The sequence below is a fragment of the Aquarana catesbeiana genome, linkage group LG02 (genome assembly GCF_042186555.1).
Source record: "Aquarana catesbeiana isolate 2022-GZ linkage group LG02, ASM4218655v1, whole genome shotgun sequence".
NCBI classification, from domain to species: domain Eukaryota; kingdom Metazoa; phylum Chordata; class Amphibia; order Anura; family Ranidae; genus Aquarana; species Aquarana catesbeiana.
Window position 1 is genome coordinate 68,033,512 of NC_133325.1, and position 288,358 is coordinate 68,321,869.

General features: G+C 44.1%; 1 protein-coding gene across 1 annotated transcript; it reads right to left on the bottom strand.

Moving 5' to 3' along the window:
* Positions 1–81,353: 81,353 nt before the first annotated feature.
* GPR83 (G protein-coupled receptor 83) lies at positions 81,354–216,185 on the bottom strand. The gene is made up of 4 exons (XM_073613015.1): positions 214,404–216,185; positions 97,128–97,253; positions 90,640–90,773; positions 81,354–82,559 (listed from the first exon to the last, which is right to left on the bottom strand). The coding sequence occupies exons 1-4, from the start codon at positions 214,818–214,820 to the stop codon at positions 81,935–81,937; spliced, it is 1,302 nt and encodes a 433-aa protein (XP_073469116.1). The 5' UTR covers positions 214,821–216,185; the 3' UTR covers positions 81,354–81,934.
* Positions 216,186–288,358: the final 72,173 nt, after the last annotated feature.

Genomic DNA, 288,358 nt, shown 5'->3' on the forward strand with positions numbered 1-288,358 from the left:
CACCCCCCTGTCAGAACACAACAGCTCAGTTGGGGAGATCACTGGACTAACCTTGCATAATTAGTACAGGAGCTGACAGTTTTTTTGTGCAACCCAGCGGGTTAGTGTGTACCTGGCTTAACCCTAGGGGTTAAGGAGTGTGGAGAAATAAGAAGGAGGAGCCAGCTCATGAACAGGAGCAGTGGTGGGTGGTGACAGAGATTCCACAGGTAGGAGTGGCTTAGTACTTGGTGCGGACCACCATGCAGCTGGGTTTCTATGTTAGGGCCCACTGCAGATGGAACCTTTCTAGGGACTGGGTTTAAAGCAGGGGTCAGCAAACTTTTTCCACTTAAGGACCGGATTAAATGTATGTGAATGCATGAAGGGCCGCATTCACCCGCTAATAAATGAAGATAATAATAATCTTAACATAGTAATAATAACAGTACAGGTTTACCTCACTTTAAGATGCTTCACTGATACAAGGCCAGTTCACCCTGAGGGAGCATGTGGCTGGGGATTTGGATTTTACTGCCCCCCCAATCCTGGCACCCAAGGGTGGCTGATGCCAGTCCTGCCTGCCAGCATGGTCTGGAGATGGGGTTCCTATCCCTAGCGAAAATGGGGTTCCTCCCCCTAGGGGAGATGGGGGCCCCATCCCTAGGGGAGATGGGGGCCCTTTCCATAGGGGGGTTGGGGGCCCCATCCCTAGGGGGCACGTCCCCAGGGGTAATGGGGTCCCTGTCATCAGGGGTGATGGGGTCCCTGTCTCCAAGTGAGAAGGGATCAATGTCCCCAGGTGAGAAGGGATCAATGTCCCCAGGTGAGAAGGGTCCCTGTCCCCAGGGGAGAAGGGGTCCCTGTCCCCAGGGGTGATGGGGTCCCTGTCCCCAGGTGAGAGGGATCTCTGTCCCCAGGGTAGAAGGGGTCCCTGTCCCCAGTTGATAAGGGGTCGCTGTCCCCAAGTGAGAAGGGGTCGCTGTCCCCAAGTGAGAAGGGGTCCCTGTCCCCAGGGGTGATGGGGTCCCTGTCCCTAGGGGAGATGAGGTCCCTGTCCCCAGGTGAGATGGGGTCCCTGTCCCCAGGTGAGATGGGGTCCCTGTCCTTAGGTGAGAGGGGTCCCTTTCCCCAGATGAGAAGGGGTCCCTGTCCCCAGGTAATAAGGAGTCCCTGTCCCCAAGTGAGAAGGAGTCCCTGTCTCCAGGGGAGATGAGGTCTCTGTCCCCAGATGAGAAGTGGTCCCTGTCCCCAGGTGAGAAGGGGTCCCTGTTCCTAGGTGAGAAGGGGTCCCTGTTCCTAGGTGAGAAGGGGTCCCTGTTCCTAGGTGAGAAGGGGTCCCTGTTCCTAGGTGAGAAGGGGTCCCTGTTCCTAGGTGAGAAGGGGTCCCTGTTCCTAGGTGAGAAGGGGTCCCTGTCCACAGGGGAGAAGGGTCCCTGTCCCCAAGGGAGAAGGGTTCCCTGTCCCCAGGGGAGATGAGGTCCCTGTCCCCAGGGGAGATGAGGTCCCTGTCCCCAGATGAGAAGGTGTCCCTGTCCACAGGTGAGAAGGGGTCCTTGTCCCTGATAGGGTCCCTCCCTATTGCAGTGTCCTCTGTATCCCTATAGCAGTGTCCTCTGTCCTCCTTCACTCCTATAATGTCCTCTGCCTCCCTTCCCCATAGCAAGTTTCCTGTGCCCCCCAAAGCAGTGTCCTCTGTCCCTGCACACTCCCCCCCCCCCCCCATTGTAGTGTCCTCTGCCCCCCATGCACCCCACACACACAAAAACACACTGTGTAGGTAGAACTCTCCTACCTTACACAGGTGTACATCAGAGCAGAGACTGGCATTACAGGTCTGGATGGGGGTTGGACCTCCCGAAGTTAACTTTTCACATAAACAGGCTGTTGATTGGTTGTTAGGATTGCCCGGCAACCAATCACCTGCTTTTTAATGTAAAAAGTTAACTCCAGCGGTTCCCGCCCCCATCCAGCCCTGTAATACCGGCCACTTGCCACTGTCCAATGAAGAGGACAGCGGCGAAAAGGTCCGCAGGCAAGGTACCCGTGAATTAATCAATAATAATAATAATAATAATGAATTAGACAGGCCGGACATTTAGAGGTGGGGGGCCGTGGGTTGCTGACCCCTGGTCTAAAGCCACGTTTGTGCAAAGCCTTGCAAAGTAAGTGCAGTGGCTCCCTTCTTTGCCTTTGGGCTGAACACAATGAAGTATAAAGTGAGAAGAGCCGGTGGAGGGAAACCAGTTCAAAGCTATTTCCCTCAAAATGACTCTGTAATCGGCGCTGGGACAGTAGCCACTGACAAGTATAAAGGTTGTGGTGCTAACCCACATGTGAAACAATACAATTCTATTAGCATGCAGTTCCTCCATGCTAACAAACCTATCTTCATGCCAGGAATAGAGGGGCTGTTATGGAGAACATTAGCAAGATTTTAAATAATAATAATAATAATACAGTAATAATACCAACAAGAACTAATCCCTGAGTGGTAAGGTTGCACTAATAGAACAATTAACAGTTCAAGAGTAGGGAATCAGATTCTTTGTTGGCTGGCTCTGGGGCACCATGACTTGTTGTTTTCCTTTTTCCTCCAGTGAATAGGAAAGAAAAAGAATAAAACAACCTGACATTTCAGTTTTTGTTGTAAATTGTTTTTTTTTTCTTGTATATATTTTTTTCTGCAATAGATGTTATTTACTTCTGGCGGAGTATACCTTTTTATGACTGCAGAGTGTAGAGGCTCCGATTATCTATAAATCATTAAACACTTGACCAATCCCTCCTTCCAAAATGACCAGAGGACACATTTTATTTGGAGTGGAAATGGCCATAGCAGCCTTTTATTACAAACCATTAAATACCACATTCACAAGAAAACAAGTTTAATGCATATAATACAGTCAATGCATAACAAATAAACCAACCTCAGCTTATGCCCGGTCTAAGGTCTTTGAAGGCTTATATACTCACGATTAACCGGTTGTATCTGCCACCCAATCAAAGGCCCCCAGCCGCAACTACACTGTCTCAGGGACAATTAACCACTTACGTACTACCAGATACAACTTAATTAATACCTCGATGTTACCACCGTATTGTTAGGAAAAGACACCCATACCTCAGATGGGCCCAAACCACAATTTCCCACAATTATTTAACCAGCACTGCCTTCAAAGACCCAATAGACCCGCTGCCAGAGCACACGAGCGTGACACCTTACGCAAGTGTTGCCCCCCCCCAAACCGGAAGATCCGCTGAATACCCTCCTACAAAAAACTTGCTTTCTCCTAACTAACCTTTATCCTGGCTTTGTTGATCTTTTCAACAGAGCGAGCCATAAGCTATATCGGACCACACAACTTAGCCGGACCCAACAGATAAAGTAGTGAGAACAGTTGTCTGCACTCCAACCAGCAGACAACAGGCATTTCCTGAACACCGCCCTAAACTGGAATCAAGACATTGCTATCTCTTCCCTTGCATAAAGAAAACTCCCGGAAGATTTGCCCAAAACCGTGAAAAAAACCCCACAACCCAGACAGGGCAAACTGGAGAAAAGGGAACCCCAAACTCAATCCAAGAACCCCTCCCTGACTGATCAGTGTTAGATTTTCTTAACAGAATACCCAAGTAGTGTCCCGTAACCACACGTCCTGTACGCTCAAACCACCCTCACCACGTTTGTTACGGCTTACCAATTTCCCCACCCGAAATGCCCCCCAAAAAAATGGCCAGCACAAAGACGGCCCAGAACAAGGTAACCTTATAGGCAGAAAAACCATGTGTACATCATCATCCGTACGAGAACAGACCCCATCCTCATTCACAAGATCGTTCCATTCCTGACACACTCTGCAGTATGAGGACCAAGTTGACGCACTTACTGAATGACAAATTGAGAACTTAGAAGCGACAATGCAATGCTCCACAGCTGCTTGGAGCATAAAATTCCACGCTGCTCCATTTCCAGTGCCAATTGATGGAATCTGTCCCACTGGAAATGAGACAAAGCATCAGTCAGGAGTTATCAACTCCTGGAACGTACACAATTCCATGGAGAGTACAATGGGAAAACAGTTCCCGAACAGCCAAATTACGCACTAAACCAACCTCCCTCCATTCCACTGGCCAACCCAGCTCTCAGCACTTCAACAACCCTGATAGCAGGTTCCATAACCAGCAGTGCCCGCCGTGCCAGTGAACAGGTCTAGATCAAAATTGGAAATCACCTGCTGCAGCCAAAGAGAGAGACCATTGTAAGAAACCAGGAATGAATCCCACACTCGCAAGTCCTCACGCTGATCACGCCCCAGCCCAATATAAGGATGTGGCACCTTAATGCCAGCTGTAGCAGCTGCCAGTCCTGTACAAAAAAACGTGGCCCTTGGGCATACTGCAAGAAGCAAAATTCAACTTGCCCAAGACAGATTGCACAGCAAAAAGTTTAATTTTTTTTTTGCCCTGCCTTGCCCGGTGACAGAAACCGTCCCCTTCAGATCTTCAAAATTGTCCAAAGGCAAATGACATTCCATTGTCACCGTGTCAATGGCAATAACCAGAAGCCAGAACTCAGTAGCCGGGCCCTCTGTCGTGTTGGGGGCCAATGGCACACCAAAAAACTGGAAAAAATGATGGCCCGTGGCCAAAAGTTAGGCATATGCCGCGTACACACAACCGGACCTTACGGCATACTTGGTCCGGGGGACCAGAGTCCATCGGACAATTTGATCATGTGTGGGCTCCAGCTGACTTTTTTTCCCAAAAGTTTGACGGACCTAGAAATGAAACATGTTTCAAATCTTTCCGACGGACTCGAGTCCGGTCGAAAAGTCCGCTCGTCTGTATGCTAGTCCGACGGACAAAAACCGACGCTAGGGCAGCTATTGGCTACTGGCTATGAACTTCCTTGTTTTAGTCCAGTCGTACGTCATCACGTACGAATCTGTCGGACTTTGGTTGATCGTGTGTAGGCAAGTCCGTTCATTCGGAAAGTCTGTCGTAAAGTCCGTCAAAGTCAGCCGGACAAAGTCTGCCGTAAAGTCCGCTCGTGTGTACGCAGCAATAGATATTACTTCCAGCAGGCTCTATGCACACGAAATCATGAATGACTAATTTAGGCCGGAAGCATCCCGAACCGCCCATTCCTAAAAGGAACTAAACATTTCAAACAACAAACAAGAAATGGCACAGACCATTGGTAAACATCTATCATCAAAATTTTGCCCCTACCATTTGCACCCCAGCACATGGCAACAACTAGGATGTACCGGCAACCAACAAAAGGCTGCCGCAATATCAGTTTTTTTTTTTTTTTTTTTTAAATTGTTTATTTAAGTGGAGAACACGGCCCACATGGGCCAACAGGTATACAGAAATACATGCGTCAGATAACACACAAGATACAGTATAGTGAAAAAACATTCTTACATATCTCTTTGTAATATATCAACCTCTAGCCTGTTATTCCATAACAGTACAATAAAACTTATAATTCTGTAGTGTGTTTAACTGTGAGATCTGGTAACCAAGTATCATCTAACATTGTTGACTCCCATTGCGCCTGTCCTCTAGTTTCTTTATTTATTTGAGATCAAGAAGGAGAATAAAGAAAGGAAAGCTGGAACAGAATGGAAAGGAAGGTAGCAAAAGGAAAGTGTAGGGGAGAGAGGGGTTAGTATGAAGAAAATGTGGGGTTGGGGGGTGGGGGGGGGGTGGGGGTGGGTCTCGCGAACATGTAGGACTAAACCGTCCGTGTACCTAAGGTGTTATGTCTCTACTCATGGGATCCTGACTTCCCAGCTAGTACCCCCGCTCACTCACTGGGTAACTTCTGACCCTCGCAAAGATTGACCTGCCGCCGAGTATATAAACATTGACCATGATTGCCAGGTTTTAGAGAATGCTTCTTCTCTATGTTGTGCCGTGTAGATCAGGTCTTCCATTTTTCTTATGTCTTCCACCTTACCCAGCCACATGTCTATAGTTGGTGGTGTGGTGGATTTCCAGCATAGAGGTATGCACGCTCTGGCTGCATCCAATAGATGTCGTATGACTGAGCGTTTATACACCTTGTATATATATATATATATATATCGGTGGCATGTAGTAAAAAGGAAGCTGGGTCTTTTTTAATTATCCTATCGGTGAATAGTTGTACAGTCTCGTGTATTACCTTCCAAAATCGTGAGAGTTTGGGACATGACCAAAATATGTGTAACAGAGTTCCCTTGTTCCTTTGACACCGCCAGCATGTTTCAGATGTAGTAGGGAATATTTTGTGTAGCTGTGCTGGGCAATATCAGTTTTGCCCAACAACGTACCTTTACCATACCTAGGAACCTACGACACTGCCATAACAAAAGAAGTATAGGACACCATGCAAAGCTCTGGATCAATGGCATCATTCACTGAACCCCCTTTAGGATGCAACAAGTGATGAATGAGGCGTAACTTATTCGGTTCTTTTTTGGGGATAATACCCAAAGGGGAAATACTGGTGGTGAATCAAATCATGCGACCCAAAGCAACTACTTTGAAGTTTTCCTGAAAACGACCACTGGAAGTAAACGAGATGACTGCAAGCTTATCAGCCATTGGAGAAACAACCAGCAACTGTCAGGGTATCACGAGAAACCCAGCTGCAACACACGAGCTGCCTTCCTGTTAGAATAAGGCTTTAAGAAAGGCGCCATCTTTTCTACCTTCACTTCCCTCTTTCCAGCATCACCTGCTTTTCCTTTCCTGTGCTTGAAGCATCTGGACAGCGCATGAGACCCTCCACACCCTGAATAGCATGACGGAAACAGCTCGCTGTGCCAAACTTGTAAGATCCGGCATTGAATTGCCAACATATCCTCCTACAATTTGTGGCCGGTTGTGAAGAGGCTGCCGCACCCTCGGCCCCACCCTGAAAGGGAGGAACCGAACTCTGCGGAGACGACATCAGTTTCATCCAGAGAATCAGTGATATAGTGTCCTTCGTGCTAATAGGATGATGTAACGTGAAACAAAAACTCATATGCCGCGTACACACGGTCGGACTTTTCGTCTACAAAAGTCCGACAGCCTGTCCGACAGACTTCCTGCGGACTTTCGGCGGACTTGCAGCAGACTTTCTAACGAACGGACTTGCCTACACACGACCACACAAAAGTCCGACGGATTCGTACGTGATGACGTACACCGGACTAAAATAAGGAAGTTCATAGCCAGTAGCCAATAGCTGCCCTAGCATGGGTTTTTGTCCGTCGGACTAGCACACAGACGAGCGGATTTCGGGGTCCGTCGTAGTTACGACGTAAAGATTTGAAGCATGTTTCAAATCTAAAGTCCGTCGGATTTGAGGCTGAAAAAGTCTGCTGAAAGTCCGGAGAAGCCCACACACGATCGGATTACCAGCCAGCTTTAGTCCGTCGGCGTCCGTTGGACTTTTGTAGATGAAAAGTCCGACCGTGTGTACGCGGCAATATATTTTAAATTATATCAAAAATATTTTGCCGCAAAATCTGAGTGTTCACAGCAACACTAAATGGTGATAAATAGAGAAAATGATTCTGCGCAATATTTTAGTGAATAAAGGTGAAATTAATAACTATAAATTGTGCATCCAGTGTGCAAGGCATACAAACCTCTAAAAAGTAGTGTACTAAATGATGTGGCATAAACAATACTCACTATAGGGGCAAAGTTGTCTCACATGTATAATGGATGCTGTGAATCCTCATATATAAAGAGAAAAGCTTAATATGTGCAAAGCAGTGCAATATGACCATGTGTGCTGATAATACCGCAGTGAAAGGCTAAATTAAAAATACACTAAAATAAATAACTTAAAAAAATATATAAATAAGATGCGCAGTTGGAATAATGAACGTGATTCAGTCCATGAAAAACAATCAATTATAATGGAGAGTCTCTTATATGTGGGATTTGGAAGATAAAAGATTCTCTATTCAGTAACTGGCTGATGTTAAAGTGTGGTGATATGACCCATTAAAACTCCATGTAATGTCTTCTGAGTGTGGTCTCACAGAAGTCTCACCTTCAAACTGATGTATATTAGCATTAGGGATTGAAGATAGGTTGTTGTCATTTCTGGTGGGTTCTGGTGAGTTCTGTCAGTGAAGTCCTTAGATCTCTCCCTTAAATCCCTCCATCGATATCTCCTATATACACTCCTCTGCTGCCACTTCCATCAAGGTCTCCTCTCTATTTCCTATGACACACAATACAAAGGACATTACATAGGAAATATAGAGGAGACATTGATGGAAGTGGCAGCAGAGGAGTGTATATAGGAGATATCGATGGAGGAATTTAAGGGAGAGATCTAAGGACTTCACTGACAGAACCGACCAGAAATGACAACAACCTATCTTCAATCGCGAATGCTAATATACATCAGTTTGAAGGTGAGAGTTCTGTGAGACCACACTCAGAAGACATTACATGGAGTTTTAATGGGTCATTTCACCACACTTTAACATCAGCCAGTTACTGATTAGAGAATCTTTTATCTTCCAAATCCCACATATAAGAGACTCTCCATTATAATTGATTGTTTTTCATGGACTGAATCACGTTCATTATTCCAACTGTGCATTTTATTTATATATTTTTTAAATGTATCTATTTTAGTGTATTTTTAATTTAACCTTTCACTGCGGTATTATCAGCACACGTGGTCATATTGCACTGCTTTGCACATATTAAGACTTTGTCCCTATAGTGAGTGTTGTTTATGCCACATCATTTAGTACACTACTATTTAGAGGTTTGTATGCCTTGCACACTGGATGCACAATTTATAGTTATTAATTTCACCTTTATTCACTAAAATATTGCACGAAATCATTTTCTCTATTCATCCAGAGAATGACATTTTTGTGGTCCCACCTTAAAGAGGTCCGGGCTGCCTTGCGCTGACAAAATGGTTCATCATAACGAAACCAAGCAACCCCACCATAGACTCGCTGGGCTTCGCTGATAGAGTCCAGATAACAAAATAAAAAGGGGGGAGAATAAATTCTAAGGGGCCTTTTCCCCAATGACACTAGTTAAAATTGCACACACCTGCAACCTGCGACTCCTTTGTCAGCCGCTTTGTCGCCCGAAGCCTTGCCGGCTGTAGTTACCGCAGAAGCTGCCAGCAATTGACCGGAGGAATCCAACGGTCCCACACCCGATCCCTGCTGAGCTGTCAACTAAGCCCCCTGCAGCCCCCTTGAATAGAGATTGAATAAGAACAAGAAAGAGGACGTGAATCAAAAGGCTCATCTGGCTGCTTCTGTCCCTCAGGACATCCAGCTGCAGATCCGGATCCCCGTGCAGCGTGCGGGAGTTTAACATCTTCAGAGCTGCTGAGCACCCCTTCAGACCGGCTCTGTTCACCAAGCCGCGCTGTCACTCTCTCCCCTCAGTAGGCCCCAGGGTGCAGTTGCCAGCCCCAGAGTCCGGCAGGCACCCGCTGATGTCAGCAGCCTCCGCCGCCACACCGCCCGGCTCCTTCCATCCGCGGCGCGCGCTCTGCGATGCTTGGACACAGGGAAAAGTTGCCACCTGCGTCTTCTGTCGCTGGGGGCTCTGGCCGCTCCCAGGACCTGGCCGGCACCTGCCACTCTGCCACTTCTACGCTGGGCCGCACTAGACATAGGTAGGGAGCCTGTATAGCCAACCGCACCATCCATACTGTGAAGGTGTGAGGGCAGGGGAGTGGGTGCCAGATGAAAACACTCCCACCCTGGGTTCGCCGTAGATGAGGATTCCTCCCGACTCGCACACCAGAGGAAGCAGGCATGCGCTTGACTGGTGGGGTCAGAGGGTCCCTGAGGGGGCTCCCAAACTCAGGAATGACACGCTCAGAAGAGGGCCGAGGAAAGACCTGCCTGGGCTCCTGCAATAAGTCTGATAGTTTGCCTTGTAGCCACTCAGGGCCTCTGGCCACAGCCGCAGCACTAAGCTGGGACAGCATGTTGTCAAAGTCACCAACCTTTTGTTCTGCCTACAGGTGAAGTCCAGCAACAAAGGAAAAACTGTCTGATGCTGTGATGAGCTCTGACTGAGCTGTGACACCATCCCCCTGTTAGCAGACTATTGAAATCATGCTGGAAGTTTGTTGTATGCGGTAATACAGCTTATCAATGCATGTCTTTACAGAATGGATAAACATGAACACAGGAACAAGGAGAATCCAAGTACATAGAGAGAGGATAGACAAACATCCTATTATATCATAGATAACATAATTATACACTATAATACTACAGCGCCACCTCCTGCTTAGACAAGCATAATGCATATGCAGTATATAGTCAGTTTATAAACAACCTTTCTGTTGTACTTTTCCAACACCCCCCTCTCCTCTCTACCCACTACAGGACACACCTTCTGCCTTGTACTCTTCAATCTGCTAAGCAGACCGCAGCATATCAAAATCACCCACTAATACTCTGCCTCTTCTGCAGGCCCCAGTCATGCTGGCCCTCCTAGTTTCACTCAGCTCCAGGCCATGTACTTTCGTTTCTCTTAATCTTGCTTCAAGAAATGTGATCTTTACTTTTAATACGTTTTCTGTGTTCTTTCATGTTTACACAATGCTTTTCTTTTTTTCTGGGCAGGCAATCACACCACTCGGTTTTGTGTTCTGGCAGAATATCCTCAACAGAAATATGACAAAGCTGACTTTTTGAATGTTTTTATGCTCATAGTACAGCTAGATCAGTGTAACTCACATCATAGATTGAGATTTTTTATAGTAAAATTATGCTTTCTTCTTTTTCACTACCAAGTGCTTGGTGCTGGCATCTGTACATCTGCTGTACATCTATTTCTGTGAGTTTGATTGGATATTAAAGTGTTTGTTACCCCAGCATTTCAAATTCCTGATATGTGCCTGCTGTGCCATGTACTTGTATGCAAAATTTATTCTGTTTGCTTCCTTTATGTGAAATCTCTGTTATTCCTGCCAGTAGAAGAAATAGCTGGAAATCCAAAAGCTTCTTCTTGCAAAGTTTATTAAGCAAAACAGCAATGTACAATCCACATAATGCTAACGCGTTTTGGCCAAAGCCTTCCTCATAGGCTATCAGGATGGCTTTGGCCGAAATGCGACAGCATTATGTGGATTGTTCATTGCTGTTGTGCTTAATAAACTTTGCAAGAAGAAGCTCTTGGGTTGCCGGCTGTTTCTTCTACTATGGATTCACAGTGAACTACACAGCCAGTGCACCAACTCCGCTCATCAATTTTCATATAGCAGTAGAGCTTGGGTGAGTTTTTATTTTTATTTCTGCCAGTCCCTCTGCTTTCCTGTTAAAAAAAACTGGCCATACTAGGCAGGAGAACACACCCTGGTCGGTTCCCTAACTGTGCTGGGAACTCAGGCTGCTCTCCTCCAATGATCAGACTTGTCCTGACACCCCCCCCTGTACAGTTATTCGCTGGGAAGATCAGTGTACTGTTGCTTCTCCTCCCCAGCTCTTATGCAGCTGAGAACAGAGGGAACACAGGAGAAGTGATCACTCATAAAAAAGGGAAAAAAAGTATTTATAATGTATTTTTATATCTATACACCAGGGGTCTCAAACTGGCGGTCCTCCAGCTGTTATGAAACGACAAGTCTCATCATGCCTCTGCCTGTGGGAGTCATGCTTGTAACTGTCAGCCTTGCAATGCCTCATGGGACTTGTAGTTTTGCAACAGCTGGAGGGCTGTCCGTTTGAGACCCCTGCTATACACAAATGTTTGTCTTTCCTTTTTAATTTCAAACTGAATGGGTTGTTTTACAAGGTGATCGTTTACAATCGCTTTAAGGCTCGGAAGTGAAGAAATTATTATATGATTTACACTCAGCTCCATACATTATAATATCTGATGTGGTTTTGAAGCAGAGAAGGGTTATGACCTTTGTCAGGATAGTATGGTAAAACTATCCAGTGGGATCATATACAAAAACAAAATTACACAGTGAGGTGAGGGGAAATCTTTGAATGGGGTTACAAAATGAAACAAATACCTGTCAGAAGTCGAAGCCCAGCTATGCAGAATAACAGCAAAAAATGGCCATAGTTGGGGTCCATTCACACCTCATTGCCATGCGCCACATTTATTGAGACTCAACAATTTGTACTGCATTAGGAAGTCCTTTAAAAATAAAAGGCCTTTAAAGCATGGCCACGATGTCCGCAGGCGACCCGCGATCACTCCACAGAGACCCAGAATGGGGATCTGTGTATGTAAACAAACAGATCCCTGTTCTGACAGGGAAGTAGAGAGAGATCTGCTGTTCCTAGTGATTAGGAACAGAGATCTCTCTCCTCCTCCAGTCCATACACTCCCCCCCCCCCCCCCCAGTTAGAAACATCTCCCTAGGGAACACTTAACCCCTTGATTGCCCCCTAGTGTTAACCCCTTCCCTGCCAGTGACATTTATACAGTAATCAGTGGTTATTTTTAGCTCTGATCGATGTATAAATGTCACTGGTCCCAAAAAAGTGTCAAAATTGTCCGATCAGTCCGCCGCAATGTCACAGTCCCGCTAAAAATTGCAGATCACCGCCATTACTAGTAAAAAATAAATAAATATTAAAAATACCTTAAATTTATCGCCTATTTTGTAGACGCTAAAGAAAAAGAGGTCTCTGACAGGGAGTAGTAGTAAGCAGAGGGTGCGCCACATCCCAAAAATCCAAAAAGACCAAAACATTCCCCTAGAGCGGGACTTTTGAGGCACTACCATCAATGATGCAATGTAAGTAAAAAATATATAATTTTATTACAAAATTCAAAAGTACAACAAAAAATATATACAAAAATACAAATCAAACACAAACAATATATACAATGGGATACATCAAAAAGCAAGGACATGTAATTTGGACACAACTGCATCACATTGAGAGGAAAACCAAAAGTGGAAATGTAATAAGTCTCACTGAACCGACACGTTTCGGGGAATCCTTCATCAGGGTTCATTAAGTGAGAGTTACCATCTAAGAAATTACAAAATTAAAAAGAAAAACATTAACATCACACACAAAAAACAGATAATATTCCCCCCACATCCAGTGAAGGTATGTGTGAGAGTCATACTCACTTCCAAAATACATGTGCCATAGAAGTATCCAAGGCATAAAATCAGCTTCACAACGGTCTCCCAGGCCATGTGCATACAAAGAGAGCCAGATCGCGGATCATGTAGAGTAAAATTGTAATGACTGGTGCATATAATGCAATTCCATTGGGTGCTGAAAACCGCCGCGCCAAATCTTAGGCGCGGCGGTTTTCAGCACCCAATGGAATTGCATTATATGCACCAGTCATTACAATTTTGTGCGCGGGCTGGGGTCCAAAAATCAACCGGACCTGAAAACAAGGACAAGACCCCATAAATGATGATGATTTTGATAATCAATATAGACAATCATATCTCCCAGGGTGTGTAAAAAACATGAGCACATAGATGTAGGGACTAGCCACAGGAAACATACCTGTAAGCTAGATCCAAATGGGGGAGACCTACAGGTTGTGATGTAGGGGGAAAGAGGAGGACTCGGGGTCCGGGCTGACAACCATAAAGCTACAGATAGTAAGGGAGAGAGAGAGGGATCTAATTAAAAAAGGGGAAACAAGGTTCTAATATGGGTAAACATATTTAAATGGTAAAAGCCAGACACCACTGAGGTTACCTGTATAATCAGTCCAACAGCATAGTATCAACGAGGCATCCTCCTCCGATCACAAAATCAGAGTGAATGAACTCGGTATTTATAACACACACCTCACGCTGTTGGCTGATTACAATGCCGAACAGCTGAAGCCAAGATCCGTCCCCTATGTTGATTCCTCCCACCTCCCAACAGCTGACTCATTGTCAGCCTGAAGGGATACACCCTACGTCAAGTCCTGTCGATGGGCCCCCTGAGCGTGGACTGCGCCACGCCTCCCCGCAAGCGCCGGCCCCGAGTCCGTACCGCGCATGTGCGCCAGCCAAGCTGGAACGCAGGATAGCGGCGGACATCACGGCCGTGCCTCGGAGCTGCGCGCCGCCGTCCACCCCCACTGGCACGGCATGCCTGAGCTGGAAACAGCCATGCTGAACCAGATCAGGGATGGAGGAGCATCCGAGGATGATCCCCTCAGTATGTCCCACAAAGGGGACATCCTTGCCGTGCCGGGTCCGCGCACTACAAAAACAGCAACCAACAGACTCAGGGACTCCATGCCATTCATAATGAAAAAAAAAAAAAAAAAAAGAAAAGAAAAAATGTCCGCGATGAGAAAACAGTAACAGTGTAATGTATATATGCATGATTCTTGCATCAAACACCATTCAGTCAGAATGGCATATGAATTAAAAACAAATGCAATCAGTGCATGGGAGACTATTATAGAGACGCTAGAACTTTTGCGGAAACCAATCAATATGTGCTTATTGAGATTTTTTTTTTTTTTTTTTTACCAAAAATTTGTAGAAGAATACATATTGGCCTAAACTGATGAAGAAATGTGTTTTTTTTTTATTCATTTTGGATATTTACTATAACAAAAAAGTTAAAATTTTTTTTTGTTTTTCAAAATTGTCGCTCTTTTTTTGTTTATCCACTTGCCGACCGCCGCACGACTATATACGTCGGCAGAATGGCACGGGCAGGCAAAAGGACTTACATGTACGTCCTTGCCTGCCCGTGGGTGGGGGGTCCGATCGGACCCCCCCCCGGTGCCTGCGGCGGTCGGCAAATGTCCCCCGGCGATCGGAGGTGAGGGGGAGGCCATCCATTCGTGGCCCCCCCCTCGCGATCGCTCCCAGCCAATGGGATCATTTCCCTGCCTCTGTATTGTACACAGAGGCAGAGGAAATGATGTCATCTCTCCTCGGCTCGGTATTTTCCGTTCCGGGCCGAGGAGAGAAGACTGTAATGTAAGTGCACAACACACTACACACACAGTAGAACATGCCAGGCACACTAAACACCCCGATCCCCCCCCCGATCGCCCCCCGATCCCCCCCCAATCACCCCCCCCCCCCTGTCACAAACTGACACCAGAAGGTTTTTTTTTTTTTTCTTTTTTTTTTTTTTCTGATTACTGTATTGGTGTCAGTTTGTGACAGTTACAGTGTTAGGGCAATGAGTGGTAGCCCCCTGTAGGTCTAGGGTACCCCCCTAACCCCCCCTAATAAAGTTTTAACCCCTTGATCACCCCCCGTCACCAGTGTCGCTAAGCGATCATTTTTCTGATCGCTGTATTAGTGTCGCTGGTGATGCTAGTTAGTGAGGTAAATATTTAGGTTCGCCGTCAGCGTTTTATAGCGACAGGGACCCCCATATACTACCTAATAAATGTTTTAACCCCTTGATTGCCCCCTAGTTAACCCTTTCACCACTGATCACTGTATAACCGTTACGGGTGACGCTGGTTAGTTCGTTTATTTTTTATAGTGTCAGGGCACCCGCCGTTTATTACCGAATAAAGATTTAGCCCCCTGATCGCCCGGCGGTGATATGCGTCGCCCCAGGCAGCGTCAGATTAGCGCCAGTACTGCTAACACCCACGCACGCAGCATACGCCTCCCTTAGTGGTATAGTATCTGTACGGATCAATATCTGATCCGATCAGATCTATACTAGCGTCCCCAGCAGTTTAGGGTTCCCAAAAACACAGTGTTAGCGGGATCAGCCCAGATACCTGCTAGCACCTGCGTTTTGCCCCTCCGCCCGGCTCGGCCCAGCCCACCCAAGTGCAGTATCGATCGATCACGGTCACTTACAAAACACTAAACGCATAACTGCAGCGTTCGCAGAGTCAGGCCTGATCCCTGCGATCGCTAACAGTTTTTTTGGTAGCGTTTTGGTGAAATGGCAAGCACCAGCCCCAGGCAGCGTCAGGTTAGTGCCAGTAGCGCTAACACCCACGCACGCACCGTACACGCACCGTACACCTCCCTTAGTGGTATAGTATCTGAACGCATCAATATCTGATCCGATCAGATCTATACTAGCGTCCCCAGCAGTTTAGGATTCCCAAAAACGCAGTGTTAGCGGGATCAGCCCAGATACCTGCTAGCACCTGCGTTTTGCCCCTCCGCCCGGCCCAGCCCAGCCCACCCAAGTGCAGTATCGATCGATCACTGTCACTTAAAAAAACACTAAACGCATAACTGCAGCGTTCGCAGAGTCAGGCCTGATCCCTGCGATCGCTAACAGTTTTTTTGGTAGCGTTTTGGTGAACTGGCAAGCACCAGCCCCAGGCAGCGTCAGGTTAGTGCCAGTAGCGCTAACACCCACGCACGCACCGTACACCTCCCTTAGTGGTATAGTATCTGAACTGATCAATATCTGATCCGATCAGATCTATACTGGCATCCCCAGCAGTTTAGGGTTCCCAAAAACGCAGTGTTAGTGGGATCAGCCCAGATACCTGCTAGCACCTGCGTTTTGCCCCTCCGCCCGGCCCAGCCCAGCCCACCCAAGTGCAGTATCGATCGATCACTGTCACTTACAAAACACTAAACGCATAACTGCAGCGTTCGCAGAGTCAGGCCTGATCCCTGCGATCGTTAACAGTTTTTTTGGTAGCGTTTTGGTGAACTGGCAAGCGCCAGCGGCCTAGTACACCCCGGTCGTAGTCAAACCAGCACTGCAGTAACACTTGGTGACGTGGCGAGTCCCATAAGTGCAGTTCAAGCTGGTGAGGTGGCAAGCACAAATAGTGTCCCGCTGCCACCAAAAAGACAAACACAGGCCCGTCGTGCCCATAGTGCCCTTCCTGCTGCATTCGCCAATCCTAATTGGGAACCCACCACTTCTGCAGCGCCCGTACTTCCCCCATTCACATCCCCAACCAAATGCAGTCGGCTGCATGAGAGGCATTTTCTTTATGTCCTCCCGAGTACCCCTACCCAACGAACTCCCCCAAAAAAGATGTTGTGTCTGCAGTAAGCGCGGATATAGGCGTGACACCCGCTATTATTGTCCCTCCTGTCCTGACAATCCTGGTCTTTGCATTGGTGAATGTTTTGAACGCTACCATTCACTAGCTGAGTATTAGCGTAGGGTACAGCATTGCACAGACTAGGACACACTTTCACAGGGTCTCCCAAGATGCCATCGCATTTTGAGAGACCCGAACCTGGAACCGGTTACAGTTATAAAAGTTACAGTTACAAAAAAAGTGTAAAAAAAAAAAAAAAAAAAACACAAACAAAAATATAAAATAAAAAATAATAGTTGTCGTTTTATTGTTCTCTCTCTATTCTCTCTCTCTCTATTCTCTCTATTGTTCTGCTCTTTTTTACTGTATTCTATTCTGCAATGTTTTATTGTTATTATGTTTTATCATGTTTGCTTTTCAGGTATGCAGTTTTTTTATACTTTACCGTTTACTGTGCTTTATTGTTAGCCATATTTTTGTCTTCAGGTACAGCATTCACGACTTTGAGTGGTTATACCAGAATGATGCTTGCAGGTTTAGGTATCATCTTGGTATCATTCTTTCCAGCCAGCGGTCGGCTTTCATGTAAAAGCAATCTTAGCGGCTAATTAGCCTCTAGACTGCTTTTACAAGCAGAGAGAATGCCCCCCCCCCCCCATCGTCTTCCGTGTTTTTCTCTGGCTCTCCTGTCTCAACAGGGAACCTGAGAATGCAGCCGGTGATTCAGCCAGCTGACCATAGAGCTGATCAGAGACCAGAGTGGCTCCAAACATCTCTATGGCCTAAGAAACCGGAAGCTACGAGCATTTTATGACTTAGATTTCGCCGGATGTAAATAGCGCCATTGGGAAATTGGGGAAGCATTTTATCACACCGATCTTGGTGTGGTCAGATGCTTTGAGGGCAGAGGAGAAATCTAGGGTCTAATAGACCCCAATTTTTTCAAAAAAGAGAACCTGTCACTACCTATTGCTATCATAGGGGATATTTACATTCCCTGAGATAACAGTAAAAATGATTAAAAAAAAAAAAAATGAAAGGAACAGTTTTAAAATAAGATAAAAAAGCAAAAAAATAATAAAGAAAAAAAAAAAAAAAAAAAAAGCACCCCTGTCCCCCCTGCTCTCGCGCTAAGGCGAACGCAAGCGTCGGTCTGGCGTCAAATGTAAACAGCAATTGCACCATGCATGTGAGGTATCACCGCGAAGGTCAGATCGAGAGCAGTAATTTTAGCAGTAGACCTCCTCTGTAAATCTAAAGTGGTAACCTGTAAAGGCTTTTAAAGGCTTTTAAAAATGTATTTATTTTGTTGCCACTGCACGTTTGTGCGCAATTGTAAAGCATGTCATGTTTGGTATCCATGTACTCGGCCTAAGATCATCTTTTTTATTTCATCAAACATTTGGGCAATATAGTGTGTTTTAGTGCATTAAAATGTAAAAAAGTGTGTTTTTTCCCCAAAAAATGCGTTTGAAAAATCGCTGCGCAAATACTGTGTGAAAAAAAAAAATTAAACACCCACCATTTTAATCTGTAGGGCATTTGCTTTAAAAAAATATATAATGTGTGGGGGTTCAAAGTAATTTTCTTGCAAAAAAAATAATTTTTTCATGTAATCAAAAAGTGTCAGAAAGGGCTTTGTCTTCAAGTGGTTAGAAGAGTGGGTGATGTGTGACATAAGCTTCTAAATGTTGTGCATAAAATGCCAGGACAGTTCAACCCCCCCCCCAAATGACCCCATTTTGGAAAGTAGACACCCCAAGCTATTTGCTGAGAGGCATGTCGAGTCCATGGAATATTTTATATTGTGACACAAGTTGCGGGAAAGAGACAAATTTTTTTTTTTTTTTTTTTTTTTTTTGCACAAAATTGTCACTAAATGATATATTGCTCAAACATGCCATGGGGATATGTGAAATTACACCCCAAAATACATTCTGTTGCTTCTCCTGAGTACGGGGATACCACATGTGTGAGACTTTTTGGGAGCCTAGCCGCGTATGGGACCCCGAAAACCAAGCACCGCCTTCAGGCTTTCTAAGGGCGTAAATTTTTGATTTCACTCTTCACTGCCTATCACAGTCTCGGAGGCCATGGAATGCCCAGGTGGCACAAACCACCCCCCCAAATGACCCCATTTTGGAAAGTAGACACCCAAAGCTATTTGCTGAGCGGTTTGTGCCATCTGGGCATTTTATGGCCTTCAAAACTGTGATAGGTAGTGAGGAGTAAAATCAAAAATGTACGCCCTTAGAAATCCTGAAGGCAGTGATTGGTTTTCGGGGCCCCGTATGCGGCTAGGCTCCCAAAAAGTCCCACACATGTGGTATCCCCATACTCAGGAGAAGCAGCTAAATGTATTTTGGGGTGCAATTCCACATATGCCCATGGCCTGTGTGAGCAATATATCATTTAGTGACAACTTTTTGTAATTTTTTTTTTTTTTTTTTTTTTTTTGTCATTATTCAATCACTTGGGACAAAAAAAATGAATATTCAATGGGCTCAACATGCCTCTCAGCAATTTCCTTGGGGTGTCTACTTTCCAAAATGGGGTCATTTGTGGGGGTTTTGTACTGCCCTGCCATTTTAGCACCTCAAGAAACGACATAGGCAGTCATAAATTAAAGGCTGTGTAAATTCCAGAAAATGTACCCTAGATTGTAGGCGCTATAACTTTTGCGCAAACCAATAAATATACACTTATTGACATTTTTTTTACCAAAGACATGTGGCCAAATACATTTTGGCCTAAATGTATGACTAAAATTGAGTTTATTGGATTTTTTTTAGAACAAAAAGTAGAAAATATCATTTTTTTTCAAAATTTTCGGTCTTTTTCCGTGTATAGCGCAAAAAATAAAAACGGCAGAGGTGATCAAATACCATCAAAAGAAAGCTCTATTTGTGGGAAGAAAAGGACGCAAATTTCGTTTGGTTACAGCATTGCATGACCGCGCAATTAGCAGTTAAAGCGACGCAGTGCCAATTTGTAAAAAGTGCTCTGGTCAGGAAGGGGGTAAATCCTTCCGGGGCTGAAGTGGTTAAAGTGCAAAAAATAAAAAACCACAGAGGTGATCAAATACCACCAAAAGAAAGTTTTATTTGTGGGGGGAAAAAAGGAAATACATTTTTGTTTGGGTACAGCATCGCAGGACCGCGCAGTTGGCAGTTAAAGCGACACAGTGCCGTATCGCAAAAAATGGCCCGGTCATTAAGGGTGCAAATCCTTCCGGTCCTTAAGCGGTTAAAAAATTGGCTGCATCAAACTGCATTGTGTCGAGGGAATGTGTTTTGGCACTCAAGGGTGTAAGATGGGTGGGGGTGCCGTTATGAATTAATGAATGAATTAATGGCACTTAATGGCACTGCCGTGCGACTGCAGAGGAGCAGAGTGTTTTTTTTTTTTTTTATTTAATTTTTTGCTATGCTGTAAAGCTCTCATGCCCTGGAATGAACAAAAAGCCTTACTGCAACACAATGATGTGAACAAGCTATTAGGCTTTAAAGGATATGGAGCTTGTAAATATCTGAAGGCCATTAGTCAATTCTTCTTTTCTTTTCTTCTACTTTTACAAACATTTCTTGCCAAATAAGTTTCTATGGCTGTAGCAATCATTGTTCAGCACTGGACAGCTCCTAGGGAAGTCTTTATCTTTCGAATCAATTTATTCCCACTTCAACTGAAAATGACACTGCGGGAGCAGCTCTCAGCGGCTACACTGATTTAAAACTGCAGACTTTTGACAGGTTTAGAGCTCTCCAGCTATAAGCTATAATGGTAAGCTTGGGTTTAATGCCAAACCAAAGGACTAAATTCATCAGCTGATTGTGCTACAAAAGGCTTTAAAAAGGCATTTTGGTCACATTGGACATCCCAATTACATCTCACTAACAGCGATTTTCTGTAAATATCTAGCAGTCACCTTTAACCTATAGCTGACCAGCCACCGTCGTTATACTGCGACAGATTGGCTCTCCTGGGCAAATCTCCATAGCTGTACGTCAGACCTTTAAATAGCCTTAGCCCCCCCGCCGCGTGACGTAGGAGCTGATTGCACGTTCCGGCGATCACTCCTGAGAAAGAGAAAACGGGGGATCTGTCAATGTAAACAGACAGATCCCTGTTCTGTCAGGGAGAGGAGATAGATCTGCTGTTTCTAATGATTAGGAACAGCGATCTCTCTGTACTCCTAGTCACTACACTGCCCCCACAGTTAGAAACACCTCCCTAGGACACACTTAACCCCTTGATCGCCCCCTAGTGTTAACTCCTTCCCTGCCAGTGACATTTATACAGTAATCAGTGGCTATTTTTAGCTCTGATCGCTGTATAAATGTCGCTGGTCCCAAAAAAAGTGTCAAAAGAGGCTGATCTGTCCGCCGCAATGTCGCAGTCCCGCTAAATATCGCAGATCACCACCATAACTAGTAAAAAAGACATAATAATAATAAAAATGCCATAATCTATTCCCTATTTTGTAGACGCTATAACTTTTGCGCAACCCAATCAATATACGCTTATTGAGATTTTTTTTTTTTAATACCAAAAATATGTATAAGAACACATATTGGCCTAAACTGATGAATACATTTGTTTTTAAAAGATAAAAATTGGGGATTTTTATTATAGCAAAAGTAAAAAATTGTTTTTCTTTTTCAAAATTGTCACTCTTTTTTTGTTTACAGCACAAAAAAAAAAAAAAAACTGCAGAGGTGATCAAATACCACCAAAATAAAGCACTATTTGTGGAGAAAAAAGGTTGTTAATTTTGTTTGGGTACAGCGTCACACGACCGCGCAATTGTCAGTTAAAGCAGTGCCGTATCGCAAAAAATGGCCTGGGCTGAAGTGGTTAATGAGGGCAGAGTCAGAAGTTAGTGATCATCACTACCATTCTCCACACATAGGGAGTATGTAATGTAATGTAGCAGGTAGTAGAGATTACTCACCAATAGTAGTTCAATGCTTCAGATTGTGTGATCAATTACTAGTACGTGCTAACAATTATCTGCAGGGTAGCAGCAATATAAATATATATATATATATATTTTTTTTTCTTTTCTTTTTTTAATTCAAGTATGTATTCTAAAAGCACTTTTAGACCCAAATCAAAAATGTAATATATTGTAGCTTACCAATCCTCAGATGTGGTGGCTGCATTCGTTTTTTGTTTTTTTTAGGCTTTTTCCCTCTGTTTTCACCTGGTGATCTGGGCAGTAACATGCCTCCTGTATTAGAGCGTCTCCCCTCTGGATGAAGGAGCAACAGAGGCACCTTTGTACAGCAGGCTTGTGACACACGTGACTAAATTTCTAATGCCTAACAATCGTTCCTTTAGCGTTAGTATGGGCATTAGACTAGCATCAATGAGCTTTAGTATGGACATTAGATTGGCGTTTTACAAGCGTTAATGACCAGTTAACATAACGAAACAGTGTTGCGCTTCCTAAATAACTACCAATAACTCCCTAAAGAGAATAGATGATTAACTTGCAATTGTGAGTTGAGTTGATTGAGTGCACAATCAAATATTCATGTTGCCTGGCTGGGAATAGTGAACAATACACAATAATGAAATATACTTGTTCCCTATATGGTAATAATGAACAATAAACAATAAAGATAGAGTCCACACACATAAAAAAAAAAAAAAAAGGAATCGAATAAAAATAAGAGTCCAAATGCCCAAAAATAATCCTCAGAGTCTTCTGCACAAAAACGCACAACACACCACTAGTGCATAAACGTTTAAAATGCAAGTGCTCTCCTTCACCTCAATATCCTAGCCGCTCATCTCACGTTCTGACCAATGTTTTACCAGAAGGTTAGAAAAAGCAGGTTCCCTCTCAGGGATATAAACGAATCAGCTGGTCATGGAGCTCCTATTCCATCCATACTGCCTCCGGCTGATTAGATGGATACCAGCCAGTACAAATTCCCTCAATGGGGTCCAGTGCACATAGGAACAGAGAAGGCAAAATCTAGTGCTCTCTGTATATCAAAACCGTTTATTTCCTCATAAAAACATTAAAACGTTACTCACAAATGCAGCACTTGAGCAGTGCGGGCTCAGGATGCATAGAAACGACAAGATGCACGCGGGATGACGTTGCCACTGCGACTTCTTCCCCCTATACGCGTTACGTCAAATGGGCTACAACACCACCGTGACTTCTTCAGTAACTTCTTTAGTAAAACTGCTCCACAATTGAAAGGACATCACAGGTAATAAACTCATTTTAAAGCCCCGCAACCGCGCCGCAAATGCCTGCCAGAGCGTTTGAGAAGCATTACCTCAGCTTGTCTGAGATTTCAGAAAAAAAGGGGGCAGAGAGCTGAAACTATACACTTCAGAGCTCAGTGATGAGAGCTCTGAGAGTTGATTGTGGGGGAGGGACACACCCCTTCACACAGCACATAGGAACAGAGCTGAGGCTTTTAATCACAGGTTGTGTACTGGACAGGCATGTATTGGCCATCAGGACTAACGGGAGTTTCCCAGTGGGCCGATGGCTCAGTGGGCCGGTTTTTATGCAGAGTTTGACGGCAGCGGGAGCATTGCAGCAAACTGCAGCGGGGATTCAGGGAAGGTGGCCAGCGAAGAGGGCAGTTAGATGTGAGAGTCCGGGAGGGAGAAGAGCTCCACCCCCTCCCTGACAGCTGAAGAGGCGAACAGGAGCGGGCGTGTCCACCCTGGCGCTCCCAGAACCTCGATTCCTCCACCTCCTCTCTGCTCCAAAAACAGTGTGGCCTGGGCCAGAGGGCAGGCTGACTGGGGGCCCAGAGGAAGGGGACAGGCAGGAGGCAGAGGCTGCCAAGGAGCCGCTGGAAAGAGCAGAGCAGCGAGAGCACCCCTGGATCAAGAGGGAGACTCAGCGCTGCCGCGGGTCATCAGGTAACCGGCATCCTACACAAACCTGTCCGCACACAGAGGCTGCAGATAGGGACAGTGCTATGTGGTCTGCCTCAGCCCTCCCCTCTTTCTCTCAGCCCCCCTCTTTCAGCCCCCCTTTTTCTCTCGGTCCCTCTGCTCTTACTCCCAGCCCCCCCTGTCTCTCAGCCCCCCTCATTCAGCCCCCCTCTGTCTCTCAGACCCCCTCTGTCTCTCAGCCCCCTCTGTCTCTCAGACCCCCCTCTGTCTCCCAGCCTGCCCTGTCTCTCAGCCCTCCCCTTGTCTCTTAGCCACCCGCTCTGACTCTCCGCCCCCCTCTCTCTCCCCCCTCTGTCTCTCAGCCCCCGCCTCTCTCTCACCCCCCTCTCTCTCACTCACCCCTTATCTTTTACACTCACTCCCTCTCTCTCTCACTCACCCCCTCTCACCCCCTTTCCCTCAACCCCCCCTCACTCCCACCCTCTCATGATATACAATAATGGATGTGGGGGGGCTTCTGGTGGGTGTGATTTTTTTTTTTTGGGGGGGGGGGGCAGCATTTTATTGAATTAAAGTGGGCCAGTCTGGATGAAATCCAGGGCCAAATTTTTGTCCCAGTCTAGTCCTGGTACTGGAGCTCCCTTCCCTGTCACCATTCAGGAAAACTGGTCACAAGTGATTCATAGTGAGCTTCAGAGGAACGAAGCAGCAGACAGAAATTACACTTAGGGGTTGATCTACTAAAGGCAAAAAGACTGTTGCACTCAGCAAGTGCAATTGCTCCAGAGCTTAGTAAATTAGCAGAAGCTTTGCAGAAGCTTTGCTGACTTCGATCATCTCATCCTTTGCACGTGATTGGGTATCCTTTGCAAAGTGAAGCCTTACCTCATTTACTAAGCTCTGGAGTAACTACACTTTACAAAGTGCACAGTCTGTTTGTCTTTAGTAAATTAACCCCATAGTGCTCTTAACTTAGACAAGTACACACTATAGAGGGATATGCTTTGTTCATAATTTATGTCTTAGGTTTACAACCACTTTAACTCAAAAAGTACCTTCTATTGCTCTCAGCCTCCTCCAAATATCCAAATCCCTTTCTTGTTGCTGCTGTGATCTGACTTTTTGTTAGAGGGTGACTATGATTGTTCTCCATGGCCCCACTGTATGTAGGAATGTAGCCACCTTCTCTTGCTCACTCTGGAGATGGACTATGGTGTTTGTAGTGTGCATAGAGCAGTGCACATGACCGCAACTAATGCCGTGTACGCACAAGCAGATTTTTGATGGACTGAACTCCGAAGGACTTTTTGACGGACTTTCGACGGAGTTCCTACAGAGTTCCGACGCAACTGACTTGCCTACACACGATCACACCAAAGTCCAATCGTTTCAAACGTAATGACGTACGACCGGACTAAAATAAGGAAGTTGATAGCCAGTAGCCAATAGCTGCCCTAGCGTCGGTTTTAGTCCGTCGGACTAACATACAGACGAATGGATTTTTCTACCGGACTCAAGTCCGTTGGAAAGATTTGAAACATGTTCCATATCTAAAGTCCGTCTGATTTTTCGACAGCAAAGGTCCGATGAAGCCCACACACGATCGGATTGTCCGGCGAATTCGTTCCATCGGACCTTTGCTGTCAAAAGTCCGGTCGTGTGTACACGGCGTAACATGCACTGCTTGTTCCAATCAAACGGTACACCTGTGCATCTCCATGCGGGCAAACCCAGACCTCACACAAGCATACGTCCTCATTATTAGCATTGTGATTTGTCGTTGTGCAAATGTTTGATGGTGTTGGATAAACTGGCTCATATGGAAAACAAAATGTTAAAAGGGGAAAATTGTAAATGATAAACAAATAATAAAACTAAAATGTAAAAAATTCCCTTGTTCCAGGTTCCTTGCAAGTTGGCAGCTTTGCCTGAGTATATAATAATGCATTTAGCATTTCTGATTGCAAACTACATTTTTAAAAAGTTTGATAGATCCATTATAAATGCTGCACCAGCTGTTTTGTAGTGTAATGCTTTTTAATATGACCTTTCCATTTCAATTTGCAGCTGCTATGAAATTTCACAACTGGCAAAAAAAAATGATAAAAGTTACTTTTTTGTAATCATGGGATTACTGAGAACGTGTCCTGCACAGAGCAGCCCCAGAAATGTAATTTTCTCTTTTTGTGACTGGCTCACTGATGTTCCCAGTTTGCACAGAACTTGAAGACATTTGTAAAAAATAATCATTTTTGGTAAGATATTTTCAAACAGTCATAAATACTAACAGTGCAGGGGCTACTTCAGAGCACAAGGAAGGTATGTAGAAGTAGGTCAGGGGAATGGCTAAGTGAGTCTTTAATGGTTTTCTATTGAATTGTGAAGACAGATTCTTTGCACTTAGGTGCATGGAAATGGATTTACTATCTCCCAAACTGGAATTTTAATTCATGGTTTTAAACATTTAACCACTTCCATACTGGGCCATAGACAAATGACGTCGACAGGAACACTCTGCCATCCTGGGTGGACGTCATGTGACGTCCTCTGGTTCTCACCGCTCCTGAGGGCCCCCGGGGGATGTGCAGCATGGCGATCGGGAATGAGGTGTGTCCCTTGGATACAGCACATCCTCGATCAGGGTAAAGAGCCAATAAAGTTGTCCCTTTACCACGTGACCGGCTGGACGCAAATGTCAACAAACCGCTGTAGTGCCGTTTCTGGGTTCTCCTCCTCAGTGTGTGAGGAGACCTGGCTATAGCAAAGTAAAGTACAGTGCCCGATTGCCCCCCCAAATAAAGAGTACCTATCACCAGCCCATCAGAATACCAGTCACCAGCCCTAGAGTATCAGTCACCAGCATCAGAATACCTGTCACATCCATCAGAGTCCCTGTCACCAGCATCAGAGTACCTGTCACCAGCCCATCAAAGTACTCAAGTACCTGTCACCAGCCCATCAGAGTATCTGTCACCAGCCCATCAGAGTACCCGAGTACCTGTCACCAGCCTGCCTGAGTGGATCTACTGGTGAGGAACTGTACAGAGCACTTGGATGGTGGAGATATAGTGTGTTGCAGAGCGCATTTGATGGGCTATAACTTGATCAGCCATTTCATCTGGTGAGTCGGTTTAGTGTGGCTGGAGAAGTATTCGCACTAGGCGACACTTGACGCTATTTGGAACCTTTTTTTGTTGAAGATTGGGAATTTTGCCTGTGGGACTCTTTTGTTCTCCTTTTTTTTTTGGATTGGATGTTTACTCATTTATATATTTGAGCACAGTGCACTTTGTGATTTTTCAAGAACTTTTATTTGCCATTTTGCACAATATTTTTTGCTGTTTGCACCATATTTCATATTTTGTACAGCATTTGCACTTTATTTGTAAGGTTCATATATTGCCTACAGGTTGTCACTGTGTATATTAAGCGAGACACAATTTAATTGATCGTGTATTAGTATGCCTTATTGCACATGTTTATGATACAATATTTACATCAGTCACAAAAGGGCAATACAGACCAGCGCCGCAATTCTCTTTTTTCTAATTACCGTTGATTGGTTTAATACCATTAATTGGAGTGGCAGCGGTCAATACACACAGTTTTTTCCTTTCCATTTATATCCACAGGCGCTGTATGAAACTTTTTATCACAAAGAATTAATATGGTTGGCTCTAGCTTTGCAATTTGGGTTAATTGCACTGTTTAGTTTTGTTGCCCTGCAGAGTTGGCAAGTCCTCAGAAGCAAGGGTTAACACTGCCAGGTTTTCCAGGTTTTTCTGGGAAATACCACCCTCTACAGGGGCAAATATTTAAAGGGGGAACTGCCTCTAGGGCAAGGGTCCTTCTAGTCCATCCATGGGAATAGGAGCTGTGACAGGAGGTGTTTGTTACCTTGATTGATACTAGGGATGAGCCGAACAACCCCCGGTTCGGTTCGCAGCAGTACATGTGAATAGGCAAAAAATTTGTTCGAGAACGCGAACACCGTTATAGTCTATGGGACATGAACATAGACAATCCAATAGAACACCTTTGGGATGAATTAAAGCAAAGACTGCGAGCCAGGCCTTCTTGTCCAACATCAGTACCTGACCTCACAAATGCACTTCTGGAAGAATGGTCAAACATTCCCATAAACACACTCCTAAACCTTGTGGATGGTCTTCCCAGAAGAGTTGAAGCTGTTATAGCTGCAAAGGGTGGTCCAACGCAACATTAAACCTCACAGACTAATAGGGCGTACACACGGTCGGACTTTGTTCGGACATTCCGACAACAAAATCCTAGGATTTTTTCCGACGGATGTTGGCTCAAACTTGTTTTGCCTACACACGGTCGCACAAAGTTGTCGGAATTTCCAATCGACAACCACGCGGTCACGTGCACCACGTACGACGAGACTAGAAAAGGCCGGTTCAGAACCAAGCGCGGCACCCTTTGGGCTCCTTTTGCTAATCTCGTGTTAGTAAAAGTTTGGTGAGAGACGATTCGCGCTTTTTCAGACTCGTGGCTTTCAGATCGTTTTCTGCCGTTCAGTTTGTGCTTGTGGGTTTGTATCTGCTCTTCAGTGCGTGCAAGCAAGTTCCGCGTGACTTTAGGTAGTCATTGTATTCTTGTTCGTTCGTTACTGGTTTTCAGGTCGCTCTTCACAGGCCTTGCTGTTCTTCAGTGCGTTCTGTTACTTCGTTCTGAGCAGCCGACCATTTTCTAGCCATGTTTCGTATGCGTACTCCTCGTAGAGTTCGTGCTGTGCGGGGGCTTGGTGTTGGGGTCCTGACCTTGATACAAGTCCAGTCCATGAACAGGGTGGGGAGGAGTTCATGGACCAAGAATTGGTTGCTTCAGCGTGACCAGTTCTGTCATATGCCTTTGCTCTGTGAGATCCGTGAGAATAATCCTGATGATTTCAGGAACTTTCTCAGGATGACGGACCCCGTGTTTCACCGTTTGTTGGCTTCGCTGACCCCCTATATCAGCAGGCAGGATACCTGCATGAGGCAAGCCATCACTGCGGAGCAGAGGTTGGTCGCTACCCTGCCGTATTTGGCCACAGGGAGAAGTCTGCAGGACCTCAAGTTCTCGACAGGCATCTCCCCCCAGGCTCTTCTTTGTGGACATTTACTGCTTGTGTTTGTTTGAGCTGACCCTGACAGAAATGTGTGGAGTCCAGAAAATATCGTGATTGTGTAACCTTATACAAAGCACTGTTGGCTGTTATTTACTAAATGCAAAGACACTTTTCACTACAAGTGCACTTGCAACTGCACTGAAACTGCACTTGTAGTGCAAAGAGGATTTGCCCTTAGGAAATTACCCCCATTTTCTCATAAAACAACAATTACATCACCCCAAAAGTGTTGTAGCGTTGAGACAATAATCCACACATTCTTGATGAGCAATCTTTTTAATACCTGCACAATCACATGTGCGTTTACCAAAGGTTTTTCTGACAAACCAACATGTTTGTTGTATAACAATTTTTGTGGTGTCATTATCCAAAATCAAAATGTGCATTTTATAGAAAACAGGCCTGTGTAAAACCCACAAGAAAGACACAAATCTTGATCTTACAAAGTTCACATTTGGTAGAACTTGAAGGCAATATCAGACATGAGTATTTAGGAACTGTGTTTGATATTGCGTTCAGATGGGGGGAAATCACCCCAGGAAAAGCCAAATTTAGAAGATGCACACAAATTTCGCAATGTCAACATGTGCGACATGCCATCACGGGGATCAAGGGACGTGTTTTGGGGGAGAAAGCCCTTCCTCACCGCTACTTTATTATTGAGGAAGGGGTTGCACCCCCAAAACGCGTCCATTGATCTCCCGTGATGGCAGATAGCACATGTTGACACACTGTGTGCATCCTCCAAATTTGGTTTTGGGAAAAATCACAAAAACATTTCACACAATGTAGCACACAAAAGAAGAAAGTGATTTGGAGGGGTTTTAAACTCGCCCCAAAACATCAATGATGTTTTTATATTTTGGAATAACATCATTGATGTTTTGCTTGATGTTTTCCAATTGTAAATTACACCCCATGATCTCCCCGATCAGGATCTGGGCACTTTCTGATGTGAAACGATCTTCATCCACAACCTCACAATCACCTAACAAGAGAGGAAACCCAAAATAAATTAGGTCTAAAAAAAATGCCGCCATCCATCTCTTATCTGAGCCTGTGGTTGCAGACACTCACCTGTTGTGGTGACTAGTTCCACCACGTCTTCTTCCTCCTGCTCATCTTGTGTTGGGGGGATTTCACCTTCTTCCAGAGGGGGGGGGGGCCTCTGGTCTCCTCGGATGAGGGGTGTCCTCCGAGTCTTTTCTCCCCTATGTAAAACAAAAATGGTATAATTAGCACACAGATATTTGATGGCAGAACTATAAAGATGAAACATTGCTTGGAAGTGGGGTACAATTATCTATTTTAGCCGAGTTCCAAGCTTTTTTAGTGTCCTTTGTCAACTTGCAATACTTTACCTGTTTAGTACAAGCTTCACAGATGGAGACCCCCCTATAGTATACACTGGAGCACCTGTGTGGCCCCCCTAATAAAAATGGTGTTCTGGGGTCCCACACTAGTGCTCCAGCGTCCAGATGTGAAAACAGCTGCTGAGTGTCCTCTCCTTACACAGAATCTAGTTTGCATTTCATTCTAGTAACAAAGCCATCTACACAACCCAATTCTTTGAAGACAAGTATAGGGCGTCAAAATGGTGGCCAAATGCATATGGCCTAAACAATGGTATTTTATCGTCCGAAATAAAAATGTGTGATCCGAACGAATAATGTGCCCATGAACATGAAAGTTGCCATTTTAAACTGTACAACAGTTCCTAAAAGCACATGGAGCAGCACGAACGTAATAAACACAAAAAAAATAGGAACACAGCACAACTACTTACTTTTTTGCAGCACTCTCCGGATCTTTCTGTACTGCTCATGGTCTCGTAATTTCAGGTCCGACCACCGCTTCCTGAGCTGATCTTTCGATCGTCGTACCCCGAATTTCCGGTGCAGACTCCTGACTAGGGATGAGCTTCGTGTTCGAGTCGAACCCATGTTCGACTCGAACATCGTCTGTTCGCCCGTTCGCCGAATTGCAAACGATATGGGCCGTTCGCGCTAAATTCGTGTGGCGCGTCACGGCCCATAATTCACTGCGGCATCGCAGTGCATTGCTGGCTGATGATTGGCCAAGCATGCACTATGACCCGCATGCTTGGCCAATCACAGCGCCGTCAGTAGAGAGCTGTAATTGGCCAAAGCCAGGGTGGCTTTGGCCAATAATGGCTCAGGGGATTTAGTACACACCCCACACTATATAAGGCCGCCTGCACGGCGGCCCTGTGTAGTGTGTGTTCCGGTGTGCTGAGAGATAGAGAGAGAGAGAGACAGTGTCATTTGATTTGAGTTAGATAGATTAGGCAGAACAGTCAGTCAGTTAGCTGCACTTACAGTGTATTGTGTATATATATGCATCCCAGGTGTTGCATATATATATATACACTGTATTCAGTTTAGCTAGATCCGTTCCTGTTATCTTCTATCTAGACTATTTACATTTAATGCAGTGCGTCCTGCTCACAGTGTTCAGCTAGATCCGTTCCTGCTATTTACATTTAGTGCAGTGCGTCCTGCTCACAGTGTTCAGCTAGATCCGTTCCTGTTATCTTCTAGACTATTTACATTTAGTGCAGTGCATCCTGCTCACAGTGTTCAGCTAGATCCGTTCCTGCAATTTACATTTAGTGCAGTGCATCCTGCTCACAGTGTTCAGCTAGATCCGTTCCTGCTATTTACATTTAGTGCAGTGCGTCCTGCTCACAGTGTTCAGCTAGATCCGTTCCTGCTATTTACATTTAGTGCAGTGCGTCCTGCTCACAGTGTTCAGCTAGATCCGTTCCTGCTATTTACATTTAGTGCAGTGTGTCCTGCTCACAGTGTTCAGCTAGATCCGTTCCTGTTATTTACATTTAGTGCAGTGCGTCCTGCTCACAGTGTTCAGCTAGATCCGTTCCTGCTATTTACATTTAGTGCAGTGCGTCCTGCTCACAGTGTTCAGCTAGATCCGTTCCTGCAATTTACATTTAGTGCAGTGCGTCCTGCTCACAGTGTTCAGCTAGATCCGTTCCTGCTATTTACATTTAGTGCAGTGCGTCCTGCTCACAGTGTTCAGCTAGATCCGTTCCTGTTATCTTCTAGACTATTTACATTTAGTGCAGTGCGTCCTGCTCACAGTGTTCAGCTAGATCCGTTCCTGTTATTTACATTTAGTGCAGTGCGTCCTGCTCACTGTGTTCAGCTAGATCCGTTCCTGCTATTTACATTTAGTGCAGTGCGTCCTGCTCACAGTGTTCAGCTAGAGCCGTTCCTGCTATTTACATTTAGTGCAGTGCGTCCTGCTCACAGTGTTCAGCTAGATCCGTTCCTGTTATCTTCTAGACTATTTACATTTAGTGCAGTGCGTCCTGCTCACAGTGTTCAGCTAGATCCGTTCCTGTTATCTTCTAGACTATTTACATTTAGTGCAGTGCGTCCTGCTCACAGTGTTCAGCTAGATCCGTTCCTGTTATCTTCTAGACTATTTACATTTAGTGCAGTGCGTCCTGCTCACAGTGTTCAGCTAGATCCGTTCCTGTTATCTTCCTACTGACAGGCAGGCTTGTCTGGTTACAGTATATAAAGCTACCTGAAGAAAATTACAGGTGTTCTATTTGATCCTATTAGTACCACGGTCAGGCAGCTAGACTATTTACATTTAGTACAGTGCGTCCTGCTCACAGTGTTCAGCTAGATCCGTTCCTGTTATCTTCCTACTGACAGGCAGGCTTGTCTGGTTACAGTATATAAAGCTACCTGAAGAAAATTACAGGTGTTCTATTTGATCCTATTAGTACCACGGTCAGGCAGCTAGACTATTTACATTTAGTACAGTGCGTCCTGCTCACAGTGTACAGCTAGATCCGTTCCTGTTATCTTCCTACTGACAGGCAGGCTTGTCTGGTTACAGTATATAAAGCTACCTGAAGAAAATTACAGGTGTTCTATTTGATCCTATTAGTACCACGGTCAGGCAGCTAGACTATTTACATTTAGTACAGTGCGTCCTGCTCACAGTGTACAGCTAGATCCGTTCCTGTTATCTTCCTACTGACAGGCAGGCTTGTCTGGTTACAGTATATAAAGCTACCTGAAGAAAATTACTGGTGTTCTATTTGATCCTATTAGTACCACGGTCAGGCAGCTAGACTATTTACATTTAGTACAGTGCGTCCTGCTCACAGTGTTCAGCTAGATCCGTTCCTGTTATCTTCCTACTGACAGGCAGGCTTGTCTGGTTACAGTATATAAAGCTACCTGAAGAAAATTACAGGTGTTCTATCCCAGCTTAGTGCAGCTACAGGCCATTAGTATGTCTGGAAGGCCAAGAAGGAGAGGCAGACAGTCACAAGCCAATAAGAGAGGGCAAGCAGGCTCTGTGTCTAGTGCTGGTCGTGGAGACGGTGCATCCTCATCAGCACGTGGCCATGGGACACGCTTGGCCTTTTTTTCGGCAGCTGGCCGTGTTGAGCCGCAACATGCGGAAGACTTGGTCGAGTGGATGACCAAGCCGTCCTCATCCTCCTCATCCTCTCTCACCCATGCCCAGGGTGCTTTGTCTGGCAAAGCAGCGGCCTCTTCCCTCAGCTCAATGTCATCAGTGACTCCTTCCCTAGCTCCACCATGTCCTCATGAGGATTCCCTCGAACTGTTTGACCACAGTGTTGGGTACATGCTCCAGGAGGATGCCCAGCGTTTGGAAGGCTCTGATGACGATACTGAGCTCGATGAAGGCAGTAACATGAGCACGGACAGAGGGGGTGCCCAAGAAGGACAGCAATCTGGCAGTCATGCTCCCCCTGCTGCAGCATACTGCCAGGTTTGCTCCAGTGATGAGGAGGGAGGGGATGATGAGGTCACTGACTCAACGTGGGTGCCTGATAGGAGAGAGGAGGAGGAGGAGGAGGAGGAGGAGGCGGCAGCACATCACCAACGAGGCAGGATGCCCTCCAGGGGCCAGCCTAAGGGCAGCACATTGACTGCATCACACCCCAAAGCTCCACATGTGCAGGGCGCTGCAGTCTCTGCGCGTTATTCAAAAAGTTCTTTGGTGTGGGCCTTTTTTGAGACGAGTGCATCAGATCGCACCGCTGCTATTTGCAACATATGTCTCAAGCGTATCTCGCGTGGCCAAAACATCTCCCGCTTGGGTACCACATGCTTGACCAGACATATGTTGACCTGCCATGCAGTTCGTTGGCAAGCGTATCTAAAAGACCCACACCAAAGAACAAAGAGGATCTCTCCTTGCTCCTCATCAGCTGAGATTTCCAACCCCACTAGACCTTCAGTCCTCTCTGAGACCTGCAGTGAGAGGAATGAAGGTGTAGAATTAGGTGTGTCACAGCCAAGTACTTGTGGGCAATCTGCTTTTGGTACACCGACGTCAGATTGTACCAGGCAAATTTCCCTGCCCCAGCTGCTGCACCGCCGAAAGAAGTTTGCTCCCAGCCATCCACATGCCCAGCGGTTGAATGCTAGCTTGGCAAAATTGCTAGCACTTCAACTGCTGCCTTTTCAGTTGGTAGACTCTGCCCCCTTCCGTGAGTTTGTGGAATGTGCGGTTCCTCAGTGGCAGGTACCCAAACGCCACTTTTTCTCACGGAAGGCGATTCCGGCTCTCTACCGGCATGTGGAAGGCAATGTCCATGCCTCGCTGGACAGGGCGGTCAGCGGTAAGGTGCATATTACCGCTGACTCATGGTCCAGCAGGCATGGACAGGGACATTACCTAAGTTTCACGGCGCATTGGGTGACTCTGCTGGCAGCTGGGAAGGATGCAGGACTATTTGCAGTAGTGTTGGAGGTTGTTCCGCCACCACGCCTCCAAAATGCTGATTGTGACACACCTCTCTCCTCCACCCCCTCCTCTTCTTCTTCCTCCATGGCCTCTTCCTCGGAACCAGCGGTGCTCCGTAGGCATTCAAGGGGCTACGCAAGTACGCAGGCCAAAAGATGCCATGCGGTGCTTGAAATGGTGTGCTTGGGGGACAGGAGCCACACTGGGGCAGAGGTTCTGTCAGCTCTGCAGGGGCAGGTTCAGAGGTGGTTGACGCCACGCCAACTTAAGGCAGGAATGGTGGTTTGCGACAATGGCACCAACCTCCTCTCTGCCCTCCGACAGGGACAAATGACCCATGTGCCCTGTTTGGCTCACGTCCTTAACTTGGTGGTGCAGCGGTTCTTGGGCAGGTACCCGGGCTTACAGGATGTCCTGAGGCAGGCCAGGAAAGTCTGTGTGCATTTCCGCCGGTCATATAATGCCAGTGCTCGGCTGACGGACCTCCAAAAGGAGTTTAACCTGCCCAAGAACTGCCTAATCTGTGACATGCCCACCAGGTGGAACTCAACGTTGGCCATGCTGCAGCGGCTGCACACGCAGCAGAGGGCCATCAATGAGTACCTGTGCGACTATGGCACCAGGACAGGGTCAGGGGAGCTTGGTTTTTTTTCCCCACGCCAGTGGGCCATGATCAGGGATGCATGCACTGTCCTGTCACCATTCGAGGAGGCCACGAGGATGGTGAGCAGTGACAGTGCATGCATCAGTGACACTGTCCCCCTTGTCCACCTGTTGGAGCACACGCTGCGTGGAATAATGGACAGGGCACTTGAGGCAGAACAGAGGCAGGAAGAGGAGGACTTCCTTAGCTCTCAAGGCCCCCTTTATCCAGACAGTGTTCCTGCGTGCCCGCCGATCACACAGGAAGAGGACGAGGAGGAAGAGGAGGAGGAGGAGGAAGATTGTGTCAGTATGGAGGTGGAGCCTGGCACTCAGCATCAGCAGCAGTCTTTAAGGGATCAGTCCCAAGAAACACATGGACTTGTACGTGGCTGGGAGGAGGTGGCTGCGGACCATGTCGTTCTTAGTGACCCAGAGGACTCCGGACCAAATGCCTCAGCAAACCTACGCTGCATGGCCTCCCTGATCCTGCAAAGCCTGCGTAAGGATCCTCGTATTCGTGGTATCAAGGAGAAGGACCAATACTGGCTGGCAACCCTCCTTGATCCACGTTACAAGGGTAAGGTTGCGGACCTTATCTTGCCATCGCAGAGGGAGCAGAGGATGAAACATCTTCGGGAGGCCTTGCAGAAAGGTCTGTGCAACGCGTTCCCAGAGACTGGGAGGTTACAACTCCTGTTTCTGGACAACGTGTTGCTGAGGCTTCGGTCAGTCAAAGAAGGAGCGGTGGAGAAGGTGGCCGTCTGACCGATGCGTTCAGACAATTTTTTGGTCCGCAGCCCCAAGGTATGATCGGTTCCAGCAACCATCGCCAGCGTCTGTTTTACATGGTGCAGGAATACCTAGGGGCAAGATCAGACTTGGACACCTTTCCCACCGAAAATCCTCTGGGTTACTGGGTCTTGAGGATGGATCACTGGCCAGAGCTTGCACAGTATGCAATTGAGCTACTGGCCTGTCCTGCATCCAGCGTTCTTTCGGAACGCACATTCAGTGCTGCTGGAGGCGTGGTAACCGATCACAGGGTGCGTCTGTCCACCGACTCGGTCGATCGGCTGACCTTCATAAAAATGAATGAGTCTTGGATCACCACCAGCTACCAAGCACCTGATGCTGATGTAACCGAATAATTTTTTTTGAAATCTCAGATCCCTTCAAAGACTGCCTATGCTGATGCTGAGTGACTATCCCTGAGTAATTATCCTCTTCCTCCTCAATCATCACGCTGATAGCTTGTAAGAACATTTTTGGTTCTGGGCGCCACCACCAGTGCCTAAGGCACAATTTTTCAGCCCCTGTTTAACAGGGGCGTGTAATTACAATTTTTGATGTAATACTTTGCAGCAGGGCTCGTTCCTGCATTCCAACTAGAGTGTCTGTGAGGGGTTGCAGTGTTGTGGCACCAGCACCAGTGCCTAAGGCCCAATTTTTCTGCCCCTGTCTAACAGGGGCGTGTAATTACAATTTTTGATGCAATACTTTGCAGCAGGGCTCGTTCCTGCGTTCCAACTAGAGTGTCTGTGAGGGGTTGCAGTGTTGTGGCACCAGCACCAGTGCCTAAGGCCCAATTTTTCTGCCCCTGTCTAACAGGGGCGTGTAATTACAATTTTTGATGCAATACTTTGCAGCAGGGCTCATTCCTGCGTTCCAACTAGAGTGTCTGTGAGGGGTTGCAGTGTTGTGGCACCAGAACCAGTGCCTAAGGCCCAATTTTTCTGCCCCTGTCTAACAGGGGCGTGTAATTACAATTTTTGAAGCAATACTTTGCAGCAGGGCTCGTTCCTGCGTTCCAACTAGAGTGTCTGTGAGGGGTTGCAGTGTTGTGGCACCAGCACCAGTGCCTAAGGCCTAATTTTTCAGCTCCTGTTCAACAGGGGAATGTAATTACAATTCTTGATCTAATATTTCACAGCAGGGCCCTGTGAGGGCTTACAGTGTTGTGGCCACAGCAACACCTAAGGCCCAAATTTCTGCTGAGTATATAGGGCAGGACCCTACTTTCAAACATCTAACTTACAAACGACTCCTACTTGCAAACGGAAGGAGACAACAGGAAGTGAGATGAAATCTACCCCTAGGAAGGGAAATTCTCTCCTGTAAGAGTTAATATGGGAAAACAATTTCTCCTTTCCACTGATGCTTTCCAATCCTTGTTCCACAAAAAAACCCAAATTTTCAAAAAACATTTTTCATTGGGACAAAAAAGTGAGGTGAAATCTTCTGAAGAGGAGGAAAGACAGCAAAACAAATGTCACAGGGGTGATAACCCTTCCCTATGTTTTCCAAAAAGCTTAGAAAAGATTTTTTGGCTGGAGCTAAACACGTTAAAAATGTTCAAAATTACAAACAGATTCTACTTAACAACAAACCTACAGTCCCTGTCTTGTTTGCACCGCCTGTATACTGCTGTTCAGAGTATATAGGGCCTGGTGGCCCCACACCTTTCCTTATTTTAATTTGGGTGCGGGGTTCCCCTTAATATCCATACAAGACCCAAAGGGCCTGGTAATGGACTGGGGGGTACCCATGCCGTTTGTCTCACTGATTTTCATCCATATTGCCATGACCCGACATGACATTAAACCCGCAAGCAGTTTTAAATGAGATTTTTTCCTTTAAAAATGACATTTGGTGCAGGGACTGTTCTAAACATGGGAAACACGCGTCACTTTACAGGCATACTATAGACACCCCCCAGGTACGATATTTAAAGGAATATTTCACTTTTTTTTTTTTACTTTAAGCATCATTAAAATCACTGCTCCCGAAAAAACGGCCGTTTTTAAAAGTTTTTTTTGCATTGATACATGTCCCCTGGGGTAGGACCCGGGTCCCCAAACCCTTTTTAGGACAATACCATGCAAATTAGCCTTTAAAATGAGCACTTTTGATTTCGAACGTTCGAGTCCCATAGACGTCAATGGGGTTCTAACGTTCGTGCGAACTTTCGGTCCGTTCGCGGGTTCTGGTGCGAACCGAACCGGGGGGTGTTCGGCTCATCCCTACTCCTGACCACTTTCGCCATGATCTTGGCCTTTCGGACATTGGGGTTGGGGTAAGGCCCATACTTTCCATCATAGTCGGCCTTCTTCAGGATGTCCACCATCTCCAACATCTCCCCAAAGGACATATTTGAGTCCTTTAATCTCCTTCTGGATTGGGACGTTTCAGGCTCCGGCCTTTCCTCCTCCTCCTCCTCGTTGCTGTAATTAGCACGATCCTGCTGTCTATCTGCCATGTGCTCTTCCTCCACTGCGCCGAACGAAAAGGGGCGGGGAATAGAATAGAAAGAACGTCAGGGGCGGGCGGAGTTATACGCATGCGCAGTGTGTATAAATCGTAACGCGCGCGTCTTACGTACGATCTGTGAGCGAAGGAAGGAGCATCGGAGACGCCGATCGTGCTAACGAAGGTAGGATCTAAACTTGGGCCTATACTGCTTCGAAATGGAAGCCTATATTGTAACAAGATTAGGGGAGTTTGGCCTGACATTAGGGTTTGTCTTGTGTTGTGTCTTGCAGAGAAAATGGATGGGTTCAACGACCACAATTTCCTGCCCCTGTTCATTGACAAGTACAGGGAGCTGCCCTGTCTGTGGCAAGTGAGACACCCCCATTATAATAATAAACAAAAGAGGCAGGCAGCGCTGGAGAAACTGCTGGATTTGGTGAAGCCGGTGGTCCCCACGGCAACCATCCCTTATTTAAAAGCCAAAATTGGTGGCCTGAGGAGCACTTATCTTAGGGAGCGCAAGAAGGTCACAGATTCCCAGAGATCCGGAGCTGCAGCAGATGACATTTATGTCCCCAGGCTGTGGTACTATGAGAGACTGCGATTTCTGTCAGACCACACTGAAGTCAGGGAATCCCTCTCCACTCTTCCTTCCACGCTTCCTTCCATACCAGCTGAGGCTTCCGATGTCCAACCTGGGCCTTCCAGCCAGGAAGAAGTGGAGGAGCCCAGCTGGAGTCAGGTATAGCATTCTTCGACAGATTTCTGGGCAATAAATAAATGATGTTTACTAGATGTTATTATTGATCATTAATTGCTGATTAAAAAAAGTGTTTTACATATCAATAGACAGTAGTGGGCACCCAAAATTGGGACAAGAATGCAAAATGCTGGGCTCAAAAGGATAGTCTGTTATATTTGTTAACATTCAATTTGCAGCAGTCAGGAGGTGAAAATTGTGTGTGATTGATGAAAACAATACTAAAACTATGTCCCTTTTTCATACACAGGAAGACCTCAGCCAGGAGGAGGCTGTGGAATGTGGCAGTCAGGAGGAGGCGGGGATTAGTGGCAGCCAGGAGGAGGCGGGGATTAGTGGCAGCCAGGAGGAGGCGGGGCTAAGTGGCAGCCAAGAGAAGCCTGGGACAAGTCACAGCCTGACTGAGTGTCAGGTTCCTCCCCTCCGCCTGCCACATAAACGAGCCAGGAAGATGACTCCCAGTCCTGTGCAGGATTCAGCGTATAGGCTGATCCAGGAGGCTTCGGCATCCCTCAGAGCCTTCCCCAGTCCTGAAGAGGCCTTTGCCTGCATGGCTGCCACCAAATTGCAGGGCATGCAGGAGGGCCAACGCAAGATCTCTGAGGACCTGATTTATAAAGTCCTACGTAAGGGGGAGAGTGGGGAACTGACACACAAGACGGATGTCATTGAGATCGACGATCCTCCTCCTCCTCCTGCTGCCACAACTCCACCACCACAGCCAAAGGCTGGAAGGAAGCGTGGAAGGAAGACCAAAGAGTGATTGCCCTGGGTTCAGTCTGGTCTGACAGAAGATGCAGTCTCTCGTATGACCACAGCCTGGGGACACAGATGTCATCTGCTGCTTTCCGGATCTCTGGGACTTCTGGACCACACTGCCCTCCCTTAGATAAGGACTCCTCAGGCCACCAATTTTGCTTTTAAATAATTGATGTCTGCCCTGGGGGTCCAAGGCTTCGCCCACTTCTGCAGTTTCTCCAGCGTTGCCTCCCTCTTTGTTTATAGTTGTGACCCCTTAATAAATTTTTTTTAGGTAAATTCTACTCTCCTGTGTGTGTTTTCATCCAAAAAGGACAGTTTGTTGGTGACGATTCAGGTACATTTCTAAAGTACAATGTGAAATTAACAAGGGACAACAACACCAAACAATCTCCTACAGATTAAATAGAACAACATATCAATGGTGTTGTGGGAACTTGTCACAAAAAACACACAAACATTTTCGGGAGTACAAATCAAAATCACCAAAAAAACAAAATTAAAAAAGAGAAAAACAAAAAAAGAATCTACATTAAAGTCCAAAAAAAATTTTAAAAAATGTTGTCAGATGTGAGAAATCAAAATATATTGAGGGAATCCTGATAAATAGTAACGAAATAAGTTTGTGAGAAGTGTGTGTGAATATGAGCATCAAAACTACTTAATTCTTGTCACATTATAAAGAAGAAGAGAGTGCGCTGTATTAAACCATTTTGAACATTGCAGCGTGACGAAAGTGCTGTATCCATTGCGAACGCTAAGTTTACCAGACCGAGGTGTCCCGTGTCGGAATTTCTTCTGAGCATGCGTGGCACTTTGTGCGTCGGAACAGGCCACACACGGTCGGAATTGACGCGATCGGATTTTGTTGTCGGAAAGTTTTATCTCCTGCTGTCCAACTTTGTGTGTCGGAAAATCCGATGGAAAATGTCCGATGGAGCCCACACACGGTCGGAATTTCAGACAACACGCTCCGATCGGACATTGTCCATCGGAAAATCCGACCGTGTGTACGGGGCATAAGACTGGGACTAAGACATTAAAGACATTAAAGTTCATGCGTGTGTAAAGGCAGGCGTCCCAATACTTTTGGTAATATTGTGTATGTATGTGCCATACCTGTGGGATCCCCATGGAGGCTGGAAATCACTGTCGTAGGCACCACTACTGATCTCCATTAGCTTCTGGGTTTCGTGCCGAGCCGCCACCCTGCCACATTGTTAACAGAGGAGATTGCCCTCTTGGTGAGGGTTCCATTCAGGAGAGACTTTGTATCTTCTCAATTAATGCCAAGCGTTCTCTGATTGGAGCAGTGGCATGGCAATCTTTACCTTGTCCAATCAGGAAACATTTTGCATTCATTGAGAAAATGAAAAGTGTTCTCTGAATGGAGCTCATGCACAGGACCCGGAAGATAATGGAAATCACTGTAGCAGTGGTGCATACTACAGTGATTTCCAGCTTTCACTGAGATTCCATAAGTATGTTACATACATACTTACATTGGTCCAAGCTGGACCAATGTAACTATGTAAAAGTTGCCATATCTAAACTTAAGCTTTAAAGTGGAACTATACTGCATCTGAGCACCACAAACCAAAAACACTATTTAATTAATTTGTAATGTAATATAAAGCAAACTTTCCCATCCATCCATGTCTCCATGCTTTATTTTGCTGAGAAATTACTTTGGAAACCACCCTCTAGCATTTCTGGTTGTGGCCATCTTGCGTAAGAGCAGATAATTAATGTACCATTTACTTCCTAGAATCCATTTGCCATTCACTAAGGCAAGCAGGCAGGAGGGTGTGCTTAGCTGAGAAACCCCTCCTCCTCTCCTGAAGACTCCTGGAATATATGACTAGGCCAGAAACCAGGAAGTAACTGAATAAATGTGAAATAAAAGTTTGAAACAAGTTAAAAAATATACTTTCCTATATTTTTACTAATGCTAGCAGCATAAGGATTAAAAAATATTCACTATTGATTGAGAGAGCGAAGTTCCACTTTAAGCACTGGATTTGATTTGTCATCTATTCGACAAGTACAAAAAATACCTGTTTATCATGTCAGAAATTCAGAGCTTTAGACTCCATGTTGTGGTAATGGGAGTGTGGGAGCAGCTGGGTAGTTTGCAGTGGCAGCTGGTGATAAAAAAAAACATTTTTTTCGGGGGTGGTGGGGGGTTTGGGCGCAAACAACCCCCTCCAGGGCCTTACCTGCAAACGGAGCCTCCAGCCTGGGCTGTCACAGCTCCCCTAATACCCGACAGCTTCCCTGTTCTAAATCTTCAGCCTCCTAATTGGCGGGGACGAGAAGCCGGAAACCGAAAGTGACGCAATGGTGAATTTTGATTCACTAAAATCAAAAGTGGTAGGGTTCGGAGAGTAGAGGACAACGTAAAACCTAAGCAATGGATACAGGCTCCTACCCACTCCAATGGCAACACCCTTGACCTTGCCTTCTCCTATCTGTGCACTCTGTGCAACCTTTCCAACAATCCACTCCCACTCTCTGATCACCACCTTATTAGTTTTGCTCTCTCCTTGTCTTCCACCTCTTCTCCCTCCAACCGCCTAACAGTTACACGCAGAAACCTTCGCCACCTCAACCCTTCTCTTCTCTACTCTGCTACTGATCACCTCTATGACAAAATCTCCCCCCTGTCCTGTCCCAACCTAGCTACTTTCGTTTACAACAGCTCACTGTCTTCCTCCCTAGACAAGCTGGCCCCCCTCACTACACACAGAATTAGGCCCCGACTGCTACAACCCTGGCAAACAGATGACACCAGAAGTCTCAGAAAACGTAGCCGCGCTCTTGAGCGCCTGTGGCATAAGACTAAGACCCAGGAAGACTTCACACAATATAAATCTGCCCTCCTAAAATACTACTCCTGCCTTCACACTGCCAAACAGACCTACTTTATCACACTCATCAACACCTTCTCATCCAGTCCACGTCAACTCTTCTCTACCTTCAACACTCTACTCTGTCCTCCACTGCCTCCACCCACCAACTCACTCACTGCCCAGGAGATTGCCAATCACTTCAAAACTAAGATTGATACAATTCATGAGGAGATCGCCAATGCGCAAAAACCTCCCCCATGCAACACTCCATGTCCACAGATACAATCATTACTTCCCTCATTCAACCCTGCTACTACTACTGAGGTTGCTAAACTTTTATCTAGCACTCATCTAACCACTTGCCCCCTGGATCCTGTTCCCTCGCAAATGCTACGCTCACCCTCTGACTCGATTCTACGCTCTCTAACTCACATTTTCAACCTCTCCCTCTCTTGTGGCATCTTCCCAAACTCTCTAAAACATGCGCTAGTCACCCCCATACTAAAAAAGCCCTCACTGGATCCCACCAATCTCAACAACTTACGTCCCATCTCCTTACTCTCCTTCTCCTCCAAACTTCTTGAAAGACTGGTCTACAACCGATTAAGCGACCATCTGACCATGAATAAACTTCTTGATCCCCTTCAGTCCGGTTTTCGCCCTCAACACTCCACGGAAACTGCTCTCCTTAAACTCTCAAATGACCTACTAATGGCTAAAGCCAATGGACACTATTCTGTACTACTTCTCCTGGACCTCTCTGCTGCCTTTGACACAGTGGACCACCCCCTCCTCCTCAAAAAACTCCACTCCTTTGGTCTCCGTGACTGTACTCTTCGCTGGTTCTCATCCTACCTATCCCACCGCTCCTTCAGTGTCACTTACAACTCTACTTCCTCTTCTCCTCTTCCTTTTTCCGTTGGGGTCCCCCAAGGTTCTGTTCTCGGACCTCTCCTTTTCTCAATCTACACCACCTCCCTGGGTCAATTGATTGCCTCCCACGGCTTTAAATATCATCTCTACGCTGATGACACCCAAATCTATCTCTCCACCCCCCAGCTCTCTCCATCTGTCTCCTCACGCATTACCAACTTATTAGCAGACATATCAGCCTGGATGTCACATCACTTTCTCAAACTCAACCTATCCAAAACCGAGCTCATGATATTTCCTCCCTCAGGTGCCACTTCCCCTGATCTCCCTGTCAAGATCAACGGCTCAACTATCAACCCATCTCCCCACGCCAAGGTCCTAGGTGTAATCCTGGACTCTGAACTAACCTTTCGACCCCACATTCTATCACTATCCAAAGCTTGCCGCCTCTGTCTTCGCAACATCTCCAAGATACGCCCCTTCCTAACCAATGACACCACAAAGCTTCTAATCCACTCCCTGGTCATCTCCCGCCTTGACTACTGCAACTCCCTCCTCATTGGTTTACCTCTAAATAGGCTATCCCCACTTCAGTCCATCATGAACGCTGCGGCCAGGCTCATCCACCACACAAACCGCTCAGCGTCTGCTACACCCCTCTGCCAATCCCTCCATTGGCTGCCACTCAGTCACCGAATTAAATTCAAGATACTAACTATAACTTACAAAGCCATCCACAACCTGGCCCCTAGCTACATCTCTAACCTAGTCACAAAATACCAACCTAATCGTTCTCTTCGCTCCTCCCAAGACCTCCTGCTCTCAAACTCCCTTGTCACCTCATCCCATGCTCGCCTTCAGGACTTCTCCAGAGCCTCCCCCATCCTCTGGAATGCTCTTCCCCAATCCGTCCGATTTTCTCCTACCTTATCCACTTTCAGACGATCCCTGAAAACTCATCTCTTCAGAGAAGCCTATCTGGCCCCCACCTAACAACTGTACATTTATCTTCTCAATCAGCACATCACCCACAGCTATTACCTCTTGTATCTCTTAACCTTCCCTCTTAGATTGTAAGCTCTAAGTGAGCAGGGCCCTCTGATTCCTACTGTATCAAATTGTATTGTATTTGTACTGTCTACCCTCAAGTTGTAAAGCGCTACGTAAACTGTTGGCGCTATATAAATATTGTATAATAATAATAATAATAATAATAAAACAAGCCAATTAGGCTCTAATCACATGCTTGTTAAAAATTGATGGACCTAATAGACTTCTATTAGTCTGGCGCCCCGCACAGTGTACTGCACACATATAGAAATAAATAAATTATAATATAAATAAAAAAAATAACTTTAAGGTGTTAAAAAATGTTAGTCATATTATCATTTATTTAACCACTTCAGCCCCGGAAGGATTTGCCCCCTTAATGACCAGGCCATTTTATGGGATATGTTACTGCGTCACTTTAATTGACAATTGCGCGGTTGTGCGATGCTGTACCCAAACAAAACTGGCGTCCTTTTTTACCCACAAATAGAGCTTTCTTTTGGTGGTATTTGATCACCTCTGCTGTTTTTATTTGTTGCGCTATAAACAAAAAAAAAAACAACAATTTTTAAGAAAAAAATGTTTTGTTTTTTTTTACTTTCTGCTATAATACAGATAAAAAAATATATAAAAAACAAATGTATTCATCAGTTTAGGCTGATATATATTCTTCTACATATTTTTGGTAAAAAAAATCACAATCGCCGTATATTGATTGGTTTGCGCAAAAGTTATCGCGTCTACAAACTACGGGATAGATTTAGGGATTTTTATTTTTTTGTTTTTGCTGGTAATGGCGGCGATCTGCGATTTTTAGTGGGACTGCGACATTGCGGCGGACAAATCTGACCCCAAATGACACTTTTTGGGGACCAGTGACATTATTTTTTTTTATTGATAAGTTACTCTTTCAATGCATACAATGATTGCAGCAGGTAAGAAAAAGATAATACATATTGAACAAATTGTACCGGACATCCATAAAGCATGAGCAATGACAGAAGTTAATACAGATATTGTGGTTTTTCAACTAAAACACCAACTAGCACTTGCGATCCGATGTGTTATAACAGTATTAGACACTTCTTCAGCCAACGAATTATGCAGATTCTAGTGCTTTACTTTTGAACATGACCTAACCTGATTTTTCTACCTCTCACTCCCTCTCCCCCCCGATAACAGTGGCGGGCTTCTACTTCAGGAGCCTGTCCATCACCAGTTGTGGAGGGGCAAGGCTGGGTTTGTCCAGCCATGGCTGCCAAATAGGACCAAATTTTCTCGCTGCCTTCCTGTGGCTGTATGCTAGTCGCTCCCTGAGAAGAAGTGAATTAACATAAGTGATCCATTGTTTCCCTGTGGGAACTGTAGATGCCATCCAATATCTAGCTATACGTTTCCTAGCTAGGTACAGCAGCCTGGTTATCATGTAATACATTCCTTTCAGGTACATCTCCTCATCAATTGCCCCTAGCAGGTACACCAGGGGGTTCAGGGGTACCGGTATCTGAGCCAATCTGAAGATACATTGGGATAACTCCACCCAATATCGGTGGAGTTTAGGGCATCTACAGAGTAAGTGTATAAAATCCCCCTGATGTACGTTACATTTTGGACATGGGGGAGAGTCTCTCCGGCCCCATCTATGGAGTTGTATTGGTGTTCGATAAGCTCTATGCAAAATAAACAATTGTGAAAGTTCGAGAGGCTGAGACAGATATTGCAGGAATTGATTCTAAGGCCATGTCCTATTGATCCTCATCTATGTCTCCAATGTCTTCCACCCACCGGGCTCTACATTTGAGAGAGGCGTGATCTCAGACAGAGGACAACAATTCTGCATATATTTTAGATATCAGTCCCTTCTGGGCGTCCGCCTGGAGGACTTCTATCAGCAAAGAAGAGGATGATACAGCTAAGGAGTGCATTTGTTGCTGTGCCCGCAGGGCATGTTTAAGTTGGAGATATTTATAAAAGCCCCTTGAGGTGAGCGGGAATTCTGTGCATAACTGTTTGTATGTTTTTAGGATGGTCCCCTCGTAGAGCTGCGGGAAGAACCAGATCCCCCCCTGTCTCCAGGAGGAGAACCCCTGCAATTCAAGGAGTTATGGATACCTGGGGTTGTTCCATAGAGGTGTAAAGGGCAGTGGGCCCCTAATAAACATAGCTTTTAGAAATTCCTTCCATACCTTCCTAAGGAGGTTCCCTGTTGGGGCAGAGGATGGGATGCTCGGTAAATCCATCTCCATATGGGAGGCAGCCTTCAATGTGGGGTAAGACATAATCACCAATTTAGCTACGAGATCCTCGCCTGCGTCTCGTCCTCACCCCGATAGTTGTTGAATTTGTGAAGCTATAAAATACATTTTAGGGTGCAGTACTGCCAGTCCCCCCTGATCCTTCCCGTATTGTAGGGTGGTCAGACTGATTCTAGCCTTCTTCTTCTTCCATATCAGATCTCGCATTAAAGAGTCAATACGTTTGAACCATTTATTCGAAATCCACATAGGTGAATTATGAAACACATATAAGAGTTGCTGCGCACACACCATTTTTATTAGGTTCACTCTGCCCACTACCGACAGGAGGAGCTTACACCAGCTAGTACACTTGACTTTCTGTCTGTCCAGTAGCGGGCCCAAATTCAACCGAAGATGGTTGGCGGGGTTCGGGGTTACCACCACCCCCAAGTATCTGAAGCTATTTGCTATGGTAATTTGGCTCACTCCCGTGGGTAGCGGTGCTGTCAAGGGGTCAATGGGCATTAGAATTGACTTGGACCAGTTTATGGTAAAGCCTGAGAACCCACCAAAGTCAGTTAGAATCCCCATCACTGTTCTCAAAGAGGCGGCGGTATCTCCCAGATAAATGAGTGTGTTATCCACATAAAGGTATCCAGTGACATTATTACATTGATCAGTGCTGTAAAAATGCACTGATCAATGTAAAAATGACACTGGCAGTGAAGGGGTTAACACTAAGTGGCGATCAAGGGGTTAAATGTGTTCCCTGGGTGTGTTCTAACTGTAGGGGGATGGGCTCAATGGGACATGACAGAGATCACTGTTCCTGATCACTGGGAGCAGTAGCATAGTTGCCAACTGTCCCGGATTTCCCGGGACATTCCCGGGACTTGGACTCCATTCCCGAATTTGTGGTGTCCCTGGAAATGTCCCGAAAAATCTGGTTCTCGATTTTCGAAACCGCCGGCCACCATTTTATTGAAGTTCAGGAAGACGGCGGGGGGGGGGCTAGACGGAGCTTCTGCGTCGCCGCCCACCCTCCGCCCCGCTCCGCCTCGCCCTGCTCCACCTCGCCCCGCCTACCCCCCGCCCCGCTCCGCCTACCCTCCCGCCCCGCTGCCAGTCTGATATGGAAAGGGGCGGGGGTTCTAGCCATGATGCTGCGGACACACTACTAGGACACCTCTGAGGTGGGGGGGCACTGGGGACACCTGATGTGAGGGGGGGGCACTGGGGACACTTGATGTGGGGGGGGCACTGGGGAAACCTGATGTGGGGGGGGCACTGGGGACACCTGATGTGAGAGGGGGGCACTGGGGACACCTGATGTGAGAGGGGGGCACTGGGGACACCTGATGTGAGGGGGGGGCAGTGGGGACACCTGATGTGAGGGGGGGTCCACCTGATGTGAGGGGGGCTCCACTGGGGACACCTAATGTGAGGGGGCTCCACTGGGGACACCTGATGTGAGGGAGCGCTCCGCTGGGGACACCTGATGTGAGGGGGGGCTCCAACGGGGATACCTGATGTGAGGGGGGCTCCGCTGGGGACACCTGATGTGAGGGGGCGCTCCGCTGGGGACACCTGATGTGAGGGGGGGCACTGGGGACTCCTGATGTGAGGGGGAGCTCCGCTTGGGACACCTGATGTGAGGGGGGACTCCGCCGGGGACTCCTGGTGTAAGGGGGAGCTCCGCTGGGGACTCCTGATGTGAGGGGGAGCTCCGCCGGGGACTCCTGATGTGAGGGGGAGCTCCGCCGGGGACTCCTGGTGTGAGAGGGGGCTCCGCCGGGGACTCCTGGTGTGAGAGGGGGCTCCGCCGGGGACTCCTGGTGTGAGAGGGGGCTCTGCCGGGGACTCCTGATGTGAGGGGGAGCTCCGCCGGGGACTCCTGATGTGAGGGGGAGCTCCGCCGGGGACTCCTGATGTGAGGGGGAGCTCCGCCGGGGACTCCTGGTGTGAGGGGGGGCTCCGCCGGGGACTCCTGGTGTGAGGGGGGGCTCCGCCGGGGACTCCTGGTGTGAGGGGGAGCTCCGCCGGGGACTCCTGGTGTGAGGGGGGGCTCTGCCGGGGACCCCTGGTGTGAGGGGGGGCTCCGCCGGGGACTCCTGGTGTGAGGGGGGGCTCCGCCGGGACTCCTGATGTGAGGGGGAGCTCCGCCGGGGACTCCTGGTGTGAGGGGGGGCTCCGCCGGGGACTCCTGGTGTGAGGGGGGGCTCCGCCGGGGACTCCTGGTGTGAGGGGGAGCTCTGCCGGGGCCTCCTGGTGTGAGGGGGGGGGCTCTGCCGGGGACTCCTGGTGTGAGGGGGGGGCTCTGCCGGGGACTCCTGGTGTGAGGGGGGGCTCCGCCGGGGACTCCTGGTGTGAGGGGGGGCTCCGCCGGGACTCCTGGTGTGAGGGGGGCTCTGCCGGGGACTCCTGGTGTGAGGGGGGGCTCCGCCGGGGACTCCTGGTGTGAGGGGGGGCTCCGCCGGGGACTCCTGGTGTGAGGGGGGCTCGGCTGGGGACATCTGATGTAAGGGGGGGCTCCGCTGGGGGCACCTGATGCAAGGACGGACTCTGCTGGGACATCTGACGCAAGGATGGACGGCTGGTGGCAGGCGACGTGGCTAGTGACACGCTCAGGGATCCCACTGATTCTGCATTATGGTGAGTTGAATTATTTCATTTTATATTACAATGTAATAATAGAAATAATGCTCTTCAATCATCCTGACACCATAACAACCATGGTGCCGGGATGGTTGAAGTGCTAACACCAGGTGTTTGGAGTATCTTTATCTGCTGATTGTTAAACTTTCTAGAATACACATATTTTTATTGTTGTGTAGGATCTGGGGCTGCTGTCCCGTCATTTCCCTCTCCCCCTCTCCCCCTCTAATCCCTCACCCCTCTAATCCCTCTCCCCTCTCCCCCTCTCTCCCTCTCCATCCCTCATTCATCTCAGACTCTAACCACACCCTCTTGAGCCACGCCCGTTTAAGCCACGCCCACTATGTTGCGTAAACCACGCCCATTTTTCGCCACGACGCGCTTCGCACGCCGAACCTGTATATTTTTGCTAAGCCACGCCTACAGATGAATGCCCCGCCCCCTAATTATTGGACGGCTCCGCCTACAGCCACAAAAGTGTCCCACATTTTTTTTTTACAATGTTGGCAACTATGCAGTAGATCCCTGTCATGTCATTAGGCAGAATGGGGAATCGCCTTGTTTACATAGGCAGTTCCCCATTCTGCCTCTGTACACAGAGAACGCGGGTCGCAGGTGGACATCAAGCCTGCGGGACCCGCGGGCACAAACCCACAGCACCCGCTATCCTCCTTGCACGACTGATGTACAGGTACGTCGGTTCACACAGGAGAGCCGACCTGCCGCAGTACATCTGCGTGAGCTGGTCAGCAAGTGGCTAAAAATAATGGTCAAAACTTTGGGGGGCAGCGCCCCTGCTTCCCTTATAGTTTGATGAAAGACAACTGGGCAGAACTGACAACTCAAAAATTTGGTGTATTGTTAGAACACAGCAAGTCTTGGGAGCTAAGTGAATTTCCGGCAGATCATAAAAAAAAAGAAAGGCTTTAGATATACTTTAATAGCAGATTTCACCAATAATTTAGTTTTGCATGATTTCAGCGTTTGAGTGTCCTGTTTAAACTAAAAATACCAATCTTTTTAAAGTATTTTTAATTCCTTTTCTCCTTTTGAAAAGTAAAGCTTTGGCATGTATACTGTATATCTCTACTCACTTTGATCTTTAATGGTGTCCATTTTTATATAATCACAGGATGGAATAATTCTGACACACAGAGCTACTCAGCCCAATTCATTCATCTTATAAGCTTCTTTTCCTTTCATAGCTTTTAGACCACTGTATCCAAGTGTCAGAGATAAAAGAGGAAATGGTAAAAAAAAAGAAAACTAGAATACATTTGGTTTATCTGAGGGCGAGGTGGACTCTTAAAGGGTCAGTCCACCCGTAAGTGATGTTTTAGTTAAAGGTACAGGCTGCACACCTTTGTGTCTTCCAGCCCCTATTGGTACATACTACATAATATCAATTAAATAAAATGTCCAGAAGGTTTCTTAAATTGGGAGCCCCACTGGGGGGCAGAGTGGCTGACCATGACTTAGTAGCCAGGGCCGGGACAAGGGGTGGGCAGCAAGGACGGTTGCCCTGGGCACTGTGGTATCATGTGAGGTGGGAGGGAGATTGGAAAGGGGAGGGGATTTGTGTTGGAACAGGGAATTTTGGGGGAGCGGCGGCAGGGGTTAAGTATTGTTCTAAGAGGGGAAATGTGGTCATGTGTGCTAAGAGTGGTGATTTTGGGGATTTGTCTTGGGAGGGGGGAAGAAGATTTGTGCTAGGAGGGGGGATTGAGGGGGTTTTGTGTTGGGAGGGGGGGGGGGTTGGGGGGGAGTAAATGTGTACCAGGAGGGGAAATTTTAGTTGTAGAGGTATTGCATGGGGAAGATTTTTGGGGGTGGGGGGGATTGGAGCTGGGGGATCGGGGCAAAGATTTGTGCTGGGATAAACTCCCCTGGGACGAGTGACAGACAAGAGGGTCTGCCCCCACACTCACCCCAGGGGAGTTTATCTGGCGCCCTCGTATGGTCTACTTTTCCATCTATGGTGTATTTGAAATTTGGGGTAAGTGCCTGAGCGATTATCACAGCTGCTCAGAATGTAATTAGTATTATATACTTTATTCAAATAGATTATATCTTTGGAATTTTTTCTTTGTTATAGGATTGATCTTTTTCCTATTTGAACTCCTGAAGAAGCGGGCTAACCGCGAAACATGTCGAGTATTGACTAACTTTATGTCAGGGCTGGCTCAGCCCTTCCTTCTCTGAGCTGGTGGCTCAGCTGTCAGCTAATTGCCAGTTCTCATCTCTCTCCACAGTTAACTAGCTGTTGTGGATCTGCTTGTCAGTCCCGCCTACTTAAAGATCTCCAGCCCACTTCATTCCTGCCTTCGCCTTGGTCACATCACAAGAAACCATCTCCTGTGTTCCTGTTTAAAGACTGGCTTTACTGACATCCCTTCTGGCCCCTTATCCTGCTTGCTGTTCCTCTACTACATCCCTGACTTCTGGCCTGGCTGATTACCCGATCTGGTTACAGAACTCTGGCTTGGCTGACTACCCGATCCGGTTACTGGACTCTGGCTATGCTTTGACTATGCTTATTCTATTTACCTTTTTATTTTTATTAATAAACAAGTGTGATTTTATTGTACTTCTGTCTCGGTCTGGTTCATGGTTTCTGACACTATACAGTAAAACCTTGGTTTGAGAGTAACTTGGTTTGAGAGCGTTTTGCAAGACAAACAACATTTTTAAATTTTGACTTGATGTACAAGCGATGTCTTGATATAAGAGTAGCGTCATGTCACAACTGAGTATAAAAGAGGAGAGAGGTGCCTCTAAGTGTAGCAATATGGTTACATTTAATGAAGGTACAACATTTAGAAACTCACATGGTTGATGAATAAAAGAGGCACATCTAAGTATGCAGGCATCCGGGGTAAAGCTGTCCACATAGACCATCCTCTTCACCGCCATCAACGTCATCCCTTCCACGCTGCGCTCCACAATCGATTCAAGCCTCGCTTTCAGATCCCTCTACTGCAGTGTAGTCTTCCCGGTCATGATTGCAGACTGACAGCGATGGGAGCCGGCGGGGGATGGTCAATGTGGACAGCTTTACCCGGATGCCTGCATACTTAGATGTGCCTCTTTTATTCATCAACCATGTGAGTTTCTAAATGTGGTATCTTCAATAAATGTAACCATATTGCTACACTTAGAGGCGCCTCTCTTCTCTTTTATACCCTGTAGCTCCTGCTGGATTTTGCTTCTAATCCCCTTGTGGAGGCTTCCATTTGTGGATGGACATTTTAGGGTTACGTAACCTATCACATTGCTACAATCTTTTTTATATGGACTATAAACTGAAGGATTTATGAACAAATGGTTGTGGAACAAATCATTTGAGTTTCCATTATTTCTTATGGGGAAATATATATCGCTTTGATATACAAGTGCTTTGGATTACAAGCATGTTTCTGGAATGAATTATGCTCACAATCCAAGGTTTTACTGTGTATCCTAATCATATTCGTGGTAGATCCATGAGCATGGATACAATTATAGAGTAATGCCGCGTACACACGGTCGGACTTTATGGCTACAAAAGTCCGACAGCCCGTCCGACAGACTTTCGACTGACTTTTTGGCGGACTTGCGGCGGACTTTCTAACGAACGGACTTAACTACATACGATCACACAAAAGTCCGACGGATTCGTACATGATGACGTACACCGGACTAAAATAAGGAAGTTGATAGCCAGTAGCCAATAGCTGCCCTAGCGTCGGTTTTTGTCCGTCGGACTAGCATACAGACGAGCGGATTTCTGGGTCTGGCGGAGTTACGACGTAAAGATTTGAAGCAAGTTCCAAATCTAAAGTCTGTTAGATTTGCGACTGGAAAAGTCCGCTAAAGGTCCAGTGGAGCCCACACACGATCGAATTGTCCGCCGGATTTGGTCAGTCGGAGTCCGTCGGACCAGTCCAGTCGAAAAGTCTGACCGTGTGTACGCGGCATTATAGTTGAGCCATTATAATAGGTTATTTTAAACAAAATGCTTGCTTTTATGTCTTTTCTGTACACTTTCTATACAATTGTAATAAAGTTTTTTTGATTTTACTTGGCTGTATTGCTTTTGACGGTACCAGAAAAAATCCTTCTGCCCCCCCCCCCACACCCTTTTCCTCCTGTCTGTCCTTTGGGTCAGATTACATTGATTTAGGATGTAGGTACCCTGTTATTAGCTGTTTAACACTAGGAGGACTTAAACATTTCCAAAGGCAAACTTTGTCCAATATTTCATTTTTCGCCAGGCTTCTTTGCATTAGCTTTAAATTCTCATATAGTTCTGCACATGTTTATCATCTGTCCCATGACTACACTTAATGAAGACTACTTAATGCAAATTGTGATGTAAAGGTCAGTCAGTGGTGATATAGCAAATCTTTCCAATGTAATGCTTGAAATAATAATGTAGCAAATTTTGCATATAACAAGACTCATTCATTGCACACAATTAGTCGATATTATGAATGTAATAATACGCTAATCCATAGAAGTTACATAAAGGTCATATAATTGCCAAAGGTGCTGTGTATGATTTGATTGGATGGAGAGGACGCCACAAGGAAAGGTTCACCTTAACTTGTTTTTTTACTGACATCAGTTTCCTTGCATTTCAGAACATTTTAATGGCCATATCAGCAAATTCCTCATGTTCTCGACAAATAAATACTTGTACAAGTAATTATCTACCTGAGATACAACACAGATGGTTGCTCATATAAAAGGCCTGGCTGGGTCATTAGCATGATAAAAGTAGGTCTATAGTTCCCACAGGAAATGGGAATTGGTTTCACGTATATAAATTATGTCTCTCTGCAATTATTATAAATAATTGGCCACAAATGCAGCATAAATACACCAATCAGTTGCAATCTTTTTGAGATCAGTCACAGTAATGCCGCGTACACACGATCGGACATTCCGACAACAAAATCCATGTTTTTTTCCCGACTGATGTCGGCTCAAACTTGTCTTGCATACACACGGTCACACAAATGTTGTCGGATATTCCGATCGGCAAGAACGCAGCAACGTACAACACGTACGACTAGCCGAGAAAAATGAAGTTCAGCAGCCAATGCGGCTCTTCTGCTTGATTCCGAGCATGCGTGGAATTTTGTGCGTCGGAATCGTGTACACATGATCGGAATTTACAACAACGGATTTTGTTGTCGGAAAATTTGAGATCCAGATCTCAAATATTGTTTGTCGGAAATTCCGACGTAAAATGTCCGATGGAAAAGCACGAGGCTCCCATCATATCACACAGAGCAAGGTGGTCTCATCCCTATTCATGAGAACAAAGAAGTGGTAACCCCCTAAATTGGGACTTTAAATAGACCACCCACTCAAAAAAGAGGGCATCTGGGCACTTATGTTATATACCAACCATGTGTACAACATTTTTATGATTTTCCATGTAATGTACGTTGTGCATCTTTGTCTTTTGTAGTTTTTATATGTTTTTTCTACATTAAAGATTGTTTTTTTTTTGTGGACTTTTTTGAGTGGGTGGTCTATTTAAAGTCCCAATTTAGGGGGTTACCACTTCTTTGTTCTCTAAAATGTCCGATGGAGCCTACCCACGGTCGGAATTTCCGACAATATGCTCCCATCGAACATTTGTTGTCAGAAATTCTGACCGTGTGTACGTGGCATTACAATGCGGTAACACATGTTTTATTGCCTCCTAGATAGGTGCTAGGATTAGGTAGATAGATTTAGTGTTGGCTCACTGTGATCTGTGGAGCTGTGTTTCTGATAGGTACATTTAGCTTGTCACACTGCAGTCAGTGTGGATGTAATCTTTATGTTGGGTACATAGGCGTGCCCACTGGGTGTGCCGGATGTGCCCAGGCACACCCTAATCATCCATCCCTGTCTGTGTTTTACAAGTTTTGTCAGTGCTAAATACCTGCAACATCTGTCCTGTCCCTGTGTAACTCAGTCACCACCACTGGGGCCAGTAAAAACAGCTGTGCTGCGAGTGGGAGGTGACTGAGCATGGAAATAAGACCTCAGCCGCGGAGTAAGCCAGCCGCATTTGCAGATGCAGTTTTTATAGTTCCGGCTGCAGGTCCTCACAGGCGCCAGCAGAGTGATCTACATCTGCACTCCGCCCCCCCTCTGGATTCTCTCTCCCTTGGGATGGAAGCAGCGGACTAGCGGAGCCTGTGGAGCGGCAGACAAGTGGCTGCAGCCTGCTGCTAGATCGAGGTAGTGTATGCATTTAGAAGCTTCCAATCTCCTTTTTTCTATATCCCCCCCAAGTCTCATGTATGTTCGTTCTGTGCCCTCATTCACTTAGATCCTCCCCCCTATCTCCAGTGCCGTCTGCCCAGAGAACCTGGAGGCAGGGCACTGCTACTGCCAGGTGCTGCTGACACTGTGCAGGGAAGGGGGTGAGCCAAGCTGATGTTCTAAAAAAAAGTCAATTTGGAGAGGTAAGCTGGCAGTTTCACATCAGAACTATTCAGGAGGATTTGTTTAAGCAAAAAACCACCAGTGATAAAATTGCGCTTGCTCTCGAGTGTGAGCCGCTAACTCAACAAATAGAATATTTGCTAAAATAGACAGGTAAAACAGTGTAGCGCTAAAGTGAAAATAAATCATAAATAAATAGTTTCAGGTGTCTCAAATTAAATGTCCATCAACAGACTAGTGATTAAAGTCCATATATAATAGGGACTAGGAATGAGCTTCGTGTTTGAGTCGAACCCATGTTCGACTCGAACATCGGCTGTTCGATCGTTCGCCGAATTGCGAACGTTATGGGCCGTTCGCGCTAAATTCGTGTGGCGCGTCACGGCCCATAATTCACTGCGGCATCGCAGTGCATTGCTGGCTGATGATTGGCCAAGCATGCACTATGACCCGCATGCTTGGCCAATCACAGCGCCGTCAGTAGAGAGAGCTGTAATTGGCCAAAGCCAGGGTGGCTTTGGCCAATTATGGCTCAGGGGATTTAGTACACACCCCACACTATATAAGGCCGCCTGCACGGCGGCCCTGTGTAGTGTGTGTTCCGGTGTGCTGAGAGATAGAGAGAGAGAGAGACAGTGTCATTTGATTTGAGTTAGATAGATTAGGCAGAACAGTCAGTCAGTTAGCTGCACTTACAGTGTATTGTGTATATATATATGCATCCCAGGTGTTGCATATATATATATATATACACTGTATTCAGTTTAGCTAGATCCGTTCCTGTTATCTTCTATCTAGACTATTTACATTTAATGCAGTGCGTCCTGCTCACAGTGTTCAGCTAGATCCGTTCCTGCTATTTACATTTAGTGCAGTGCGTCCTGCTCACAGTGTTCAGCTAGATCCGTTCCTGTTATCTTCTAGACTATTTACATTTAGTGCAGTGCGTCCTGCTCACAGTGTTCAGCTAGATCCGTTCCTGCAATTTACATTTAGTGCAGTGCGTCCTGCTCACAGTGTTCAGCTAGATCCGTTCCTGCTATTTACATTTAGTGCAGTGCGTCCTGCTCACAGTGTTCAGCTAGATCCGTTCCTGTTATCTTCTAGACTATTTACATTTAGTGCAGTGCGTCCTGCTCACAGCGTTCAGCTAGATCCGTTCCTGTTAAATTCCTACTGACAGGCAGGCTTGTCTGGTTACAGTATATAAAGCTACCTGAAGAAAATTACAGGTGTTCTATTTGATCCTATTAGTACCACGGTCAGGCAGCTAGACTATTTACATTTAGTACAGTGCGTCCTGCTCACAGTGTTCAGCTAGATCCGTTCCTGTTATCTTCCTACTGACAGGCAGGCTTGTCTGGTTACAGTATATAAAGCTACCTGAAGAAAATTACAGGTGTTCTATTTGATCCTATTAGTACCACGGTCAGGCAGCTAGACTATTTACATTTAGTACAGTGCGTCCTGCTCACAGTGTACAGCTAGATCCGTTCCTGTTATCTTCTAGACTATTTACATTTAGTGCAGTGCGTCCTGCTCACAGTGTACAGCTAGATCCGTTCCTGTTATCTTCCTACTGACAGGCAGGCTTGTCTGGTTACAGTATATAAAGCTACCTGAAGAAAATTACAGGTGTTCTATTTGATCCTATTAGTACCACGGTCAGGCAGCTAGACTATTTACATTTAGTACAGTGCGTCCTGCTCACAGTGTTCAGCTAGATCCGTTCCTGTTATCTTCCTACTGACAGGCAGGCTTGTCTGGTTACAGTATATAAAGCTACTTGAAAAAAATTACAGGTGTTCTATCCCAGCTTAGTGCAGCTACAGGCCATTAGTATGTCTGGAAGGCCAAGAAGGAGAGGCAGACAGTCACAAGCCAATAAGAGAGGGCAAGCAGGCTCTGTGTCTAGTGCTGGTCGTGGAGACGGTGCATCCTCATCAGCACGTGGCCATGGGACACGCTTGGCCTTTTTTTCGGCAGCTGGCCGTGTTGAGCCGCAACATGCGGAAGACTTGGTCGAGTGGATGACCAAGCCGTCCTCATCCTCCTCATCCTCTCTCACCCATGCCCAGGGTGCTTTGTCTGGCAAAGCAGCGGCCTCTTCCCTCAGCTCAATGTCATCAGTGACTCCTTCCCTAGCTCCACCATGTCCTCATGAGGATTCCCTCGAACTGTTTGACCACAGTGTTGGGTACATGCTCCAGGAGGATGCCCAGCGTTTGGAAGGCTCTGATGACGATACTGAGCTCGATGAAGGCAGTAACATGAGCACGGACAGAGGGGGTGCCCAAGAAGGACAGCAATCTGGCAGTCATGCTCCCCCTGCTGCAGCATACTGCCAGGTTTGCTCCAGTGATGAGGAGGGAGGGGATGATGAGGTCACTGACTCAACGTGGGTGCCTGATAGGAGAGAGGAGGAGGAGGAGGAGGAGGCGGCGGCACATCACCAACGAGGCAGGATGCCCTCCAGGGGCCAGCCTAAGGGCAGCACATTGACTGCATTCCAACTAGAGTGTCTGTGAGGGGTTGCAGTGTTGTGGCACCAGCACCAGTGCCTAAGGCCCAATTTTTCTGCCCCTGTCTAACAGGGGCGTGTAATTACAATTTTTGATGCAATACTTTGCAGCAGGGCTCGTTCCTGCGTTCCAACTAGAGTGTCTGTGAGGGGTTGCAGTGTTGTGGCACCAGCACCAGTGCCTAAGGCCCAATTTTTCTGCCCCTGTCTAACAGGGGCGTGTAATTACAATTTTTGATGCAATACTTTGCAGCAGGGCTCGTTCCTGCGTTCCAACTAGAGTGTCTGTGAGGGGTTGCAGTGTTGTGGCACCAGCACCAGTGCCTAAGGCCCAATTTTTCTGCCCCTGTCTAACAGGGGCGTGTAATTACAATTTTTGAAGCAATAATTTGCAGCAGGGCTCGTTCCTGCGTTCCAACTAGAGTGTCTGTGAGGGGTTGCAGTGTTGTGGCACCAGCACCAGTGCCTAAGGCCTAATTTTTCAGCTCCTGTTCAACAGGGGCATGTAATTACAATTCTTGATCTAATATTTCACAGCAGGGCCCTGTGAGGGCTTACAGTGTTGTGGCCACAGCAACACCTAAGGCCCAAATTTCTGCTGAGTATATAGGGCAGGACCCTACTTTCAAACATCTAACTTACAAACGACTCCTACTTGCAAACGGAAGGAGACAACAGGAAGTGAGATGAAATCTACCCCTAGGAAGGGAAATTCTCTCCTGTAAGAGTTAATATGGGAAAACAATTTCTCCTTTCCACTGATGCTTTCCAATCCTTGTTCCACAAAAAAACCCAAATTTTCAAAAAACATTTTTCATTGGGACAAAAAAGTGAGGTGAAATCTTCTGAAGAGGAGGAAAGACAGCAAAACAAATGTCACAGGGGTGATAACCCTTCCCTATGTTTTCCAAAAAGCTTAGAAAAGATTTTTTGGCTGGAGCTAAACACGTTAAAAATGTTCAAAATTACAAACAGATTCTACTTAACAACAAACCTACAGTCCCTGTCTTGTTTGCACCGCCTGTATACTGCTGTTCAGAGTATATAGGGCCTGGTGGCCCCACACCTTTCCTTATTTTAATTTGGGTGCGGGGTTCCCCTTAATATCCATACAAGACCCAAAGGGCCTGGTAATGGACTGGGGGGTACCCATGCCGTTTGTCTCACTGATTTTCATCCATATTGCCATGACCCGACATGACATTAAACCCGCAAGCAGTTTTAAATGAGATTTTTTCCTTTAAAAATGACATTTGGTGCAGGGACTGTTCTAAACATGGGAAACACGCGTCACTTTACAGGCATACTATAGACACCCCCCAGGTACGATATTTAAAGGAATATTTCACTTTTTTTTTTTTACTTTAAGCATCATTAAAATCACTGCTCCCGAAAAAACGGCCGTTTTTAAAAGTTTTTTTTGCATTGATACATGTCCCCTGGGGTAGGACCCGGGTCCCCAAACCCTTTTTAGGACAATACCATGCAAATTAGCCTTTAAAATGAGCACTTTTGATTTCGAACGTTCGAGTCCCATAGACGTCAATGGGGTTCTAACGTTCGTGCGAACTTTCGGTCCGTTCGCGGGTTCTGGTGCGAACCGAACCGGGGGGTGTTCGGCTCATCCCTAATAGGGACCCTCGTGGTCACCAATTGTGAAGAAAAGTGCAAACTACCAACACCAACATAAAGATCTGTTGGGCTATTCTTGCCCGAAAGTTAAACAGTACGCAGCTGATTCCTATTCAGTCCATCAATCATAAACACTGAATCTTGATAGATGATAAGTAGGAAACAAATTCAATAGACTTCACCACAGTGTCTTAAAGAAAACTTGTGCAATTCCCACAGCCAATACAGATGCAGGCTTACCGGAGGGTTTGAACCCAAATCAGCATACACTGTGAGGATCAAACCAGCTTGTATTGCCCACCGGCAATAGGGAGAAGACCTTGGCCACTTGAAGGTAAAGTGATCCCAGAAGACTTCATAGAAGTATTTTCTCCACATAGATCGTTAGGCATCCCAACATATGGCTGTGGAACCTAAGGGGTTAATCCTCCGCATTGTGTAAAAAGGCTGTTTGATCCTGTCTTCTCTGATCCTAGCCTCCTTCCACTTGTCCCCTGATCATTTCCTGATAACACAGAGTCTATGGAGTCAGGCTGCACATACTCAGTTTGGTGTGTATTGCTAGAGAGGTTTTTTTTTTTTCTTGGGAAAGTGCATGTGATCAGCACTGGGTCACAGGGTCGGCACTGCATTTGTTTGCAGTGTGATGAGAATGATTAACCACTTCCCGACTGACCCCTGTAGATATATTATATACGTTGGCAGAATGGCACGGATGCGCAAAGTAACATACCCGTACGTTACTTTGAATTTGCCGCCGTGTGCGTGCGCGCCTGCCGCAAGCTCCGTGAGTCGGGTCGCAGGTCCGCGGGCTCGATCGCCTCACGGGGAGGAAGAACGGGGAGATGCTGATGTAAACAAGCATCTCCCCGTTCTGCCTAGTGACAAGTGTCACTGATCTCTGCTCCCTGTCATCGGGAGCAGAGATCAGTGACGTGTCACACACAGCCCATCCCCCCTACAGTTAGAACACGCCCCTAGGACACACTTAAACATTCCCTGCCCCCTAGTGGTTAACCCTTTCACTGCCAGTGTCATTAACACAGGAATCAATGCATTTTTATAGCACTGATTGCTGTATAAATGACAATGGTCCCAAAAATGTGTCAAAAATGTCCGACATGTCCGCCATAATGTCGCAGTCACAATAAAAATCGCTGATTGCCGCCATTACTAGTAAAAAAAAATTATTAATAAATATGCCATAAAACTATCCCCTATTTTGTAAACGCTATAACTTTTGCGCAAACCAATCAATAAATGCTTATTGCGATTTTTTTTAACCAAAAATATATAGAAGAATACGTATCGGCCTAAACTGAGCAAAAAAAATGTTTTTTTAAATATTTTTTGGGGATATTTATTATAGCAAAAAGTAAACAATAATGCGTTTTTTTTCAAAATTGTCGCTATTTTTTTGTTTATAGCGCAAAAAATAAAAACCACAGAGGTGATCAAATACCACCAAAAGAAAGCCCTATTTGTGGGAAAAAAAGGACGTCAGTTTTGTTTGGGAGCCACGTCGCACGACCGCGTAATTGCCAGTTAAAGCGACGCAGTGCCGAATCGCAAAAAACGCACTGGTCAGGAAGGGGGTAAATTCTTCCGGGGCTGAAGTGGTTAAGCTAATACAAAGGATCGGAAGAGCAGAGAGTGTATGGGGGAGTCGGCTGAGTCTTCAGCCTTGCTCACAGCTAACAGATATCTTGGAAGCTGGCACATATCACTATATAAACAACCCCCACACACTGTGTATGAACAGATAATCTGAAGAAACTTTATAACCATTCAGTTTAACCCTGTGTTCTCCAAACTCTGTGAATCAACATGTAAATTCCCCACATAAACTAAACATTCTATATACAAGTTTAGGCCCCTTTCACACTGGGGCGGTGGGGGCGTCGGCGGTACAACAGCGCTATTTTTAGCGCTGTTGTACCATCGTTCTTGCAGCGGTATTCGGCCGCTAGCGGTCCGGTTTTAACCCCCGCTGGCGGCCGAAAAAGGGTTAAATCCGCTCGTACAGCGCGGCTATAGCCGCGGTATTACCGCGGTATAGCCGCGCTGTCCTACTGATTTCAATGGGCAGGAGCGGTTTAGGAGCGGTGAATACACTGCTCCTTCCCCGCTCCAAAGAAGCGGCTCGCAGGACTTTTTTTACCGTCCTGCGAGCGCACCGCTTCAGTGTGAAAGCCCTCGGGCTTTCACACTGAACAAACAGCGGAGGCTGTTTAGGGGCGGTTTTCAGGCAGTATTTTTAGCGCAATACCGCCTGAAAACCGCTCCAGTGTGAAAGGGGCCTAACTGTCCTCAATAAACAGAGCAGAGTACAGTGTTCACAGTTATTTACATGGTAGTGCAATTGTATGAACACTGATTATTTAGAGAATAATGATTTTTTTTTATTGAGAATTGTTATTTTGCATCTACTCAGTTAGGCTTTTTTCACACATACACGCACAGGCATGGTTTTCATGCATTACGTATAGGGCAGCTCATTAATTTCAATGGGCTGCCCTATGCATGAGCAACATGGAAAAGAAGTCCTGAATCTTTTCCAAAAGTATGCGGCACCCTGTAGTTTGGTCCACATGTTTTCAGATGCATGGAGATGCCAATAACAAATAATGGCACTGCTGCACATCTGGATAAAGACAGTACATTTCTTTGCATGTTAGGAAGGCAGGCAATCTTGCATGCGTTACCCACACGCATAGATGTGAACTTAGCCTTAGAGTGTTTTGTTTTTATATGGTGAATTTACACTTTGGATTTTACAGAGTTTGGATCAACACAGGGTTAAAGTGAATGGTTATACATTAACTTCACATTATCTGGAAACCACATGCACAGAGTACTTTCGCTCTAATACCTCCCACGCTCCTCTCCTGTACATACTGCTCACTCTCATACCCCCACACTCCTCTCCTGTACATAGTGCTCACTGTCATACCCCCACACTCCTCTCCTGTACATAGTGCCCACTGTCATACCTCCCACACTCCTCTCCTGTACATACTGCTCACTCTCATACCCCCCACACTCCTCTCCTGTACATAGTGCCCACTCTTATACCCCCACACTCCTCACCTATACATAGTGCCCACTGTCATACATCCCATACTCCTCTCCTGTACATACTGCTCACTCTCATACCTCCCACACTCCTCTCCTGTACATAATGCTCACTGTCATACCCCCCACACTCCTTACCTGTACATAATGCCCACTGTCATACCCCCCACACTCCTCTCCTGTACATAGTGCCCACTGTCATACCTCCCACACTCCTCTCCTGTACATACTGCTCACTCTTATACCTCCCACACTCCTCTCCTGTACGTAGTGCTCACTCTCATACCTCCCACACTTCTCTCCTGTACATAGTGCCCATTGTCATACCTCCCACACTCCTCTCCTGTACATACTGCTCACTCTTATACCTCCCACACTCCTCTCCTGTACGTAGTGCTCACTCTCATACCCCCCACACTCCTCTCCTGTACATAGTGCCCACTGTCATACCTCCCACACTCCTCTCCTGTACATACTGCTCACTCTTATACCTCCCACACTCCTCTCCTGTACGTAGTGCTCACTCTCATACCTCCCACACTCCTCTCCTGTACATAGTGCCCATACCCTCCACATTTTGCACTTTTCTTTCACTGTTCCGGCAGGGAGATGGGAAAGACCTTTCTTACATTATAAAACGTTTGTTTACATTTATTTATAAGAATATATACAGTATATATGTGTGTATATGTGTGTGTATATATATATATATATATATATATACACACATATATACACATGTAGCACTAACCCCCGAAGGAGCTGCTGAAATATTTCGGGTTGTTGCCGTCACCACTTTACCTGTAATTTTCACCACATCAGGAACCTAAAGTCCATGTTGAGCTTTGTATCCAACAATGTATGCACCAGTCACTTTAGTAATTTTCCAATGCTTTAATGAAAGAACTTGAAAGAAGTAGCAGTGAAGAGGTAGAAAGGGAGTTGCAGGAAAATTCAAATACCTTTTTAGATCATTGAGAGATTGAAAATCTTAGAGACGATTAAACCTTCAGACCAAAGATCTTTTGCCCACCCGGATAGGTCTCTCTCACTGACCTAGCATAACCTAGGTTATCTGTTAATATATGATACAGATTTAATCTATGGCTAAATTAGCCTCTGTTCCAGCATTGGTTGTGTTGTGTGCAGTTTCACGCTGTTGCCTGTAGGTGTCGTTGTCACCACAGGCCGGTGTTGAAAAGCAACAGGCTGAAGTGTATTGAGTGCTCTTCTTTCTCAGAAGCAACTCGGCAGAGGTGGTCCGCTGCTATGCATTCTGGGAGAGAGTACAAATGGCGCACAAACAAAAAGTCTCTGCCACAGACTTTAAAGGAATAAAATTTGTTGTACGATCTTCTGCCACAGGATGTAGTATTAGATGAACAGTCCTCCGCCACAGGACGTAATGGTTTTAGATGAACAGCGACACAGTACCAGAACCTTTAAGCCGACCCGGCGGTACCATGCGATAAGTTAGGTTAGGAAGCATCCTCCAATTGAGTCACCAGGCCCCTCGAGACCAGCCTTCCGCACGGTCCTCTCCAAGATGGGTCCTCCCCTAGATCTTCTCAATTGCTTGGCTTCTTCCCGCAGGACAGACAGCACAGGACCACCTCTAAACCAGCGGGCCCCAGACTACCTCTGGGCCCACTTATAGTAACGCAGCCTCGGGCCAGCATGACCCTGAGACTGAAAAGAAGCCGTCACATACCTCTAGGCCAGGAGGGCCAGCAGGTGAAAAAGTGCCAAAAATTGCATCTGCCCCTTAAGTACTCTCTCCCAGAATGCATAGCAGTGGACCACCTCTGCCGAGTTGTTTCTGAGAAAGAAGAGCACTCAATACACTTCAGCCTGTTGCTTTTCAACACCGGCCTGTGGTGACAACGACACCTACAGGCAACAGCGTGAAACTGCTCACAACACAGCCAATGCTGGACCAGAGGCTAATTTAGCCACAGATTAAATCTGTATCATATATTAACAGATAACCCACTAAATTTACATATAAGCGCCTGATCAACAGGAGCAGGGCGCTACATACACATATATGTTTATACAGTATATTTATATACACACACATGTGCTTTTGAGATTTGGTGCAGACCCTAATGCGCACACCTATGGTTGGGTAAATTGAGTTGTTCACTTTATTTAGTGCAACTGCATTTGACTAGTTTGGTTTGCTCAGTGTTCTCAGCTGCTGCTAGTCTGCTGTCCAGAAAAGCTGTGAGAACTTTCTGGATCATGGGTGTGGACAGCAATCCATGCGCCCGGCCCCTAATATACATGCAGGGTGCCGGACGCATGGATTTCAATGGGAAGGTTTTTTTTTTTTTTTAGAAGCACATGATTAGAACCAGAGGCTCTAATTGGCTTAAAAAAAGGGTGGACTCGAGACGCAGAGCCCTTCCAGTTGTGTGACAATGGCGATCTAATATTCGCTAGTGTCTTCCTGACTCTCCTCCCGGCCAATCACAGTTTAGGAAGCGTGTCCTGAGACCCGAGTGGCCATGAGGAGGAGCGATCCTATTGGCCGCCGAGGAGGAGGAGGGAGGAGATGCAGGGGAAGCTGGATGGTGAAAAGGCTGCTCTGGTACTCCTTCAGACTTCCATACATTGACGTCTGATGAAAGGAATGGTTGTCCCTTGCTGGTGACTATTCCTCCCTTTACCTCTGGCCTTGATCATCACTTGCCCCTGACGACAGGAGTGGTCATTCTTTGTGGCAACTGCTTCTCCCTCACTGCTGGCATTGATCCTGTTCACTGTCCGATGGAACCTTTGCAACTTGGTTGGGCTTCCAGCCTGTAGCCCCAACCCCCACGCTGCCTCTATATAACCTGGATAGGCCTCAGACAGCCTAGCAGCCAGGTGCTCCTGGGATAGGCCTCAGGCTTCTGGCCTAGCAACTCGGAGCATGATGACTAGACATGTGCAATTCGCTTGGTTCCGATTTTGTTTTTTAATGAATTTAGACAAAATTGTTAATTCATGGATTTTTGAATTTCCAAATTTTTCCGAATATTCATAAATTTGAAAAATTCTGAAATTAGAAAATCCTGAAATTAGAAAATTTGAAATTTCTGAAATTAGAAAATTCAAAATTTCTGAAATTAGGAAATTCAACATTTCTGAAATTAGGAAATTCTAAATTTCTGAAATTAGAAAATTCGAAATTTCGGAAATTCAAAAATTCTAAATTTTGGAAACTCGAAAATTAGAAAATTCTGATTTCGGAAATTCGTTAATTCGACAATTCAATATTCAAAAATCTGAAAATTTTGAAATTCGGAAATTCAAAAATCCGAAAATAAGAATAAAGATTCAAAAGAACAATCCGGAAATTCGTAAATTCAGAAATTCGAAAATCCGAAAATTTGGAAATTTGGAAATTCGAAAATCTGGAAATTAGGAAATTCAAAAATCAGAAAATTCGAAAATCTGAAATAGTTTGGCTGTTAGTGAATGTAACGAATACAAATTAATACGAAATAACGAATGCCGTATCTAAACGAATGGAACAATACAAATGAATAAATAACAATAATTATAATAATAATAAAAATGTTTTATTATTATTTATTATTAATTTGTTCCATTACATTTGTTTCGGCATTCGTTATTTCGGATAATTCATAACTTTAGATAAATTCGTATTCGCTTTTTTCACTAACAGCGACATTTGAAAGGAAATTCCAATACCTATAATTTAATAGTTAGTTAATATTAGTTAGTTAGTTATTATTTGGAATTTTCTGATTTTCGTCCTTTCAAATTTTCAGATTTTCTTTCTTATTTTCTGATTTCCGAATTTTGGATTATCGAATTTCAAAGTTTCCGAATTTTCGAATTTCCACATTTTTCAATTTTCGAGTTCTTAAATGTTCAAATTTTCAAATTTACAAATTTATGAATTCCGAGTTTTCAAATTTACGAATTTTCAAATCTACGGGAAAAACAAAAACGAATGAATTGAAAATTAACAAATTTTTTGACAGTGCACATATCCACTTGTGACACACATCCACCCAGACAGCTGTCCAGGTGGCACAGAACCCCGATCACCTGACTCCTCCCAAATAAATAGGCTCTCCCAGCAGGCCAAGGGGACTGAAGAAACCCCTGCCAATTGGCTGAGACAAGCCATCCACCCCTTGTCTGAATTCACTATGCCTTTATTATTCTAATGCCCAATCAACAGTACCATCTAATGACAGAAGAGAGAGGTGCATCAAATCCAAAGTTAGGGAAAAGTCAGGGAATCCCCCCTAACAATTAGCCAGACTAGTTACCACCTTGCAAACTAAATTTGTTAGCAAACCTGCTTACAACCAGGGTGCTACACACATGATTAGAGCCTGAAGCTCAAAAAGAGTGAGCATGCCCCACCCCCCCCGAGCCCAACCAGTTGTGTGACAATAGCAAATTAATATTCACTATTGTCTTCCTGCTTTTCGTCCAGGGCGATTAGGAAGTGGGTCTTAAGACCCGATTGGCCGAGAGGAGAAGCGACCATATTGGCAGGGAGCAGAAGCAGGGGGAAAGCTGTAAAGCAGGAGATGCAGGGGGAAGGCTCCGAAGCTGCCCGCGACCTGGATGGGGTAAGTGCGGGGCTGGTGGGTGGACTGGCGAGCGACGGGGGGGTTTGTTTGCAGATTGACTGTGAGCAACGGGAGCGGTTTGATCGATCTAGCTGTCCCCTCAAAATAACTTAACACACAGCCATTAATGTCTAAACCGCTGACAACAAAAGTGAGTACACCCCTAAGGAAAATGTCCAAATTGGACCCAATTAGCCATTTTCCCTCCCCGGTGTCATGTGACTCGTTAGTGTTACAAGGTCTCAGGTGTGTATGGGGAGTGTGTTAAATTTGGTATTATCGCTCTCACTCTCTCATACTGGTTACTGTAAGTTCAACATGGCACCTCATGGCAAAGAACTCTTTGAGGATCTGAAAAAAGAATTGTTGCTCTACATAAAGATGGCCTAGGCCAGGGATATACAATTAGCGGACCTCCAGATTTTGCAGAACTACAAGTCCCATAAGGCATAGCAAGACTCTGACAGCCACAAGCATGACACCCACAGGCAGAGGCGTGATGGGACTTGTAGTTTTGCAAAAGCTGGAGGTCCGCTAATTGCATATCCCTGGCCTAGGCTATAAGAAAATTGTTAAAACCCTAAAACCGAGTTGCAGCATGGTGGCCAAGACCATACAGTGGTTTAACAGGACAGGTTCCACTATGAACAGGCCTCACCATGGTCGACCAAAGAAGTTGATTGCACATGCTCAGAGTCATATCCAGAGATTGTCTTTGGGAAATAGACATATGAGTACTGACAGCATTACTGCAGAGGTTAAAGGGGTGAGGGGGTCAGCCTGTCAGTGCTCAGACCATATGCCGCACACTGCATCAAATTGGTCTGCATGGCTGTCGTCCCAGAAGGAAGCCTCTTCTAAAGATGATGCACAAGAAAGCCTGCAAACAGTTTGCCGAAGACAAGCAGACTAAGCACGTGGATTACTGGAACCATGTCCTGTGGTTTGATGAGACCAAGATAAACTTATTTGGTTCAGATGGTGTCAAGTGTGTGGTGGCAACCAGGTGAGGAATACAAAGACAAGTGTGTCTTGCCTACAGTCAAGCATGGTGGTGGGAGTGTCATGGTCTGGGGCTGCATGAGTGCTGCCGACGCTGGGGAGCTACAGTTCTTTGAGGGAACCATGAATGCCAACATGTACTGTGATATACTGTAGCAAAGCTTGATCGCCTCCCTTTGGACACTGGGCTGCAGGGCAGTATTCCAACATGATAACGACCCCAAACAAACCTCCAAGATGACCACTGCCTTGCTAAAGAAGCTGAGGGTAAAGGTGATGGACTGGCCAAGCATGTCTCCAAGTCCTAATCCCTATTGAGCATCTTTGGTGCATCCTCAAACAGAGGGTGGAGGAGCGCAAGGTCTCTAACATCCACCAGCTCTGTGATGTCATTATGGAGGAGTGGAAGAGGACTCCAGTGGCAACCTGTGAAGTTCTGGTGAACTCCATGCCCAAGAGGCTTAAGGCAGTGCTGGAAAATAATGATGGCCACACAAAATATTGACACTTTGGGCCCTATTTGGACATTTTCACTTAGGGGTGTACTCACTCTTGTTGCCAGTGGTTTAGACATTAATGGCTGTGTGTTGAGTTATATTTAGGGGACAGCAAATTTACACTGTTATACAAGCTGTACACTCACTACTTTACATTGTAGCAAAGTGTAATTTCTTCAGTGTTGTCACATGAAAAGGTATAATAAAATATTTACAAAAATGTCAGGGGTGTATTCACATATATAGCAGGTAAAAAAAGGATTGAACACGTCACCATTTTTCTAGGTAAATATATTTCTAAAGGTGCTATTTACATGAAATTTCTACCACATGTCGGTAACAACCCATACAATCCATTCATACAAAGAAACCAAAACAAATAAGTTCAGAAATTAAGGGGAAAAATTATTGAACACATGAAGAATGGGAGGTGCAAAAAGGCATGGGAAGCTAAGACACCAGCTGAAATCTATCAGTAATTAGAAAGCAATCCTGCCCCTTGTCAGTGCAAATTAATATCAGCTAGTTCAGTCTCAACTGATGGCCTATAAAAAGGTGTTTCGTTACCAAGGTGTCACACAAGACACATCTCATAATGGGTAAAAGCAAAGAGCTCCCTCAAGACTTTTGCAACCTTATTGCTGCAAACATACTGATGACATTGGTTACAGAAGGATTTCTAAATGTATCAGTGAGCACTGTTGGGGCCATAATCCAGAAGTGGAAAGTGGCTTACAGTTTGCAGAAGATTGGTAAATCCCAGTGGCGGCTGGTGTTAAAAAAAATTTGTGGTGCGCAAACTCCTCCAGGTCCTCCAGCTGTCACGGCTCCCCTGATACCCGGCGGCTTCCATGTTAATCCGGTCTTCTTTTCGGGTTCCAAATCTTCAGCCCGCTGATTGGCCGGGGCGAGAAGCCGGAAACCTGAAGTGACGCAATGGCAAATATTGATTCGCTAAAATCAAAAGTGGGAGGGTTCAGGGCGCAGAGCACTGTGCCCTGAACCCTCCCACTTTTGATTTTAACGAATCAATATTCGCCATTGCGTCACTTTAGGTTTCCGGCTTCTCGCTCCGGCCAATCAGGACAACCTAAGACAAGCCAATTAGAGCCTCAGGCTCTAATCACATGCCTGTCAAAAATTGGCAAACCTAATAGATAGCCATTAGTCTGGCGCCCCGCACAGTGCACACACATAGAATTTATTTTTAAATAAATGATAATATGACTAACATTTTTTAACTTTAAGATGTTAAAAAAATGTTAGTCATATTATCATTTATATAAAAATGAATAGTTCTATGATTAGCTTTCTTATTTGGAAAAACTTTGGGGGGGGGCAGCCCCCCTTATGGACCGGCTGCCACTGGAAAGTCCTTATATAAGATCCGGAATTCGTAGCCTCAGAGGGACTATGGGTGGGAAAGAGCCTCTCATTTCAGGGACTTTGGACTTGAAAGGGTTAACCCAACTGAAAAGGAGGCTTAAAAAGGAAAAGAAAACAGCAAGTAGGTGTCTGTGAGGTGGAGTGTGAGGCAGGACACACTTGGGAGAATGGGTAGTGGACTGCTATGATTGAGACCCTGCTTGGTGACCTGGCTTTTGACCCTCTGAGGCAGGGGGGGGATATAACCCCGTTAAGGGACACGTTTTACGGGTGGTGAGCGAAAAGTTTGATTTTGTACCAGTAGTTTGGTCTGTTTTATTTCCTGTCGTGCTGAAACCAAGCTCTTGTCTGTTCTGTTTTGAAAGAGCAATGAAATCTGTTAACTTTTACAAGCCATTGGCTGGCTAACCTGGGCTCGCAACTGTTAAAAAAAAATGTCACTGATATTAATTAAAAAAAGGTGCATTAAAGCTACTTTAACACATCTTTATTACATTGTTCTTTAATTAACTTACCTGTAGATTCCCTTGACAGCGTAAAACATTTAGGTTAAGTACTCGTAAGTGGTGAATTTAACAATCATCAAACAGCTTTGGGATTGGTAGGCATTAGTAAATGCTTGATAAGCATTTAGAGAGTGTCTTTGAGATGTTATATGTTTGAAATCTGCTCAGAAAACAAACAGCCTAATGGGGATTGTGAATAGCCCAGTAGGTTCCATACAAATATTTATGCAGGTAATCCATCTTAGTAGTTTTCAGTCTGTGCAGTCACTATAACTAAAGTATATATACAAAAAAGATCCAGGCTTACTTCAGTGGTCTCAATAAGATTCAGGTTGGAATTTATGTCTCTTCATATCGTTCAAGAAGAAATCATAGAGAAACTGACACCAGCAGGAGGTAGAAGCAAAAATTGCACCGACATTATTTAAGTGCTTGGAAACTAGCTTATATGTGTACTTATACTGTATACTTGGCAACAGTTTCAGATTATTTCCAGCAGAGGCAATGGCGATTATGAGGAGCTGATGATTACTGACCTCTGCAACAAACATCTCCTTGGCCCTTTAAAAATGTGAAAAATATCAAACTGCCTAAACATTTTCTATCCTCATAACCCTTAACCTTCATCCAGAGGAAAGCAAAAACAAATCCTTTGGAAGCATGGCACAATTTGCTTCAAACAGAATTTTTTTTTTTTATTATCCACAAATAGGAACCTTCCATAGGCGTGCGCACAGGGTGTGCCAGGTGTGCCCAGGCACACCCTAATCACCCCGTGCAGGAGATTCCTTCTACTGCCCTGGCTCCCATCATTCCCTTCCCTCCTCTCCCATTGGCTGTTGCTGCAGGGATGTTTTCTTTTCGGAATGGGGAAAGGGGTCACTAAATATGTAATGTACTGGCCCCTTCCCTTTCTGAATGAACATCGTGAGTGATCGGTAGTGTGTGTTTGAGCTGTGGGGTGCACACCCTAATGCAATAGGCTGCGCACACCTTTGGAACCTTTCATGTAATAACAATGGCATTTTCTGTTCCATATGCAGAGATTCAAGTATACCTAAAGGCATGACTTTTTTTTTTAGCTTTAAATAGAGTGGAGAGAAATTAGAACACCTGTCAGGTTTTAGTAGAAAGTTGTTGAGACATGACTCAGATTGTGGCACCACATCCAAATATAGATACAAAAAGAAGAAATCAAGGATGAACATGGACTTTAAATTTATAACCACCAGTAGACCCAAATGAAAGAGAGGGCACTCAATTGAATAAACATCCAAATTTATTATAGCATCATAGTAAAAACCATGTTAAAATCAGAAATTGAATTTGAAACATATATGTACATATGATATTGTCCCAAACAGGTGTGGCCTATGTGAACACAAAATAACCTGTAGGTATGCCCATGGATATGGTGGACTCTATAGCTGGTATTTAAAGAAGGTCTTTCATATCAAGGACCCACAGAAAATCAAAGTACCGAGGGATCACTACGCGTTTCGCTTACAGCTTCTGGGGGGATCCTATTGGTACTGAGAAATACAGTATACATTACAATATGCACATACATGTATACATATTCAAAAATAAGTTATACATCAACATCAAAAACAAGGTATATTGTATGTGTTCCACATGGGACAATGGAATTAAAGAAGGGCAGAAAATAAATTACCATATTCATCCACCTTAATCTGTATTTGTATGTCATAAATACAAATACTGCCCTTCTTTAACCACTTGACGACCGCCTCACGCCGATTTACGTCGGCAAGGTGGCACGGACAGGCAAAATCACGTACATATACGTGATTTGCCTTCCGCGGGTGGGGGGTCCGATCGGACCCCCCCCCGGTGCCCGAGGCGGTCGTCTTTTCTCCCACGGCGATCGGAGATGAGGGGGAGGCCATCCGTTCGTGGCCCCCCCCTCGCGATCGCCGCCGGCCAATGAGAACATTCCTTTGCTGCTGTATGCTAAACAGCAGCAAAGGAAATGATGTCATCTCTCCTCGGCTCGGTAATTTCCGTTCCGGCCCGAGGAGAGAAGACAAGTGAGTGAGTGCACAACACACACACACACAGTAGAACATGCCAGGCACACAAAACACCCCGATCCCCCCCCCCCCCCGATCCCCCCCCAATCACCCCCCCCCCCCCTGTCACAAACTGCATTGGTGTCAGTTTGTGACAGTTACAGTGTTGGGACAGTTAGTATTACCCCCCTGTAGGTCTAGGATACCCCCCTAACCCCCCCTAATAAAGTTTTAACCCCTTGATCACCCCCTGTCACCAGTGTCACTAAGCGATCATTTTTCTGATCGCTGTATTAGTGTCGCTGGTGACGCTAGTTAGTAAGGTAAATATTTAGGTTCGCCGTCAGCGTTTTATAGCGACAGGGACCCCCATATACTATCTAATAAATGTTTTAACCCCTTGATTGCCCCCTAGTTAACCCTTTCACCACTGATCACCGTATAACTGTTACGGGTGACGCTGGTTAGTTTGTTTATTTTATATAGTGTCAGGGCACCCGCCGTTTATTACCGAATAAAGGTTTAGCCCCCCGGTCGCCCGGCGGTGATATGCGTCGCCCCAGGCAGCGTCCGATTAGCGCCAGTACCGCTAACACCCACGCACGCAGCATACGCTTCCCTTAGTGGTATAGTATCTGAACGGATCAATATCTGATGTGATCAGATCTATACTAGCGTCCCCAGCAGTTTAGGGTTCCCAAAAATGCAGTGTTAGTGGGATCAGCCCAGATACCTACTAGCACCTGCGTTTTGTCCCTCCGCCCGGCCCACCCAAGTGCAGTATCGATCGATCACTGTCACTTACAAAACACTAAACGCATAACTGCAGCGTTCGCAGAGTCAGGCCTGATCCCTGCGATCGCTAACAGTTTTTTTGGTAGCATTTTGGTGAGCTGGCAAGCACCAGCCCCAGGCTGCGCCAGATTAGCGCCAGTACCACTGACACCCACGCACGTACCATACACCTCCCTTAGTGGTATAGTATCTGAACGGATCAATATCTGGTCCGATCAGATCTATACTAGCGTCCCCAGCAGTTTAGGGTTCCCAAAAACGCAGTGTTAGCGGGATCAGCCCAGATACCTGCTAGCACCTGCGTTGTGCCCCTCCGCCCGGCCCAGCCCACCCAAGTGCAGTATCGATCGATCACTGTCACTTACAAAACACTAAACGCATAACTGCAGCGTTCGCAGAGTCAGGCCTGATCCCTGCGATCGCTAACAGTTTTTTTGGTAGCATTTTGGTGAACTAGCAAGCACCGGCCCCAGGCAGCGTCAGGTTAGCGCCAGTACCACTAACACCCACGCACGCAGCATACGCCTCCTTTAGTGGTATAGTATCTGAACGGATCAATATCTGATCCGATCAGATCTATACTGGCGTCCCCAGCAGTTTAGGGTTCCCAAAAACGCAGTGTTAGCGGGATCAGCCCAGATATCTGCTAGCACCTGCGTTTTGCCCCTCCGCCCGGCCCAGCCCACCCAAGTGCAGTATCGATCGATCACTGACACTTACAAAACACTAAACGCATAACTGCAGCGTTTGCAGAGTCAGGCCTGATCCCTGCGATCGCTAACAGTTTTTTTGGAAGCTTTTTATTGAACTGGCAAGCGCCAGCGGCCTAGTATACCCCGGTCGTAGTCAAACCAGCGCTGCAGTAACACTTGGTGACGTGGCGAGTCCCATAAGTGCAGTTCAAGCTGGTAAGGTGGCAAGCACAAGTAGTGTCCCGCTGCCACCAAAAAGACAAACACAGGCCCGTCATGCCCATAGTGCCCTTCCTGCTGCATTCGCCAATCCGAATTGGGAACACACCGCTTCTGCAGCGCCCGTACTTCCCCCATTCACATCCCCAACCAAATGCAGTCGGCTGCATGAGAGGCATTTTTATGTCCTCCCGAGTACCCCTACCCAACGAACCCCTCCAAAAAGATGTTGTGTCTGCAGCAAGCGCGGATATAGGCGTGACACCCGCTATTATTGTCCCTCCTGTCCTGACAATCCTGGTCTTTGCATTGGTGAATGTTTTGAACGCTACCATTCACTAGTTGAGTATTAGCGTAGGGTACAGCATTCCACAGACTAGGCACACTTTCACAGGGTCTCCCAAGATGCCATCGCATTTTGAGAGACCCGAACCTGGAACCGGTTACAGTTATAAAAGTTAGTTACAAAAAAAGTGTAAAAAAAAATATATATATATATAAAATAAAAAAAAAATAGTTGTCGTTTTATTGTTCTCTCTCTCTATTCTCTCTCTCTATTGTTCTGCTCTTTTTTTACTGTATTCTATTCTGCAATGTTTTATTGTTATTGTTATTGTTATTATGTTTTATCATGTTTGTTTTTCAGGTATGTAATTATTTATACTTTACTGTTTACTGTGCTTTATTGTTAACCATTGTTAACCATTTTTTGTCTTCAGGTACGCCATTCACGACTTTGAATGGTTATACCAGAATGATGCCTGCAGGTTTAGGTATAATCTTGGTATCATTCTTTTCAGCCAGCGGTCGGCTTTCATGTAAAAGCAATCCTAGTGGCTAATTAGCCTCTCGACTGCTTTTACAAGCCGTGGGAGGGAATGCCCCCCCCCCACACCGTCTTCCGTGTTTTTCTTTGGCTCTCCTGTCTCAACAGGGAACCTGAGAATGCAGCCGGTGATTCAGCCAGCTGACCATAGAGCTGATCAGAGACCAGAGTGGCTCCAAACATCTCTATGGCCTAAGAAACCAGAAGCTACGATCATTTTATGACTTAGATTTCGCCAGATGTAAATAGCGCCATTGGGAAATTGGGGAAGCATTTTATCACACCGATCTTGGTGTCATCAGATGCTTTGAGGGCAGAGGAGAGATCTAGGGTCTAATAGACCCCAATTTTTTCAAAAAAGAGTACCTGTCACTACCTATTGCTATCATAGGGGATATTTGCATTCCCCGAGATAACAATAAAAATGATTAAAAAAAAAAAAATGAAAGGAACAGTTTAAAAATAAGATAAAAAAGCAAAAAAATAATAAAGAAAAAAAAAAAAAAAAAAAAAGCACCCCTGTCGCCCCCTGCTCTCGCGCTAAGGCGAACACAAACGGCGGTCTGTCGTCAAACGTAAACAGCAATTGCACCATGCATGTGAGGTATCGCCGCGAAGGTCAGATCGAGGGCAGTAATTTTAGCAGTAGACCTCCTCTGTAAATCTAAAGTGGTAACCTGTAAAGGCTTTTAAAGGCTTTTAAAAATGTATTTATTTTGTTGCCACTGCACGTTTGTGCGCAATTTTAAAGCATGTCATGTTTGGTATCCATGTACTCGGCCTAAGATCATCTTTTTTATTTCATCAAACATTTGGGCAATATGGTGTGTTTTAGTGCATTAAAATTTAAAAAAGTGTGTTTTTTCCCCAAAAAATGCGTTTGAAAAATCGCTGCGCAAATACTGTGTGAAAAAAAAAAATGAAACACCCACCATTTTAATCTGTAGGGCATTTGCTTTAAAAAAATATATAATGTTTGGGGGTTCAAAGTAATTTTTTTGCAAAAAAAAATAACTTTTTCATGTAAACAATGAGTGTCAGAAAGGGCTTTGTCTTCAAGTGGTTAGAAGAGTTGGTGATGTGTGACATAAGCTTCTAAATGTTGTGCATAAAATGCCAGGACAGTTCAAAACCCCCCCAAATGACCCCATTTTGGAAAGTAGACACCCCAAGCTATTTGCTGAGAGGCATGTCGAGTCCATGGAATATTTTATATTGCGATACAAGTTGCGGGAAAGAGACAAATTTTTTTTTTTTTTTGCACAAAGTTGTCACTAAATGATATATTGCTCAAACATGCCATGGGAATATGTGAAATTACACCCCAAAATACATTCTGCTGCTTCTCCTGAGTACGGGGATACCACATGTGTGAGACTTTTTGGGAGCCTAGCCGCGTACGGGACCCCGAAAACCAAGCACCGCCTTCAGGCTTTCTAAGGGCGTGAATTTTTGATTTCACTCTTCACTGCCTATCACAGTTTCGGAGGCCATGGAAAGCCCAGGTGGCAAAAAAAACCCCCAAATGACCCCATTTTGGAAAGTAGACACCCAAAGCTATTTGCTGAGAGGTATAGTGAGTATTTTGCAGACCTCACTTTTTGTCACAAAGTTTTAAAAATTGAAAAAAGAAAAAAAAAAAAGTTTTTTCTTGTCTTTCTTCATTTTCAAAAACAAATGAGAGCTGCAAAATACTCACCATGCCTCTCAGCAAATAGCTTGGGGTGTCTACTTTCCAAAATGGGGTCATTTGGGGGGGGGTTTGTGCCACCTGGGCATTCCATGGCCTCCGAAACTGTGATAGGCAGTGAAGAGTGAAATCAAAAATTTTCACCCTTGGAAATCCTGAAGGCGGTGCTTGGTTTTCGGGGCCCCGTACGCGGCTAGGCTCCCAAAAAGTCCCACACATGTGGTATCCCCATACTCAGGAGAAGCAGCTAAATGTATTTTGGGGTGCAATTCCACATATGCCCATGCCCTGTGTGAGCAATATATCATTTAGTGACAACTTTGTGCAAAAAAAAAAAAAAAAAAAGTGTCACTTTCCCGCAACTTGTGTCAAAATATAAAATATTCCATGGACTCAATATGCCTCTCAGCAAATAGCTTGGGGTGTCTACTTTCCAAAATGGGGTCATTTGGGGGGGTTTTGTGCCACCTGGGCATTCCATGGCCTCTGAAACTGTGATAAGCAGTGAAGAGTGAAATCAAAAATTTACACCCTTAGAAATCCTGAAGGCGGTGCTTGGTTTTCGGGGCCCCGTACGCGGCTAAGCTCCCAAAAAGTCCCACACATGTGGTATCCCCATACTCAGGAGAAGCAGCTGAATGTATTTTGGGGTGCAATTCCACATAGGCCCATGGCCTGTGTGAGCAATATATCATTTAGTGACAACTTTTTGTAAATATATATTTTTTTTTTTTTTGTCATTATTCAATCAATTGGGACAAAAAAAATAAATATTCAATGGGTTCAACATGCCTCTCAGCAATTTCCTTGGGGTGTCTACTTTCCAAAATGGGGTCATTTGGGGGGGGTTTGTACTGCCCTGCCATTTTAGCACCTCAAGAAATGACATAGGCAGTCATAAACTAAAAGCTGTGTAAATTACAGAAAATGTACCCTAGTTTGTAGACGCTATAACTTTTGCGCAAACCAATAAATATATGCTTATTGACATTTTTTTTACCAAAGACATGTGGCCGAATACATTTTGGCCTAAATGTATGACTAAAATTTAGTTTATTGGATTTTTTTTATAACAAAAAGTAGAAAATATCATTTTTTTTCAAAATTTTCGGTCTTTTTCCGTTTATAGCGCAAAAAATAAAAACTGCAGAGGTGATCAAATACCATCAAAAGAAAGCTCTATTTGTGGGAAGAAAAGGACGCAAATTTCGTTTAGGTACAGCATTGCATGACCGCGCAATTAGCAGTTAAAGCGACGCAGTGCCAAATTGGAAAAAGACCTCTGGTCCTTAGGCAGCATAATGGTCCGGGGCTCAAGTGGTTAATTCCATTGTCCCAATTGGAACACATACAATATACCTTGTTTATGATGTTAATGTATAACTTATTTTTGAATATGTATAGATGTATTTGCACATTGTAATGTATACTGTATTTCTTAGTACCAATAGGATCCCCTGAGAAAACTGTAAGCGAAACATGTAGCAATCCCTCAGTACTTTGATTTTCTGTGAGGCTCTGATATGAAAGACCTTCTCTAAATACCAGCTATAGAGTCCACCATATCCAAGGGCATACCTACAGGTTATTTTGTGTTCACATAGGCCACATCTGTTTAGGACAATATCATATGTACATATTGGAAATTACCTGTTTCGAGTTCATATTCTGATTTTAATGGTTTTTACTATGATGTTATAATAAATACGGATTTTTATTTAATTGAGTGCTCTCTCTTTCATTTGGGTCTTCTGGTGGCTATCAATTTAAAGTCCATGTTCAACCTTGGTTTCTCCTTCTTGTACCTGACAGGTTTTATTGATGTCTGTGCCCACATTAGGGAGATTCGTCTATGTTTACTGTTATAATCAAAAGTGAAATTAAAAGAAAATCCCAAATGTTGAGGGGAAATCTTCCAATGGGAATAATAGTTCTGGTAACTCTAGTGACAAACCTTGGTTCCCTTACTTTCCTGTTTAGCTATGGGACACAATATGAAAAGAAATTTCCCCAATGGGACAAAAGAAAAAACCCTGACAGGGGTTATAAACCTCCCATATGCCATCAAAAATGAAAACAAAGAACCTTAGTTCTACTTTAAACCTTTCTTCGTCCATCCACAGACTTCCCTTGTGCCTTTTCTGGTTGCCTTACAGTAAACAACTGTACACTTAAATTTTTGTGGACCATGTTCTTTTTCAAGATGATCAGATCTACCCCCAGAATTTAGGGACTGGTACGGATAAGTCAAGCACTATGAACTCGATGCAAAATCCCTTTTAAAATCTAATGGATATTCTGTAAAATTGTATATGTACCATATGCACACATTGTATGATGAATCAGCTGTTATACAATTTTATATGTCTTTTAGATTCTATAAAGATACATGTTCTTATGATATATGACTATAATATCCTTGCCAGAAAAGTGCTATTGGATGGAAATTGGTAGCGTCTAGAAAAGTTATGCATATAAAAGGCATTAAATACAGCTGAGAGGGCATCCAGAGGAAGGAGAACTTTAGCACCCAGGTTATTTAGAACTGGACCCCCCCCCCAATCTGCTTTTATAACTATTTGTTTAGCTTTAAAAAAATAAATACCCATAATACTCACCTAACTCTATGGTCATCTGGGTTTCTCGTCTTATTTGCAGTGGAGAAATGATGTTTCTTCAGTTGTCTACATTATTGCCTTACATGGACACTTATGGCACGTACACACGTTCGGAATTTCGGCCCCCAAAAGACCGATGAGAGTTTTTCGTTGGAAAATGTGACCGTGTGTATGCTCCATCGGACTTTTGCTGGCCAAATTCCAGCCAGCAAAAGATTGAGAGCATGCTCTCAATTTTTCGGTCGGCAAAAGTTCTTATTGCAAAATGCAATCGTCTGTGGCAATTCCGACGCGCAAAATTCCTACGCACGCTCGGAAACAATTCGACGCATGCTCGGAAGCATTGAACTTCATTTTCTCGGCTCGTTGTAGTGTTGTACGTCACCGCGTTCTTGACAGTCGTAAGTTCAGCTAACTTTTGCGTGACCGTGTGTATGCAAGGCAAACTTGAGCTGAAGCCCATCAGAAAAGCCGTCATATCTTTTTCCGACGAGAAGTCAGATCGTGTGTACGCGGCATAACTGTTGGCTGTCCAGTGACTTGGTCCTCTACTATGGGTGCAGTGGTGAGATGACACCAGGAGGAGGTGACTGCAGCTTTGGAGCCCAGTCAGGACTTTTGGAAGTGGCGCCCTTGAGGGACATGAATGGCAAACTCAGGTGAGTATTATAAAGGCTTCAAAATGTATTATATTCATTTAAAACTGGTGAATGGCTGGAATCGGAGGAGGGCCTATCATAACTGAAGATGAGATTTATCCAAAGACTCTTGGGTTTAATGCAGCTTAAGATCTTCAAAAGTAAATGAACTGCAAATGAAGTGCATTCAGAATGTAGGCTAATTTGATCTCTAGAGCAATAGTATCACATATAGAAAGACAAAAAACAAGAAGGGTATATAAAAAAAAAAAGAAAAAAAGTAGAGTTTCAAAACTGGTTCAATCACTTCCATCCATATTTTTTTTTTATCTTGCCAAAGATGTGGAGCTAGTTTAATATCAATAAAAGACTGGTCAATGAAGGGAATCACTTTATTTATTAACAGCCTCTCTCTTTATCAGTCTTGATTTCAATGATGTTTGTTCTTATTTTCGCATGACATTATACAAAAGATGTTTCCAGAGCAAAACAGCTAAACCACAGTGTACATGAAGCAAATACGCTGTTTACAAAGTGATTAGATATAGCAGCAGTGTTTCCCTTGGGCTGTGGGAAACACACAGTACAGACAGATCTCCAATAATCTCAGTAAATGTCAGGTCTCAGAATACTTCTCCTTATTTCCATAAGTTCCATTGTGGAACATTGACATTAATTAATACCATATTGGTGGGAGGAGCCTATCTGAGCACTAAACAGTAGACCGATTGATTGACAGATATTCCTGACTTTGGCACAACACAGCAAGGCTTTTAGAAGAGCTTGTTTGATAAGCCAACATACACAGCAGGATCCATCACAGAGAGGTATGATCCTGCCATGGAATACATTCATAAACACAAATGCCATATATATTGAAAAGTTCTGTTTTCTGAGCACCAATGGGTGAACTGACAGCTCAAGTAAGCATAATAGAAAGTCCTTCACCTTGGAGAAAAACATCTAGGCTTTTTGAAAATCATGTATGGTCACCCAACTGACACAATGGGCTCCACTGCCGAGATATCTGTCTTTCCAGACTGGATGTTAGAGGACGATGGCAGGGTGTGAGAAACTAGTGACCTCTTGAAGCTTCGGTTTTCAGGCCAAGCCACTCTATATGAAGGGATGTTAGAAGGAAGCATGTCCTCCCGCTGGCTAGTCTGTTTTTTGCACATGTTAAGCAATGCTTTTAACTCTGAACGGAAGTTGTCATTAAGCCAACAGTATATAAATGGGTTGTAGCAGGTACTACTCATGGCAAACCAGTGAAATGCAAAATAAAGAGCATTGTTAGTGCGAATGATTTGGCTGGAGAGAAGGACAACATAACAGTTAAGGGGGAACCAGCACACAGCAAAGAGGACCACCACCAGCATCAGCATCTTAATGGTCTTCTTTTTTTTCCTCCGGAGAGCAAAATACTGCTCGGTAGTCACATCTCCTATGGCATTCCGAAGCCACAGCTTTTTTGCCACTGTGGTGTAGGCCACAGAGATTATCAGGAGCGGGAGAACGTAGAGTAGGATGAAAGTGGCCAGATCCAGGTATTTCCAGAACAGCTCAGACGGTTCAGGGAATTCAGGGAGACATAGACTTCTGATATCCACTTCACTGCAAAAGAAAACAGACTTTAAAGAGTGCATGTACAGGTACAAAGACCATTGTTTACAGAAAACCTGAATGCCGCGTACACACGACCGGACTTTACGGCATACTTGGTCCTGCGGACCGGAGTCCGTCGGACAATTCGATCGTGTGTGGGCTCCAGCTGACTTTTTTTCCCCAAAAGTTCGACGGACCTAGAAATGAAACATGTTTCAAATCTTTTCGACAGACTCGAGTCTGGTCGAAAAGTCCGCTCGTCTGTATGCTAGTCCAACGGACAAAATCCAACGCTAGGGCAGCTATTGGCTACTGGCTATGAACTACCTTGTTCTAGTCCGGTCGTACGTCATCATGCACGAATCCGTCGGACTTTTGGTGATCATGTGTAGGCAAGTCCGTTCATTTGGAAAGTCCGTCATAAAGTCCGTCGAAAAGTCCGCCGGACAAAGTCTGTCGTAAAGTCCGCTTGCGTGTACGCGGCAGAAAGAGAAAAGCCTAGTTACAATGTTAAAAAAAAATACAAAACAAATTGTATTATTGAGAAAAAAAATTTATAGGAATGTCATTTGGACTTAAATCTAAAATACCCCAAAATCTATTTATTTGCTGCTGTGAAATGCAAGCAGATCTAAACCCAAAAAATGAAAATACCATTTACCATTCATCTTGAATTACTCATAAAAATTGCAACCCACTTCCCGTGCCTTCAGTTTGGATGTTAAGGCACTGTTGTCCCTGTCTGCTAATCTCACAAGATTTGGAGCTAGATTTAATGATGTTACTACTGTTCTGCTCATTGTTGTCCTTGATAGAGAGAAAGCTGCAGTGCATTCATCTCCCTGCTTCTGCTTTATCCATTCTGCAGATATGTGCTTTTCAAACCTCTTGACCACAGTTACTGGTGACTAGTCAGTTGCCCTCTGTAGAGAGGAAAGTATAAGGAACATGTCCCTTCAAAAACATGTCAGCAATGGAAACTCCCCTTCTATCATGACAGGTTCCCTTTAAGGTGGATGACATGTTAAATGGCTAATGGCCAAAACTATTCCCTGTGTTCCCTCCCTTCCTTTTACTCTACAATACGGAATGTTGTTATAACTGCTATTTTTTGATAAAATGATTTGCTCATCAACAAGTTTTAAACAGAGACATTTATAAATTGCAAATTACCTTGAATACAAAATATAATAATACAGTAATAAGCATATAAACTGAGCAGGACTGGGGCTGTATTCAGGAAGCTACAATAACACAAATCCCGTGCCATTACTCAATGTATCATACTGATGCAGTTGCTCAAAGTGAACATAAATCACTAAATCAATAGTACATTAACACAGTGCTATATAGTATGTATAAAAAATGAAAATTCATGATAAATATTCACATGTCTGTAAATAAAAACAAGTCTGTGATGTAAAATTAGTACATGTCTGTGATGCAAAACAATCTAAAACCAGCATGTAAAACCAATATAAGGAGCAAAACACATTAGGCAGGACTTCTGCTTTCTGATGACAACATTTCCGACCTGTGGAGCACATGCCGGCCACGGCACTTCCGGGTTCTGGTTTTCTTGAGCTGTTTGCCAATACACGCTGGTTTTACATGTTTTTATGTAAGTGCCATTTGTATTTTGTGGTTGGGAATAAATAATTACTACACTATGAAGAGTCTCTCTTCCATTTTGATCCTCTATATTGTCTGAGGTTGCCATTTACCCTGTGCTTATTACCAGCAAACACTTTCATTTCTGACAGCGTTTGACAGCGGAGAAAGGAGTCTGGAGGCGTGTGAAGGGGGTAAGGAGAGTGGAATAAAGGGCAACCGAGGAAAGGCCAAGATTTATCCCTGGAAACTACAGGCCAGTCAGCCTAATATCAATAGTATGTAAGCTATTGGAGGTGATGATAAGGGACTATATCCAAGATTTTGCTAATGAAAACAGTATCATTAGTAGTAATCAGCATGGATTCATGAAAGATCATTCTTGCCAGACCAATCTATTAACATTCTATGAGGAACTGAGCTGCCATCTAGCTAAAGGAAGGCCTGTGGATGTGGTATATCTGGATTTTGCAAAGGCATTTGATACAGCTCCCCACAAACATTTACTTTACAAACTGAGGTCTGTTGGCAAGAACCATAGGGTATGTACCTGGATTGAAAACTAGCTACAGGGGTGAGTCCAAAGGGTGGCAATAAATAGCAAGTACTCAGAATGGTCCGGTGTGGTAAGTGGGGTCCCCCAGGGATCTGTCCTGGGACCAATTCTATAATTAATTTATTTAAAAATAATATAGAGGATGGGATAAATAGCTCAATCTCAATATTTGCTGATGATAAAAAGCTGAGCAGGCCAATAACTTCTGCACAGGATGTGGGAACCTTACAAGAAGACCTAAATAAAATAATGGGGTGGGCAAATACATGGCAAATAAGGTTTAATGTTTAAAAAATGTAAGGTAATGCATTTGAGTGCTACAAATACGAATGCAAGTTACTTGCTAGGGGGGAGAACCTCTGGGGGAATCCAGGATGGAGAAAGATCTAAGGGTCCTAGTAGATGATAGGCTCAACAATGGCATGCAATGCCAAGCTGCTACAAACAAAGCCAACAGAATATTAGCATGCATTAAAAAGGGATTTACTCCAGAGATAAAACAATTCTCCCACTTTACAGGACTCTGTTACAGCCTCCAGCCGCATCTTGAGTATGCCGTCCGGTTCTGGGCACCTGTCCTCAAGAAGGATGTGCTGGAACTGGAAAGAGCTCAGAGAAAAGCAACAAAGCTAGGATCTCAGCTATGGGGAAAGACTCCAAACGCTGAACTTATTCACTCTGGATAGGAGACACTTGAGAGGAGATATGATAGCGATATAAAAAAAACACCTTACTGGTGACCCTAGCATAGGGAAAAAACTTTTCAGTGAAAGGGAGTTTAAAAAGACACATGGCTATTCACTGAAATTGGAAGAGAGGCAGTTTAACCTTAAACTGCGTATCGGGTTCTTTACTGTGAGAGCTATAAGGATGTGGAATTCTCTTTCACAAGCAGTGGTATCAGCAGGGAACATCAATAGTTTCAAAAAAACTATTAGATGGGCATCTTAATGATCACAACATACAGGGATGTTCGATTTACTATTGATATAAAAACATGCACACTCACACACCACAGGTTGAACTGGATGGACTGGTGTCTTTTTTCAACCTTACGGACTATGTAACTATGTATATGAAACACCAGCCTATTTTTAAAAAGCTTGTTTGACTCTCATGCTGTTAGCTGGGGGTCCATCCATTCCAGTGAGTGCGGGCACATCAAGAGGGGCACAAATCACTTTTCTTGAGCACTAACTCATTTTATTAATGCAGTGCACTTCACAATTAATAAATAACAGACTTTTTTGGAGTACATCATCGAGAACTGTGCAATCTATGTACTATTTATCATGGACTTGTTTTTATTTACACACATGTGATTACTGTATATGTGAATGTAGCGGGCACCTACTTTTTAGGTAGGTGACCCTTTTTGCTAGCTTTCTATGTCAGGTAAATTTAGACAGGCTTGTGCTATTACAGCAGGCCTGTTGTTGTCAATTTCCATTTGAGTGGCAGGTAGTTTATGTGATAGTCTCAACCAATCATTGATTTGCTTGGTAATGCCCGGGACTCTCATATAAAAGCGGGGTCACGTGGTGTCCGGGAGGGTTCGAGTTCAGTCCTGCTCTGAAGAGCGAGAGAGCCAGTCTGGTTCCCGGAGGGGGAGGAGGAGGTTTTTCCCCTCCGGGGAGCCAACGGAGCTTCACCTTTGCGAGAAGGGTGAAGAGCCGATCCTCATGGAGGAACAGACAACATCTTCCAGCATTTGGTCTCTGATGTCGTTGCCCGCCCCTGCGGGGAGGAGAGCAGGCCACAAAGGAGAAGAGGAACTAAGAATCATTGCGGGAGAAGTAGAGTCAAGCGTAAGGAAACTGGGTGATCGATCGCTTAGGAGCAACACATGGGCTATTGATCAAGTGAGTGAAAAGCCCAAGGGTGGGGTACTGTCCAGAGGCTGAGGGATGTTGGTACACAAGTCAGCAAGACAGGTGGTTGTGGCCTGTGACTTTGGGTTCAGCATTGCCTCGGGATTCCAATCAGTCAAGCGGGAGACTTCCATCTTCCCTGATAAAGTAATCATCCAGTTTTGAATCACTATCACACGCAATGCTATGAGTCTTTGCAAGTGAAGCAAAGGAAAAGAACAGAAATCAACCAAAGAGCATCTCAAAGAAAGTCCTTCTCCCATCCCAGTTTATGTTGATGAATAAAGCAGTAAGAAAAAGCATTAAGGACTGTGACTTAAATCTATGGGCTGCAAGGGTTGAGTGGTAAACATGAATTACGGATATAGCCAATAAATCAGCAGCTCCTTTGGGGTTCGTGCTACATGTGGGGGCATCGTCCGGGATATCTGTTTCACGTTTGCCGCTAACTATCACCCATAGCAACGAAAACCTGCATTTTAGTGATTGTTGCCAAGACAGCCTGCAGTACAACAGTACCTACCACCAGGGGTCGCTGGGGAGGACTATGAAAATGTACAGCTACAGTTCCTCGTGTGCTGAACCAACAAGTGGGGGTGGAGTCACGCCCCAGAGGAAAAGTTTCTTGATGTTCAGCGTGCCACGCGCCAGAGCGAGACAGGCGGAGGAAGATGGCGAAGGGTGTTGGGAGTACACTTGCCATGCAGCGGCTATCTGATTTGCAGGACCGGGTTTTGATTGACACCAGTGTTCGGTTGGAGCTAACCGGAGGACTGGCATTGGGAGTGATTGACGGAGTGGAGAGGCTTTGTATGCTGTGTCCTGGATGTCGGAGGCCTACAGTTGGAGTCACCGCCTGGGCTCAGTGCGGACATTGCGGTATCCAGTTAATGCGATTGGGACCCGTCCAACAGGAGGTCAAATATTATTCTGTTAATATTACAATGGGACTTTGTCTGCTGCAAGAACAGGTGGTTCGGAAGGCCGGAGAGGGTCGTGTATATCCTGCAGCAGCAATGGAGGAGCTCCCATCTGATTCAGCTGAATCGGAGCCACCAGGAGATCAGGTAGGATCTACTGAGAAGGTCTGTAATCTGGCTGGGGACCCAGGGACTGTAGAAGTTGTTGCCCAGTTTTTGGAGGAAACCCTTGAGGAGCCGGTTAACAGTGAGCCCTTTGATTTGTCCGTCCAGAAGGAGCCTAAGTTACAGGAGGGGGATCCCTCGGGTGAGCCGGACAGGGTAAATGAAGATCGGGTTATAGATTGGGGATCACCACAGATCTTGCAGAAATATGGATCGATGGACAATCTATTTGAATGGTCATCCCCTGAAGAGTTTCATTCAAGTAGTGAGGAGGAATGTTTTGTTGAAATCTCAACTTCAGTGGAGGCTTCCACAGGAGTGTCCGGTACAGTTAAAGTTCCGGTACCCCCGTTTAATGTGTCAAATACTACCGTTCCTAGCAGGCCAGCTACGTTCCAGCAATGGGTCAGTAGAGCTACTGACGCTTGTGTTTTGCCTGGTAGAGGAAAGGCTAAAGAATTGCCTAGACTCTCTAGATTCCAGAAAGAGGTTCAGCGAAAGGTACTTCAAGAATGGGGCTTTGATTACCCCTATGTCCCGGAACAAATTATGGACATTGTGGAGAGTTCCCGGGAGACATGGGAGGATAAACTTGTGTGGGACTATCTTCATGTTCCCAAGACAAAGAGGACACCTGACAGTGAGGTTTGGGACCGGTTCAAGGATATTCATCGGGAGTGGAAGCTTGGAAGAGCGATTCACAAAGACAGAGTATTAGTGGTAAAGGCTGGACAAAATACCCACATTTACTCTCGGTGAGAGGACCAGGAGATAGTTGAAGGAGGTTGCCTGACCCGAGATATTATTTGTGAGCAGGATTGCATTCACAAGTGTATGTTTTCTACCCAGATTGACTGCAGGATGGCAGATGGGTTAGGATGGGTTTCCCCCAAGTAAACTGTTAGGCACCATGAATACGAGTCTCCTGCTTAACAAGGACAAAGTTATGGACACTAGGGTGTGCTGTTCTCTGCTAAAAGTCCCTTTGCAGCACAAGTACTTCTTCAAGGACTCTTGTTTAAGAGCCAAACAGAAAGTTTATTTTGCCAACAGACAAACGGATTCATTTGCCGAGCATGTCTGTTGGGATGCGCTTTGCAGGAGTACTGCTGGACTTCTTTAGAGGGAGCGTCTATCCCAATGGGAACACACATGCCATAAAGAATTGTGTATTTGTTCAATTACCCGGTAGAGGATGATAACCCCCTCTGTATGGTAATGTTTGTGTAATAGTCAGTATAAGTTTGAAATATTGTGTGTCTTCCTATAGGTATATTGAAGATGTGACGGCTGTCCATTCTACAGATGAAGGCCTATGGTAACCAGAGTATTCCTCCTCTGGGAGCAATGCTTTGGTTCCGCTTGTATCGAGTGTTAGATGTAGGATCTACAGTCAGGCCATGTAAATACTATTGTGCTGATATTGTGTACAGTGACAATTGATGTTAACCCTGTTTAAAGTTCATTTCCTTTTCCCCATTATAATTGATGTAATGAGATGCTCTTTCTTCCTTAAATTTTAAGGAGTTACTCTGAAATTCATTCCCCACAACTGGGGACAGTTGAGATTCAAGTGGGGGGTGTATGTAGCGGGCACCTACTTTTAGGTAGTTGACCCTTTTTGCTAGCTTTCTATGTCAGGTAAATTTAGACAGGTTTGTGCTATTACAGCAGGCCTGTTGTTGTCAATTTCCATTTGAGTGGCAGGTAGTTTGTGATAGTCTCGACCAATCATTGATTTGCTTGGTAATGCCCGGGACTCTCATATAAAAGCGGGGTCACGTGGTGTCCAGGAGGGTTCGAGTCCATTCCAGCTTTGAAGAGCAAGAGAGACAGTCTGGTTCCCGGAGGGGGAGGTGGAGGTTTTTCCCCTCCGGGGAGCCAACGGAGCTTCACCTTTGCGAGAAGGGTGAAGAGCCGATCCTCATGGAGGAACAGACAACATCTTGCAGCATGTAGTAGCTGATGTCGTTGGCCGCCCCTGCAGGGAGGGGAGCGGGCCACAAAGGAGAAAAGAAACTAAGAATCATTGCGGGAGAAGTAGAGTCAAGCGGAAGGAAACTGGGTTATCGATCACTTAGGAGCGACACATGGGCTATTGATCAAGTGAGTGAAAAGCCCAAGGGAGGGGTACTGTCCAGAGGCTGAGGGATGTTGGTACGCAAGTCAGCAAGACAGGTGGTTGTGGCCTGTGACTTTGGGTTCAGCATTGCCCTGGGATTCCAACCAGTCAAGCGGGAGACTTCCATCTTCCCTGATAAAGTAATCATCCAGTTTTGAATCACTATCACACGCAATGCTATGAGTCTTTGCAAGTGAAGCAAAGGAAAAGATCAGAAATCAACCAAAGAGCATCTCAAAGAAAGTCCTTCTCCCATCCCAGTTTATGTGGATGAATAAAGCAGTAAGAAAAAGCATTAAGGACTGTGACTTAAATCTATGGGCTGCGAGGGTTGAGTGGTAAACATGAATTACGGATATAGCCAATAAATCAGCAGCTCCTTCGGGGGTTCGTGCTACATGAATATTTATCATGGATAACAGCTTTCATTATCTAAAATGTATGTAGTATCCCACAGTAGTCTTTTTTTTTTCTATACGTTCGTAAGCATCTCAAAAATGCTCATACTTTATATTAGCAACTGTACTGATGATCATGATGGGATTTGTCAGCAAACCACCGTTAATATAATAATCACACCACCATACAAAAATTAGGATGGCTGAACTGATCAGCTTTACCAGGTAGAGGAGCTTAGAAAGACATTTTCCACATGTAGGATATAGGATAAAGTGCAAATGTGAACCTGTCAGTCACCAATGCTTTTTTACTCACTTCCACACTAACTCTAGTCTATCCCAATGTTTGTTATTCTAATGTAAAATGTCAAAACTTCTAGTACAGTTTGGGAAGGAGAAGACTTTGAGAAGAGGCCAATCTAAAGTACCTGGTTGACCTTGCTTACCTGTATTCAAAGGTGAAGAGTGTTTGGTAAATGGCGTGCGGCAGAGAGAAACAGGAAGCCATTATCCAAATTATGGCAATATAGGCCACCCCTCTAACAGTTGATATCCGTGGCTTTAACGGATGCATAATAACCTGGAGATTGACAAAGAGAATCTGTTTAGAGACCAACTTCATACATTTTTTTTTTTGGCTTTAAGTTCAACAGTACTTTTTTTTTTTTTTGCTACCACTGCCCTGGGTGCTACCCACCTGGTTGTAGACCTTCCCTGTGCAGCCCCACTCTGAGCCATATGGCCATTACTGCAAAAACGACCGCTTTGTGCAGCACACATGCACCACAGCCCCATCCAGTCTAATGGAAAAGTCATACTCATGGTAGCCTCAACCCAGGAGGTTAGCACTTAGGTTAAGAGCAACAAAGTTAAAAAATAAATAGTACAATTGTGCTTTACACACTGTTTAATCCAGCGCTGTTTTTATTGCTAAACTTTGGGGGAGCATGGGAAGGTAGTACTAGGAGAAATTTTGGCTCTGACACAGGGCTTATTTGATAACATGGAGTATAGTGACAGGAGGAGAAAGTAGAGTGAACAGAACAGATGACTTCTCTATGTATTGCTGCTCCTTCATTGTCTAATCAGCATGTTTAAAAAGGAGTGGCTAACTTACGTGTTTCAAGGGCAGTGTCCTCTTCATCAGAGCTTAACGAGACACCTTAACAGCAATGTATATTTTTTTGTGCATGCTTTATAACATATTGGACTGTACATATTGTCATTATCTTTTGGTGTATTAATGAATTTGCCATTTGGGTGATTTGGTTAGATTGCCGCTCCACACTTTTTGTTTGGTTTTATTTAGTATTGGGGTGTATCATAACCCATCCTCTCTAAGGACTATAAATGCATTGCTGATAAAGTGTTTTGATGAGCTCTGATGAAGAGGGCACTGCCCTTAAAACACGTAAGCCAGCCACCCCTTTGAGGTTGGGCATTATCTGAGTATGCATACTGGATTTGTTTTTATATGCCTGAAGTGTTATACCTTTGTGAGTTTCTATTTCTTAACAAATAATTTTCATGGTAAAGCACTAGGCTTGTCTTTGTCTTGTCTTTGTTTTAGTTACTTGGTCTAAGGATCCCCCTATCTGAAGGCAGCAGCAAGGCTGTTCATCATTTGTGTAAAACCTTTATTCCAAAAAGAAAAAAAGAAAAACTGTTGCTGTAACTGTTTAACCTCCCAGGCGGTTTTACTGAGTGTGGCTCAGGGTTAAATTCCAGCACCATTAGCGGTAACCCTGAGCCACACTTGGGATTACATCTCAGGATCCTGGTGCGGTATACTTACCTTGTCCCCAGGATCCTGCGATGTCCCCCCGCAGTGTCCGTGGGCTCTGTCCTCCTCGAAAAGCCTCTGTGTGCCGGGCTCCGTTCCCTGCGATCGTTGCGACACATGGGGGCGGAGCCTGGCGGCAAATTCAAAAAAGTGAAAATTCATAACACATACAGTACACTGGAATCTTACAGATTACAGCACTGTATGAAATCATTTCACATCCCTTTTGTCCCCAGTGCTTTGTCCAGTGCCCTGCATGCAGTTTTATATGATATATACTGTTCTTTCTGCCTGCCATAGCAACCAAAAAGTGTCCCCTTATGTCAAAAGTGGTTTTAGACCAGCTAGAAAACAGCGATAGTAAATTAGAACACTTGCAGAATTGAGCGATAGTGAATTGTGGGGAAATTTTTTTATTATTATATTATTATTTTTTATAATTATTTATATTTATTTATTATATTATAATTTATGATTTTGTGTTTCAAACTTCATCATACCCGGCATTTCTACTAGACTCTTGGTGGACAAATTTAAGTGTGTTATTGGTAAGAATTACAGGCCTACAATATAAAGCGCCAAATTTCAATGCAAAATAATTGTACTGCTTTGAGACGCAAAAATCTGAAATAATCATACCGCCAGGGAGGTTAAAAAGTAACTGGAGTTCAGCTGCTGCTGTCCAAAGGTGTCACCATAGCTTCTTCATCCAGAGTGGTGACACCCTTAGACAGCAAGTGTGTTAATGATTGGATCATAAAATAAAGGAAAAAAAGCCCCCCCCCAAACAAAAAGATAACTAACAACATTTAGGAACTGGTAAGTTGTTAAATATTGTCGTAAAATATGTGGGTAAAATACCTGCATATTAACCACTAGCTTACAGAACACTTACACCCCCTTCCTGCCCACGCCAATGTTCAGCTTTCAGCGCTCTCACTATTTGAATGACAATTGCACGGTCATGCAACACTCTACCCAAATTACATTTTTATCATTTTTTCCCCACAAATAGAGCTTTCTTTTGGTGGTATTTAATTACTGCTGGGTTTTTAATTTTTTGTTAAAAAAACGAAAAAAGACTGAAAATGTTGAAAAAACAAACAAAACAGTTTTATAGTTAGTTATAAAATTTTGCAACCAGGTAATTTTTCTCCTTCATTGATGTGCGCTGATGTGGCTGCACTGATGGGCACTGATAGGCTGCACTGATGGGCACTGATAAGGTGGCCCTAATGGACACTGATAGGTGGCACTGGTGGGCAATGATGAGGTGGCACTGGTGAGCACTGATAGGTGTCACTGAGAGGTGGCACTGGTAGGTGACACTGATGAAGAGGCAGTGATGGGCACTGATTGGCAGCACTGGTGGGCATTGATAGGTGGCACTGGTAGGTGTCACTGGTGGGCACTGATTGGCGGCACTGATATGCACTGGCAGGCGCCACTGGTGGGCACAGGTGAGGCGGCAGTGGCTCTCACTGTTCGAGACCGATGTCCTTTTGACAGAAGTTGGTGATAGGCTTTTTTTTTTTGCTCACGCTGTCAGCGTGAGCAGAATAAAGGCCGATTACCAATCTTCTGTTTACATCACGTGATCAGCTGTCATTGGCTGACAGCTGATTAAGTGGTAAGGGGCTACGCTGATCTGTGATCAGCTGAGTCTCATTGACTCGGTGATCACAGAATGCGCCGCGCGTGCTGTGCAGGGGGTGTGCAGGCAGCTCATGCACGGGAGGACGTCTATTGACGCCCTCCTAGTAGTTAAGGCCTGCACTGTAGCCATCTTTTTTTTAACCAGTGACCAGCAGCAGAGGACTAGAAGCTCCTCCTGCTTATGTTTCCCTGCAGACAGGCTGGGAAAGATCTGGGTCATGTGACAGCTGCATATCGATTAGGAAAAAGGTACTTGGGTGTTTTTTAAAATGTATTAATATAATTACAGTACAATCATCCACATACAGAAATAGAAGAGACTATGCAAATTAAACAGTGTGTGTTTAGTATCATATTAAGGATTGGTAAACTGTTACTTTTCTTATTACAATATTATATGTTTGCTTTTGAGGTTTAATACTGCTTTAAAATGATTGTAAAGTCTATTTTTTTTTTTTATTAAAAAGAACAAACGTGTTATACTTACCTGCTCTGTTGCAGTGGATTTGCACATAGCAGCCCGGATCCTCCTCTTCTCTGGTCCCTCTTCCTGCTCTCCTGGCCCCTCTCTCCTGTTGGGTGCCCCCACAGAAAGTAGCTTGCTATGGGGGCACCCGAGCCAAGTCACAGCTCCGTGTATCCATTCAGACATGGAGCTGCGGCCCGGCCATGCCCCCATTCTATTCTCATTGGCTGACTGACTTTGACAGCAGTGGGATCCAATGGCGTGCTGCCTCAGTCAATGAGGAGGGGAGTCCGGGATGGCCGAGACATTCCTACAACATCGCTGGAGCTAGAGGGACCTCAGGTAAGTATTAGGGGGGGCTGAGGGGGGCTGCTGCACACAGAAGGCGTTTTATCTTAATGGGAAAACAAAAAGAATCACGCTAATAAATAACAAAATATGCATAAAAACTGTGAAGACAGTGTCAAATCCAGATAAACTGAAATCTAACTGTAGCAATAACTCTCGGTGGAGCTGCTGGTTTAAAGCGGGCTGTTACCGTCACCTTTGTTACCTCAATTTCACCAGAACCGAGTCTAGGGTCCCATTGAGTTTAATACCAGACAATGTAGGCACCGGACACTTGAGTATCTTTTCCAATGCTTTAATAAACCTAACTTAAGGAAGTAGCAAGAGGTAGAAGAAGAGTTGCAGGGAAGTTCAAATACCTTTTCTTAGTGTAGTATTAGAAATTGAAATCTTGTAGATGAATGTACTTTCCTCAGAGTTGAATCTTTGCCCGCCTGGATAGGTTTCTCTCACTAACCTAGCAGCCAGTACGCAGCACGAACAAAAGTCTCTGCCACAGACTTGAATGAAATAGAAATCTGTACGATCCTCTGCCACAGGATGTAATGGTTTATGATGGATAGCAAACACAGCACTAGAACCTTTAAGCCGACCCGGCAGTACTATGCAGTAGGATAACTTTAGGATACGTCCTCCAACTGAGTCACCATGCCCCTCTCCAGACCAGCACTCTGCATGATCCTTCCATGACGGGTCCTCCCCTGGGATCTTCTCAGTTGTCCAGCTTCTTCCCGTAGGACAGACAGCCCAGGACCATTCTCCTGCCGCTGTGGTAGGCCCCAGACAGGCTTCTGGGCCCACCCACATGCTGCAGCAGCGTGGGCCTCCCAGTCGGAGGACCAGGCGGTGGTACTCCTAACACATACCTGTCGGCCAGGAGGCACAGCAGGTGGAACGAAAGACCGTAGAACATGGTGTCTGTCCCATAAATACCCTCTCCCAGAATGCAACTCAGAGGACCACCTCCACCGAGTTATCTCCGGGACAGAGGAACACTAATACACTTCAACGTGTTGCCTTTCCAACACCAACCCATAGTGACAACGACACCCACAGGTACAGTGTGAAACTACATGCAACTCAGCCAAGCTGGAACAGAGGCAAATCTGACTATGTATGAACAGATAACCCACTAAATTTACCTATAAGCAGTAGACTGAAAAATCTACCAGCGTTACATAACTATGGGCGGAGCAGGACGACGCGCTGACGTCACCTCCAATCTGTGCTCGATCTCCAGTAGGACGGGTTTGTCCGAGTCTGTACGGCCAACGGACCGGACTTAAGGCTTCCTTTTCTGGATGACATTGTAAGTGTGATTTTTATGTGTTCTAATAAAGTTCCTAAGGGTTTTACACTATGTGAGTTCTATCTTCGCTTTATGGTATGTTTCTTCTACGAGCCGGTCCCTAACCCCAGATGATTGGATGACCTCGTAGCGGATATCCATACAAGTTTCAAGTCACAAGTTTCAGCTGTTTTGCGAGTCATGATCCTCTGTAGTGGGGGATCATGGCTTTCCGGTAAGGAGTGACCCCTTCCATTCTTGGTGGTGGACTGCTTTTCACGGAGGAACATTTATATTCACTTGGATTTTTTTTTTTTTTGTACACGGATGGTTTTATTTAGTCATCACCACTGTAGATTATTGTTTAGTTATCTCAGTTTTGGACTTTTTTAGGTTGCCTGGGTGGTTAACCTCTGATGCCACCGCATTCTAAAGTTTAGTTATATATCAGTTTATCTGGATTTGACACTGTCTTCACAGCTTTTATGCATATTTTGTTATTTATTAGCGCAATTCTTTTTGTTTTCCTAATTTTAGTGCTATATGGGTGTCATATTGTCAGAGTCGCTGCTCATTCACTATGAAATGTAATTGATTTTTATCACATTATTTAGGTGTTTCACACAACATTTTAATATTTAGCGCAGTTTTTCCCTCTGTTTTTTTTTTTATCTTACTGCATACAATGCAGTAAGATAAAAAACCTTCTGACTTTACAACCATTTTAAACAAAAAATATATTTTTATTTTCTGGGACAGTAAGTGAGAGAAATGCTTTCCAACAAAGCAATGGATATCAGCAACCAACAGACTTAGATATATACTTCAGCTGATACGAAAAGTCTATTTTTCCCCATTATTAGCCATTATTGATGTATAAAACCTCTTTCATTGAGATCGCCACAAGTATCTTACACTTTGGTAAACTTTTTAATGGTTCCACATATTTTTATGGGCACTATTCATAGATCTTTTCTGTAAAGCAACACATATCTCCCATTCACTGATCCTCTAATGACCTCTCGCTATATGTAGCAAAACTAGGATGAGCGTTGAAGTTCCAGGTGGTGGATTGTCTCTGTGACTTATGAACATTATCTTCCATTACGAAGGTTCTTCTCCTCTATGAATGAATAGTGTGTCACTCTCGTTTGGAGCCTACATTAAGTGGAATTCACAGGCTGTGATATAAATAATAAAAGGCAACCCAGCAAGAACAAAATAATAAAAGAGGCATTGGCAGTAGCAGCACACCAGTATGAGGTTAATAAAAGGTTATTTCAGTCAGCAAGATATCGACCAGCACATGATGTTCAAATCAATGCAGTTACGTGTTGACAGATCTCACTCTGTGCAGGGGTTCAATGATATATTATATACAGTCACAGCATACCTGGTGCCTGTCCACTGCGATTGCTGTCAGGGTAAGCGCAGAGACATGCAGGGAGCAATACTGTGCAAAGCGACTCACATGACACATGCCTTTCCCGAACATCCAGGTACTGTTCACAAAGCGAGCCTATGGAGAGAGCCAGGAAATATTCATAATGCTAAGACAATTTAATGTAGTTATGCAACCTATTAGCATGGACAAATGCAGTAGCCAACATTTGAAAATTATTTCCAGGAATATTTTAAAGCTCTAGATATATGTGTAAAGAGGCCAGCACCAAACAAGTAACATATAATACAAATATACCAACATCCATAAAAAGAAAAAAATCTATTGGGAATGGGACTTTAAAGGTACTTCATATGTGTACAGAAAGATAATTACTTAAATAAGAGTATAAATTGTTTATTCAAAGACAAACAGACACAATAAATAACATAATAAAAATATGCGACTGCAGTTAAAATCATGGTCCTGGGTGTGCACACCTATCTAAACCCTGACCTAATGGGAAAAACTGGAGTTGCATGTACATAGTTCCTGCGTCCTAAAGTTTCAACATGTTTCGCCGGATCAGCTTCATCAGGAAAAGGACAAAGGTGTTCAAGTACTATATATTAAAACCAATGATTTATGTAGAGCCTTAGGTGTATAGACAAAAAACAAAATTAAATTTAATTAACTTATAACAATACACAAACAAAATTCATTTTTTTATTTTTAATGGATTCAATATGATATTGTAAATGCATGGTTCACTTTGAAAAGAAAAAAAAAAGGAGGGGGAAAGGCACCAGTCCATAACCAAATATAAATGAACCGTACTTACCACACTCTCATATCTCTACAAATAAATTGGTGTACACGCCCGAAGCTCACACAGACAGGGCAATCATTAATAGCATCAGTGACTTCACGTCATCTACACAGCTAATGAGACATGTGAACGTCTATCAGACATTATCTTCTACAGTAGGCGCCCAGCCCCCATCTCATGATATCAAGGAGTATATATAGAAAAGAGTTTTCTCATCTCAAAATGACTGATGCTTTAATTAATCCTGTCTTTAATAAACGCGTGAATTGAGAAAATGCATGGGGGATGGCAGAAAGGCATAAAGCCACATTGCCAAAAGGGGGAAGAAGGCTGAGGGCGGTCTCTGTAACATAGAAAATGTGTCTAAATTAATAGAAAGTCTCTCAGACTTCCAAATAAGACCATAAGCAGTTCCAGTGCCAAAATGAAGTAATTACCTTGCAAAAACCCCGCCTTGGAGTGTCAAAAAAAAAAAAGAGCTTAAATGATTTTAGCAAATGGCTGCAATATAACAAAGAGTGAAAAATTTAAGGGGTCTGGATACTTTCCGTCCCCACTGTATCTGCACAATCTGAGGTTTAAATATCCCCCCTGTGGTGCCAAAGCCGACGCATGACGTCACGCCGCACTGACGCCCCACGGATGCAAAGGGGAGGTGCAAGCAGCACGGACTGAAACCCAGAAACCGGAAAAGATGACCACGTCCAGTTTCCATCAGGCAGGGTGGAAATACAGACCCTGCAGACAGTGTGGGACAGGAGAGCTGTCCCACAGATGTAGTTGGCAGCCGGGACGCCGTGAAAGACAGAGCACCACAGGGCGGGCATGCATCGGGACAGCATCACCCCAGGGGTGCAATGCTGTTCCCAATGCACACCCTTGGGTGTCCGTACGGGAGTCAAAAGACAAGAACAGGGCAGAACCCAGGCGGAGCAGCCGTGTGACAACAAAAAAAAAAAAAAACAAGGGAAGGAGCAACCCCTCAATAAGATAACCAAATCCAATAAACCATGCATATACATGCCACTTATCAATGCTCAATTCATATGAACAATAGTCAACAAGTATATACAATCATATCACATATATGCTTTAATTTAGATTTAATTTGCTACCAAACGGGTAGGCAGCCAGTGACACCATCTCATAGGTAGCAGCTAGGCCAGTATCAGGGCACACACACATGGGGCCACTGAAGGTCCCGAAAAGATGGCGTGGAGAACACCATAAAGAATGGACTTGGAGAAACTGTGGTCAGCAAGGCTCAAGGTGCAAAAGGGTTACTTGAAAACAGAAGCCTACCTAATCTCGAGAGGACACCATTCATAAGAAAGGCTTGTAGCTAATCCCCTCATTCAGGCCTGGAAATCGGGTGGCCTGTTACGTGTAAATCCATCTAGTCTCCAGCTGGAGAAGCTTATTGTCAATGTCCCCCCCACGTTCGTGTTGAGGTAGATGTTCAAGGCTAAAAAAGCCAATGGATTTAAGATTGTAATTATGATATAATCCCACATGGCGGCTTATGGGGGTCTCCATTTTGTGTTTAGAAATCAGGGATACATGGTCCCTAATTCTACAAAAAAGGGGGCGCTTCGTTTTTCCCACGTAAAATGCTCCACAGCAACATTTCATTAAATAAACACAGCCAACTGACTGGCAGTTGGTTCTGTGTCTAGGGGTCCATGTGTTCCCACAATAATAAATCGACAGAAATTGCATTTGCCGCATAGATAAGTTCCAGGGGACTTATTTTTTATCATATTCGTGCTACTGTAGTGACTGGTGACCAGAGTGTCTCTGGATGAACGGGATCTCTGGATGAGGTCTAATAAATTTACAGACTTTTTGATCAGCGGTCAAAAGATACCAGTATTTATTGTAAATACTGTGTAGCTTAGCATGCTGTCAATTACATAGTTACATAGTAGGTGAGGTTGAAAAAAGACACAAGTCCATCAAGTCCAACCTATGTGTGTGATTATGTGTCAGTATTACATTGTATATCCCTGTATGTTGCGGTCATTCAGGTGATTATCTAATAGTTTCTTGAAGCTACCAATGCTCCCCGCTGAGACCACCGCTTGTGGAAGGGAATTCCACATCCTTGCCGCTCTTACAGTAAAGAACCTTCTACGTAGTTTAAGGTTAAACCTCTTTTCTTCTAATTGTAATGAGTGGCCACGAGTCTTATTAAACTCTCTTCTGTGAAAAAGTTTTATCCCTATTGTGGGGTCACCAGTACAGTATTTGTAAATTGAAATCATATCCCCTCTCAAGCGTCTCTTCTCCAGAGAGAATAAGTTCAGTGCTCGCAACCTTTCCTCATAACTAAGATCCTCCAGACCCTTTATTAGCTTTGTTGCCCTTCTTTGTACTCGCTCCATTTCCAGTACATCCTTCCTGAGGACTGGTGCCCAGAACTGGACAGCATACTCCAGGTGCGGCCGGACCAGAGCCTTGTAGAGTGGGAGAATTATCATTTTATCTCTTGCGTTGATCCCCCTTTTAATGCATGCCAATATTCTGTTTGCTTTATTAGCAGCAGCTTGGCATTGCATGCCATTGCTGAGCCTATCATCTACTAGGACCCCCAGGTCCTTTTCCATCCTAGATTCCCCCAGAGGTTCTCCCCCCAGTGTATAGATTGCATTCATATTTTTGCCACCCAAATGCATTATTTTACATTTTTCTACATTGAACCTCATTTGTCATGTAGTCGCCCACCCCATTAATCTGTTCAGGTCTTTTTGCAAGGTTTCCACATCCTGTGGAGAAGTTATTGCCCTGCTTAGCTTAGTATCGTCTGCAAATACAGAGATTGAACTGTTTATCCCATCCTCCAGGTCGTTTATAAACAAATTAAATAGGATTGGTCCCAGCACAGAACCCTGGGGAACCCCACTACCCACCCCTGACCATTCTGAGTACTCCCCATTTATCACCACCCTCTGAACTCGCCCTTGTAGCCAGTTTTCAATCCATGTACTCACCCTATGGTCCATGCCAACGGACCTTATTTTGTACAGTAAACGTTTATGGGGAACTGTGTCATATTTGTTATATTTGTTATATTTGGCAATGATGCGCGTTGATGTGGAAGATTTATCTTGCCTGCGTTTATACATATGTCTATTGAGATTTTTCACTCGATTAAACGCTGTCCTTAGGCATGTGCTACTGTAGCCTCTAATTAGGAGGCGATCGCGTAAGGAATTGGCTTCCCTTTGAAAATCTGCATCATGTGTGCAGTTGCGTCTAAGTCTTAAAAATTGGCTATACGGTATGCTCCTGAATAGCTTTTTAGGATGTGAGCTGCTAGTGTGTAGCAAGCTATTTACCGCCGAGGGTTTCCTGAACAGGGTAGAGCAAATCATCCTTGTATCCTCTATGAAGATCTCCACATCCAGAAAAGTTATTCTTGATTGGTCAAATGTGTATGTGAATTTTAGTTTATATGTATTCACTTGTAGATTTTCCAAAAACCTTTGCAGATTCTCTTTTGATCCTGCTCATACCATGAATACATTGTTGATGTAACAATGCCACGAAATAATTTGACCAATGTCCATCGACCTTGACTCATCAGAAAAGAAATCACGTTCCCACCCCCCCAGTACAGATTTGCATAAGAGGGGGCACATTTGGCCCCCATAGCAACTCACTGCACCTGGAGGTAGTGGGAACCTTTGAATACAAAAACGTTGTGTATTAAAATAAATTCCAGCAACTCAATAACAAACTCGTTATATTTCCAATAGTCAAGGTCGTGTTCACAGAGGAAGTCCCGCACAACTCCAACCCCTCTGATATGTGGGATTGAGTTACACAGGGCCTCTATATCAATTGCGACCAACCAAGCTCTCTTGGGTAGATGTACCTCATCCAGGGTTTTTAATAGTTCAATGGTATCTTTGACATAGGAAAACAGCCCCTTCACATGTGGGTATAGGTATTCATCAACCAATTGGCTGAAATTTTCAGTTAATGAACCGCAGCCTGAGATGATGGGGCAACCAGGGGGGTTGACAATGCTTTTGTGTACCTTGGGCAGTGCATAAAAAGTTGGGGTGGTGCAATTGGGGGTGTCAAGAAAATTAAAGATGTTTGCATCTATGATGCCTCTATGATATGCCTTGATCAAGATATCCCTGTACTGCTTGGCATAATAGTCAACATGCGCTCTAGGGATTTTTCTGCACCAGCTGGTATTTCAAATTATATTAAAGCACATATTCTCATATTGCTCTGCATCCATTATGACAAGGTTACCACCTTTATCTGACGGTTTAATTATGATATTTTTGGTGGAACTTAAATGGCGCAGTGCCTTTTTCAAATTTTTTGGCAGATTGGGCGGAGGTCCCGTTTGCCCATTGGTGGATTCGATTTCCTTGGTGACTTGAATCACAAAGGACCATATATTTGAATTGCCCTGCAGTACAGGGAAAGATCTTGACTTCGGTTTGTACACCCTGGGTGCACCAATGGTGACATCAGAGGAGAGGCCAAGTGAAGACGAGGGGGGCATCAGTTTCCGATCACTTGATTGTGTGGTATTGGTGGATAGTGGGTTGGGCATCCAACCCTCCTCTTCCGGGTTGCTCTCGTCCCACAGATCCATCAGATCCTGCAAGGCTCTGAGATCTTTAAAAGTTACACCCTCCATGTTTGGGTTACTAGGGACCAAATCAGGGATGGTGTTGGATTCTTTGTCATACAGAACTTTAAACATAAGGCGTCTGGCAAATAGATTCAGATCCTTGATCAGCTCAAATTTGTCCGCCTCCTCATCCGGACAAAATGTCAAGCCAAGTTGTAGCAGATCAGATTCCTCTTTTGACAATGGGTAAGATGACAAATTAAGGATATCAAATTTCTCCCGGTTCTCACAACAAGTGGAACCGGGGCAATCTATTTTAAAAGCTGACTAGTTGTTTTCATGGGGGTAGGTGCAGTGAGTGAAGGACATCTTGAGTCTCCAGTGTTAGTATTGAAAATAGGTGCTATTCGTGAATCGGCAGAAGGGCCTAAAGCAAGTGAACGTTGTTCCAACGTCTGCTGGGACAGAGGTCCCACAAGCGTTGAAGTAGTGCTAATGTGCGCTGTAGGTGTGGTCAGTGTCATAAGTGAATGATTTAGAACACTGCTCATGACTGGGGTACTAGGTGTGGTGTGGTTTTGTGACCGTTGCGATCATGTCCTCTTCTCTTTGTTATGTGCTTGTGTTGATCTGTTACGTTCCTGTGATCCTACCTCACTGTCCTTTTTCCTCTTTCCTGAAGCTCCATTAGAATCATTTAATTGTGTAGTGATAGGAACAAAAGATACAGATGACATAGATGAAGTGTCTGATTCAGTCATGTCTAGATTTCCCGCAAGGGGGGAAACGACCAGGATGGCCCCTGCAGCGGGAAAAGTTACCCTGTTGGTTTCATTTATACGCCTGATCCTGGTCATAGGCTTTCTTGTCTCTTGTAAATTTATTTTCCTTGGTTTTAATAAAAACCAGGAGCATATTTGGTAAGATGCTCTTTCAATAATTTATCTTTTGTCAGGAAGGACGTATGTGGAACCATATTGCTATGGTCACTTTGCCATTGTAGTATGTCCTTGTCTAATTCAATAATGTCCAATTTGTACTGATCACTAAGAATCTGCATCATCTGTAGTGAACATGCTTGTAAATTAGTCTTCCCAAGCCTTTTTGATATTTGGTTCTGCTTTCTTTATATTTGGAAAAATTTGAATGCGTAAACCCCATGGTACAATCTGATTTGTCACATATTTTTCAAAGAACTCTTTATGCCAAAAAAGTCTGTTTTTCTTCTCAACCAGGCGCTTAGCCTCTGTGATATCATCCTTGGAGCAAACCTGTTGCACCTCAGACACAAACCCCTCCCATGCCTGACCACAGTAATTCGTCATTCTCTCAGGTACTCACCCAAAAGTGGCTCCAAATGGTTTTCTATGTTACAGAGACCGCCCTCAGCCTTCTTCCCCCTTTTGGCAATGTGGCTTTATGCCTTCCTGCCATCCCCCATGCATTTGTCTGCATGAGCTTCGGGCGTGTACACCAATTTATTTATAGAGATATGAGAGTGTGGTAAGTACGGTTCATTTACATTTGGTTATGGACTGGTGCCTCCCTTACCCTCAAGCTGTTTCATGTATCTGTCTTTACTTTGATGTATAATTTGTTTCAGATACTGCTGCACTGCTTACCTGTTCGATTCAATTGAAAATTACATCCCTGTCTACAGGAAGTCTGACACTTTAGGAGCTGGTTTGGGGTCCAGGCGGTAGGGGCGTGTGATTCCCCCCCCCACCGGCTGTGCTTCCTCCCCCCGGGATCCATCAAGGTATGGGGCTGGGGTTCCGGGGTGGGGGTGGGGTTTGTGGGGGGGGGTGGGGATTGGGTGCCCCCCCCCTTTTTTTTTCTTTTCAAAGTGAACCATGCATTTACAATATCATATTGAATCCATTAAAAATAAAAAATGAATTTTGTTTGTGTTATAAGTTAATTAATTTTAAATTATTTTTTTTGTCTATACACCTAAGGCTCTACACAAATCATTGGTTTTAATATATAGTACTTGAACACCTTCATCTTTTTCCTGATGAAGCCGATCCAGCGAAACATGTCGAAACTTTAGGACGCAGGAACTATGTACATGCAACTCCAGTTTTTCTCATTAGGTCAGGGTTTAGATAGGTGTGCACACCCAGGATCATGATTTTAACTGCAGTTGCATATTTTTATTATGTTATTTAATGTATCTATTTGTCTTTGAATAAACGATTTATACTCTTATTTAAGTAATTGTCTTTCTGTACACATATGAAGTACCTTTAAAGTCCCATTCCAAATAGATTTTTTCTTTAGAATATTTTAAAGCGTTAAACCACCCAAACCTTATATTTCAGGTGTTCGTAGATGCTACAAAAGTAAACCTTCTGATGTTTTTTTCTGTCTTTTTAGAGCAGCCTTTTTCAACCTTTTTACCCCAGAGGAACCCTTGTAATAAATGTCAGGTTTCAGGGGAACTCTTATTTTAGTTCAATCATTTTTACTGGTTTTAGTGAAAATAACAAAATAAGAAAGAGAGTTGCCCATGCAGGGGTTTATAAAGAGCATTGAAAAGTATGAAACACAGAAAAGTGCCAATGAAAGACAAACAAGCAAGGCAATACATGGGAAACCCCTATGTCTAATTCCATATAATTCAAAAGATTCTAAAGACAAGTACCCCATACAAATTAAAAGAAAAAAAACATTTTTAAAGGAGAAATTGGGGGACAGAGACCCCAGAGGTGAAAGGGAGAGAAAGTAAAAAGAAGGACGGATGTGAGGAGAAGAGGAAAAAGGAGGGGGGAGGAAGGGGAAAACCTTTGCCTCTGGACCGCTAACCAACAATCATAAATGGCTAATACTTGCCGGGTGTAGAGAGGGAAAACTCAATCCAACTTCCAAATTTTGAGGAACTTGGAATGGGTGTCCTTCAGGACACTTGTTAGCTGTTCAGTAACCATGAGGGCCATCAAACGGTCTTTAACTCCCTGAAATGAAACCGTGGGTTTTTCCAGGCCTGGGAAATAGTTCTTTGCTGGTGGGCAATGAGGCCTGGGATAGGACAGTGTAGTAAGGCCAATTTAGCATCCTTAAAGAGCGTCAAATGAAACAAAGTACTCAGAAGGCCAAAGACCCAAGACCAGAAACCTACTAGTTGCGGTTATGTCCAGATATATCAGAAAAATGCTGCAGGACTTTCTGTAAATTCGGGAGGGTAGTGAGGGAATTCAGAAGAACCAACGTGGCAGTCTTAGTTTAAAATTGCCACCTGCGTATGGAACTCCACTGATGTTAGGATCGTTGTGGAGAGATTTTGCTAGAGGTTCCAAAGCTAGAACAAAAAAGGGCCGGGGTCAGGGGGCATCCCTGTCTCTTGCCCCTGTGGATCGAGAAAGGTGCTGAGAAAAATCCAGCGTATTTGACCGAGGTCAAAGAGGTACAATAAAGGGCCTGAATCCAAGCTAGAACTGCCTCACTGAAACCCCAGCAAGAGAGTGTATACTGTAGGTACTCCCACAAGAGAGAGAGTCAAATGCCCTGTATATGTCCACTGAAAGGAGAAAGCCAGGAATTTTGCATTGATTCAAGATATGAATAAGGTAAATAACCTTCCAAACATTGTCCCCGGCTTGTCTCCCCGGGATAAAGCTGACCTGGTCTCTATGTATGAGAAGGGGATAGATATTTATTGATTCGAGTGCTCAGGCCTTTACCCAGGATCTTTAGGTCATTGTTCATGAGTGAAATGGGCCGAAAGGCTTGGTCAGAGGCGCCATCATCTTTCTTAGGGATTATAGCAATGTGAGCCCTAAGTGAATCTGGGGAGGGTCGGGAGCCCTGTTTGAGAGCATTCAAATATTTGGTTAGATGGTGTACCAGTAAAGCCGAAAAATTTCTATAGTAAATTCCAGGACGGCTTTTTGAAGATTTTATTAATTTAATCACCCGACTTACTTCGGATTCTGAGATATCAGCATCAAGATTCATGAGCAGAGGGGACCTCCTATTTAAACAATTCATTGTAAGGATAGAATTCTTCTCTCTGACCTCCAATGTTAATCAGAATGCTCTTACAGACAGCTAAAAAAAATCATTGATGTCATGCAGCTGGCACTGCCATTGCCCCCTGAATTAAGCAGGCCCCATCAAACTGCAGGTTATTCAGACACAGCTCTAGGAACCCCTAGCAATCACTGGGGGAACCCTAGGTTTCCACAGGATCCTGGTTGAGTAGGGCTGTTTTAGAGACTATGCTGCCGTTTCTTAATTTTTGAGCTGCTGCAGCTAGTTTACATTTCTGGCTGTATGGAATAGTTGTTTCTCCTCCAGACGCTGTGGGTTCTCCTGCTGGCTTGTGCATCACCACAGCACGTAAGGGCCTGCAGAAGGAAACCAAAGCAGCCAGCAGGGGAACAAGTATTCAGTTCATCCAACAGTTGAATACTTGCAGCAACTGGGGAGCAGAGATGAGGTGGCCACCAGAAAAGTAAGTATGAAAAGGCTTCTTTTACTGATTACCTAGCTTGTAAAAGTGACCTTTGGTGACAAAGTCAATGTAAAGTGTTTTTTCCACTTTTGCAGTCAAAAAAAAAAAACCACCATAGGAGGATTAACACAGGTGCACCCAGAATCTGGTTCTGCTGTGCAGAGAAACCAGGTCTGACATGCACTTTATGTCACTTCTGCTGGGGGGTTGCCTAATGCATAGCATACACAGCTGGTCAGATAGCGCTGTCTGAACGGACTTCCACCGCACTAGGTGTTTCCGATATACTGATGCACTCCCATGCTGGAAATATTGTAAGTGCCATTTTTTAACAATAAACAAACAATACTACACTATATCTGCCCTCCCTGTCTCTTTTTGGCGGAGCTTGATTTTCAGATGTGGGAGATTAGAGCGGAGGATAGATCATTAAGATTTGATCTGGCTGTTCCTGGGCTCATTCGACCAAGTTCACCATACATGTGAACGATTGATTGGAAAAAGATCGTTGAATGATTTCCAGGATTCGAGGAGGCACTTCATGTCTTATGGTCACTTGCTGGCCAGGGCCATCTGGTGAGCGCAATTTGTCACTTTAGGTGAAAAGTCACAAATATGATTTCTTACATGGTGTTGGAGTGGAATCATCTAGAAAGAATTTTGGAGCTGTTTTGAACTTTTTATTATATATTTGTTTGAGCAATCATAAATATATTAATATAATAACTTTTTTGAAGTATTTGTGCACATTTATAAAGTGAAGTCATTCACTTATATATGTTTATACACAGTTTTGTTTGTATAAATCACTTTTTGTATTTTTAGTGATTATATTGGGAGCGCCCTTTATCACAGTATTCATTCCTTATTAGGCTTCACTAATTTCAGGTGCAGCAACCCTTCTTTCCTTTTTGTTTCATTATTGGCACCAGTTCCATTTATCTATTGTACAGAAACCAGTCAGCTTCCAGGCTTTATTGTCAGTGCTTAACTGAACAAGCTGTAGTTAGAAGCTGATTGGTTACTATGTACACCAGATTCTGTGTACACCAGTTTTAGTAAATCTCCCTCTATATGTTTGTTATGCATTAATATTCAAACAGCATGCCTAATTTTTTTTTAAAATATTTCTTTCCTCTTCAATGTCTTCAATGTTTCTGGGGAAAAGGTGTCATGGCTGACTGCAAGCATTTCTCAGCTAGCTTAGTACAATCTGTCCCAATAGCTGGGCTGGCTACTGGTTGAGTCCAGTTCTTTTTGCCATTTGCCATACAATGGAGAACACCAGCTCCTAAGCCTTTACTCCATTTGTTGAGAGACTGGGGTTGGTTAAATACACTCTGCAAGTGCAATTGCTCCAGAGCTTAGTAAATGAGAGGAAGATCTGATGACTTCCATAATCCAATCATATACAAGCGACAATGCAGTTTTTTTTTAATTTTCCTTGTACATGATTGGGTATTTTGTGCAAAGTGAAGCTTTACCTCATCTACTAAGCTCTGGAGCAACTGCAAAGTGCACAGTCTATTTGCCTTTAGTAAAACAACCCCACAGTGTCCACATTTGGTACAACCAATGATACCATACCTGCCTACACAGTTCCAACAGAATTAATTATAGCAAACACATCTTACCACCCCCCTCATAACAAAGAGAACTAAATAGAATTTTTTCCTGATTAAAGTTCCAGAAATGAGCATCTAAAAAAGGTAAGCTGCACTTTTTTAATAAAATAATATTTTTTAAGTCATGCTTTTTGAATGGGGACATGTAACACATTTAAAGTAGGCGTTATACCAATTTGGCTGCAAAACTGGAAATACCATTTAAGTTCATGGATTGACACACCTCCTGTAGAATTAATGATGGTTTTCCCATCCCCGTCTGAATATTTATTGTATATTTTTAAGAATGCAAAAGAAGATTCTGGAACACACTTAAATGAACAGGGATACCCAAAACTCCCAAGTGGATTGGAACAGAATTGGGAATTAGGTCTTTTTTTTTTGTAAAAAAAAACAAAACTGGAGTTCGCTTTACCTCTGCTCCCCTCTATTAAAAAAATATAGAATGGGCTTGAGTTAGGCTTGAAAACATAGCTTTTTGCTCATTATATCATACATCCACATTTTTATGTAAATATATAAGAGTGCAGCACTGAATCATGAAATATAAACAAATATCAAAAATCATTAAATCAAACAACATATAACATTTATAATTAATGGTCCATGCAATGAAGTGCAAAAAAGTCCATATTAAAACAATGAAAATTCCACAAATGGATGTTGATTGATGAACAACTAAAAATATTGAAAACTGTAAAAAAAGCTGTAAAACTTACAGACCACCAACGAATCACCTCACTTGTGCACCCCCCCCCCCCCCCCCCAATGGGTAAGACATCAAAAATCTCGTTCAGTTCCTCAAATCGCTATGGAGTCCGAGTGCTTTCACCGTCCTAGCCCCTCCCCTATGTGTGTTCGACACGGGGTCACGTGTCTTCCTCAGGAAGATCCCCCTGAGGAAGAAACGTGACCCTGTCTTGATCACGCGTTGGGGAGGGGCTAGGACGGTGAAGGCACTCAGGCTCCACAGCGATGATTGAGATTTTAGATGTACAGCTCTATGTTGCATTTTAAACCCATGGCCGTATTAGTGTGGTGCGCTGGAAGAATGTGCATATTGTGAGAACCCTGTACACTTTAAACACATGTTAAAGTGTTTTAAACAATTCAAGCACTATTGTCTTTGCAGTCTTTTTTTTGCATATACTCTGCTGCTGACATCCTGAGGAGGAGATGTTTAGGAGCCAGCTGTGTTGGATATCTCACTGAGTCCTGGGGTGGCTCATAGCCATTTTATGACCCTGCTTAGTTGGGGCGGCCACACTCCCAGAGGTGAGCCTTTACCCATTGGGGGGGGGGGGAGAACGTGTCAGGTGATTCGTTGGTGGTCTGGAAGTTTTACATAGGATTTCAATATTTTTAGTTGTTCATCAATCAACATATATTTGTGGAATTTTCACTGTTTTAATATGGACCTTTTTGCACTTTATTGCATGGACATTTAATTATGCACTTTATATGTTATTTGATTTAATGATTTTTGATATTTGTTTATATTTCATGATTCAGCAAAGCCCGTAGAAAAAAAAAATTAAAAATAAAATAAGCGTAGGGCTACATGATAAAATGCCCAGGTAGGCTGGGCTAGTGGGGGTTAAAAAAAAAATATTGCAGTAAGTAGGTTGCAGGCAGGGGATTGTTCGGACTAAGAGAAAGGGGGAGGCAGTACAGTGGAGCGGTCACGGGAGCAGACATCCGGTCAGCACACGAGGAGAGGAAACGTTCCCGCCCGCCCTACAGGTTTTTAAACTTTGATCATTTTCTTTGGTTGTTGTTTTTATTTGTATGGATTTTTTCCTTTTTTGTTTTTCTCCTACGAGGTGTGCGGTTGGGTCTTTGGAGGCATTTGTAAATAAACTGCTGGAATTAGATGATTGGGACACATCTGAGGTATGGGCCCTCGGTGAATGCCAGTTATGGTGGATTAACTTGGAGTGAGAATGGTTTATCTGCTGAAGGTGGTTCATCCCTGAGTTGGTGCAATGTGGCAGGGACCATGGAAAGTGTTTAAGCAGATATAAGGAAAATATTTTGATACGTAGTGTCTCTAAGGATCGGCAACCAAAAAAGATTATGCCTTGTTTTTGTTTATATTGTTAAATATTTGTTTACTTTAATAAAGGGGCTGTTAAATGGCCAGTTTAATCCCAACCTGAGTGGTCGGACTATTTTTGGTAGTAATAATGGGGGGGGGGGGGGCTACAATATGGGGGGTATAGAAATGGGGGGAGGGCCAGGATACACATGGGTTACCTTTTCAAGCGCTGCACTCTTATATATTGATTTTTGTTCTCCTTGCATATGAGGATGTGATCAGTGCTAGCAGCTGGTCTTTTGAATACCTTTCACACACACACACACACACTGTGTTTCTAGAACATATATAATTAGTTTTGTTTTTTGGGTAGCTCGCAAGACTCTATCACATATATATTCACATTTGTATGTAATTATAGTTTTTAACAACATCAACATCTACAAAAGACAGTTTTCATTAGTGTTTATGATGAAACATCCAACACAGCTGCATCTCTTCTGTGCTGTCACATAATGTACATATAAGCTTTCGCTCCAGATATTTCCTCGCCAGAAATCAATAATAAGCTGTTCTATGAATTTTCATGAAAATTCCCAGTTGGTGTGCTTGAGTGGTGCTGAGATGGACACATGTGCCGTCTAAAATGAATAAAATCAATGGAGCAGGTAGGTATTTTTAAGTGTTTTAATATTTGCAAGTTCAGTATAATATATATATATATATATATATATATATATATATATATATAAAATGATTTTTTATTTTATGTAAATAACCACATGGGCATGGCAAATTCAGTTAATAATTTTTAGTCTTTTGACTAAAAGGGCATTTTAGTTTTAGTCGTATTTTAGTCATCTGGATTGAAATTAAATTTCATTTCATTTAGTTTTTGTCATTGAAAACATGCAGCTGACGAAAACTATGACGAAAATATTGTCATCGACAAAATTAACACTGAGCAAAATGTTAATTATGCAATATTCTAGCAAACCAAAAATGATAAATGGCTTTGGCTGATATATGCCCTGACCCATATTACTTTCTAATGGTAGAGACAATTTCCCTAAAGAGACCCTGTTACATAAGAAAAAAGAGAAAGGAAAGGAAAGTACATACCAGTAAAGATGAAAGAGAATATTTACCTCTCCTGTTGACCATATTGCTGAACTCTGCATTGTTGGGAAATGTTCCCTTTGAAGCACGCTGAGAAACTGATACTTCCATAGGGGACCCAAAAGATTGGCACTCCTGGGTCTCACTGGTCCCACTCACTGACCTCTACACATTACATGACTCAGCAGTAACATGGAGGTCAGTAGAAGAACCAGTAAAAGCTGCAGGGGAATGAGGTCCCTGGGGATCTGCTCTCTGGGGTTTACTCCACCACTTCCTACTTCAATATAGGACATATAAGGGCGATGGAAGAAACCTCAGGATGCAGAGGATCCCAATGGGACTCCAGTCTTCTGCAAGTGTGAAATGCAAAAGATCATTGAGTAAGATCATCTCTTCAACCCAGTGGAGTTTGGCTGATGTTGTTTACAGGCACCTGGGCTCTTTGGCACATATAGTGCCCAGAATGGCGGTTGCTAGCAAGGGGGTGCTTGCGTACCATCTATTTCTACTTGTGCACAAATTGCTTGTTTACTTATACTGTCCAGTTGACATTTAACAACTGTTCAATTTGATGTACATGTAGCAAGGTGTCAGCTACAATGATATGGATGCAATGGACATTCCCTGGGACATGTCAGTGAACATCAGGGCTGCTGTCCGGCTGCTCGGACTGTGGCCTACCAAGACCCTGTGAGTCATAGCTGCCCCTGCATGGGTGAACCTGCATCGCTTTGCAACATTAGAAAATCCTCTGTTCCTCCTGCTTGCGATTGGTGGTCTGCGCTGTGGGCACCAATCTGGACTTCTGTGTTCACATCCGACCAACCTACTGCATCCACCCTTCCACTGGCTGATGTACAGGCCCTTCATCCCTTCCTCTGTGCGCTGACTACCTTTAGGGTCTGGAGAGCGGGCTCAAGCCCAAATCCCCTTTTCTTCAGTAACACTCAGGACATGGACATTGCATGCAGACAACATAACCTGGATTGCAAAGGAACTTGCTACTTTTGCTATAGTTACCACTCGCTTGCTGACTGCTTAAACTCCCACCTGAGGATTTTATTTCAATATCACTGAGTTCTGGCATGTGTTCAGGCTTAACACTTTGACTACCCTTATCCCATTATCTGCAGGGTGTGAGCTGGACCAAATAGAGCTTAAAGGATCACTAAAGATAATTTTTTTTTTTTTTAAATAACAAACATGTTATACTTACCTCTACTGTGCAGCTCATTTTGCACAGAGTGGCACCGAACCTGGTCTTCATAGCCTCCCCACCAGTGAGTCTTCTGGGCACATTCAATTATTCAGTGTCTACCATTCTTTGCATATTCAAGTGTTATTGTTCAATACTGTTTGCCTTTGTTATCTTGAAAATACCTAATTGCCTGGTTTCCCGCTCAACTAGCCTTGGATGCTGTCCCAGGGTTTGGCTGACTGACACCTTTAAAGGAGTTGTAAAGACTTAAGGCTTTTCACCTTAATGCATTCTATGCATGAATAACCTTCTGTGGTGCAGCTTCCCCCCCAGAGCCCCCCCCTTTTTCTTAACTGAACCCAATCGTTCCAGTGACGAGAACAACCCCAGCAGCTCCAGCCGCTGTCTCGGGTCCTCATTGGATAGATTGATAGTGGCTCCCGCTACGGTCAATCAAATCAAGTGACACGGGAGTCAGGGTGGGGCCGAGTCCTGCTGCCTGTGTCAATGCAGCGCGCCTGCACGAGTGCGCCCATGGAATGCGGCTCTCTGTGGGGGCACTCAATGAGGAGCTCCGCCGGTGGACCCCAGAAAAGGAGGATCGGGGCCACTCTGTGCAAAACCCTTGCACAGAGCAGGTAAGTATGACATGTTTGTTATTTTAACCTCGTTGGCGGCATTCCCGAGGGTGGCTCGGGGTGAGATTTCAGTACCATTAGCGGTAACCCCAAGCCACACTCGCTGGGTCCTGGAAGAGATAACTTATATTGGCCCTGGGATCACACGATGTACTCCCGCTGTGTACGGCTCTTTGTGTGTTCCGGCTTAACTTCCCTGCGAGCATCACGACGCAGGGGGGTGGAACCAGAGGCAGATTCAAAAAGTATAAACCACAACACACACCATACATTGTAATCTTTTGGATTACATTACTGTATCTAACAAATTGACCTCAGTTTGCCCCCCCAGTGCTTTATCCAGTGCCCTTGCCTGCAGTTTTACTGTACTTTCTGCCTGGAAACTGCAGAACGACCATGGCATCAAAAAAGCGCGCCTCTACCTCAAAAGCGGTTTATGACATGCTGGAAAACAGCGATAGCGATACAGAATCACTTGCAGAGTTGAGTGATAGCGATTCGTGGGGAAGTTCGTCATCAAAAACTGAAAGTGATTTCTGCGACGATCCTGCGACTGACATCAGTGATGTGCAGACTTGGTGCTCTATCGACTGCGGTACGGATCACGTAGTGCCCCCAAGATTCCCATATACTGGAGCACCTGGTATCAAAGTGGATGTTGAAGATAACAACCCCTTGGCATACCTCCAACTATTTTTGACCGATGAGGTTATTGAAAAAATAGTCACGGAGACAAACCGGTACCAGGAGCAACAAGCTGCTACACCTCGGAGGTTTTCAAGGAGCAGAAAGTGGGAACCAGTGACCAAAGAGGACATCTGGAAATTTCTGGGCCTAATAATTCTTCAGGGAGTGGTGGGGAAACCCCTGCAGAAGTGGTATTGGACAACCAATAAATTACTAGCCACTCCATTCTTTGGCACGGTCATGTCCGAGTACAAATTTTCCCTGATAATGAAATATTTGCATTTTGAAAATAATGAAGCATTTGACGAAACTACTCATCCAGCCCCCAAACCCAAGAAGATTTGGGAGGTATATCAGATGATTATGAAAAATTTCCAACAGAGCTATGTGCCAGATAGAGACATCAGCATAGACGAAAGTCTAATGGCCTACAAGGGAAGGCTCAGCTGGATCCAATACATATCGTCAAAGAGGGCATGATTTGGCGTAAAATCTTTCATACTATGTGAATCAAGCACTGGTTATATTTGGAATTCTGTCCTATACATCGGTAAAGGAACCAAATTCAACCAAAAATACAGTCATTATGGAATGGCAACCTCTTCAGTTCTTTCATTGATTGAGCCATTGCTGAATCAGGGCTATTGTGTAACCACAGACAATTTTTACACATCTCCTTAACTCTATGAGTTAAGGAACCGTTAGGGCTAACCGACATGCCACCAACCTTTGGCAATAAGAAGCTCAAGACAGGAGAAATGGTTGCCTGGCAGAAAGGCAAAATGATGGCACTGCGATGGCGTGACAAAAAAGATGTGTGCCTACTGAGTACAATCCATAACACCTCTGCTGTCATGGTACACACAAAAGGTGGGAAAGACATCATGAAACCACAAGTGGTTATAGACTACAACAACACCATGGGAGGTGTTGACAGAGCCGACCAGGCAATGACATTTTATCCAGCTGTGAGAAAACAACAAAAAAATATTATAAGAAGATTTTCAGGCATCTTCTTGAACAATGCCTATGGAATGCCTTCATTCTACTTAAAAAAAAAAAAAAAGAGAGACAAGTCTGTGGTTCATGCTGACTTTGTTTGGAAAGTTGCAGAACGAATCTTTCTGGACCACCAAACACCAACGGCTTCAAACAGAGCTGGACGTCGTGCTGCTGGTGTTGTCAACCCGGAACGCCTGACTGGTTGTCACTTTATGGACCACATGCCACCAACTGAAAAAAAGGCAGCACCCACAAGGATGTGCGTAGTTTGTTGCTCAAAGCGTGATGACACTCGAAGGAAAATCAGAAAAGAAACCAGGCTCTATTGTCCTGATTGTGACGTCGGACTTTGTGCAGTCCCATATTTCAAAATATACCATACCCGGGATGTTTACTGAAGCAATATGACTAGTAATATTGCACCCTTGTTTGGCCCCCAAAAATTCAGTGTTTTTGATTTGATTATATTATTGACTAAAATTTATTGAATAAAAGGTATTATTATATATTATTAGTTATTATTTATAGTTATTTATTATATTATAATTTATGATTTTGTGTTTTGTCATACCTGGGATGTGTACTAGACTCTGGTTTGGACAGATTTAAGTGAGTTATTCCTAAGAATTACAGGCCTACAATATAAAACGCCAAATTTACATGCAAAATAATTGTACTGCTTTCAGCACCTAAAATCCGACATAATCATACCGCCAGGGAGGTTAAGAAAAAAAAACACACAAACTTTTACAATCACTTTAAATTAATTGTTTGCCTTAGTCAAAACAGAAGTCTGCTGTGTTCAGTTTACAATGCGTCTGTAGTTCTTTTAAAAGGGTATATAGCCAAGGTCAGCTATTATGCTTATAAGTTAGAGACATTTTCTGTGTTGTTAATGTGGGGTTGGCTCCCGCTAGAGTTTGCTGGATTCTATGTGTGAATTTCTTCTCTTCCTGTGTGAGGATGTAGAGCAAAGCATCATGGGACGTGTAGTTCAGAATGCTGAAGTGACACTGCCAGCAGGACTGAGCTGAACTACAAGGAACTGAATGCTGAGAGCACAGAACTGACTGCTGGGAGAGGATATAAAAAGGGCTGGCGTCGCCTAGATCAGTCTCTCTGGACACCGTTTTGACTCTGCTAGCAGGAGGTCTGTGTGACAGTGAGTTTTCTGCCGATTTGTGGCCTACACAGTGGGGAGCCGGATAGCTATATCCAGAGGGATCTCTGCGGACAGCATCGCTTCTTCAGTGCAGTGGACCGGCGGGTGTTTTGGGTCATCCAGAGGCGCCTGAAATTCCAGTGAGCTGCAGCATGGCGCGTTGGCCGCCATTTTCTAGAGCAAAGACATAGAGAGTTCCGGCTGGAGTCTTCTCATCATCTGCACCGTTATCTAATCCATCTGAGATTTAGAGTGGTGATCGGGCATAGCCCATGTTATAGTTAAGGACACTGCTGTTAAACAAAGCTCACACAGTTTAGCTGGTGGTATTTGTAGTCCCACGGAAGTTAAACTCTCTGTTATAATGGACACAGCCAGTAGATGCCTATGCTCAGTACACATTACTGATTTCAGTAGCCACATCAGATGACATCTTTAGGATTATAAAAAGAAGATAGCTATATTACTACCAGGATAAATCACAGCTTTGCTAACTTTGCTTTTTGGATACCGCTACAGGTATATGCCATGTCAGAACCTAGAGTGCCAGAAGGGGGGTTCCCGGGGTCAGGGCTGTACAAGAAGAAACACAATATCCAACGACCCTTACGTGGGTAGCGCTACATACATAAGGTGAATGCAACTATGGAATGCTGCTGAGCACCACTTGGGCAAATGTGATTGGATGGTTGTGCTTCCACAAATAGACTTCAATTTACATAATTTACTTTCTGCAGGCAACTTTGAAACTCCTAATCTGCATAGTTGTTGCAGGTGTGTTTCTCAGTAAGCAACTAAAGACAATGGATTAGAAAGGCAGCCAGGCAAATAGAGATCGATCATCAAAACTTCCAATTCTACTTATACGGGTACACATATTTAAAATGTAATCCCACTTTTGTTGAGAAAAATAAAACAATCTCTTCGGGTTCGTACTTATGTATGAATTATGTCAGTGATCATTGATGATGGCAATGATGTCAATGCAGTTTAAGGCTGGGTTCACACACAATTCGTATGTCAGAAGATTGTGACCGGCTTTCCATGGAGTCGGTTCACACATCTCCGGGGCAGCTCAGGTGCAAATTGCACAGGAGTCCTGTGCAGTATACAGAACAGAGAAGTACAAAAGGGAAATGTTTTCCTGTTACATAGTTGGTTGTACGAGAAAAACAGTAGCATAATAGTACCTGCCTAATTTTTTTTTCAGTGTAGCGCTATTAAATATTTGGAGGCAGTCAAAATTTTAGCTACACATTGGTTAGTTTTAGAAGAAACATCTTTCAGTGACACCTACATATTAATGCAAAGGATCAGGGGATAACAATTTATCATTGAGTTTTACAATCCAAGCCATCACTACATGCCATAACAGTCCAAAAAAATCATACAAATATCAAAGAGTGTACACTCACTGCTCTTTCACGTCTCCAAAATTAGTTGGAAGTGGAAGGATAAATCAAGTGGAAACACTCTAAAGTAAAGTACCAACAAGAGATGATTTTGAAGAAGTTTTCTTGGTATAGTGAGCATATGGAGCCTCTACTCGCTCTTCCCCATATTGTTTTCCATAATGTATGTGGAAATTCCTGACCTAACTCTTTTTTCCACTGTATCATATTCATGTTTCAGCAATGGGTCCGATGGTAGGTTCAACAGAAGTCTGCAAATATCAAATACACTGTATTACCAAAAGTATTTTGACACCTGCCTTTACACGCATATGAACTTTACTGGCATCCCAATCTTAGTCCATAGGGTTCAATATTGAATTGGCCCACCCTTTGCAGCTATAACAGCTTCAACTCATCAACTCTTCTGGGAGGGCTGTCCACAAGGTTTAGGAATGTGTCTATGGGAACTATTCTTCGAGAAACGCATTTGCCTGGCTCGAAGACTCGCCTGGCTCGAAGACTCTACTCTAATTCATCCCAAACATGTTCTATCGGGTTGAGGTCAGGTCTCTATGCAGGCCAGTCAAGTTCCTCCACCCCAAACTCACTCATCCATGTCTTTATGGACCTTGTTTTGTGCACTGGTGCGCAGTCCTGTTTGAACAGGAAGGAGCCATCCCCAAACTGTTCCCACAAAGTTGGGAGCATGAAATTGTCCAAAATGTCTTGGTATGCTGATACATTAAGAGTTCCCTTCAATGGAACTAAGAGGCCAAGCCCAACCACTAAATAACAACCCCACACCATAATCTCCCCTCCACCAAATGATTTGGACCAGTGCACAAAGCAAGGACCATAAACACATGGTTGAGCAAGTTTGGGGTGGAGGAACTTGACTGGCCTGCACAGAGTCCTGACCTCAACCCGATAGAACACCTTTGGGATGAATTAGAGCAGAGACTGCGAGCCAGGCCTTCCTATCCACATCAGTGCCTGAACTCACAAATGCATTTCTAGAAGAATGGTCAAACATTCTTATAGACACACTCCTAAACCTTGTGGACAGCCTTCCCAGAAGAGCTGACGTTGCTATAGCTGCAAAGGGTGGGCCAACTCAATATTGAGCCCATTGGACTAAAACTGGGATGCCATTAAAGTTCATGTGCGTGTGAAGGCAGGCGTCCCAATACTTTTGGTAAAATAGTGTATTAACCCTTTTCTGGATGGTCCATCCATACAGGCCCACTTGAAAGCTGTAGGTGAGAGATAATTGTAGTGGAGGATTGTACATTAGTAAATGCTAACCTCTTTATTTCTTCGATATAAAAGGTAAAAACACCTCCACTGTAGAACAAGAGAGAGAGAAACTGCTGATGTGTTTAATGCTATTAGGAGTGTAATCATAGCATAGCATGTTATAATTAAGCATCAATTGGCACGAAATGAGTTAGCAGCTTCTCTGTCACTTATTGTGCATAGAGGTGTTTTTACCTTTTAAATCGCTGGAATCAGTGTTAATTTTGTCGACTAAAACCGACTAAAACATTTTAGTCGACTAACTTAATACCATTTTAGTCAACTAAAATATGACTAAAACTAAAACATTTGAGATGATTAAAATGCGACTTAAACTAAAATGGCATTTTAGTCAAAAGACTAAAATGGGACTAAAACTAAAAGGCCATTTTAGTCAAAAGACTAAGGCTAAAACTAAATTGAAATTTGACGTCAAAATTTACACTGGTCTGTAGTGCATGTTCATACCTCAATAACATGAATAATAACATATTAGATTTTTCACTTCAGTTTGGAAATTGTAGAGAAATGCTTAATTAATGCATTACAACCAAAAGATAGGCCGGTTATAATGTGTCCGACGCTATCATTCTTACTACATTTGTGGGACAGACTTGTAAAGCCTTGCGGTCTTAAGTCACCGCATACCCCTATGGCCCCCTTGGTCCTTAACTCTGAATTTTTGCATTATGTTCAATTTGTTCATTTTTTAAAGTTTTTACAGCGTACATCTGACGTCAGCACTTCCACATCAATGGAGTATTTGCGCAGGACTTTTGATAAGCACACTGGGCATATTTCTAATGCCCCGTACACACGGTCGGACTTTGTTCGGACATTCCGACAACAAAATCCTAGGATTTTTTCTGACGGATGTTGGCTCAAACTTGTCTTGCATACACACGGTCACACAAAGTTGTCGGAAAATCCGATCGTTCTAAACGCGGTGACGTAAAACACGTACGTCGGGACTATAAACGGGGCAGTGGCCAATAGCTTTCATCTCTTTATTTATTCTGAGCATGCGTGGCACTTTGTCCGTCGGATTTGTGTACACACGATCGGAATTTCCGACAACGGATTTTGTTGTCGGAAAATTTTATCTCCTGCTCTCCAACTTTGTGTGTCGGAAAATCCGATGGAAAATGTCCGATGGAGCCCACACATGGTCGGAATTTCCGACAACATGTTGCGATCGGACATTTTCCATCGGAAAATCCGACCGTGTGTACGGGGCATAAGATGTATGCAGTACTGACTTCCAAATCGGAAAGAACGTTCTATATGACGAAATGGGAACATGACCTAGGTGAAACCTTTGAAATGGATGAGTGGTCCAAAATGTTACAGTGTGCGTCAAGATCATACATAAATACCTCCTTGATTGAAGCTAACTACAAGGTATTAATAAGATGTTACATGGTCCCAAGGATAATAGCAGCGTATGTTCCAGGAGCCTCTTCTTGCTTTCGTGGATGTGGGATGGAAGGCACAGTATTACATACATGGTGGTCTTACTCCAAGGTGAAACGCTTTTGGATCCGTATCTACAATTTCATTTATTCACTTACTCAGGTAAACTTGCGTAAAGCTCCACAGCTCTTTTGGGACGACCGGTAGATGGAACTCCAAGACAGGCAGGGAAACTCATAGCCTTCATCTTTACAGCAGTTAGGATAAGCGAATGCCAGGTCATGGAGAACACCCACAATCCCATTTAATTTAGTGAAATCTAAGCTCTCTTGGATCATGATAAATGAACGCCTCTCGGCGATTCTGTTAGACAAACAAGCTAGGTTTGAAACAATCTGGGAACTCTGGATCAAATATCTTTCTGACCCTTTGTGAGTAGCAAGGGTTCAGTTAATTCCACATTATAGAGTGCACTTTTTTCTCTGGTATCCTACCCTCTTCTCCTATCCTGTTCTTCTTCCTTTTCTTTGACTAATTTCTTCCTCTGTACTCTCCCGGTCTCCGGTGGGGAGAGTGACGCTACAAATTGCATCATATAATGGGAAGGTTTTCATATATGGTATAACAGTATTTCCAGAATGTTCAGTTTTCAGGGAGTACGGGACAGTCGACACTGACTTCACGGTGGTGCCACCATGGTATTTCCCCTCCCCTCTCCACCTTTGGGGGGGAGGGCTATGGGAAGGTCCTGAGCTTCCTATAGTTGCTCTTAGGGGGCGGTATAATTTCTTCTGGATGTTTTATTTGTTTGTTTTCATTCTCGACCTGTTTTATGCTCTCGTTTTGGGGTAACCCGTGTCCCTGATTGTGTAGGTCAAACGATGTTAGTTTCTTCCCGAAAAGTTTTCTGTACTATGTTACAGCTGTCCGTTACGATGTCATATTTTCTAACCTTCCAACTGTCTAGAAAATTTCAATAAAAATTATTGAAACAAAATAATGCATTACAATTTAACTACAGCCATTCGATTTCAGATGACTAAAATTAGTTTTTGTCAGGGCTGGGCTCAGCCCTTCCTTCTCTGAGCTGGCCGCTCAGCTGTCGGCTAATTGCCAGCTCCTATCTCTCCACAGTTACTCTCAGCTGTTGATGATATCCTGCTCGTCAGTTCTGCCTACTTGAGCCGTCCAACCCAAAAGATCTCTGCCTTCCCCTTAGTCAACATCACAGAGACGCTCTCCTGCATTCCTGTTAAAAGACTTGCTTGGCTCCAGATCCTGCTTGCTGTTTTACTACGCTCATCTTCGGCTCCCTGAGGTTTGGCTTGTCTGACTATCTGTTCCGGTTCCTGAACTCCTATGTTTTGACCATGTTTTGTTCTATTTACTTTTATTATTAAACAAGTGTGATTTAACTGTACTTCTGTCTTGGTCTGATTTCATGGTTCTGACAATTTTAGTCGACTAAAATTATTTTAGTCGACTAAAATGTACTGGATATTTTAGTGAACCAAAATGTCCTGGAGATTTAGTCAACTAAATACGACTAAAACTAAAACAATTGCAGAAGACTAAAATGGACCAAAACTAAAATGCCATTTTACTCCTAAGACTAATGCCGCGTACACACGATCGGACATTCCGACAACAAAATCCTGGATTTATTTCCAATGGATGTTGGCTCAAACTTGTCTTGCATACACACGGTCGCACAAATGATATCGGAAATTCCGAACGTCAAGAACGCGGTGAGGTACAATACGTACGAAGAGCCGAGAAAAATGAAGTTCAGTAGCCAGTGCGGCTCTTCTGCTTGATTCTGAGCATGCATGGAATTTTTTGCATTGGAATTGTGTACAAACGATCGAAATTTCCGACAACGGATTTTGTTGTTGGAAAAAATTTGAGAACCAGCTCTCAAATTTTTGTTGTCGGAGCCTACACACGGTCCGAATTTCTGGCAACAAGCTCACATCGAACATTTGTTGTCGGAAATTCCAACGGTACGCAGTATAAGACTAAAACGAAATCAAAATTTGCTGCCAAAATTAACACTGGCTGGAATAAAGAAGTTGGTGTATACCAGTGTGTGGTCATCCACTACGAATTGTCTCATAGTATTGCAGCGACGAGCTGGTCTGGCACCTGGTTTACCTTGCTGCAGGTTAGCCGTGGACCAACCTGGAGTGGTGTTTCTCATTGAAAGGTGTAGGTGTTGAGAATTCTTTAGTAGAAGAAAGTGTGTGAGCGTAATGGGAGAATTAGCAAATATGAATAAAAGGCTTTAGTACGGATAAAGTATTTATGTTGGATTTCAGAAAAGTAGAGCAGTCTCTTACCTACTCCTACTCCATAGTTTAATAAGAGAAAAGCTAACTTTTAATAACATTAAAATGGTGTGTTTAGCAATTTTATATGCTCTATTAATTTTTTTAATGAAAGTGGAGTTCTCCTTTGACTAAGTCTGATGTTATGATAAAACAAGAAAGGAGAGTCTTTAAAAAGAACCAGGATATTGCAGAAGATATTGGAAATAGGACTAACCATACACAGCAGTAACATAAAAAAACCCACATAATTACCATTTGCCCCCTGGAAGATTTAACCCCTTCATGACCAGGTCAATTTTTGCGATACGGCACTGCATTACTTAACACTTGTGTGGTCATGTGATACTATACCTAAATAAAATTGACGTCCTTTTTTTCCCACAAATAGAGCTTTCTTTTGGTGGTTTTTTGATCACCTCTGCGGTTTTTATTTTTTGAGCTATAAACAAAAAAAGAGCCACAATTTCTTTTTGCTATAAAACACAACAAATTTATGTTAAAAAAAATAAATCGAATTCCTTCATCAATATAGGCCAATTTGTATTCTGTTACAGACAAGGAGGTGCCCTCATCACCTCCTCCCATGCTCGCCTCTGGGATTTCTCCAGAGCTTCTCCCATCCTTTGGAACTCCCTACCCCAATCTGTCCGACTGTCCCCTAATCTGTCCATCTTTAGACAATCCCTGAAAACCCTTCTCTTTAAAGAAGCCTATCCTGCTTCTAACTAACACCGTTTTACTTCCTCCATCAGCTCATCCCCCCCACAGCTATTACCTTTTGTATCAATTGACCCTTCCTTTTTAGATTGTAAGCTCTAACGAGCAGAGCCCTCTGATTCCTCTTGTACCAAATTGTAATGTAACTGTAATGTCTGCCCTCATGTTGTAAAGCGCTGCGGAAACTGTTGGCGCTATATAAAACCTGTATAATAATAATAATAATATTTTTGGTAAAAAGAATACCAATAAGCATATATTTTTGTCAGAGGATCCGCGCTACAGGGTATATTGCAACTGCAGCCCCCCTATGTAAGCAAGGGACACTACCGTGTACCCTAAAATCTGGCGTACAAACATCCTATGCTTATACCCCTGTAGGGGTACAGCGTTCCGGTGAGTGGGATCACATCAGGGGGAGTTTGTTTTAAATATTTGGAGGAAATTCGGTGGAAGACATCACATGAACCCTTTGGTCACTTTCACATGAGACTCTATACTGTTATCAATTAGTTTACTATCTCTATATATACATATTAATTATTTACCAGTTTGGGTCCTAATATCTGCACATTTTAAGTATATTTATATGTCATTTTTTCCACGTATCTACTTTTCTGCATTCCTAGCACTTTATTACAGAGGACTGTGGATATCCTCTACTTTACACATTTTTATATATATATATTTGTGTATAACCTCACATTTGTGTATGTGTCATATATGAATTTGTTTACACATATTGCTTTGCATTTTCTGTTTTTCACTATAGAGGATTGTGGACACCCTTTATTCTAATTTAACATCTGCAGTTTACTTCTATCATCCAGCAGCGGCTGGAATATTGTCATTTGTACTGCACCTGACACTTTTGCACTTATATCTTTTTACACCATATTATTAGTGGTCATTAATACTAATAATTTTTATATGAGATCACAGCTGTTTGTATATTTATTGTCACCCACTGATTTATTTATCAACTAGCACTTTTATATCACTATTTATTAATTTTTATTTTTCCCACTTATACGTGGGATAAAACAGGGGTGCATTTTGAGGGTACCACTTATTGGTGTCCGCTATAGCATGTCATATTGGTACACCTATCACCACCATTAAATAAACATCATATACCAATACATCCTTTATGCACAGCGCCATTCCCTATTTTGTTATACTTAATAAGCATATATTGCTTGGTTTTCACAAAAGATATAGCAACTACAAACTACAGGATTTTTTTTTACTAGTAATGGAGGCGATCAGCGACTTATAGCGGGACTGCGGTATTGTGGCGTACATTCGGACACTAACTGACACTTTTTGGGGACCAGTGACACTAATACAGTGATTAGTGCTAAAAAAAATATGCACTGTCACTGTACTAATGACACTGGCTGGGAAGGAGTTAACAGGGGTGATCAAAGGGTTAACTGTGTGCCTAGCCAGTGATTTTGTGTACTGTGGGAGGTTGTCAGAGAACAGTCTGCAGAAAAACTGGCACATCTGCTAATGCCCAGCGGAATTGCCGATTGGCACATAGAAATTTGCCAATGCTAATACGAATGCGCACAAACGGCCGCAAAGATTCATGCGTGACAGATTCTAGCACCAAGTGGCCTATTTAAAGCCAGCAGCGTCAGCCACTAGGTGCTGGATGATCTTCAGCACCTCCCCCCCCCCCCCCCCCCCCCCGCGTGTGTTTCTGAGTTCCTTTTATTGGATTTCCTGTTACCAGCCCGGCTTGCTTTTGACCTGTCTTGTCTCCATTCCGGGCTTTGACCCTCAGCTTGTTCCATTGACCCCGCTTCTGCCTGATGCTCCATTTATGACCCCTGGCTTGCTCTTCTGACTCCGCTGCTGCCTGATTACCAGTGTATGACCCCGGCTGGCTCCTGACTCTGCTTGCTGCCTCACTCCTGGCTGACCTTCAGTGTATGACTTCTGGCCTGGCTCCTGTCTCTGTTCCTGGCTCTCCCTTCTGCCAAGTCTTACCTGGTACTCCTGAGGGACTCCTGCCCAGCAGTGCATCCTGCTCATCAGCCACCATCCAGCGGACATCTCCCCATCACCTCAGCCTGTCGCAGCTGGCAGCCCCTGCTTCTCTGAGCATAGCACTCTCTGCTACCACCTTCAGGGGTGCTCTGCACTTATCCACAAGGAAAGCCCCCTCAGCACTTCCGACCAGGTATGTGACAGAGGTGCTTTTACTAGGGGAAGGCATGAAACCTTGTACCTGCTTTGCAGGAACACAAGATCCATGCCTTCCCTACTGACAGAACAGCGATCTGCCTTGTTTACATAAGCAGGCCTCCATTCTCCTTCAGTAGCAAAGGATCGGCGGGTGCCAGCAGACATCAAGTCCTCTGACATCGAGTCCAGCTCCCGCTGTGTATAATCAAAGTGGGAGCAAGGCCACCGGTGCGCCCCCTCCTCGGAAGTGCAGGATCACGTACTAGGTATGTGATCCTGTGCAGCAGTGCCACTTTGCTGCCGTATATGTAAGTTATATTAATCAATTTGTTTATGCATCTTCCGGATTATACTGTATGTATTTTTGTTTCTTTACATACATATACAATACATCCAGTCATCTATATGGGACCCCACAAAGAAATTCCTTGTTTTTCATCTATTTATTGTTTATGCATTGTGATTTAACGGCACCCTAAGCGTTGCTACACAGTTTTACTGAAGAGGTGAACAAAATGTGTTATATGGTGTTATAAGAAAAAATAAACACTTTTCCTGTAGATGTGAAATCCCGTGACTAATCCCTTTAGCACATTAATGCCGGGTGCCTCTGTAACACAAAGCCGACTGGGATTTTTCACATACTTCTCCGATACAACACAATACATGTATATCAGCATCTTAATATAACATATAAATCACTCCCAAAGGCTGTCTCTACATATTACCATATTAATATATAATGCAGGAATGCATCATCTGGGAGTCATTTGAATGTAGAGAAGTACAATGAACAGATAAGGAGGAGGGCTGCAGTTTTCTGCTAAATGAACGAACAGCTCTTGAAGAAGATGGTCTCGCTCAATAGACAGCGTCTTTAACCCTTTTGCTGCCAAGTGTTTTTGCATGTGTTTTTTTGCACGCATGTTTAAATAAATAATTTTAGGACTGAAGATTAGGTGAAAACCCCCCAAAATATAATATTATAATTATATATATATATATATATCTATATATATATCTATATCTATATATAGATATATATATAGATATATAGATATATCTATATAGCTATATAGATATATAGCTATATAGATATATATCTATATATATATATAGATATATATAGATATAGATAGAGATAGATATATATCTATAGATATATATATATATATATCTATAGATATATATATATATATATATATATATATATATATATATATATATATATATATATATATATATATATATATACACACACACAGTATCATAGTACACCACCCCTCACATTTTTGTAAATATTTTATTCTATCTTTTCATATGACAAAACTGAAGAAATGACACTTTGTTACAATGTAAAGTAGTGAGTGTACAGCTTGTATAACAGTGTAAATTTGCGGTCCCCTCAAACTAACTCAACACACAGCCATTAATGTCTAAACCGCTGGCAACAAAAGTGAGTACACCCCTAAGTGAAAATGTCCAAAAAAACAATACACTTAATTATAGGAAACACAAATGCTATTGCCCATTTTTTTTAAAAACGGGTGACCCCGCCTTCATCTGACCTCACGTGGCATCAGAGGGGGGCGGGGTCACCGAGAAAAAGCATGACTCGGCGGGAGCCTCCCATGGAGGCGGAGCTGTTACGTTTTTTTTTTCGGCTCATCAGACAACAGAGATGGATCTACATCGCGGCACATTTATATTTTTTTATGTTTTTATTTTTTAGTAAAGGACTTGTCCCAAAGTGTCTCCTGTCTTTTTTACTATTTTTGACACTTTTTTTTGTGAAACGGTAGGGGTACAATGTACCTGTTACCAATTTACATAGGGGGGAGGCCGGGATCTGGGGGTCCCCTTGTTAAAGGGGGCTTCCAGATTCCGATAAGCCCCCCCACTCGCAGACCCCCACAACCACTGGGCAAGGGTTGTGGGGATGAGGCCCTTGTCCCCATCAACATGGGGACAAGGTGCTTTGGGGGGCTACTCCTGTCAGGGCTGGGCTCAGCCCTTTCTTCTCTGAGCTGGCTGCTCAGCTGTTGGCTAATTGCCAGCTTCTATCTCTCTCCACAGTTACCCAGCTGTTGTTGATTCTGCTCATCAGTCCTGCCTACTTAAAGTCATCCAGCTCACTTGATCTCTGCTTTCGCCTTTGTCAACATCACAGAGACTTTCTCCTGCGTTCCTGTTGAAGACTTGCTCGGCTGACATCCCTTCTGGCTCCTGATCCTGCTTGCTGTACTACTACGTTTATCTCTGGCTCTCTGACATTTGCTTGGCTGACTACCCGATCCAGTTACTGTCAGTGCCACATCATCGGTGCCACCTCATCAGTGCCCGTCAGTGCTGCCTTATCATGGCCCATCAGTGAAGGAGAAAACTTACTTATTTACAAAATTTTATAACAAAAACAAAAGAAAAACTTTATTTTTTTTCAAAATTTTCTGTCTTTTTTTATTTGTTTAGCAAAAAATAAAAACCGCAGAGGTGATCAAATACCACCAAAAGAAATATCTACTTGTGGGAACAAAATGATGAAAATTTTGTTTGGGTACAGTGTAGTATGACCCTACAATTGTCATTTAAACAGCGACAGCACTGAAAGCTGAAAATTGGCTTGGGCAGGAAGGGGGGTAAATGCCTGGTATTGAAGTAGTTAAACATCAACAGATTTCAGTTGTGCCTCACCAGGCCAGCCCACCGTGGACAATGTGCCTGGCTGCTGAGTTCATCGCCCCATCCCTGCAGTCAGTGCACTGATTGGCACTGATTGGAAGCACCGACAGGCAGCAATGATTGGCACTGATAGGTGGCACTGATTGGCAGCACTAATGGCACTGATAGGCTGCACTGATTGACACTAATAGGCAGCACTGATTGGCACAGATAGGCAGCACTTTCTGGCACTGATAGGCAGCACTGATTGGCAGCATTTATTGGCACTGATTGGCAGCACTGATGGGCACTGATAGGTGGCACTCATGGGCATTTATTGGCAGCACTGATCGGCACTGATAGGTGGCACTGATAAGTGGTACTGATGGGCACTGATTGGAAGCACTGGCACTGATTGGTGGCACTGATTAGAAGCACTAGCACTGATTGGTGGCACTGATTGGCACTGGTAGGTTGCACTGATTGGAAACACTGATTGGCACTGACAGGTGGCATTGGTTGGCACTGGTATTAGGCGGCACTGCTTGGGACTGACAGGTGGTACTGATTGGAAACACTGATTGGCACTGGCAGGTGGCACTGATTGGCACTGACAGGGGGCACTAATTGGAAACACTTATTGGCACTGACAGGTGGCACTGATTGGCACTGACAGGTGGCACTGATGGGGAACACTGGCATTGGCAAGTGGCACTGATTGGCACTGACAGGTGGCACTGATTGGCACTGGCATTGATTGGCACTGACAGGTGGCACTAATTGGAAACACTGATTGGCACCGACAGGTGGCACTGGCAGGTGGCACTGATTTGCACTGGCAGGTGGCAATGATTGGCACTGACAGGGGAGAGGGAGTTTCACACTGAGCCGATGTTGACGCTTAGAGAAACTGTGTGTGACACTGTCATGTAATGTAACTTCATGCAGAGAAAGACCAGCTGTCAAAATTCAGCGGTGATGTCGGGGGTGGGCGGACCCAGCAGCTATCAAACACCAGCCAATAATTGGGCTGTTTAAGAAAGGCATCCCATTGGCTGGTGTTTGATAGCTGCGTCCCGCCCACCCCGACATCAACGCTCAATTTAGACAGCTGGTCTCTCTCTGCATTCAGTTACATTACATGACAGTGTCACACACTGAGCGGCTCTTACAAGCAGAACGATCTGCTCAATGTGAAACTGTCATTGGATGCAGCCTTTCACAGCAGTCCCACAGGCAGATCTCGGGAGACAGCTGTGGATCTCTGCCGCCCCTTTTAAAATGCCGCTTGGAACCATGGGCCCACTGGGTCCTATGGTAGGGCTGGCCCTGTAGACATGAAATAAAAAAGTGCAGATTTCTTATGTTATAAGCAGGGGCATGCCTAGAGCATTTGGCTCCCAGGGTAGATCCTTGATCTGACACCCGTGTTTCAAGCACAAATCTAACTGCCAAAAATGGTGCAGGAACCCCTTTAAAACGTTTGTGACACATAGAGCTGCCCTATGCGCATCGCACGAAAATATGGGAAAAAAAGACAACAATGGGCATTCCTGTGACGTTTAGATGCTAATGTACCTTAAACTCCCCAGCCACTCCTCTGTGTGGGCAGGGGGCTCAGCTGCACTGAGGACATAGGTATATATGGACACTCCGGCCTCAGTGTACATACATGAATCTGCCCCTGCTGACACTCATGTGAAGGCATTCTTCATGAATTCCTCTGAATATAGTGAGCAAATTGGCTTGGCAAATTTAATTTGTATGTGCAATTTTTGTTTCAATAAACTAAAGTTTAAGAAAATGTGTATTTTATATACACACACACACACACACACACATACACAGTGCCTTGAAAAAGTATCCATACCCCTTGAAATTTTCCACATATTGTCATGGTAAAACCAAAAATGTAACTGTATTTTATTGGGATTTTATGTGATACACCAACACAATGTGTCACATAATTGTGAAGTGGAAGGAAAATGATAAATGGTTTTATATTTTTTTTACAAATAAATATGTGAAAAGTGTGGCGTGCATTTGTATTCAGCCCCCTTTACTCTGATACCTCTAACTAAAATCTAGTGGAACCAATTACCTTGAGAAGTCACCTAATTAGTAAATAGAGTCCGCCTGTGTGTGATTTAATTGCAGTATAAATACAGCTGTTCTGGGAAGCCCTCAGAGGTTTGTTAGAGAACCTTAGTGAACAAACAGCATCGTGAAGGCCAAGGGACACCCCAGACAGGTCAAGGATAAAGTTGTGGAGAAGTTTAAAGCAGGGTTAGGTTAAAAAAAAATTCCCAAGCTTTGAACATCTCACAGAGCACTGTTCTATCCATCATTCAAAAATGGAAACAGTATGGCACAACTGCAAACCTACCAAGACATGGGACATGGCCGTCCACCTAAACTGACAGGCCGGGCAAGGAGAGCATTAGTAAGAGAAGCAGCCAAGAGGCCCATGGTAACTCTGGTGGAGCTGCAGAGATCCACAGCTCAGGTGGGAGAATTTGTCCACAGGACAACTATTAGTCGTGCACTCCACAAATCTGGCCTTTATGGAAGAGTAGCAAGAAGAAAGCCATTGTTGAATAAAAGCCATAAGAAGTCCCATTTGAAGTTTGCGAGAAGCCATGTGGGGGACAGAACAAACATGTGGAAGAAGGTGCTCTGGTCAGATGAGACCAAAATTGAACTTTTTGGCCTAAAAGCAAAACACTATATGTGGCGGAAAACTAACACTGCACATCACCCTGAACACTCCATCCCCACTGTGAAACATGGTGGTCGCCACATCCGGTTGTGTGAATGCTTTATTTCAGCAGGGACAGGAAAGCTGGTCAGAGTTGATGGGAAGATGTTCGGAGCCAAATACAGGGCGATCTAATGTCGCGTACACACGACACACACACGACATTCCGACAACAAAATCCTGGATTTATTTCCGACAGATGTTGGCTCAAACTTGTCTTGCATACACACGGTCGCACAAATGTTGTTGGAAATTCCGAACGTCAAGAACGCGGTGATGTACAAGACGTACGACGAGCCGAGAAAAATGAAGTTCAATAGCCAGTGCGGCTCCTCTGCTTGATTCCGAGCATGCGTGGAATTTTGTGCATTGGAATTGTGTACACACGATCGGAATTTCCGACAACGGGTTTTGTTGTCAGAAAATTTGAGAACCAGCTCTGAAATTTTTGTTGTCGGAAATTCCGACAACAAACGTTCGATGGAGCCTACACACGGTCGGAATTTCCGACAACAAGCTCACATCAAACATTTGTTGTCGGAAATTCCGACCGTGTGAACGTGGCATTAGAAGAAAACCTGTTAGCATCTGCAAAAGACTTGAGACTGGGGCAGAGATTCACCTTAAAGCAAGACAACAACCCTAAACATACAGCCAGAGCTATAATGGAATTGTTTAGATCAAAGCATATCCAGTCAAAGTCCAGACCTAAATCCAATTGTGGATCTGTGGCAAGACTTGAAAATTGCTGTTCACAGACGCACTCCATCCAATCTGATAGAGCTTGAGCTATTCTGCAAAGAAGAATGGGCAAAAATGTCACTCTCTAGATGTGCAAAGCTGGTAGAGACATCCCCAAAAAGACTTGCAGCTGTAATTGCAGTGAAAGGTGGTTCTACTAAGTATTGACTCAGGGGGGTTGAATACAAATGTACACCACACTTTTCACATATTTATTTGTAAAAAATGTTGAAAACCATTTATCATTTTCCTTTCACTTCACAATTATGTGCCACTTTGTGTTGGTCTATCACATAAAATCCCAATAAAATACATTTATGTTCTCGGTTGTAACATGACAAAATGTGGAAAATTTCAAGGGGTACGAATACTTTTTCAAGGCACTGTATCTATATAGTATCTCACAAAAGTGAATACACCACATACATTTCATGTCAATAGCACCTTTAGAAATATATTTACCTAGAAAAATGGTGACGTGTTCAATACTTATTTTACCCACTATATATGTGAATACACCCCTCACATTTTTGTAAATATTTTATTCTACCTTTTCATGTGACAACACTGAAGAAATGACACTTTGCTACAATATAAAGTAGTGAGTGTACAGCTTGTATAACAGTGTAAATTTGCTGACCCCTCAAAATACCTCAACACAGCCATTAATGTCTAAACTGCTGGCAACAAAAGTGAGTACACCCCTAAGTGAAAATGTCCAAATTGGGCCCAATTAGCCATTTTCCCTCCCCGGTGTCATGCGACTCGTTAGTGTCACAAGGTCTCAGGTGTGAATGGGGAGCAGGTGTGTTAAAGTTGGCGTTATTGCTCTCACTCTCTCATACTGGTCACTGGAAGTTCAACATGGCACCTCATGGCAAAGAACTCTAAGGATCAGAAAAAAAGAATTGTTGCTCTACATAAAGATGGCCTAGGCTATAAGAAGATTGCTGCGCAAGAAACTGCGATGCAGCGCAGTGGCCAAGACCATACAGCGGTCTAACAGGACAGGTTCCACTCAGAACAGGCCATGGTCGACCAGAGAAGTTGAGTGCACATGCTCAGCGTCATATCCATAGGTTGTCTTTGGGAAATAGACGTATGAGTGCTGCCAGCATTGCTGCAGAAATTGAAGGGGTGGGGGGTCAACCTGTCAGTGCTCAAACCATACGCCGCACACTGCATCAAATTGGTGCGCATGGCTGTTGTCCCAGAAGGAAGCCTCTTCTAAAGATGATGCACAAGAAAGTCTGCAAACAGTTTGCTGAAGACAAGCAGAGTAAGGACATGGATTACTGGAACCATGTCCTGTGGTCTGATGAGACACCCAGATAAATGTATTTGGTTCAGATTGTGTCAAGCGTGTGTGGCGGCAACCTGGTAAGGAGTACAAAGACAAGTGTGTCTTGCCTAAAGTCAAGCCGGGTCGTGGGAATGTCATGGTCTGGGGCTGTATGAGCGCTGCGAGCACTGGGGAGCTAAAGTTCATTGAGGGAAACATGAATGTCAATATGTACTGTGACATACTGAAGCAGAGCATGATCCCCTCCCTTAGGAGACTGGGCCGCAGGGCAGTATTCCAACATGATAACGACCCCAAACACACCTCCAAGACGACCACTGCCTTGCTAAAGAAGCTGAGGGTAAAGGTGATGGACTGGCCAAGCATGTCTCCAGACCTAAAAGCTTTCAAGAATCTGTGGGGCATCCTCAAACGGAAGGTGGTCTCTAACATTCACCAGCTCCGTGATGTCGTCATGGAGGAGTGGAAGAGGACTCCAGTGGCAACTCCAGTGAAGCTCTGGTGAACTCCATGTCCATGAGGGTAAAGGCAGTGCTGGAAAATAATGGTGGCCACACAAAATATTGACACTTTGGGCCCAATTTGGACATTTTCACTTAGGGGTGTACTCACTTTTGTTGCCAGCAGTTTAGACATTAATGGCTTTGGGTTGAGTTATTTTGAGGGGACAGCAAATATACACTGTTATACAAGCTGTACACTCACTACTTTACATTGTAGCAAAGTGTCATTTCTTCAGTTTTGTCACATGTAAAGATATAATGCAATATTTACAAAAATGTGAGGGTGTACTCACTTTTGTGAGATACTGTATATATATATATATATATATATATATATATATATATATATATATATATATATATATATATATATATATAGTGTGCAAAGGCCCCAATGCAGACAATGGCAAATTGGACAAACAACAAAAAAACAAACATCTCACCACTCCATCCAAATCTAAGAAAAGAAAAGAGGCTGGTGGAGAGGTTATCCTTTAAGTGTGGCACTGCATTCATCAGCATGCCATTCTGCTTCCAAGCTGCCATGCTGTGTCTGTACTGAGTGAACCAATGATGTATACAGGCGGGTTATTGTCCTTCACACAGCAAAGACAGTAATAATAGACGCCTCTCACAGGGTGGACCGTACCACTGTGCAGTGATTGCTCTGAGCTGCGAGAGAAAGGAAAATCATATCCTCCTCCTCCCTCTGCTCCCGACAGATTGAGCACTAAGCGGCGCAGGGAGAAATGGTCTACTAAGTGGCCTGACACCCCCCAATGTGTGGCACCCAGGGTAGACCGTGTCCCTGTTGGTATGCCCTGGTTATAAGGAACATTTTGGAAACATTTAGACACATGCTTAGGTACTCCCATTTTGTAGGGTCTTAGTAGTATATCTGCAGTGTAAGATCCAAGGCACTGTTGCCTCTGGCTGCTACTCTCATAAGATCTGGAGTGAGAGCTTGTGTTGCTATTGTGCTGTTCACTGTTCTCCTTGCTGGAGAGGAAGCTGTACCTGAGGACCTGCAGTGCAAGTCTCTCCCTGAAGAATATAGAACTACTTTTGCAAGTTTTTAGCTGTGGTAATTTTGGCAACGAAAATATTTTCACAGACTAAACTAACACTATTTTAAAAAACAAAAGGGAGGAAAGCAAAAAGAATTCTTCGGTGAGGAACCAGCAAGTTTAGCAAAAATATAAATATTTATTGTAGAAAAAATAATACCACATATACACCAGATAGTGTCAACAGGAAAATAAGTTGACTGTGAATAGACCAATAGCCACCACTAACGATAAAATAGACAACGTTGTCTAAAAACAGAGAACAACATGCAGATGGCCACCACTACACATACAATCACATCTAGTTGGCTAGTTGGACTTGCATCGTCCCATATATAGTGTCTCTAAGTAGAGGTTGGAAGCCAAGAGGTGACGGTATGCAGCCGTGGGTATGGGAATTCCGCTGTGCACACTGCCGTTGGCAAACTTGAATGTGACTTTACAGACAGCAGAGGCTGATAGTAGCACTTGCAGGTGAATGCTCAGCCACAGCTGGTAACCATGCGTGAACGGCTGTGTGGGTGCTGGGCAGAGGTGCAGGAGGGGGTATGTGCCTGTGTAACTATTGGTGTATGAAGACAGCGTCTGAGCTGGATATAATAAAGCGATCTCACCAGACCATAGACATCCAGATACACCAGGCACGTTGAACAATCCAAGCCTCCTCAATGTAAGCAAAGCAGCTGAATCATCCTCTGATCAAGTCAGGGTAACTGGGAAGTCCGTTTGGGTAGATGCCCACCAGGGTAGTGGAAATGAGGGGACGTGGTAGCGTACCGCCAGGATGCGGTGTGAGCCACGATAACTTCCGGGTTCCGTGCTGTAGAACTTTCAGCGGGCTTCAGCGGGCTTTCGGCAGGGCTTGAGCGGCTTCAGCGGAGTAGCGAATCAGATCCCAAAGGCTGGTGGGTGGGTCTGTATGGGTACTACGTCGAACGTAATGGCGTCATGCTGACGCGTTTCATCCGTCAAGGATTTCTTCAGAGCATGCGCAATAGTTGCAGGGAGCGGCTTATATAGTAATTCCAATTGAAGACGTTGATACGTCAACTAGCCGTTGTCTAGGCAACAGCGCAACAGATAGACGGCCATTCAAATCTAAAGACAACAACAAATAATAGGTTGGGCCCGTCCATGGGTGCAGTGCCCCCAGCGGAGATGTTAAATAAGACTGGGAAGGTGAAGAGTGGGGGAGGGAGGGAAAGAAACCAGGGGTGGAAGAGGGGATAGGGTTTTGGTGATGGAGGGAGGGTTTAAGTTGAAAAAAAGGGGGGGGGGGGAAGGGGGAAAAGTAAAAAATCACAGTCTGGTCAACCAAATGTTAAAATGGGCAGGGCAAATGCAGGAAGGTATGAGGACTCTCCCACGGCACCTATGGTGTGAGGAATACTGATAAATTACACTCGTTGTTTAACCCATGTGGGGACATACTGTCAAGGGTGTATATCCACATTTTTTCTTTCTGGCAGAGAATCCTGTCGAAGTCACCCCTTCTAAGGGGGAGATTTAGCTTGTAGATACCCTTGACAGTAAGTCCCGTAGGGTCCCCACCGTGATGATTAAGGAAGTGTAGGGGAATAGGGCGTTCGTCATCCTTGCTGAGGATGCTCTGTACGTGTTCACTGATTCTGATCCTGAGTTTCCTTTTAGTTTTCCCCACATACTTTTTGCCACATGGGCATGTGAGCATGTAGACCACTCGTGTGGTATTGCAGTTAATAAAGTTATAGATTTTAAACTGTTTCTCACCATCAGAACCAGTGAACACGTCCGTGCGCTCCACATACTTGCATATATTGCATCTGCCACATTTAAACATGCCCTTTAAAGGTGGAAGTTGTGTGAGCCAGTTTTTACTATGTGACCTATGGTATTCGGAATGAATCAGGTGGTCCCTGAGATTCCGAGAGCGTCGGGCAGTGAGGAGAGGACGTTCCCCTACTATTTCACCAAGTACAGGGGAGCCTGAAAGGATATGCCAATGATTACCGAGAATGGTCCTGATTTGTTTCCATTGGGAACCATATTTGGTGATAATCCTAGGGGGCCCAAAGTTATCTTGGGAGGCCTCGGGCTTTTTCCTAACGAGAAGTTGCTGTCGATCAGTCTGGACAGCTCTTTTTTTGGCTGCTCTGATGGACCCATGGGAGTAGCCCCTATCTCGGAATCTGCCATATAAGTCCCTGGCCTCTGTGTCGAAATCCTGTTGTGTGGAACAGTTTCTGCGAACACGGAGAAACTGACCCACAGGAATGCCTCTAATCAGCGATCTGGGATGGTCACTTGTTGCCTGGAGGAGCGTATTCGCTGCCGTAGGTTTTCTGTACGTTTTAGTACTGATCCTCCCATTGTTGGCAACAAGGGTAAGATCCAGGAAGGGGAGGGTATGCTGGTGGGCTGTGTAAGTGAGCCTAATGTTCCGATCGTTGGTGTTAAGTTCATCAATGAACGACACCAGTTCCTGTTCTGTACCCCCCCAGATCATGAGTACGTCATCGATGTACCTCAGCCAGAGGCGACTGTGGCTGAGGTACATCGATGAATGGTAGACAGACTCCTCCTCCCACATGCCAAGATGGAGGCATGCATAGGAGGGAGCCCATGGTGCCCCCATTGAGGTGCCTCTAATTTGTCGGTAGTAAGTCCCCATGAACTGGAAGCAGTTATGCTCCAATAGGAATTTGAGTATGTCACAGATGAACTCATTTTGATGTCCTAAGTCTGGGAATTTCTTTTGAAGAAAGAATTGAATTGCCTTCAGTCCCCAAGTATGGGGAATTGATGTATATAAGGATTCGACATCAACACCAACCAAAAAAGATCCCTCCGGTAGGACCACGTTTTCTAGATGGGATAGTACATGCCCAGTGTCTTGCACATACGAGGGCAGGTCAATTACCAATTCTTTAATTAATGCATCAATGAATTTACCCGTTTTTTCGAGGGGGCCATTCACTGCAGATACTATGGGCCTACCGGGGGGGTTGGTTAGGGACTTATGGAGCTTCGGTATAATGTAGAAGGTGGGTATGTTAAACTGAGACACTTTGAGAAAATTAACTCCTTTTTATTGATTAATTTTTCCTCCAATGCTAGACTGAGCTGATAATTCAGTTCATTGATGATGTCAGGAAAGGGGTTTATATCAAGTTTAAGGTAGGTAAGTTGGTCACCCAAGAGTCTAAGTACTTCATTTTCATATTGATCCTCTGTGAGGAGGACCAAGTTACCCCCCTTATCACTGCCCTTAATTACAATACGGGGGGTCTCCTCTAGTTCTTTTAGGGCCTTTCTCTCATCTCTGGTAAGATTATCTATACCCTTATATGTCCAGTTGACTTTAGATAGGTCTCTTTTAACTTGTGCCAGGAAGAATTCAATGGCCCTGTGTTTAGACAACGGGGGCATTTTGTCTGATTTGATGGGTAGGTTAGCCGGACGGGTCAGGACAGCCTGCGCAGATGGCATCTCAGAATCAGAGTCAGAGTCCTCATTTTCTAATAAAAGTGAAACAAGTGCGTCCAGAGCCTCCCTTTCCTCTTTATTCTGAGTGTCCTGATTGATTTCGGTGTGTTTAGATAGATGCCAGTATCTAAAGAGGACTTTTCTTAGATAGAGGGAGATGTCCTTATATACTTCAAACTCATTCATCCGTGATTTAGGGGAGAAAGAGAGGCCCCTGCTGAGTAGAGAGAGATGGTGTTGGTTTAGGGGGAAATTGGTGAGGTTAACTACCTTCATATCTGTGGAAGAATCCACTGATAATTTCTGTGTACTTATGTCCTGTATGTTTTCTTCCTCACCTGTCTTTGACTTTTGCGGATTTCCCTTTGTCTTCCCTGATGACCTGGGGGTGAGTCTGGGGGTATTTTCCCTTTTCCTGTTGCTTTGTTCTTCCCTGTAGTAGTTGGGGGGTTGTCTGTTGGTGACTGGTCCCTCTCTAAAAAAGTCACAGAGAGGTCTCTGCGTTCGCTGTCACTGTCCGTCGAGGAATATTGTTTACGGATAGCCTTAGTATTGGCTGAGCTGTTACTCCTCCCTCTATTTTTTCGTGAACGGCTCCTTCCTTTATGGATTGTGGGATCAAACAGATCACCACTTTCAAGATCAAGTAAATTTTGTTTAAATTTTTCTTGTTTGTGGATTTTTAGGTTTCTCTGGGTTTTCTCTACTTCTTTTTTAAGGAGCTCATTATGTTTTTCAAATGAGGGGTCTGTTTTGAAAGGTTCGAGTAAACTGACACTATTATCTATCTCAGTTTGAATTTCAGCAAGTTGAGCATGTTCCTCATCTACAATCAGCTGCATAATTTCCAGACCTCGCCTCATACAGCTAGCCTTCCATGCCTGTATGAAGCGTGGTGTGTGAAGATGTCCGGCTGGGGTCACCCGTTCTCTCAGACCTCTGGGGACAATGCCGTTTTCAATATGGGATTTTAATGAAGAAATGTCCCACTTCCTATTCAGGAATTTAATTGTCAATTTTTTATGGTTCCTGAAAAGGGTCTGGAGAGACTCCTCACATGAGTTTGGAGCCGACTGTTGAGAGGAAAAGGCAGACTGAATTTCTCGATCAATATCTTCATCCAGGAGATAGGCCATAGCATGTAGAGGGGAAATTTAGATGACCAGGTGTGGAGAGGGAGGGGGAGGGAGAAAGGGGGGGGCAAGAGGGGAAGGGGAGGGAGGAAGGGGGGTGGAGTGCACCTAAGGACGGGCCCACTTATAAAAAGTGTGTGGTCAGGGTACAGTCTGGTGTGCGTGGTAGCAAAGTGAGTTTCATAAAGGAAGGGAAGTCTGATCCCACAAGGCAAATATGAATAAACAAAAGAAAATTAATGAATCAGACACTTTGCTTAGATATCATATAGCTATAGACAGATGGGAATAATACCCATAGGAGATCTGTCTAATGATGCTAATACTTGCTAACACCCAACAGGAAGGTCATAAGTGGGTGTGTACCTCTGAATTATAAGTAAAGCAAAAAGAAGGAGGAAAGCAAAAAGAATTCTTCGGTGAGGAACCAGCAAGTTTAGCAAAAATATAAATATTTATTGTAGAAAAAATAATACCACATATACACCAGATAGTGTCAACAGGAAAATAAGTTGACTGTGAATAGACCAATAGCCACCACTAACGATAAAATAGACAACGTTGTCTAAAAACAGAGAACAACATGCAGATGGCCACCACTACACATACAATCACATCTAGTTGGCTAGTTGGACTTGCATCGTCCCATATATAGTGTCTCTAAGTAGAGGTTGGAAGCCAAGAGGTGACGGTATGCAGCCGTGGGTATGGGAATTCCGCTGTGCACACTGCCGTTGGCAAACTTGAATGTGACTTTACAGACAGCAGAGGCTGATAGTAGCACTTGCAGGTGAATGCTCAGCCACAGCTGGTAACCATGCGTGAACGGCTGTGTGGGTGCTGGGCAGAGGTGCAGGAGGGGGTATGTGCCTGTGTAACTATTGGTGTATGAAGACAGCGTCTGAGCTGGATATAATAAAGCGATCTCACCAGACCATAGTGTCAGGGGATGTTATACACAACATCCAATGCAGGTGATCAGATCGCTGGGCTGCACCAAGGAATCAGGGACAAACGAGTAAATAAAGAAAGTATGTTTATTATAATGATAACGATACACGTGAAAACAAGACAGCAAACCAAAAACAAGAAAATGGTGAAAACACAGCAAACCCCCAAACCAACCTAACTATCTATCTAACTAATATAATACACAAGCAAGGAAACCAACATGCAAAATATAAGGCATGGGCCAAAGCGACAAGGGAACAGAAACCAGGAATAATGAAGCAGACCAAGGAGCAGGTAACAGGGAACAGGAAACAGGGTTCAAGGACAGGATACACAAACGGGGTTCAGGAACAAACAGGAACAGGCTGGAACAAGAGCAGGTACTGGCAGGGACAAGGGCTAGCAGAGGAATACTGAAGCACTGGAGGTTAGTTCAGGGCGGGTTTATATAGTCCAGCAAAACCATGACAGGTGTGCTTGATGGCAAGTCTGCAGACCAGGCAGGGAGACCCCCGCTGGTGGCCACTGGAATTACACCCTTTTGGTGCTGAATGTAATAGTGCCACCAGCAGGAGAAACCGGAGATGACACCGTTCCTGACAGTTCCCCCTCCTAAAGGAGTGGCCTCCGGACACTCCATTCAGCCCTGGGTACGGCAGTCCGAGTGGGTGCAGAAACACCTTAAAATGTTTCCCTACAGAGTCTGCGGACTTCTTCGCACTTCCAAGGTCAGAGTCTTTTAGTTCAATGGGGGACGTGCCATCAGAGTCTGAAAATAGGACACGTACCCCACCACCCGGGTCAGGAAGTTTGGATCTGGAGATGAAAATTAGCAGGGTAACGGGAAAGAAACCATCGGAGGCAGACCACACAGGAGCTTTACATTCAAGCCAGGCGACAGACAGGATTGACCCAGCGGCAAGATGGCCATCAGTCAGGAACAGTTTTAGCAGGCACCATGTCATCAGGCTGAGCAGAAAGCAGAGGTACATCACGCTGGGCAGTAGCACATCCGCATCGAGCTGGGCAGCAGGCAAAAGCACATCGAGCTGGGCAGCAGGCAAAAGCACATCGAGCTGGGCAGCAGGCAAAAGCACATCGAGCTGGGCAGCAGGCAAAAGCACATCGAGCTGGGCAGCAGGCAAAAGCACATCGAGCTGGGCAGCAGGCAAAAGCACATCGAGCTGGGCAGCAGGCAAAAGCACATCGAGCTGGGCAGCAGGCAAAAGCACATCGAGCTGGGCAGCAGGCAAAAGCACATCGAGCTGGGCAGCAGGCATGGGCACCTCAAGCTGGGCAGCGGACTCATCAAGCTGGAGAGCAGGCACTGGTACTTCCGGCTGGAACACTGGCACCTCAGACTGGAACACTGGCACCGAGACATCAGGCTGGAGGGCTGGCACAGAGACATCAGGCTGGAGGGTTGGCACCGAGACATCAGACCAGGCGGCAGGTACTGGAACTTCAGACTGGGCAGTAGGCCCATCAGGCAGAACAGCAGGTGCTGGCACAACAAGCTGAACAGAAGGCACATCGGACTGGATAGCAGGTACTGGAACTTCAAACCGGGCAGCCGGTACTGGAACTTTAGACTGGGCAGCAAGCACAGACACTGGCACATCAGGCAGAACAGCAGGTGCTGGAACAACAGGCAGAACAGCAGGTGAATCGGACTGGATAGTCAGTACTGGAACTTCAGACTGGGCCGTGGGCACAGGCGCTGGCACGTCAGGCAGAACAGCAGGTACTGGCACAACAGGCAGAACAGCAGGTACATCGGACTGGATAGCAGGTACTGGAACTGCAGACTGGACAGTGGGCACAGGTGCTGGCACATCAGGCAGAACAGCAGGTACATCGGACCGGATAGCAGGTACTGGAACTGCAAACCGGGCAGCTGGTACTGGAACTTCAGACTGGACAATGGGCACAGGTGCTGGCACATCAGGCAGAACAGCAGGTACTGGCACAACAGGCTGAACAGCAGGTACATCGGACTGGATAGCAGGTACTGGAACTTCAAACTGGGCAGCTGGTACTGGAACTTCAGACTGGACAGTGGGCACAGGTGCTGGCACATCAGGCAGAACAGCAGGTACTGGCACAACAGGCTGAACAGCAGGTACAGCGGACTGGATAGCAGGTACTGGAACTCCAAACCGGACAGCTGGTACTGGAACTTCGGACTGGACAGTGGGCACAGGTGCTGGCACATCAGGCAGAACAGCAGGTACTGGCACAACAGGCTGAACAGCAGGTACAGCGGACTGGATAGCAGGTACTGGAACTCCAAACCGGACAGCTGGTACTGGAACTTCAGACTGGACAGTGGGCACAGGTGCTGGCACATCAGGCAGAACAGCAGGTACTGGCACAACAGTCTGAACAGCAGGTGCATCGGATTGGATAGCAGGTACTGGAACTTCAAACCGGGCAGCTGGTACTGGAACTTCAGATTGGACAGTGGGCACAGGTGCTGGCACAGCAGGCTGAACAGCAGGTACATCGGACTGGATAGCAGGTACTGGAACTTCAAACTGGGCAGCTGGTACTGGAACTTCAGACTGGACAGTGGGCACAGGTGCTGGCACATCAGGCTGGAACAGATCAGCTGGTGGGGAGGCAGGATTGGATACTGGCATGATGGTATGGGTTGGAAAAAACTTCCGCTTCTTTTTGCTTTTAGCCACTAGGGATCTATAAGTGGGTACAGGGCTGTAGGTAGGGAATGCAGCTGGTAGAAGCGAAGAGTGAAAGGATGGCAAGACAGAGGGAGTAGGTTTTGAAGGGAGATTTAGTGGAGCTGATGGAGGCAGTTGAGAAGCATCAGGGGAGTTAAAGGCAGGGTAGGTGCAACAGGAGGAAACAGGGTACTGGTATTTCATTGGTAGAGAAGTATATTTGGAGCTAACAGAAGCTGAATGCAACAGACTTGACCAGGCCTGTATTAATGATTGCACTGCATCAGGTTTGCACTTGGCTTGTCTGACCAGAGACTGCACTGATTCAATGCATTTTGCAAGCACCTGCTGAGGACAAGCTGAATATTGTTCAAAAAAAAATGCTGAGTCATCCTCCAACAGCCAAACTAAAGATTCTACCTGAGCTGCACTGAAAGGGGGTGTATAGTCATCACCTCCCTCAGCGACATCAGACAGGGCCAACTCAGTACAGATCTTAATTAATGGTTGCACATCTCCAAACAAAAAACTGCCTTGCTCAATAAAAACATGAGCTAGGCGGATGCATTCTAACAATTGTTCCCTAGTGTATTCAGCCAATGTCTGATAACAAAAGTCTCTGTCATCAGTTGCCAGGAGCGATAAATAAAAAATACTTTCAAAATCCATCTTTCAAAAATAGCTGGGACTCAGGCCCCAATTCCCAGGTGCAACCGATCTGATAGTATGGCTTCAGTATTCTGTCAGGGGATGTTATACACAACATCCAATGCAGGTGATCAGATCGCTGGGCTGCACCAAGGAATCAGGGACAAACGAGTAAATAAAGAAAGTATGTTTATTATAATGATAACGATACACGTGAAAACAAGACAGCAAACCAAAAACAAGAAAATGGTGAAAACACAGCAAACCCCCAAACCAACCTAACTATCTATCTAACTAATATAATACACAAGCAAGGAAACCAACATGCAAAATATAAGGCATGGGCCAAAGCGACAAGGGAACAGAAACCAGGAATAATGAAGCAGACCAAGGAGCAGGTAACAGGGAACAGGAAACAGGGTTCAAGGACAGGATACACAAACGGGGTTCAGGAACAAACAGGAACAGGCTGGAACAAGAGCAGGTACTGGCAGGGACAAGGGCTAGCAGAGGAATACTGAAGCACTGGAGGTTAGTTCAGGGCGGGTTTATATAGTCCAGCAAAACCATGACTGGTGTGCTTGATGGCAAGTCTGCAGACCAGGCAGGGAGACCCCCGCTGGTGGCCACTGGAATTACACCCTTTTGGTGCTGAATGTAATAGTGCCACCAGCAGGAGAAACCGGAGATGACACCGTTCCTGACACATAGACATCCAGATACACCAGGCACGTTGAACAATCCAAGCCTCCTCAATGTAAGCAAAGCAGCTGAATCATCCTCTGATCAAGTCAGGGTAACTGGGAAGTCCGTTTGGGTAGATGCCCACCAGGGTAGTGGAAATGAGGGGACGTGGTAGCGTACCGCCAGGATGCGGTGTGAGCCACGATAACTTCCGGGTTCCGTGCTGTAGAACTTTCAGCGGGCTTCAGCGGGCTTTCGGCAGGGCTTGAGCGGCTTCAGCGGAGTAGCGAATCAGATCCCAAAGGCTGGTGGGTGGGTCTGTATGGGTACTACGTCGAACGTAATGGCGTCATGCTGACGCGTTTCATCCGTCAAGGATTTCTTCAGAGCATGCGCAATAGTTGCAGGGAGCGGCTTATATAGTAATTCCAATTGAAGACGTTGATACGTCAACTAGCCGTTGTCTAGGCAACAGCGCAACAGATAGACGGCCATTCAAATCTAAAGACAACAACAAATAATAGGTTGGGCCCGTCCATGGGTGCAGTGCCCCCAGCGGAGATGTTAAATAAGACTGGGAAGGTGAAGAGTGGGGGAGGGAGGGAAAGAAACCAGGGGTGGAAGAGGGGATAGGGTTTTGGTGATGGAGGGAGGGTTTTAGTTGAAAAAAAGGGGGGGGGGGGGGGAAGGGGGAAAAGTAAAAAATCACAGTCTGGTCAACCAAATGTTAAAATGGGCAGGGCAAATGCAGGAAGGTATGAGGACTCTCCCACGGCACCTATGGTGTGAGGAATACTGATAAATTACACTCGTTGTTTAACCCATGTGGGGACATACTGTCAAGGGTGTATATCCACATTTTTTCTTTCTGGCAGAGAATCCTGTCGAAGTCACCCCTTCTAAGGGGGAGATTTAGCTTGTAGATACCCTTGACAGTAAGTCCCGTAGGGTCCCCACCGTGATGATTAAGGAAGTGTAGGGGAATAGGGCGTTCGTCATCCTTGCTGAGGATGCTCTGTACGTGTTCACTGATTCTGATCCTGAGTTTCCTTTTAGTTTTCCCCACATACTTTTTGCCACATGGGCATGTGAGCATGTAGACCACTCGTGTGGTATTGCAGTTAATAAAGTTATAGATTTTAAACTGTTTCTCACCATCAGAACCAGTGAACACGTCCGTGCGCTCCACATACTTGCATATATTGCATCTGCCACATTTAAACATGCCCTTTAAAGGTGGAAGTTGTGTGAGCCAGTTTTTACTATGTGACCTATGGTATTCGGAATGAATCAGGTGGTCCCTGAGATTCCGAGAGCGTCGGGCAGTGAGGAGAGGACGTTCCCCTACTATTTCACCAAGTACAGGGGAGCCTGAAAGGATATGCCAATGATTACCGAGAATGGTCCTGATTTGTTTCCATTGGGAACCATATTTGGTGATAATCCTAGGGGGCCCAAAGTTATCTTGGAAGGCCTCGGGCTTTTTCCTAACGAGAAGTTGCTGTCGATCAGTCTGGACAGCTCTTTTTTTGGCTGCTCTGATGGACCCATGGGAGTAGCCCCTATCTCGGAATCTGCCATATAAGTCCCTGGCCTCTGTGTCGAAATCCTGTTGTGTGGAACAGTTTCTGCGAACACGGAGAAACTGACCCACAGGAATGCCTCTAATCAGCGATCTGGGATGGTCACTTGTTGCCTGGAGGAGCGTATTCGCTGCCGTAGGTTTTCTGTACGTTTTAAAACGTGTTCGCAGAAACTGTTCCACACAACAGGATTTCGACACAGAGGCCAGGGACTTATATGGCAGATTCCGAGATAGGGGCTACTCCCATGGGTCCATCAGAGCAGCCAAAAAAAGAGCTGTCCAGACTGATCGACAGCAACTTCTCGTTAGGAAAAAGCCCGAGACCTCCCAAGATAACTTTGGGCCCCCTAGGATTATCACCAAATATGGTTCCCAATGGAAACAAATCAGGACCATTCTCGGTAATCATTGGCATATCCTTTCAGGCTCCCCTGTACTTGGTGAAATAGTAGGGGAACGTCCTCTCCTCACTGCCCGACGCTCTCGGAATCTCAGGGACCACCTGATTCATTCCGAATACCATAGGTCACATAGTAAAAACTGGCTCACACAACTTCCACCTTTAAAGGGCATGTTTAAATGTGGCAGATGCAATATATGCAAGTATGTGGAGCGCACGGACGTGTTCACTGGTTCTGATGGTGAGAAACAGTTTAAAATCTATAACTTTATTAACTGCAATACCACACGAGTGGTCTACATGCTCACATGCCCATGTGGCAAAAAGTATGTGGGGAAAACTAAAAGGAAACTCAGGATCAGAATCAGTGAACACGTACAGAGCATCCTCAGCAAGGATGACGAACGCCCTATTCCCCTACACTTCCTTAATCATCACGGTGGGGACCCTACGGGACTTACTGTCAAGGGTATCTACAACCTAAATCTCCCCCTTAGAAGGGGTGACTTCGACAGGATTCTCTGCCAGAAAGAAAAAATGTGGATATACACCCTTGACAGTATGTCCCCACATGGGTTAAACAACGAGTGTAATTTATCAGTATTCCTCACACCATAGGTGCCGTGGGAGAGTCCTCATACCTTCCTGCATTTGCCCTGCCCATTTTAACATTTGGTTGACCAGACTGTGATTTTTTACTTTTCCCCCTCCCCCCCCCCCCCCCCCTTTTTTTCAACTAAAACCCTCCCTCCATCACCAAAACCCTATCCCCTCTTCCACCCCTGGTTTCTTTCCCTCCCTCCCCCACTCTTCACCTTCCCAGTCTTATTTAACATCTCCGCTGGGGGCACTGCACCCATGGACGGGCCCAACCTATTATTTGTTGTTGTCTTTAGATTTGAATGGCCGTCTATCTGTTGCGCTGTTGCCTAGACAACGGCTAGTTGACGTATCAACGTCTTCAATTGGAATTACTATATAAGCCGCTCCCTGCAACTATTGCGCATGCTCTGAAGAAATCCTTGACGGATGAAACGCGTCAGCATGACGCCATTACGTTCGACGTAGTACCCATACAGACCCACCCACCAGCCTTTGGGATCTGATTCGCTACTCCGCTGAAGCCGCTCAAGCCCTGCCGAAAGCCCGCTGAAGCCCGCTGAAAGTTCTACAGCACGGAACCCGGAAGTTATCGTGGCTCACACCGCATCCTGGAGGTACGCTACCACGTCCCCTCATTTCCACTACCCTGGTGGGCATCTACCCAAACGGACTTCCCAGTTACCCTGACTTGATCAGAGGATGATTCAGCTGCTTTGCTTACATTGAGGAGGCTTGGATTGTTCAACGTGCCTGGTGTATCTGGATGTCTATGGTCTGGTGAGATCGCTTTATTATATCCAGCTCAGACGCTGTCTTCATACACCAATAGTTACACAGGCACATACCCCCTCCTGCACCTCTGCCCAGCACCCACACAGCCGTTCACGCATGGTTACCAGCTGTGGCTGAGCATTCACCTGCAAGTGCTACTATCAGCCTCTGCTGTCTGTAAAGTCACATTCAAGTTTGCCAACGGCAGTGTGCACAGCGGAATTCCCATACCCACGGCTGCATACCGTCACCTCTTGGCTTCCAACCTCTACTTAGAGACACTATATATGGGACGATGCAAGTCCAACTAGCCAACTAGATGTGATTGTATGTGTAGTGGTGGCCATCTGCATGTTGTTCTCTGTTTTTAGACAACGTTGTCTATTTTATCGTTAGTGGTGGCTATTGGTCTATTCACAGTCAACTTATTTTCCTGTTGACACTATCTGGTGTATATGTGGTATTATTTTTTCTACAATAAATATTTATATTTTTGCTAAACTTGCTGGTTCCTCACCGAAGAATTCTTTTGGCTTTCCTCCCTTTTGTTTTTTAAACTAAAATGGCATTTTAGCCAAAAGACTGACTAAAACTAAATCGAAATTTGACGTAAATATGAACACTGCACTATGACATAAGCATAAGTAGGTGGCATCTACTAAGCTGCTGAAAGAAAATAAAAATTAAGAAAAAGACAATTCTTATTTTTTTGGTTTTCTTAACCCCTTCATACCTAAGGGTAAAACAAATGTTAATGCCTAAGCACAATTTTGAAACTTTGACATGTGTTAGCAAAACCGTACATATCATCACAACTACTTTGTGCATCCAGGTGGATTATACCTTGTTTTTTTTCAGGACGAATTGGGCTTTCATTTGGTGGTAAATGGTAATGAATAATAATGAATCTCCTGATTTTTTTTTTATTATCAAAGGAAAACTGGCCAAAAAAAACTTTTTAAATTTAGCTATATATTTCTTGCTTCTACCATAACCTTCCACCAAAGAACAACCCAATTTAAATTCTCCTGCTCCTGACGATTGCAGCGATGCCACATATGTGTATGTTAGTTGTTGTTTGTACCTGTAGTACAGTCCAAAATCTATAGTGCCCATTTTGCTTTTTTTTATCCTACCTAAAACACACAGACACTAACTGACACAAAAAAAAATACTGACTCTGACCTTTGACTCTGACCTTTGACCCAAACACTAATCCTGGCCCTGACCTAGATCAAACCTTGAGGAACGGAGGATAGCTCCTGGAAGCCGCACATCTAGGCAGCCTGGACTCCTGGTTCACCGGTTCAGGTCCGATTTCAGCCCGAATTTTGGGCTGAATTTGGACATGAAATGGACCACAAGACCTGCTGCAGAGATATGTGAACCGGCTCCATGGAGAGCCGGTCAAAATCACCTGCTATTGCGAATTGGATGCGGAGATCCCGCATCCAATTCGCAATGGTGTAAACCCAGCCTGATAGCCAATCAAAGGCTAGATTTCTAGAGAAGTGCTTAAAGTGATTGTAAAGGCAGAAGGTTTTTTTTATCTTAATGCATTCTTTGCATTAAGGTAAAAAGCCTTCAGTGTGCAGCGACTCCCCTAATACTTACCTGAGCCCCACCTCTATCCAGCAATGTCCACAAGTGTCTCGGCCATCCGGGACTCTCCCTCCTGATTGCCTGAGACACAGCAGCTGCTCCATTGGCTCCCTCTGCTGTCAATCAAACTCAGTTAGCCAATCAGGAGATAGAGTGGGTGGGGCTGAAATGCAGCTCCATGTCTGAATGGATACACGGAGCTGCAGCTCAGCTCGGTTGTCCCCATAGCAAGCTGTTTGCTGTGGGGGCACTCAACAGGAGGGAGGGACCAAGAGAGCCAGCCAGGGACCCGAGAAAAGGAGGATCCGGGCTGCTGTGTGCAAAACTACTGCACAGAGCACGTAAGTATAACATGTTTGTAATTTTAATAGAAAGAAAAACAAGACTTTACAGTCACTTTAAATAATGCATTACAATTTAACTAAACCCATTGGATTTTAGTAGACTAAAATGTACTGGAGATTTTAGTTGACTAAATATGACTAAAACTAAAACAATTCAGATGACTAACAATCCGACTAAAACTAAAATGGAATTTTAGTCAAAAGACTATGACTATAAAACTGAATCAAAATTTGATGTCAAAATTAACACTAGTTTGTAGTTAACATTCAAAAAGGATGAGTGCACTTTACAACAAAGTGCACTTATCCTTTAAAACATCCTCTTCATATACAGTAGTATCTCCTGGTCATTATGTAGTTAAAACATGTAAAAACTGTATTATGAACAGAAAATCCTTGTAATGCCTATATAAATGCTATGTGATTAACAAAAGAATACATTTGCTGATAGGATATTATGTGTTATTAGCATATGAATATCATCTCTTTAGCATTACCTATCCTGTGAATACCAAGTTATGTACCATATATAAACTCACTTTACCTTGTTTAAAGTCTTTCATACTGTACACAAGCAGATCTCACAAGCAACTGCACTATTTTCCTATATTTCAAGGAAATGTGGCATTTTAATTTATTTTCTTTGCAAAATAGAAGGGAGGACAATATTGGGACTTTAAATGAGATGTGAGGAAAAGGTTTACGCCCCATCCTTATCTGTATATATATAAGGGGGAGGTTGGGACTTTAAATGAGGTGTGCGTGGTGGAACCAAAACAATCATATGGGTATAAACAAATGGTATTTATTCATAAACCAAATATTGGCATAGCATAAAACAATATCACATGCATAAAAACCATGAGGAATCAAACATCCATAATGGGAAAGAATATAACACAGTATGACACATAGTACATGATTTTCTGTAATGTAGTCCCCCTTGTAAGCATTGAACAATATCACATAATGGATTCTACAGCATGGTAAAACCATCTAAATTATTGATATAGGTAGATGCATCAGATACAGGCTCTACGCGTTTCGTGGACTTACATCCACTCGTCAATAGCAAAAATGCATTTAAAAAATGCATAATCAAGGCACTGATTATCAGTGTCCTGATTATCAGTGCAGTTCCAACAGTGCCCACCAGTGCTGCCAATCAGTGCCACTTATCAGTGCCCATCAGTGCTGCTTTTCAGTGCTGCTTATCAGTGCCGCCTATCATTCCCCTTCAGTGCCGCATATTAGAGCCTATCAGTGCCACCTATCAATGCTCATCAGTGCCGCTTGTCAATGCAGCCCTCAGTGCCTCCTCATGAGTGACCACCAGTGCAACCTCATCAGTGCCCATCAGTGCCACCTATCAGTGCCATCTATCATTCCCCTTCAGTGCCGCATACCAGAGCTCATTAGTTCCACCTATCAGTGCTCATCAGTGCCGCTTGTCAATGCAGCCTCATCAGTGTCTCCTCATCAGTGCCACCTATCAGTGCCCATCAGTGAAGAAGAATAATGACCTGTTTGCAAAATTGTATAACAAACTATGAAAACATTTTTTTTTTTAATTTTCTTAATTTTTTCACTTGTTTAGCAAAAAATAAAAAAACCCATAGTGGTGATTAAATACTACCAAAAGAAAGCTCTATAGTGAAAAAAATGATAGAAATTTCATATCGGTATAATGTTGCATGACTGCGCAGTTGTCATTCATAGTGTGACAGCGCTGAAAGATAAAAAATTGGCCTGGACAGGAAGGGAGTAAAAGTGGCCAGTAGGCAAAACATTTTTAAAAGCAGCGGCAAGCCTGCTGATCTCACAGGTTTGCTGATCTGACAGAACACCACTGCTTTTAAAATTCAACATCAAAACAGTGTCACAGACTTATAAATACCGTATAAGTGTGAAATGCAAGACTTTGTGGGTGTAAAAAGATGTCCGTTTGGCAACTTCAGACTTTAGGCCAATGCCGCGTACACACGATCGCAAATTCATGGTTTTTTTGACAGATGTTGGCTCAAACTTGTCTTGCATACACACGGTCACACAAATCTTGTCGGGAATTCTGAGTATCAAGAACGCGGTGACGTACAACACGTACGACGAGCTGAGAAAAATTAAGTTCAATAGCCAGTGTGGCTCTTCTGCTTGATTCCGAGCATGCGTGGACTTTTGTGCATCGGAATTCTGTACACACGATCGGAATTTCTGATAATGGATTTTGTTGTCGGAAAATTTGAGATCCAGATCTCAAATTTTGTTTGTCAGAAATTCCAACGGAAAATGTCCGATGAAGCTTACACACAGTCAGAATTTCCAACAACAAACTCCTATCGAACATTTCCCATCTGAAAATCTGACCGTGTGTATGTGGCATTAGCATGGCCAAGTGTGAGGTGTACCAAGATGGACGTGACAGAACGTCACTTCCATTACAAGATTTGACGGGTCGCCTAATCTGACGGAACACAGGCAGAGGCATAGTTACCAACAGTCCTGATTTTCCCAAGACAGTCCCGATTTTGGGACTCTCGTCCCGATTTAAGCTTGTCCCGATTATTTTCCCGGGATTTTGCTTTTGTCCCAGGAAAATCTGGAATGTTTTTGTCTAAAAACGGCAGCGGCTACACAAAAATGGCCACCGCCACGAGTGTTGTCTCCCCTTGTGTTCAGTGCAGAGGGGCGGCTTCTTGCTTCAGTGTACAAATAGAAAATTATATTGTACACTGAAACCTATTGGCTGCAGGGATTGGTGACTCCTCCCCGCTCTCCCCTGAACACAAGGAAGTGATCAGCCTCCACCCGCCGCCGCCGCCAACCCTCCGGCCCCGTGTGTCCGACGAGCGGGGACACTGATGGAAGGACCGGGGCTCCACTGGCTGTGGACACTGATGGTCCTGGCTCCCCCCTTTCACAAAGCTCCGTTTGGAAAACTCCTTGGACCCCCAGCTTGGCCTAGGTCGGCCCCACATCCTCATGCACCGCAGGTACCATCTTCTGGACACGGCTCTGCTGGGTATTGTAGTGTAGTGTAGTGGGCTGTGTAGTGGATAGTGTAGTGTAGTAATCAGTGTAGTGTAGTGGTCAATGTAGTGGACAGTGTGTAGTGGACAGGTAGGTCAATGTACTGGTCAGTATAGGAATCAGGTAGGTCAGTGCAGTGGACAGGTAGGTAAGTGTAATGGTCAGTCTAAGAATCATGTAGGTCAGTACAGTAGATAGGTAGGTCAATGTAGTGGTCAGTGTAGGAATCAGGCTGGTAAGTACTATTGTAGGAAGGGAAGGGATTCGGGGAGTGCTGAAAGTCCATAGGTTAGGGGGCGCAAATCTCTTGCCTTGCACCGGGCGCTGACAACCCACGCTACACCACTGCTGCTGGGGGCACCTGATGCAAGGACGGACTCTGCTGGGGGCCCCTGGTGTAAGGACGGACTCTGCTGGGGGCACTTGATGCAAGGACGGACTCTGCTGGGGGCCCCTGGTGTAAGGACGGACTCTGCTGGGGGCACTTGATGCAAGGACGGACTCTGCTGGGGGCCCCTGGTGTAAGGACGGACTCTGCTGGGGGCACTTGATGCAAGGATGGACTCTGCTGGGGGCACCTGATGCAAGGACTGACTCTGCTGGGGAGGAACTTGATGCAAGGACGGACTCTGCTGGGGGGACAACTGATGCAAGGACCGACTCTGCTGGAGAGGCACCTGATGCAAGGACCGACTCTGCTGGGGGCACCTGATGGCATCTGGTGGCAGGCGACGTGGCAGGTGACACGCTCAGGGCTTCCACCGATTCTGCATTATGGTGAGTTGAATGATTTAATTTTATATTGCAATGTAATAATACAAATAATGCGCTTCAAATCACCCTGACACCATAACAACCACGGGATGATTGAAGCGCTAACCCCATGTGTTTGGAGTATCTTTATCTGCTGATTTGTTAAACTTTCCGGAATACACATTTCTATTGTGGTGTAGGATCTGGGCCTGCTGTCCTTTCTTTCTCTTTCTTTCTTTCTTTCTTTCTTTCTTTCTCCCTCCATTCCTCATTCATCTCAGACTCTAACCACACCCCCTTTCAAGCCACGCCCATTTAAACCACACCCACGATTTCACGTAATCCACGCCCATTTTTTGCTTTGCACGCCGCATTTTACTATTTTGCTATATCACGCCTACAAACAAATGCCCCGCCCCCTAATTATAGCAAGGCTCCACCTACATGCAAAAAAGTGTCCCTAAATTTTTTTTTTACAATGTTGGCAACTATGCAGAGGCAGTACAGGAATCTCTGTTTGCAAACCGCAAGGTACCATGGGACATGTAGTCCCTAGGAATGGAACGTAAACAGCAGAAGAGAAGCTGCAAAGCATGCAGGGAATCCAGGAAGTGGATGGGAAGCAGACAGGCAGAACTCACAACATGAAGGGAGGTTTTTCAAGTAAACCTATATTGGATTGGTAAAAACAACTATTGTTTGAATTGTTATTAAAGTTCTTTTATAAAATGAAAGTGTATGCTGTGACCACAGAGCTCTTTTAAAAGGATCAGTTTTTTTACTACTGGAACCAGAGAGGAATCCTGCAGGACTGTGGAGTAAGGTATGTATTGTAAGTATTCTCCAATAGACTAAAAGAGCATTACATCCTGCATACACATTGATTTTATCTTATCCAGCCTGGAGTTGGACTTTAAACTGTATCTAAAGTCATTTTTTGTCCATTTTGGATAAAGAAAAAGGGGTTAAAACCTTGGTCAGGTTTTTATTGCTGATGACCATTGTCATCAGGCTTTAAAGTAAGACCAAATCAAAATTTTAAATCTTCCAATGTTATCATGTGTTCCACTGACAACTGTCTATGTTAGGGGATTTTCTTAACTTTGGAGAGATTTCCTCTCACTTCCCATTGTGTCTCAAGGAAGGCAAGTTTTAGATAAGAACTGTGTATGAAAAGGAGTAGTATGGGGTCTGTAAAAAAAAACAAACACAAATACTCACCTCTATGCTGCAGTATCAGTGTGATGCTGCAGCTATCTAATGTTGGCTGTAAGCCTGAGAACTGAGTGATCACATGACCGCTCAGTTCTCGATCTGCTCCCATTGGAGAGCAGGGTCTGTCAGTCACCACTCTCCGCTCTGCCCAGCCAAACTTACTGGAGTGCCAAGTAGAGGAGCGGGCAGGCACAGCTGGCTCTGGCTCTCAGCTGCGAGCTGATAGGAGGAGCCAGCTTTCAATCAGGCAGCTGGGTGGATCCCGACAATAGTCTGCTATCAGATGACTCTGGGTCACAGAAGAGCAAAAGTAAGTGCTTTGGTCATACTCCTCTTTTAACCACTTACCAACCGGCCCATAGCCGAATGACGGCTGCAGGGCGGTTGGATAACTCGTCGTCATAGTACGCCCTCCCAGAATTCCCCTCTCGCGCGCCCCCTGGGGCGCGCACCCGAACACATCCGTGACCGCTGGGGCCGGAGAACGCGGCGCATCACGGATCCCGGTAAATGCCCGCTGATCGCGGCCGTTTACCATGTGATCGCGCCGTCAAATGACGGCGCGATCACATGTAAACAGACCGGCGTCATCTGATGACGCCGGTTCCTCTCCTCCCCTCCTGTGTACTGATCGGTACACTGTGAGCGGAGAGGGGGATGGATGGATGGCTGCAGCGCTGTGGGCTGGATGTGTAGTGCCCACAGCGCTGCACAGAGACATCCAGCCATCCATCCATCCATGCTCAGCCATCCATAATGCTCTGCAATGCTGTGCAATACTCTGGAAAGCCCCACATTACCCTGGAATACCCCACATTACTCTGCAAAGCCCCACATTACTCTGCAATACCCCCACAATACTCTGCAAAGCCCCACATTACCCTGCATTACCCCGCCATACTCCGACATACCCCGCCATACCCCGCCATACTCCGACAAACCCCGCCATACTCCGACAAACCCCGCCATACCCCGCCATACTCCGACATACCCTGCCATACCCCGCCATACCCCGCCATACTCTACAATACCCCGCCATACTCTACAATACCCCGCCATACCCCGCCATACTCCGCGATACCCCGCCATACTCTGTAATACCCCGCCATACCCCGCCATACTCTGTAATACCCCGCCATACTCTGCAATACCCCACCATACTCCGCAATACCCCACCATACTCTGCAATACCCCACCATACCCAGCCATACCCAGCCATACCCTGCCATGCTGAGCCATGCTCAGCTGTACTCGGCCTCTGTATGTGGCCAGGCTGTGGAAGTCTCACACATGTGGTATTGCCGTACTCAGGGGGAGCAGGAGAATCTATTTTGGGGTGTCATTTTTGGTATGTACATGTTATGTGGTAGAAATATTGTATAAATGGACAACTTTGTGTTAAAAAAAAAAATGCGTTTTAACCACTTCCCGCCCGCCGGCCGTCATACAACGTCCTTGACTTTGTCCGGGGATATCTGAATGATGCCTGCAGCTACAGGCATCATTCAGATATCAGCTTTTTCAGCCGGCGATTCCCTACACCATAAGAATGATCATAGTGGCTGTTCCACTGCTTGATCGTTCTTACAGGAGGCGAGAGGGGATGTCCCCCCCTCCCGCGCTTCTACCGACTCACCGCTACAATCGAAGCCAGGATCGTTTTTTTTTTTTTTTAATTTCAGGCTTCCCAGCCTAGAGGTGAGATGTGGGGTCTTATTGACCCCATATCTCACTGTAAAGAGGACCTGTCATGCCATATTCCTATTACAAGGATGTTTACATTCCTTGTAATAGGAATAAAAGTGGTCAAATTTTTTTTTTTTGGGAAAAAAGCATCAAACTAAAATAAATAAAGTAAAATGAACAATAAAAAAAAAAAAAAAATTTTTAAAGCGCCCCTGTCCCTGTGTGCTCGCATGCAGAAGCGAACGCATACGTAAGTCCCGCCCACATATGAAAACGGTGTTCAAACCACACATGTGAGGTATCGCTGCGATCGGTAGAGCGAGAGCATTAATTTTGGCCCTAGACCTCCTCTGTAACTCAAAACATGTAACCAGTAAAAAATTTTAAAGCGTCGCCTATGGGGATTTTTGAGTAGCAAAGTTTGGCGCCATTCCACAAGTGCGTGTAATTTTGATAGGTGACATGTTGGGTATCTATTTACTCTGCGTAACTTCATCTTTCACATTATGCAAAAACATTGGGCTAACTTTACTGTTTTGGTTTTTGTAAAGCACAAAACAGTTTTTTTTCCAAAAAAAACGCGTTAAAAAAATTGCTGCTCAAATACCGTGCAAGATAAAAAGTTGCAACGACTGCCATTGTATTCTCTAGGGTCTTTGCTAAAAAAACATATATAACGTTTTGGGGTTCTATGTAATTTTCTAGCTAATAAATGATGATTTTTACATGTAGGAGAGAAATGTCAGAATTGGCCTGGGTGCTCCAGAACGCCTGAAGGTGCTCCCCTGCATGTTGGGCCTCTGTATGTGGCCACGCTGTGTAAAAGTCTCACACATGTGGTATCGCCGTACTCGGGAGTAATAGCAGAATGTGTTTTGTGGTGTAATTTGTGGTATGCATATGCGGTGTGTGAGAAATAACCTGCTAATATGACAATTTTGTGGAAAAAAAAAAAGTAAAAAAAAAAACCTTGATTTTGCAAAGAATTGTGGGAAAAAATGACAACTTCAAAAAACTCATCATGCATCTTTCTAAATACCTTGGAATGTCTTCTTTCCAAAAAAGGGTCATTTGGGGGGTATTTGTACTTTTCTGGCATGTTGGGGTCTCAAGAAATTAGATAGGCCGTCAGTAATTCAGGTGTGATCAATTTTCAGATATTTGCACCATAGCTTTTGGACTCTATAACTTTCAAAAAGACCAAATAATATCCACCGATTTGGGTTATTTTTACCAAAGATATGTAGCGGTATAAATTTTGGCCAAAATATATGAAGAAAAATTACTAATTTGCAAAATATTATAACAGAAATGAAGAAAAATGTATTTTTTTACAGATTTTTCTGTCTTTTTTCTTTTACGGCGCAAAAAATAAAGAACCCAGCGGTGATTAAATACCACCAAAAGAAAGCTCCATTTGTGTGAAAAAAAGGACAAAAATTTCATATAGATACAGTGTTGCATGACTGAGTAATTGTCATTCAAAATGTGAGAGCACCAAAAGCTGAAAATTGGTCTGGTTAGGAAGGGGGTTTAAGTGCCCAGTTGTCAAGTGGTTAATGAATTGCTTCTCTTGAAAGTAGCAGTACATGTATTCCTTTTTTATATGTACTCCTTACATGGGAATTGTCAATTATGTCATACACAAGCAACTGTTTTAAAAACAAAATAATTAATTGGTAGCAATGGGCGCTTCCCTTCAATGAACTCTACAGAAACAATTAGAACCATATACATTACAGGAAGATTGTGTGGCCATTCGGAGCAATGGTGGGGACACATTGATAACTCCTATAATGATAATGCTTGCCCATCATTGCTCTAGATACTCTACATACAGAACACAGAGAATTATTCATTGTAAAGTTGCAAACTGCAGCAGTTTTCTTGCATGCCCTGGTTTCTGACAGACCTCGCTAACCATTTTTCAGCATATTTATGAGGCACCGATCTACCAATCAAAGATCCATGTAATGTGCTCCTTGCTGGAAACCACATCAAAAATGCAGCAAGCATGACTTTTTCCAACGTTCCACACCCACAAAGCATTTGCTGATATGAATGAAGTCTGATTATATACACCTCTGCTATTGTGGCATACTAATCCTCTTTTCTTTTTAATGCTGAACTTTAAATGTAGAGGATTTAAAGAATATTTTAAAATAGCGGACTCTAAAAGTTGGTTTATAAACAGGTTGGAGTCATAATATAAAAAAAACATAAAAACTGAGAAAGAAACAAATAAACTATAACAACGAATATATATTTATATGTTCATATGTTTACTAAAATAATTTGGCTTTTTTTAAATGCAAGTGGTATACATAGATTAAAGTGACTGTAAACCCTTACAACACGCTTTTTGCTACAGGTACTGTATTTATTGGCGTATAACACTCACTTTTTCACCATGAAAATCGGGTGCAAATAGCCTGTGCGTGTTATACGCCAATACTTCAATTTTAGCTGCCTCAGAGGGGACAGGGAGGGGGGCGGGACGAGTGCCGTCAGATTACATACAGTGAGAATCTCCTGCTTACTTGGCGGCCTCTATAATAGGAAGTCCTGTCTCCTGGGCCACCATTGGATCACTATTCTGTCTATCAAAGGAGATTCTCACTGTATGTAATCTGTCGGCGCTTGTCCCACCCCCCTCCCTGTCCCCTCTAGGCTGCACATGGGCATCAATCAGACTGCACTGATGGCAATGGTGAGGCTGCTGCACTGATGGCAATGGTGAGTCCGCTGCATTGAAGGCAGTGGTGAGGCTGCTGCATTGATGGCAATGGTGAGGCTGCTGCATTGATGGCAATGGTGAGGCTGCATTGATGTGGACTGATGAGGCTGCATTGATGGCACTTGTGAGGCTGCAGATGGCCATTGATGAGGCTGCATTGATGGAAATGGTGAGGCTGCAGATGGGCACTGACCCTTATTTTGCTTCCAAGTTCCTTATTTAAAATGTAAGTTTTTTTCCTGAAACTTCCCTCTTAAAATGAATGTGCGTGTTATATGCCTGTGCGTGTTATACGCCGATAAATACGGTAATTGCCGACCCCACTGCAGGGTACCATTTGGGATCATGAAGTCACCCTTGTCACTTACTACGTCCCCAAAAGGTTCCAACACAGATTCTTCTCACACCTGTGTAAGGTGATCTCGCAACATCAAAAAGGCCTTCTTCTTCTCATGGGGGACTCTAATGTTGCTCCTAATTCAGCTTAAGACAGACGTTGCGTACAAGGCACGCCTCCCTCCCACAATTCCTTGCAAGAATCTCTCATGTGCTCCGTCCTGCAGACCTTCGAATTGGTTGATGTCTAGAGGGAACTCCCCCGTCCGCTTGCGACTTTACTTTTTTATTTAAACCCTCATGACAGCATTTGTAGGAACGATCATATATTTATGTACCTCCACCACCTCCCCTTGGTGCAGAAGATAACCATCCCCACCTCTCCTTGGTCTGATCACAAACCCCCTGGTTCTGCTGATTGCCCTCCCGGGCATGGTTAGGTCTCCTCCTCACTGTCGCATTAATGAGTCCTTGTTGACTACCCAGGCCACATGCCAACACATTCAGTCCTCAATCAACACCTTTGCGGACAATGTCGGCTCGGTCTCTTTGGCAGTGTCCCTGTGGGAGGACCATAAGGCCACTGTACACGGCCAGATCATCCAGCTAGCCTCCCCGCGGGATTGAGAGCGGAAACGTCGCCTTTGCAGTACAGGAATCTCTGTTTGCAAACCGCAAGGTACCATGGGACATGTAGTCCCTAGTAATGGAAAGTAAACAGCAGAAGAGAAGCTGCAAAGCATGCAGGGAATCCAGGAAGTGGATGGGAAGCAGACAGGAAGAACTCACAACATGAAGAGAGTTTTTTCAAGTAAGCCTATATTGGATTGGTAAAAATAACTATTGTTTGTATTGTTATTAAAATTATTTTATAAAATTAAAGTGTAAGTGTGACCACAGAGCTCTTTTAAAAGGATCAGTTGTGTTACTACTGGAATCAGAGAGGAATCCTGCAGGACTGTGGAGAAAGGTATGTATTGTAAGTATTCCTCTCCAAATAGACTAAAAGAGCATTACATTATGCATACACAAGAGGGGAGGGGTACACCCACATTAATTTTATCTTATCCAAACTGTATCTAAAGTAATTTTTTTCCATTTTGGATAAAGAAGAAAAAGCAGTTAAAACCTTGGTCAGGTTTTTTCTGCTGATGACCATTGTCATCAGAATTTAAAGTGAGACCAAATCAACATTTTAAATCTTCCAATGTTATCATGTGTTCCACTGACAACTGTCTATGTTAGGGGATTTTCTTAACTTTGGAGAGATTTCCTCTCACTTCCCATTGTGTCTCAAGGAAGGCAAGTTTTAGATAAGAACTGTGTATTAAATTGTGTATTAAAAGGAGTAGTATGGGGTCTGTAGAAAAAAAAACACAAATACTCACCTCTATGCTGCAGCGATCTCATGTTGGCTGTAAGCCTGAGAACTGAGTGATCACATGACCGCTCGGTTCTCTGTCTGCTCCCATTGGAGAGCAGGGACTGTCAGTCACCACTCTCTGCTCTGCCCAGCCAAACTTACTGGAGCGCCAATTAGAGGAGCGGGCAGGCACAGCTGGCTCTCAGCTGCGAGCTGATAGGAGGAGCCAGCTTTCAATCAGGCAGCTGGGTGGATCCCAACAAAATTGTCAGGATACTTCCAGAGCCTGGAGTGGCTCTGCGAGGTCAAGCTGATAGCAGACAATAGTCTGCTATCAGATGACTCTGGGTCACAGTAGAGCAAAAGTAAATGCTTTGCTCATACTCCTCTTTTAATGAATTGCTTCTCTTGAAAGTAGCAGTACATGTATTCCTTTTTTATATGTACTCCTTACATGGGAATTGTCAATTATGTCATACACAAGCAACTGTTTTAAAAACATAATAATTCATTGGTAGCAATGGGCGCTTCCCTTCAATGAACTCTACAGAAACAATTAGAACCATGTACATTACAGGAAGATTGTGTGGCCATTCGGAGCAATGGTGGGGACACATTGACAACATCTATAATGATAATGCTTGCCCATCATTGCTCTAGATACTCTACATACAGAACACAGAGAATTATTCATTGTAAAGTTGCAAACTGAAGCAATTTTCTTGCATGCCCTGGTTTCTGACAGACCTCGCTAACCATTTTTCAGCATATTTATGAGGCACCAATCTACCAATCAAAGATCCATGTAATGTGCTCCTTGCTGGAAACCACATCAAAAATGCAGCAAGCATGACTTTTTCCAAGGTTCCAAACCCACAAAGCATTTGCTGATATGAATGGCGTCTGATTATATACACCTCTGCTATTGTGGCATACTAATCCTCTTTTCTTTTTAATGCTGAACTTTAAATGTAGAGGATTTAAAGAATATTTGAAAATAGCGGAATCTAAAAGTTGGTTTATAAACAGGTTGGAGTCATAATATAAAAAAAACAAAAAAAACCAGAAAGAAACAAATAAAACTATATATATATATATATATTTTTTTTTTTTTTATTTTTTTTTACTAATTTTTTTTACTAAATTTGGCTTTTTTAAATGCAAGTGGTATACATAGATTAACTACTTCAATAAAGGGCACTTTTACCCCCTTCATGCCCAGGCCATTTTTCAGCTTTCAGAGCTGTCACACCCAAATTAATTTTTAATCATGTTCTTCACACAAATAGGACTTTCTTTTGTTAGTACTTAATCACTGCTGTTTTTTTTTATTTTTTTACTGATGGGGGGCACTGATGAAACCCCATTGAAAATCTATGGAATGACTTGAAGACTGCAGTTCACAAACAGCCTCCATCAAATTTAACTGAACTTCAGCACTTCTGAAAAGAGGAGTGGGCAAATATTGCAAAGTCTAGATGTACAAAGTTAGTCCCAAAGTTAGTCCCAACTGACTAAAGTCTGTACTTAAAGCTAAAGGTGGTTCAACTCTGTGACTCTGTTTTTGATTTTTTTTTCTGATATGTCTTTTAATTGGATGTTATAAGTTGCACTGAGTAAATACAGCTGGATAAAACAAAACTGTTTTCATATCAGGCTGGCTGCAAAGCAACCAATTGTAATTATTCTAAAGGGGGGGGGGGGGGGGTGATTATTTTTTATATCCACTGTAGGCTGCCTCCAATCCTTCTGTCTCTTCACTTAATCCTGGTCAGATTCAATGATGTTGAGATCAGAGCTCTGTAGGAGTCAAACTATTACTTTCAGGACTCCTTGTTCTTCTTTATGGTGAAAAGGCTGCAGGTTTGGGGTCATTGTCCTGCTGAAGAAAAATTAGGGGCCAATCACATGCCTCCCTGATGGTATGAAATGACACCATCCTAAATTAAAATTACACCATCCTCTCTGTGTATTCATGTAATGTGTCCCGTGACTGCCTTATAAAAATAATGCAGCTATATACTTGTTTACAGAGCCCAGATCGGCGCTCACGTGACCAGCCGCCTCTCTCCTCTCCCCAGATAGCAAGGATAACAGTTTTGAATAGTAAGTCTGCTGCGCATTTTCAATGGCAAGTTGTACATTTGCAGCGCACTTGAAGCAAGAGTTCTAGTTGACACTTTTCCAATTTGTAGCAACATTGCGTGGCAAGTCTCTAGCAAGAGCAAAGTTGCAGTGGAGAGTCTACAGCAAGAGCTCTGCAAGTCTACAGCAAGAAAATTCAGCCACAGTGACAACTATGGTGGGATGACTTTTGCACAAAATAACTGAACCAGAACTTGCAGCAGACCTGATCTAGTAGTTGATCTGGAGTCATGCAATGTGGACTTGTTGCAATTGTGCAACAAACTTATGAAGCCTGGCAAGTCTAGCAATAGCTGAGCAAGTCATTTTCAAAACTTACAACACAATTGCTTGCTATCTGGGTCCGAGCCTGACAGCTCCAGCAGGCAGGGCAGAGGATCCACCACCGATGTCAGTCAGGAGGGGAGGAGGAGAGAGGAGGCCCCTCTGGCTGCAGCTGTCATGTAAGAGAAGAGAGAGGGGGCGGGTCATGTGAGCGCCAATCTGCACTCTGTAAAAAGGTATACAGCTGCAGTATTTTTATAAGGCAGTCACAGGGCACATTACATGAATACACAGAGAGGATGGTGTCATTTTAACCCTAATTTGAGCAGCAGGAGGGGAGGGGGCGAGCACAGACACAGAGCTGACAGGCAGGGAGGGGGAGAGGATGGAGGAGAGCACAGAGAAGAGCTGTAGATGATGGAGACACATAACCTGACCATGGTGTCAGGGCTCAGCAGCCATGATACACCGTGGTCAGTTTACAAATGGGAGGGCAGAACCAGGCAGGATCAGCCAGGTATTTCAGGTGATACAGGGGGCCAAATGACACAGCACAAGTACTCTGCTGTATAACATGCTTTAAAGGTATAGGATCTTTATTTTTATTTTTCTAGGTTAACAAACGCTTTAAGCCTATTACACAGCTGTTTATGTTCAGTTAATGACTGCGTTTTAACCTACATATGAAATGAATGATTATTCGCACCTGCTTGGTATAATTGGTTAATCATACACCTGTCTCCAATCCTATAAAATTCCTGACTTTGTGCAAGTGTAAAAAGTTTGAAAAAGTGTAATGCCCTGTACACACGGTCGGACTTTGTTCGGACATTCCGACAACAAAATCCTAGGGTTTTTTCCGACGGATGTTGGCTCAAACTTGTCTTGCATACACACGGTCACACAAAGTTGTCGGAAAATCCGATCGTTCTAAATGCGGTGACGTAAAACACGTACGTCGGGACTATAAACGGGGCAGTGGCCAATAGCTTTCATCTCTTTATTTATTCTGAGCATGTATGGCACTTTGTTCGTCGGATTTGATCTGAATTTCCGACAACGGATTTTGTTGTCGGAAAATTTTATATCCTGCTCTCAAACTTTGTGTGTCGGAAAATCCGATGGAAAATGTGTGATGGAGCCTACACACGGTCGGAATTTCCGACAACAAGGTCCTATCACACATTTTCCATAGGAAAATCCGACCGTGTGTACGGGGCATAAGAATTTATGCTGGCTTGAAGTTAATGGGTAGTCACACCAAATATTGCTTGGTTCACATTTTTTCTGCTGTTCGCTCTCTTTGCATTTTGTCAAATGGTAAAAATAAGCAATTCAAATATATATTTTTGAAAGCATTCTTACTTTACAGCATTTCTTCACACCTGCCCAAAACTTTTGCACAGTACTGTCAATATTTCTGCATGGTCTGCTCTGCACTATAAACTCTCACTCTCTCTCTCACTATTTTTTCTTCATCTTTCCAGATCTAAACCTCATCAATAATAGATCAAGTCACTTGTGGCTGTTTCTTCTGTCCTTCACCTTCCATATTTCAGCTTCCATAACATCATTCTTTGTCACCAGCACCTGTCTGAATGCCATTGCTACTGCAAGTTTCTCTAGCTTTAAAGATTTTTTGTGTTCTTTCATATATCTTCTTTTTGTATTATTTTCCGTAGAAAGAAACAATTCTATTAATTCTTTTCAATCAGGTAAATGTAAAATATATATTCTAAACCCCACCCACTGCACATACCCACAAGTGTTTAATATATGATTGGTATATGCAATCTGCAAAAAAATGTATATAGGAGAAAACTCAAATTAGAAATGTAATCCTTTACAAAGAATCGGCTTTTTACACAGAAAGAAACAAGGTTAAAAAAAACGCTAGGGGGGGGCGCTCGTGAGCAGCTATCCAAGATGGCCGCTCGGTAATCACGCTCCTCGCCAACCGGACAAATCAGCACATCTTGGGTCTTCCAGTAGAGCTTCCCCTCGATCCATCTTACATCCTCTGCCTCCCCTACCTCTGCTGCACGGATAGGGAGGAAAACGGGCTCCACCCACGCCTCCAGTGCCAAGCAGACTGATCCGGAGTATGCGGCCTCCCCGCCAGCGGACTTGCCTGATGCTCCACCCTCAAGTCTGAAGCTTCTGCCGCCTTTGTTCTCAGGAGATACTGAGCTGCCCCCCGATCTGTAGACCGCTGCAGAGGCTCCATTGGCACCTCCTCCCCCTGGTCTACGTGATACTGAGCTGCTGTCCCACTTCAAGGCCATGCTGCAGAGCGTACTATCAGCAGCCATTTCCAAGCTTGCTGACCATCTCAGTAAAGAGATGAGGGAGCTGGGGAGCCCCACCAATGACCTTGAGGACAAAATGGATGCCACAGTCACTGTAATCAAAAATCATGAACAAGACCTATCAGACATAAAAAAAAAAGAACTTACTTACTTTTACTTTAATTTGACCATATTCACCGGTCCCTGGGACCGAAAAGGCCCAAGGGACATTATTATTAAATTCACATATTATTGCACTAAAGAAACGCTCCTCGTGGCTGCCAGGAACAGGTTCAATTTAAGCTTCCAGGGGCATCACTATCAGCTCTTCTTGGATCTTTCACAAATCACTTTCCAGAAACGTCGCCAACTGAAGGCTTTCACCTCTGTTCTTGTGAACCAGCACATCAAGTATACCTGGGGTTTCCCCTTTTGTCTCTCTTTTGAATATCAAGGCCGCAGCTACTCCATCGCTACCCCAGTAGAGGTGCAATCGATGCTGGCTTCCTTACACCATTTGCCACAGGGGGGCGCTGCCCCTAGTCCAGCACGACCCTCCGGATCCCACCTAGACTCTGGTCAACTCAGCTGCCTCTAGGAGAAAACACCTGGTCGCAAGAGATCTCTCCCCCAGACCTCTCCACACGCAAGCTCTTCACGCTCCTCCCCGGGATGGATGATTATTCCACTGAGCCCTCACTGCCGTGATTGGATACTCGGTCTCTCCCCTTTCTGATGACCATTGCACTACCTGTGAGTCATGGCCATCCGGACTCACTCTTTGTTATATTGCAGCCATTTGCTAAAATCATTTAAGTTCATTTTTTTTCCTCATTAATGTACACACAGCACCCCATATTGACAGAAAAACACAGAATTGTTGACATTTTTGAAGATTTATTCAAAAAGAAAAACTGAAATATCACATGGTCCTAAGTATTTAGACCCTTTGCTGTGACACTCATATTTAACTCAGGTGCTGTCCATTTCTTCTGATCATCCTTGAGATGGTTCTACACCTTAATTCAAACCTTGTGCGTACATTAATGAGGAAAAAAATGAACTTAAATGATTTTAGCAAATGGCTGCAATATAACAAAGAGTGAAAAATTTAAGGGGGTCTGAATACTTTCCTTCCCCACTGTATATTTATCACTATAGAAATTTATGTTAAGTTTGAGTGATATGAGTGGCCATGTGGGATCCAACTCTGTCAAGTACAGATTTATGAATACTTATGTAGCACTAACTCTCGATGGAGCTGCTGGTTTAAGTGGGCTTGTTACCTTCACTCTCCTTCCCTCTGTTTTACCGGCACCGGGTCTAGGGTTCCGTTGAGTTTACCTCTGGACGATACACGCACCAACACTTGAATACGTTTTCAATGCTTTATTAAACGATTTACTAAAGAAGTAGCAGGAAAGAGGCAGAAGGGAAACCGCAGAAGAAACTGAAAAATCTTCTTGTAAGATTCTTGACAAATGTCCTGGTAGAATTTGGATATTACAATGGAATGTGCGCCCCTCGTGGGACACACTCTTGCTCGCCTGGATAGGCCTCTCTCACTTGCCTAGCAGCCAGTACGTAGCACGAACAAAAGTCTCTGCCACAGACTTGTTTGGGATAAACCTTTACGATCCTCTGCCACAGAATGTATCGGTTTTACGGTGAATGTCAGTCACAGTGCTTGAATCTTTAAGCCAACCCAGAAACACTATGCTGTATAGTTACTTTTAGGATATGTCCTCCAACCGAGTCACCAGGCCCCTCTCCAGACCAGCACGCTACATGATCCTTCCATGACGGGTCCTCCCCTGGGATCTCCTCGGTTGTCCAGCTTCTTCCCTTCTGGATAGACAGCTCAGGACCATTCCTTGGCTGCTGTGGTAGGCCCCAGACAAGCTTCTGGGCCCACCCCTGCGCCGCAGCGGCGTGGGCCTCCGGAACGGAGGACCACGAGATTGCTCTCTAACGCATACCTGTCGGCCAGGAGGGCCAGCAGGTGGCTGAAAAACGAACCCCACAATATGGCGTCTGTCCCATAAATACCCTTGCCCAGAATGCAACTCGGAGAACCACCTCTACCGAATTGTCTCCGGGACAGAAGAGCATCCATACGCTTCGACGCGTTGCCTTTCCAACACTGGCCAGTGATAACAGCTACACCCACCGGTCAGTATGGAAACACACACAGCGTCAGCCAAGCTGGAACAGAGGCAAACCTAACCTATTTAACGAACAAGTTACTAAATTTACCTAACATATGGTAGATCGCAAATCTACCAGCACTACATAATCCCCCCACTATAGTAGACGTTGTCCCCAACATCTGTCCAAAAACAGTAACAGTAACTCCCAAGCCTGGGAGTAAGTATTTGAGTTTCTTATAACTTGGATAGACAAAGAGAGAGGAAAAGACAGTGGAAAGATATTATAAGACTTACATCTATAAAACATTATGTTCACATCCGCAAACAAAACCATCCTATGATTGTGCATAACCTCACTATCTATCTAGCTGAAAAGCCTCCCAGCTTGATAGGAGATCCAATAATTCCTGAAAAGGAAAACTTATTAAACACACACATATATATACTGTACAATATTAGGAGCAAAGCCTCATTTCTAGAGAAAATTAGCTTCTCTTCCTTTTATCCATATCGGAATAAACTTAAGGAGTCCATCCCTGTACTATGATCTCTTCAAATAAAGAAAAAAAATAAATCCGGCTAGCAAAAAAGAAGTCCTTGGATTTAAAACACTGAGCACAATATGTAAATCTTGACCACGCAGATTTCTTTACACTGACACTAACTAGCTAACTACTTGCAAAAGTTCTTTTGTCCAGAATTACCAATAAAACCGGGGATCTGGCAATGTCAGTGGTTTTCCCATTTTATCCACTGTAGTAATGAAATATACATCATCTTTTCCGGGCCTGCAAATGACCACTTTGTCAGCACAGATGTGCCGACCGAAGTTCCAGTGCACGAAACATCCACTAAAAGGTTCATCCATGTTAACAGAACATCTAGTCTTTTGGAAGGGCTTAGGCACAGACAAATAGTCCCAAACAGTTTCACTGTACCAAAGTTCCCGATTAGTTTCAATCACCTGCATTATATCCTGGGGCACATAGGGGAACTCCAAACCATACTCGGCAGCTACACGCTTGTTTAACATCCTCTGCAAACGTGCAAGTTTGGGCAAAGATCTGTCTCTCCCCATACCAGGCGGCACACAGGAATCCAATGACTTGCTCACTATAGACCCAGCCGGCGTCTGCAGTGAACTAGCAACTTTTGGCAAAGTCCTGGTAACAGTACTGTGTGGCTCCACACAGGGTGACATCTTCCCAGAACTCAGGGCTGTCCATTCAGGGAAAGTCGTAGCAGAGGCAACATCTTCACCTTGTGACTATAACAGCTCTTGTGACATAGTCTCAAATAGGTCACAAAGATCCGACATGGATTCTAATTCCAAGTCTCCCAATTCTTCTGCTGGTAGATATTTACTCACAGTCCCAGATACATTCCCCATCAGTGGCTTACCCGTTCCTGACGTGGACTCTGGTAGCTCCGGTTCAGGTAACCTCTGGGGTAGGCCTCGACCACGGCCGCGGGAAGCCTTCACATATCCCACCTTCCTTTGAGTAGGTACAACAGGAGTAGGTGTAGTGGACGCAGAAATCAAAGTAATGTCCCCTGACAAGACGACAGCAGCAGTGTCTCTTTCCGGAACATTATGAGCAACAACAGGCAGTTGTGGTGACCTGTCGTTCTCTCTCCGTAGCGGTAGCAGCTTCTACTGTGGCGATACCTGTTGCCCAATCTACCCGATAAGCAAGGGGCGACGTGGTAGGTTGCTCCACCACAAACAAGTACTCTTCACATTGCGGACATCGGCCAAACGGACGGAGACGTACGGCCAATCCTTCACATCGGTGGCAGATCATACCCAGTCCCTCAATATCTCCTGAGGTAAACAGGACAAACCTACAAACCTCGCCTGCGGCTTCAAACGAACTCCAGTATCTGTAAGCAGAGTTCCATATAGCACAGCATTCATCACGGTGCTTGTAGGGAACATTCTCGGTCCCATGATTAGCTGCATCGCCGGAAAAGACATGGCCAAACTCTGATCTTCTCAGCACGATCACGAGGCCTTTCCTCTCCTCTGGCGCCAAACACATACACGCGTCCCACGCGGTAACAAGTAGGGTAAGCTCCTCCCACTTGTTCTTCTGGTCACGTAGCTCCTGGGCCTTCACTGGCGCCTGCCGTCTACGCATTCAGAAATAAAGTCCTGCAGTTTAACCTTTTCTCTTCCTGAAGAATTTTTTTTTCAAAGTCCAGCTCTCTCCGTAAACTCCCGGTAAAACACTTCTCTGGGTTGCGAGAATTGACGGTCAACAAATCCCGGACTTCTGCTCTCCCCTCTCACTTCCACTGGTCACCTCTGCTCTCCCCCTCCTTCCACTGGTCATCTCTGATTTCCATCCTCCTTCCACTGGTCATCTTTGATCTCCCTCCTCCTTCCACTGGTCATCTCTGCTCTCCCTCCTCCTTCCATTTGCACCTTTGTACTCCCCTCTCACTTCCACTGGTCACCTTTGCTCTCCCACCTCACTTCCACTGGTCACCTTTGCTCTCCCCCCTCACTTCCACTGGTCACTTTTGCTCTCCCCTTCCTTCCACTGGTCCCCTCTGCTCTCCCTCCTCCTTCCACTGGTCACCTCTGCTATCCCTCCTCCTTCCACTGGTCACCTCTGCTCTCCCTCCTCCCTCCACTGGTCACCTCTGCTCTTCCTCCTCCTTCCACTGGTCACCTCTGCTATCCCTCCTCCTTCCACTGGTCACTTCTGCTCTCCCCCCTCACTTCCACTGGTCACCTCTGCTATCCCTCCTCCTTCCACTGGTCACTTCTGCTCTCCCCCCTCACTTCCACTGGTCACCTCTGCTCTCCCCCTCTTTCCACTGGTCACCACTGCTCCCCCCCTCACTTCCACTGGTCACTTCTGCTCTCCCCCCTCACTTCCACTGATCACCTCTGCTCTCCCCCTCTTTCCACTGGTCATCTCTGCTCTCCCTCCTCCTTCCACTTGACCCCTTTGTACTCTCCCTCACTTCCACTGGTCACCTCTGCTATCCCTCCTCCTTCCACTGGTCACCTCTGCTCTCCCCCCTCACTTCCACTGGTCACCTCTGCTCTCCCCCCTCACTTCCACTGGTCACCTCTGCTCTCCCTCTTCCTTCCACTGGTCACCTTTGCTCTCCCCCCTCACTTCCACTGGTCACCTTTGCTCTCCCCCCTCACTTCCACTGGTCCCCTCTGCTCTCCCTCCTCCTTCCACTGGTCACCTCTGCTATCCCTCCTCCTTCCACTGGTCACCTCTGCTCTCCCCCTCTTTCCACTGGTCATCTCTGCTCTCCCTCCTCCTTCCACTTGCCACCTTTGTACTCCCCCCTCGCTTCCACTGGTCACCTCTGCTCTCCCCTCCTTCCACTGGTCACCTTTGCTCTCCCACCTCACTTCCACTGGTCACCTCTGCTCTCCCCCCTCACTTCCACTGGTCACCTCTGCTCTCCCCCTTTTTCCACTGGTCACCTCTGCTCTCCCCCTCACTTCCACTGGTCACCTTTGCTCTCCCTCTCTTTCCACTGGTCACCTTTGCTATCCCTCCTTGTTCCACTGGTCACCTTTGCTATCCCTCCTTCTTCCACTGGTCACCTTTGCTATCCCCCCTCACTTCCACTGGTCACCTCTGCTCTCCCCCCTCACTTCCACTGGTCACCTCTGCTCTCCCACCTCACTTCCACTGGTCACCTCTACTCTCCCCCTTTTTCCACTGGTCACCTCTGCTCCCCCCTCTTTCCACTGGTCACCTCTGCTCCCCCCCCTCACTTCCACTGGTCACCTCTGCTCCCCCCCTCACTTCCACTGGTCACCTCTGCTCTCCCCCTCCTTCCACTGGTCACCTTTGCTCTCCCACCTCACTTCCACTGGTCACCTCTGCTCTCCCCCTTTTTCCACTGGTCACCTCTGCTCTCCCCCCTCACTTCCACTGGTCACCTTTGCTCTCCCCCTCTTTCCACTGGTCACCTTTGCTATCCCTCCTTCTTCCACTGGTCACCTTTGCTATCCCTCCTTCTTCCACTGGTCACCTTTGCTATCCCCCCTTCTTCCACTGGTCACCTCTGCTCTCCCCCTTACTTCCACTGGTCACCTCTGCTCTCCCCCCTCACTTTCACTGGTCACCTCTGCTCTCCCCCCTCACTTCCACTGGTCACCTCTACTCTCCCCCTTTTTCCACTGGTCACCTCTGCTCCCCCCTCTTTCCACTGGTCACCTCTGCTCCCCCCCCCCTCACTTCCACTTGTAACCTCTGCTCTCCCTCTTCCTTCCACTGGTCACCTTTGCTATCCCTCCTTCTTCCACTGGTCACCTCTGTTATCCCCCCTCCTTCCACTGGTCACCTCTGCTCTCCCCCCTCACTTCCACTGGTCACCTATGCTCTCCCTCTTCCTTCCACTGGTCACCTTTGCTATCCCTCCTTCTTCCACTGGTCACCTCTGCTCCCCCCCCCCACTTCCACTGGTCACCTCTGCTCTCCCTCCTCCTTCCACTGGTCACCTCTGCTCTCCCCCCTCACTTCCAATGGTCACTTCTGCTCTCCCCCCTCACTTCCACTGGTCACCTCTGCTCTCCCCCCTCACTTCCACTGGTCACCTCTGCTCTTCCTCCTTCTTCCAGACATAGGTTACCTCTACAAATCCCCTCAAACTTCCATCCATTGATCATCTGTGGACCTTTGCTCACCATGTCCTGTTCCTGCATCCAAAGGATACATGTGACCAGTGGCGGTGCTTGCCTGGATACTACAGAAGCTATCAGCCCAGGAAATTTAAGGGAGATTTTAGGGCAGCATGAGCATGTAATGTGTCTGGCGAGTGGGAAGTGGCACTGCAGTTCTGGCCGGCATAAAAGAACAATCTCTGTGGGTGCAGAGATGGAGATGTTGCCGCCCCTGATAAGAAGCCAGTGGCTGACTTAATCCAACAGGATCTACCTGTAACTAGAGTATTACTTTTGGAAAGACTGACCCTTTAATTATTATTATTGTTATAAATATACAGGTTTTATATAGCGCCAACAGTTTGCGCAGCGCTTAACAAAATAAAGGCAGACATTACAGTTACATTACAATTTGTGTTCTGATCATTATAAGGTATATATTTACTGATCTTACTGTTGCTGTAAATTGGCATCCATAATTAACAGGAACTGTAGTATATTACGCCCACTTCCTGCCCAGCAGACATATCAGATAACCTTTCTACAGTGAAGGAAGCATGTTAAAGACCTCCACTATTTCTTAATACTGGCCTTGGAAGCATAAGTCTGTAAGTAGGCTGTCATTAGTTTTCAATTAATTTGTATATGTTCTACTAATTCAACTACATTTTTGCTAGCTAGTGCCTTAACAGTATTGTAGCATGCCTGTTACTATTTGCATTTGTGATGTAATGTTAAATGCTAATGCATATTTTTATAATTTGTGTATTGCAGTTTTACAAAAAACTTATTCTCAGTAAAGATTGCAACTATTAGCCCTTCCTCCTGAGTCTTCATAGGGAAGCTGTTAGCTGTCTGCCAAGCCTTGTACTTTGAACACATTGTGAGGGCAGAACAATTTGGTACAAGAGGAATCAGAGGGCCCTGATCTTTAGAGCTTACAATCTAAAAAGGAAGGGTCAATTGATACAAAAGGTAATAGCTGTGGGGGTGAGATGATGGAGGAAGTAAAACAGTGTTAGTTAGAAGCAGGATAGGCTTCTTTAAAAAGAAGGGTTTTCAGGATAATCTAAAGATGGATAGATTAGGGGACAGTCGGACAGATTGGAGTAGGGAGTTCTAAAGGATGGGAGAAGCTCTGGAGAAATCCTGGAGGTGAGCATGGCAGGAGGTGACAAGGGAACTAGAGAGCAGGAGGTCTTGGGAGGACCGAAGAGAGCGGCTTGGTTGGTATTTTGGGACTAGGTTAGTGATGTAGCTGGGGGCAGAGTTATGGATGGCTTTGTAAATTATTGTTAGTACTTTGAATTTTATTCGTTGGGTGAGTGGAAGCCAGTGGAGGGATTGGCACAGAGGGGTGGAGGACACTGAATGGTTGGTAAGGTGGAGGAGTCTTGTAGCGGTATTCATTATGGACTGAAGGGGGGATAGTCTATGTAAAGGTAATCCAATGAGGAGGGAGTTGCAGTAGTCGAGGCGAGAGATAACCAGGGAGTGAATTAGAAGCTTGGTGGTGTCTTCAATAAATATAATGCCTCTCCAATCTTTTGTAATCTTCTCAATGTCAAAGAGCCTAGTATTGCTTTTTTGGAAATGATGGGTTATTTTATTCTGTTTGGATAGGGAGTGTGAGATATTTTTTTTTCCCTGTAGAGAGGTGAGATAATCTGAGGCATGTATGCAAATTCAAAAAGACATACCATGTCAGATATTGTCTTTTCTTGGACGAACAAGTCCTTTCTTTCTATATTTCGCCTTACTCAAAGGAATATTTCAAGGCAATTGGATTTAAATTGACTCGTTAAATAATTCACTTCTATCAAGTATTGTACAGAAGATGTGCTATTCCTTTTCATTCTTAGAAACTGTCTTTTTTTGGAATATAATTTAAAAGGAATGTTCAGATGACTTAATGTATTTTTTAGAATACATATAAAATTGTTCTGAATGGGTAAAGAGGGGTGGAAGGGGATTTCATTTTTGCCTGACTTTAAAAAAAAATAACCATTGCCGTACACATAACTGTGGCTCTGACACGCACAATGAAGAAGTGATTGGAGAAGTGATTGGAGGAACAATATTCGCCTAGAACATGTAAAGTCTATGCTAATTCACAGCTGGGAGAGATGTTTTATTATGTAAACTAGCTGTGGGACACACAACGCAAATTGGATTTTCCAGTGTTCTACTACAATAAAGTATTCCCATTCTAGGGAACATGAAGATCCATAATATAATGTCGGTACATATCTGTGTTCATCTAAATATATTAACAGACTGACGCACCGGGCATATGGCTGAGGCTGGAAGCAATCTGGGCCCTTCAGGCATCGAGGAACTGCAAGCCCCAGCTGGCCTTGCTGACAGGAAAGGATATTTGTAGCTCTTCTGTATTTGCTGGGAAAAGTATTTGTGTGGTGTAAACCAAATATGAAACATATAATTTAAATTAAAAACAAAATATATGCACATTAGGAGACTTAAAGCTGCCATCTAGATAAAGGAAAGCCCATAGATGTGGTGTATCTGGATTTTGCAAAGGCATTTGACACAGTTCCCCGTAAACGTTTACTGTACAAAATAAGGTCCGTTGGCATGGACCATAGGGTGAGTACATGGATTGAAAACTGGCTACAAGGGCGAGTTCAGAGGGTGGTGATAAATGGGAAGTACTCAGAATGGTCAGGGGTGGGTAGTGGGGTCCCCCAGGGTTCTGTCCCAGGACCAATCCTTTTTAATTTACTCATAAACGACCTGGAGGATGGGATAAACAGCTCAATCTCAATGTTTGCGGGCGATACTAAGCTAAGCAGGGCAATAACTTCTACGCAGGATCTGGAAACCTTACAAGAAGATCTGAACAAATTAATGGGGTGGGCAACTACATGGCAGATGAGGTTCAAAAAGTAAAGTAATGCTTTAGGGTGCCAAAAATATGAATGCAATTTACTCGCCGTTAGGGGAAGAACCTCTGGGGGAATCTAGGATGGAAAAGGACTTGGGGGTCCTAGTAGATGATAGGCTCAGCAATGGCATGCAATGCCAAGCTGCTGCAAGCAAAGCCAACAGAAAAGGGGATTCACTCCAGAGAGAAAACAATAATTCTCCCACTCTATAAGACTCTGGTCCGGCCGCACCTAGAGTATGCTGTCCAGTTCTGGGCACCAGTCCTCAGGAAGGATGTACTGGAACTGGAGAGAGTCCAGAGAAGGGCAACAAAGCTAATTAAGGTACTAGAGGATCTCAGCTATGGGGAAAGACTACAAGCATTGAACGTATTCTCTCTGGAGAGGAGACGCTTAAGAGGGGATATGATATCAATGTACAAATACTGTACTGGTGACCCTAGCATAGGGAAAAAACTTTTCAGTGAAAGGGAATTTAATAAGACCATTAATAAGGCCATTCACTAAAATTAGAAGAGAAGCAGTTTAACCTTAAACTGCGTAGAGGGTTCTTTAATGTCAGAGAGGTAAGGATGTGGAATTCTCTTCCACAAGCAGTGGTATCAGCAGGGAACATCGGTAATTTCAAAAAAACTATTAGATGGGCACCTTAACATCCACAACATACAGGGATATGCAGTGTACTATTAACATAAACAAACACACAGGTTGAACTGGATGGACTTGTGTTTTTTTTCAGCCTCACCAACTATGTAGCTATGTAATTTCAAGCAGATTTAAAAGACATAGTTATGATCCAGCCAAGAGTGATTAGGCAGCCCTTTTACAATCTATGTGGTACTAGCCCTCTCCTATACTCAGGGCTGCTGATAAGGCAGTGCAGCCAGCCCTCCTGTACTGGGTTCATCTGTTGAAAAGGGGGGCCCAGGTACCTGCTGAGCAAGAGGGCCAGCTGTACTGTCTTATTGCAGACACCAATCCTCTTTTGCCTCCCCCTGCAGCCTTGCCAACTTCTCCGGTTGAATTGCAGGGCGATTGGTTCAAGCACATGCGCCACTTTCATCTGTCCAGGCCCCCACAGCACTTCCAGCTTCCCTCCTGCAGGCATACCAATGGATGTTTCAGGATAGAGAGTGGAGAAAAGGGTCTGTAAATGTAATTTTCTGGATCCTTCCTTTCCTGAACGAACAGTGACTGATTGGTACCAATCAGTCCTGTGACCATTCATCAGTGTAGCATAGTAAACTGCATTTACTATGCTTCAGGTTGTGAATGAGCAGGAAGCCTTAGAGCGCTTCTATTTATTCATCTGTGCAGCTGAGATTGCAGAGAAAGGGACTGATAAATCTATGTCCTCAGTCGCTTTTGGCCGGGGGGGGTCAGCTGTATGGGTCCCCGTGATTTCTAACAGCAACCCTGCCTACACTCATTGGCCACTTTATTAAGTACACCTTTTCAGTTGCTTGGTATCACAAATTGCTAATCAGAGAATCACATGGCAGCAACTCAACGCATTTAGGTATCTAGACGTGGTAAAGACGACTTGCTTAAGTTCAAACCAAGCAGAACAGAAGAAAAGGGATTTACGTGACTTTGAACATGGCATGGTTGTCGGTGCCAGATGGGCCAGTCTGAGTATCTCAAAAACCGCTGATCTACTGGGATTTTCACGCACAATCATCTCTAGGATTTACAGAGACTGGTCCGAAAAAGAGAAAATATCCAGTGAGCGGCAGTTGTGTGGACAAAAATGTCTTGTTGATGTCAGAGGAGAATGGGAAGACTGCTTTGAGATGATATAAAGGCAACATAATCTCAAATAACCACTTGTTACAATCAAGGTATGCGGAATACCATCTCTGAACGCACAACATATCGAACCTTGAAGCAGTTGGGCTACAGCAGCAAAAGACCACACCAGTTGCCCCTCCTGTCAGCTAGGAACAGGAAACTGAGGGTACTATTTGCACAGGCTCACCAAAATTGAACAATAGAAGATTTGAAAAAACGTTGCCTGGTCTGATGAGTCCAGATTTCAGCTGCGACATTCAGATGGTCAGAATTTGGTGTAAACAACATGAAAGCATGGATCCATCCTGCCTTGTATCAACGGTTCAGGCTGGTGGTGGTGTAATGGTGTGGGAGATATTTTCTTGGCACACTTTGGGCCCCTTAGTGCCAGTTGAGCATCGTTTAAAGACCACGTCCTACCTGAGTATTGTTGCTGACCATGTCCATCCCTTTATGACTACAGTGTACCCATCTTCTGATGGCTCCTTCCAGCAGGATAATGCACCATGTCACAAAGATCCAATCATCTCACCACTGGACAATGAGGTCATTGTACTCAAATGTGTAACAAATAATTCTGCGCTGCCCAAAGAGGGGAGTAGCTAACACGGCTAGTAGGATATGTGCACTAATAAGAAAAACAAAAAAGTGTAGCGCTAATATGAGAAGTGAAATATCCGCATCATATGTACAATGAGGACCAGTGCATCATCAAACTTCAAATAAAAAAGACATCAAAATTGAGTAGTATGAGTCCCATATATATGAACAACTTCATATGTAGAACATGACAATGTGCACGTAAAATCTTAAAGTGAAAAAACACCACCACCAACAATAGGGAGGCTTACCGGAACGTTTGAACTCAAAGGAACTTACGTTGGATGGGTCAAACAAGCTTGTGTTGTAAAACAGCCCTCAGAAGTGATGCCCCAAATGCATAATGGTTGGGTTAAATGGAAAGGAACAAAGAAGGTCACATAGTGTGATTCCATATAAAAATGTACCAATTTTTTTAAAAATAAATAAACTCACATTTGAATGGATAAAACAGCACTGTATGAATAAAATGGCGGCAGTGGAGTCTTACCCGACGCGTTTCGTCTCCAGACTATGTCAATTTTGATGTCTTTTTTATTTGAAGTTTGATGATGCACTGGTCCTCATTGTACATATGATGCAGATATTTCACTTCTCATATTAGCGCTACACTTTTTTGTTTTTCTCACTGTACTCCAATGGCCTCCACAGTCACCAGATGGATGTGCAACCAACAAATATGCATCAACGGCGTGATGTTATCATGTCAACATGAACTAAAATCTCTGAAGAATGTTTTCAAAACCTTGTTGAATCTATGCCATAAAGAATTAAGGCAGTTCTGAAGGAAAAAGGGGGTCCAATCTGGTACTAGCAATGTGTACTTAATAAAGTGGTCGGTGAGTGTATATGCAAGGGGACAAGCTGAAATGTCTTTGCTGCAATACAACCAGGTCAACCCCTGCGAATGGATTACTCTGGGAATGCAGAGAATAATATTCTCATGCAGAACCAGGCGAACCATAACGCAGAAAAGAAGACTCTTCTGAGTCATCCTCCCGTTTATCATTTTAAAAGGTATAGGTGCCATAATCCAGCAAAGAGTGGGTAGGCCTGGATCTTATTTTTAAAAACATTTTGAAAATCACAGTACAAGTCTAAGATTTTTAACAAAACTGTCAAATGGAGGCGAGATTTCCCCCCCTTCATGACCAGGTCATTTTTTGCGATAGGGCACTGCATTACTTCAACAGAAAATTGTGACACTGTACCCAAATACATTTTTTAAATTTTTTTCCCACAGATATATCTTTCTTTTGGTGGTATTTTGATCACCACTGTGTTTTTTACTTTTTGCGCTATAAACAAAAAAAGACTAACAATTTGGAAAAAAAAACAATATTTTTTACTTTCTGTTATAAAAACATATCCAATAAAAAACATTTAAAAAATCTAATTTCTGCATAAATTTAGGCCAATATGTATTCTGCTACATGTTTTTGGTAAAAAAAAAAATCCCAATAAGCGTATATTGATTGGTTTACGCAAACATTATAGCGTCTACAAACTATGGGATAGATTACTAGTAATGGTGGCAATCAGTGACTTATAGCGGGACTGTGATATTGCGGTGGCCAATTGGACACTACCTGACACTTTGTGGGAACCAGTGACACCAATACAGTGATCAGTGCTAAAAAAATTGCACTGTAACTGTACTAATGACACTTTCTGGGAAGGGGATGGTTAAACATCTAGGGCGATGAAAGGGTTAAATGTGTGCCTAGCCAGTGTTTGTGTTTACTATGTGTGGTGCTTTTACAAAGGGGGAGACACAGATTCCAGTCCCTGCTTTGCAGAGACAGAGAACAAATCCCTGTCAGAACCGGGATCTGCCTTGTTTACATAGGCAGATCCCCGTTCAGTGTAGTTTACCAGCGATCTGTGTTTCCTGGAGAACATCGAGTGCCCGACACCTGCAGATAGGCTTCTGCTGTGAATTTTCACAGCAGAAGCAACCCGCCCACGGCATGCGTGCCCCCTGCAGGCAGAATTCTGGAATCACATATATACGGTATCTCACAAAAGTTAGTACACCCCCCACATTTTTGTAAATATTGTATTCTATCTTTTCATGTGACAACACTGAAGAAATGACACTTTGCAATAATGTAAAGTAGTGAGTGTACAGCTTGTATAACAGTGTAAATTTTCTGTCCCCTCAAAATAACTCAACACAGCCATTAATGTATAAACCGCTGGCAACAAAAGTGAGTACACCCCTAAGTGAAAATGTCCAAATTGGGCCCAAAGTGTCAATATTTTGTGTGGTCACCATTATTTTCCAGCACTGTCTTAAACCTCTTGGGCATGGAGTTCACCAGAGCTTCACAGGTTGCCAATGGAGTCCTCTTCCACTCCTCCATGACGACATCACGGAGCTGGTGGATGTTAGAGACCTTGCGCTCCTCCACCTTCCATTTGAGGATGCCCCACAGATGCTCAATAAAGTTTAGGTATGGAGACAAGCTTGGCCAGTCCATCACCTTTACCCTCAGCTTCTTTAGCAGGGCAGTGGTCATCTTGGAGGTGTGTTTGGGGTCGTTATGTTGGAATACTGCCCTGTGGCCCAGTCTCCGAAGAGAAGGGATCATGCTCTGCTTCAGTATGTCACAGTACATGTTGGCATTCATGGTTCCCTCAATGAACTGTAGCTTCCCAGTGCCGGCAGCACTCATGCAGCCCCAGAGTATTGCATTAAGGTGAAAAAACTTTTGACAGTACCGCTGCCCCCAGCCCCCCCGTTTTACTTACCTGACGCCTCGAATCTTCGCTCCTCGTCCTCGTCAGCTTCATTGCAGCTCAGCCTGGTCGCTGATTGGCTGCAGTGGATGGATTGAAAGCAGCGCAGCCATTGGCTCGCGCTGCTGTCAATCACATCCAATGACGCGGCGCGCCGGGGGGCGGGGCCGAGTGATACAGCGAGCGGCTATAGCCGCCGGCTGTATCACGGGAGCGCGCCCGCAAGCACTCACCACCGTGCGAGGGAGCTCGCATGAAGGTGGTAAATGCTTGCGGGGAGGAGCTGAAACAGCCGCCGAGGGACCCCAGAAGACCAGGTTCGGGGCCACTCTGTGCAGAACGAGCTGCACAGTGAAGGTAAGTATAACATGTTTGTTATTTTTAAAAAAAAAAAAAACATCTTTACAACCCCTTTAAGCCTCGTACACACGTTCGGATTTTCCGACGGAAAATGTGTGATGACAGGCTGTTGGCGGAAAATCTGACTGTTTGTACGCTCCATCAGACAATTGTTGTCGGATTTTCCGCGGATAAATGTTGGATGGCAGGCTTTAAAATTTTCCACGGACAAATGTCTGTTGTCGGATTTTCTGATCGTGTGTACACAAGCCCATCGGACAAAAGTCCAAAGTACAAACACGCATGCTCAGAAGCAAGGATGAGCCAGAAGCGGTCGGTCTTGTAAACTAGCGTTCGTAATGAAGAATTAACATTCGTGACGCGGCAAATTATGAAATCTCGAAATGCAGCGCACAATTCTCTTCTTCTCTAATGGGATAATAATGAAGCTGCTTTGCTGGTGATACTGATGGAGTTATTGCCTTTTCTAGTGATATATGCTCTTTTTTTTATTTGGGCAGGTTACCACAACACCATTATCCCCTAGTTTTTAAGATCAAAGATACAACTAAGTTGGTGTCCCTTGTCAATTTTACATTGTATGTTTTAAAATGTAACTGCCTACTCCCAAACTGTCATTAGACGTAAAACACATAGCCAAGTATTATTCGTCACAATTTTTTTATTGTGCATTAAAAAAAGAAAACAAATAAAATTAGACATGCTATCTACCAATAGAACTTAACCAAAAAGTGCATTCTATGCATCCAAAAATATAGAAAGTATAACAAATCAAATCATTATTATTCAACCAAAAAATAAAATAAAAGCCTCATGTATGTGTACTGCTTCTTAATATAGGGGGTCAACAATGCCAAGAGTTGGTGAAAGCAGGGGTCCGTCACCCGGAGATAATTCCGAAAATCATCTGGATTATTCTCCTGGAGCTCCCGCAGCAAAGGCATATGACATAATTGGTCACGATTAATAAAGCAACCAATTTTTGGTCCAAGAAATCCCCCTTCTCCTGTTCCTGGACTGGACTTGGGTCAAAGCAATAACTCCAAGGCCAATAATAAATAACAAGTTATCTCCTCCATGTCTGCCACATGGCTGGTTGACGAACGGCCGTTCAGAAACGAAATGAAAAGCGCGAATCAACACTCACCAAACTTCTACTAACACGAAATTAGCAGAAGGAGCCCAAAGGGTGGCCCTAAAGAGCTGAAAAACCACGTAGTACGTCACTACGTTCGCGTTTGTTGGCCGACAATTTCTTGCCGTTTGTATGCAAGACAAGTTCCTGGCCAACACCCTTCGGACAAAATTCCGAGGTTTTGTTGGAGAAAAATCTGATTGTGTGTATGAGGCTTAACTCTGACTAGTTTGCCAGGTCTCAAGGGGTCCTCAAACATTTACAACCTCGGTTTTCCCATCCAAAGAAAATACAGCTGGCGGTTTGCTGAGTAGGACGCATTTCTAAATATTGGTCTGTATTACCAGTGATAAATTGCCAGAAGAACTGACTATCTAGAATGTTTTATACTTACAGTATATAAAATGGAAAGCGTCAGGACACAAGATAACGAGCAGGTAGAGGGAGAAGAGGCTTTTACAAAGACAGATGAAGACCTTCTACTTAAAAGAGAAGTATGGGTTTAGGTTTTTTCCCAAATCATACTTACCTAGGTGGATGCAGCATCGGTCGGATGCTGCATCTGTCCCCCGGCGCCTCTACACTGAGAACCGAGCGATCGAACATCGCCGATGGCTCGGTTCACACAGCTCCCCAAGAGGAGAGCTGCTGACTGTCAATCAGCAGATCCCATCTCTGCTCCTCCACGCTCATTGGAGCTCTGAGCTGTGAGGGGCGGGGAGCGGCCATCTCAGGCTCTCAGCGGCTCGCTGAGAGGCTGAGACGAGTGTCAGTCCAGGCACCTGGCGGATCCAGGCAGATCCAGACTTCCATTGTTGTGATGATGTGATGCCTGGACTGATTCCTGTGAAGTCAGCAGAGAGCCGACATCAGTCGGCTCTCTGCAGAAAACGGGTCACAGGAGTGCAAAACGAATTGCACTCCTGTGAACCATAGGAGAATCCAAGCCAAAGAAGCTTAGACTGGACTTCTCTTTTAACCACTTGAAGACCAGGCTTTTTCAAGGCACTTTTTCTGGCAGTCATTTTCTAGCAAAAAAATTATGATTTAAAATTGAAAATTATGTAGCACCCTAGAGTTTAGGCTGGGTTGCTCACAAATTTAGTCTGCCAGATAGTAAATGTTCTAGTTAGTTGTTAGAAGATCCACTGATCCCTCTCTAATTCTGGAGTTGCTGCACCTTTTCTCTTCTTTTACTGGGTGGCACTGTTGCTGGTGACATTAGATCGACAAGGGCATAGCAAAGTCAGATCATGAATAGATGGGGGTTTTCAGCTAATTGGCAGGGGTTTCTTTAGTCCTTTGGTCTGCTGGGAGAACCTATTTATTTGTGTGGTGTCAGGTGATCGGGGTTCTGTGCCACCTGGATGGCTGTCTGGGTGGACATGTGTTATGTTGTCCCGGTTTGCTAGGCCAGAAGCCTGAGGTCTATCCAGATGCAGGAAAAGCAGCGTAGGGTGGGGACTGCAGGACTGGAGTCCAACCGAGTTACAGAGGTTCAGCCGGACTGGGAACCAGGCGTGGTCGGAGGTAAAGGGGAAGCAGTCAGCAATAAGGGACCATCCACCTTATTACCGGAGACTACTGTGAGTAAGCCTGAAGAAGTACCAGAGCAGTCTTCTCACCAGCCAGGGACGGTGAAGAAGTGGGAAAGCTTCAGCAAGTGCCAAGCCAGGGACCCAGCGGGTTAGCGGGGGTGACGCTTGGGGGATCCAGCGGGCGGCTGGGATCTGGAAGTCTATTGAGAGACTGGGAGCTCAGTGATTGAAGACCTATAGTGGGAAACTGTGAGATAAGAGAGGAACTGTACTCTTTTGCCAAGTTCTATGTGTGAAGATCTTTGGAAACTGTTAAAAGCTTAGTTGCCATAGGAGACAGTAGTCCTGCCAATACAGAAGTTGCATCCGGCTGGAAGCTTTGAACTGTATAACTGTCTGCCTATTGTGTCTCGCAGTCTGCTAAGTATAATTGCATCTACCTAAGGGTATCCTGGCCCTAACCCCCTCACCTACAGTTCTTGTTAAGTAACAACAAATCTTTTCATCTTGCATTACACCCACCATGCCTGATAACACACTCTGGAGGGCACCATCAGGCTTCTAGAGGTCTGGGAGGTCGCTACAATTACTTAGAACCCCCCAAACATTATTTTTTTTTTTTAGCAAAGACCCTAGTGAATAAAATGGTGATCATTGCAATTTTTATGTCACATGTCGCTATTTGTACATCAGTTTTCCAAATGAAATTTTTTGGGAAATTTTTTTTTAATGAGTTAAAAAACAATATATACCCCAATTTTTTGTAAAATGTGAAAGATGATGTTACGCTGAGTAAATACCTAACATGTCATGCTTTTAAATTGTGCACGCTCGTGGAAAGGGGACAAACTATGGTACTTAAAAATCTCCATGGGCAACATTTTAAATACCTTTACAGGTTACCTGTTTAGAGTTACAGAGGAGGTCCAGTGCTAAAATTATTGCTCTTGCTTTAACATTCGTGGCGATACCTCACATGTGTAGTGCAAACACCGTATGTGTTCGCTTCTGCTCATTCACTTCTTTTTTTTCTAATTTTTTTTTTTTTTTTATTATTACACTTCCCCTTTAATTTGTATCACTTTTATTTCTATTACATGGAATGTAAACATCCCTTGTAAAAGAAATAAGAATGACAGGTCCTCTTTATGGAGAGATCTGGGGTCAAAAAGAGCAAAAAAAAAAAAATCCAGAAAAGAGATAGAAAACACCAAGGATTGGAGGTCTGTTTGGAGGTTTTCCGTCTCTTTCTGGATCCCACCCTGGAAGTCCTGGACCCTGCTGAGCTCCATACTTTGGCCATTTGTGGCACCATGTCTGTATGACTCCATGCCGCTGACATAGGAGTTCACCCGTTCCAGTAAGGGCACACGCACTTCTTTGTTATTGATGATGCAATATCTTTGATGTCCACCATATCTAACAGTGTTCGGGTCTTCACCACTCTTCACTAGAAGATCAGCCTTGTTTGGACTATAACTCACACACCTGTATATATATTTTTTTCACATTTTCCAGGGCCCCCTGGTGTTTGGTTACTCATTCACTGAGTTTATGTACATTTATTGGACACTTTATATCTGATTTGTTGCATTATTTTTCTCCACCACCCCTTTCATTTATTTATTTGCTTGGTTAGCGCTGCAATATTTACCTTTCCGATTCTATATATGTTTGTCACATTTTTATGCAGCTGCTTGACATCCAAACCACTTTTGGGTTTAGCACAGTAATTATCCCCACTCCACTACCATTGTTTATCTGCACACATATGTCCGTGATCACCTGCACACATCTGTACATGATCATTTGCGTACATCTGTCCGTGATCACACAAACCAATTATTATACACTTAACGGGATTTTTTTTACCAAAGACATGTAACAGAATACATTTTGGCTTAAATTTATGACAAAATTCGATTTTATTGGATTTCTTTTAAAATAGAATAAAGAAAATACTGTTTTTTTTTTTCTCAAATTTCCGCTCTTTTTTTGCTTATATCGCAAAAAATAAAAAACGGAGTTGTGAATAAATACCACCAAAAAAAAGCTCTATTTGTGCGAACAAAATGATAAAAATTTAATTTGGGTACAGGGTAGCATGACCGCGTCATAGTCACTGAAAATGCCAGAGCACTGAAAGCTGAAAATTGGCCTGGGAAGGAAGGGGATAAAAGTGCCCAGTATTGATGTCGTTAAACAGGAAACCCCAGGTAGTGGTCATGGCACCAGCTTAAACTGGAACGTAGATGAGTCAGTAATCATCCCGATGAGCAAAGACAAGAAGAAAATGATGGATAAAAAAAAACACAAGAGAGATCCTTCTTTAAGAGTACTATTCAGTTGTACATATGTCAAAATTATGGCAAAAAGTATAGCAAATGTATACTATCATTCATAAAGTTTCTGCGTACCCGTCCTAGGGTCAGAAAACCTATTTCAGCACATGTGGCTAATATGACTGCCTCCATGCAGTGTAGGCATTTACACCTAATGTTCGTTGAGGTTCTCCCAAAATTAGCACTGCTCTAGGTTATGATCAGATCCGGTGAGCAACTTTAAAAAGAAAAGGCACCAAAATGAAAGCGGTGTGTGGTCAGCAGAGGTGCCCGTTCAATAAAAAGTTACTTCCAAGTGGATTCTTCAAGAAGGTCAGTATTAATTGATAATTAAAACATGTTAAAACACCAGGTGTACAGTATACTGGATAAAATACATAAAATAATGAAAACATTGTGGAAGGATGGAAAATACATACAGAAAAAAAATGTAATTAAAAATATGATAAAACAGCCCTTTAGATATGGTGAATGTAGGTAACATTTATAAGCAATATAACTTAGATTTTTATAAATTTTACCTACAATCACAATATCTAAAGAGCCTTTTTACCACTTTTTAATGACATATACTGTATTTTTTTTATCACAATGTTTTCATCATTTTTTTAATTTATTTTATCCAGTGCACTGTACACCTTTTCCTGATGAAGTGGCCACTAAATAGCCATGAAACATATTGATGGTGTTTATATATCCTGTTTTTATGATCAATAAATACCAACCTTCCTGAAGAATCCACCTGGAAGTACCCTTTTATTGAATGGGTGCCCCTGCTAAACACAAACTGGTTCTATTTTGGGGGTCTTATCCTTTCTAAACTGGAACATAGGCAAGCCAATTCAAAAATTGAAACTCCTATATTATATAGATTCATTACACACATAGTGATATATTTCCAGCATTTCTTTCATTTATTTTGACGATTATGGCTTACAGCTAGTGAAAACCCAAAATTCAGTATCTCAGAAAATTAGAATATTGTGAAAATGTTCAATATTATAGACTCATGGTGTCCCACTCTAATCAGTTAATTAATTAATAACACCTGTTTCCTGAGCTTTTAAATGGTCTCAGTCTGGTTCAGTAGCTTACACAATCATGGGGAAGACTGCTAACTTGACAGTTGTCTAGAAGACGGTCATTGACAACCCCCACAAGGAGGGTAAGTCACAAAAGGTCTTTGCTAAAGAAGCACTGTTCCTTGTCCCCTCTGTGGATTACAAGACACATTCCCCCTATTTTATGAAGGTGAGAAAAGGGGGAGGTCTTCTGTAGTACTGCCACACGTCTTGCTCCAGGGTGACAACGCTGGTCCTCCATAGACAGGGTGAGTGAGCGTTGTCACCCTAGAACAGGAAGTGTGTTGCTGGTAGAATCACCAGGTGATTGAAGGAATAAGGAAAGGTCGCCTCATCTAAAGACTGTTAGCATACCTCCCAACTTTCTCAGATGGGAATAAGGGACACCTATTAGCAAAAATATGTAGGCATAGGACACGCCCCCTTTAAATGAGAATTATACAAAAAAATATATATATTGGTTAAACCCACAGGTGTTGTGTGTGGTTTTTTTGTTTTTGTTTTTTTTTTCTCCCACTACTGTTCTTTTATATTGGCTTCTGGAATTTACAAATGCAGCAATTTAGAATATGGATTAAAGGTTTAGCTCTGTAAAGATAGGAGGTATGTGTTAGGCTGCAATATTACATTTTAGATCTTGGGTGTACATAAACTTTAGGCTTAAAGTGCTACTTGCCTAAATTGCTCTGTGTTCCATACTGTTTACTACTGCAAACTATCCTGGATGGTGTTTTACTTCTTTTACAATGCACTGAAACATCCTGTTCATTCCTTTGGAAGAACTGCCTACTGCTGGGACTCTAAGGCCGGGTTCACACATGCTGCAGCCACGGTTCACAGCATGGGGTCCGGTGCATACCTGTTCACCGTTTCAGGTGCGAATCGGGTCCAAAATTTTCCTAAATCCGCCCCTAAATCAAAACCAAAGACGCACAGGACCCTTTATTAATGTGGATCGCGGCCACCCTGGAGTTGTGTGAACTGGCTCCATTGAGAGCCGGTCACACCCTCCTGTCATGCGGATTGGATGCAGGGAAACATGCATTTAATTTGCATATGTGCGAGCCTTAAATACATGTCCTCTCCATATTGTTAAATGTGGTGATCTCCATGCATGTACAGAAGAAGCACAGAATCGGACAGTTTGCAGCATTGGTTGTCCGGCTTCATGTCGGTTGCCCAGTGCATATCTCTTATGCCGCGTACACACGACCAGTTTTTCCGTCAGAATAAACTCTGATGATTTTTCCGACGGAGTTCCACTGAAACGGACTTGCCTACACACGATTACACCAAAGTCCGATCGTTTAGAATGCGATGACGTACGACGGGACTAGAAAAAGTAAGTTCAGTAGCCAGTAGCCAATAGCTGCCCTTGCGTCGTTTTTGGTCCGTTGGAATAGCATACAGACGAACGGTTTTCCCAATGGGAATTGATTTCGTCGGAAAGATTTAAAAAATGTTCTATTTCTAGGTCCGTCAGAATTTTAGAAAGAAAGTCCGATGAAGCCCACACATGATCTGAATATCTGATGGAATGATTCCGTCTGACCTTTTCTGCCGGAAAGTCCGGTCGTGTGTACGCGGCATTAGGGGTGTAGACAGGTGAGTAAGTGGGTAACCTAAAGAATACCTCTACAAAATTATAGTTATCCTTTATTCTTTGCCTTTAGAATATGTTAAACTTTTTAGTAAAATGCTTTAGTATTGCCTTAAAGCCTAACTGAATGTTCAAAAAAAGCAAAAGGTCTTACAAAGTTTTATATATATATATATTTTTTTTTTAGAAAGATACCCTGATTAGAAAGACCTGTCCCCTGCCAGCATGCTGCAAAGAATGACCCTTGCTCTCTGTGTGTTAGCAGTGATCTCTCTACAGAAGTTTGACACACCTCCTGCTGATTCAGGCCTATAGATCTGCAATCATTGAAGCTCATGCTCCCAGCTGATTGGAGGAGCTCAAGTTGTGATTTTACAAGGGGCATGTCGGACGTCTGCAGGAAGACCACTGCTTCCACACAAAGAGCAAGTGTTCTTTTCTACAGAAGCTTGCTGAGAACAGCTATGGCTTCTTAACCACTTCAGCCATGGAAGGATTCACCCCCTTCCTGACCAAGCCCTTTTTTGCGATATGGCATTGCGTCTCTTTAACTGACAAATGTGCAATCGTGTGGCGTTGTACCCAAACAGAATTGATATCCTTTTTTTCCCACAAATAGAGCTTTCTTTTGGTGGTATTTGATCACCTCTGCGGTTTTTACTTTTTGCGCTATAAACAAAAAAAGCGACAATTTTGAAAAAAAAGCAATATTTTTTACTTTTTGCTATAATAAATATACCAAAAAAAATAAAAAAAAACAAATTGTTCCTTAGTTTAGGCCAATATGTATTCTTCTACATATTTTTGGTAAAAAAAAAATTGCAATAAGCGTATATAGATTGGTTTGCGCAAACTACGAGATAGATTTATGGCATTTTTATAATTTTTATTTTTTTTCTTATTAGTAATGGCGGCGATCTGTGATTTTTATCATGATTGCAGCGGACAGATCGGACACTTTTGACACTATTTTGGGACCATTGGCATTTATACAGCGATCAGGGCTATAAAAATGCACTGCTTACTGTGTAAATGTCACTGGCAGGGAAGGGGTTAAACACTAGGGGACGATCAAGGGGTTAAGTGTGTTCCCTCAATGTGTTCTAACTGTAGGGGAGATGGGCTTACTAGAACATGACAGAGATCACTGCTCCCGATCACTGGGAGCAGTAGATCCCTGTCATGTTGCTAGGCAGAACAGGGAAATGTCTTGTTTACATAGGCATCTCCCTGTTCTGCCTCTTCGTGCCATGATCGTTGGCCATAGAGTCCACGGGACCCGCCAGCACGCCCACTAGCCGCCGATGACGCAGTGACGTATGGGTACAACGTTTTGTGCACCAGTGCTACTTTGTCGACGTATATCGCATAGCTCCCAACTGTCGCTTATTTCGAGGGACTGTCCCTGATTTGGAGCAATGTCCCTCTGTTCCTCATTCCCCCCCTCATTTGTCCCTCATTTTGGTCTGGTCTATAGAGTTGAATATAAAATGCACTTTATCTATCAAAAAGTGTTTTCCAGCCCTAAATCTTTCATCTGATTTCTTAATTGTTGCATTTGTAAATTCCAAAAGCCAATATAAAGGAATAGTAGTGGTATAAAGGCACTTGTGGGTTTAACCAATCTTGTTTTTTTGGACAATTCTTTCTTAAGGGGGCGTGGCAAGGGGGTGTGTCCTATGCCTGCATACTTTTGCTGATAGGTGTCCCTCATTCCCATCTCAAAAAGTTGGGAGGTATGATATTGGCGTGAGCTGGTTGGCATGTGATTAATAAAATAAATTTACTGAGATTTTGCATACCTTTTTTGTTTTGATGTACCATAATGTTACATAGTCTATTAAAAAAAGACACAAGTCCAGCCAGTTCAACCAATGTATTTTGCTAATTTAAACTGACAGTTCAATTGAACTTTAAAGGAAAAATATGTAAAAAGGGCAACGATCATCTCAAAGGAAATTGCTTGCATCAGGGTCTAAGGGTTCTTGAGAGGAGTTCTGTGATGTTTTCAAGAAGCTATGTAAAGCACCCTGCTGGCCCCTTTGACCAGCCATGATCTGCCTTCATTACATTAAGAAGCACAGAATCTTAGTGGGCGGGGGGCAAGGAAACCAGGGAAGGCAAAACAATCAAATTAAACCTAATCTTTAAGTGTTGTAGGCCAGCAGACACAAATGTGTGCCTGTATATAGACATATAATGACAGCAATCATAAGGAGATGAGGAAGGAGAGAGGCAAAGATGTACTCTCGTATATATGGACACGTAGTTGCTTGCAGCAATTTTAAGATCATTCTTTATGCATTAGCCCTCCACATGTATCTGTGGCTTGTCAAAGATTCATGGAGCAGCTTAAAAAGTTTTCTCTTTGCAATCTCTTCCCCTGATAGATCTTCAGCTTCCTCAGTCGGGTCCTCTTGAGGCGTGACTAATCTGACCTCCTAGAAGGTTTTTTTTCCTGGTTTATTTTTTTCTCACTAATTCATAGAGCTATTGTGTAACAGGAGTTGTCCTTTTCCTAGGCGGCATGTGCTCCATGTACACAATCATCCAAGCGATGGGGGAGCACTCTTAACCTATTCCTGCCTTGACAAAGGGTGGTCTTCTGGATCTACCATGTCACTGTGAGCCTGGCCTAACCAGAATGTACCAAGTAGTTGGTCCTATATCTGCTTCAGGCCTTACAGCAATAGACCCCGATAGCAACCTCACTCAGCACCGTCTGTTCAACAGAAACTATTTATACCAAGCCCTGATTCCCAAAATGCCCTGCCCTGCCATGGGCAGGGCTGGCACTACCTCACTATCTCTAATCACTCCCAAATACAGTTTGAAAAATAAAATAAAACCATTATGCTTAGCATCACAACAGTGTGGTACAAAGCATGCAAATGTACACCACTTAAAGTATTATACAGCTCATGCATAACTATTCATCAACTTCAAACAGTATGTGAGCTCTCCCCTAAAGATACAAATCAGTCACATTTCATAGTATCTGGAAATGGGGTAGTACTTGACTTATCCCATCGTTGGGTCTCTGCTTATTACAGTTTGGATGGCATATTGGACCTTGCCAAGATCACCCTGTCCTTATAGATGTGGCACCCAAAATACAGTACACATGGCATCAGAAAAAACGCTTAAGATAAGGGTTGTCCTTGGTCAGGGTACACTGGGCATGTGGGACTCCCATATACATCCAAACTGCCTGTTGGTACAGCTCTTCCCTCTGCTCCTCTATGGCTTTTTATAAGTACAAGTGCCACATCTTATATTTTACAAATGTTCACAGGCCAAAAAAAAAATCAGTTTTATAACTGCAACCTTGGAGAAAGGCATCGCAGCAGGGGAAAACTGAACCTGCTGGGGAAAATCATCAGTTACTAGGATGCTGCCTGTCCAGGCAACCAAGTGACACAGGATACTCCTCAAGGTACCCTTTGGAACCTGTCAATATGCAAGCACACCATGGGAGGAAGTAATAAACCAATTTGTTCCCCTGATTAAGTCTTTATGACGTAACACGAAGGGTGGAGTTGAACGACAACTCATGGAGGCAGGATTCAGGCACGTGCCAAGATATAGTGAGTGGTTGTGTCTCCGCAGAAAATACAGGAACTTGACCTCTGATGTTTTATGTCCAGTGGAGTTTTTACACTGCACTTGTATATTCAGTGCATGATTTAACATCCACCAACGAATGTGAATTTTTAGTGTTTTAACAAAGCCTGCTACGTGTTTTTTCAACTGAAAGCACTGTTGAATTTCTATTTGTTCTATGCCTCAACCTTGCTAATGCTGTTAAATAGCAAAGAAGTACTCCCTTGAACCAATTATATTAATTATGCTATTGGAGTGGCTGAAAGAAGCATTTAGACTTTTTATAGCTTAAAGGGATTTTGTCCACTTGGGTGTTTTGACACTTTGTTGAGAGTAAAGTGGATTAGATCACTGTCATCTATTGTCTTTAAGAAGATCCATATGGGCTTTTCCAGTGCTGACTCGGTGGGACAAAGATGGGGAGGGGGGGGCCTTCACAGACTCCAAAACGGTATCAGGTATCATGCTATAAATGGCTTGGGCTGGCTGGATGTAAAGAAGGTAGAGAGCAATTGATCCAGGTTTTCCATATTTTAAAGCGGTGTTTCACTGTCTACACATAATTTTTTTTTTTCTACCACTGACACTGTTTAATCCATTTAAATCTTTAACTTACTTTTTCCGTTTCTGCAGCTTTCTGCTCTCATTTTCCTTTAGTAAAGATAACTTTTAAAACTTCCTGTAGTTGGTTTTCATCTTGCCTGTGGGCATGTGAATCCCACAGGCATCCTCTTCCGGGATACGGTGATGCAGCTCGACCAGCATGCACCGCCCGTTCTAGCCCCGATCTCGCGCATGCGCAGTGAAGACAAAACATAGCACCGTCAAGAGCTCAGGTTGCCATCACAACCGGCGTCATCGTAGGAAGTCCCGCCCCGTTGTGATGGCAAGTCTCACGAGATTTGGCGGAGGTTATCCGCAATGTCTCCTGGGATGAAAGACAATGAGATCCCAGGAGACATTGCGGGTAACGAAGGATATGACGACAATACCCGCAAAGTCCACGCCCACAGCCGCAGGGACAGAAGAAAAGAAACACAGATAACGTAAGGTAAGTAAAAAAAAAAAAAAAAAAAAGCTCCATATGGCACTCGGTGTTGCTTTTAGAAGCCACCGAGATGCTGATTCAAAAACGGGTGAAGATCCGCTTTAAGGATCTTAGAATGGGGTCATTTAAAAAGCTGGACATCTTTTTTTGCAATCGGCCAGCTCAGGATCTCAGTGGCTCGCTGAGAGGTTGACCTGGGTGCCGGTCCAGTCATGTGGGCAAATCTGGACCATATGGTTTCAATTTTTTGCCAAGCCTGGACCGACTCTGTGATGTCAGCCGACAGCGGGATTCAGTGCGTTGTCTGCTGAAAACGGATCACAGGAGTGCAGAACTAACTGCTCTCCTGTGATCAGGACCAGACTGGGACAAAAAATAGGCCCGGGCGTTTTGGACTGAGCAGCCAACTTTTCCAGGGACCCGGGGGGGGGGGGGGGGGGGGGGGTGTCGGTAGACATTCGCGGGGGTGGCTGGTGTCGGTCCTCCACACTGTAATGTGCAGGGACACTGATATAAAGGGAACTGCACTGTAAAGGGGCACTGTAATGATTACAGTGTCCCTTTACAGTGCAGTCCCCTTTATATTACAGTGTCCCTGCAATCATCCCCCCCCCTTTTACCCTCTGCTCTCTGTGCAGATCTCCAGCTCCTCCCGCCCCCTGCTCCCTTACATCAGAGTCCGCACAGGCCCCACCTTACATCAGAGTCCGCACAGGCCCCACCTTACATCAGAGTCCGCACAGCCCCCCCCTCCTTTACATCAGAGTCTGCAGAATTTTCACTTACTGAGGGGGGAGCTCTGTGGACTCTACTGTAAAAGGGAACCCTTATTTAAGGGGGATCTGATGTAAAGTTATGTTATGAGAACCCTGATTTAAGGGGGAATGCTGTGGACTCTGGTGTAAAGGGGAACTGTGATGTAAGGGGGGTCTCTGCTCACAAAAGCCCCCCTCTTGCATCAGAGTCCACAGACCACCCATTAATTTTATATATACACTGGGAGGCAGGAGAAAGGGTGAGCTTACTCACCCCAGGATGGAGGCTCAGGCAGCTTTTATCTTCTGTGTTCAATCTTCCTTCACGTCTCCCCGGAGATGTGTGGACGGGCAGACACAGGAGTAGAGGGACTGGAGGAGGAGGAGCAGTCCGTCCGATCGGAGAGCGGAACTGTAAGCCTCGGCTCTGAGGCTGAGTTGTGTGTGAGAGAGACACACACAGCTCGGCTCATGCAGCCGCTAGTTCTGCTGGAGAAGACACAGACATGGCCGCATAGCGGTGGACGAGTGGCGGCCGCAGCCTGTGTTAACCCTATCCAGGTCACGGTCGCCGCTTACCTCCCGCTGTGCGGCCTGATCATCAACAGGCCATGGAGTGGGCGGCCCCGACCCACCGGGCAATGGCCAGTCTGCCCTATAGCCAGTCCGGGCCTGCCTGTGATCCACAGGAGAAGTACAGCCAAACAAGCTTTTTCTCTGACAACCTGGATGTGCAGACTATAACATTTTTGTCGGATGTGAACACAATGTCCGATTTTCGTTTAATCAGAACGGTTTTCGTACAAAAAAAATCATAAGAGCAAGACTACGCATGCTCAGAAACTAAAGAATACATACAAAACTAGTCAACACGTTACGTCACTTCTGAAGTTGTATTCTGTCGTACGAGAATTTTCATATAGTGAGTAACCTCTTCACTTTCAACATGAGACAAGCATGCAACAAAAAGGACGTCCGAACTTCTGCTCGTGTGTACGAGGCTTAAGTGCTCATACCGTCTTTTACTACTTGGAAAGAAACAGAAGGTTTTTTTTCCAGGCCTTAGCTATAGTACTTTTGGCAGACAGGAATAAATAAACACTAGGTTTTGTTCTTAAAATAGATAAGAAAAGATTTATTGTCACTGCATATAAAAAAAAAATATTACAATGAAATTTACAAAAAGTAACTCTCAATTCTTAAAAACACAATCCACTTACAAATCATTTTTCCATTTATTGTCTTGATAGCCAGCTGAAAAAATCTCTCTATACCTGTTTGCTCTAACTTTAACATTCCTGTAACGTCTGTCCAATGGTAATAATTCAAATAAATGATAACCAGGGTGAAATGGATCACCTATTACTTTCTTTGCTCTCTGAAGACAGCGTATAGTTCTGCTAAAGAGGGAAGTTTACGACCCATTGTTTTCTGTGCAGTAAGAGTTATTCTCTAAAGAGTGTTCCTCTCAGCTATGGTACAGTTTGGGTACCATACTAAAATACAGTACACCAATATGCTCTCAATTGAAGAGCAATAAAAACTCTCTAGTACTTCCTGCCATAGACTATACTTTCCAAGTAGTCCTAAGAAAATATAATCGTTGTTGAGATTGTTTAACTATGACGTACATTTTCTGACCACTAAAGGTTCTCATAAATATATACCCCAAGAAACTTAAAAACAGAGACCCTCCCCACATATTCACCCTAAATAAAGAGCGGGGCTAATTCAGTCTTGCTGCCCCCCAATCCATGCTCCCCACATGAATGGCCGCCACTGTTAAATTTGCTGCTTATACTATGGTAGTCAGGTGCATTAAGGGAAGGGATGAGGAATTTTATAGATCAGAGGTGGGAAAGGTGGTAGGAGTGGTGCACAGCAAATAGTTTAACTTTGAACATAGGAAAAACTGAAGAGCTAGTTGTGGATTTCAGAAAAAAAGCAAGACTGAATTAGCTCCACTCTTTATTTAGGGTGAATATGTGGGGAGGGTCTCTGTTTTTAAGTTTCTTGGGGTATATATTTATGAGAACCTTTCATAGTCAGAAAATGTACGTCATTGTTAAACAACCTCAACAACGATTATATTTTCTTAGACTACTTGGAAAGTATAGTCTATAACAGGAAGTACTAGAGAGTAAACTGGACCCATGGATTCCAAGGGTTTTTTTTTTTTTTTTTTGAAGCACATGATTAGAGCCGGAGTCTCTAATTGGCTATTAATATTTGCTAATGTCTTCCTGTTTCTCCTCCCAGCCAATCAAGAAGTGGGTCCTGAGACCTAATTGGACTCCTGATTGGCCGGGAGGAGAAGCGACCACCGGGACTCGGGAGGAGATGCAAAGGGGAAGCTGCCGAAGCCGCGACCTGCATGGGGTAAGGGCGGGGGGGGGCCTGACGGGCGAGCGATGCTGCGATGGGGGAAGCACCGATTGAGCAAGTGCTGGGGGGGGCTTTCTGGCTGGCTGGCTGGGAGGGCCGCAGGCCGCCCCCCCAAGAAAATTGAGCACCAGCCACCACTGAAATTTAATAATGCTGGTTGTACAAAAGTACAGATGTAGGTGTAAAGCACATAAAGAAGGGGACTCAGTACACAGCCCTGGGAGAGCTAACATTTAACTGTGACTTAACAGAGGAATATCGACCCGTTTTACCCACCTGAGATCTATTTGTCAAAAAATACTTAATCCAAAGGCAGATAAACAATGACAGACCCAGCTTCAGCAACTTCTCAAACAATAAGTCCAGAATAATGGTGTTAAAGGCTGAGCTGTAGTCTGTAAAACAGAATCCTCACATAGTTTCCCCGGCTCTTCAGATGACTCAATGCAATATGCAGTGCTAACCCAATAGCATCTTCTGTATTTATTTTCACCCTATAAGCAAATTAATGTGGGTCTAGACTTCTTGTTAAAGTGTTACTAAACCCAGGGCCCTGTATTCACTATATCTGGTCTCCCACAGTATACAGAACATGCAAATGCAATTATTTTAGTAAATATAAACTGCTAAATACCTTTTCTAATCAGCAATATATAGCTGTCTTGTGACTTCTATCAGTGTCTGGTTAAAGCTTGTAGGAGGTGTTTTCACTATGCGTTGGCTGTCCTATCAGGATCCAGGCCCCTGACCCTTTGTCTGGACAGTGCTGATTGGCCCTGTGCTGATCACATGCACTCTCCCAAAAAAACAAAAAACTTTCTAGCAATACACAGCAAACTGAGCATGTGCAGCCTGACTCCAGTACCTCTGTCTTATCCAGACCTGTTTTGGAGTCAGTGGAAAAAAGGGAGGATAAGAGAAGACAGGATAAAACAGCCTTTTTAAACAATGAAGAAAATTCCACACAGTGAATATAACGAGTGTGCCTTACTGCATATACAGACTGATATTACTGTTGTGGGTTTAGTAACACTTTAAACTTTAATTGATATACCTTAGGACCGATCTCTATAGGCACTTCATAATCATTGAAGTAAGCACTATTAGCCTATAATTATCCAGGTTACCTACAACTGACTTTTTGAGGAACTTAACAAAAACCCCTGTTAATAGTTAACAACCTTCCCCGGAACTCTGTTTGGACCTGCTGATTTCCTTATATTTTTAAATACCTGCCTTACCTTATGTTCCTGCACAGTGAATATGGAACTACCAAGATCCAATGAAGGCCCTACTTTATGCTGAGTTAACATAGTTCCTCAACTAGTGTAACACTGGGATTTACTTCTGATTTTGCTCTCTGAAATTATTGTTATGTGGTATTTCTTTCCTTCCCAATTTTTGCCTTATAAGCCAATTTTGCTTCTTTAACGCCTTACTTTGGGTCTTGCAGCACTATACACTTCCTTAAAGCAGAAGTAAACCCATCCATAAAACAGTTTCATTTCTGGCATGTGCCGGAAATGTAACACTCCCATTTTATTGTGCTCTCAACCAAACTGTCAAACCATGCAATGGCTGGTGTCATAACTGATCACATGTGCAGCATCATGGCAGTTGTAGATTAAACAGAGGCAAAGATGGCAGCTTCCTTGGCTGAAAATGATAGGAGGGTTTACTTCAGAAGACATCACACTTTCTTAGTTGTCCGAGGTTTCTGATTTGGGTAAATTTTGATGCGCTTTTCTTCCATAATATTATCTACACAGAAATTTATTTAACTCAGTATTGAGTCTGTAAACAGATTTAAATCTTGTTGCTCAAGCACGTCCCAGTCTTTACTTTCGAAACAGTCCTGCAACTGTGAGAGAGCAGTTGACAAAAAAAAACTGGAATATGATTGGTTTTTATGAAGATCTGCACCTGCATTTTTTGCACTCTCCAGCATTAGTAAATCAACTCCATTGGGACTGTTTACTGCTTCTTCTTTGTCAGCATATAACAATGCAACTCTGTTTACAGGACCGACTCACTTGCTTACAGCCAATGATAAGTGAAAAGGCCCAGGATTGGATAATGTAACAGGCTCGTTTGGTATCTTTGCAAAATGTCTGGTATTCAACAAGCCAAAGACTCTGGATCAGAATCCAATCAGCCATGGGAAAGACCACCAAATAAAGTCCCCCAAAAAAACCCTTTAGTTTATACATATATAGAAGGGACAGTGTGTGTTTAGTATCACCTTAACTCCCTTATCCTTTCCCTTGCCCACTTCCTTGATGAAGCAAGCTGAATTAGATGGCCCAAGATCATGGCCTTGTGGGCCTCCCAAAATGAAACTGCAGAAGAAACTGAGACAACATTTTGCAGAGAAAAAGGTTTAAATCTGGGACTGGATTAAATGTTGCTTAAGGCCTGATTCACACCTATGCAGGTTGCAGTTTGCATATTCCAGGTGCATTTTGCACTCTTCAATACACGTTTTTGATCCATTGAAGTCTATGGAACCAAAAACAGAAAAAAGTCCCTGGGCCTTTCCATAAAATACACAGATGTGAACTACATTCATATGTAGCCATTCCCCTGTAGGGGTTGCTGAATGGTTTTTTTTTGTTTTATTGAGCGGATTGAACTTGGATGGGAAAGGGAAATTATGGAATGCCCAGAAGATTGAGTCTAACTTGCTTACGACTACTATATACACTCCTGTATATACACTCCAGTCTTCTCTCCAGCACAACTCATGCTTAAGACCTCTTTTCCTTCACTCCTCCAGCACTTAACTTGCTGCAGAACGTTACCATTCCAGCACTTCACTTGCTGCAGACTGTTACTCCTCCAGTCTAGCTAGCACCGCATGGTTAGGCCTGACACTAACTCAGCCAGGCCACAGTGGATTGCCTTTTGTAGGCAGGGGCCTCAGGCCCCTATGGTGTACAAATAGTTCAGGTGCTAACTGTCCTCTACTCCACTACCAATCCCAGATAGCTCTCTTCAGGCCCTGCCAGACAGCCTGGCTGCAATGACCTCTCTCTTTACTGCCCTTCTCACAGTCCACTCTTCTGGTTCTGCACCCATCTCAAACTGAAAACTCCCAGTTCTCTCAGGCGTGCCTCCCCAGTGCTCCCGATTGTGCTTCACTCACCAGCCCTCCTGGCTGCGACCAGTTGTCCTCCCTGGAATCTCTTAGCAGTGTTCTCTCCCACTGTCCTCTCCTTGCTCTCTTTCAGGATCTCTTCTTTCCTCCTGGATGCACCCGAGCCCCAGCCCAAGGTCAACCCCCCAGACTGGGGAGCTCCCCGTCTCGAGATCTGGGGTGACGTTTCCGAAAGATATCTACAAGGCCAAAGGTTTGGAGAAGGGAGCGCATCTAGGCTTCCTGAGTAGTGTCATGAGATGGGGTAACTCATGGTGGATATTGCCGAACAAGGGACGAGTTCAAAGTAATATTTGAGTACCCCATTAAAAAGACTACGCCCTTTCTGTGTTGTGAGATCACCTTTAAGAGAGGGGTAAAAAATGTGTTGTAATTTATTGGGGGCACAGTGAGTAATGAAGGTAACTTCTTGATCTCAAAGTGTGCCTTGTAGCACTTAGCCTGGGTTCACACTCTTGCAGTTAGCTCCCTTACCTTATTGCACTGTGGTCCCAGGCTTTGAAGCCCACTAAATGCAATTTAGGCACGGAATTTAAAAAATTTCTCCTTATTTACATGAGTTTCCTTTGGGTGCTGTGGTTTTGGTTTCATCCTCCCAAACCATAAAATCATCTAATTAATGGGCTTCCTCTTAAAGTAGTCCTAGCATGTGCATGAATGTGGTAGTGACAATAAATTGTGAGCTCCTCTGGGGGACATAGAATGAGATAAATAGGTCCGTGATATATAAATGTGTTCAATAAATATAGAAATACAGGAAAATATATCAACTCAAACAAGATAATATCCTCTATAAAAATCAATTGCATGACCCCAGTGCTGCATAGCAAGAGTGCCAAAAGCCATGTTTATACATCTCAGTATTGGTGCTGCTATAAACAAAAGAAATATGTTGCAGAAGCACATCAATGGTGGTATATGACTTTGAAATGAGTATGCAGCTGCTACCTGAATTTATTCTGGTTTTAGCCCGATGTGGCATCAGGTATCAATGCGCGCTGACAGTATTGACTGTCAGCATGCATTGAGAACAACACTGGAAACAACATTGGGCGGTATACATCAGCCACAATGTTGATTTGCAGCAGAACCCCTGGGGACCACCAAAATTTTGTCGTGGACCATCAGTGGTCCAGGGACCACTGTTTGGCAACTGCTGCTTTAGACCTTGCTGTTCCTGGACTTGATTGGGCTAATCTGCTACAAAATACAAAAAACACCCAAAACACACTGGAATTGTAAAGATGGCTGTAACATTTAGTAAAAGTGTAAATATCTATATAAAAAATGAAAATGATATGCCTTTAAAGAAGTCTCACATCCATTTAATGGGGTTGATTTACTGAAACTGAAGCGTGCTAAATCTGGTGCAGCTCTGCATAGAAACCAATCAGCTTCTAACTTCAGCTTGTTCAATTATGCTTTGACAAAAAGCCTAGAAGCTGATTGGTTTCTATGCACAGCTGCACCAGATTTCGCACTCTCCACTTTTAGTAAATCAAATCAACCCCAATGTGTTCTGTTCCCCAGGTAGTAATTTGTAGTAATTTGCCGCATTTTGCTCTATGCTATCTAAGTCTAGCTGTTAGGTTAGACAGGACACCTCTCTCCCCACGACCGTCCAACAACACAGCTAACAAAAAGACGCTGATTTGACAAATGGCACTTTTCTCCGTTTCCTAGCACGTGCCAGAGACAAGTTTCTCATTAGGAACGCAGGAGGAGGGGGGCTTGTTGGCTAAAAATGTTCCAAGCAAGTGCCTGGAGATGGAAAAAAGTGTCATCTGTCAAACCAGCTGTCTCCTTCCAGCTGTGTTAACGGATGGCTGTGCTGGAAAAAAGGAGCGCCTTGTCCTACCCCACAGTGGTCCTTAGACAGCATGAAGGAAGATGGAAGTACTACAAGTGCTTTGCTTCCTGGGAAACAGAACACATTAATAAAAATTGAAGTGAGACTTCTTTAAATTCACACATAGGGGAAAGGATTAGTTAGTCTGGGAATATCTCAAACATATTACTGAGAACACTATGCAGCTTTTATTCCACAAACCCCTCTCGCATAGATGTGCATATACCACTGAAGCGTTTCAAGGGCAACACCCCCTCCTTCAGAGCTACCAATACCACCTCCTCTTACATTAGTCCAGGGCCATCTTTAATATTGATTGGACCATGGACGAACATTTTCTTTGGCCCTCTCGAATCCACTTATCAACTATTTGCGGGCTCCAGGGGAAGCTGCATTGGGTCCCACAACAATGACTGGGTCTGGGGCAGCTGCCCCTTTTGCCCGGGGTAAAGACAGCCCTGCATTAGTCCATAGCTTTGTTAAAACCCACACCAGGCAACTCCTGTGGTTCTCGCTTGGCAAATAAAAATCAACAGGTCCTAATAAATGTGCGACTAACTTTCACTACTGCAGTGACCTCTGTTGGGTTGACTTGTTTTATAGAAAGCATCCCTCACTGCACGCCTGCAAATTATTCTTCACGCTACTGTCCAGCACCCCACCAACATTTTAATCCCTGGATTTTCCAAGCATGTAACATTCTGCTTCATCAGATCTTTGACACACACCCCATTTTTTACCTAAGCTTAGCAGTGTAAGCAGACCTAAAAGCACTGGTATGGATATGCAAATATAGACATTTCCTAAATAGTCAATAGCTAAGCCTTCATTTATATTTTTATTTATACCTTAACCCCCCCCCCCCCGGCTGCAGATGTATTTAGAGAGCAGTGTGAAATGACTGGGCGTTTAACCCCACTGAATAAGGCTCTGCAGTTTAGGTACCTGTGGTAGGCACAGGTCAGTAGTGTATTTAGGTTTTGTGCTGCCCTAGGCCTGAGTAAACTCGTGCACCCCCTACTTTAAATATGACCCACCCCTTCCTGTCAAGGCCACACCCCTTGCTGTTTAAGACCCGACCTGAAATTTTCGAGTGGGGACACTAGTTCTGAGGGCCTGGGGGGGGGGGGGGTCAATGGATTCCCTTAATTTGCATAGATTTCCTCTTACTTCCTGTTTGGCTATGGGGCAGGCAGTGAAGGGAAACCTCTGCAATGGGACAGGGATGGTAAAAAATAAACTGACAGGGGTTATAACCCTCCCTTACTCTATCCAAAATGAAAGAAAAAAGTGTTGCCTATAGTTCTACTTTAAGCACAAATTTCTGATAATTTTATGGAGAGGACTAAGAAGATATAACCATGCCAATGGTGCAGCAGAAAACATAGCACAGTGAGGAAGGTTTGTGGTCCAGGATGATAGGACAGTCAAAATTAGAAGCGGCACCCCCCCTCCCCCCCACAGTTGTGGAATGCCAGCCGCCCGCATACCGGTAGCAGTGAGGTGGCTTTATGGGGGCGCTAGACTAATTTGCCTCTCAGCCCAGTCCGCCCCATAAGACTTGTGCTACACTTTCCGTGCTGCCCCCCTGCCTCTTTCCGTGCTGCCCCCCCTGCAAAGTTCTGCCCTAGGCCTAGGCCTTGTTGGCCTAGGCCAGGATACAGCGTTGGCACAGGTGCACTGTCCAGACCTGCTGCTGGCAGTCTATAAAACTCTGAGAGGCTGAAAGGTGCTGCGGCTGGACAATGCACCAAGTGCTACTAACGTTGGTGTGATTTGACATGTGAAATCGCATAGTAAAACAAAAATGTGTGTAGAATGTGGGACTTTAGAGGTACACCCAATATATGAAAAACACTATCAATTAAAAATTATGTAAATATTTATTGAAACAATTTAAGAAAATGTGAAAACAGTTTACATTTATAGTCAAAGGTGAACATCCATAACCAAATATTGACAAATGAAGAGAAAAACTGTAATCACATAGATCTAAGCGTAGCCACGTCCACAAATTTCAACATGTTTCGCCAGGAAGCCTTCCTGGCGAAACATGTTGAAATTTGTGGACCTGGGCTCATACTGCCCTAAACGGCAGTACTACTTGGTGCACCGTCCAGCCGCAGCAACTTTCAGCCTCTCATAGAATTTTACAGGGTGGAGGACAGTGCACCTGTGTCCTCCACCCACACAAAAACACTGGAATCTCATGCACCGGGGATACACGACCAGTGTGCAGAAGAACTTACAGTTCCTACAGTGCTTTATGCATACTAATACTCCCAAGTTTACTTTTTCTAAATACAGGAGAATTTATCTGGAAAGTATAAACACATTTTATGCCTCCTAGACCACATTTTCTTCCTGCCACTGACACTAATGATGGGGCACTATTCCGCACATGCCGCACATGACGTCACAACGTCATGCAATTACGTCTGGGCGACGGCGGATGCAGGGGCTTTGCCTTCCGGAACGCCGAGGGGGCCACGTGGCTGCCACTGCAATCATGGCGGCAGGGACTGACACCTGCCATCAATTGATATACAATTTAAATACTATTTAAACTTACAGCTTCCAGAGGATCCTGAGGTGACCTCTGGAATGCCATTTACACACACAGGAAGGATCGTAGCATTTAGTAGGTGCAACTTTTGGATTCATCAGATCGGCTGATATTTGTATCACACTGACCAACTCATTTATTCATATTCCTCACTATTCAGGCTCTTTATAAATTAACCAACATATTTTAACTCAATATAGACATGGTCTCACTCCTAACACTTTGAAAATTGTTATTAGTGCCATACATCCTCTGTTGTCTGGCACTTTTATATCTCATTCCTGTTCACCCAACACGGAACTCCTCTTATTAGTATAGACAATCAAGGTTCGCCACTATGCGTTTTGCACAAACTCTTGCACTCACTAGCATTTTTGGTTTTTCACATATCATTGTAATGCCATTACCACATTAGTTTTTATTACCCATTCATCCTTATAATACACTACCTCATCACATTGCACAGTCACTTTCACACTCATCAGGCAACATCTTCATTTTTTATTTCATTATATGAATGGTAATACAAATTAATCTAAAAATCAACCAAACAAATTAACATACTAAAAAATAAATAAATTAGTAATATCAGTCCCTATAACTCTAACACTTGATTGAGTATCGACCAGTCTAAGGTCGCACAGTAGCACTGTATACTTATAAAATACTTGCTGATTACTTATTAAGATTCCTCAATACCATACTGCAGGTGCCTCGCCCTATACTTTGCTCTCAAGGTCTAAAAGCGTGGCTCTTTGCAGGCCCTATAGACTGTGGACTCTCCTGGAGCGTGCGGAGGGGACATGCGGACATTGTTGAGACCATCGAATGCAGCTGTTTTTAGCAATCCTGGTTGTGCGATACATTTCCACCTTTCCATCTTCGTAATGGTAAATTTACCACCACACACATGGAAATGTACTTTTGAACACTATGAAATGTCCAAGGATGTTTTGTATACTGCAAAATGTTAAGATTGTTGTCTAAAATTAGAATTTTCTGATATATTTCCTAGAATTAAAAATCCCCCTGAAGAAGACCAGAAATGAAATGGGTCGAAATGCATTGGGGTATTCATGTGGATAGTAACGTCACAATGTAATTGACAAACCATGTTTTCCTTGGTGCATTGTTTGCCATTGGTGATGGCTTATGTTGTTGTTTGTGTTGCCAACCACAATTTATATTTTAAATTTACTGTATAATTGAATACATTTGTTGCCTGAATAAAAGATTTTTAACTAATCATTTTTCTCATAAAGTTTTCGCTGCTAAAAAAAAACTTTTCCATTTTCTGTTCATTTTTGGGGTGCTATGTAACTGACCACCAACCCTGAGGCAGTGTTTATTCTCTCTGATGCTGGGCCAGGACATTTTCTACCCCTACTGAACACAATATGGCCCCCCTGAAGTATGATGGACAGTAAACTGGCATTTTGAAAAGTTTTGAGACCCCTAGATCTACCTGCTTTAAAGCAGGTTTAGCTGTGTTTTGGCACATTCAGACGTGATTAGTCGCCTTCTTATATATAGATATAGATAGATATATATGTATAGATAGATACATTTTTTTAAATATATAAATAATAAAATAATAAAATTATGTTTTTCTGGTAACGCTGTATGTAGACGTTTGGCTGGGGTTCAGCTTTAAAACAGAATTTGCATTAAAATGCAAGGTCCACCGACACTGTCCAAGCCCCCTCCCCTTCACAAATCACCTACTGTTAGTAGAGGGTAAAAATGTAAATAAAAAAGGTATGGCTTACCCTACCTCCGTCTTTTGCTCATGGTGCCTAGGTGAGGATGATGTCACAATCCTCCAGCTAGATCCTGGAGAATACAGGGCAGCCAAAGCTCATGAGAAAACGCTCTTGCAATGGACTGGATTGTCTTTTGGGTGGTTTTTCCACACTGCACACCCCAGGAATTTCCGCAGAATGTATACATTTTTTTTTCTTTTACACATTTTTTGCAGGTTCATTTTAAAATAGAGTAACTTGGTTTGAGAGCGTTTTGCAAGACAAGCTAAATTTTTTCATAAATTTTGATTTGATATAAAAGCGATGTCTTGATATACAAGTAGCGTCAAGTCACAACTGAGTATAAAAGAGAAGAGAGGCGCTTCTAAGTGTGGCAATATGGTTACATTTAATGAAGGTACAACATTTAGAAACTCACATGGTTGATGATTAAAACAGGCACATCTAAGTATGCAGGCATCTCGGGTAAAGCTGTCCACGTAAACCATTCTCCACACCGCCATTGACGTCATCCCTTCCACGCTGCGCTCCACAAGCTCTTCAAGCCTCGCTTTCAAATCGCTCTACTGCAAGGTAGTCTTCCCGGTCACGATTGCAGATTGACAGCGGTGAGAGCCGGAGGTGCGGAGTACGGTCTATGTGGACAGCTTTACCCCGGATGCCTGCATACTTAGATGTGCCAGTTTTAATCATCAACCATGTGAGTTGCTAAATGTTGGACCTTCATTAATTGTAACCAGGCGCCTCTCTTCTCTTTTATACTCTGTATCTCCTGCTGGATTTTGCTTCTAATCCCCTTGTGGAGGCTGCCATTTGTGGATGGACATTTTATGGTTACACAACCTATCACATTGCTATAATCTTTTTATATAAACTATAAACTAAAAGACCTATGAATAAATAGTTGTGGAACGAATCATCTGAGTTTCCATTATTTCTTATGGGGAAATTCTCTTTGATATACAAGTGCTTTGGATTACAAGCATGTTTCCGGAACTAATTATGCTCGCAATCCAAGGTTTTATTGTATATTAACAGCAGTTGACCTGTAAAGGGGAAAATGCTCAAGCAAATTTACCAGCTTTTGCATTTAACTGCAAAGTCCACTTTAACTAGATACTCTTCTGTACACTGGAGGAATCCATAATCTTGGGCTTGTTGTGTAACTACAGCATCTACTAAAGCTCTGACTTTGGGAAAAAAAACATGCTTTCACCCAGCTGTCCAATTGGAGCATTGTTATTGGCAATTAATGTGCTCTCATTGGATAGCAGGATGGTGGAGCAGGGACTTGGTGTGGCCACAAGTCACAATTGCACCATGCAAAATCAGAAGGGCCCTCAACCGCTTCCCAACCAACCGCCGCAGTATAACTGCGGCAGCTTGGCTCCCCTGCGTATGCCCCCTGCGTATGCCGTTGTAGCTATACATCGGCTCGCGGGGCCGGGATAGCAGGTGCACGCGCCCGCTGCACAGCGGGGGTGCCGGTGCTCATGGCAGACAAGCGACTGTGAGCAGGAGAGACAGAACAGGGACACATCCCTGTTCTGTTCTGACAGGAGTGACACATCGTGTGTTCCTATTAGCTAGGAACCACGATCCGTCACTTCCTCCAGTCAGCCCCCCCCCCTTCAGTTAGAATCACCTCCCAGGGAGCACAGTTAACCCCTCTAGTGCTGCCTAGTGTTAACCCCTTCACTGCCAGTGACATTTTTACAGTAATCAATGCAATTGTATTGCATTGATCGCTGTATTAATGCCAATGGTCCCAAAAATGTGTCAAAATTGTCCGATGTGTACGCCATAATGTCACAGTCATGATAAAAATCGCAGATTGCTGCCATTACTAGTAAAAAAAGAATAATAATAAAAATGCTAGAAATCTATCCCCTATTTTGTAGACGCTATAACTTTTGCACAAACCAATCAATATACGCTTATTGCGATTTTTTTTTTTTTTTTTTTTACCAAAAATATGTAGAAGAATACATATCGGCCTAAACTGAGGAAAAAGATAGTTTTTTTATATATTTTTGGGGGATATTTATTATAGCAAAAAGTAAAAAATAATGCGTTTTTTTTTTTTCAAAATTGTCACTTTTTTTTGTTTATAGCGCAAAAAAATAAAAACCACAGAGGTGATCAAATACCACCAAAAGAAAGCTCTATTTGTGGGAAAAAAAGGATGTCAATTTTGTTTGGGTACAACGTCGCAGGACCGCGCAATTGTCAGTTAAAGCAACGCAGTGCCGAATCGCAAAAAGTGTTCTGGTCAGGAAGGGGGTAAATTCATCAGGGGCTGAAGTGGTTAATGCACAGAAGAACATTTTCTTATGATACAGAAACTGTCCATTAATCCACAGTACCTTCTGTTGTATTGTGTTGTGTATTTGGCAGGTTCATTTTTTGCCTTCTTTTAGCTTGAAAAAGCTGAAAATAGCATACAAAATAATACACATATATTTAGATCAAAAAATTAACTCCAATGCCCCGCACACACAATCGGACATTCCGACAACAAAATCCATGTCTTTTTTCCGACGGATGTTGGCTCAAACTTGTTCTGCATACACACGGTCACACAAATCTTGTCGGAATTTCTGAACGTCAAGAACGCGGTGACGTACAACACTTACGATGGCACTAGAAAAGGGAAGTTCAATACCAAGTGCGCCACCCTTTGGGCTCCTTCTGCTAATCTCGTGTTAGTAGAAGTTTGGTGAGAGACGATTCACGCTTTTCAGCCTCGTGCTTTTCCGATCGTTACTGCTCTTCAGTTTGTGCTTGTGGGTTCGTATCTGGTTTTCAGTGCTTGCCCCCCAAAGCGCACGTGAGGTCCATATAAAATATATGGAGTACTTTGCGGGTGGGGGGCCATTGATATGCCAGAAAATGTTTAATAAACATTTTTAAAATATTTTTTTTTATTTAAACTGAAATAATATTTCCTTTGATTTACTGTTTGTGTTTCTTTTAAGCTGTCTTCTAGGTTCTCCAATGGTCTTTTTTTTTTTTTTTTTACATTTTCTTCAATAGTGCAAACATTATTTATTTGATACATGAGGTGACAATCTCTTCTTCAGCGAATTATTATTATGTTGTGAGTCTGCTACACACACACCTTGTTTTTTTTGTTAATGTATGTAATGCATTACTGTTAAAAATTTACATCATTTTTAGCACCATGAATGAATTTTGCAGAGTCATGAAAATGGCATGATTGTGGCAAATTATAAAGCACTGTGGGAGTTATTTACTAAAGGAAAATCCACTTTGCACTACAAGTGCACTGCAAAAGTGCACTTGAAAATGCACTTGAAACTGCACTAGTAGTGCAAAGTGGATTTGCCTTTACTAAATAACCCCCATTTCAGTGTAAACAACAACTTAGTCCAAAAAATGATATTGAGCATTGAAAGAAGAAGCCACACATTGTTGAGTAGAAAACTTTTTGCTCTGTGCCCATTCACATGTGTGTTAGAAAATGGTTTTTGAACAAACCAACATATTTTAGTAATAGCATTTTTGTTTTTGACAGTACAAATAGCCTTTTTTGTGTTAAAACAGGCATGATTAAAACCATAAAACAACACAACTCAGGAACTTACAAAGTTCAAGTTTGACAAAGTGAAGGCAATATCAGATATTAGTATGTCCAAACTGTGTTGATCTTGCCTTCATCAGATGGGGTGATGTCACCCCTGTGAAAGCCAAATTTTAAAGATGCACACAAATTGAGAGTCAAAATGGGGATTTCCCTCCTGATCCCATGCCTAATGTCAACATGTGCTAGCTCCCATCATGGGGGATCAATGGACGTGTTTTGGGGGTGCAACCCCTTCCTCTCAGCTACTTTAGTTGCGAGGAAGAAGTTGCACCCGCCAAACGGGTACATTGATATGCCGTGATGGCAGATAGCACATGTTGACACACTACGTGCATCTTCAAAATTTGGCTTTCTAAAAAATATTTTAAATAAATATTTTAAAATAAAAACAAACTAGAAGAATTTTGGGGTTTTTTTTAGATTCTGCCTAAAACATCAGTGATGTTTTTGAGTTTTTGTTCCACATCATTGATGTCTTCCTTGATCTTTTGTAAATCACGATTGCACACCATGATCTCCCCGATGAGGACGTGTGCACTTGCACGTGTGCAATGCAAATCTTCTTCCACAACATCCACATCACCTAAAATTAAAAAAACACACATGTATTATAAATATGCAGGCATACATCTATTACCTGAAGCTGTGGTCTCAGATACTCACCTGTTGTGGTCACTATTTCGCCCACTTCATAAACCTCTCCTTCCTCCACATCTTCTGACTGTGGTGTGGGGATTTGCTTTTCTTTTGGAGGTGGGGGGGATCCCTGCTGTCCTCTGATGTCCCGAGTCTTTTCTCCCCTATGTGAATAAAAAAAAGGTATACTTAGCACACAGATATTTGAGGCCAGAAATAGTAATATGAAATATTGCTTGGAAGTGTCGTACAATTGTCTTTTTGGCAGAGTTCCAAGCTGAAGGCATTATTTTTTTCCATTTCTGGAATATTTACCTTTTTTGTACAGTTTTCACACATGGAGACACCCCTAGTATCCACTGGAGCACCTGTGTGGGACACCCTAAAAAGTTTGTTCTGGTGTCCCATACTAGTGCTCCTGCATCCAGATGTGTAAACAGCTGCTGAGTGTCCTCTCCTTACACTGAATCAAGTTTGCATTTCATTCTAGTACAAACCCATCTAGACAACAATGTCATAAACTTCTTTTAATACAAATATTCCTGAACAAATGTAGTTAACCTGTATCTGCCAAAAACATCAGATTAGTGGGCGAATGAACGATGTTTACTACAAATGATTACTGTGCCCACGAACCTGAAAGTTGTCATTTTAAACTGTACGACAGTAAAGAAAAGCACATGGAGCAACATGCAAGTAATAATAATAATAGGAAGACACGACAACTACTTACTTTTTTTAAGAACTCTCTTGATCTTTCTTTACTGATCCTGCTCTGTCAATTTCAGGTCATCGTTGCTGCTGCTGTCTGCATGCACTTGCTCTTTCTCTGCCATGTGCTCTCCCACTGTGCCGAAAGACAAGGGTCGGGGAATAGACTAGAAAGAACGTCAGGGGCGGGCGGAGTTTTACGCATGCACAGAGTATATAAAGCATAACATGCGTGCGTCGTACGTACGATCTGTGAGAGGAGGAAGGAGTATCGGAAGCGCCGATCGTTAGAACTTGGTGCATCAGTGGCCTATACTGCTTCTAGATTGAGGCCTATATTGGGACAAGATTAGGAGAGTTTAGCCTGACATTAGAGTTTGTCTTGTGTTGTGTCTTGCAGAGAAAATGGATCTATTGAATGATCAGGACTTTATCCCCATATTCATTGATATGTACAGGGAGCTGCCCTGTCTGTGGCAGGTAAACCACCCCTTTTATAACCATAAAACAAAGAGGAAGGCAGCGCTGGATCAATTGCTGGAATTTGTGAAGCCGGTGATCCCCACTGCAGACATCCCCTATTTGAAGGCCCTAATTGGTGGCATGAGGAGCACTTATAATAGGGAGTGCAAGAAGGTCCAGGATTCCCAGAGATCAGGAGCTGCAGCAGATGACATTTATGTACCCAGGCTGTGGTACTATGAAAAACTGCATTTTCTGGCAGGCCAGACTGAACCCAGGCCAGCACTCGCCAGTCTTCCTTCAAGGCTTCCTTCCACCCCATCTGAGGCTTCCGATGTCCAACCTGGGCCTTCCAGCCAGGAAGAAGTGGAGGAGCCCAGCTTGAGCCAGGTATAGCATTGTTCAACATATTTCTAGTCAAATAATTAATTATGTTAACTAGATGTTGTTTTTGATCAGTAATTTCTGATTTTACAAAGTGTTTTACATATCAATAGACAGTAGTGGCCACAAATGATTGGGACAAGAATTGCAAATCCTGGGGTCAGAATGATAGTCTTTTCTATTTATTAACATTTGCAACAGTCATGAGCTGAAAATTGTGTGTGATTGATGAACCAAAAACTAAAACTATGTCCCTTTTTTATACACAGGAAAGTCTCAGCCAGAAGGAGGCTGTGGAAAGTGGCAGCCAGGAGGTGGAGGGGGTAAGTGGCAGCCAGGAGGTAGCGGGGGTAAGAGGCAGCCAGGAGGTGGCCGGGCCCAGTAGCCTGCCCGAATCCCAGGTCCCTCCCCTCCTCCTTCCAATAAAAAGTCCCAGGAACAGGAGTAACCTGGAGGAGGCAGCACTTGGCCTATTTCGGAAGGCTACTGCGGCCCTCAGAACCCCCCCCTAATATTCAGGAGGACTATGCCTACATGGAAGCCTGCAAAATGCAAGAAATAGAGGAGGGCCAATGCCTCTTATGTGAGGAAGTTATGTTACAAGCCCTAAATAAGGGGTTGAGGGGCGAACTCACAAACCAAAGCCACGTTTGTGAGTTCAACCATGGTCCTCCTCCTCCTCCACCTCCTGCCACAACTACAACACCAGAGCCACAGCCTGGAAGCAAGCGTGGAAGGAAGCGTGGAAGGAAGACAAGAAAGTGATGGCCTGGGTTCAGTCTGGTCTGACAAAAGATGCAGGCTGTTGTAAGACCACAGCCTGGGGACAGATATGTCATCTGCTGCTGTTCCTGATCTCTTGTAGTCCTGGACCGGATTGTGCTCACTATTATAAGGACTCCTCAGGCCACCAATTTTGACTGTAAAATAATTGATGTCTGCCCTGGAGTACAAAGGCTTCGCAAATTTCACCAGTTTCTCCAGCGTTGCCTTCCTCTTTATTTTATTATAACCCATAATAAATGGCTATTTATTTTTCACAAACACTTGCCTATGTGTTTTACTTCAAAAAGGACAGTTTGTTTGTGAGTAGGCAGATACATTTCAAAAATACAATGTTAAATTAACAAGGGACACCAACACCAACCTCCTTGAGGTTAAAAAATGCAAGGTAATATTGGTGTTGTGGTAAATTGACACAAAACAAAAGAAAAAATGATGGAGATCACTATAAAAAAAAATATATAAACAAAAATTCTAAACATCATTATGGAGATCTGACGGAAAAAATATTCATGAGATCACAAAAAATAATAACAAAATCAGTTTGTCAGAACTCTGTGGGAATATCAGCAGCAAAACAACTTCATTATTCTAGCATTATAAAGAAGAAGAGAATGCGCTGCATTAAAAGATTTTAAAATTTGCAGGGTGACGAATGTGCTATCTCCATTACAAACGCTAGTTTTACCAGAACGAGCGATTCCGTCTCGTACTTGATTGAGAGCATGCGTGGAACTTTGTGTGTCGGAATTGTGTACACACGATCGGAATTTACAAGAACGGATTTTGTTATCGGAAAATTCGAGATCCAGATCTCAAATTTTGTGTGACAGAAATTCCGATGGAAAATGTCCGATGGAGCCTACACACGGTCGGAATTTCTGACAACGAGCTCCCATCGAACAACGTGTGTACGGGGCATTACTAGGTGTGCTATTATTGTAAAATGTTCATACATTTTTTGTAACTGCTAGCTTTGATACAGAACATGGCTTGTGTTTAAAACATACAAGTTCTTTAAATGATTATTACACCCAAAATAATATTTAATTTGATGTTTCAGTTACAGGTGGATCCAGATAACGTCTGAGTGTAAATTTATCTTGAGATTTCCACATCTCAGTCTCCAGCTTAGCTTAGTTATCAAGTTCTTTTATGTGTCTCACACTGCCTGTTGCATTTTTCCCTTGATATTTCATCACAGAAAATACAGCAGGAGGAATGAGACTACGTGTGAGTGTAGGGGGCACTGGAGCTCATAAGATATGTAAGAAACCATAGGTTGTCTCAGCCCACCACAATCCACCAACATCTGATATTTCAGGTTTGGGTGGAATAACCATCTCTGCCAGCCTTTTCAACCTTTTTAACATGGAGAAACCCTTAAAATAACTTTCCAGTATTAGGGAACCTCTGCTAATAATGACTATATCAACAGCTCATGGCAACTTGTGTGATGGTCAGTGGAAAAAATGCTTGTGATCCCCCTTACTGCTAGCTAAAAGGTCATTTGTGTCAGTGGTTATTTATCAATTGCTCCTTGCTCAGGGAACCCTCAGGAACCCATACCTCCCAAATTTTTGAGATGGGAATGAGGGACACCTATCAGCAAATAGGACACACCCCTTGCCACACCCCCTTAAAGGAGAATTGTACAAAAAAACAAGATTGGTTAAACCCACAGGTGCTTTTTTTACAAATACTATTCCTTTATATTGGCTTTTGGAATTTACAAATGCAGCAATTTAGAAATCACATGAAAGGTTTAGTGCTGGAAAACACTTTTTCATAGATAAAAAGTACATTTTATATACAATTATATAGATCAGACCAAAATGAGGGACAAATGAGGAGGAATGAGGGACAGAGGGACATTGCTCCAAATCAGGGACAGTCCCTCGAAATCAGGGACAGTTGGGAGCTATGGAAACCTCAGGGGGAACCCATGGCTTCCACGGAACCCTGGCTGAGAAAGGTTCAGCCTCTTTAACCCTAAAATAAGTTTCCAGTCTCAGGGAACCCCTGCTAATAATTACTATATCTAAGGCTCACGGTACATTAGTGTGATGGTCAGTGGAAAGAATGCACCTTACATTTGTGGCCAGTGGGAAGAATTCTACTTACATGTATGGTCATCATTGGGAAGGATCTCCCTTAGAGATAGCTACAAAAGATCATTGGTGTCAGTGGTTATTTTATAAAATGCTCCTTGCCTCTGGAGGAACCCTGGTTGAAAAAGGCTGCTCTAAGCGTACAAACGCAACAAGTCCTTACCAGCGTAAACGGCGTGTTCAATAGTGTAATCAAAATATCTGCCACGGCTAGGTTGACGATGAACAAACTGGTCGCCGAATGCATCCTTTTGTTTTTGATGACCACATGACACACCAGGACATTCCCGAAAAGTGAAAAGACAATGATGAAAGAATACGCCACGATTAAAAGGGCTTTCACCATGGGGTTCTGGGATTCCGTCCCATAACGCCTATTCTCTATAAAGTTCTGCCAATCGGCCAGACTGTAGTTATTCCAACTGAACAAGGAGCTGTTGGCAAGCTGGATAGACGCCTTTAGGCTGTTGTTGAAGTTTAAACTTTCCGATGGCATCTGCATGCTGGAAAAGCCCAGCAAAATTAGCCAGAGGAGATGGGAAACCATGTCTGACCAGCTCTGTCCCTTAATGAAAAGCATGAAAAAGGCATGGGATAATTAAGTGGTTATTCCAGACATAGAAGAAGAAGCGTCAGAACTGTGCAGGCTCGCCCTGGTATTGATCTTCATAACTGAACGAAGGATGACTACAGCATCACTGACAATCACAATAGCAACAGATGTCCCCAGCGCTCAGTGCAGCATCTGTTTTCTTTGCTGGTTCTCGCTTACAGCACACTTATATCGAATGCATGCACGCACAGCTCTCAGATAGATGGATCTCCAGCTCTCTGCTTATTGGGCTGCAGCTTATTTGCCATCGTGACGTACCAGAATCCCATCACTTTATCTGGTTAAAGACCTGCCCTCTGCTACTTGGAGATCTCTAAATGCAAAGAGCGTTAAGGAAAATGAATGAGCCTCGCACACCAGTCTGCACATTCCCTTAACGTCCCCGCTAGCCTGCTGTCTGTCAACAAAGAACAAAACAGTCAGGGTTGTATTTGTATGGATTATTTGTCTCGCTCCGATCGAAATCTTGCAGGAAAGGACACCTTTGTGCTGTTTTTTGTTGAGTGAAATATTTCTTTTGTTTAATATTAGGATTTTATCATTACAGGGATTGGGTTGATTAGAATAAAGCAGTTAAGCAGAATTTGCATCTGAACTGTTAATATATTATAACTCCAATGCAAATTCAGGACACTCCTTTTGGAAGGAAAACTAGATTCTTTTTTTAAAGGGTCAATCCACTCAAAACTGATAATTAGATTTTTACTACACACTTGAGATTTAAACAACCTGATAGTTTATTATATCTTGCAGAGTCTCTATTAGTTAGATATTTGGTTCTCCTGAGTCTGCAAACCTGCTCTGGCCATTTGTAAGGCATCCCCACTCTCTTTGTTACTTTTTTTTTTTTTTAAATATTCTATGTAATCTAGAATATAACAGGAAGGGTGATAAACGCAGACGGTTGAGCCGTAGTTTTACCATCTCTTAGCCACCCACCCGAATGCTAACATGCTTGACAGGGCTGTACACATGCCACAGCCACAGCATTATTAACCTGGGCTGCAGAGTTTGACAGGTGGCACCAGCAGTCAAACTCGCTCATATGTATTGCTCTGCCTTTTGTAAGGGCTGGTTCACACAACAAAAACGCACTCCAGATCCGTTCCTGATGTGTTTTTGCATGTGCGTTTCTAACGTGGTTGGCGCATTCTGGTGCATTTTTGATGTGTTTCCGGATGCATTCCAGACGCTTTTTTTTTCTTCCTGTTTTTTTTTTTTTCCCACTACTGAGGTCCAGCGCATTTTTGATGTGTTCCAGTGCATTCTGGTGCGTTTTTGATGCGTTTTAAAGCGTTCTAGTGCAGGAAAAACTTTTTTTTTTTTTCTGGAACTGACTGCACTGGTGTGAATTATGCCATTGTAAACCATATAACCTACTTTCCATGGGTTTTTGCAGAAAAAAAAAAAAAATGCAGTGGACTGCATGTGGTGTGAACTGGCACTTACTCCTTCTCTACTTGGTTGGTGATAGCTACTGTTTTTTCTACATTCTACATTTATATTTTGCATAAATCTGTGCGTTGAATCCTTTAAAATCTTTAACCTCTAGGCACCGAGTGCACGCAAATATGCCTTGGCGCCAATCAGCCGCATATTTGCGTGCATTAGCGCCTATAGTGCTGCGCCGAGAGTGCACGCATTGCGTGCTCCCAGCACAGTGACCGGCAGCTCACGGAAAGTTCCAATCATGTGATTGGCTGTCACAGAGGTCATGTGGCCATAAGCCCCGCCCCACCTCCAGGCATAGCAAACCCCTAAAAAGCCAGCAGCAGCCTGCACCAAGGGGTTAAGAGGATAGTTCACCTTTACAAAAAACCTGCCTAGGGTAAGGGATGATTGTACATGAAAACAAACTGTGCAGCTTTGACTAAGGCTCGGTTCACACTGGGGCGACTTGGGATCCGAAGTCGCCCCAAGTCGCTCCAGAAATAGTTTCAATGGGAGTTAACGCTAGCGTCTTAATAGACACTACTGAAGTCGCTCCGACTTCAGAGCGTACTCCCTGTACTACTTTGATCCGACTTTGATCCGACTTCAGCCTATTGACTATCATTGAAGTCGGATCAAAGTCGGATCGCCGTCTCGCATGATCCGACTTCGGCATGCGACTTGTGCTCAGATGATCTTGAGGGGAACTCCGCGCCAAATTTTAAATAAAAATCCGGCATGGGTTCCCCCTCTAGGGGCATACCAGGCCCTTGGGTCTGGTATGGACCTTGAGGAGAACCCCCTACGCCGAAAAAACGGCGTGGGGGGTCCCCCCCCAATCCATACCAGACCCTTATCCGAGCACGCAGCCCGGCCGGACAGGAATGGGGGTGGGGACGAGCGAGCGCCCCCCCCCCCCTCCTGAACCGTACCAGGCCGCTGCGCTCCCCCCACACCAAAGCACCCTGTCCCCATGTTGATGAGGACAAGGGCCTCTTCCCGACAACCCTGGCCGTTGGTTGTCGGGGTCTGCGGGCGGGAGGCTTATCGGAATCTGGGAGCCCACTTTAATAAGGGGGCCCCCAGATCCCGGCCCCCCACCCTATGTGAATAGGTATGGGGTACATGGTACCCCTACCCATTCACCTAGGGAAAAAAGCGTCAATAAAAAACACAGTACACAGGTATTTAAAATAATTTATTAGGCAGCTCCGGGATCTTCTTCCGACTTCGGGGGTCACACTGCGCCCCCCATGCCCCAAAGCACCCCCCATGTTGAGGGCATGCGGCCTGGTACGGTGGGGGGGGGCCGCCAGCGAAGTCGCCCGTCATGGAGGCGACTTGAAGTCGCCTCGTAATTTGCCGAAGTCGTGCCAAAGTCGCGCTGAAGCCGCGTTGAAGTCGCGGTACAAAGTCGCGTTAAAGTCGTGTTGCCCATGTGTGAACCGACCCTTAAGATGAATAATCCCCTTGCTATAGGTGTAGGCCATTTACACCCTGTTCCAAATTATTATGCAAATTCTATTTCAGTGTCACAAAGATTAAATATTTTGTTTTCCAGTTTAACTCATGGATGGCATTGTGTCTCAGGGCTCTTTTGATCACTGAAAACAATCTCGGACACCTGTGATAATTAGATTGCCAGGTGAGCCCAATTAAAGGAAAAACTACAAAAAGAGGGTGTTCCACATTATTAGGCAGAGCACCATTTTCAATATGGGGAAGTAAAAGGATCTCTCTGCTGCCGAAAAGAGTGAAATGGTTCAATGCCTTGGACGAGGTATGAAAACATTAGATTTCACGAAAACTTAAGTGTGATCATCGCACCATTAAGAGATTTGTGGCTGATTTAGAGCACAGACGGGTTTCATACAGATAAAGGCACATTGAGGAAGATTTCTGCCAGATCCATGCATCGGATCAAGAGAGCAGCTGCTAAAAAACCATTACATAGCAGCAAACAGATATTTGAAGCTGCTGGTGCCTCTGGAGTCCCACCGACATCAAGGTGTAGAGTCCTCCAGAGTCTTGCTACTGTGCATAAACCTTCCATTCGGCCACCACTAACCAATGCTCACAAGCAGAAACGGCTGCATTGAGCAGAAAAATACATGAAGACTAATTTTCAAACAGTCCTGTTCACTGATGAGTGCCGTGCAACCCTGAATGGTCCAGATGGATGGAGTAGTGGATGGTTGGTGGATGGCCACCCTGTTCCAACAAGGCTGCAACGTCAGCAAGGCGGTGGTGGAGTCATGTTTTGGGCCGGAATCATGGAAAGAGAGCTGGTCGGCCCCTTTAGGGTCCCAGAAGGTGTAAAGATGACCTCTGCAAATTATGTGGAGTTCCTGACTGACCACTTCCTTCCCTGGTACAGAGGGAAGAACTATGCTTTCCGTAATAAAATCATCTTCATGCATGACAAAGCACCATCTCATGCTGCAAAGAATACCTCTGCAACAATGGCTGCTATAGGGATAAAAGAAGAGAAAGTCATGGTGTGGCCTCCATCCTCCCCTGACCTCAATCCTATTGAGAACGTTTTGAGCATCCTCAAGAAAAAGATCTACGAGGGTGGGAGGCAGTTTATATCCAAACAGCAGCTCTGGGAGGCTATTCTGACATCTTGCAAACAAATTCAAGCAGAAACTGTCCAAAAACTCACAAGTTCAATGGATGCAAGACTTGTGAAGCTGCTATTAAATAAGGGGTCCTATGTTAAAATGTAACGTGACCTGTTAAAATGTTTAAAATATTAAAATGTTCTTTTCAGTTCTTTACAACCTATAAAGTGTTTTGAAACTGACTGAAAGCTTTAGGACATGTTCTATATCTGAGTCCGTCGGAAATGCCAACAAAAAAAGTCCAATGGGGCATACACATGGTCGGACTGTCCGACCAAAAGCTCCCATCTGACTTTTTCTGTCGGAAAGTCCAGCTGTGTGTACGCGGCATTACTGTGAGTAATAATTTGGAACAGTGCATTGTAAGTTTTTTATTTTGAAAAAAAAAAACTGTTATCATTAGGAGGTTTGTTCAATACAATTTGAATTGTACTCTTAATATTTGATAACATGAGAATTATGCTGACTGTTGTTTACATCAATTATTATTAATTATTAATTTTATATGTCGCACAGTATTTGCGCAGCGGTTTTTCAAATGCAATTTTTTGGGGGAAAAAAAAAACACTTTCATGAATTAAAAAAAACAAAACAATAAAGTTAGCACCAATTTTTTTGTATATTGTGAAAGATGATGTTACACCGAGTAAATAGATACCTAACGTCACGCTTTAAAATTGCATCTGCCTATGGAATGGTGGCAAACTATGGTGCTTAAAATTCTCCAGAGGAGACGCTTTAAATGCCTTTACAGGTTAACAGTTTAGAGTTGCACAGGAGGTCTGGTGCTAGAATTATTTCTCTCGCTCTAACGTTCGCTACATTATCTCACGTGTGGTGCGATCACCGTTTACATATGCATGCAGGAGTAGCATATGCGTTCGCATTTTCGCGTAAGCACGGTGGGACAGGGGCGCTTTAAATTTTTTGATTATTTATTTATTTTATCCAAATTTTTTTTGTACTAACTTTATTGCTATCACAAGGGATGAACAGCAACCCTTGTGACAGCATGGGCTGTGACAGGTCCTCCTTATGGATAGATCTGGGAATTTTTACTATTAGACCCCATTTTTCATTGTCGTCGCCCTCCACGATGGAATCCAAGAGCCTGGGAGAGGTGGCGGTGGCGGGAGGGGGTGTCTCCTATGCCTACATACTTTTGCTAATAGGTGTCCCTCATTCCTATTGCAAAAAGTTGGGAGATATGCTTACGTAGACATGCTTTGCTAAAATAGGCATTACAGTTGTGTTGGTTACAAATGAGTTTTGCTCCCTCTAGTGTCCTTTGTATGCTATTAAGACTTTGTTAAGTTTCTGTGAAGCAGTGTTACAAAGCATTGTGGGAGATGTAGTTTAATGAGGAAGTGACTCATGTGCTAAAGTGGAGTTCCACCCAAAAATGGAACTTCCACTTTTTGGATTCCTCCCTCCCTCCGGTGTCACATTTGTCACCTTTCAAGGGGGAGGAGGGAGCAGATATCTGTCTAATACAGGTATTTGTTCCCACTTCCTGGCCAAGATCACCGCGGAGCTTGCGGTGATCTATGCCACTTCCGGCGCCTACCCCGTTCTTCCCTCGCTGTATTCTGGGAGACACACAGGTCCCAGAACACAGCAGGGACCTGAGAGGACGCGCAGCACGGCTTCACTTCCTTATTCCCTTACTGAGGATGGCGGCGGCAGCAGCCGAGAGCCGAAGGATGGATCGGCTTCGGCTGCCGACATCGCGGGCTCCCTGGCGGTCATAAAAGGAACAGCGCAGCCATATTTCGGCCTCTTGGGACGCCATTCAATACCTGCCTGCTGTGAGGTCTGTGTGTGTGACCGGGAGACTGCGGACTGTGAGGCGCGGAGCGGAATTGATCAGCCTCTGAGGTGTTTCAGAGCACAGTCAGCTGGACCAACGTGCAGATGGACCGGAGGACCCAAGATTTCTGGAGGTTTCTTCCATTACAGTCATCTGCCATCAGAAGGAGCGGTGCGGTGTGACGGCGCCAGCTTGGATTGGACTTAGATATCAGGAAAGGAGCCTTACAAACACCTGGGCCTGTTGTGGTGAACGGGCACTTGCCCAGATCAATATAGTGTACTGTTGCTGTGTGAGATAGTTACAGACTTCTGGTGAGACTTGTAGTCCCACAGGAGTGATCCCACTTATTCATAGGCTGCCTACAGTGGAACTTCAGGGTTTGCCTTCCCTGTGCCATAAAGTTAATGCTGAGTTGTACCCACTGCTAAGGAGAAAGTATTGCAAGTGTCTTATATGTGCAAGTACACGATTACTAGCACATCATTTATTCTACAATCTGCTCTCTACTTGTTTCCCTGTTTGGATTTACAAATACTGCAGTCTAATACCATAAGCTAGCTGAAGATCAAGAAGACAATGGACTTTTATCATAGTCTACCAAGCATCATAGTTTGCTTTGCATTTGGAACATTGCATTACAACCTAGGGGGAGCCCTTGAGTACAGGATATATATATATATATATCTAGATATATATATAGATATCTAGATATATATATATATATATATATATCTAGAGATATATATATATATATATATATATATATATATATATATATATATATATATATATATATATTGTACTGTTGCATGTTCATAATATTATACTGCAAATTTGGTGTGTGTGCTTTGAGGTTTCAGTGGGAAGGCGCTTAATATACGTTTTGGAGTATATATTGGGTGTTTATCCCATTGTGCACCTGTCTGAATACATCAATTAAGGTAACTATTTGCTCTATGATTCTCAAGTTTATATTTTATGTTATCAATTGTCACTTATTGTTGACACTGAATTACACTTTCTTTTATGTTCAACAACTATTACAGCAAATTACTTAAGTGGTTCAGTAACTCTGTGTGTGGTTCTCATTGATAACATCACATTACAATATGGAACCCGAGGTGTCAGAGGTAAGAGAGGATCTGCAGAGTCGGGGTAACCAATGGGGTATAGAGTCAATCAGCAGCCCCTATGGGGGTCCCGCTACACTTACATTCTCTTTCTCTCCCCTGATGCAGTAGCTCTGAGCTCAGCATTTGAGAGCTCACTCCTGTGATGGTGGAGGTGAGCAGTGATGACTAGGCCTCACTTAGCAACGTCCTGGGAGTATTCCAGTCAGGCTTCATAAGGTATGTAAATGGACTACACCTATATAGGCATAGGCAGTTTTGTGGTAAAGGTGAACTATCCCTTTAATAAAAACGTATTGAAAGAGATCAATGGGACCACATTGCAACGTGAGCCAAATGCTTGGCTCACGGTTGCAGCACGGTCCCGCAATGTAAAATTATGGCGATAGCATCTTCTGAATGCCTGCCAGCTGCTTCTATACCACCCTCTTAAAGGCAAACCACCACTGATTGCTTTTCAGAGGGCGGTATTCATTGCCACCTGTCTGAAAGAGACTAAAGTGCTGCAAAACACAAAGATCCCAGACGCACAAGAACAGAGCCAGGATTTGTAAAAGAGTGGAGTATCTAAAGCTGGCCACACATACACTGAAGTTCAGGCAATCCTTGCTGAATTGGCCGTTGTTGGCCTGTCGACAACATCTGGATCGACAGAATGTTGATTTTTCTTTTTTGTCGATGTTGGTAGTAAAAATGTGGCTCAACAATGTGTTTTTACCAATATAAGTGAGCCCTTATTACTACTTTAAAACACCATGATGTAAATAAGCAATGTCTCCCATAAAATGATTAATTTGTTACTAGCGTGAAGGTCCAGGGAAGCAGTGGGAGGTAGGATGTCTACTATTTACAACACACATGTTGCATCCACCCAGAAGCTTCAGTACAATCTACAATGGGAACATAACCTTGGTAGAACCCTAGACCAGGGGTCGCCACACTCTTTAGTACGAGGGTAACACTGTGGAGTTCACTAATATTCACGGGCTGAAAAAAAATAGTTTTATGAAGAGATTCCCCTTACATCCACGAGTGCCCATCTGAGTCCCCTTTTACATTCAGGAGTGCCCAGACTGCTACCAATGACTGCCTCTTCTCGGTATAGACAGCCAGCTCCAGTCTTGCACCAGGGCAGTGCTGGGAAGGGGGGGGTGTTAAGGTGCAGAAGTGAGATGTGGGGTGCAAAGGTAAGGAGCTGTTGAACGGGCCTGAACCCTAAACCACATGGGTAACACACTCCTTCAAACTGCACCTGTACTCCTGAACACTGCACTATGTGCGCAGTGAACTCCTGAACACTGCACTCAGTGCATGGCGCAATTAATAACTTTGCACACTGTTTATAACGCTCCTGAACCCTGGACTCTGTGCATAGCACATTCCTGAACCCTGTTCTCTGTGCATCGTAAACTTCTGAACCCTGTGCATAGCACACTCCTGACCCTGGAACACTGAATAGCGCACTCCTGAACCCTGCACTCAGTGCGTAGCACACTCCTGAACCCTGCACGCTTTGAGTATTGCACACCTGAACCCTGCACTCTGTGAGTAGCACATTTCTGAACCCTGCATCCTGCGTGTAATGCATTCCTGAACATTGCACCCTGTGCATAATGCACTCTTGAACCCTTCCACTCTTTCTGTTACACACTCCTGAACCCTGCACCCTGTGATACTGCACCCTGGACCCTGTACACTGTGTAATGCACTCCTGAACTCTGCACTCTGTGCATAGCACATTCCTGAAGCTTGCACTTTGTTTATAGCACTACCCTGCGCTCTGTGAGTAGCACACTCCCAACCCTGGAAATGTGAGTTGCATACTTCTGAAACCTGCACTCTGGGAGTAGTGCACTCCTGAACCTTACACAATGTTTATAACACACTCCTGAACCATGCATTCTGTGTGTAGCACACTCCTGAACCCTGCACTCTGTGACTACTGCACTCCTGAACCTTACACAATGTTTATAACACACTCCTGAACCATGCATTCTGTGTGTAGCACACTTCTGTACCTTGCACTCTGTTTATAGCACACACCTGAGCCCTACACTCTGTGAGCAGCACACTTTGAAACCTTGCACTATGAGTAGCATACTCGTGAACCCTGCATCCTGCATGCAATGCACTCCTGGACCCTAAAACCTGTGTGTGATACACTCCTGAACACTGCACTCTGTGTATAATGCACTCTTGAACCCTTCCACGCTGTGTTACACACTCCTGAACCTCGCAACCTGTGCGTACTTCACTCCTGAATCCTGTACACTTTGTGTAATGCACTCCTGAACCTCACAACCTGTACGTACTTCACTCCTAAATCCTGTACACTTTGTGTAATGTACTCCTAAGCTCTGCAACCTGTGCATAGTGCACTTCTAAACATGACAAAAAAAAAGTCCTGGTTATACAGGTCCAATATACCTAATATTTTGCATCAAATAACCTTCCCTGAAAGATGGTTCTTAGAACTGTCTACATTGTCAGTAGTCAATCTTCAATCGGATGGAAAATCCATTTAACGTGAGTAATTACTAGCGCTCACATTGTTTGGCAATACCTTCTTCAGAAATGTTGAAGGACCTCATAGTAGATACTAGATCAATTGTCTTAGGTAACTAAGCCGTGTCCACTCATAAGCAATTATTGATTTTTCTTTAGGTTGATAATATGTTCCCAGTCTGGTATTTCTAATGTATAACTGATAACTTGAATACAAAATCAGAAATAATTCCACTGAATATTAGAAGACTTCTTCAGGAGCCTCTATGCAGTTCACAGCATGAATTAAGGATTTTTGGTGGCATATACAAAATACATACATTATTCATACCCATATTGGTAGAGGGTGAAAATTCATGGCCGCTCAAATGACCTGTTAATGTAAAAAAAAAAAAAAAACTGTATAAATGTATGTATTCTGTCCATAAATATACAATGACCTAGCAGCATAATTGTAGATCATATTCTAGAGGAATAACAATGGAAATTTTGTATGTAGTGCATAGTTTAAATGGAAACATCAACCAAACAGCTAAATACAGGGTTAAATCATACACTATATTGTCAAAAGTATTGGTATGCCTGCCTTTACACGCACATGAACTTTAATGGCATCCCAGTCTCAGTCTGTAGGGTTCAATATAGAGTTGGCACACCCTTTGCAGCTATAACAGCTTCAACTCTTCTGGGAAGGCTTTCCACAAGGTTAAGGAGTGTGTCCATAGGAATGCTTGACCATTCTTCCAGAAGCGCATTTGTGAAGTCAGGCACCGATGTTGGATGAGAAGGCTTGGCTCGCAGTTTCTACTTTAATTCATCCCAAAGGTGTTCTATCGGGTTGAGGTCAGGACTCTGTGCAGGCCAGTCAATTTCCTCCACCCCAAACTCACTCATCCATATCTTTATGGACCTTGCTTTGTGCACTGGTGCACGGTCATGTTGGAACAGGAAGGGCCATCCCCAAACTGTTCCCACAAAGTTGGGAGCATGAAATTGTCCAAAATGTCTTTGCATGCTGATTTCACTGGAACTAAGGGGCCAAGCCCAACCACTGAAAAACAACCCAACGGGGGGGCACATGCGCGGCGTAATGCGGGAAGGACCTCTGATCACAGCTCCGTCAGACCCGGTTTGCCAAGCATGATTCCCAGGGCTAATTCATACCGAACTTTCCCAACTCTACTCAGCACCCCTGTGGGACACCTTTGTGCATGCCGACAGGCAAGAAAGGGCGCAAATGCCGCTCCCAGCACTCGCTAACAAATTACCTTCTCAGCGTGGGGAAATCACAGGCCAGTATGTCTCAAAATGACGCTGGCTCCTCTGCAGCCTCCAGTTACTCCACGCCTGAACACTCCTCAATACCTAGAAGCAGTGAGTACAACACACTGTTATCCAAAGCTGATTTGGATGCTATCTTATCAGCTATATATGAGAAGCTGGTAGACAAAATACAGCTGGAACTACACAATTCTACAAATGGTTTATCACAGGAGATAGCAAATATAGGAAGCCCCACCAACATTCAAGAGACCAAACATGACAAACTTTCTCTGGCCCACAATGATCTCAGGAAGGATTATGAGACACTAGCAGATAGTTTTGCATTCATGCAAGCCCAAGTGGAAGATTTGAACAATAGAAATTGTCATAACAATATAAGAGTGCATGGTATCTCAGAATCTGCTACTGATCATACACCCTTTATCTCTAAATTCTTTCACAACCTCCTGCCTGACAAACCCCTGTCTGCTTTCACCTATGACAGAATTCATAGGGTACTTCGCCCTTAACCAACACCAGATAAGCCTCCTTGTGAGATTATCATGTGCATGAAGAAATTTCTCACTAAAGAAGATATCATGCGAGCATCCAGAAATACCTCTAACATTGAATTAGATGGCAACAGGGTGCAAATATACCCAGATATTTCACCGACTCCGCTGGACAGGAGACGCAGAATGAGAGGTTACAACCATACTACAAACAGCAAGAATTAAATACCGCTGGAGCTTTCCTTTCCAGCTCTCAGTGATGCACAATGGTTCTACTTACACAGTATATAATATCATTGAAGAAAAATAACTTCTAGTTAAGCTAGGTCTACTAGAACCTGAACCCTCCATCTACTCTCCTTCTACCCCCAGATCATCACCCATTTGGTCCACTCCTTCATCACGCCGCAACCAGAGGGATCAAAGAAGATGGCGCCAATCCTTCCAGGATCAAGCATCATAATTGACCATGTTAGGTTTCAGAAGAGTTTCTATTTCTGGAAAATCAAACTCTCTTCCGTATCACTACAAATAACTCTGGCCTCTACAAATAAGAACTCTCGTAATATCAAGACCACTTAAAAGTCCACACCTTGGGTCCAATACAGAGATCTAATTTGACTTGAACTATGAGGCCTTTCTGATTCCATCCAGTCACGTTACCACCTATTATGGCTCAAGACTGAACATAACCATGACCTCACCTTCTTAAATGCACCTCTATGCAGGTTACTCATCTCTGCATCACCCTGTTTGATTTATTTTGCAACTTATAGGGGTAAACTTCAACCATATAGGTACCATACTCTTTATCAAAGATCCCACGGGTACTTAAGGAATCTTACTCAGGCCATTAACAGCAATTGATTTTTACCTGTTGCTAATTTCACTTAAATATTTTTCACACCTTCATTTTTTTTTTTATTGTTGTGCTAAACTCTGAATATCTCTATCAATATGCACAGTTAAATTTTGATACTTCTACACTTGCCTCTCTCAGACTCTGGTATCACAGAGGTCTATATTCCACTTTATCCTCCAACCCCTCCCCCCATTGTACTCTCTGTTTGACAACCCCGCTTTCCCCCAGGGCATGGGAGTGACCACTTTGGGATCCTTCAAACGCTCCAACTGGCCCCAAGTGCATTCCTTTGTACACCCACAGCATAAGACACCGTCTGTGTCGGCGGGACCTCGCGACTGGCTCACCACCCTCCACCTATCCATGTTCTCCAAACACTCTTCCTCCCAGGTACACCGTCCCCATACTGAATTTGAAAGACTGTGCTCCCTCTCTGAAACTCCTAGGCACCTTCTTTCAACCATATATAGTCTCCTACAAGCTCTTACACATGATGACTTGCCACCTTTATACCAGGATGTGGTCTACAGACTTGGGAGAGGACATATCCAGACCGGAGTGGCAGACATCGTTTCACTTCACTCACAAGTCAACGATATCATGCTACTCCCAAGAGAAGAATTACAAGAATCTGCCCAGTTGGTAAAGAGATCCCGCCACATTACACAAAATTTTCCCATTCACTTTGGCCTCCTGTTGGCGCTGCAACTCCTCTACAGGAACCTCCATGTCTGGTGGGAATGTGAGAGGATCCGCCCCTTCTGGACTCAGGTATTTGAATGCTACAGTAAAATTTATGATAAACCACTATTGCCTTCCCCTAAGATTGCCCTCCTTTCTATCCTCCCTGGGTTGGTGTTGTCCCAGAAGCGGAGTCTTCTCCGTTTTTTATGTCCTCAGCAAGAGAGCTCATAGCATCCTTCTGGAAAGCGACCACCACTCCTCCTCTGTCCCGCTGGGTCTCGATCATGAACGATACCATGAGGATGGAGGAGACGCTGGCTCTCGACAACAATACCCTTGAAAAATATAAGATACTGTGGTCCATCTGGCTCCGCTTCTCAGCCTCTGATACCCTCCTGAACATGTTGTAAGACCTTTAATCAGAACACCCTGCAGCTTTGCCTGATGTTGGAGTGGGCTGGGACGTCTACTCCCTGGTTCTCCCTTCCCCCGTCTACTATGTTCTTCTTTCAATGAAAGTCTCTTCAGCAGTTCTGGTGCTTCCCTTCGACTCTCCCTCTCTTTTTCTCGCTCTCTTCTCTTTTCACATCTGTTTTCTCTTTCTTTTTTCTTTCCCCCTTCTGGTTTCTTTCTGACCTAGACTCTCCTTCTTTTTTGTTTTTAAATATATGCACATGGAGTTTTGTTTTCTTTGGCGGACAACATAACCCCTTGGCCAAAATGGCTCTCAAGATTGAATGACAGGTGTCAATATTAGCATGATATTGCATAATAAAGGGAGTCCAGCTATGGGCGATAGCCACTGGGCTGACTCACAGTATATGGTTATTTGTGACTGTCTATGGAATTTAACTCCTTATGTTGTTCAGTGTGATATTGTTCTAAGGTTAATACCACAATACCTCCTCCCTTATCTGCTGGGCGGATAGAACAATATAAGAAGGAGATGGATAGGATTCTGGAAGATAGAAGCACCTATCAAATATTAAAATCCAATTCTTCAAAAATTTTTAAAAAGGAATTGGAATCCATCATACTTTATGGTGTGAAAAAAGATCTGTTAAATAAGCATGAGGAGAAGTATCTGGTTCCCCCCATCAGCAGGATCCCAGTCATATATTACATTCCTAAAATTCACAAGGACAAAGATAACCCCCCCAGGTAGACCAATTGTGAGTGGGATAGATTGCCTAACCTCCCGGCTAGGTGAATATATTGATATTCACCTTCAGCCTTTAGTAAAGAATATGCACGCTTATCTTAAAGATACTAAGCACACATTACAGCTATTAAATGAGTGTACATCTAATGATGATTTGGTGATGGCAACAGGTGACGTGGCATCACTCTATACCAACATAGACCGCCTATAAGTGCAGTAAAGTGGGCCTTAAAAAATAATATTGAAATGGGGAATAAGTTACGGAGATTCATCCTGAAGTGAATACGTTTTTGTTTGGAACATAACTTTTTTTGGTATCAGGACACGTTTTACCTACAGATTGAAGGTGTTGCAATGGGCACCAAGTTCGCTCTGAGTGTTGCTAACCTTTATATGGCTAAATGGGAAGCTGAGGGTATCCTATATAATAGGGATCCTGGTATTATACTATACAGACGCTTCATTGATGACCTGTTAATTATATGGAAGTGGAACGTGGATTCTTTGGAAAAAATACTCCAGACAATGAATGACAATGATCAGAATATTAATTTGACATGAAATATCAGCAAAGATATGATACATTTTTTGGATCTGGAGATTCGGAATACAACACGAGGTATAGAGACGAGAACATACTTCAAAGCGACAGATCACAATTCTTACATTCCCACTATGAGTTGCCATTTTGGACCTTGGTTGGACAATATCCCACGTGGCCAATATATGAGAATAAAGAAAAATTGTACACAAAAAGCTGATTTTGAACTACAATCAAAATTGCTGACTAACATGTTTAGACAAAAAAGGATACCGTGATGACTTTCTGGGAAAAGAGAGAAATAAAATCAAGAATATGAACAGGGGAGATCTGCTTAAGAATAATACCACGAATGATAGTCGCAACAATGATATGGGCACATGTATTGTCCTAGATTTTAACCTACAGAATAAGGAAGTGGAGAGAATTATCCATAAATATTGGAAAGTTTTAAAACAGGACGTCCATCTTAAAGGGAATCTGTCGGAAACACCCAAGATTGTATACAAGATGGCACCTAACCTGCGGGACAGACTGGTACACAATGTGGTGGAACCACCCCCTCTTAAGCCCAAGATGTTTTGGGACATTAAGGGTTTCCACAGCTGTGGACGGTGTTATAGTTGCCCCAGGGTCCCTACTAATGTTAGGAAAGTAAAAGAATTCACTAACCCACAAAACAATCGGATGTATACCATCAGGGATTTCATCTCGTGTGACATGGTGGGTGTAGTCTACACAGTTAAATGCCCATGCAATCTGATTTATGTGGGTAGAACCATAAGGGCATTAAAGGAACATACTGAGGAACATTGTTTGCCCTTCCATGTGCTCCTTACTGTGAAGGCCAGTTATAGGTGGGGGCAGGGGCCTTTTGGTTTGTTACTGGTGTAAAATTTGGTCCGGGGACACACTGTACACCTTTGCTGCCACTGTGCTACGTGCTGGGTGTCCAGTGTGCTCCTGCTCCTTTAAGGGGGATTGGGCTTTCTCCAGGCCCACCTGCCCCCCGCCTATCCATTTAATGTATGTGCTTCCATTTTGGAGACACTTATAAATTCATTAGTGTTAGGACTGCAAGCATGCACAGGGTGCCGTGAAGAGGCCTTGCAGCTTATGCATGCGTTTGCAAATGTGTGCTAACTAAACCCCTGTTTTTAACGCAGACTGTTAGACAGGTTAATTTGGTCAGTTGGCAGACTGGTTGGTGAGTTGAGCTATGGTATGTTCTGTTTTTGTCTTATACTGAAGAACATGTGAGGAATATTAGTAAGGGGTTCGATAAGCATTTTTTATCCATACATTTTAGGGATGTTCATAATAAAAGCACAGAAGGTATGCAATTTTAGGGCATTGAGGCACCTAAACGCCACTGGAGAGGATCAAACTATGTGAGAGATATTAGCAAGGAAGAATCATGGTGGATACATCAGGTTCTCTTGCACCTGGCGGGTTGAATAAGGAATTCGACCTAAAGTGTTTTTTAAGCAATTATTAAATAGCCGATTTTAATAAATGACAATTAGGGGTAGATGTTCGTAATGATTTATCCAGCTCTCAATATATAATAGGATACCATCTCATAGATAAGGATTTTATCTTCGTTTATTTATCAATTTGTATGTGTATACTTTTATCTATACACATATTTTTAATATATTTTTATATATTTTACTAGTTCTAATGATATTCTGAATGAGTTCTGACCATATTACCAATATCTCCAATTTTATATATATTTAGCTTTCTCATTTAAAATAATTTTATAAAATTTTCTATTTAAATGCTTTTCTATATTTATCTTTGGTATAAATATAATTAAATATACATAATATATATATATGTGATCGCATTAACCTTCTATTGGCCTTTTTATATTGATCACATAGGCCAGTAATGAGTTTCCAAGCGTTATCAAAATAAATAAAAATAAATAGCAAGGTTCCTGTAATTTTAATTTAATTCAATTTTATTGTATATTTGTTTTTGAACATTAGCAGTATATATGTATATATCTGAATTACTATTAGGTGGTAAGGTATCATTTGCTGCCGATTAACACATGGGATGATATGCTGATTTTTCCGCGTCAGTCTTGTGTGTCTGTTTGCATAAGTTTGCTGTGTTTGGTGGTACACATAGGATACCATACATTGCAGGCAAAATGGTGAATTACAATGTAATAGTATTCACTCAATGTCTCCAAACAGTATAACCATTGATGTTAGTTTCATGGAAGTATATTGATTTAGCACTAGAGTGCCCTCAGCCCACAACAAAATGGCTGCGGACGCTTTAAATTAATTGACAGCTATACCGTCCCCTATATTGCCCCCTGAGGAAGATACGGAAACCCCTTGAATCGACACGTATTGGGGAGGGTACAGGACGGTACGTTTGGCAGAGGATCTGCCAGGAATGATCAGCACACCATCCATTTTTCGGACGGATTTTCCCACCCATTTACGTTTGATATAAATTGGCACACCTACCTTACGCAGGTGTACATCAGAGCACCTGTGGTACACATAGGATACCGTACATCGCAGGCAAAATGGTGAATTACAATGTAATAGTATTCACTCAATGTATCCAAACAGTATAACCATAGATGTTAGTTTCATTGAAGTATATTGATTTAGCACTAGAGTGCCCTCAGCCCACAACAAAATGGCTGCGGACGCTCTATATTAATTGACAGCTAAACCGTCCCCTATATTGCCCCCTGAGGAAGATACAGAAACCCCTTGTATTGGCACGCATTGGGGAGGGGTACAGGTCGGTACGTTTGGCAGAGGATCTGCCAGGAACGATCAGCACACCATCCCGTTTTCGGACAGATTTTCCCACCCATTTACGTTTGATATAGAGTGGCACACTGACGCTCCTGGCTATTGTGAGTACCCTGTGTGGAATTTTTTACTGTGTTTCATTAAATTGTTTAAACATACTATACCATGAAGTCCTCCTTTCTCTATTGATATACGGAGGCATAGTGGTGACCAATCCAGGATTCCGGATATACTGCTAAACCCAGAAGTGTTTCAAATGCGTGTATTGACCGAGCTTAACAGTAAGGTCGCACACTCTAAGGTGAGCGTTCAATACCTAGGGGGGGGGCACCTGAGTGAGAACACAGCATCTTGCTATTGGATCACCTACACAGCATTTACTGAATCGCATGGATTGTGGAGCACTTATGGATTGACATATTGTTTGAATTTTGCACAGAAAACAGAAGAACTTCCATTTCTTTTCTTTTTTTTTTTTCTTTTTCTTTTTGAGTTTTTTGGATCAATTCTTATTCACAATCCTGTGGACTTTTATGTTTTAAACATACAGATATTTTTTCACATGAATGCACACTGTCACTTTACTTAACCGTTTTTTTTTTTTATCACATGATATGTTTGTATATGCCTTAGGTGCAGATATCATTCTTCTACAAGAAACTCATTTTACATCCACAAATCACTCAAACTACTTTGATAAATCTTACAACCAATTTCATTATACTACCTTTCTTAACAAAACCGCCATCTTTATTCGCAACTCCATCATATTTGAAATTCAAAATATCTATAAAGATGTTGACAGCCGCTTCATTATTTTGAAGGGGATAATAAATAACCGCTCACTGACAATCGCATCAGTATATGCTCCAAACACAACCCTCCTTTTTTTTCAAAATTTTTTGATCCCCTAGACCGTTATAATTCCCCAGACATAATACTGGGAGGGGACTTATGGCAGCACACCCTGCTCTTGACAGAAACAGAGTGGCCCCTTCGTCAAAAGCCTTCTCTAAATCAATGAATTGTTCCATTAGCAAATTTCAATTAATAGATTCTTGGAGAGCTCATAACATAGGTAAAAGCATATAACCATTACTCTCATCCACATGACTGCTATGCCCGGTTGGACCATATATTTAGCACCCCAATATTATTAGCCAACTCGTCCAAAGCACATATCCACCCCTGCCCATGGTCAGACCACAACATAGTTTCCTTTGATACCTGTCATATTGGTCTTGCTCCTTCTCCTTTTAAATGGCGCTTAAATGACTCTCTTCTATACCCCTCCAATATTCAAAAAATATCTACACACATACAAAATTACTTCATAGACAACTCAACTGATGAAATACTCCCCACATCACTTTGGTTAGCACACAAAGCGGTATTAAGAGGACATTTAATTAGCATAGCAGCAATTAAAAACAAAGATAGACTCACTGAAATTAAATGCCTCACCAGGGACCTTAACAATCTATACAAAAAACTAAATCAGTCACCTTCCCAAGAACTGAATCAACAAATACACTAAACGCCAAGCTCTAGACTCAATTTTGTCAGCTAACACTGAAAAATCTTTTAGATTCTCTAAAGCCAACTTTATGCTACATGGGAATCCCACTTCTGCCATGTTTGCAAGGAAGCTCAATCAAGAACATAAACCACCCCATATTTATAAATTACGCGATCAGAGAGGTAACTTGGTTACCCACCCTCAAGAGGTCCTGGAAATTCTCGTCCTTCTATAAGAATCTCCTCTCCAGACCGCAATCTCAGCCTCAAACTTCTTCAATTAATTGGCTAAACACCCTTCAACTTCCAACTCTCAATCAACAAATTACCATCCTTAATGAACCCTGTACAGACCTAGAAATAATTAACATAATTAAATCTCTTAAACCATCCACTGCTCCTGGCCCTGATGGTTTCACTTCATATTATTAACCACTTCAATACCAGGCATTTATACACCTTCCTGCCCAAGCAAATTTTCAGCTTTCAGCGCTGTCGCAATTTGAATGACAATTGCGCGGTCTTGCTACACTGTACCCAAACAAATTTTTTATCATTTTGTTCCCGCAAATAGAGCTTTCTTTTGGTGGTATTTGATCACCTCTGTGATTTTTATTTTTTGCGCAACAAATAAAAAAGCCCGAAAATTTTGAAAAAAAAAAAAGTTTTTCTTTGTTTCTCTTAAAATAAGTAAACAAGTACATTTTCTTCTTCAATGACAGGCACTGATATGGCTGCACTGATGGGCACTGATGAGATGGCACCAATGAGGTGGCACTGATGAGGTGGCACTGATGGGCACTGATAATGGGCTCTGATAGGTGGCACTGATGGGCACTGATAGGTGGCACTGGTATGCGGCACTGATGGGCACTCATAGGCGGCACTGATGGGTACTTATGGGTGGCACTGATGGGTACTTATGGGTGGCACTGATAGGTGGCACGGATGGGCACTGATGGTCACTGATAGGTGGGCATTGATGGGCACGGATGGGTGGCACTGATTACACTGGTGGGTGGCATTGCTGGGCATCACTTATTTTTTTATTTCTGTAATGGTGCCAGTCAGTGCCCATTTGTGGGCACTGATTGGCATGTATTGGGCATTTTTTTTATATGTGGATGGCCATGGGGTACATACCTGGCCATCCACATGCTGGGGGCTTCCCTGGTGGTCCTGGGGGCTCCCCTGGTGGTCTAGTGTGGGCATCTGAGGGGGGGCTGCACTGATAAACAATTAGCACAGACCCCCCCCCCCCGTCAGGAAAGCCGCTGATCGGCTCTCCTCTACTCGCGTCTGTCAGACGCGAGTGAGGAAAAGACGATCAACGGCTTTTCCTGTTTACATTGTGATCAGCCTTGATTAGCTCTTTACCGAGCCAATCACGACGGAGGCTCTTTACCGAGATCGGTGTAGCGGTGTGTCAGACTGACACACCGCACCACCGATCGCCGCAATGCGCGCCCCCACGGGCACGCGGCGGCTGCATCCCAGTCAGGATAATTGAACCACCGCCCCGCCGTCATTCTGCTATAGGCCAGGCGGTTAAAAAAAATGTGCACCTCTATTAGCACCTAAACTAACCAAATTATTCAATCATATTCTACAAGGTAAACACTTCCCTGACGAAATGCTCTTGGCCAACCTATCCCTAATGCCAAAACCATTCAAAGATCATACCCTCCCACAAAACTTTCGCCCCATTTCAGTCCTCAATAATGATCTAAAAATCTTTGGTAGATTGTTAGCTGATAGACTTAGCAGTTATCACAACCCTAATCCACACAGATCAAACTGGCTTCATTCCAGGCAGAAAGATAGTAGATAACATTAGGTTGGTCACAAACATCATTCAAGATGCTAATCTTCACTCACGCCCGGTTTGTCTTCTCAGCCTGGACATTCACAAAGCATTTCACAGTATGAACTGGTCTTATCTCAATCATTTACTCCCCAAATTTGGTATTTCAGATAAATTCATACATGGCGTCAATGCTCTTTACCACTTCCCACAAACAAGAATTAAAATACCTGGTAACAACTCTGAATTCTTCCCCTTAAGCAGAGGTACCAGACAAGGCTGCCCTCTTTCCCCACTTTTATTTGCGTTAGCAATTGAGCCCCTGGAGCACGCAATAAGAAACAATATAAACATTAAAGGATATACAAAAGGCCCTAGTGAATTCAAATTAAGCTGATATGCCGATGATGCTCTCCTATTTCTATCAAACCCTCTCATATTCATTCCCAACCTTCTTACAGAACTCAATACATTTCATAACCTTTCAGGTCTAGGTATTAATATAAATAAATGTTTAGCCCTACCCATTGATTTCTCTCATAACATGCAATCTTTGCTACAACAAAATTTCTCCTTTATATGGTGCTCCCACTCTTTCAGATACCTCAGTATTCATGTCACATCTTCATATAAATTACTGTATAAAACTAACTACCCCCCGCTTTTTACCCATATTAGCTCTTCACTTAAAATATGGTCTTTTTACCACATTTCCTTCCTTGGAAGAATCTGTGCCATTAAAATGACAATCATTCTCAAACTTCTGTATTACTTTGGAGCCCTCCCTATTAACGTTCCCAAAACCAGGATAGAAACCCTTCAAAGAGAAATTAATAGATTTATTTGGTCAGATAAAAAACCTAGATGTAGCTATTCTCTCATGCATAGACCACAAATTAAAGGAGGACTCGATATTCCAAACCTCTGGCATTACGTCCTTACGGCCAGACTCATGCAGCTATCCCATTGGTTCGCCCATATCTATAACATCCCATGGAAATCTTTTGAATCTATTTCAATTTCTCCACTGTATTTACAAGGCATCTTATGGTCCGGTTTGAATTCTCACCGCGCAATCCTTAAATTTAATACAATAGTTGCTCATTTTTTTCAATTATGGCTCAAAATCAAAAAACCTCCTATGCCAGGCATGTCCAAAATCCGGCCCGCGGGCCAATCGCGGCCCACGGTCCGGTTTCGGACGGCCCGCCTGGTAATTTTGACATATATATCTTTTGTGGCCCCCAACGAATCCCCGAGCACCGGGGGCCACAAAAGATAGATATGCTGGCTGCCTTGGAGGGGGCGGGACAAGCACCGTACAGGATACAGGAGAATTTCCTGTTTACACGGCATCCTGTATAAAAGGAAGTCCCGTCTCCTGCGTTGCCATTGGACAATTGTTTTATCCATCATAGGAGGCGGGACTTTCAATCAAAGAGGCCGCCGTGTAAACAGGAGTTTCTCCTGTATATCTGTTGGCGCTCATCCTGCCCCCTCCCTGTCTCATCCAAGGCTGCAGATGGACATGAATCAGGCTGCACTGACGGCAATGGTGAGTCTGCATTCATGTCAATGTGGTGGGGGCTGCCGTATTTATGTCAATGTGGTGGGGGCTGCCGTATTTATGTCAATGTGGTGGGGGCTGCCGTATTTATGTCAATGTGGTGGGGGCTGCATTCATGTCAATGTGGTGGGGGCTGCATTCATGTCAATGTGGTGGGGGCTGCATTCATGTCAATACGGTGGGGGCTGCATTCATGTCAATGTGGTGGGGGCTGCATTCATGTCAATGTGGTGGGGGCTGCATTCATGTCAATACGGTGGGGGCTGCATTCATGTCAATGTGGCGGGGGCTGCATTCATGTCAATGTGGTGGGGGCTGCATTCATGGCAATGGAGTGGGGGCTGCATTCATGGCAATACGGTGGGGGCTGCATTCATGGCAATACGGTGGGGGCTGCATTCATGGCAATACGGTGGGGGCTGCATTCATGGCAATACGGTGTGGGCTGCATTAATGGCAATATGGTGGGGGCTGCATTCATAGCAATGGAGTGGGGGCTGCAGATAGGCACTGATTAGGCTGCATTGATGGGCACTGACCCTTATTTTGCTTCACAGTTCTTTATTTAGAATTTAAATTTTTTTTTCCTGAAACTTCCTTTTTAAAGTGAAGGTGCGTTCAAAGCCCATTAAATCCGGTATATCCAAATAACATGCCCAAGCTTATCTATTCACCACACACAGCACAAAGGCAAGAGAATTCTTGTTGGGCCGTGTGTTAGCGCTCGGACGGACACACTTAGACCAAATTTTAATGGTTTAAGAATGTCAGGCAAAATGGTCGGCCCTCAAGCATGTTCTATTCATCAAATCTGGCCCTCTTTGAAAAAAGTTTGGACACCCCTGTCCTAGGCTATCTTTAGATGTTCCACCACTGGCCTCTTATCAAGAAGACTCTAGATTTACACAGGCTTAAAACAATAACAGCCTATTCTCACTTTGGATAAACAATAACCTGACTACATTAAGATCCTTAGTTATCAAGATGAAATTCCCCTCCTTTACCTCTTTTCAATCTAAATACAATTTACCTTCCTCAGAGTTCTCTCGCTACATACAAATTAAAAACTTCTATGCAAAACATTATTCCTTATCCATCCATCACCCAAACACACTTTTTGAACAAATATGCATAAACTCATTGAGAGATAGAGGTTTGATCTCACAACTCTACGGATACCTCAATAACCTCACTATGCCTGTAAAAATCTGGACCAATGCTACACTGGGAAGCTGAGTTAGATTGCTCCTTTACCATTAAAATGTGGAATACCAAGACAGATAACCTTCGTAAAAGTAACCAAGCAATTTCATTTAGAGAAACCCCGGTGAAACTATTTTCCAGATGGTATATGACGCCTCCAAAAATCCACTCCTTCTACCCTGCAGCCTCTCCTAATTGCTTTAGGGGATGTCCTGAACTTGGTACTTATTTTCACATCTTTTGGAGCTGTAAACATCTTGGACCAATATGACAGCTGCAGATAGAACTGAGAAGACATCCAAACAGAAAGTTGTTCTCACTCCACAAATATGCCTTTTATATGCCACTATACCAAATATACCCATACCCTATACTAGACTGCTCCACTCATTATTTAGCTCTATTCAATGGATGATTGCATTCAATTGGCCATCAAACAACCTATTATGGTTGCAAGTTCTGTCTAGGATGGAAATGCTCAAAATGTCTGAGAGAATTTAACATACCTTACACGATAATTTACACATCTTCAATAAAAAATGGATTTATTGGAACTCACAGTAATCATTTACATATATGAGTCATCTCCTGGATGTTAAATTGTATGCAACCACACTAGTATATTCAATTCTTATATAATTTACGGCTCCTTTCCTTCTTCTAAACACTACGTTGTTCTCTTGTTATGTATATTGCATCTCTTACACAATTTCACCCCTAAAGTTGTTGATACCATTTACTGTATAACCTGTATACCATGTCGTATTGTTGAATGATACCTTCATTGTATTGAAATTTTACTGTTGAACTATCGACATACCAAGACATTTTGGACAATTTCATGCTCCCAACTTTGTGGGAACAGTTTGGGGACGGTCCCTTCCTGTCCCAACATGACTGCGCACCAGCGAACCAAGCAAGGTCCATAAAGACACGGATGAGTGAGTTTGGTGTGGAGAAACTTGACTGGCCTGCACAGAGTCCTGACCTCAACCCGATAGAACACCTTTGGGATGAATTGGAGCAGAGACTGCGAGCCAAGCCTTCTCCTCCAACATCAGTGCCTGACCTCACAAATGCACTTCTGATAGAATGGTCAAACATTCCCATAGACACACTCCTAAACCTTGTGGACAACCTTCCTAGAAGAGTTGAAGCTGTTATAGCTGCAAAAGGTGGGCCAACGCAATATTGAACCCTACGGACTAAGACTGGGATGCCATTAAAGTGCGTCTAAAGGCAGGTGTACCAATACTTTTGATAATATAGTGTAGATCAGCAGCGGGCTCCATGCTGTTCTTAGTACAAGGTTATTGTAGTGACATTCTCTCTCATTTTATCTCATTTCCCCTTCCATCAAACTTTCTTCTTTGTCGCCTCTCCTTCCCTTGGTGAACTTTAGATACTCATGAAATAATCATGCAAACAGACTTCAGCTAAACCTACTTGATTGTTTATTTATGTTTGTTTTGCAGTATGTGGCTATGCACATCATCGCTGTCGGCTTTCATTCCATGTGAGATTCTGTTTTCATTTCGCTGCATATTGCAACATTGACAAATTTATATGAAATGATATTGGTGCAAGCAAGGGAAATGATGTGGGTTTTTTTGTAAAAAAAAAAAAAAAATGCCTCTACTGTGGTCAGTGCTGGGTTTAAGGAAACACGACACACAGCCTGTTAAAAAAATAAATAAATGCAGGGGTCAGGTGTGTATAACACAATGAGTGCAGGGGTCAGGAGTATGTGATGCATACAATGCAGGGGTGTGTGTAATGCACAGATGCTGGGGTCTGGAGCGAAAAACAAAGGCAGTGCAAGATTCAGAAAGCAACACTTTTTTTCCCCACTCAACTAAAATCTCCTCTCCCCTCCCAAAAAATGCAGCACTAATCTGCGCACTCACCTTCTCCAAGCACAAATTCCCTCTGCAAGCCAATTTCTCCCCAAACAAATATGCAAAAAATACTGCCCCCTCCCAGTACAAATCTCCTACCCTCTGCTGAAATCTGCTTCCCCAGCCCAAATCTTTGTCCCACCTTTCCCTCTCATCACACAAATCTTTGTCTGTCACCCAAATCCCCCCTCCCAGCACAAACTCTCCCCCCATCTATCCTCCCAGCACTAATCCTCTCCCCTCTAAATCCCCCCTCCCAGCACAAATCCTCCCCCTGAAATCTCTTTTCCCATCATTAATCCTCTTCCCCCCCAAATTCCCCCTTCCAGCACAAATCCCCCTCCCAGCACTAATCCTCTCCCCTCTAAATCCCCCCTCCTAAGCACAAATCCCCCCCTGTAATCTCTTCTCCCAACATTAATCCCCCCCAAATCCTCCTCTTCCCAGCACTAATCCTCTCCCCCTCTAAATCCCCCTCCCGACACAAATCTCCCCTGAAATCTCTTCTCCCATCATGTATACTCTTCCCCCCCCATAATCTCTTCTCCCAGCACTAATCCACTTCCCTCCAAATCCATTCTTCCAGCACAAATGCTCTCTGCCCCCCTAATCCCCCTTCCTATGACAAATATTCGCTGCTCCTCAAAATCCCCACTCTCAGCACAAATCCTCTGTCCCTTCAAGGCCCCCTACCAAATCTTTCCCAGCCCCCCATGTCTCTCTTCACAGCACAAATTTTCCCTCCATATCCCCCCTTCCAGCATAACCCCCCCCAAATCCCCTTTCCTATCACAACCCAATCTACAACTACCCCCCCAAGCACGAATCCCCCCCCACATCCTCCCTCCTGGAACACCCTTAAAGCACAGTACTCTTCCCATCTAAGGAGTACATTGGCTTCCTTCCCCTCTCCATGGGGAATAATCCAGATGCCCCCAAGAGAGGCATTTAACCCAAATCTACGTTCTCTCACATGTATTGTCTTCTGCCTCTCGATGAATAGACGCCCTTTGCTGTTTTGTTTGCTGCCAACTACCTTGAGATTCCACCTACCTTTTCTTATATATCCCTGTAACCAGAGCTTTTTTTTCTCAGAGAAAAGTTGCAGGAACTCACCTTTCTCCCCTAGGCCACGCCTGTCTCCGCCCCTAGACCCGCCCCCCTGGGACCACCTGTTTTCCTCACCCTTACACACCTCCTAGCACCGCCCCCTTTAGAGAACAGGGAACCAAGTATAATTGGGGGGGGGGGCTATACAAGTAATTTGTATGGAATTTGTTAATACAGAAGCAACATAGTAAAAATGACAAAACATTGGAAATATCCAGCAATTACCAAAGTAAGTTCAGAGGCACTTCCAGACAAATTTAACAGACCCATATGCAGCAAAGAGACACCCCCCCCCCCCCATATCCAGCAAGAGACACCCCTTATCCAGCAAGAGACACCCCTTATCCAGCAAGAGACATCCCTTATCCAGCAACAGACAGCCCATACACTTCAAGAGACACCCCTTATCCTGCAAGAGACACCCCTTATCCAGCAAGAGACGGCCCATATCCAGCAAGAGACAGCCCATATACTTCAAGAGACACCCCTTATCCTGCAAGAGACACCCCTTATCCAGCAAGAGACATCCCTTATCCAGCAAGAGACAGCCCATATACTTCAAGAGACACCCCTTATCCTGCAAGAGACAGCCCATATACTTCAAGAGACATCCTTTATCCAGCAAGAGAAGGCCCATGTAAGGGAAGAGACGGCCCATATCCAGCAAGAGACATCCCTTATCCAGAAAGAGACAGCCCATATACTTCAAGAGACACCCCTTATCCTGCAAGAGACACCCCTTATCCTGCAAGAGACAGCCCATATCTAGCAAGAGACAGCCCATATCCAGCAAGAGACAGCCCATATCCAGCAAGAGACGGCCCATATCCAGCAAGAGACGGCCCATATCCAGCAAGAGACGGCCCATATCCAGCAAGAGACGGCCCATATCCAGCAAGAGAAGGCCCATATCCAGCAAGAGAAGGCCCATATCCAGCAAGAGTCATTCCTTATCCAGCAAGAGACAGCCCATATCCTGCAAAGAGACATCCAGGCAGCCCCCATATCCAAGCAGCGTTAATGTTCAGCCCCTGTCCAGCAACACTAAATATTCAACTTACCAGAAAAGCAATGTCTCCACAGGAAAGTAGGCTAGCACATCATACCGTAGCTCTTCCTGACAGCTGCGATTGGCGCCAAAAAGGAGCAAGCAATCCGGTCTGCAGAGAGAGGCGGAGTGCAGGTGATATCACTCCGCCTTCCACTCTTGTAACGGCTACAGCCGGCCCTACAGAAGCTGTTTTGGCTTATGCGGCCGCCAGCTTCTGTAGCGGCTAGCGACCTAGTAAAGTAAATGATAAAGAAAAAAGTTCTCTCTCACTACCTTTGCCAGAGGTGGCGGAACGTCGTTCCGGTGCATTTTGCCAGAAAAAAAGCCCTGCCCGTAACAACAACATGAATTGCAAGTAGAGGTTACTGAGTAACCTTAAGACAGGACTCACGACAGCACATTATTTTGACTCTGGGTCTCTTAAAAACACAGCATCAGGCAACCATGCTGGCTGGTAGCATTGTGACTGGGATTGTTCATTCCATTTCCAATGACTGAGGAAGCCCATAACACTGCCCCAAACTAAGGGGGAAGTCACACTTCTACTGGACATACAAAGCAGCGTAACATCATTTATCACAAATCGTATCATGCTCACATGCTCTTGCACCGAGACCGCAACACTCCTACTGAGGGCCTGATTTCTGTAGAGCCAACATAGGTCATGGCCTAGGGCAGTTGTCTCCAAACTGTGGCCCGGGGGGCAGGATGTGGCCCTTTGCTTGCTTTTATCAGGCCCTTGGGGCACTATTCCTCCCACTGATACAAGGCACAATTCCTGTCACTGACCCCCAACCAATAGGGTACAATTCCTACCACTGACCCCAACAATGGGGCACTATTCCTCCCACCGACACCAACTGCAGGGCCCTTTTCTTTTCACTGACACCAATGATGGGGCACTATTCCTTCCTCCTGATACCAACAATTGGGCACTATTCCTCTCAAAGACACCAATGATGAGGCACTATTCTAAAACCAACAATGGGGCATTATTCCTCCCACTGATAAAAAGGATGGGACATTCTTTACTCCATCTGATTTTGTGTCATTTTCTACTCCCACTGGCCACAGTCTGGCCCCCTCAATATCTGAATAACAGTAAACTGGCCCTTTGTTCAGAAAGTCTGGAGACTCCTGGCCTAGGGCAACAAGACTGCTGATTGTCCTTGGGCTCCAGACTGCTGGCCTGCCTGTAAAGTTTGTATATCTTTACTGGTGGATTGATGGGTTTACACACCTAGAACTCAACTTCAAGCAGAATAAACTTACACTTTATGGGTGAGGATCTTGGTGGCTGTAGAAAATATTCACACAAGAAATTTGATAAGGGTTCCATGTGAATGGCGGATGCACATAGGTCAGCTGGTCCTAAAACATATTTTAGTCATCAGATCCATGTGTACAGAATCAGAGCAGGCATATTGTTTCAACCTTTTCTGTCCCCAGTCAGCTTCTACTTTTTGTGTCTGTGATATCTAATCTTGTCATACAAAGGCTATCAAGTTGACTATGTAGCAAAGTCCCAGGCCACCTTTGATCTGACAGAACCTCCAGGGTCAGGGATAGCTGACATCCTTCTGTATGTAGTGGGTTGTGAGGCATGGTGGGTACAGAGTAGTTATTGGGCACCAGACACTTCTTGAATTCAAAAGAAAATTTCTTTCTTTCTTCTATTTTTTTAAAAACTTTTTTGGGGGAGAGAGGGTTAGGGCCAGGACACCCTTAGGTAGTTGCAGGATTAATTATCAGACTCCGAGACTTCAATAAGAGGACAGCCATGCAGGGAAAGGCATCCAGCAAGAGGCCACATCTGCATGTGCAGTAATGCTGTCTCCTATGGCAACAATCTTTAACCACTTCAGCCTCTTTTTTACACTTGTTGTTTACAAGTTAAAATACGTTTTTGTTTTTTTTGCTAGAAAATTACTTGTAACCCCCAAATATTATATATCTTTTTTTCTAACACCCTAGAGAATAAAATGGCGGTTGTTGCAATACTTTCTGTCACACCGTATTTGCACAGCGGTCTTACAATCGCACTTTTTTTAAAAAAAATACACTTTTTTGAATTAAAAAATAAGACAACAGTAAAGTTAGCCCAATTTGTTTTATATTGGAAAAGATAATGTTATGCCGAGTAAATTGATACCCAACATGTCACGCTTCAAAATTGCGCCCGCTCGTGGAATGGCGACAAACTTTTACCCTTAAAAATCTCCATAGGCGATGTTTAAAAATTTCTACAGGTTACCAGTTTTGAGTTACAGAGGTGGTCCAGGGCTAGAATTATTGCTCTCGCTCTAACGATTGCGGCGATACCTCACATGTGTGGTTTGAACATCGTTTTTATATGCGGGCGCTATTCACGTATGCGTTCGCTTCTTCACGCGAGCTTGTCGGGACGGGGAGCTTTAAAAAAAACATTTTTTTTTCTTATTTATTTTACTTTTAGTTTTTTATTTTGACAGTTTTTAAAAAAAATAAAAAATTGGGTCACTTTTATTCCTATTACAAGGGATGTAAACATCCCTTGTAATAGAAAAAAAGCATGACAGGACCTCTTAAATATGAGATCTGGGGTCAAAAAAGACCTCAGATCTCATATTTATACTAAAATGCAATAAAAAAATAAAAAAATGTTAAAAATTGAAAAAAAAAAAAAATTCTCCTTTAAGAGCTATGGGCGGAAGTGACGTTTGACGTCGCTTCCGCCCTCCCATGCTATGGAGCTGAACAGGGGCCATCTTCCCCTTAGTGGGCAGCCAGCCAAGCATGGGAGAGGATGCGATCGTTTCCGCTGCTACCGGCGGGTCCAGTAAGCGGCGGAGAGGACCGGAGCGCGGAGGCAGGGAGGGGGGGCACCTCTCCCGCCACCGATAGAAGAGAAAAGTGAAACCAGGCCAAACTTAGGGAGAAATCAATGGATCTCTAACAATTAGCCAAGATGATTATTCCTGGCAAGTAAATTTCAAGGAGCAACCATGACTAAACTCCAGGGTGCTACAACTATGTCAAACAAGAGTGGCAGAAGACAGCTGGCAGAGTAGGAAGTATACATCTGGCCCTTTTGCTGCTCAATCATTACCAAATTCCTATAGACCTGTACTTATAGGGCTGTCAGAATCAATGCAGAGCACAAGGAAGGTGGCCTATGGTGAGATGGCCCATGTCTACAAGCTCCTTTTAAAGACAGTTATTCGCTAGATCTGGTTGATGCCACCACATCAGAACCCTAACAGATCACCATGACTGGAAATTTCATTTTTGAAATAATTAGTAAGTCTTAGGGAACCCCAGCTAATACAGTATTAAAGAATCTGGGGTCAATGGGAAGAATGGCCCTTACATTGGTGATCAGGGAAGAATGCCCCCCTTACAATTGTGGCCGATGATCTCCAGCTAACAGAGTTACAGCTGGTAGCAGTCAATAGAGCACTATTGCAGGCCCGCAGACTCATCTTCCAACTCTGGAAATCAAACAGAGCCCTACCCACAGGGAGTGGGTGTGCAATATGGGTTATACCCTCCGACTGGAGAAACTTATTTTCCAACATAGAGGGAGCCCTGGCAAGTTTGACCGGCTATGGGTTGATTGGTTGGCAGTCCCTGGCCTTGCTCCTACTGAGAAGGTCATGGACAGGCTCTTGGCCTAATTTGCATTCCATTGTATGTTATAAGTATTTTATAACCTGCTCATTGTGATCCCTTTATTGTATATGCCTAGCTTCTAGACATGCCTACTGTATAGGACTTAATTTCTAATGTACCTGTTACAATGTAAAATGCACTACTCTTGCTTCATATGGAATCCTATTGACCGTAAGTATCTCTTTGTCACTGGTTGTATCTGTTGTGTATACTTGTTTCAGATTAATAAACAACATTTCTGATAAAAAAAAAAAAATTGTGGCCACCCTTCTTAAAAGTTAAAAAGAACATTGGTGTCATGCCAGTGGCTTTGCCAAGTGGCATTTGACCCAGAACCATACAGGTATCATCACATGGGAGGTTAATCTGCCACAGCTCAAGGAACCCATAGCAACCTCTTAAGGAACTCCAGGGTTCCACCAAACCCTGGATGAGAATGGCTGCTCAATAAGAGTGCAATATACAACAAAATGCAGTATTATATCAAAATATCCCTTTTTACATAAAATAATAGTTATATAAATACACAGTGCATAATGAAATACCAAAATGTTCCATTGATTCACATACCTGCATCTTCAAAAACACTCCTGAGACTTAACCCTTGAGGATACAGTCAACTAACACTTCAATAGAAGGCAATAGGGAGCCAAGTCTAGTCAGGTATTTGGTGTCCTCCTGAGTAAAAGACTTTTTGCTGATCTTGGTTAGAGATATGCACGATGGAAAAATTGTTTTGTTTTGGATTAATTAGTTAAATTCATCATTTGTTTCATCATATTCGTTATGTTAGAATGACTTGTTTTCGGAATCAGTTTTATATATTCAATTTAATTTCTTATATTTGTTCCGAATGAATTTGTATTTTTGGAAGTTATTTTGGAAGATTGGCTATATTCGTTTTAACGTGAAATTCGTTATTTTGGGAGACTTCTTATGCATTCTGTTTAGGTTGGATGGAGGTGGATCTAGTGAATCTCTGAATCATAACATAACGAATGGAAAGAAATTCATTTTGGATTCATTTGTTATGCTGTGATTCAGAGATTCTGATGGATTCACCTCCATCCAACTCAAACACAATAAGTAGGAATTATCATCTTATTTCACTTTTATATAAAGATGTGAGATCGCGCTAAGCCCGACAAAAAAACTAAAGTGCACAAATGTGAAAAAAGCTGGCTGCTAAAAATGGGTGTAAACCTCCAAGTGAAAAATTGATCAAAAACCAGTGCTAATTTTTGTTTCAATAAAACAACTGATAGTGCTACACCAAACCTATATAATATAGTTAATAAATCAATTATATAAAATGCATGAAAAAACATGTATATAAAGAACTTTTAAAACAATTTGCTTACTGTGCAATCAATATTTTGAGTGCATATCAGTGTCCATTCCACCATAAGGCTGGGTTCACACTGAGGAACTGAGTGGCTCACAGCAGGGGGTCCGGTGCATCTCCATTTATCAGTACAAGTCCGATTTCAGCCCAAATTTTTGGCTGAATTCGGACCTGAAACAGACCAGAAAACGCACAGGACTCCTGTGCAATTCGCACCCGAGCCGCTCCGGAGATGTGTGAATCGGCTCCATAGAGAGCCGGTCACAATCTCCTGCCATGCGAATTGAGTGCAGGGAAACTCGCATCCAATTCGCACAGGTGTGAACCCAGCCTCACTTCATAAGTGTGGTGGAATGTAAAGTTCATAAAGTGCTCCACTCAAAAGTCCTTATAGGTGCTCCACTCCACAGTAGTGATCAGAATCCACCCCACCAATTGGCCCACTCCTCTGGGCAGCCTAAGCTTACCAAAACCGATGGACCTATGTTATGCAACAACAGGTCAAAATACGCATTATGATACTGTGTCTCCTTATCATCTTTCTCTCAGACCCAGATAACTCCTCTCATAATTTAAAAAAAAAAAAAAAACCAGAGAGGGGGACTCATCACATAGAACCAATATTTTATTAAAATTTGCATGCGTCGTAACAGCATTGTCTTTTATGAATAGAGCTACGGCCATGTGTACCTGGAGATCAGGAATGAACAAATAGAGAATTCTTTATTTGTTTATTCCTGATCTCCAGGTACATAAGACCATTCGTTGTTTTGTTACTTTTTTTTTCGGATGCCTCAAACATTAACAAAAGGCCCAAACTATCACATCATGTTATCCAAATGAATATAATTTAATTTGTTTTTTTGTTATAATTGATTTCGGATTAAATGAAATGTGTTACTATTGTGATTCGGCCATTCTGATACTCCGAATATCTGAATAATGAAAATTCCAATTTTGATTCGTAACTAAACAAATCGCAAATGTCTAGTCTGGGTGACTTTGGTACTTTAAGGATATAAGGGCCAATGTAGCTTTACAGGGTCCTTTCCTTTGAGTATCAGGGCTCAAGAAGTGCTATCTACAGGACAGTGAAGTTAGTGTCCTCTTTGGAACTTGCACTTATTGGAGTATCCCATGCCCTATACCCTTCCCAGTTACAAGTTTCATCAGCATTAAAGCCTAAAAAGACATTCCCTAGACTGGTCACTGGGTCAGTGTGCATGGAGTCGCTATTGTGTGTGTGTGATGGCCGCCTCTGCACAATCAGGAAAAGAACTTTTGTCATCATCATCATTTGTGTTGCTTTTTTCAGGAGATGTGCAGTGACTGCTCTTTTATCATGTTTCAATCACCATCCATCAGTGGCCCTTTTGGAGATACCACTACACATAAATAAATGGAAGTCCAACTTGTATCAATCAAAATAATCTATGTGTATCCTCTTGGAAATGATCTTTCTCTACCACTGTGTATGATCTCCTTCCATCAATGTCTAATAGCACATGCTGTACCCACACAGATAACTCTCCAAAAGGGCATGACCTTTCTAAAACGAAAAGGTTGTGACTTTCCATTTCCCACAATCTCCCTATATGGGAATGCGAGAAATGAAAAGGTTTAAATAGTTTAATAATGGCTAAACCTTTGCTTCATCATCAAATATCAAGGATTCACTCACTAATCTGCCCTAGTTTAAACCACTCAATCTTTTTTTTTTTTTTTTTTTTTTAACTGCCTTAGGTCTGTGTTAAAGTGATATTAAAACGAAGTGAATTGGATTTGGTGGTCCTGCCCCCACCTCGTGGGATTTTGGTCAAGGGTCTTTGAACTCCTGTTCACTCTTTTCCATGTATCTATCTGCAAGGATACCACACTCGCATTGCTACATTGCCCAATCCTGGGCCTCTTCTCTTTACCAGCAGAAATTAGCCACTTACCTATTTATTGCAGCTAGGCGCGCAATAGTTAGGCCCTTGAAAAAGCCGGCTGTTTTGTTTGCAGAGGTGAAAAGCATCCTGATAACCCTTATGATCCATAAACAGATAACAAGTTTCCTTCATGACACTCAAGCTCTTCCAACCTCACACCCGACTGGCCTAGGCCTCTCTAACTAAACCTACTTTTATCCCCAGCCTGAGGGAACTTCCTTCACCTACCCTTCCTTCGCTCCTCCAACTTTCTCAAAGACACTCTGCATTGACCCTCAGTCGGAGGGTCATTGTTAGTTCATAGTTTACACTCTATGGCACATTTTATTGTGTGTTTTGCGGAAATCTTGCATTGTGTCTAATGTTCATATCCCCTGCATGGGAATTTTACATCTGTTCTCTCTTTATATTTCAATAAAAATTATTGTACCAGGAAACCAAACGAATTGGGCCATGGAGGACCCAAAGAAAAAAAAAAAACACAGTGCTCAACACCAGTCTAATTTACCCTGCTCCTAATGCATCAAAAAGCTCACGGCAATAGACCAACCCAAGTAACATAAAATAGATATAAAAATTTCAATATTAACAATAATGATAAAAGAATTGGTTGAACTAGATGGATTGTGTCTTTTTTCAACCAGACCAACTATGTAAAAGCAATACCAGTCATAGGCCACATGCGATCCTGAGGTTAATAGATTGATTAAGTAAGGATCTAGCATTAGCATGAAAGAAAATGACGTGGGTAGTCCAAAAACGAATCTGCAAAAATCAAATTATGAGGGTGCTGCTCTTGGACCAGAGTGGGTGCTCTCTTGAATCACTGTGAAACAAAAGGAAATACCGGAGCGCCAACCCCCATAGTGTATTATATTAAAGCAGAGTTCCACCCAAAAGTGGAACTTCCGCTTATCTGATTCCCCCCCCCCTGGTGCCACATTTGGCACCTTTCCGGGGGGAGGGGGGGGAACAGATACCCTGTCCCCACTTCTGGGAGACTGGGCCGCTGCATAGTACATCAGCAGTTCGGTCCTCTCCCCCTTCTGCCGGGCCAGTGAGAGAGTGCAGCACGCTTCGCACATGTGCAGTAGGGACCCGGTCGTGAAGCCGAAAGGCTACACTCCGGGTTCCCTTACCAGCAATGGTGGCGGCAGCACCCGACAGCTGATGGAAACATCAGCTGCGGCCTGCGGTGCCAACATCGCTGGACTCCAGGACAGGTAAATGTCCTAGTGTTTAAAGTCAGCTGCTAAAGTATGAGTAGCTGCTGACTTTTAATTTTTAAAGGGGAGGACAGGCCTCCGCTTTAAGCAGAAAGCATTTAACACATTGATAAAATTGCACTCACAAAACCCAGATCCAGAGCCACAAAACAGACTGTTATGCCTACTTCATGTAATTTGACACATGTGAGTGCAATTTTTTCAATTTCTACTTAATATATTACACTATGTGGATTTGCACTCGTCTTTTCATTTTGTTTTGGAGCTATTTTAAACCATTCTGTTTCCTTTTTTTTCAAAGCAGTATTAAATCCAAAGCCCAAAAATGTAATATATTTAAGTTTATCAGTCATTATAAGTGGTGGCTGCATTGTTTTTTTTTCTTAGGCTTTTTTTCCCACTCTTTTTACCAGGTGATCTGGCCAGTAACACACCTCTTGTATCAGAGTGCCCACACTCTGGATGAAGGAGCACAGGGGGCACCTTTGGACCGCAGTATTGCATCAGAAACCATAAGCCAGGCGGAGACTGAAAATGCAGTTATTATCACACCTTTAATGTAATAGCAAAAATAACAGATCAGGCACATAGTCAAAAACAGAAGCCAGGGTATGGAAGCCAGAGTGTATATTTATACAAGCCAGGATCAGGAACCAGACGTCAACATTGTCAGAAGCAGGACTCAGAAAAGCCGTCAGCCAGGCAAAGTCATACACAGGCACACAGCAGAAACACACTGGAGATGTTGACAGTACGGAGGGAATAAGAAAAGATGTTTAAGGCCCGGTTCACACTAGTGCAATGCCAGACACCGCATGTGATTCGCACATTGCTGTGCTGCGTCACATGCGATGTGTGTACGATGCGATTTCAGACATTCAAACTGTATGGCTGAAATGAAATAGCATCACATTCGCACCAAAATGGTGCAGGACACTTTTTTGGTCGGCACTGGAATCGGATCGCATGGGTGTTCACACTTATGTAATCCGATTCCTGTATTATTTCACAGTTCACACTGCGATCTGCTGACCAATCTGGGGGTGTCGTTAACTTGACACACGCAGCGGTTTGCAGATCTCAGTGTGAACCACTGTGCGATTCAGGTGCGATGCGGGAACCTACATTGGATTTGCAGGGTTCTCGCATCGCACTAGTGTATACCAGCACTAAATAGCCAAAAGGGGCTGGCTGTAGGCTGGACTAATGAGGCAGGTAATGGTGACCAGGTGAGTCACTGTGGAAACAACGAGTGGCTGGTAATTAACTGACAGCTGAGCAGGCTTGAGCACTGAAATAAAAGAGCTGCTAGTGAATAGCAGAAGCCTAGCCCTGACACATTGTCAGTCTGGGAGTGTTAGGTGTACTAGCAGATTTAGACTATCAAACTGAATCAGGGCTGGCGCCAGCATAAAGCAACTCAAGCAGTCGCCTTGGGGCGCCAGGATGGGAGCGCGGTGACACGCCCCTTCATCCGTGTATGAAAAGATTCTTGCATTGGTCCTGGTTATCCACAATGGTCATGTTCCCTGGTGACTCTGGGAGGCGTGTGCCGTACCCTGTCCCCAGCAGGTGGCGCTCTGTGGAAGGACGGCTCCCATGTCACAATTCGCACTCATTAAAGTGGTGTTCCAGCCTGGGGAAAAAAAATAAGTCAGCAGCTACAAATACTGTAACTGCTGACTTTAAATTCAAGGATACTTGTCCAGGGAGCCCACAATTTTGGCACTCCAGCCCATTCGTGGTAAGGTAAACCAGTAAGCCTTTCGGGTTCACAGCCGGTTTCCTACTGCGCACGTGTGAATCTCGCTGGGCTTTCTAACTGGCCCAACGGCGGAGGAAGGAGGAGGGGGCCTGAACTTCCGAGGGACAGCGCCGTGGTGCAGTCTTCAGGAAGTGGGGACCAGTACTTGTCAAAAACAGGTACCCATTCCCCCCCTCCTTCCTGAAAGGTGCCAAATGTGGCACCGAAGAGGGGAGAGAAAGCAGATCAGTGAAGCTTCAACTTTTGGGTGGCACTCCGCTTTAATACAGGGCAGTGAGGAGCCATGTCTTGGTATGCACCTCGGCTGGGGGGGGGGGGCAGGCAGGCTCTATAGTGTTTCCTGTGTCTGCTCACAAAGCTTACAAAGTGTGTGGAGATGAGTCCTCCAGTTGTGTGTGTTATGTCTTCTCCAGGACCTAGGAGGACACCCCCATAGACAAGTCCTTGTGTGACAAGGCAGGTGGGTTCCTCTGCTCAGGGAAAGCCTGTGTATCATCAACTGTGTGTTATAGCTCTTTATTTACAGGTAGCCTCCAGGATTCCTTGGTGACCTGAAACCCACCAGAGGAATGACGTGGAGTCACTGTGGGTGACGTGCATGTTAACAGGAAGTGGCTGCATAAAGGGTGCAGAAGATCAGCAGTGCTGAGATACTTCTTTCATCCTTTTTGGATTTTATTTAAAGTGTCAGTAAGGCTTCATTTAGCCATGTGGTTGGGGGGATGGTAAAATGTGCGGTTGAGCTGTGTTTTTTCCACCCACCTCCTCCCTCCCTTAAGCCGCAGTAGGCAGCAGATGGGGGTGTTTTACATCACAATGCTTCACACCCATGACAAAGTCTACCCGATATGTAACAATAAGGAGGTGGCACTCTCACTGAATGCAACACATTAAGGTAAACCGGGATGTGCCACAAACGTATGCTTGTGGTGCATTTGTCAGCAAAAAACAGGTGCTGAGGAGGCACTTCCTCACTGTCAGTAGCCTCTGAAGTGTGATCCAACTGGGGATCATGCTTCAGAGGAAAGGTAGATTTAGACATTGTGACAGACTCACCCGGGACAGAGGCTTTTGGAGGGGACCGAATGCCAGCCTCTTGCCTACTGACTATGGGCCCTGGCATTTGAGGGAGCTACAAGCATTTAGGAATAGGAAGATATTTTGTTATATAATGCAAAAGGACATTACATTTAACAATCAAAGAAGCCATGATGGTCTCTGCCAACCTGAAACTCAGTAAACAGATGTTACATAGTTACATAGTAGGTGAGGTTGAAAAAAGACACAAGTCCATCAAGTCCAACCTATTTGTGTGATTATGTGTCAGTATTACATTATATATCCCTGTATGTTGCGGTCATTCAGGTGCTTATCTAATAGTTTCTTTCTTTCTTTCACCGCCTGTGGAAGGGAATTCCACATGCTTGCCGCTCTTACAGTAAAGAACCCTCTACGTAGTTTAAGGTTAAACCTCTTTTCTTCTAATTTTAATGAGTGGCCACGTGTCTTGTTAAACTCTCTTCTGCGAAAAAGTTTTATCCCTATTGTGGGGTCACCAGTACAGTATTTATATGTTGAAATCATATCCCCTCTCAAGCGTCTCTTCTCCAGAGAGAATAAGTTCAGTACTCGCAACCTTTCCTCATAATAACTAAGATCCTCCAGACCCTTTATTAGCTTTGTTGCCCTTCTTTGTACTCGCTCCATTTCCAGTACATCCTTCCTGAGGACTGGTGCCCAGAACTGGACAGCATACTCCAGGTGCGGCCGGACCAGAGTCTTGTAGAGCGGGAGAATTATCGTTTTATCTCTGGAGTTGATCCCCTTTTTAATGCATGCCAATATTCTGTTTGCTTTGTTAGCAGCAGCTTGGCATTGAAAAGAAAGCTGATTAATGAGATCTGGAAAGCCCTGGGTCTTTTGTTGCCTACTAGTCTGAGGTGGGCTGAGATCACTGTTTGTATTGTTAATTGTGCTAATTAACTCACCTATTGTCTGCTAGCAAACTACTGTGGGGATGTTGAACTTATGATAATGTGTAGTGTACTTTGTGAGCTCGGTGCCAGCCAGTCTGACCTGGAATGAGCTATCTGATTAGTCAGAACATTGTCCAGGTGGCTAGTTGTTTAATTAATGTAATGTTTATAGTATATGTTGATTGTTGTAATTATATTCTTGTGTACAGTTTGTATTGTTAGGGTAATAAGATCAGGAGGGGGATGTCCTCCTGTTGGGTATATATTCTATGTGAGTTTGTTCAATAAAAGTTCCAGTTTTGCAGCTGAGCTAGTCCTGTCTAGTTCTTGGTTGCAATATGTGGCTATAATATCTGATATCTATGTTCAGACTGGAGGAAGCTGTACACCGACGGAAGCACTCAAGCGGAGTGTGGGATGGTTTTTTTTTCATGTTGGATAGAGTTAGGGAAGGTTATAACCCCTGTCAGGTGTTTTTTTTTTTAAATTATTTATTTATTTTATTTTTTTACATTTGTGTCCCATTGGGGAGATTTCCCTTCACTTCCTGTCCCGAAAGGGGAAGGGCCCATTCACATCAGGTGTCGTGGGACTGCATTGGACAGCTATTCCAGGCAAAATACCTCGTCTCCAGTATGGCAGGTTTACATCACTGCATTGCGGTGGTGTGCAGGCTGAAAAAAAAAAATTACTGTGTACTAAGTGTGAACAGGGCCTCCGGAATGCAACGTGGATCATACCTGGAGTTCCGATTCAATTAAAATACTTTTTTTTTTTTTTTTGTATCTCAGCACTGCTGATCTTCTGTAGCCTCTTTGCAGCCACTTCATGTCTTCATATGTTTCCCCTGTGGTGGTTGTCTCCATTATGAAACTCACCCTGAGAAATGATAGGCAACAGTGGACAATGTCTGCTTCATATGAGCTTAAACGGTTCCGGGCCACCTTCCGCACATTTACTGCGGCAAGGCAGCCCGGCTGCGCGAAACGACGTACCTGTACGTTGTTCCATGCAGTAGCTCTGGGGGGCGTGCGCTGATTGGCCAGAGGGGGAACCGATGTCCACCAGCCACATGCGATCGTTCCCGGAAGAGGCAGAAGGACAAACCGCCTGAGGGAAATAAATCTTGTGTTTTTGCTAAGCAAGAACACGGATCTCTTTCTTTCCCGTCAAACCATCCCCCACACAGTTAGAAAGCAACCCCTAGGGACACACTTAACCCTTTGAATGCCCCTGGTGTTAACCCCTTCCCAGCCAGTGTCATTAGTACAGTGACATTGCATATTTTTAGCACTGGTCCCCAATAAAGTGTCAAAAGTGCCAGTTAGGTGTCCAATTTGTCCGCCACAATGCTAGATTCCTGGCTGTATCTGATTCAAAATGTTTAATTTAGGCCTGGTTCACACATATGTAGGGCTGCAACTAACAATTATTTTCATTAGTTATTGTTTCGATTAATCGAATAATAACCTTTAAAAAAGCATGGTGTATAATTAAGTTAATATGTAAAGTTAAAAAAAAAAAAGGCAATTTATTCTTAAATATCTCTATGCAGTGGTAAATATAAATAACCAACAATATATTTAAGTAGCAACATCTCTTATCCACTCTGAGAATAACAGACAGAAGAGATATACTGTATTTACTATTAGAGGCTGAATCTGGTAAATATCATCAGATTTGGACTCTTTTGCCGATTTTCAGACAGAACTGTAATATATTATGTACGACAGACTCCCTTGTCATGGTGTCATTTATCAAGGTGGCTTGATAAAAGCTCCCTGTGCCTGCCGTCACTTATGCTGGCCATACAAAAACAATGTCTACCTTAAAAAATATTTTCATTTTAAGAAAGTTCGTTCAATTTTCTAATTGTTAGTGGGGTCAAATCGACGTTTGTTTTCGACTACAGTGATGGCAAAATTCGAAGGAGTAGAATAGAAAACTTCTTGGTCAAAGGAATTGTCAGACAGTGTATGTGGTTTAAAATGACAGAAATTACATTTATTAGAAACTGAATGTTAAAAGGAAGTGAAATTTTCAAACAACATTCTTTCATTCAGCGAATGTACAAGGATTTTTCGTATGAATATTCTCGTGTATGGCCAGCATAAGGCTCGGTACACACCTATGCAGTTTGCTTTTGATCAATTTTTGCACACGCGATTTTGCTGCGATTTGCATTTTTGTTGGCCAATTTGTTGTTGGGCAGATTAAAAAATGCAAATCGTGGCAAAAACGCACTACATGCTTTTCTGCAGCTTCTCCATTGAAGTCTATTGAACCAAACAAGCAATAAAAGCATCGTTTTGCGTTGAAAAAAAAAATCTTTGACCCTTTCCAAATACGCAGCAGCTGCCAAAGGCATAGATGTGAATGTCTCCCATAGGAAACCATGTTCAATGAACTGCAAAAAGCAGAACCAGGCCTAAGAAGGTTAATAGCAGCAGCATGCTTTTTTTTTGTATCACTTGTCATCATGGGGTTAAAACGTGGGCGTAACTACCACCATAGCGACCCATGCGGGCGCTATGGGCCCGCAGCCGAGTGGGGCCCAGTGAGGATAAGAGTACCGCCGGCACAGTCTCTTAGCCAGGGGAAGAGAGAGGAAAGGAAGAGGCGAGCTGTCCGTATCAGCAGAGAGCTGAATTGCCCGATGTAAGAGCTTTCATCAGAACTTCCAGTGTTCCCAGGGCTCACGTCACATATCTCCACCTTTTGGCCCGGTGCCTTTGATAGACAGAACGCCGATCCAATGCGGGACATGTGACGTCATCAAAGGCGTCTGGCCAAGAGGTGGGGCTATGTGACGATGAGCCCTGGGAAGACGGAAAATTCAAATGAAAGCTATTACAGCGGGCAATCCCGCTCTCTGCTGATCCGGGTGGCTTGTCTCTTTCTCTGCATAGGTGAGGCTGTATGGGGCACAGGCAGACCAGGCTGCATGGGGCACAGGTCACGCTGCATGGGGCAGAGGTCACGCTGCATGGGGCACAGGTCACGCTGTATGGGGCACAGGTCACGCTGTATGGGGCACAGGTCACGCTGCATTGGGCACAGGTCACGCTGCATTGGGCACAGGTCACGCTGTATGGGGCACAGGTCACGCTGTATGGGGCACAGGTCACGCTGTATGTGGCACAGGTCACGCTGCATTGACACTAGGGCAGCTGTGGGGGGGGGGGGGGCTGTTTGCAGGGGGGCTCCATTAGGGGTGCGCATCTTCACTGGCCTCACGATTCGATTACGATTATCAGGTCCACGATTCACGATGCATCACGATTACTGCACGCGGTTTTCATCCAAAAAATTTAAGTAGTCAGAAGAACTCCATTTTTTAAATTTTATCTGTTCTTAAAAAAAAGACAACACTCCCTGCATGTAGCAAAGTGTAAACACAGCAGACAACTTAAAGAGGAGCTCCAGACTGCCCCCAAATGACTACAGAAGATGGTCAGAGACTGCAGACATACTACAGGAGATGATCAGAGACTGCAGACATATCACAGGAGATGATCAGAGACTGCAGACATATCACAGGAGATGATCAGAGACTGCAGACATACTACAGGAGATGATCAGAGACTGCAGACATAGTACAGGAGATGATCAGAGACTGCAGACATATCACAGGAGATGATCAGAGACTGCAGACATACTACAGGAGATGATCAGAGACTGCAGACATACTACAGGAGATGATCAGAGACTGCAGACCTGCTGGACGTGGTAAGGGAGGTGCCAGACTGTCCTATCCAAGATGACCAATACCCCGCCCCCCTCACCACTAACCTGTCACCATATAATACTATTACCATAGCGCTCCCCTGCCCAGTGTCACCACGGACCAATTCCCATCCTTCTCGACCAGCATCCACACAGTCCTCTGCTCTCCACCACCCCCACACCTCTACACAGTGAGCATGCAGATAGGGCAATAAAACAAAAAATGGTGTGCAGTGCTTTGTGGTGATAATAAATGCACAAAAGAGTCTTAAGTAGTGAATAAATTTAGTCCTGAAATATATAATCTGTGATCTGATTAAAAGAAATCTTTTGTGTATTCAAAGTAATTCCAGTGCTGAGTGTTCTCTGCTGTGTTCAAATCATTCACCAGAAATCAGGAATGATTTGAACACAGCAGAGAACACTCAGCACTGGAATTACTTTGAATATACAGAAGATTTCTTTCAATCAGATCACAGATTTATATATATATATTTCAGGACTATATTTGTTCACTACTTAATAACACTCTTTTGTACATTTGTCACTGCAAAGCACTGCACACCATTTTTGGTTTTATTGCCCTATCTGCATACAGTCTGGCACCTCCCTTACCATGTCAGTCTTTAGTTCTCAGTGTCCTCCCCGTGGCCCCCTCACCTGGCTCTACTGCTCTTCTGGCTCTCCTCCAGCTCTGCCTCATCCTCCTCCATCACCGCTCCGAAACCTTCCGGGACCAAAAGCACTGATGGCTCCATTCTCCTCCTCGGAGCTCCGTGCTCCAGAAGCCAGCCGTGGCCACCACTCTTATCAGCAGTAGGGACAGCTCCAGCCACAACAAGCTCCGGCCCCGGCGCTCCATGTGCCCAACGTACACACAGCGTGGCTCCTCACTTCCGCATTCCACCACCATGACGCCGCCTGGGATCACTTTCTATTGGCTAGTGAGGGGGTGGGACGATGAGGGGAGAGAGAAGGGGATGGATGGAAGGCCTCCTCTCCTCGCTACACAGGGGGGGTGACGTCAGTAGGAGGCGGATCAAAGCAGCGCGGAAACTTCGGCTTTCAGCTCCACTCGGAGGCAGGGCATGGTGCGGCGGCACGGCGCGAGGATGACGTCATCCTCAATAATCGATTTCTTAAAGCTATAGAATCGATGCCGCATCGTGGACGGTCGAATCCCGATGCATCGATTCGACGATTAATTTCAACACCCCTAGGCCCCATACAACATTTTGCTATGGGGCCCTGCAATTTCTAGTTACGCCCCTGGGTTAAAAATACTAAAATTAGCCCTTTATAGTACAAACAGCAGACAAATCGCTACTATAAGGGGTTCATTTATACTGTGAAACAGTGAAAGTAATAATATATATTACTTATATCCTATATATAATAGTAGGATATATGGGCATTATAACTAGGAGTCAGACATGAAGCTCTATGAAGGGTGGAAGGGAGATATAAATATTTTAAATGAAAGTAGTACTAAAAGCTGAGACTTTTTTTTTTTCATGGATATAATTATTTTAAATATAATGCACAATACTGTTAAAAGTTTACTTTAAATGTAATCGTGGTGCCTTCTATTACCTCCAGTCTATCAGCCTTCACCTTCTCTGGGTTCAGATGCTGATCTTTCCTTCACAGAGTCTTTAAAGTAATTTTTATTTTTTTATTCATAAACAAACATGTTATACTTACCTGCTCTGTGTAATGGTTTTCTCCTCTTCTGGGGTCCCCCACCGATGCTTCTGGCTCCTCCAGGCTTCAGAGTGCCCCAATAGCAAGCTGCAAATTATAGTATAGTGTGCTCCTATAGCAAGGTAAAAAAACTTCTGCCTTTAGAACCACTCACTTCCTGCCCAGGACTACATGTCCCATGAGGCATTGCTCCTCACACATTCACAAATTCTCAGGCACTTACTGACATGTATGGATGGTGTACTGTATGTGTGCTGCACTGTATTTCCCGATATGTAAACAAAGAATGCATTCTGTATGCAGGCCAACTAATCTGCTGGCTAATTAACCGCTTCCCGACCAGCGCACGCCAATATACGTCAGCAGAATGGCGCTGGTGGAAAAAGGGGCGTACAGGTACGTCCCCTTTAAGAAGCGGCGATGCGGGCGCGCACCCACTGTATTCTCCGTGACCGCAGTTCCCGCGGACTCGATGTCCGCCGAGTGCCCGCGATCGTGTCACGGAGAGGTAGAACAGGGAGATACTTTTGTAAACAGAGCATTTCCCCGTTCTGCCTAGTGACACGACAGAGATCACTGCTCTCTGTCATCGAGAGCAGTGATCGCTGTCATGTGTGTTGTAGCCCCCCCCCAGTTAGAATCACTCCCTAGGTCACACTTAACCCCTTTATCGCCCCCTAGTGGTTAACCCCTTCACTGCCAGTGTCATTTACACAATCAGTCAATGCATTTTTATAGCACTGATCGCTGTTTAAATGACAATGGTCCCAAAATAGTGTAAAAAATGTCTGATTTGTCCGCCATAATGTCGCAGTCCCGATAAAAATCGCAGATCGCCGCCATTACTAATAAAAAAAGTTAAAAAATAAAAATGCCATAAAACTATCCTCTAATGTTTAGACGCTATAACTTTTGCGCAAACCAATCAATATATGCTTATTGCGATTTTTTTTTTTTTTTTTTTTACCAAAAATATGTAGAATACATATCGCCCTAAACTGAGGAAAAAAAATGTTTTTATATATATTTTTGGGGGATATTTATTATAGCAAAAAGTAAAAAATAATGCGTTTTTTTTTTCAAAATTGTCGCTATTTTTTTGTTTATAGTTAAAAAAATAAAAACCGCAGAGGTGATCAAATACCGCCAAAAGAAAGCTCTATTTGTGGGGAAAAAAAGGACGTAAATTTTATTTGGGTGCAACATCGCACGTCCGCGCAATTGTCGGTTAACACGACGCAGTGCCAAATTGTAAAAAGTGCTCTGGTCAGGAAGGGGGTAAATCCTTCCGGGGCTGAAGTGATTAGTCGATCATGAAAATATAGTCAACAACTATTTTCATAATCGATTATTTTTTGATTAATCAATTAGTTGTTTCAGCCCTACACATATGCATTTTTTAGTGCATTTTCAGTTTTGCAGAAACGCCCTATAGTCCATTTAACATGGTTTTCTATGGGTCATGTTCACATCTGTTCATTTTTTGGAAGGGGCCAGGAACCAGCAGGTTGTGTTTTTGGTTCCATAGACTTCATTGGCTCAAAAACGTTTATTGAAAAAAGCAAAATGCACCTAGAATTTGCATCAACTGCAATCTACATAGGTGTGAACCAGGCCTGACAGTCCAGAAAAAAGCATGCAGAAAAGTGTCAGAACTAGTAACTACTATGGATATTACTATACATTTGTGTTGCTATGTTATCATGTCTAAGGCTCTATTCACACGAATGACTTTTTTGATGCATTTTGCTGAAATGCAGAGAAAATTGTTTAACATGGGTTCCTATGGAACATGTTCACATCAATGCATTTTTGTGCCTCTGCGATTTTGGAAAGGGTCGGGGACTTTTTTTCCCGCAAAATGCAGCGTTTTGCATATAATAGACTTCAATGGACCCACATCCAAAACGCAAGTATTGTGATTTTGATGCGTTTTGCGTTTATATATATATATATTTTTTTTACACTGTATTTAGCTGGTTGCTAAGGAGGGGGCCGGGAAGCCGGCTGCCACGTCCTTAACAACTGATGAGTCATCAGTTGTCAGCGGGTTTCCCGCTGAATGTAAAAAAAAAAAAAAAAAAAAAAAAAGACTTGCCGGCTGAAAAAAGAATCGTGCAAAAAAAAAAAAAAAACGTGTCGGGTCCCCCCTCCCGGTTCATACCAGGCTCTTGGGTCTAGTATGGGTTTGGAGGGGCCCCCCCACGCCATCATTTTTTTTAAAAATGGAGAGAGGTCCCCCAAAATTCATATCAGACTCTTATGTGAGCATGCCGCATGGCAGGTCAGGAAAGGGAGGGGACGAGCAAGTGCCCCCCCCCCCCTCCTGAACCATACCAGGCCGCATGCCCTCAACATGGGGGGGATGGGTGCTTTGGGGCAGGGGAGGCTCTGCGCCTCCCCACCCCAAAGCACCTTGTCCCCATGTTGATGGGGACAAGGGCCTCTTCCCAACAACCCTTGCCCCGTGGTTGTCGGGGTCTGTGGGCCGGGGGCTTATCGGAATCTGGAAGCCCCCTTTAACAGGGGGAACCCCAGATTCCGGCCCCTCCCCCTATGTGAATGAGTATGTTTGTATTTGTACCCCTACCCAATCACCAAAAAAAGTAGTGTAATGTGAAAAAAATACAGACAGTTTTTGACAAGTCTTTAATTAAAAATATCTTCTTCTTCCCCACTTCTTCCTTCGGTCTTCCGGACAGATCAGCGGGACGCAGCATCGGAGGAGGGTGGGCGGCGGCAGAGGAAGAAGAACACTGGACAAAGAAGAAAGAAGAAGAGTGGAAGAAGCAGCAGGAGAAGCCCGGAGGATGAATTCAGGAGAAGATGGAGGAAGACCGGAGGAAGAAGCGGGGAAGAAGATATTTTTAATAAGACTTGTCAAAAACTTTCTACTGTGTTTTTTCACACTACGCTACGTTTTTTTTCTTTGGTGAAAGGGTAGGGGTACAATGTATCCCATACTCATTCACATGGGGGGGCCGGGATCTGGGGGCCCCCTTGTTAAAGGGGGCTTCCAGATTCCGATAAGCCCCCCGCCCGCAGACCCCCGACAACCACCGGGCAAGGGTTGTTGGGAAGAGGCCCTTGCCCCCATCAACATGCCCCTGCCCCAAAGCACCCATCCCCCATGTTGAGGGCATGTGGTCTGGTATGGTTCAAGGGGGGGCACGCTCACTCCTCCCCTCCCTTTCCTGACCTGCCGGGCTGCATGCTCGGATAATCAAACAGTTGATTTGGCCACACCTAATGTTTTTGCTATCTCTCTGATGGGTTTGTTTTGTTTTTTTCAGCCTAATGATGGCTTGCGTCACTGAAAGTGATAGCTCTTTGGATCTCATATTGAGAGTTGACAGCAACAGATTCCAGATGCAAATAGCACACTTGAAATGAACTCCGGACCTTTTATCTGCTCCTTGTAAATGGGATAATGATGGAATAACACACACCTAGCCATGGAACAGCTGAGCAGCCAATTGTCCCATTCATTTTGGTCCCTTAAAAAGTGGGAGGCACATATACAAACTGTTGTAATTCCTACACCGTTCTCCTATTTTGGATGTAAATACCCTCAAATTAAAGCTGAAAGTCTGCAGTTATAGCACATCTTGTTTGTTTCATTTCAAATCCATTGTGGTGGTGTATAGAGCCAAAAAGATTAGAATTGTGTCGATGTCCCAATATTTATGGACCTGACTGTATGAGTTCCTATGGAACACGTTCACATCAATGCATGTTTGTGCCTCTGCATTTTTGGAAAGGGTCAGGGACTTTTTATCCCGCAAAATACAAAGTTTTGCATGTAATAGACTGCAATGGATTCACATCCAAAACACAAATGCTGCGTTTTTACTGCGCTTTGCATTTTGCGATTTGTGTGCTTTTTTTGGCTTTACATTCACTGTAAATAGCTGGTTGCTAAGGGGAGGGCCAGGAAGCCGGCCGCCAAGTCCTTAACAACCGATGAGTCATTATCTGTCAGCGGGCTCCCCTGCTGACAGCTGATCATAAATAAATAAAAAAATGCTGGCTAAAAAAAAAAATTAACGAAAAAAACAGCTTGGGGTCTCCCCCACAAGACCATACCAGACCCTTCCAGATCCTTATCCGAGCATGCATCCCGGAAGGTCAGGAAAGGGAGGGGACGGGTGAGCGCCCCCCCCCCCCCCCTGAACCATACCAGGCCTTATGCCCTCAACATGGGGGGTGCTTTGGGGCAGGGTTCCAAAGCACCTTGTCCCAATGTTGATGGGGACAAGGGCCTCTTCCCCACAACCCTAGCTGGTGGTTGTGGGGTCTGCGGGCGGGGGGCTTATCAGAATACAGAAGCCCCCAGATTCCGGCCCCCCCATGTGAATGAGAACTCCTACCCATTCACCAAAAAAGTAGTGTAATGTGACAAAAGACAATAGACAAGTCCTTTATTAAAAATGTCTTCTTCCCCCGCTCCTTCCTCCGGTCTTCTCCTTCCCCCGTTTCCTCCTCTGGTCTTCTTATTTCTCCGCTGTTCTTCTTTCACCGCTTCCGCCGCCGACCCACTGAAAATAAAAATAACAAACCTCCTTCGACACTGCGATGGGGTGGATAACGTCATTCAGAGACCCCGCCCCCTCGTGACATCACCGCCCGGGACATGATGGGTCCGTGTGTCGCACATTTCATATATAACTGTGGGGTGGGGCCATCGGATGGCATCATCCGGAGACCCCGTTCCCTTGTGACATCACGGACCCATCATGTCCTGGGCGGTGATGTGACGAGGGGGCGGGGTCTCTGAATGACGTTATCCACCCCATCGCAGTGTCGAAGGAGGTTTGTTATTTTTATTTTCAGTGGGTCGGCGGCGGAAGCGGAGGAAGAAGAACAGCGGAGAAATAAGAAGACCAGCAGAGGAAACGGGGGAAGGAGAAGTACCGGAGGAAGGAGCGGGGGAAGGAGAAGTACCGGAGGAAGGAGCGGGGGAAGAAGACATTTTTAATGAACGATTTGTCTATTGTCTTTTGTCACATTACACTACTTTTTTGGTGAATGGGTAGTAGTTCTCATTCACATGGGGGGGGGGCGGAATCTGGGGGCTTCTGTATTCTGATAAGCCCCCCGCCCGCAGACCCCACAACCACCAGCTAGGGTTGTAGCCAAGAGGCCCTTGTCCCCATCAACATTGGGACAAGGTGTTTTGGAGCCCTGCCCCAAAGCACCCCCCATGTTGAGGGCATGAGGCCTGGTATGGTTCAGGAGGGGGGTGCTCACCCGTCCCCTCCCTTTACTGATCTTCCGGGATGCATGCTCGGATAAGGATCTAGTATGGATTTTGGGGGGGACCCCGAAGGGTCTGGTACGGTCTTGTGTGGGAGACCCGACGCCGTTCTTTTCGTGAATTTTTTTTTTTAGCCGGCATTTTTTTTAATGATTAGCTGTCAGCAGGGGAGCCCGCTGACAGCTGATGACTCATCGGTTGTTAAGAACTCGGCGGCCAGCTTCCTGGCCCTCCTCTTAGCAATCAGCTATTTACAGTGAATGTAAAGCCAAAAAAAGCACGCAAATCGCAAAATGCAAAGCGCAGTAAAAACGCAGCATTTGAGTCCATTACATACAAAACTTTGCATTTTGCGGGATAAAAAGTCCCTGACCCTTTCCAAAAATGCAGAGGCACAACATGCATTGATGTGAACGTATTCCATAGGAACCCATATTAAAAAAATGAAAGGCGTTTCTGCAAAAAGCATCCAAATACGAGCCTTATTGAAGCATTTCAAAAACTAGGCATAACTATAAACTATAGGTATATAATCTCCTCTTTTGAAGGAATGGCACTCTGTTTCAGATAAATTATCATGTAATTAGCTGTATGGGGAGTTATGCAGGACTCACTGCATGGTGCCTTGGAAGTCATACAAAGTGATTACTCAGCATTCAACTGATATTATTTCCATGGTTATAAAGCAAATTAGTGCTGTCACTATGGCAGAGCTTATTATCAAATCAAACGATCTCCAACTTACGTAAGAAATTCCTTTATGTAAGCCAGGCTTTTTGCATGCTGGATTGTTCAGGTATAGATCAGTGTATGCACTGGTTGACCTGTAAAGATCCTTTGAATTCTGCTACAGGCAGCTAACTGTTATGTCACGTACACACAAGCGGACCACGGGCTAAACTCCATTGGCATTTCTGGCGGAAAGATTTAGAACATGTTCTATATCTGAGTCAGTCGGAAATGCCGACAAAAAAAGTCTGATGGGGCATACACACGGTCGGAATGTCTGACCGAAAGCTCCCATCGGAATTTTTCTGTCGGGAAGTCCAGCCGTGTGTACGCGGCATTAGAGGCACACAGATATACAGAGAGGACCTGATTTTCTTAAACCACTTGACCTCCGGAAGATTTTACCCCCCTTATGACCAGCATTTTTTGCTATTTAGCACTGCGCAGTCAGGCAACGCTGTATGCAAATTACATTTGTCATATATATATTTTTTACACAAATAGAGCTTTCTTTTGGTGGTATTTGATCACCTCTGGGCTTTTTTTTTTAATTTTTTTATTGCGATATAAAGGAACATTTTTGAAAAAAAAAAAATTATTTTCTGCTATAAAACATCCAGTAAAAGATTTAAAAAATCTAATTTCTTCATGAATTTAGGCCAAAATGTATTCTGCAACAAAAAATCTCAACAAGAACTCTTTCACACTGCCAGTGCCCGGGCATCGGTGGTAAATCGCCGCTAGTTTTAGCGGCTATTTACCTTCATTTTTTGCGGCACTTTTCAGGTGCTAGTGGGACGCTTTTAACCCCCGCTAGTGGCCAAACAAAGGGTTAAAAGCGCATGCAAAGCGCTGCTGCCGAAGCACTTTGCAGGCACTTTGACGGGGCTGCCCATTGATTTTAATGGGCACGGGCGCTTTAGGAGTGGTGTATTCACCGCTCCTAAAGCGCCCCAAAGAAGCTACTTGCAGGACTTTTTTTGACATCCTGCCAGCGCAGCGCCCCGGTGTAAGAGCACTCGGGCTTTCACACTGGGATTGCAGGTGAAGCTTTTTTCAGGCTCTTTACAGGCCCTATTTTTAGCGCTAAAATGCCTGAAAAACGCCTCCAGCGTGAAAGGGGTCTAAAGTGTATATTATTTGGTTTGCAAGAAAGTTATAGTGTCTGGTATAAATACTGAATTTTTTATTATATACTGGTAATGGTGTTGATCAGTGACTTGTAGTGGGACTAAGATGGTGTGGTGGGCAATCTGACACTGACATCAATAGTGACACTAATACAGTGATCGGTGCTAATACTATACACTGTCACTGTACTAAGGACATTGGCTGGGAAGGAGTTAACATCTAGGGGCGATCAAGAGGTTAAATATGTGCCTAACAATGTTTACTGTGTGTGTTGTGTGCTGCTTTTACTGAGCGATCTTGCAGATCGTCTGTCACTGTTCAGAGCTCTGTGATCGGCTTAATAACAGTACAGCCAGGACGCATGCACGCGTCCCCTCCCCCGAAGTGCTGGATCACGTATCCAATGTGTGATCCAGTGCAGAGTGCCCGTGCCACCACTGTACATGTAAGAGAGGCGGTCGGTAAGCAGTTAAAGTGATTGTACATGAAATTGTTGTTTTTTTTTAACCAGTTTGTGACCGCCCCATGCAGAAATACTGCGGCAGGGAGGCCGCTCTGTAACAGATCATGTACCTAGTATGTGATCTGACACTTATGGGTCTGGGGCGCACATGTGCGCTGCCGGTCACCCACTCCCGCTGTGATTGGACACAGCAGGAGCCAATTAGTGGGTCCGGTGGACTCGATGTCCGCTGGAACCCGCCGATCGTTCATGAGAGAGGCAGAACGCGGTCTGCCTATGTAAACAAGGCAGATTGCCGTTTTGCTAGTAGGGGAGACAGATCTTGTGTCTTTTACCTTCATGCAAGGAATGCATTAGGCCAGGTAAAAAATTGTTTATGCTTTAGATCCACTTTAAGGAAATGCACACGGGTAGTAAGTGATCTCCATAAGGGTAATTGGCCTGCAAAATCCAGTAAACATGATCCCTTTATGTAGCTGTAAAAACCAAACTGTGTATTAGAACCTTTGTCTTTAACAAATTACCTAATTTCACCTTTTTGCTTTCTTTGTTGTATCTCAGTAATACTGATCTCCTGCAGCCTCTTAACAGCCATTTACCATATACACTTTATTACCAAAAGTATTGGGACGCCTGCACACACATGACCTTTAATTACATCCCAGCATTAGTCTGTAGGGTTCAATATTGAGTTGGCCCACCCTTTGCAGCTATAACAGCTTCAACTCTTCTGGGAAGGATGTCCACAAGGTTTAGGAGTGTGTCTATGGGAATGTTTGACCATTCTTCTAGAAGCGCATTTGTAAGGTCAGGCACTGATGTGGATGAGAAGGCCTGGCTCACAGTCTCCGCTCTAATTCATCCCAAAGGTGTTCTATCGGGTTGAGGTCAGTCAAGTTCCTCCACCCCAAACTCACTCATCCATGTCTTTATGGACCTTGTTTGTGCTCTGGTACACAGTGAGATGCACCTGCACTCCGTCTGTGATGGTATCCCTGTCTTCACAGGACAGCCGCCTCTCAGTTTTGGTGCCCATAGTAAGCTGCAGGAACAAAGACACTTCTTGTGCCCACTCCTAATGTTCTGACTTCTGACTAAGGGCACTGGTTTTAGTTGCTGGTAATTTTTACATTTCAAAGATTTTTATTTGGTTTATACAAGGGTTAACAAAATAAAGTACAAATAACAGAGTAATCTCTATATATTCAAAGCAGACTTGAAATCCATACAGTACTTTAGAGGTATAGCAAGGTAATACTTATAATGGATAGAAGCCTTCAAGTGTAAACATTATCCTCGGTTAGGTTTGCCTTGAACATAAGTACCCTTTTTAACCATATGGGTACTAACTGTAAATAGGGTATATAAAGGTGAGTAATAAGTTGCATACCATTTGATAAGCAGGATCAAATATATAAACATGAAGCTGTTATGTAGCCTTAAAGCGGAGTTCCACCCAGAAATGGAACTTCCACTATTCCGGTCCCCCCCCCCCTCCGGTGACACATTTGGCACCTTTCAGGGGGGAGCAGATACCTGTATAATCCAGGTAGTTGATCCCACTTCCGGCGAAAGATTGCCGCAGTATCCGAGGCAATCTACGCCATGTCCGGCTCCTCCCCCATTCCCCCCACTGTTTCATGGGAGACACACAGGTCCCAGAAGACAGCAGGGACCAGTCAGGACACACAGTGTGACTCTGATTCCCCTACTTAAGATGCCGGCGCCTCCACCCAGAGTCAAAGGACGGGTCAGCTTCGGGTGAGGACATTGGGGCCGCCCTGGACAAGTATGTCCAGTATTTGTAGCTGCTGACTTTTTTTTTTTTTTTTTGCAGGCAGAACTCCACTTTAAAATTCTCAGTAAAGGGAGAGTTATAGTTAATTAAGAATGTTGGTAAAGTTCTTTCAGTGACTTAGACCACTTTCACACTGAGGCAGTTCTCAGGCGTTTTAGCGCTAGAAATAGCGCCTGTAAAGTGCCTGAAAACTGCCTCCCATGCAGCCCTAGCGTGAAAGCCTGAGTGCTTTCACACTGCGGTGGTGCGCTTGTGGGATGTTAGAAAAAAAGTCCTGCAAGCAGCATCTTTGGGGCGGTTTGGGAGCGCTGTATACATGAATTCTTTTGGGAGCCTTTTAGTCATTAATTCTTTGCTTCCAAATTCATGTTGGGATGTCCCATCCCTTATTAGAGCTGAATTTCTTCGAATGACTAAATTTATGAAGTTTATTAATTAAAATATCCTTATCCTCTGAGGATAAATTTTCATAAAAGTTAACAGTATGTTGTCTACCGATCGCTGGGGTTCGGCACATCACGGATCTTGTGGACAGATTACTGGGAGGGGCTGGGGAAGACCCAGATGTCATGGTGCACGTTGGCACCAATGACAAAGTCAGAGGCAGATGGAGTGTCCTAAAGAACGATTTTAGGGACTTAGGAGCTAAATTGAGGAAAAGGACCTCCAAGGTAGTATTCTCAGGAATACTACCGGTACATCGAGCCACACCAGAAAGGCAGAGGGAGATTAGGGAAGTAAACAAGTGGCTGAAGAGCTGGTGTAGTAAGGAGGGGTTTGGGTTCCTGGAGGACTGGGCCGACTTCTCAGTCGGTAACCGGTACTATAGAAGGGACGGACTGCACCTAAATGAGGAGGGTGCAGATCTGCTGGGAATGAAGATGGCCAAAAAGTTAGAGGGGTTTTTAAACTAGGCGATGGGGGGGAGGGTCCAGAGACAGAGATAGCCAGCGTGGAAGATAATCCAGAGGGTAGTATTGGGGGCATTAGTGGTAGGTTAACCAAAGCACAAAAACACAAGGTGAGTATAGTAGCAAGTCCTAGTTGCAATCTCGAAACACCCAATACGAGGACAATATGCGACCGGTCTAAACTATGTGGCATGTTCACCAATGCCAGGAGCATGGCGGACAAGATGGGTGAACTAGAGATACTGTTGTACAAGGAGGATTTGGATTTTGTGGGAATTTCAGAGACCTGGTTCAACAGCTCTCATGATTGGCTGGCAAACATTCAAGGGTATACCCTATACCGCAAGGATAGAGAGGGTAAAGGGGAGGGGTATGCCTATATATCAAGAATAATGTACAAGCGAATGTGAGAGATGACATCACTGAGGGAGCTAGAGAGGAGGTGGAATCCTTATGGGTAGAGCTCCAAAGGGATGAAGCTAAGGGGAAAATAATACTGGGAGTATGCTATAGGCCCCCTAACCTGAGGGAGGAAGTGGAGACGGATCTCCTATCACAAATTGGATTAGCAGCAAGGATGGGAAGTGTTATCATAATGGGGGATTTTAATTATCCAGACATAGACTGGGCGGAGGGAACCGCACATTCATTTAAGGCTCGCCAGTTCCCTAATGTCTTGCAGGACAATTTTATGGGTCAGATGGTAGACGCACCAACTAGAAATAAAACATTACTGGATCTACTGATTACCAACAATACAGACCTGATCAAGGATGTGGAAATATGGGGCAATTTAGGTAACAGCGATCACAGGTCAATTAGTTTCAGTATAAATCACACAAATAGGAAACAAAGGGAACACAAAGACACTGAATTTCAAAAGAGCCAACTTCCCTAAATTACAAACCTTGCTAAAAGGCATAAATTGGGATAAAATATTAGGAACAAAGAATACAGAGGAGAGATGGGTTTGCTTTAAGAGCATATTAAATAAGGGCATTAGCCAATGTATCCCATTGGGTAATAAATTTCAAAGAGCGAACAAAAATCCTGGATGGCTTAACTCCAATGTAAAAATGCATATAAAAGCAAAGGAGAAGGCCTTCAAAAAATACAAGGTTGAGGGATCATCCTCAGCATTCAGACTTTATAAAGAATGCAACAAGAAATGTAAGGGTGCAATTAGGACAGCTAAGATAGAACATGAAAGACACATAGCGGAGGAGAGCAAAAAAAATCCCAAGAAATTCTTTAAGTATGTAAACATTAAAAAAGGGAGGACAGACCATATTGGCCCCATAAAGAATGAGGAAGGACATCTGGTTACAAAGGATGGGGAGATGGCGAAGGTATTGAATTTATTCTTCTCCTCAGTCTTCACGAGTGAATCGGGGGGCTTCAGTAACCAAAACTGCAGTGTTTATCCTCATGACACAACACAGGAAGCACCTCCATGGTTAACAGAGGACAGAATTAAAATTAGACTTGAGAAACTTAACATTAATAAATCACCGGGACCAGATGGCTTGCATCCGAGGGTAACTAGGGAACTCAGTCAAGTGATTGCCAGACCGTTGTTCCTAATTTTTTACAGACAGTCTACTGACTGGAATGGTACCAGCTGATTGGAGAAAAGCCAATGTAGCACCAATATTTAAAAAGGGCCCAAAATACATCCCTGAGAATTACAGACCAGTTAGCCTAACAGCAATAGTATGTAAACTCTTGGAGGGTATGATAAGGGACTATATACAAGATTTTAGTAAAGAGAACGGTATCATTAGCAGTAATCAGCATGGATTCATGAAGAATCGTTCTTGCCAAACCAATCTATTAACCTTCTATGAGGAGGTGAGTTGCCATCTAGATAAAGGAAGGCCCATAGACGTGGTGTATCTGGATTTTGCAAAAGCATTTGACACAGTTCCCCATAAACGTTTACTGTACAAAATAAGGTCCGTTGGCATGGATTGAAAACTGGCTACAAGGGCGTGTTCAGAGGGTGGTGATAAATGGGGAGTACTCAGAATGGTCAGGGGTGGGTAGTGGGGTTCCCCAGGGTTCTGTGCTGGGACCAAACCTATTTAATTTGTTTATAAACGACCTGGAGGATGGGAAAAACAGTTCAATCTCTGTATTTGCATACGATACTAAGCTAAGCAGGGTAATAACTTCTCCGCAGGATGTGGAAATCTTGCAAAAAGACCTGAACAAATTAATGGGGTGGGCGACTACATGGCAAATGAGGTTCAATGTAGAAAAATGTAAAATAATGCATTTGGGTGGCAAAAATATAAATGCAATCTATACACTGGGGGGAGAACCTCTGGGGGAATCTAGGATGGAAAAGGACCTGGGGGTCCTAGTAGATGATAGGCTCAGCAATGGCATGCAATGCCAAGCTGCTGCTAATAAAGCAAACAGAATCTTGGCATGCATTAAAAGGGGGATCAACGCCAGAGATAAAACGATAATTCTCCCGCTCTACAAGGCTCTGGTCCGGGCTCACCTGGAGTATGCTGTCCAGTTCTGGGCACCAGTCCTCAGGAGGGACGTACTGGAAATGGAGCGAGTACAAAGAAGGGCAACAAAGGTAATAAAGGGTCTGGAGGATATTAGTTATGAGGAAAGGTTGCGAGCACTGAACTTATTCTCTCTGGAGAAGAGACGCTTGAGAGGGGATATGATTTCAATTTACAAATACTGTACTGGTGACCCCACAATAGGGATAAAACTTTTTCGCAGAAGAGAGTTTAATAAGACTCGTGGCCACTCATTACAATTAGAAGAAAAGAGGTTTAACCTTAAACTACGTAGAGGGTTCTTTACTGTAAGAGTGGCAAGGATGTGGAATTCCCTTCCACAGGCGGTGGTCTCAGCGGGGAGCATTGATAGCTTCAACAAACTATTAGATAATCACCTGAATGGCCGCAACATACAGGGATATATAATGTAATACTGACACATAATCACACACATAGGTTGGACTTGATGGAGTTGTGTCTTTTTTCAAACTCACCTACTATGTAACTATGTATGTAAATCCTTGTTTAATCCATCTACCCATCGAGAGTCGAGCTTTGCAGTAGTCTAGAGTTCTCAGCAGAAGAAAGTATATTGCATGTTTTTCCTAAAAAGTTAATTTTGATGAGATAAATTTCCATGCTAACAGTTACTGGTCATTTTTAATAATTGTTTATGTTGCAAAAGGGTATAGGGATCTATTTCTACTGCTGGGGTATGAGGGTATATTGTTTCTGCTGGAGTTAGCTATTGTTGCTCTTAGGTAGTCACATTTCTGCTGCAGGGGCATCTATTGTTACTTCTGGTGCATCTGTTGTTGTTGTAGGGGGTCTATAGTTGCTGCTTGGGGTCTATTTTTGCTGGGGACATTGTTATTGCTGCTGCAATAACAAGCTCTAAAGGCTCTTGCACATGGGCGCCTAGAGCCGTACAGTGTAAAAACGGTGTGTGTGTTGGTGCCCAAAAGTTACTGGTCTTGCGTACAGCTAATAGAAATCAGTAGCAAGCTGAAATACACAGCAGCTGAACACCTATATTGACACACTTCCCCAATGGTATTTGCATTCAATTAATTGAGCTCAGCCATTTCAAAGCCATTGATTCTAATTTTAGGGACTCTTTAATGCCTTGAATGGTACCACTGGATTGGCTAAGGGCCAATGTGGTGCCTATATTTACCTAATTAAAGACCGTCCACTGCAGATATACTGCGGCAGGGCAGTTCTATTGCGTGAAACGACGTACCTGTACGTCATTTCGTGCAATAGAAAGCACACTGATTGGCCACAGGGGGTGCCCATCAGTAGGTCCAGTGGACGTGATGTCCCTGGGACGCGACGATCGTTCCCCAGAGAGGTAGAACAGCAATCTGCCTATGTAAACAAGGCAGATTGCCTTTCTGACAGGGAAGAACACAGTGATCTTATGTTCCTGCTAAGCAGTCAGTCCATCCCCCACACAGTTAGAAAGCACCCCCTAGCACACATTTAACCCTTTGATCACCCCTGGTGTTAACCCCTTCCCTGCCAGTGTCATTAGTACAGTAACAGTGCATATTTTTAGCACTGATCACTGTACTAGTGTCACTGGTTCCCAAAAAAGTGTCAAAAGTTTGAGTTAGGTGTCCAATTTGTCTGCCACAATGTCGCATTCGCGATAAAAATCGCTGATCGCCGCCATTACTAGTAAAATAAATACATAAAAATATCCCATAGATTGTGGACATGATAACTTTAGCGCAAACCAATCAATATACGCTTATTGGGATTTTTTTTTACTAAAAATATGTAGCAGAATACATATTGGCCTAAGTTGATGAAGAAATTAGATTTTTTAAATTTTTTTATTGGATATGTATTATAGCAGAAAGTAACAAATTTTTTTTTTCAAAATTGTGGCTCTTTTTTTGTTTATAGCGCAAAAAAAAAGAAAAACTGCAAAGGTGATCAAATACCACCAAAATAAAGCTCTATTTGTAGGGAAAAAAAGGACATAAATTTTGTTAGGGCACAGTGTCACACGACTGCGCAATTTGCAGTTAAAGTACCGCAGTGCCGTATTGCAAAAAAATGGCCTGGTCATGAAGGGGGTAAAACCTTCCGTGGCTGAAGTGGTTAAAAAGGGATCAACGTTTTTACCAAGTAACTATAGACCTGTTAGTTTAACTTCTATAGTCGGGAGGATACTGGTGAGTTTAATAAAAGACCACATAGACGAGTTCTTGTTGGAAAATAAATATTTTAAGCAACAGACAGCATGGATTCATGAAAGAGAGAAGTTGTCAAACAAACCTGATTTCTTTTTATGAGGAGGTAAGTAAAACCTTGGACAGAGGGGTGGCTGTGGACGTCATATACATGAATTTTGCAAAAGCGTTTGACACAGTTCCCCACACGCGGCTCATGTGTAAGGTAAAGTCTACAGGCTTGGAAAGATCAATTTGTAAATGGATAGAAAACTGGTTATAAGACAGAATTCAGACAGTAGTGATTAATGATACTTACTCTGAATGGTCTAAGGTTATCAGTGGTGTACCCCAAGGTTCAGGCTGGGTTCACGCTGGTGTGAATAACCCACATCCAATTCACATGACAGGAGAGTGTGACCGGCTCTCAATGGAACCGGTTCAGACAAAAATTCGGGCCTGATTCGTCCCTGAAATAAGTAACAGGGACGTACCGGACCATCATGCTATGGGGGCACCTGAGCCAAGCCACTGCTCTGTGTGTCCATACAGACACAGAGCCATGGCTTGGCACAACCCCCTCGCTCTCCTCATTGGCTCACTGACCTTGACAGCACCAGGTGCCCACTGCTGTGTCTTAGCCAATCAGGAGGGAGAGTCCCCGCAGCATTGCTGGATGGAGAGGAAGCTCAGGTAAGTATTAGGGGGCAGCTGCAAACAGAAGTTTTTTTTATCTTAATGCATAGAATGCTTTTAGTTAAAAAACACTTCTGCCTTTAGAACCACTTTATTGTCATTACAGGGGACAAAGGGGAACTCTTTATGCCTAGAGGAAAAGAGATTTAATCTACAATTACAGAAAGGTTTCTTCACAGTAACAGCTGTGAAAATGTGGAATAAAGACTCCCTCCAGAGGTGGTTCTGGCCATCTCAGTAGATTGCTTCAAAAAAGGCCTGGATTATTTCCTAAATGTACAGAATATAACTGGGTACTGACATTTATTGGTAAAGTTAATCCAGGGAAAATCCGATTGCCTCTTGGGGGATCAGGACGGAATTATTTCCCCTGCTGGAGGAAACTGGTTCATGCTTTGCTGGGTTTTTTGCCTTCTTCTGGATCAACTGTGGGTATAGGATTGTGTTTATGGGATTGTATGATTTATTTTCCCTTTTATTGTTTGAACTAGATGGACTTATCATTTTTTTTTCAACCAGACTAACTATGTAAATATGTAATGATGTATGAGAAATAGGAAAAAACTGGTCAATGAAATCATAAGATCAGAAAGTAAAATTGTCCTGATAATTGAGGAACCAAAAATCTGCACTGATTGTATAAGCTCAAGATGTTCTTGTGCACAGTGGAATGGATTCCCCTGTAAATGTATTTCTTACCTTGGTTCAGCTTGTCAAAAATTATTACTTACTTACTTAATAACTGCCAACATTCTCATGAGATATTGGACAACCAAAGTATAACTAAAGGCTAAACTAGACCCCTGTTTTTAACGTAAACTGTTAGACAAGACAATTCAGTTTGTTGCAGGCTGGCTGGTAAGTTGAGCTGGGAATTTTTCTATGTTGTTGTTTGACATGCGTCACCCTTCCATGTGCTCCTTGCTGTTAAGGCCAGTTATAGGTTGGGGCAGTTGCTGTTTGTTAACCACTTGCTGACCGCCACACACCGATATACCTCGGCACAATAGCAGCGGTGGGCAAATGGGCGTACTTGTACGTCCCCTTTAATTTGTGGGGCTAATGGGCGCCCGCGCGCCCGCCGCGTATAGCGTGACCGTGCCCACGGGTCCCACGGACTCGATGTCCGCCGATGTCCCATGATCGTATCGGTGGAACGGGGAGATGCCTATGTAAACAAGGCATTTCCCCGTTCTGCCTTGTGACATAACAGAGATCTACTGCTCCCTGTCATCGGGAGCAGTGATCACTGTCGTGTCAGTGGTAGCCCATCCCCCTCACAGTTAGAATCACTCCCTAGGACACACTTAACCCCTTCATTGCCCCCTAGTGTTTAACCCCTTCCCTGCCAGTGTCATTTACACAGTAATCGGTGCATGTTTACAGCACTGATCGCTGTATAAATAACAACAGTCCCAAAATAGTGTCAAAAGTGTCCGATGTGTCCGCCATAATGTCGCAGTCATGATAAAAGTCGCAGATCGCCGCCATTACTACTAAAAAAAAAAAAAAAAATTATAATAAAAATGCCATAAATCTATCCCCTATTTTGTAGACACTATAACTTTTGCGCAAACCAATGAATATACGCTTATTGTGTTTTTTTGGGGTTTTTTTTACCAAAAATATGTAGAAGAATACATATCGGCCTAAACTGAGGAAAAAAAAATTTTTTTATATATTTTTTGGGGGGATATTTATTATAGTAAAAAATATATTGCTTTTTTTCCCCAAATTGTTGCTCTTTTTTTGTTTATAGCACAAAAAATAAAAAAAACGCAGAGATGATTAAATACCACCAAAAGAAAGCTCTATTTGTGGGGAAAAAAAACGTGAATTTTGTTTTGGTGTAACATCGCACTGCCGCGCAATTGTCAGTTAAAGCGACGCAGTGCCGAATCGCAAAAAGTGCTCTGGTCAGGAAGGGGGTAAAATCTTCCAGGGCTGAAGCGGTTAAAATATTTTTTTTTTCGGATAGAGTGGATAGGTAATAGAACACTTGTCAGTTTGTATTGCTCTCTGTGCCCCCGTTAGGGAGATTCACCCTCTCCTAATCCCAAATGTTATGTTGTCCCCAGAAAAGTAATAAAGGGAAAATCTTCCAACCGTTCCGGTGACCTGGGGGTCCCCAAGAGATTCCCTTAATTTGCAGGGATTTTTGCCTATACCATAGTTCTATGTTAAAACACATTTTGATCAGTGTTACGTGTGATGCTGCAGCTGTGATGTTAGGAAATAAGAGTGGAGTTAGAAAAATATTGAAGAAGAAACCTCTTTCAACTATTCTGTGGCACCGTGCCAATCACAGATTAGAGTTGTCAGTTGGAGATACAGTCAATCAAATTTCAGGGATTAAAAGATTTAAGGCTCTTATGGATAAACTGTGTGCACTCTATCATGCATCTCCTAAAACTACAGAGAACTGCAAACCTGTGCTGTCTCCATAGAGGCACAACTTTTGAAAATATGAAGAGTTCTTTGTACAAGACGGGTGACATCTATCTTTTGATCAGTTTTGGCAGTGTGGGAGAGCTACAGAATGTCGGTTCGTCATTTTGAAGAAGGAAAAAACACGATACCACTCGGGACAAGAATAAAAGGTGTATGTATGGAGTTTTAAAAAGGGGTTGTAGAGGTTCGATTTTTTTTTCTTTTAATAAAAATAACAAACATGTTATACTTACCTGCTCTGTGAAAGGGTTTTGCACAGAGCAGCCCTGATCCTCTTCTTCTGGGGTTCTCAACCCGTTCTCCGGGCTCCTCCCTTTCATCGGGTGCCCCCATGGAGAGCCGCTTTCCATTGGAACAGCCATGCGGGCATTCTCCCGAGTTCATCGACACAGACAGTGGGGCTCCGCCTCCCCCTGCTCCTGTGTCACTGGATTTGATTGACAGCAGTGGGAGCCAATGGCTCCTGCTTCTATCAATCTATCCAATGAGGACAGAGACAGCGGCTGGAAGTGCTGGGCTTGTGAACGTCGCTGGAATGGATGGGTTCAGGTAAGAAAAATGGGGGGGGCTCTGGGGACAGCTGCAGCATAGAAGGTTTTGCACCCTAATGCATTAAGGTGAAAAACCATGAGACTTTACAATCCCTTTAACCATCGCAAACTCTGCATTGGATTTGGGACTTTTGTGTGATGCTCTTCTAAAGTTGTCCATCTTGGTATTAAACCCAAAACCAAAAATGTAATATATTGCAGCTCAGGGGTGTTGCTAGGTCTACAAAAGATCTGGGGCTAGAGCCCATAGCAGCGTAGTAAAGTCATACCCTTGTGTGGGCATACACATGTATATACAGTAATACACTTGGGCGGGCATACACATGTATATACAGTAATATATGTGTGTGTGTGTATATATCCCCAGAGAGCCCCCCACTTACATCAGGGTCCCCAGAAAGCCTCCCCTTTGAGACCCCTGCAGAGACTCGGGGCTATGGGCCCCAGATTTGGGGCTATAGCCCCAAAAGCCACCCCCTAGCGACGCCACTGTTGCAGCTTACCAATTATTAAATGTGGTGGTTGCATTAATTTCCTTTTTTTCAGATTTTTTTGCCTTTATTTTTATCTGGTGATCTGGCCAGTTACACACTTCTTATCTTAGGGTGTCTAAATTCTGGAGAAAGAAGCAAAGACACCTTTGGACAACAACACTGACAGTATGAGGGGGGAGGTGTTCGATATTCTAGCAGATTTAGATAGGCTTGACTAATAAATTGAAGCAAACTCCAGCTAAAGCTGGCCATACATGGATCCAAATGTAGCAGATTCAGTAGGGACTGTCCGCACTCCGATCTATGTATGGGCACTGATTGAACAGAAGCCGATCTACCAAAGTCTCTTCGCTGTCAGAATACAATGACACAGCGAGAGGATCCCCCTATCCACCTCGAGTATGTGGTCCGTTTTTTCATTCAGTTCAAAAACAAAAATGTAATATATTGCAGCTTACCAATCGTTCGATGTGGTGGCTGCATTCATTTTCTTTTTGTTTGCTTTTTCCCTTGATCTGTTCATTTGGCGAACTGCTCATAAATGTCTAAGGTGGAGATCATGTTATTAATAATATTTATATAAGAATAAAATGTACTCATTCACTTCCAGCTCTGCAGTTTTCTACAATGGGTTTGTGAAATTGCATTGGGGTGGTGTTAAGTGTCAGTTTAGATGTAATCGGAGTTTAGAGAATGTAATTCATTATTTCATGAATTTATTTACTAATACACAATTTTCTTGGAAATAATGATAGTTAACTTTCTATATCACCTATTTTCAAATGTTGGTAACTATGTGTGAGTCATTGGAGAAAATGACAAATCTCCAGCTGATTTCACCCGTCACCTCTCCTTAGAAAAGGTGTCACATTCATTGGTCAATACAAATAAGCTGGTTATCATATTAAGTTTTTCATATTGCTTAGATACAAGACAATATTGAAAAATTACAGTAACTTTGTATCAATTTAAAATAAGGACACACCGCAACACAGTGGCGGCCCGTGCATTAAGGGCACACGGGCGCCGCCCCCTCTCTCCTGCCACCCCCTCTACAAATCTATCTATGGCCGCCGCTGCCATCCCCTATTCAGGCGCCCGGCCCCTTTTCGGGCGCAGGGCGCCTGAATTACAGCGGCGGGGGTTGTTTTTAAGCACCTGATTAGAGCCATAGGCTCTAAAAAGGTTCAAAAAAGGTGACCTGCAAGCGCCATGCTGGGTGCTCGCAGGTCACTCAGCTGTGTTAGAAAAGCGAATGAATATTCGATTTCCTAACACTAAACCGCCTCTCCGCCAATCAGGTGCTCGGGTCTGTTACCTGTCACCTGATTGGCTGAAATGACAGGCGCCGCTATTGGACGCCTATCAGGAGGAGAGGGCGGGAGATGAGGACGACAGGAGACGCACGAAAGACCCTGCTTGTCGCCGTCACCCGCTGCCCTAGCAAGACAGGGTAAGTGCCGGGCAGACGGTGAGCGGGCGGGGGTCACACTGGGGGCATTCAAGAGCACACTGACAGTATTTAATGGGCACACTGGCAGCATTTGATGGGCACATTGGCAGCGTATGATGGGCACACTGGCAGCGTATGATGGGCACACTGGCAGCGTTTGATGGGCACACTGGCAGCGTTTGATGGGCACACTGGCAGCGTTTGGCACAGTGGCTGCATTTGAGGGCACAGTGGCAGCGTTTGTTGATTTTTTTTCAAATTTTTTTGCGCCCCCTCGAAAAAATTTGAGCACCAGCTGCCACTGCTGGTGACATTGGATAAGACATGGGCATAGCAAGGACAGATTATGAATGAATGGGGTATCTCAGCCAATGGGCAGGGATTTTCTTTGGTCCCTTGGCCTGCAGGGAGAGCCTATTTATTTGGGTGGAGTCAGGTGATCGGGGTTCTGTGCCACCTGGATGGCTGTCTGGGTGGACGTGTGTCGTATTGACCCAGGCTGCTAGGCTAGAAACCTAAGGCCTACCACGGGGACATCTGGCTGCTGGGCTATCTGAGAGCCTATCCAGAAGTAGTGCAGGGTTGGGACTGGGGGCTTATAGTCCAACCAGAAGTCACGCTTCCGCCGGCCGGGGAACCAGTTGTGGTCGGAGGTAGAGGGGAAGCTGTCGCCACTAAGGGACCATCCACCTTGCTACAGGCTACCATTGTGTGTAAGCTGAGGCCAGTACCAGAGCAGACTTCCCGCCAGCCGGGGACAGTGAAGAAGTGGGAACACATCAGCAAGTGCCAAGTCAGGGACCCAGCTGGACAGCAGAGGTGATGCTTGGGGGGCATCAGTGAGTGCCAAGCCAGGGACCTAACGCGTCAGCGGGGGTGAAGCTTGAGGAGTATCTGTGAGTGCCAAGCCAGGGACCCAGCAGGGAAGTAGGGGTGACGCTTGAGGAACATACTGAGCACTAAAGTGGAAGAGCTCAGGGGATCCAGTGGCTAGTGGATCTGAAGTCTAGTGAGAGAGACTGGGAGCTCATTGAGTGAAGACCCACAGTCAGTGAGTGCGGGGAAAGCTGAGGACTGTTCATGTTGCAAATAGTTGAGTACAATCGTCGTTAGTAACAGCTACAAGATTGTTGCCATTGGAGACAGCAATCCTACCTATACAGAAGTGGTGTCCAGCTGGAGGCCTTCATCTGTATATCTGTCTACCTATAGAAGTTTCGGGTCTGCATCTACCTAAGGGTGTCCCGGCCCTAACCCTCTCTCCCCCAGTTCTGTTTAAGAGGCAATAAATCTCCTTTTGCATTCTAAATGTGTCTGGCGCCCACCCTTTCATCTTGCATTATACCCACCATGCCTTGCAACCCACTCTACACTGAAGGATGTCAGCTGTCCCTAACTCTGGGGGTCACCATTAGGCCTCGAGGGGCCCAGGACTTTGCTACCGACATACCATAGTTTAGTTATATTTATATATCATCTGTTACAAGAACCAAAACTCAATGTGGCATATTGGAAATGTTGCATTGACATCAGTCCCATATCAACAACAAAGTTAAAGTGACCTGGTCATGAACAATAAATATTAAAACGTCTGTTACCTGTGTGATCTGTTGTGTATCAATGGTAGTAGCAGTTTCAGTGAGTCCATGCCAGTCAGAACTGTGTTTTAGGGTTTATTGACCCACTTTTAATAAGCTAAATTAAAGTCCAACATAAAACAGTTGCTCATGCAATGGTTTTCACCATCAAAACAGGAAACAGCTCACCGGGCTCCCTGCTGCACAGGCCCACACCCTGGCCTCTCAATAGGGGATCTCCTGACACGTTTGGCTCTCCCAGTCCTCTGAGACCTCTAGGTTCCTTCTGTCCCCTGGAGGTGCATAGTCACGTCTTGACTCTCTCAGTCCTCCAGACTCGCTTAGCCATCTGGACTCTTTCTGCCTTTTGGAGAAGGAACCTCCTGTGTCCAGCATGGAGTACTGTCTTCTGAGCAGAAAACACCTGTTTCCCAACTGGAGCTCTGAGCTGTACCCAAGCCTGTCATTTTAAAGGCTGTGCGCACCTGCACACACACCCTTCTGGTTTTCTGCAAGACCTGGACACTGGGTTGGAGACTTCTTCCCTCTCAAAGTTCTTCAAAGTCTCCAGACTCTGGAACTTAATCAGGGAATACAAAAAAATGGAAAAAGCTGGAAAAACTGTTTTCGGATCCCCACACACTGCATTCGCGTGAACCCTGTGTCCCTTTTTCCCACTTTTACACAGTGACAGGGCTTGCACTGTCACACCTGTAAAAGAAGAACATTTTTATTTACCTTTCCTGATGCCAGCACCAACAAGAGCTTCTACATTTAGTAGTAACAGTCCCCCACAGTGAAGATCAACGGGAGGAACCAGTAAGATTTGTGGGGGACCCAGGTGACTGATACTCCCAAAATACTTGGCTTACCAAACAGACTTTGGGGGACTATTTCTACTAAAAAGAGTGGCAATTGGCAGTATAGGCACCAGGAAAGGTAAGTGTACACTCTCTTGTTTTACAGGAAACAGGAGCTTAAATATTTGGTTTTGTTTTAATATTTCGTTTTCATTAAAGCATCATAAAGGAGCTTGTATCTGAACAGTCTAATGCACTATAGTAATATTGACAGATTTATAAAGAGCACCATTGTCCAATTCACCATTAAGAATCCTGGTTGTTTATGTATAGGGCAGCACAATGACTAAGTGGTTCGTACTTCCGGTTCGAATCCCAACCATGCCTAGAGTTTGTATGTTCTACCTGTGCTTGTGTGGGTTTCCTCCCGTGCTCCAAAGACATGCTGGTAGGTTGATTGGCTCCTGTCTAAATTGACCCTAGTATGTGTATGTATGAATATGAGTTCTGGATCTTAGATTGTAAGCTCCTTGTGGACAGGGACTGATGTAAATGTACAATATACAGTATCTCACAAAAATGAGTACACCCCTCACATTTTTGTAAATATTTTATTCTATCTTTTCATGTGACAACACTGAAGAAATGACACTTTGCTACAATGTAAAGTAGTGAGTGTACAGCTTGTATAACAGTGTAAATTTGCTGTCCCCTCAAAATAACTCAACATACAGCCATTAATGTCTAAACCGCTGGCAACAAAAGTGAGTACACCCCTAAGTGAAAATGTCCAAATTGGTCCCAAAGTGTCAATATTTTGTGTGGCCACCATTATTTTCCAGCACAGCCTTAACCCTCTTGGGCATGAAGTTCACCAGAGCTTCACAGGTTGCCATTGGAGCCCCTTTCCACTCCTCCATGATAACATCACGGTGGATGTTAGAGACCTTGCGCTCCTCCACTTTCCATTTGAGGATGCCCCACAGATGCTCTATAACAGTGATATGCAATTAGCGGACCTCCAGCTGTTGCAAAACTACAAGACCCATCATTCCTCTGCCTCTGGGTGTCATGCTTGTGGCTATCAGAGTCTTGCTATGCCTCATGGGACTTGTAGTTCTGCAACAGCTGGAGGTCCGCTAATTGCATATCCCTGCTCTATAAGATAGGGTTTAGGTCTGGAGACATGCTTGGCCAGTCCATCACCTTTATCCTCAGCTTCTTTAGCAAGGCAGTGGTCGTCTTGGAGGTGTGTTTGGGACCGTTATCATGTTGGAATACTGCCTTCTGAAGGGAGGGTATTATGCTCTGCTTCAGAATGTCACAGTACATGTTGGCATTCATGGTTCCCTAAATGAACTGTAGCTCCCCAGTGCCTGCAGCACACATGCAGCCCCAGACCATGACACTCCCACCACCATGCTTGACTGTAGGCAAGACACACTTGTCTTTGTACTCCTCACCTGGTTGCTGCCACACGCTTGACACCATCTGAACCAAATAAGTTTATTTTTTTATCTCATCAGACCACATGACATGGTATCCAGTAATCCATGTCCTTAGTCTGCTTATCTTTGGCAAACTGTTTGCAGGCTTTTCATGTGCAACATCTTTAGAAGAGGCTTCCTTCGGGGACAAAAACCATGCAGACCAATTCGATGCAGTGTGCAGCATATGGTCTGAGCACTGACAGGCTGACCCCCCCACCTCTTCAACCTCTGCAGTAATGCTGGCAGCACTCATACCTCTATTTCCCAAAGACAACCTCTGGATATGACGTTGAGCACATGCACTCAACTTCTTTGGTCGACCATGGCGAGGTCTGTTCTGAGTGGAGCCTGTCCTGTTAAACCGCTGTATGGTCTTGGCCAACGTGCTGCAACTCAGGTTCAGGGTCTTGGCAATCTTCTTATAGCCTAGGCCATCTTTATGTGGAGCAACAATTCTTTTTTTCAGATCCTCAGAGAGTTCTTTGCCATGAGGTGTTGAACTTCCAGTCAGAGAGTGAGAGCGATAATGAGAGAGTGAGAGCGATAGCACCAAATTTAACACACCTGCTCCCCATGCACACCTGAGACCTTGTAACGAGTCACATGATACCAGGGAGGGAAAATGGCTAATTGGGCGCAATTTGGACATTTTCATTTAGGGGTGTACTCACTTTTGTTGCCAGCGGTTTAGAAATTATTGGCTGGGTGTTGAGTTATTTTGAGGGGACAGCAAATGTACACTGTTATACAAGCTGTACACTCACTACTTTACATTGTCGCAAAGTGTCATTTCTTTGGTGTTGTCACATAACATTATGTTGTAACATAAAATATTTACAAAAATGTGAGGGGTGTACTCCCCTCACATTAACAGTATCTCACAAAAGTATATCTTTTGTGAGATACTGTACATGTAAAGCGCTGCATAAATTCTTGGCACTATATAACCAACTGTAATAAACAGAAATGTAAACATATTCCTCTATGTGCAAAATGTCAATCGAAGTAGTGACAATAAAGGTGATGAATGCTGGCTGTGTGTCAAAATGTCATCTTGACTCTGGTCCATTAAACCATCAGACTAATGTTAAAGCAAGTAAAAGGCTTTTTCAAACTTTTTTATAAGATAAAAATGTATGAATGTGGAAGCATTGACTCCATTTTATTCTTCTTTTAGAAAAGTGTCCACCTTAGTGTCCTCTGTTTCTGTAATCATAATTGCTCTTTAAATTCACAGCCTTGGGTGGAATGAGGTGGTTAATTTTACCCCTTTCACTGTTAGCTCAGAGATTTTGAGAGTTTGCCCATTTACAAAGAAATGAAGAGTCTATAATTGTTATCATAGGTGTATTTTAAAGTGTAATGCCGCGTACACACGAGCGGACTTTTCAGTATCAAAGGTCCGACGCTCTTTCCAACGGACTTTCGACGGAGTTACGATGGACTTTCGAACGACCGGACTTGCCCACACCTGAACGGACTAAAGTCCGTTCGAAAGTCCGTTGGTTTGAATGTGATGACGTACGAAGGGACTAGAATAAGGAAGTTCATAGCCGGTAGCCAATAGCTGCCCTTGCGTCCTTTTTTGTCCGTCGGACTAGCATACAGACAAACGTATTTTTTGACCGGACTCAAGCCTGTCAGAAAGATTTGAAACATGTTCCAAATCTAAAGTCCATCTGATTTTCAACAGAAAAAGTCAGCTGAAGCCCACACACGGTCGGATTGTCCGACGGATTCATTCCGTCGGACCAGTCTGGTCGAAAAGTCCGGTTTTACTGAAAAATCTGTAAGGTGAATTTACAGGACCACCTCCTCACCCCCCCCCCCCAGTCCTGCCAACCTGGAGCACAGCAATCTCCCGTTCTGAGCCCTGCTATAGCCATGTCACGGGTCCAGGGCTTAGAAATCCCCTTGGCTTTCACTCTTCTTCTTCCTCGCTGACAGGACGGGCTACATGGGATCTTATTGGCGCCAACCTATTAGAATGCTCCTAAATGTTCCTTCCTGTTGGGGTACGTTTTGGAGATTAAGCTTCGGGAACTTCTAAGCCCCGGATCGGTGACGAGGCTATAGCAGGGCTCATAACGCAAGATCACAACTTACCCTTTAAATGATAGAGACAGAATATCAACCAAAAATCTAGAAAAAACACATGATACAAATAGTAAAAAATGAGTTGAAGTTCAGTGAGTAAAATAAGTATTTCACCCCCTACCAACCAACAATAATTCTGGCTCCCACAGACTGGCTACAGTATGTACTCATGTGGTACACAGATTAGTCCAGTAATTTAAGAACGTGCTCCTAACAAACAACTCGTTATGTGTATAAAAGACACCTGTCCACAGAATCTCTTTCTTCCATTCAAACCTCACTGTCATGGACAAGATCAAAGACATGTTAGAGGACATCAGGGACAAGATTGTAGACCTGCACAAGGCTGGAATGGGCTACAAGACCATCAGCAAGAAGCTTGGTGAGAAAGAGACAACTGTTGGAGCGATTATTTGGAAATGGAAGAAATACAAAATAACCATCAATCGCCCTTGGTCTCGAGCTCCATGCAATATTTCGTGACATGGGGTAAGGATGATCATGAGAAAAATGAGGGATAAGCCCAGAACTACATGGGAGGTGCTTGTGAATGATCTCAAGGCAGCTGGGACCACAGTCACCAAACAAACCATTGATAACATAATACACCGCCATGGATGAAATCCTGCAGTGCCCACAAGGTCCCCCTCCTCAAGAAGGCATATGTAAAGGCCCGTCTGAAGATTGCCAATGAACATCTAAATAATTTACAGAAGGATTGGGAGAAAGTGCTGTGGTCAGATGAGACCACAATTGAGCTCTTTGGCATTAACTCGACTCGCCCTGCTTGGAGGAAGAAAAATGCTTACTATGAACCTAAGAACACCATCCCTACAGTCTAGCAACGGAGGTGGAAACATTATGCTTTTTGGGCTGTTTCTCTGCTAAAGGTACAGGCTGACTTTGGAGCATTGAGGGGCCAATGGACGGGGCCATGTATTGTAAAATCTTGGATGAGAACCTTGTTCCAGATTGACAATGACTCAAAAATACCGCCAAGGCAACAAAGGAGTGGCTCAAGAAGAAGCACATTAAGGTCATGGAATGACCTAGCCAGTCTCCAGGCCTTAATCCTATAGAAAATTTGTGGAGGGAGCTGAAACTTTGAAATGCCAAGCGACAGCCAAGAAACCTTAAGGATTTAGAAAAGATCTGTAAAAAAGAGTGGACTAAAAGCTCTCGTGGAAACCAACTACAAGAAACATCTTACCTCTGTGCTTGCCAACAAGGGTTTCTCCACCAACTATTAAGTCATGTTTTGCATGGGGATCAAATACTTATTTTACTCACTGAACTGCAACTAAATTTATAACATTTGTATTATGTGTTTTTTTCTGGATTTTTGGTTGATATTCTGTCTCTATCATTATTAAAATACACCTATGGTAAAAAATTATAGACCCTTCATTTCTTTATAAGTGGGCAAACTTACAAAATCAGCAGGGAATCAAATTATTATTTTCCCCACTGTATGTTTTCCTTGACTATGATTGGAATATGGTACTGGTAGATATAGGCATAATTACAATCAGTCTATATCAGGTATAGGCAACCCCCGCCACAAGCGACACTCAAAGCCTCTTTTGCCAGCAATCGAGTCCCTCCCCATCAGCAGAGCAGTGCAGGGAAGTGTCAGTGAGACACTAATGCATTTTAATTTCAGAATTCCCCACGCTGCACCTGCACTGAGGGGGAGGCACTGCGCCCCCACACATTGTAAAAGATGGGAAACATTGTTTGTTTCTCCAACTTTGTAGCTGTGATCGTCAGCTTTTGTGATGGGGAAGAGATTGGGGGCAGTTCTGCTGGGGGGGGGGGGGTGGTCCCGTTTTCCAGGAGGAGGAGGACTGTCATTGGCCACTGCTAAAGCCAATCACAGGCCTACTAGTCCCGCTCACCGCCTGGAGGAAGATGACTCGCTTGGTTGCCACTACCAATCTCAGAAAGAAGGGATTTCACTGTGATTGAGAAAACCCCAATCAGGTGACAGTTTGTGGAATTACTGTTGAGCTTCTGGGAACTTTGTTGAAATTATTCTTCAACCTTTGCATCACTTACTACTGAATCCCGGTACTCTGTGTCCCTTTAAGCTACAGCCAGTATTC

What these genes read in the sequence shown, in the direction of transcription:
- GPR83 (XM_073613015.1), bottom strand. Translation starts at nt 214,820, where the DNA reads ATGCTTTTCATTAAGGGACAGAGCTGGTCAGACATGGTTTCCCATCTC. An exon ending in TCGCAGTGGACAGGCACCAG is followed by an intron (nt 90,774 to 97,127) that starts GTATGCTGTGAC and finishes GTCAATCTCCAG; the next exon opens with GTTATTATGCATCCGTTAAA. An exon ending in CTCTTCACCTTTGAATACAG is followed by an intron (nt 82,560 to 90,639) that starts GTAAGCAAGGTC and finishes TTTCTTTTGCAG; the next exon opens with TGAAGTGGATATCAGAAGTC.